The sequence below is a fragment of the Podarcis cretensis genome (genome assembly GCF_951804945.1).
Source record: "Podarcis cretensis genome assembly, chromosome: 2".
Classification (NCBI taxonomy): Eukaryota; Metazoa; Chordata; class Lepidosauria; order Squamata; family Lacertidae; genus Podarcis; species Podarcis cretensis.
The window spans coordinates 50,346,529-50,599,349 of NC_137171.1; the positions used below are offsets into that span (position 1 = coordinate 50,346,529).

The 252,821-nt window shown below is 41.4% G+C and overlaps 3 protein-coding genes across 10 annotated transcripts; 1 reads left to right on the plus strand and 2 right to left on the minus strand.

Moving 5' to 3' along the window:
* Positions 1-12,206: 12,206 nt before the first annotated feature.
* On the minus strand, positions 12,207-13,982 carry ECHS1 (enoyl-CoA hydratase, short chain 1). The gene has a single exon (XM_079964884.1). The coding sequence runs from the start codon at positions 13,849-13,851 to the stop codon at positions 12,967-12,969; it is 885 nt and encodes a 294-aa protein (XP_079821010.1). The 5' UTR covers positions 13,852-13,982; the 3' UTR covers positions 12,207-12,966.
* A 365-nt stretch (positions 13,983-14,347) lies between these two features.
* On the plus strand, positions 14,348-48,685 carry FBXO38 (F-box protein 38). 3 transcript variants are annotated; one of them, XM_079964769.1, is made up of 22 exons: positions 14,348-14,480; positions 15,908-16,090; positions 18,207-18,340; positions 19,962-20,125; positions 21,238-21,403; positions 21,650-21,787; positions 22,259-22,396; positions 23,450-23,543; positions 24,310-24,440; positions 25,751-25,921; positions 27,546-27,688; positions 29,600-29,819; positions 30,730-30,849; positions 33,699-33,878; positions 35,219-35,917; positions 41,539-41,639; positions 42,149-42,251; positions 43,578-43,744; positions 44,262-44,407; positions 46,061-46,164; positions 46,809-46,922; positions 48,043-48,685. In XM_079964769.1, exons 2-22 carry the CDS (start codon positions 15,963-15,965, stop codon positions 48,219-48,221), a joined length of 3,540 nt encoding a protein of 1,179 aa, XP_079820895.1. In that variant the 5' UTR covers positions 14,348-14,480; positions 15,908-15,962; the 3' UTR covers positions 48,222-48,685. The 3 variants fall into 3 exon arrangements, with proteins under 3 accessions (XP_079820895.1, XP_079820896.1, XP_079820897.1); XM_079964770.1 differs by lacking the exon at positions 14,348-14,480 and adding an exon at positions 14,504-14,870; XM_079964771.1 differs by lacking the exons at positions 14,348-14,480; positions 15,908-16,090 and adding an exon at positions 18,672-18,788 and having other exon boundaries at positions 18,205-18,340.
* An 11,528-nt stretch (positions 48,686-60,213) lies between these two features.
* HTR4 (5-hydroxytryptamine receptor 4) lies at positions 60,214-225,552 on the minus strand. 6 transcript variants are annotated; one of them, XM_079964861.1, is made up of 7 exons: positions 224,900-225,552; positions 162,353-162,412; positions 135,488-135,613; positions 133,571-133,771; positions 121,194-121,347; positions 117,796-118,364; positions 60,214-63,624 (listed from the first exon to the last, which is right to left on the minus strand). In XM_079964861.1, the coding sequence occupies exons 2-7, from the start codon at positions 162,361-162,363 to the stop codon at positions 63,537-63,539; spliced, it is 1,149 nt and encodes a 382-aa protein (XP_079820987.1). In that variant the 5' UTR covers positions 162,364-162,412; positions 224,900-225,552; the 3' UTR covers positions 60,214-63,536. The 6 variants fall into 6 exon arrangements, with proteins under 6 accessions (XP_079820987.1, XP_079820990.1, XP_079820988.1 ...); XM_079964864.1 differs by lacking the exon at positions 224,900-225,552 and adding an exon at positions 224,712-224,875; XM_079964862.1 differs by lacking the exon at positions 224,900-225,552 and adding an exon at positions 224,298-224,701.
* Between the last annotated feature and the right edge of the window lie 27,269 nt (positions 225,553-252,821).

Sequence of the window (252,821 nt, forward strand, 5' to 3'; positions counted from 1 at the left end):
CTTTTTGGATGTTTGGTAATCTGCTGTAGTAAGGCATCATCCAAGTCTTCAGTCTGGCTTGGAGGCATACAGCAGACACCTACAGTAAAGTAACTGATGCTTCTCTCTCCTACAATTTTTGCCCATATATTCGCAATTTGCCTTCCATGTTCCAGGTCATAGAGTTCTTCACCAGTCTACACATCCTTAACATAGAATGCTCCTCCTCCTCCCTTCTTGTTAGTCTATACCTTTTGAACAGGTTATACCTTTCAATTTCTACATTCCAGTCCCGATTCTCACCCACCAGATTTCAGTAATGCCTATTAGGTCATATATGCCACCCTGTATTAAGAATGCAAATTCATCTTGCTTGTTTTCCATACTCTATACTAATGCACAGAGACAACTGAAACCACAAGTCAGCCCTCCCCAGCAGCTTCCTTCTTGTAGTTTCCTGCTTTGAAACAGGTACCTGTGGCACCACTTCAGTTTCCTTTGCATCCATGAAGCTATTATCCCCAGTACCAGGTGTTCTTGTGTCGTCTGTAATGTTGTCTCCTTCCCTCTCAAGATCTATTTTCCTCTCTTTGTGGACCACAACCTCAAACAGGAAGGAGTGGTGAAAAAAACCACCTGTGCCCCAAGGCCCTTCCTGCCCAGAGTCTCATAGACCCTTGCTATACGTTGAAGGTTGTGTCTGGCAGCATCATTTGTACCCGCACGAACCAGAAGGAAGGGGTTGTGGTCAGTGGGCTTTATAAGACTTCACAACTTCTCTGTATTTTTAACTAGTTTTGAGGGCTGTGCACACACTGCACATGCACCCTGACCCAACCTGGGCCAATCTAGGGAACACCCAAGTAGGATCAAGATCCATATCAAACAATTAAATGCCAAACACTATATGGTCACAAGGAGAGAGCAGGAGAATGCAAAGTGCTACTTCACCAGCACATTCCCTGCGAGAGACTCAATGGCAGAACAGAATCCTTCAGGCAGCAGGCTTGCACCCTTGGTGAGCAGCTCCTAGACTTTGGAATTGATCCAGGCACCAGGTATGCCACACTGCAAGTGGGAGAGGGATATGGATGTTAGCAGGAGAGAGAATGGTTTGCTTTTATGAAATTTGGCTACATTGCTTATAAGTTGTTTCCCCCTTCATTCCTATTTTTTAAATGTAGGTTTTCCTGCAGCATTCCTTACTATGACAAACTACACCTTTATTTTTCTGTTTTCATTTTCACAGGAAGATGAATAACGATAGAAGAAACATTATTCTTCAACGGAAGACATTCTTTTGATTACTCTTTGCAAGGATACTGTATCTGTACCATGTACTGAAAAGAATAGTTTTTATTGATTGACTGATAGAAAGAAGCATATACAGTGGACGCTCGGGTTGCGAACGTGATCCGTGTGGGAGGCATTTTCGCAACCTGTAGCATTCACAACCCGCAGCACCGCGTCTGCGCACACGCGGGTCGCAATTTGGCACTTCTGTGCATGCGCGAAGCATTATTTAGTGCTTCTGCGCATGCACGAGCACCAAAACCCAGAAGTAACCCGTTCCAGTACTTCCAGGTTCGGCGCGGTGCGCAACACGAAACACGCAACCTGAAGCGTCTGAAACCTGAGATATGACTGTATGAGAGACAAACATTTTACAATGAGAAATGTAAAAACCCATTCACTCACCATTTAAAGGTTTTTCTCAAAGATTCATGGTTTGAAAGGCTGGTGGCAAAAATATAAAGTTTATTTAATCTCCTGTATTATTCCAGGATCTGTTGTGCCCAGAATAAAATACATATTTAACAAATTATCATCTCAGATTGTGTGTTAAAACGAGTACTGCTTGCCACCGAAGAGTCGGTCAAAACACATAAGAGACAGTTGAAATACTTGCCGTTCACTTTGAATAAGGGTTTGATTTAAAGCAAGGATGGAGAGAGGCCAAATGTGGCCCACACAGGAGCGGAGGAAGTGGCTTGGGCACCTGGTGTGGCGCGTTCAAGGGCGGGGCGAACTGCCCGTAGGGATGGCATGGGGTGTGTGGCACCCATAGGGAGGGGACAGTGCGTGCAACACCCATAGGGACAGGATGGGGAGTGCCGCGGGACCTCAGCCACCCTACAGCTGGGGGGAGGCAGCGAGCGAACAGTGCCGCCCGCCATTTTGTCACCCCTTCTCAGGGTGACCCGGGGCACGCCACATGCCCTTCCTACACCCCTAGGCCCACAGTCTCTCCTCCCTGTCCTTTCCCCTGCATATCAATTCATCTTAAAAACCAGTCCCCCATTAGAATCAGTGTAATACTTCTTTCAAGTCTAATTTTCAGAGAGGCATTTTCAGAGTGGGGGCGGTGGAGGGAGCAGGGAGGGAATCAAAATTACTCACACTGAATGCAACTAGGCTTGGAAACTGCCATCAGTTGGAGCCAAATTTATTTTGCTCTTTGACTCCAATCGTTCTGTCTTCACGAGTTTGGCTCAAGGCTTAGACTCTACGCTAGAGATTCTCAAACTGATCTGGCCTACCCCCCCCCCCCCCCCGTTCAGAAGAAGAAAAATACTTAGTGCCACCCGTGGGGGTGGGCCAGCTCAATCTGATCAATATAATGCTGTTTGTCAATGTACAATGCGGAGAGGATCGTAGTCCAGACTGTAGAGCTGCTCCTTTCAAAGGTCTCTGACCTCACCCATAGTTGGGGCTGGCCTATCATGAGCTCTGCTGAGCCGTGTGACTCAGGTGACAGATTCGGGTGGTAGCAAACATGCATTCCTTTGTCTACTGGCAACATGGCTGCCTATTTCCATATCTTCCTAGTTCACTGGCAAAAAGCAGACATGGCAAAGGTGCTCCATGAGGCCATCAGCTGCACTGCTACCACTAACATGGCATCAAAACAATTTTTAAAGCTAAACTGCAAGAGGGGGAAGTGACATCCATTGACCCTCGGTTTGTGCAATATGTTGTTCTGGCCCTGCTCACAGTACAGGTAGTAAGCATCTTCCAAGCTGAGCAACCTGCCCACAACCAAATTGGATGACACATGAAACACATGGTGGGGGGGGGCACTTGCCATTTATTTATTTTGTTTGTTGTAAAGAAAATGGAACCTATGATCAGGGACAGAAGAATGGCAGGCAGAGAAGCTGCTTACCCCATTCCCTTCCTGCTATTTTCCCACTCAGACTTGGTCTTCTGGGTCCTCATCTCTTCTAACCTCTGGAAAGGAAAGTAGCTGGTGAAAAGCAGGTTTGAGTGGATAAATGGTGGAAGACAAAGGCTTACCTAGGATCCTTCCCAAACTTTCCTCTGCTGAGTGTAGCAATCTCTTATGGCCATCTATCAACAAGCAAAACAAATAAAAACCCTTGGCTTTCCTACACATATCTGGGGGCTCTCAGCGCACATGCTTCTTTCTCCTATTATTGCACAATCATTCCCAATAGTTATTACCCAGTTATTTCACCTATTCTGACCCCACCTGTTGCAAGCTTCCTTGTGTGGCTATTTAAATGAAAGAAGGGGAGAAACCCTTTCTTGTAGCTCACATTTAATGTTGCAAATCCTGACCTTGCAAAAGGAAAGTCCCACAGGGTCAAAATGCAGCAATGAGAGCAAGTGAAATCTGTCCACACAGAGAGATAAGAAGGGAAGTTGTCCTCAACCTGGTTTGCTCCAGATGCTGTTGGATGGCAGCGCCTCTCAACCTTGTCCATTAGCTATGCATAAGTCCTCAAAAGCAATTCAGTTCCTTCCTTGTACCTTTAAGTGATGTGTTATTTTCTTCCTCATACAGCTATAAATGAAAGCATTTTGGACCATGCCTCTGGAGTCAGACTGTGTGTATCCTTCAAATTCAGGGTGATCAACACACAACAACCAACCTGAAGGCACACAGGAAGCTCCCAAGTTGCTGAAGTTAAATAGAGCTGGGTCTGGTCAATGCTTGGACGTGATGAGTTAACACATAAAAACCACATGCGTGCCACCCTGGATTTTGTGAAGGAAGAAAAGTAGGATATGAATTTAAGAAAACAAAAAACCTGGGTATGGAATGGACCACCCCCTTCTGCATGTACTTCAACAGGTGTTAACATCTTCCTCTAAGTCCTTTTATGAGTCCAGCCATCAAACAGAAAGTGGATGATGACTGGAGATCTCCCCACTGTCTCCCCACACCCTCAAGTTCACCTTGCTCAGCGCTTGTTCTTTTTCCAGCATCAGATGTAGAACTTTTTTTAAAAAATGTGCCTCTCTTGCTTGTGTGCAGTGCACAACAGCTACAGCTTGGACTCACTACCAGAGCAGCAACAGACACATGACTCCAGAACAGATCAAATCAAAAGAACTTCCAGCCTCAACAAATCTATGCCAAAGAATACAAGGGCCAGCGGCCTAGGATTAACACACATTTCTCTACTCACTCCAGTGAGAAGGCAGAAGGTGCAATTTGAGCTACAGTATGTCTGGCATTGCTGTCTCAGGGCCATTTACTACAACAAAACAGGACTCTGGATATGTCGCTCCCATTTAATTCTCTGGGACCCTTGTTACCTGAAGAGTGGAACATAAATTTTTGTTAACGGTTGGGAGAATGAACAGAATGTATTAATTAGACAACAAGTAAAGAGTTATTTGGAGGTCATTTGGGATGCCGAAGAGTGAGATCACCCCATGAACTATCAAGCTCTGCTACTGTTCTCCTATAAACATACAAGAATGTACTTTCCCTCCATATCTCATTACCATTTGCCTTTCGTTTCCCGCAGGTAAAATAACAAGAAGATGGAGCCTTGTGATAATTAATGACCTGGTCCAGATAAAGAATGTGATTGCTTCTATAGATATGGTGCATATGTATATATGTCTATGATTGTGTACGTTCTTAGGTAAAGCAGAGAGCAGTGGCTGGATCTTGAGAGAAGATAATACAGACTTCATTAACCATGAAGATTACCACCTTTCTTCTGATACTTTCTCTAGCAAACTGCTGCTTCTTTTTTGGTAAGACACCTTCACATTGTAGCCCTATGTTAAAGTCTCCATAACCAATGACCACTTTATAAGGGGTAGTGGGATAAATGACATTTTACTGCTGTTTCATTTTTAGGTTTCGTTTCCATCCTGTTGTGATTGACATTTCCATTTGTAAGCTACCTTGATCTTGATTTAAGCATAAGAAATGAAATATCAAAAGGGGGAGGAGGTTGGGAGGAGCCTATGGTCTAGTAACCACCAGCTCGCATGGGTTTGAACTCACTTAAGTTAGTTATCCGTAATGTTTGCCCCAGAGATTTCGGTGGGTCTACTCTAAGCATAGCTAAGTCTGGATCCAACCCAAGATCTCTCATTGGTAGTGTTTTGAAATGCATTTTTGACTTGTTTTTCAGGTATTGAAGCTTCAGGAGGGAAGGTCAGTGCATATTTTGTTTAAAAATAGCCTTTAGTGTCTTTGTTTAGTAACCAAATTGTGTTCACATTCTGCACATTAGAAGTAAACTGTTTGGGAATGCATTTTTACATTTCCTTATTTATAAAAGCTATAATAAATGCCCCCCTTAGCAGATGTAAAATGGGATTAGTATGGGGGACAAGGCCTTTTTAATTTTAGGGGCCTGTTTTTAGTTCTGACTCTTAGTGGAATTTTAAATTGAATGCCATCTTTAAATGATTCCTTACGCTTTCCCGCTGTGTATTGAACCCAGACTATTTTTTGATATAGACAGCTGGGGCACAAGTTATAGAATTTGTAGAAAGAGAAAGGAGTTTCTATACTTGTGTGACTGTAGCTTTGGGTGGGGAAACCTCTGGTCCTCGGCTTAATTTCATGCAAACCCACAAAGATTGAGTGACAGGAGGAGACAGAACACTGCAATGCTGCACACTACCCCCACAATAGGTCTGCCCACATGGGTCTCTGCTTACTGTGTACAGAATACTGCTTAAGAGCTGTACAACAGCATTCTTTTTACATTTCTAAAGGAAACAGCATTTTGGACTTCCCATTATACACCCTATATTGTCATCTGGCCACCCAGGGTGCAGATAACCATGCATGCTGTTGTGGTTGATTTGTCCAAAAATGCCAAGGGTTTTCTAATGAGGGTAGAGATTCTCATTATCTGGTTAGCTTCTCTAGAAGGGCTGTTTCCTATATGGCTTGATACCAGTGGTTCACTCCTGACAGGTCCCTCTAGTGTCTAGTAATGATGCTGCTGAGTAGGTGGCTTATGATTTCTCTCCTTCTACAAGGACATCTTATCTGTCCTCCCGCCTCGTTTCACCTGGCAAACAATGGCTGAACTTGCTGAAAGTTAGTATTGTCAAGCTGTATTTGTTTCCACTCTCTGGATAATGTTAATTTATAGGTTGACTGCAGCAGGTATGCGCAGCCACCACTTGGTGATTGCCCACAAGAAGACAGGCCTGTGTGTGGCACTGATGGTGTGACCTATGCCCATGTATGCATCTTGTGTGCACGAATCTGGTAAGCCCTTTCCCTCCCCATCACAAATATACTTATATCCATAACATACAATTTGCATAATATCCCCTCCCTCCCTTTGGCCTTCCCTCAACTTCCATTTCTGATTTATTATCCTCCCCAGTGTACTCTGCTGTTTTTTACAAGGTATCATATTTTCCTTTTGTTACAATATTTGTTCCCTGTGCTTAAAATTGTGAATATTTATTTAAATCCTGCCATCAAGTCTTTTTTTTTTAAATATTTATTAAGAATTTTTCATTTACAGTAAAAAAAAAAAATGAACATAACATTGCATATCACATATTTTCTTATCACTTCTGGACTTCCTCACATCTCCCGCTCCTACGTTCTAGTTTAATACACTTAAAACAACAATTTATTCCCTTATCTCCATCCTTACTGTCAAATTTTGAATATATTTCAAATTTTAGATACGTTTATTCCAATCCTTACAAAAGAAAATTTAATTTAGCCTAATAATTATCTAAAAAAAATAAATAGGTTTTTCATCTTATATTTAAATTATCTTCATGATTTACTTCATCTATTTTGATGGTGCCAATTTGTCTAAAATCAAGCATCCTGCTTAACATTCATACAGTTTACAATATTTTTGCAGATAAAGCTTAAATTTTTTCCAGTCCTCTTCAACGATTTCTTCTCCCAGGTCTCGGATTCTGCCAGTCATCTCAGCCAGTTCCATGTAGTTCATCAGTTGCATCTGCCATTCTTCCAGTGTGGGTAGATCTTGGGTTTTCCAGTGTTTAGCAATAAGTATCCTTGCTGCTGTTGTTGCATACATGAAAAAAGTTCGGTCTTTCTTTAACACCCCTTGGCCGACAATACCCAAAAGGAAGGCCTCTGGTTTCTTAAGGAAGGTATACTTAAATACCTTTTTCAGCTCATTATATATCATTTCCCAGAAGACCTTCACCTTAGGACAGGTCCACCAAAGGTGAAAGAACGTTCCTTCATTTTCCTTACATTTCCAACACTTATTATCAGACAAGTGGTATATTTTTGTAAGTTTGACTGGGGTCATGTACCATCTATATATCATTTTCATTACATTTTCTTTCAGAGCATTACATGCAGTGAAATTCAACCCAGTAGTCCACAACTTTTCCCAGTCCTCAAACATAATATTATACCCTATGTCCTGTGCCCACTTTATCATAGCCGATTTAACCGTTTCATCTTGTGTGTTCCATTTTAACAGCAAGTTGTACATTCTTGAAAGTACCTTGGTCTTAGGCTCTAGCAATTCTGTTTCTAATTTCGATTTTTCCACCTGGAATCCTAATTTTTTATCAAGTTTAAAAACTTCTTTAATCTGGGCGTAGTGTAACCAATCTCGCACTTTATCTTTCATTTTCTCCTGACTCTGCAATTTCCAATTGTCTCCTTCTTTTTCTAATATTTCCCAATACTTTGGCCATTTGGCCTCCATATTGAGTCTTTTTCGGGCCTTAGCTTCCAATGGTGAAAGCCACCTTGGAGTTTTATTTTCCAATAAGTCTTTATATTTTGTCCAGACATTAAACACTGCCTTTCTGACAATATGGTTCTTAAAAGCCTTATGAATCTTAGCCTTATCGTACCATAGATATGCATGCCAACCAAACGCATTGTTGAAACCTTCCAAATCCAATACATCAGTGTCCTCCAGAAGTAGCCAGTCTTTTAGCCAGCAGAAAGCTGCTGCTTCATAATACAGCCTTAAGTCTGGCAGGGCAAAGCCCCCTCTTTCTTTCACATCAGTTAGTATCTTAAACTTGATTCTGGGCTTTTTGCCCTGCCAGACAAATTTGGAAATATCTCTCTGCCACTTCTGGAAGCATTCTGTTTTATCCACAATCTGTAATGTTTGAAACAAAAACAACATTTTTGGCAATACATTCATCTTTACAGCGGCGATTCGGCCTAACAAAGAAAGTTTCAATCTTGTCCAACTTTCTAGATCTCTCTTAATTTCTGACCAGCATTTCTCATAAACAGATTTAGATTTTTTGATGTTATATTTACCCCTAGGTATTTCACTTTTTTAACCACATTTAACTCTGTCTCTTTCTGAAACCATTCTGACTCTGTATCTGTCAAGTTCTTTCCCAATACTTTAGTTTTCTGTTTGTTTAATTTAAATCCCGCCACCCGGCCAAATTCTTAGATCAATTGTAATGCTTTTTTCGTACTTGGCTCTGGCTCCTGTAGAGTCAAAACTAGGTCATCTGCGAACGCTTTCAATTTGTATTGTTTCTCTCCGACCTGAATTCCTTCAACCATCCAGTCCCCCCTAATCATGTAATCATGTTCAAAAGCACCTCCAAGACTGAAATGAATAACAATGGGGAGATAGGGCAGCCTTGTCGTGTTCCCTTTTCAATTTTAAACTCTTCCGTAATCACATTGTTAACTATCAGTTTAGCCTTTTGTTCTGAATAGATTGCCTCTATCCCATTTTCAAAGCCCCGTCCCACTCCCATTCCTTCCAGATTTTTCTTCATAAATTTCCAAGAAATGTTATCAAAGGCCTTCTCCGCATCTATAAAAATTAAAACTGCTTTTGTATTAATATTTGTTTGTAAAAGTTCCAAAATGTCAATAATATTCCTTGTATTAGCAAACAAATGTCTGCCAGGGAGAAAGCCTGCTTCGTCCTTATGAATTACTTCATTTAACACTTTCTTAAATCTAGTTGCTAATATGTCTACAAATATTTTGTAATCCACATTTAAAAGGGAGATGGGGCGGTAGTTTTTAAGTTGTGTCTTTTCAGTTTCTGATTTTGGTATCAATGTGATAATAAATCCTGCCATCAAGTCAATATCCTTTGTGTCTGCAAATATAATATAAAAGGTTCCCACTCTTTTTCAAAATCACTATTGTCCTTTTCCTGAAGTCTGCCTTGTCAGCTTTGCCAACTCCACATAGTTCATCAGTTTTTCTTGCCATTGCTCTTTTGCTGGAATTTCTCCGGTCTTCCAATTCTGTGCTATCAGTATTCTCGCCGCCGTCGTAGCATACATGAATAATGTCATTTTCTCTTTCGGCAGATCTTGCCCTCAGATACCCAACAGGAAGGCTTCTGGCTGCTTAACAAATGTTATTCTGAACATTTTTTTCAATTCATTATATATCATTTCCCAATATATTTTAACGCTTTTACAATCCCACCACATATGGTAAAAAGTCCATTCAACTTCTTTACACCTCTAATACTCCCTTTGTTCATTTTTGTATATTTACGAATCTGGTAAGTCCAACATGGTAAGAAACTACTTCTAAGACAACTATGAGATACCATGCACACACTCTACAGCAAACTTTTTCAACCTTGGGTTATTGTTTATGTTGATGATGGTCATGCCAATATAATTTTAAATGGTGAAATGCCTTGGAAATAATAGGATCGAAAGCTGGGGGAGAAATATATATGTGTGTGTTTTTGTTTGTCCAAGAACTACTCTCTTTATGACACTTTAGTGATACACAGCAACTCTTAAGTACATTATCCCCATCAGGATATTAGAGCCCCAGACTTTTGGTAGTCATTTATATAAATCATTCCTCTGCTATTACAGGGCAACTGGAGTTCAAATTGGCATACGTCACAGAGGAGCATGCAGATCACAAGGTATGTCCAATTCTTAATGTTGATATTTTAAAGCTGAAGTTAACTCAGTATAGCAGAAATTCTCACTGAAAGATTATGACCGCAAAACAACAGCTCCTGCGTTGGCACCACACCTAACCATTTGCCTAGTACATAATGAGCTCCTAAATTGTTAATATTATTGATTTGGGAAGTCATATTTGTAGAAGTCAGAAAATTTGCTATATTATAATGAACAATACAATCCTAGGGATGCTTATGCAGAAATAAGTCCCAATTAGTCCAATGAGAGTTGCCTCTACACCCCAAAATGCATATTTTGGCAGCTAAGTTTACCGTTATTTGCATGCAGTTAGAAAAGTGGCTGAAAGTGTAAACATGCAAAGTTGTTTGGCTTCTTGACATTTTCTGCTGTCCCATAATCCAAATTAAAAGCTAGTTGATTTACTATTTTATTTTATTCTAGGTTAAGCTGTAGAAGAGCAGGTGTTAATAAGAATGGACAGTATTCAAAAAACAAGGAGTTCGTTATTACAATACCACTTGGCTCAATTCTGCGTGTCCAAAGGCCTTTATTAAACACAATAAAATAAAAGCAGAAGCCTTTCCTCTTTTACCAGCACACCCATACTTACACACCTCTGTGCCAGTTCAAACTCTCAGCAGGCCAAATACCTTCTGTAGCCAGTGGTGCAATGGGCCAATGCAATGCATCACCCTTCACCCAGCAAGCATGTTTAGATGTGTGTGCTCCACAACAGGTCCAAACACATGTAAGCTTGATTGACACCCCCCTTTGCTCTCTCCAATGTTTCCAGAGGATACATTCCATGGGTTGTATCCAATGCTAGCCATACTGAGAGTAGACCCAGAGAAAGTAATAAAGGTAAAGGTAAAGGTACCCCTGCCCGTACGGGCCAGTCTTGACAGACTCTAGGGTTGTGCGCCCATCTCACTCAAGAGGCCGGGGGCCAGCGCTGTCCGGAGACACTTCCGGGTCACGTGGCCAGCGTGACAAAGCTGCATCTGGCGAGCCAGAGCCGCACACGGAAATGCCGTTTACCTTCCCACTAGTAAGCGGTCCCTATTTATCTACTTGCACCCGGGGGTGCTTTTGAACTGCTAGGTTGGCAGGCACTGGGACCGAGCAGCGGGAGCGCACCCCGCCACGGGGATTCGAACCGCCGACCTTTCGATCGGCAAGCCCTAGGCGCTGAGGCTTTTACCCACAGCGCCACCTGCGTCCCCAGAGAAAGTAATAGAGACCCTTTAATTTCAATGTTCTACTCTTGAGTAGACATTAGCTATATACAACTCCGTATGTGAATTGCTTTTACACATCACCTTATGCACACACAATCCCCTCCCCCCACCATGCAAAAATGAGCTATAGTTGGATTATTATCTATCATTTGTCAGTTTACAGAGGCCCAAAGCAAGGGTCAGCCTTTCAGTACAAGGAAGAGAGGAAAGTTTTTGCCCACTGTCCAGTGTAACTGCCTGAAGCAATGAGCAACTATCCAGGAAGGATCTAATTAACAGATAAAGACAAGGTCATAGAAAGAAAGGTAAACTAGTTCCAGAAACTTCCTAGTTGTACATCTTTCCCCAAGGGGTGGGGTTGGGGGAGATGCTAATCTTTTTCCTGTTGCTTTGAACTACCTGTTTGAACTAAGACCCATCTGTTCCTCGACAAACAAGCATGACACAGCAGAGGCCAAACAAAACAGAGGTATCGGAGATATAGAAAAGGCAAAGGGATACAAGTCAAAATAACTGTAGAAACCTGAAATTCACCATTAGCCACTATAATCTATTGACACAGAGTGCTGTCACTCTGCCCCCTTGAACCTCTTACTGCCTTTGCGTAAGAAGTCGGAAAAACAGTTCACTTTTAGCAGTATTAATAAGGACTGCAATGGTGTAGGATTCCTACCTTCTTCTACCTCTATGAAAAAGACAGCGGAATGAATACTGGAGATCTGTCACACACCAAATGGTGATTTCGGCTATAATACTATGCATATTTTTACCTTGGAGAATGGTCCATTGAAATCAATGCGGCTTACCTCGTGAGTAGATATCACTGCACAGTCAAGGAGAGTAGGAAGAAAGTCTTTTTGAAATGATGTAATTTTATTAAAGACATGTATTGTCACAATTATTCAGTTAATGCAGACTAGACTACCATTTGTTGCTTTATGCAGAGTTGCAAAGCCCAGCCCCAGCAAACCATTAAGCCTTTACCCACCACCATGTTGCAGTGGCCATCAGCTACAGCTCAGACTCACCACCAGAACAGTACTCTGAACAGAACAGATCAAACCAAAAGAACCACTACCCTGGGCAAACCTTTCCCAAAGCACACATAGGAGTCAGCAGCCCAGCATGAAGATAACATCTACTCACCCCAATGTGGAGGTAGAACCTACAATCTGAGCTGGGAAAGAAAGAAAGCTTAAAGTTTTGTGCATGCATGTATGTGCATGTGTAACATCTCCTACATCTGGCATTGCTGTCTCAGGGCCATTTACTACGATTAAACAAATTGGGGAACTATGTTATTCATGGTGTCTTCAGACAGGGGCATTCTCCAACAGTTGATTTAAGGAGACCTGTAGACAATAATGATTTCCTTACAAAAGAAACTGATCACCGGGAATTGCATATCCCCAAACTACTCCCCCCCCTTGACACATCATCTTCCTGGCAAGTGAAAGGCACATAATTTGCAATTAAAGGTGCAATTAAAGGTCACAGAGAGGTGCCACTTGGAAGAGGCTATCTGGGCAGACTGGATAAACACGGCTGCGATCTCTTCAGCCAGCCGGCCAGTCCCCAGCACACTGTGCATCAGCGGCTTCTGCGGGGCGACTCAGTGGTCCTTAAAGTTTGCCTGCCTCTTCTCCACGAAGGCGCTCATCCCTTCTTTCCTATCGTCCGTGGCGAAGGTGGCATGAAACAGCCTCTTCTCTGCCTTATTGCCCTCGGCCAGAGTCATCTCGAAGGCGGCGTTCACTGCCTCCTTGGCCATGGCCGCCACCAGTTTGGAGTTCCTGGCGATCTTCTCGCCGCAGCCGACGGCTTCGTCCAGCAGCTTGTCCACGGGGCAGACCTTGCTGACCAGGCCGGCTGCCTTGGCCTCTTGCGCCGAGATGCGCTCGCCGGTGAGGACCATCTCCATGGCCAGGGACTTGCCCACGGCCCGGGTCAGCCTCTGCGTGCCGCCGGCGCCGGGGATGGTGCCCAGCAGGATCTCGGGCTGCCCGAACTGCGCCTTCTCGCCGGCGTAGATGATGTCGCACATCATGGCCAGCTCGCAGCCTCCGCCGAGCGCGTAGCCGTTGACCGCGGCGATGACAGGCTTCCTGACCGTGGAGACCCGGTTCCAGTGCGCCAGGAAGTTCCCCGCGTAGCACTCCTGGAAGGTGCGGCCCTGCATCTCCTTGATGTCCGCGCCGGCCGCGAAGGCCTTCTCGCTGCCCGTGATGACCACGGCGCCCACGCCAGGGTCCCGCTCCAGGCCGTCCAGCGCCTCGCTCACCTCGGTCATCAGCCCGTCGCACAGCGCGTTCAGGGCCTGCGGGCGGTTCAGGCGGATCACCGCCACGCTCTGCGCCGAGCCGCGCTTCTCCACCACGATGTACTGGAACTGAGGCGCCGCCGCCGCCGCCAGGAAGCGACGGGAAGGCCGCCGCGCGGCAGCTGCCGAGAGCAGGAGAGGCAGGCGGAGGCGGCGGAGGGCGCAGGCGGCGGCCATGCTGGCAGGGCAAAAGGTAAGGGCAAGAGGAGCCGCAGTCAATGTGCTCCTTCAGGAAGATTTCCGGTCCCCGCGCGGCGGAAACCCGCCATTTGAGTGGCAAGGGTGGTGGAAACGCGCGTGTGAATGGATCTCGGAGGAGGGTTTCGAGAGAAAAAGAAAGGTGGGGAGAGGGAGGGCAGGGTCAGAGGCTCTCTTTCCTTGCACGGCTTTGAAAGCGTCCCTAGAATCCCCTCCAGGGTCATCTAGTCACCCCCCCCGCAATGCAGGAATCTCAGCTAAAGTATCCTTGACACTACAGATGACCATCTAGCCTTTGCTCCAAGGAAGGGAAGTCCACCACCTCGCGAGACAGTCGGTCTCACCGTCTTACCGCCAGAAAGTTCTTCCTAATGTTTATTCGGAATTTCCTTCCTCCCCTGCTTGCCCCCCTGGAGCGTTTTAATCGAAGCCGGGAGTGACGGTTGCTGAGCTCTCTTGTTTTTCTTCACCTCCCTTTGCGCACGAGCCTCCGGAAATGCCCGACGGCTGAACAGGAAGCGGAAGCGGCGCTCAGCGCTGGGAGGAAGTGTCTCCAGCTGGAGCGGCTCCTCGGATCAGAACCCCAATAACGGGGGGTGGCCGGGCAGGTGAGAGGCTGCTGCGGCGGGTTGTGTCTGGCGGGTCCCTAAGTCCCTGCGCTGAGGGGAGCGCGGAGAGCCGGGCGGACAGCGGCCGCCGCTGACACAGCCGCCTCCGAGTCCCGCGGGGACTCTATTGGAGCTGACGGCGACCCCCGACCCCCTCCCCCCCCCCGCAACTGACTCGGAGGAAGGATGTGCGCGCGTGTCTGTGAGTGTGCGCGTGTTTGGGGCACCTTTAAATTCGCGGCCCAGGCTGGCCTTCCTCTCCTCGGCCTGCGGCTCTGCGGCCCGTCTCTAGCTTCCTTTTACTCGGGAAGAAATGCCATTGTTTTTATGTGGGAGGCTGGCCCTTTTACTCGAGAAGAAATCGGCTGCTTTTGCCGAAAAAAACAGAAGGTATTCGCTTTGTCTCTCTCTTTCCCCAACCTTCACCGTCTTGCTCTTAGGGGATCCTGTTTCATCTCTTTCGTTTCTTACCTGGCGAGAGCTAGTGCGTTGCTCTCGCTGACTCTCCCCAAGCTCCACTCCTTTTTAACGTTTCTTGGAGCAGGGTCTGATGTTGCTGGACTTGCTGGGGAATTGTAGTCCTATGTTCACCAGGCAGTCATCACATTCATTATCCCTGTCACACAGAATCTCTGCTATTAATAGGAATGGTGGCCTGGATTTTCAGTTTCCTTTTGAATAATAGAAGTGAAAACTAGTCAGTGAATTCATTGGGCCAGGACTGAAAAGGGAATGGAAAAGCCCCAAAACCTGTTTAAAACATTTCATATTTAAAACCTGACTCAAGACTTTCAGTGCTTATGCTTTTCTAGTTTGCTGCAGCTAGAGAGACACTGCAACCACATAATTTCTGACAGCCAGGTTCTCTGAATCCCACTACGTAAAGATGTGTTCGGTTTCTTTTTCAGATGTCTAACGCTGTGCAATAGCTTTTCTGGCTAACCATATAAAACACTGGTTTAATGAAATGTACATCACAATAAATATGTTAGTTTTATAGTACCACAGAATATTGTTCTTTTAAACTTGTTTTTCAGAAGTTGACTGCTGAAGTAATGGCAATTAGCAAAATATTTAGTTGGGGGAGGGGTTATATAAGAAGTCCCAGCTGAAGTCTGTTTATTTATTTTATGGAAGTTATACCCTGCTTGTTTGTAGAAAGCCTCAATTTACTAATTGGCTTCTGCTAATTCTGGGATTTATTTAGTCCTTATTTCTCACTGAGCGATTTTATATATGAAAGAGATAATAATATATATATATATATATATATATATATATATATATGTATATTCCTAAAATAAATTTATATTTACTATTTATTTTTCTTTGTTCTTTACTAAATTTCATGTTTATGACAGGTCTTGCCTTGAATTTCTGCATGTTAAAATACTTATATTCTCCTGTGTCACCATTTTCTCTTGCAGTTTCACTGTATCTGCCTACCAGCCCTGATCCCTTTAATCAGCAAACATCACCATAATGGGGCCTAGGCGGAAAAATGTAAAAGTATGTTCCACAAGCAGGGGAGGACCCATATGTATTAAAACTGCTGATCTGAAGGACTATATGAACCAACTTTCACATGAAGTGCTTTGTCATATTTTCAGGTGGGTTGGAAGATAATGTTCTGTTTTTGATGTTTCATGTAATTCACTGTAGTACCTGAGGACAAAAATCAGATTATCTGTTCAATCCTGAAGGTGAAATATGCGTTTAATTTAGCATTGTCAGATTAACCTTCTCCCTGTATAAAGCGGACCAGTTTCTTCAGACTTATTGCTGGTATTTTTTTGGAAATGCTTATGCTCATGAGCAATTAGAAATAATAATTTGCAAGATATGTTATGATGTACCTGTGATTTGTTGATATAGACCATATATCTTTTTACATTGATTTAGCATTAAGGAGCTGCTTTATGTTTTGTTGCCAGATGAAATTGGTCTTTGCCTTTATATTGTACCTGCTGTTCAGCTGAAAGGGCTCCCAGAGTCACTTACAAATCCTTTAAAAAGATGACAGTCCCTTCCCTCCTCATCCCTTTTTTCCTTTGGTGTTGTGCCTTTTAGATTATTACACTTCAGGGCAAGGACAGTCTTATTTTTTAATGGAACAGTAAGTGACTGGGAGCCTTTTCAGATGAACATGGGAAGGGAAAAAGCAATCTCTGCCTCTAGTTATTAAAGTTCTTCTAATGAGCATCCTATTGGAATGGCTGGTGCTAGGTGACAATTGAGGGAACCTTTTCTCCACCTAGAGGCTATTTTGAGTGGCGAGGGACCTATTAGGATGGTCCATTCTCAGAAACTGATAGATCCAATGGGTTTCTGGATGGCTCTTGGTGATTTTTGATCCTGAGAGCCCTTTCCTGCTTTGTGGAGCTTCTTTGACTCCTTTATATACTCCAGAGCTTAGGGCAAGAAAACAAGCTGGGAGATGGCGGCTTGAACGTGAGTGGAGGAAAACACTGGTCAAATGCAATGAGGGCTCATCATCGAGCTACCTAGTGACAATGAAGGCTGCCTCCATCATGGAGGGCTTTCTTGATGGTGGTGCCTGCCCTGTAGAATACCTTTCCAACAGATATCAAGGAGATAAGTAACTATACAACCATTAGAAGACATCTGAAGGCAGCCCTGTATAGGGAAGTTTTTTTTAACGTTTAATGTTTTATTCTGTTTTTATATATGTTGGAAACTGCCCAGAGTGCCTGGGGCAACCCAGTCAGATGGGCCGGTACTACTTTTTTAATTTGTCAGGTGGCTCTCAGTTAGACTGACCAAGGAGGAATTTCAAGTCCTAATGTTCAGAATCAAAAGAGCTAGCCCCCTAAACCATGAAAGTTGGATGTAGCAATCACAGATTTGAAAGTTTTGTGAATGAGAGATGCTTGCTATTTGCCTTGCTGTAAGCACAGAGAAATGCTTATAGCTCAGCTGGTTAGAGCGTGGTGCTGATAATGCTAAGGTTGGAGGTTCGACCCATTGCAGGGGGTTGGACTAGGTGATCTTCAATGTCCTTTCCAGCTCTGTAATTCTATGAGATTTACAGTGGTGCCTCGCAAGACAAAATTAATTCGTTCCGCAAGTTTTTTCTTCTTGCAAGTTTTTCGTCTTGCAAAGCACGGTTTCCCATAGGAGTGCATTGAAAATCAATCAATGCGTTCCTATGGAGACCGTCTGGGGACAGCGGGGAAGACGCGCTGCGCTTTCCCGCTATCCCCGGAGCTTGCGGGGCAAGCTTCGTTTTGCGAAGCGAGCCCATAGGGAAATGCGTCTTGCGAAGCGGCTAAGAAAACGAAAAACTCCTTCGTCTAGTGAGTTTTTCGTCTTCCGAGGCGTTCGTCTTGCGGGGTACCACTGTATTTTGACAAACTTAGATATTTTTAGTCTAATAAATAATCCAATTTAATTTTCTGATGAAGTGAATGGTGTTAGCCACAGTTGTATTATTTCCAGTCAAACTATGTCGAATTGAGTGCCTTGCCTGTTTGATAGCCATACATTGTTTCTGCTTTAATGCAATAGTACAGTTTTGATACAATTTTAATACTGTTTTAATACCATAGTACTTGCATCCATTGCTGAATTTATTATGCGCTATGAGTGTGTGTGGATGTGTATAGCAGCATCCAGATTGCCATTTGTTTTAACAGCAGAGGGGAAAAAGAAACAAACCATTAGAGAATTAATCCTATCTTTTCTTCTCCCACTCTCCTTCTGAAGGTATCTTCCGCTGCAGGATATCATGTGCATGGAATGCCTCTCTCGGAAGTTAAAGGAAGCAGTCACCCTATATTTGAGAGTGGTGAAGGTTGTGGATCTCTGCGCAGGCCGCTGGTGGGAATATATGCCCACTGGTGAGTGTTGCTCTTAATCAGGGTAGTGATGCACTGCAGTATATCTTATGCTTTTAAATTATAGCTGTTACAAGCCATTGTTTTTAAAAAGCATTTCATGGAGTCTAAATTTCTATAGCACTTTTTGCATGCACCATGGCTTTATGGAATATTTTCTCAGGACCCCTTCCAGTGCTAGCAACTGTTTCTATTCATAGGAGTGCATCCTCAAGCCACTCCTTTGATAAGAATTGGAGCAGCAGAAGGACTTTTACCCATCTTCAGTTCACAAGGAGACATGGCAGAAGTCCCTCTGATGCCTTTTTTTGTCATTCCCTTTTGTGACTTGCAGGTGCACTCTGATGGACAATATGGCAATATCAGATGTGACCCTTCCTTGTTCTCACTACAACCTTATGCAAGATGATGCTATACCTCCCATTTTACAGCTGGGGAACTGGGGCCAAGAGTGAGTGACTTGCCCAAGACTATCCGTTGAATTTGCTAGACCGAATGATTCCTCTGCCAAAGATTGTTAGATAAAGTTATGGAATTAAAAACTTCTGAAAACCCTACATGTGCATGCACCAAAGTTTGCCTTTGTGGCTGTTCTTATTCCCACACCCCATGGTATTACTCAGTGCCTATCTAGAACAGGCATAGGCAAACTCCGGCCCTCCAGATGTTTGGGACTACAACTAGAACAAATGTTTTTTTCAAATGTTTGTGCACCAAGATTTCTAGAACTGAGAGATTAAAAGTGGAGGCCTTCCTCTTTCCTTTGTATAGGTTTCATTTTAAAGGAAATCATAATAGCAGTATAAAATAAGGAGCCACCAATAAAACATGCCAAAAATATAGAAACACAGTATCAAGGGGAGGGGGGAGGTGCACATAGAAACAAGAGGAAGATCCTCTTGAGCCAGGAAGGTTGGGGACAGTTATAATAGTCCAAAGCAAGAAAATATGGTACCCATCTTTAAAAGGGGAAATGAGAATGGCTGAAAGAATGAAGGGGCAGGTGGCCTTGGTTTGTTAGCAAGAAAAATGAGTCAAACAGTGTATTATGAGTACATGAGCAGTAACATAATGTGCTCAATTACAAAATGGGGAGGTGGGGAAGCCAACATTTATTTGTGCCAAAAGGACTGTAAAAAAAAAAAAAGTTGACATAACTTAGTCAAAGCATTTTATTCCCCTCTTATTCTGCAAATTAAGCATCTTCATCTTAAATCCACAGTGGGGGAAATGCATAACTTTAGCTGGATCATGTCCAAATTAGATTCCACCTTTTTGAGTACTCTTATTTCTGTCAAAACTTGACTAATCTACCATACTCTCTTCTTGTATGTACGCAAATTTTTGTTGTTGTCTAAGCAGTGGAGTACTTTTGTAGTTCTCTAGCCTTGCATTTGAGGTCTAGAAATTGAGTTCTAGAATAACAAAATTAAGTATATGGTTCCTCTTTTTTGCGTTCGTCCAAAGCATGGCTGGTGATGCTTGCGGGGTAAAATAAAACAAAGAAAGCAACATAAATCCTTGCTCTGTCATTATATGTGGATTGTAAACTGCACCATCCATCTTCCTTGCACATCTATACTTCTCTTCTTCCTCAGAGATAAAATATGTGTCATCTTCTCAGGATTCACAGATTCCAGCTTCCTGACATTGCTGAAGAAAATGCCAGATATTGAGCAGCTATATGGGCTTCACCCCAGGCACCTGGACAGGCGCAGAGTTCGTGGTTATGAAGCTTTCAGCATTCCAGGAGTTCTAGAAGCCCTGCAAGCTTGCCCAAATCTACTAGTAGGTGTTGTATATTCAAAATATAAACATACATATTCATATGGCAGTTGCCATCCTTGATCATACTTGTGGGGCATGAGGGGATGGATATGGTTATACAAAACAGCAGATGGTGCTGTATCTTATGGATTTTGTTCAGTTCCATTCACTTATAGCTATTTATCATATTATTAGCTACAGCAACTGAATTTTAGATTCAGCTATTACTCAGCTGTGCTTTTAATTAAATCTTGAATTCTCTCCTTAAAATCCAACTGTTGCAAACAGATGGGCCAGAAATTATGTGACTGGAAAATAGTGTACAAATAGCTATTCACATGTCTGTGAATCTACAGCATTTAATCACTTATTTTTGTTTGCACGATATGTGGATTATATGCAGAATGAAGGGTGGGCTGGGAAGGTCCAAAAACTGATTACAGGTGACAGAGCAAACTGGTAGCTTCAGAATTGTCATGTTAAAAAGGTTTACCTTTCATCTATGAGACCTATGCATATTCTACTGCATTAAAAAAAAAATCAGATTTTCTTGCCTTCTGCAGCAGTTACTGATTTTGACATTAGAAATCAAGGTTATTTTCCATTGTGTAATTCCACCTATATAAAACTTTTGAAGTCTTTTCTTTGAGGGATTTATCTGAACTTCAATACTTAGGCTTAAAAAAAAGTTGAAGTATTCCTTCTAACCTTTTGTGAAGTTTCAAAATACTTAATCTAATTGGATTAATTTCTTTCTGTTTTTATAGCACTGAATTCGTAAACTTAATTGATGTTAAGATATTTTAGTTGCATGTTTTTATTGTTAGTTGCCTGGGATTTATGGAAAGGTTGGTGTATCAATCACTAGCAAGTAAAAGTAAACTTTAGAATTTTAGATCTATTGCAGTGTAAGCTAGGCATGAGTTATTACAACATCATAACTAAGAAATGCATGTGTCAATTGAGTTCGTTTTTTTTACTGCTGCTTACATGAATTGAAAGAGCTCAAATGTTGAAGATTATTCTTACTACTAATTGTTACTTGAGAGAGAGTGTGTGTGTGCGAGAGCGCTTATGCTAATGATTGAGATTTCCCATCATTCTATACTGGGTTTTTTGTTTTTTTGCTTTAGGGAGTTGAAACTTCCCACTTGGAACTGGTAGAAGCCATTTGGACATACATGCCACAAGTTCACATCCTTGGAAAGTTTCGAAATCGCAATGGTGCCTTCCCAATTCCAGCTGAAAATAAACTAAAAATACCAATAGGAGCTAAAATTCAGACTTTGCACTTAGTAGGTAAGCATTGTAGAGAAATACTTCCAGTGGATACAGCATGAATGAAAAGCTGTGAAATCAGAAAGCACACTTATTTCACTTCATTGTGCTGAATTCTCAGCTTGAACACTGTTTCATTTGCAGACTAAAGTACTAGTCTGCAAGTATTGCTTGCACACACCCCTACAAAAATTAAGCCTTTAAGTGTTTGTCCTTGAAGTGTCTGTTTTTTGGACCTGACGTACTGCTTTGTTTCCTGTATTTTAGGAGTTAATGTACCTGACATTCCTTGCATCCCGATGCTGAGGCACCTGTACCTGAAGTGGGTGAGGCTCACCAAACCACAGCCTTTTAAAGATTTCCTTTGCATCAGTTTACGCACTTTTGTCATGAGAAATTGTGCAGGTAAAAGAGCATAAGGTCCCTTTCTCGAATTTATATTGGGAGGGGGGGTATGCTTCTCATTTACTAAGAGTGAATGTGGATCTGTGTTCAAAGTAAGTTTGAATAAGGAAATAGCAAATAACTTGCTTAACAACCAAATGACTATTTAGTCAGTTTAACGTTGTGAGAATTGAACTACGTCTTTGCTGGCAATTTTATCCAATATGTTTTCCAGGTGTGTTGTTGCTTTCAACATGGAACTTCCTATAGTACTTCTGTAGCAATACAGAACTATAGCTCTGTAAATCTGTTCATATGGGCATTTTCTGCATTCTCTTTACAGTACTAGTAAGCAAACCATTTCTCCACTTGAGTACAATGTTTGAAAAGTCATCTATGAGCATTATAATGATGTTACTGCTGTACATAAAAATGTCTACCTAGCCATTCAACGGTGAATGCTGACTGCTGGAATATTTCTGTCTTTTGTAGGACCCACAAACTCGTTGAAGTATGTCCCCTTGGTCACAGGATTGGCTTCTGCCCGAAATCTGGAACATCTAGAATTAGTTCGAGTTCCCTTCCTCGGGGGTCTTATTCAGCATGTTGTCGAAGACAGCTGGAGATCTGGTATGCAGTCTCTTACTTGGAATACAAAATTTATTCTTTGAAACCAACTACTGACAGTATTTACTTTTCTAAGACTTTGTGGTGGTGTTGTGTGAAAGCAAGTGAAGGTAATAGGTAAATTTAGATCTTTCTCTTTAAAGTTTAAACCAATAATTGGATTTCATGATGTTGGATACTTTGCCTTAGATTACATGGGAGACTAAGAACTTGTTCACTCATGGTCCCAGCATGTACATTCACCATGCTGTAGGTGATGCTAGCCTTAGCTTGTGCACAAACACACCATTTTCTGTGAACTAAAGCCTCCATTGATATTCAGCTAGATTCTTCTCAGGCAATCCATCCATTGTGAAAAGAAGCATTGTGGGTGTCAAATGTCTGCTGTGTTTGAAAGTACTGTAACAGGGCTTTATTGTTGAGATATTTAGCATGCTAGAAAAGGCAGCGGGGAAGTCTTTCTTCACACCACTGAATGGCCTATGGAGGTTGCAGACAACACATTTGCTGCCATTTAATTAATTGCTGTTGGAAGAAAAAATATATACTTGCCAACATTTGAGAATTGGTGTCCTTTTTTTATTCCGTGTATACAGCTCAGAAATAAATATACTAACAGCTGCTTCCCAATCTGTGCATCCATGATGAAAAGAGACACATCATTCCATTCAGATATTGCAGAGCACACAGGGATTTTTTTTGATACTGACTTGAATCTAGCTAAGTCATACTCAGTGTAACCCCACTGAAATCAATGGATTTAAGTTATTCAGGTCTGGCTATCTCAGCTGGCCTATTGTGAGTGTGTTGTAATTGGGTACAAGCATTGAGATTGATGTATGCTCAATAAATAGTAATGTGCTGAAGCAAATTTAAGTTTGTTTCTTTAGTCAGGCTCCTTTATAGACAAGGATTGGTGGAGCTTATATTGAGATGAGATATAGAATTTTGCTGTAGAGTTTTGCTTTTGTTTCTCCAACACACTTGTGTACATAATTATTCCAGGGAGGCTTAGTATTGATACTCAAATATTGAACCCCTCTTATCTATCAACAGGGGGCTTTAGAAATTTGCACACTATAGTTCTGGGAGCTTGCAAGAATGCTCTGGAAGTGGACCTTGGCTACCTCATCATAACTGCTGCACGAAGGTACTTGAATCATTTCAGCAGAGTTTCTCATTTTAATTTTATTTGCCAGTGAGTCACCATTATGTTTATACATGAAAGTCATATTAATAGACCTTTGCATACTGTTGTTAGTGAATTCTGTGCACTGGTTTTAATTCCTCAATACCTTATTTTTCATCATAGCGTATTTTTTAAAATCCTCACAATATTGCACTGGCTTCCCATTTGTTGATGAGCCAAATTAAAGGTGCTAATAATGACTTATAAAGCCATAAGCAATTTGGGATCTAAATATTTGAAGGTGTGTCTTCTTCCACATCAACTCACCTGTGTGCTTGGATCAGCTAAGGAGGCTGTTTTGGTTGCTCTGCAGCTAATGGAAATCTGTTGTGCAACAACCAAGGGAAGGGCCTTCTCTGCCATGATGCCTTAAGTATGGAACGCCCTCCTCTTAGACCTGTGACTGACAACTGGCCCTTATGAGTTTTCAGTGCTTGCTATGGACCCATTCATTTGATCAGGATTTTATTAAGATATTAATTTTTGTTAGGGATGTGGTATTGGTGTTGCTTTTGCTGCTATTTTATCTGCTCCTTGGTTTTTTAAAATTTATTGATAATTGTGGTTTTAAGCCTATTTTATGGTATACAGCCTGAGATTGCTCTCACAGTGATGGGCATATTCTTCTTGCAAGTTACAAACTTGTCTCCTGTGTGAATGTGCATATTCCGTGCCAGGAAATATTTGTTAGTCTACGCTTTTCTCATTTTGTTTCATCTCTTTTCAGGTTGCACGAAGTACGAATCCAGCCTTCCCTAACCAAAGATGGAGTATTCTCTGCACTAAAGATGGCAGAATTGGAGTTTCCACAATTTGAAACACTACATCTTGGATACGTTGATGAGTTTTTGCTGCAGTGTATGAAATCCTTCAATTTTCCTTTGGGTTATCTATCAGATGTTAGGGTAAATCTGGATGTTATCTGCCTAGATCGGGGATGAGCTAACTTTTCACCTTCCAGATGTGAGTTGTAGTCCAACAGCATCATATCTGATTATTGGCCATGCTGACTAGGACAGATGGGAGGCCAATAAATCTGGAGAGCCGCAGGTTCCCATCCCTGGTCTATATGCTTCTAATCTTAGAAAGGCCAGCGGCTGTATAATGCATCCTTGTGTAATGCATGAGCGTCCTCTAGTTCCCTGCTGATTCTTTTCCATGATGACACCTGCAGATTACACAGGGAACCGTGACTAAAATAGCTTGTGCAAATATGGGCATGTGGGCACTGGATTTTGTGGTGTCATCTGTTGGTGGTATGGAAACAATCTACATTCTTCAGAATCCCCATGTGGTGTGGAGTCAGCGCTATGATAGTGACGTGCACTATTTCGAGTCCAAATTGGAAGGCAGCTCTTTTTCCAGCCAGCAGTTGCTATCCCTTCCTCCTTTTCTTTCTGCCTATTGCATATGAACTGTCCCTCTTCCCAGAAGAGAAGTGAATAAGTGTGCAAGTGCAGAGGAAATAATCACAGCATGTGTTGGCATTTCCCCAGCCATAGAAATACAGGGGAGGATTGTGGCTCCTGCCTCAGGGCTGCTGCTCTTTCTGATTTTCCAGGAGACAGGGACAAACATTTTGACCAGTGCGAGTCTAGGACTGGCACAAGCAAGACTTCAGAAGCAGGAAGGGATGTGTATTTGCCACTTGTCTGCTCACTTGACATTCATTCCAGGCAAGCAGCAAATGTAAATATCCTAAGTCTCTGGAGATGTTTTATATTGATAGATGTGATGGAAGGTTGGTTGGAATGTCATTATTACTTCATACCTGCTCCCTTGCATACCCAGCCCTGTGATCTGTACTCATTATATCCCTTATGGGGGGGGGGCACAACTAGACGTGCTGATTCCTTGTAAAGCAAGGGGCAGGGAGAATGCATTGGCAGTTCTGATGGATAAGGTTTTTAGTTTAAAACACATGAAAGGCAATATAAAGACTGTATCTTCTATAGACCAATGATGGGTGAATTTGCAACCTTTTGAAGCACTTTGATTTTTAAAGGCTTCACTTTACCTGCTTTACTGTTTCCATTGTTTGGATCCAGCAGATAAACTCAGGCGCTCATTACTATAACTGTAGGCTGTGTCCAGACTAAATTACTGTAGAGAATTTTATGGAAAGAACAAGTTGCTATTTTTTTCTGTTCTCTTCCCCCTGACCCCAGGCAAAATGATTAATGCGGACCTCGTGAAATATGGCTTGGCTGACGTAGTTGAAAATCCAGGCATCATCACAGACATTGGAATGAAAGCGGTGAATGAAGTGTTCTCTTCCATTAAATACCTTGTTATATACAACTGTCCTCATCTGCACAATCCAAGCAGTTGGATTACAGGTACTATGTGCACAAGAACACATCTGGTTAAGGGGTTAAAGCACTTTAGCAAACGAAATGCAGCCCCTACTTAATTAAATTGACCACTATTAGTGATTATTGTACTTCTCTGATAGACACCTTTAAGTTCCAGTATAACTTCAGAGTTTAAGCAGGTGGCAACCAGAGATGGGGCTTTAACTGTGTTACCCTAACTGTGCACACCCTTTCCTGAGATGTTTTGTTTGACACCATCCCTCTTGGCTTTTGATGAAAATTCAGAGTGGTTTTATTTTATTTTTTTGAGCTTTTGGTAAGCAAATTTGAATATTCTTTCAGAGATTTGCTGCCGCTTTTTTTTTTAAAAAAAAAACTTTTTTGAAGTTCCCTGATATCATACACAATGTTAAATTCACATGTACAAGTACAAAGAAAGAAAAAATAATCTTAAATAAATTTAATGTGAAAGATTAATTTAGACTTAAACGTTCTCTTTCCTCATAAATTCTAACTAAACTAAAATAGAATACGATAACATAGAATAACATAAAATAAACTAAAGGAAACTTCCCATCATTTCACGATGTAATTAACATTTATAATAGTGAATGTACTTATGATTATTACCTTACTCTTAATATATTTTCTAATACTTTCTTACAACATATTGTACCTTTTTTCCTTATTTCTCAATGTTTTATATTCACAAGGGTCATTCAAACGGTGCCATAGATATATCACTGTTATTTTTTTGTAGATATCTCTTGAACATATCCCATTCTTCCGCTTTTAATTGGCTGCATACTAGATGTCTTGATCTTGTTTTGGTGATGATGATGATGATTTGATAAATTGTATTGGGGTGTGTTGAGGTAAAAAAGTAGAGTGCCACCATTATAAAGAAATCCGTACTTCCTGGGTATTCTAATGTGTTCACATGCTATGGGGGTTCTCCATCTACTCCACCTACAAGCCACCAGGAATTGTGTACCCTGAAACTTTTGTGATCCCTAGAAGTAATCAATAGAAGGGGGAATGCTACTTTGCTATTGACTAAAATTTCAAGTTTAGCCAGCAGATTTTAATGGGTGGGATCCATTAAAGTTTATTTTGTTCATAGAATGAAAGTTGGGCTCATAAAGGGGACCTTTCATGAACAGAAGCTCCTACCAGAATGATTCCTTCCATTAAAACCTACAGATTAAATGAAATCTTGGACAGTCAACAAAATTATTTCCTTTCCCTATTTTATTTCCCTTCTAAGAGCTAATTGACTGTGTGCTACACAACTCCAGTCTCTAAGAAATGGAGTTCAGTTCTTGTCTATACCAAAATTAAGAGAATACATTTTCAGTTAGGAAGCTAAATTCTTTTGGGCCATAGTGACAGTTTCTGTTCTGTCATAGCAACTAACTGCAAAAGGCTAGATTTTATTAGTCACTTGTTTTTTGGCATTCTGAGTAGGCAAAGGACCTCAGTTAAGAGTGGATGCATCAGAATAACCAGGAAGTATACCTTTTTTAGAATGGTGACGATTCTAAATTGAAACTTAGAACTTTAAGTGGGGAATAGTTAAACAGATTTTAGGTAAGAAATCTGTTAATTAAGTTCATTTATTTCGCTCACTCTCCCCACCCTGCAATAGATCATTCAAGATGGACTCGGCTGTTTGATCTCACCTTGGTGAGATGCCATGCAATAAAACTAGACTCATTTAGTCAGTTTATTGAGTTACTGCCAAGCCTGGAGTTTATCTCTCTGGACCAGATGTTCCGGGAACCTCCCAAGGTAAGGTGTTTGGGTTTTTTAAAGTGTACTTTGCTGTGTGCTTCAAATGTCTTTAGGGTATGTGAAATATACTAGACTTTTGGTATGTATTTTTTAAACTTCTAATTAAAAAGTACTTCAGGTAACTGTTTTTAAATGTTCAAACCATGGTTCAGTGACCATATTAGGAAAGCAGTAACATGAAAATGAAAACAAGTTCAGTACTGCAAATTATAGTAGTATAATTACTACTATAATTACTATTTACACTGTAATTAGTATAAATACTGCAAATTATAATAAGCAAGAAGCTTGTTACAAGAATGTCTGAATTACGTCTACATCGCTGCAACGATCTCATTTTGCTGGAATTCTTGCAGATCTTTATATTTCGCATTCCCCCTTTCTTTTCATTTGGTTTAATTTCATGCTTAAGAAAATTAGATTTGTTATGTCATGGAATCTCTTACTTTGCCCAAGATTGAACAATACAGGAAGACTATCAAAAACCAGAGAGCCATGACTAGTTTGCATATTTCACTACATATATTCTGTAGCAATGTATCACACTTCTGTGAATCTGTCTGCCTTGATGGAGAGGGATTATGTAAAAGCTGAGGCAGGCTGAAATAATAGCATATGTTTGGGAAGCCTACAGCCTCTCACCCAGGAAAGAGCACCCCCCCACACACACACCTGTCCCTTCCTCCCTAGGGACTGCATATGGTACAGCACTGCTGTCTTCTACTTTAGAAAGACAGCTGTACCTCTGTATCATCAGAAGCTGCTATTCCAGTTCCTATCCTTAACTCAGGCTTGCTTGCTTGCTTAGCAACCAGTTTGCACCAGACTAGGGAAAGATGCAGATACTTCTCTGCTTGACATGGTGAGAAATCAAGGGTTAAAAATAAATGTGAGAACCTGCACAAGCGACGCTGACACAAAACCCCACACATACATGAAGTAAACTAGAAACATTGCCACCCGATCCCACCCCCACTCACCACTCCCCCTCTACTTCTTTCCCCCCTTTCTTCCTAATGTAACACTAAAGTCTCAGCAAATGAAACTGATTTATAGAAAATGTAACTTGAAAAAAGAGATATTGCACATACTTTTGTAAACCAAGAAATCTTTAATAAAAATACATATAAAAAAGCAAACATAAAATAAATGTGGGCAGTGACGAGTGCGGCTTTGGTCTTGAAACGTAAATGAAGAAATATAAATGAGCAACAGCAAGGGATTTGGGGAAGTAGAGTGAGAGATGAAGGCCCCAAAGGACGGGGAAGGAGAGGAAGCAGAAGGCAAGGAAAAGCCAACCACAGAGGAAAGTTATAGCCATCATGAAATTTTATTCACTTGCTGTGCAGTCATGTGCATGTTTACTCAGAAGTAAATCCCACTACATTAATGTTGTTTACTGTTCAGTAAGTAGGGTTGCATCCTTAGCTACAAACCAACTTCATATCCCCTCTTACATTTTCCCACAATTATGTATTCGCCTCCATAAATAGAATAAATTTACACAATAGATTTCTGCAAAAGCATGTTGTACTTCCTTGTCTTAATAGTGTGATGACTCACAACACCTTCCTAATGTTACCTGTAGTGTTCTGTCTCTTCATATTGAACCAACTGGTAACCAGAAACGTAGCGTTGTATAGCTCACAGTATCATGATTGACTTGTACATCACAACCTTATTGGTTTGGCTCATGGGAAGTGTTCACTTGTCTCAGGGCAGGAGGTTTGAAATGGCCATGCAGAGGTTAAGAGCAGTTGGCAATGTGGAATTGCTTGCTTCAAATCTCTTTGTTTAAGAAGCAGTACACTGTGGTCTATGTATCATGGAAGATATCGCCGATTTCAAACTGTGTTTTGTTTTGGAGCCTCTTGCCAGTTGCTGTCAACAATTTTTACTGCATTTTAGGGTTGTGCTCGTGTAGGTCTTAGTGCAGGCACTGGGATTGGTGTTTCCTCTGCTTTGGTCAGCAATCAGAACTCCAACAATGAAAACGACAACAATAATAATCACCAAAACAATAATGCCAATATACACCATAACAACCACCAGCAACCAAATGACCAGAACGAGGAGAACGAGCTGCGACAGGAGGAGCAGGTGGAAGAACAGCAGATTGCAGCAGAAGGTAATTCAGAAAACAGTTTTATTTGTTTGTTTTTAGTACTGGACCAGTAAATTGGTCGGCATCCATCTGTCTTGGGAGGGCGCCTTTGGGGGTGAAGTCAAACCACTGGAGAGTTACAGCGCCTGCTGTGGCTGCAGAGACCAGTATGGGAGTCATGTTTTCTTTCAGATGAAGGCATCTGCTTGTGCTGATGCAGTTGTACCGTGGCGTTTCTTCTTTCTGCACTGCTCCCAGCAGTCATTTCCCCTCTGGTCACTGCTGTGGATACCTGACCTGACTGATTGTCTCCAGGCGCTGTGGACTATTATTGGTTTATTGACCAATAAAGCACACATTAAAATCTCCAATTGATATTAAAGCTATTAATGTTCACAATTATATTTCCTAAGCGTCTGAGCAATGCCTAACACTTACATAAAATGCTATAAAGCTGCTCATTTTGATTTGGCATTAATAACACTTTTCTCATTTCTCATCAATATATAATGTTGCCACAGCAGGAGGACTTAAAACCAGTTAATGGTATTTTCTTCCTATTTAACAGCTCTAAAGTGACTTAATGCTCCTGGCATAACAACCACCATAAATATTATACAGTTAAATTAGTAGTTTCAGTTTTCATTCACTTTCTTCTTTTGGCATGAAGGCCCCCATTTTCTGTCTGAGAATGATTAAAGGGCAGAATCCTCATCAAAAGCTACAATATAGAAATGGATCTAAATGCCTTTCAGATTAGTGGAGATCTGCCTTGTTAAGTTTCCCGGGCAAAGACAGATGCTCCTCCATAGTCACCGTGCTTTGGAGCCTTCCTAAGATTGTCATGCAATTATGTGTGACCAGCTTCTGCCTCCTTAATAAAGAGTGGTGTCTTCATCCTCCTTATCTCAGTCATTCTTACCTCTCTTTGCAGCACTGAATGAAATGGAGGAGGTAGCACAGGAAGATGGAGTGGCTATGGCAGAGAGCCACAGTGAAGCCTCTGCAACTAATCAGGCACTTCTTCCCATGGAAGTTGATGAAGAACAAGCAGGTAACTTGCCAGGATCTCTCCCATCCATTTGCAGGCTTCATTGACTTACAACAACAAAAAATGTTTGTTTGTTTGTTGCTTAGAGATATCAGTAGCATTTATTTTAGAATTGATAATGCAGACTATTTAAGAACTGTGAAGTCAGTGAACTTGAGTAATTCATAGCCTAAAATTAACCACAGTATTTAGCATTTATAGTCATTTCTCGGATGCAAAAAGAGTTTCGTACACATCATCTCAGAAATCTTGAGCACACTTCCGCTAGGTAAGCCACTATTATTACCTCCATATTGCAGATATAGGGGCCAATAGTGATTTACCTAAGGCCAAATAATCAAGGCAAGACTTGAACAATGGATCTGCAAGCTCCAACTAGCTGTACTCTGACTGCCAAGACATCCTCTGTTGATTGTTAAGTTTGCAATGCAGGTGACTGGGGTTCTTGCATGTATTACCTGACAGTTATACTTTTGTGTAATTAATAACTTGTGAGGTGTTTAAGATGATCATATGCTGTGTCTTGAGTTGCTTTGATTGCATGTGGTCTCATGGCCAGTGTTCCTCTCTTTGCAACCTTTTAATGGCATCATAAGGGAGCCCCCAATAGGAGAAGCTGAATTGGTATTAGCAAATTGTACTAATCACCCAAGCAGCTTGTTCTCAGTCACTTGTTTTACAGCACATTAGATATCTTTGTACACAGGATCAAAGTTGAGTTGATGTGGGAGACTTGCGGCATGTCTCCAAACAATTTCTGTTTTCTACTCATGCATTAATTGGGGTGGGGGGAGCAGCTCATTCTCTTCCATCTAGGCTGTTTACTGAATCAGAACTGCACCTCCACCGTGTCAGTACAGTGGTGCCTCGCAAGACGAAATTAATCTGTTCCGTGAGGCTCTTCTTATAGCGGTTTTTTCGTCTTGCGAAGCAAGCCCCTTGACAGCTTAGCGGATTAGCGCTATTAGCGGTTTAGTGGCTTTTAGCGATCAGCTGTTAAGCGGCTTATCAGTGGATCAGCTGATAAGCGGCTTAACGGCTTAGGAAAAGGGGGAAAAAAAGGGGGGAACCGCAGGAACTCGCAAGACATTTTTGTCTTGCAAAGCAAGCCCATAGGGAAAGTCGTTTTGCGAAGCGCCTCCAAAACGGAAAACCCTTTCGTCTAGCGGGTTTTCCGTCTTGCGAGGCGTTCATCTTGCGGGGCACCACTGTAGCTGTTTTTCCTTCAGGGCCAAACTGATGATGACCTAGTATGGTTTCCCCTGCAGGGGGAAAAGTAGCCAGGAGGGGGCAGGGTTTTGATCATGGTAATATCCTGTGAATAAAGTGTTAAGCAGTGATTCCTGTGCTCCAGTCTGATTTGGAGCTCTTCACAGATGCGTTAAAGTCAAACCAAGAATAGTTGTGAAACAGTTTGTATGCTTCCATGCTGCCTCTGGTTTGGCCCTGAAAATCTCTAAGATGTTGTGTGGTTAATTTCTTGTTTTTAAAAAAGTTCCATTTGCAGTGTGCGTTCTAATCATAAGCAGCTATATTTGCTAGGTAGGAAAATATCAATTTGATCCCACAGTTGGCCATGGGCTTACTTCCACCCACTACTTCTCTGTTCGGTAAATGCTAAGGAGATATAAATGAGATTGGGTACCTCATTTGTTTGCCATTCTCTTACAAATTCATCCTTACTTTAATTCGCTAACCTGCTTTTTCTCAAGAAGTTGGAGATGGTTCCATTTTGCTGCCCAATATCAACAGTGCGGAAATTAGTATCATCAGCTTCAGAGCTACCTCTTCATACATCACCACATTGTCAATATTTCCTAGATCTATTTCCAGTTTAGGGAATAAGAAATTATAAAACTGAGTTCTTGCCATCATCCTGATGTTTGTACAGCTAGATAAAATTCAGCGTTTGAGTACACAGTTGTGTGCGTGCTTCAAATTGTTTCAGCTTTGATTCTGGCTGTGTCCAGATCCTTCTCCTTTGCTTCATTTTGTTACATATAATTTCTCCTCAGTTTCTACCTTTGATCTACATAATGCCTCCCCCCCCCTTCTTGAGGGTCCTATGCTGTACAGAGATGCCTGTACACATGTGGCGCCTTAACCAAGGAGAGGTGGTTGTTTTTCACTCTTATAGAAGTCTTGAAGCCCACCTCTAATTGTAAACATCTTTGCTGCTGTGAGATACCTTGTGGTTTTAATTTTTCTTTGCTTTTTTCATGTTTGTGCAAGAAACAATAAGCACGTATGGCAGTAGCCAACACTGAGTGGCCCTTCCGCCACCCACACATACAAATATTCATCTGCTCCTGCAGGTCTCCTAACTTTCTAGAGCAGTTTTGGAAGGGCAGTGTAGAAGGGTTGCAGGGGAAGGGAAAGCATTTTTGTCAATTGTGTCCATTTGGATGGTGGATGGACTGTTGGATTTCCTCTCTAGTCTCAGTACACTGCCTGCAATTTATAAAGCACATTGTGTTTGCTAATTGCAGTGCAGATTGGTGGATTGTGAAGTGGGCTGATCAAATTGGTGGGGAAAGGGCCAATATAGTAAGAGAAGATCACAGCATAACACTAAGAATAACACCAGATCCAAACACAATGGAGTACATGTTGTGTTTTGTTCGTTCTTTTCTACTGTGTTGTGCATTGTTGGTGTTTGAGAGGAACTGTGAAGAGTGACCTAGCTAGGTGTATGAGTGCAGAAGGTCCTTAGGCATGCCAACTAACCATGTAAAAACGAACTACTTTGTATGCATGTTTCGAAGGAGTAAGTTGCTCAGTCAGGTGAATTAAAGCACCATGATCTCTGGAAAGCATGCTAGTTTGTTGCTGAACTTTCTTTTCTTTTCCAGGGCCCAGTGGCCTTCAGCCAAATGTAAAGCTAGCACCTATTACTGTCCACGACTCAGACAGTGAAGATGAGGATGAGAATACAGCCACCTCAAGATCCTGTATTACAAATAGCATTGCACAAAATTACTCAGATGGAGAGGAGAGAGTCAGAGATTCAGTGGAAATCCGGGAGCCCTCAGGTGAGAACTTTTGCTTCTTCATACATGTCGTAAAAATATTCCTTGTGTTACAAAGCACAAAATGCACAAACAAGTTTTCTATGGAATGTTGTTCACTGTGGTTGTGGTTCAGCTTTAGAAAGATAGATAGATTTCCCTCATGTCCATTTCTGTTGTTCTTTCCATATTTCTGCAGATCAGCTGCAAGAGTGATGCCTTCTTACTTGACAGTTGCCACCAAAACCACTTGTGTGAGGGAGCTCTGCTGTAATTGAAATAGGCTACTTGGTATTCATAGTCCCTTTGATCACAGTTATTGGGTGGTTTCCATCAATTGGATTGCGGTTCAATTTGTAATTCCAAATTGTACAACAGTTTGATTCTGGTTTGTGTTCTGTGGTTGGACTATACTGCAGTCCCCCAAGTTCATACATAATGAGGAATTGAATTCTAAAGTGAATTGCAATCCTTTTTGCATGTAGGCTCATTCAGAGTTGACTGAACAACTTCAAAGGCTTTGGATGAAAACTTCCACATGTTTTGCTAAGGTTTGACAGGCTAAGCATCTGTAATGTATTTCTCTAGCAGATTCCTGAGGGATTTGATCCCAGTTACCTTTATTTCTTCACGGCTTGTGTCTTTCTTGCACAGCCTCCCTGCAATCTAAAGTGGGGTCAAAAAGTATGCCAGTGTAAACTTGAGGGGTAAGTGCATCAGGGGTGGGTGGGGGCGCTATCAACATATCTTTTGAACAACTTAGTCCAGGAAGAAAGGAAATTATTTGAAAACTAAGATTCTCATAAATAAATGGCAGGGCTGTAAATGTTTCTTGTTAACTAGGTAGCTACCGTAAGAAGAAATTAGGTGCAACAACTAATTTGAGCCTGTTGAGCAGCTTGACTGTGTGCAGTACAGTGGGTCAGATTCAACTAAGTAGTGCCACCGGTGGAAGTGTGCACAAGGACTTCTGCTAGCACAAAAGACTTCCCCATTCCTCCCACCCTGCCTCCAGTTAGCCCCGGGCAGGGAAGGAACCCCCAGAACCATAGGCAGGGGGAGAAGAGGGCAGATCACTCCATCAGACAAGTAGAAGTGCTTGTGCTGACAGAGCAGCCTGCTTAGTGCTATGTTGAATTCCTCCCAATATGCTTAAACATACTGATTCAAGGTGTGAACCTCTAGTAAGTGAAGTAACTCAACATATCTGCACAATATCTTACCCTGCTTGGAATAATGTTGCAACAGTCGCAGCAGGTGTCTCACCAGGTTGTCTGGGGTGTGTTGATAACTAACGGGATGCGTTTCTGTGACTTTCTATCACTTCGTAGCTCTCTTCCCTTTTGTCCCTGTTGTTGTTGCAGTGAGTGGTAAAGGCAAAGCTCCGCTGCGGAAGAGGTGCAATGCCAGCCGGGTCAAACTGTTTCTTTCTGAGGAGAGCAGCTGCGAGAAAGGCTGTCAGGTCACCAGTGAGCAAATTAAAGCGGATATGAAAGCGGCCAGTGACGTGACAGCGGAAAGGAACAAAAGCAAGGATTGTTACCCTGGTTGTGGTGGCGGCACTGGGCCTCCGGGGGCCTCCGACACTGCAGCGTCTCCAAGCCCAGATGGTATGAAAACGGCTGATAGCTGCGGCGAGGCCCCCTCCGCAGCAACAGAGGACTCTGGGAAGTGTCTCTGCAAGAGTGAAAGCTCCAGCGAGAGGGACAGTGAGGAGAAGCCATTGTGCTCCAGGTGTTCCTGCTATATGCCCCAGAACCAGCAAAGGAGGACTAATGGCGTCTCGGGTGGCGAATGCCCATCTACCAGTGGAGCTTGTGGTATGAATGGGCCAAATGTGAGAGGGGCGGAATTCTCCCTAAGAACATTACCAAACTGTGGCTCTTCAGGGGAGGCCAGCAATGGGAGGACTAATGAGAGAGTCTGTGGGACTGCTAATGAGGAACGGAGCCCTCCTTCACAGCAAGGGAGATATGAAATGGAATATAATGAAGATTACCCTCGCCGGCCTCTCACGAGAGCCAGAAGCAGACTTTCCCATGTGCCTCTGGTGTCTCAGTCAGGTATGGTTTCATTTATCCAAGTTTTGCATCAAAGCAGTGCATTATTGTCAAAGAAGGGCGAGGACCAGCCACATTGTCGTAATGTCAGAGCAGAAATGCCATTTTCTCTCTGTTGTTCTTGTGTTGGTTGGTTTGTTTGGGGTGTTGATAATTGAGCACTGGCTCTTTGAGAGAGTTTTTTTTTTGGGGGGGGGAGGATTCCTTGAAATACAAATACTTATAATCTGATTTGAAGCCTGCTTTCAAAATGAAAGCATAAGCTTACTGGTAGCTACTTGGTGAATATTGACTGGATTCTGTGATCACATAAGCCTTTGAAACTTCTCACCACACCTATATCATATTGTTTCTGTTATATGTTTTTTCAAAGCGTAGAGCAGTTCTATGCTGGGTTCAGCCATCTTAGGTGATGGGCCATCCAGGCTCTGGGAAGCAGAACAAGTCTAAGTCTTCCTTCCAGTTCTTGAGCTGGAGACTGGGAGTGTTGCTGAGTGTAAGCAGAGAGCAAAAAGAAACTTCTGGCTCGGAACTGCATGAGAACGGTGCAGGTGCCATATTTATAGCCGCTTCCAGGAAGTTTTTACAAATACCTCCCAGTTAGGAGTTATTTCCAGGAATCGGGGCTTAACTGGTATTTCTTTCACCCATGAGAGGGAGCAACCTTCTGCTGAGGCTTTGTTTGGCACATAAATGGTAGGTTCAGCAAACTTGTTACCCAGCTCCCATTACAAAAATATATATTTACATAAAACATGGTTAAAATAATTGCAAGAAATTTAGGAACATATTTAATGAGAGCAGTGTAAAAGTCATATATTCTAGAACACTTTTATTTTAAAAAAATTACTTCTCTCTCTATTCCATTTCTCCTATAATCACAAGGTAATATAACTCCAAGCAAAATTAAATCAAAAGGATCTCTATTCCTTAACCTGATTAAAGGCAGGACTGGTTCAGACTTGCTCCTAAATGTGTGCTCGTCAAAAACCCGTTAGATTCCAGGAAATCATTCATTTTCAGTCGTTCTTATCAGAAGAGATATTTTTCTTACTGCATACTTCTTCTCAGAGCAGTTTCCCTTAAACATAGCAAGACCAGATAATGACTTCCAATTCAAGGTGATTCATTCCGGTTTGGGAGATCATCAGCTAAGGTCAGATTCTTTCGCAAGACACCAGTCAATGATGCTATCAATCAGATTGGCTCAGAGGATGGCTCCCACTGTGACATAGGCATGGTTGCTTTTTCTCTGCGCCTGCTGAGGAGGTGGAGTTTCAGCCACCCAGCAGGCAGAGACTGAGCTGGAAGAGCATAGAGAAAGCTTGTCCCTTACAGCTGCCCTGAGGTTCCAGCTACCTGGTAGAGGCTGAGACAAGCTTTTGTTGCTCCATACAGCTCTGAGCAGAAGAGGAATGGCGGAAGGTACGTGGTCATGACCCAGCAGGCAAAAAGGCAGGGAAAGCTAACACACTTCCACTACCCATCACCAGCTTTGGTTTGTGCCAGATCTCATGCTACCTTTCAGAGATGCAGCTTAAGTTTGGGAGCAAGATCCTGCCCCTTAGGTTGTCCAGGTGACCTCAAATTGTAACTTGTTGACCCTGGTCATATTGATGTTCATGTGTGTGCAAAGCAGTTGGGAAGATCATGTTGCATTCCTGCTTCTGCTCACTGCAGCAATAGGCCTACATTCATCCCAAGTTAACATTCTGTTGACCTTTGGGGCACATTCTACCATGCCAACATGCAACTACATATGTGTACCTTTAAGCGATAGTGCACGTTTCCTAATGTGAATTAATTATCCTGTAATGCATTTTGTCTACCCACTTTGAATGATTGATGGGTGGAGTTTCCCATTGTTGTTGTTGTTGTTGTTGTTGACAACATGTAATATGGCAATCCTACTGCATATTTTGTTTAAAAGTAACAGCGTAAGCACATGTATACTCATGTTCATTCTGCCTCCATAGTCTAAGGCTTCCCTTCATTTTACCCTCCAAAATTCAAGTGCTTATTTGGTGAGGCACCTCTTGCTTTCGTAGGTCTTTGGTTTGTTTTCCAAGAGTAAAATTACTTTGGGGGAGTGGGAAGAATTTGCACACAAAAGCTTATACCAAGAAAACACACACACACACACACACACACACACACACACACTCTTACTTCAGAAATTATCAGTTTCATATTCTTTGCTTTAAGTACTTTGAATTACAGTGGTGCCTCGCAAGACGAAAAGAATCCGTTCCGCGATTCTCTTCGTCTAGCGGTTTTTTCGTCTTGCGAAGCAAGCCCATTGACGGCTTAGCGGATTAGCGCTAATAGCGGCTTAGCGGCTTTTAGCGGCTTATCAGCTTAGCGGATAAGCAGATAAGCGGCTTAGCGGCTTAGAAAAAGGGGGAAAAAGGGGGGAAAAGTCGGAAAAACTCGCAAGACATTTCGTCTTGCGAAGCAAGCCCATAGGGAAATTCGTTTTGCGAAGTGCCTCCAAAACGGAAAACCCTTTCGTCTAGCGGGTTTTTCGTCTTGCGAGGCATTCGTCTTGCGGGGCACCACTGTATAGTAGTTAAAATAATTTATTTTGTTCAGCTGAGATTTTCTCCTTTTCTCGGAGCGTTGAAAGGATCACTGCTGTTTTATATGGTGGAAGGAAAAGGGTGATGTAACCTAAAGGAAAATCTTGGTTATTAAAACTGAAAAACAATAGTCACTAAACCTCACTTGGTTTAGTGACTATTTAATGATTGTTTGTCATTTAATGATTAAGGTCTATTAATTTTATTACAACCTAAGCTAGAGGTTTCCTAATCAGAATAATTTATTACATGTTGTCTGTAATTCTGAGAGAGCCAACATTGTGCCCTCCAAATGTTGTTGGGCCCCAACTCCCATTAGCTTTGATTATTGTGGTTGATGGGGGGGTGAGAGTCCCCTAACATCTGGAGGGTGCTGTATAATTATTCCAGCTGTAAATGCAGGATGTTTCACATATTTAGGTGGGTTTTTATTTTTATTTTTTAAAAAAGAAATGCAAAGAAAATTCATGCTTTGATATTATTCTGCACTTCTTTTAACTTAACATTTATTGAAATATTTAGCAAATTGCTATTTCTGGGTATTCCCTGCATATAACAGGGGAAATTAGACAACAGGGCGAGGAAACATTTCAAAAAGAATGGGAAAAAATTATGCCGTATATAGGAAAGATAAGATGAAATAGTGAAACCAGTAGAATTGGAAATAAACCTCATAACGGGAAAGATTAAGAAAAGTGATGGATAATGAAAATAATAAGAAGCAAAATGTATAAGGAGATTAATATAACTAACAGTAGTTGTAAATGAATACAGGCAGACAACAATTAATTGTATAAACAGGAGGATATACTTTGTTTATGGATATTTATTTGTTTATGGATATACTATGGACAAATATGGAAAATGAATAACAGTATACAAAATGGATGAAAGTAATGTGATAAAATTATATGTGATATAAAAAACCAGAAGAAGGAAGGAGGGAAGTCAGCGCTTAGGAGTAAGTATAAATGTAAAATGCAACACATTATGTGTATATGGAGTATGTAACCGGAAAACATAAAGATTATTTGGAGAGAGAGAAAAAAGAAATATTTAGCAAATGAAGACTGTAAAAACTGAGGTTGCTGATGGCTGTATTTTAGTGAGTTAAATATTCACTAAAACAATCTAGTTGCCTTTTTGAGATCTCTTTGGACAGAATCCATAAAAATGTTGTTTTTTCTTCTCCATCACATATTAAGTAAAACAACCCTAATCATTCAAAGCTATATAAAATCAAGATAAAAGTGGCTGCATTCCTCTGAGCAACTCTTTTTCTTTTTCACTTATTAAATTTGTTTCATGTAACATCACAATTTTAAGACTTGTTTTTGAATGGAGTGTGTCTGTAACCACAGTGCTTTTTTTACTGACATTTTCTGGCCATGTGAGTGTGGTGCCTATTGACCTTGTCCTGCAGGGGCCCTGCAGACTTCAACAAGGCTGAGCCAATGGCGAACTGAGAAATAGACTTTTTAAAATAAACAAACATTTATTCAAAAGTTACAATACATTTTCAATCAATATATCCCCTCCACAGACACCTCTGTGATGGTGGCATTAAAATATTCTGTAGTACAATAAAAGAGAAAAAGGGAGACATGATACACAGCATATCATCAGCTGTGTCCCATGCCCAAGTTTTCCTATTGAAGATACACTTATCAAAAGTTACTCAGCAAAATTAGTGCCCAAGTATATTTCCTATGTGCTTCCTTATTACCCAAAGGAAGGATATATTGTAATTCTAAGGAAATTAGGAGTCCTAAATGATTAATTCTTCACTGAACTGTGTTTCTGTGGTTGTTACTTTTAAGTAGTGTAGTCCGTCCCCGTCCCCCCTCCCCCGGGGTGCTAAAAGTACAATGACTTCTCCAAGCACTGCATTTCTCAAACCTTTTTTCTTCTTCCTTGCTGTATGCAGGCAGGGAGATGATATTTATACCGCATGTCCCCTTCTCTTGTCTGCTTCAGTGAGCAGAGCTCTTGTAAATGTCACTTCCCTGCAGGTGTGCAGACCCAGGGTAAATAGGCATTGGACGTGAATCTAAACAGAAAGAGCGTATAGGTCCTAATACCGAACTTTCCCTTCTCAGCTGTGCCCCTTTCACACCATCCAACCACATTTGTTGTTTGCATTTTGTTTTAATGGTTTTATATAACCTTTCAACAATATCTGAACAAAATACCACAAGGAACTATGTCTTTTCATGTCTCCATCTGAACCACTATTTAGACAAATATTTTATTTTTGTAATCTGCTGGACTACTAAGACTTTGTATTTCCCTGCAGTGGTAGAAGTAGTTTCAGACTTATATAGGTAGACGATTCAAAGCTAGAGGCTGGAGCTAGAGTTTAGATAAGTGGAATTCATCTAACAAGATGCTCCCACTGGGAATAGGGTGGGAGGCATCTTTGTTCTGAGGGCTCTTATCCCTCGCCCCCCAGAAACTGTTCTGGATACTTGGGGGACCCTTTAAAATGAGCCTTTGTTCTCAGAGGGGCAACCTTAAGGGTTTAACCCAACCCAACCTTAAGGGTTTAACACTATTGGTTTGCGCTGTTGTAAGTCCTACCACCACCTGAACATCAGCATGTTTTGCTTTGTTGTGTGTTCCACTGAGCCCAGTAAGGCTTTTTTCCTGGTAAATATGCTTCAGGTTACAGTCCTAGAGCAATTCCAAAATCCACATGAGGGCAAGACGTTCATTAGTCCAATCCAAATGACATGAAGTACTGTGCAAGTTTTTGTGTTCTCCAGGACCTCTTTATCAAACTTAGATAGTTAAATATATGTTTATTTGGAGTGTGTGTGTGTGTGTGTGTGTACACACACACACACACTACAATATACAAGTGTATCAAAATGTATTCAGTATAAAGTAAACTGAAAATAACAATAATTACTAAACACTGCAGGCCAGCTACTTCCAAGACCCTCATTAATCTAAGAAACCATTCACAATGACTCTGCTATTCCTGTTACAGCTGCTCACAAATAAGAAATGTCCAATCTTTTATTCATTTGTTTTTGTTCCCAGAAGCGACCAAACCAAAGCCCAGGCATTCAGTGAAGCGAAAACGGACGGCCGACAAGTCCACAAGCACCAGCGATCCTGTGATTGAGGATGACCATATCCAGGTGAGGCCTTTTTGAGCCCCAAGCTGGAAACCTGTGCCATCTTGCTGACAGCCTAGATGGATGAATGCCCCTAAATGCTGCAGAAAATGTTTTGGTTCAAGGTCTACTCCGCAATTGACTGTATTTTTTCAAAAGGGCACTGTCAAACTGAAAAATCACTTTCTGTCTTAAGGGGATAGCAAGCAAATTTTTCGGTTTCATTTCAACAGAATTTACTGTAAGGTCTTTGTGTGCAGTGCATATCTGGCTTGTAGACTGAGTATCTTTGCTGCTAGCAGGCAGCAGGCAAGGAGGAGGAAGTTCCTCTAGTAGAATGGTATGTCAGGCGATCCCTTTAACCATCCTGCTTGAGTGCTGTCAAATATTTCCACATCCTTATGTTATGATGTTGCTCACACTCTGCAGAGGATGCTAGTTGCCCTGATTTCACCACCATTGGTAAATGTTTTGTTTGTCTGTATGTGTGTGGTTCATGTAGTGGTCTTTAATTTGGAAAATAATTTCTCCAGGTTCTTACACTGAAATCAAAAAACCTTGTTGGGATCACTTTGACAAATTGTGGCATAACAGATCTGGTGCTGAAAGACTGCCCTAAAATGATGTTTATTCACGGTATGTATATTTTAATTGTAATTGTTGATGCCTGGGAAACTTATATAGATTTTCATCAGACTTGGGACATCTCCAGATGCACCACAGGGTTTCTTGTTTAATTTTCTGAACAGAATGGACTCTAGCCATTGTGTCCCTCTGCTCACAGAAGGCTCTTCGATCTAGCAGAGGCTTCTATGAATGGAAGGAGGTGGGGAGAGATATTTTCATTGTTGTTTCCTTCCTTCTGCTCTCCCTTGAGGGGAAAAGTCTGGTCCAGTGGGTTGGGGAACTCTCAAATAGCATGGGTTGTAGTGCAACGGGAGAAAGGGAAAATTGCAACAACCACATCCCTCCCCTGGAGCAAAGGGCCTTTCACAAACCAAGAGGAGATAGTTGGATACAACCCTATCCATTTCACCAGCTACAGAGCCACAGGTTTAAGGTCCTTGTATTAATGTATGAACAACTCTGGTCCAAGCTACCTCATGGATCACCTGAACCATTATATCTTAGCTCAGTCACTGAAATCATCTGCAGGAGCCTTGTTGATCATTCCCCGATTTGGTGAAGCTCATTTGACAACAAGAAGAAACTCTGCCTGTAGTGTCATTGACCTGGTATTGTGGCATACTCTGCCAACAGAGATTCAGCAGGTGCCTTCTGTGCCAATTTATAAATGCCTGCTGAAAACCTTTCTATTCCACCAGGCTTATGCAGGCAATTAAGAATACATCTTTCCACAATAGTGAGATTTCTGATTTTTACTTTTCGATAGGGTTTTTAGTGTATGGTTTTGTGTATGATTGTTGTAATCGTCTCTGATATTTTTAATGAATGTAATTTTAAAAAAAGAAAATAAATGCTTAAGTAATAACTGCTGTTAAGCTTTCACATTCCAGATAGGGTTATAATTTTGGGTAGGAGGAGTTGTCAGTGCTTCTAGATTCCTGGCAGCTTCATTTCCCAACTTAATGGGCTAAAGGGTGTTCTTTCTTTTCCTTTTTTCTGGGCCACCAGAATTTTTCTGTATAATGATAGAACAGGGAGGTGAAAAAGATAAGACAGCAGTGAAGACATAAGGCATGCTTAGATTAAAAAGTTAGTCATACTTCTCACTTTTATGCTTTTAGTTTTCATTTCCTAATTTTACACTAGGAAAGCAAATAAATGCAAATTAAGATTTTATTGTTGCTAAATGCATACAAATTGGCAGTAAGACAACACAGCCTTTCCAACATTTTGTAATGTGGTAGGTTGTCTGTGGCCATAGGCCATACCCTAAACCTAAATACCTACATACGTTATCTTACGGTCTTCACAATTTTCTTTTCCTGGAATATGTAGCCACCAGATGCCGCGTACTTAAGCACTTGAAGGTAGAAAACGCGCCAATTGTCAATCGATTTGACTATGCTCAGTGCAAGAAATTAAATATGGATCAGGTACTGGATCAGATACTGCGGATACCACCAGAGAGAAACCGGATCATTTACCTTCGTCCAATGCAGCAGGTATTCAGATGGATTTCATTTATTCAAAACTGTTTGTATTCCTCAACATCTGTGTCTTGTCCCCCCCCACCATTTTTTTTAAATGAGAAATTTGCATGTCTAAGTGAGTTGTATGCAGTGGTGCTGCATTATCAGAAAACAATTCTGCATCAGGTTTTTCTTAATTCTAACTACTCTGATAAGCTTCCAATGGCACCCCAATAAAGCTGCTCCTGAGGGTTAGAAACTACTTCAGAACCGAATGAGATAAGGTGCAGAAGTATTAGGGATAAATGAAAATCAGGTGCCCTGATGAGTCTGCTTTTTGTAAGTGTTGGCAGAGCTTTGTTGGAAAACATGTACAGAATCTCTTCATCATATACATGCTATTTTGTTCCTTGCAGCTTTCTCAAAAGAGAAGTATGGCATATTTTTTCAGGAAACTAGGAGTGATGATAGGACACAGCTTGTAGATTATGTTACTGTACTTTGTTCTTTTATTTTGGTTATATTCCATGTTTTACCTTTTTCTCCACAGGTTGACACACTGACTCTAGAACAGAAGATATTTAGTGGTCCCTACCCATACCACATCTGTGTAATTCATGAATTTAGTAACCCTCCAAATGTTCGTAACAAAGTGCGCATTCGCAGCTGGATGGACACAATAGCAAACATTAATCAGTAAGTCTCTCTCTGAATAGAACTGTAATGGATAAATATATATCTGTGAGTTAGAAAGGTCCTATGCTTCTCTCCCCCCACCACCCCAAGGATGTTGTTGGATTCCAATTTCCACCAGCCCCAGCCAACATAACCAACAGCCAGAGATTTATGGGAGTTTTATTCAAGCAAGAACTGCAGGTTCCCCTCCCCAGCTTAGTGTGATGTAGACATCAATCCTTTTCAGAATCGTTTAAAAGCTGATGGTGTTTTGAAACATTGGCGTATTCATTGTATTTTTCTTGTGTGAATGTAGTGATTCATCTTAAGTTTTATTCTGTCTAATCCTCATATCTATAAGGGGTCTTCCTTATGAGCCAGTGGAATGAGAGTAGGTTCAAGTCCAATAACTGTTGTCCTCATTATATTATCACAGCCTTGTAAGTTACTCCACACCCCCCCCCCCAAGGTACTAGCCTGTTTTTTACTCTTAGGAGGGCCTGCGTTTGGATGTACAGAACACGCCATCGCTCCTTTGTCTGCCTCTCTTATGAGTGAAAAGCAGGCATGGGAAACATTCTGAAGGCTATGAAGGCTAGAAATGAGTGATTCCTCCTTCCTCCACAGGCCCATTTGGGTTCTATCTCCATCACACAGAAAAGAGCTTCACCTACTGCATACCCAACACATAGAAACCAAGCATGCTAATGGCAAAGCACATATTGCTTTGTCCCTTCTCTGCTGTCTCCCTGTGTTTCTATGCTGGACATGTGGTGGGGGTGTCCTGCTCATCTAGCGTAGGAACCAAGCAGAGGAGTTAGAGAATGGCTTTTCCATTTGCCACTGGCTTACTATATTTCTTTGCTAGGTGTGCAGGAGGTTTGTCTGCTGAGTGTCTAACAAAGAAATACAGAATACTGGCAGCAGAAGGAAGGCACGCTCTGTCCTCTGCTACCAGTTCTTTTGCTTCTGTGCTGGGATAGTCAGGAAGGAGCATCACTTTCTGGGGCCGGCGGGAGATGAAGTGCTTCCACTAGCATCCTGCTTGGTTTCTCCACAGGGCAGTATTAATCTGTGTTCCCGCTTGCACCCCAGTGAGTAAAGTGTAACTAGCGAGAAGGACCAGAGGCTCAAGATTGTAGCAGAAGCAAATTAAATGGTTTATTGATCCAAAATGCTCAACATGGGAACAGTAGGGAATTAACATTGCAGGTCTGCAGTACAGAAATAACAAAACATGAATTCAGGCAGTATGAGAATCAGAGATAGGAACTTAATATGAACCAGCATATAATGGCATTGACAAAGCAATCAGTCAAAGCAATTTGAAAGGCATCCTAAGCCTATAACTCCTTGCAGCTCAGATTGATGTGTTTGTTTTTTCAAAACCCTTCTAAGTTTCCTGATCATTGAAAAACTCTGTGTTGCAGAGTAAAGTCCATAACCAACAATGCAGTGCTGAGGGTGCAGGGGAGGAGTTAATCTCTTTTTTGGTACCTCCCCCCCCCAACTGTGAAATTCCTGGTCACCTATGGTGACCAGCCAAGTGGTTAAAAACAAAACTGGATTATAACATCTCTTTCTCAGACAGAATTCCATGGTTCACATATTCCATATTTCTCAGATAGAATTCCATGCTTACTCATATTTGTTGTTCTTGTTTTCCCCCTCTAGAGAACTTATTAAATATGAGTTCTTCCCTGAAGCTACACGAACAGAAGATGACCTGAAAAAATATACAAAGTACCCCTGGGGGAGAGACATGTACACGTTAGAAGGTGAGCATTATGGAGACATTTACTGGTATATTCTGTTTCTCAAGAAAATACTTGTTTGAGTTCCAACAGATATCAGGGTAGTTGAAGTCTTCCATGCCATGACTATATTTATTTATTATTTTAAAATTTCTATTCCACCCTTCACGCAAGGATCACAGGGCAGTTTACAATATAAAAACACAAAATACATTACATCATAACGAACAAAAACTATGACATCCCCGATGCAGCTTAAAAGGCCATAGATTGTTAAATTAGCCAAAGGCCTTGAAGAAGAAGAATGCTTTTGCCTGGCACCTAAAGATATGTAACAATGCACCTGTCACTCAGACTCATACATAAGATGGATTGAGTAACTTTATCCAAACCTGCATTACACTCAAGTAGGATGCAAAATCAGCTCAGTCAGTGCTGTGAATCAAGTACCTAAATTGGCAGAACAGGTGTGTACAGAGGTGGCAGGCCCAGTGGGTGCACTCAATCTATCCACCTCAATGCACACATCTTACCACTGAACAAATACATGCACACACATTTTTCCATAGACTGGTCTCAAAGGCAGTTGTAGGTTGAACAGAGGGGATTACAGCTGATGAAGCAGCATGAAAATGTCCTTACTCTCTTTCCAATTGCCTTTGCCATAGGTGTTGTGGATGGTGCCCCGTACTCTATGATAACGGATTTCCCCTGGTTGAGGTCACTCAGAACAGCTGAGCCTAATGGCTATGCCAGATATGACTTTGAGGATGATGAAAAAAGTAAGTGAATGCAAATATCTATACTGATGTAGAACATTTGTGCTGCCCATGTGCTCAAAACATACCCAAAGCAGTGCCCACCTTTGACATTCAGTAAAGCTTCATTGAAATTAGTGGCTTTCTGAGAGAAGGCCTTGAGTTCCTCCTTATTCATTCAGATCTGGGAGTGAAGCTTTGCTCTGTATTCCAGCAAGTCAGCAGTTACATTCTGCTAGGGCTCAGGGCAGATTCTGGAATGCACTAAGGTATGAAAGGCAAGTTGTCAGCATCAGGTGAAGACAATTTTATTTAGAAGGATATTTCCTAACTGCTGAGTAAGCTAAGGTTATATACGGCAAAGGTGGGGAACCTTTTTCATATGGAGGGCCATATTTCTAGGCAACCTTCCATGGGCCACATACCAGTGGTGGGTGGGGCCAAAGTGGACGGAATAGTTAATGTAAATATTATCATTGTACAGTAGACTCGTTTTATACATACCGTTCCCTGTCCTCCATCCATGCAAACAAGAGTCAGTTAGAGCTCAAGGACACATTCCAGCTAGGCAGAAAACATGCAAGGAGGACTGACGAGGTTAGACGACCTCGAGATGCTTTCTAGTTCTATTGTTCTCCAATTCTGTGGCAAACAACACTAAAGCAATGAAGCTCAGTCATGAGAGAAAGCAGGTTAAAAAGTGTTGCAGGATGTGCTTGGGTGAAAAGAGAGGACAGTCACACATGCCCTGTTGACAGCAGTTGCTTCAAATGAGGGGAAAGTTTATGTTAAAGTCGATGTTGTGAACCAGGGTCACCAGCATGGTGTTCATGGCAGCAAGGTTCCCTCTCTCCCCTTCCCCACCGAAACTTGGCTTGAAAGAAGCACTCTGTTGTACCCAGCAGAAGAGGCTCTGGTGTCCACAATGCTTTTTCCAGTCTTCTCCAAAAGGATGGTGACCCCTGTGCACTATTAGGCTAAATGGAATAGCCATATATTTTTTTCCATTTCTTTGTATTGCTTACACTTCAGTTTGAATGTTTGATGCTTATGCCTGAGAAAATACTCCTTGCTTTTTAAAAGCAAGTATAAATTCCATGGTTAATTCCTTTTGCTTCTATTTTCTTTTTCTCTCTATTTTTAGCTACTATTTATGCTCCCCGAAGGAAAGGACAGCTGTCAGCTGACATCTGCATGGAAACCATAGGCGAAGAGATCTCTGAGCACCGTCAAATGAAGAAAGGTGTCTTCCAGAGGGTGGTAGCCATTTTCATCCATTACTGTGATGTCAATGGGGAGCCCGTAGAGGATGATTACATCTGACGGGATCAGGCTGCAGCCTTCTAGCCCTTCCTTCCTTTTGACTGGCGTCGCCGGCAAAGAAAGCAAGTGGATTCCTTCCACTTACCTTAGTGCACTGAGAGGTCTTGGAACTTGTGTGCTTCACAATTGCCCCAATGCCTACTGGGACAGAGTTTGTAGCAAATGTTGCATTGTACACTGAGGACTCTACGTAGAAAAAAAAAAATCCTGAAGTTGACTTTATTTCATATGTTTATATTAAGAAATGTAATTTAAAGTTCCATTTTAATGAAGGCAACTAATTATGGCAAGGGAGAAAAGTTTGAATTTTTTTTAGCTCATTTTATTCATAGCAGTATTTTTGGTTTGCCATGGGCAACTTTCCATATGCTACGTTTGCGAGTCACAGGATTCTTTTAATCTGTGCCTTTTTTTCCTCTTGAGTATCCTTAAGAATCCATTCTGAGTAAATCTGTTGAACAGTCTTTGAGTCGCATGCATTTTTCACTGGGAACTAAATCAGAGTCGCTAAGCCAGTTAAAGAGTGACAGAAGTGGGCAGGGCATGACCTATAGAAAATAGTCAGATTAAGCGCAGACACACAAACTGAGAACTTTATCTTATTTCAGAAAGTTTGTGGGCCAGAGTGCAAGATAAAGCAATGCATAAAAAAATGGTTTCTGTTGCAGTTTCCTCCTCTAGGATACACTGCCTTTCTAAAAAGATGCAAATACACTTGATAAAAAAATATTGGCTAAGTTTTGATTGTATAGAATGGCAAGAAAAGAGAGGGGACTCACCTTCCAATCCCATTGTTGATATGCTATTCTGTGAATAAAAAACTCAGAATATCGTAAACCCTGAAGATGGAAATTATAGAGCAGTGCATCATCTTTTGTCTCAGTAGCCTCGAGATACCAAATTATGTGAGCATTCTGGATATTTGCATAAATAAGATTGGCAGTTATGTGGAGTTATTTATTGACACAGGAAGGTTATATAATCAAGGTTGAAGTAAAAGATCCAGCCGCTTAGTAGTAATTGGATATGAACACATTTCCTGTTCAGCAAATGGCTGGAATCTAATCTTATTTCTTCTGTTTCGTGCATCTCCAGAGAGCTTATCTCCCTGCATTTTGCTGAAAGCTGTGTTTTGTGCATTAATTAATGTGTCTGAGTGAATGGATATGAAATGCAAGAGGAAAGGCCGTACAATCAAGGTTGTGTGTTCTTCGGAGGCACAGAATTCAGCACCCTGAAAATCTCCCACTTCCATGGATTTTATTTTCTTGGTGCATTCATTCATATTTAGAAGACCTTCACCCCACTGCAATTTTGAGAATGAGAAGCACCCATTCTCACATTACAACTTCCTAACAGGGCTTTGCAGAGCCACATCTTCAGCCCTGCTGCTTATGGCAACCACAGCAGAAGGTGTGGGGCAGGACAATTGGGCAGCAGTCATATTGCCCCAACTCCCTCCCTCAGTTTAAGGCTTTGCACTAGCTCCTAGCAGCGGAGATCACACCAGCAAATAGAAAGAGGGGTTGCATCCAATGGGAAATAGTAGAGCTGGATGGAGAGACAAAGTGGGATGCAGTCCATAAAATTAAGTAATTAAAAGAGTTAATGCAACAATATTAACCTCATTACATTTAAACAATAAAATTGGCCTTGGAGAATGGCTCCCATTGCCTGCAATACCAATTTGAACTTCAGGAACCATTATGAAAGGATATTTTCAAAGCTTATTTAAAGAAAATCATAGAGAGTGTTTGCCTAACTGCCAGGATAGAATTCCATCAGGAAGGAGCCATCACAAAGATGATTTGGTCCTTTTCATGGACGAAGCATCCAAATAGATTTTCCTGCTGGGCATCTCATTGGGTCCTCCAGTATAGAGCTGAACATATAGGTGAAGACAGTTCTGTTTAAGGCTTTGAAAGTAATCATCAAGTTCTAAAGATTTAGAACTTGAATAGCTACTGACTTTTGGTCTCTACTCTCCTGAGGACTCCCCCCACCCCGACGCAACTAGTGCGGGAGCTTTGAATCAAGAGTTCCATTAATTCAAATGAGCTGAGAAAGAGGATCAATTAGAGTGAATCAATTCTATTAGTTCCTAACTGTTGAGGATCTTTAATCTGCATATATTCTGCTACACATCTACTGGCAGATTAAATCACCCAGTTCGCAAGATTTGTGGGCCTGCATCCCTCAGCACACGTGAAACAGCTTTGCACATTTCTGATGGAATTTGTTGAGTCACTCCTAAAGCCAGCAGATTTCCTGTACTGTACAGTCCTGTTGGGCTGACATTGTGTTGAGGGATAAAGAACTAGATCAACCTATTTTACAAGTTCAGTGGAAATCAACTCTTAAAGCAAAAATATGTTCCAGACATTGTGAGGCTATACAACAGCAATTAGTTTTCCAGACCCATTGGGTGTTGATGAGACAACATGCAAAGGACATGGTGAGGATGTGTCTATTCAGATAACACTGGTCAACAACAAATTTGTTGTCTGCATTTTTTCAGTTGATTTAGGACGAATCTGATGTGCTGAATCCAAAAATCACATTGGTTTTGCTCAATCAGGTCAAGTTTTTGAGCTATGGCCACATGTTATTTTTTGACGTTTTTCTTCACATGTACGCTTATGTGGAGCATTTTAGAAGAAGTTGGTGGGGGTAAAATGCCATGTTGAATAATTGTTTTGATTGGAAATGATTATTTTAATGAAAAGAAGTATTCAGGTCCGATAGTTCTGGGTGATTATGTTGAAAAGGGATCAGTTTGAAGTCATAAAACCTCGAAATCTTCCATAAATTGGTGCGGCAAAGCATAAAGTTGCTTACCATGCTTATTTTGGTATTAAACTTGGTGACCAGGATAAAGCTAGGGTGCCACACATGGTGTGCAAGGCATGCACCAAGACTCTACGTGGGTGGACCAATGGCAAGAGGAGTCTGAACTTTGGAATTCCCATGGTTTGGAGGGAGCCGACAAACCATGTCACTAACTGCTACTTCTGCGCTGTTGATGTGACTGGGATCAACAGAAAGAACCGGAGCAGCCTCAAGTATCCTGATCTTCAATCAGCACGTTGTCCTGTAGCTCATTGTGATGAAATTCCAGTGTCTATCTTCGGAGAACTTCCTGACATTAGTGACGAAAATGCCTCCAGTGTTGAAGGACATGAAGAAGAAGAAGTGGTTCTTGAAGATGATGCTCCACATCCATTTTCCCAGAAGGAGTTGAATGATCTAGTTCGCAACCTCAGCTTGTCAAAGGACTCTGCCGAACTGTTGGCATCCAGATTGAAGGAAAAAACCTCCTCTCTGACAGTGCTCGCATCAGCTTCTTCCGCAACAGGCATCAAGAGTACCTCCATTTTTTCTCGGAAGAGAAGGACTTGGTGTACTGTGCAGATATTGCGCAGTTTCTGCTCAAGCTTGGAGTGCAACAGTATGAACCCAAAGATTGGCGACTGTTCATTGACAGCAGCAAGCGATCACTGAAATGTGTTCTGCTACACAACGGCAACCAGTTTGCCTCTATACCCCCTGGCTCACTCGACTACACTGAAGGAGAACTATGAAGCAGTGAAGTATGTGCTGGAGAAAATTGGTTATGATCAGCATAAGTGGTTTATTTGTGTTGACCTGAAGATGGTGAACTTTTTGTTGGGACAACAGTCTGGCTTCACCAAGTACCCATGTTTTCTGTGCATGTGGGATAGTAGGGACCGTGCTCAGCATTACACGAAGAAGGACTGGCTTGTGCGGGAGGAATTGGTGCCTTGCAAAGAAAGAAATGTCATCAACGATCCTCTGGTGGACAGAGAAAGAATACTCTTCCCACCGCTGCACATCAAGCTCGGTTTAATCAAGCAGTTCACCAAGGCTCTGGACAAGGATGGTGACTGCTTCACTTACTTGTGCCAGGCTTTTCCAGGATTGACCATGGAGAAGTTGAAAGCTGGCATCTTTGATGGTCCTCAGATCCGTCAGCTCATCAGAGATCCAGAGTTCGGAAACTCAATGAATGAAGTGAAACTGGAAGCGTGGAAGGCATTTGTTCTGGTAGTGAAGAACTTTCTGGGCAACAATAAGGCCAGAAACTACGCAGAACTTGTCAACAACATGCTGACTGCTTTCAGAAACCTGGGCTGCAACATGAGCGTCAAGATGCACTACCTATTTTCACATATGGACCGGTTTCCTGAGAACCTGGGTTCAATGAGTGACGAGCAGGGGGAGAGATTCCATCAGGACATGAAAGAGATGGAGACCAGGTATCAGGGTCGCTAAGACGCAGTCATGATGGCTGACTACTGTTGGACTCTGAAGAGAGACCTCCCTGCCACTGAGCATTCCTGGAGTTCCAAGAAACAGAAGTTCAAGCCCTGAAGTTTGAAAAATGGTGAAGCAACATGCAATTTACGTGTACTTACCTTTATCAATGCCCACCATTCAGTTTACAGTAATCGATGTTTGTATCAGGTAATCAATATATGTTGTTGGAAAAACATTTTTTTCTCTTAAAAACATATTTAGGATGATATGTGTTGACAAAAATCAGCTGATAATGCCACAAAAATGTAATCGATTTTGTCACAATATCTGATTTTTTTTTTTCAAATCCACATAGCACAAAAACCTGACCTGATGGAGAGAAACGGATGCCATTTCCTGATTCAGCAGTGCAAAAATACCCTAAATCAGTTGTAGAAATCTAGACAACGTTTAAAATTGTTAACGTTAAAAAATTGTTGCCCAGTGTAATCATTTGGTGTGCAACTGCTTGATGGTTTCTCAATTCTGGGCTGAGGGCTAAAATTAACTTAGAATTCAGAGTCAACATTTCTGCCAAAGAGGGTAGATTCTGGGGATGTGGTAGCTCTCACCTCCGGCTTTGATAGGCTGAACTGACTACAAGCTGACAAAAATTAAGGGCTAGAAATCTACACTCTTAACCACTGATTGCAGTGGATGGACACACTGACCATACTGAGAGAGACTAAAAATATGCGTACCTGAACACTTGGTACACATTTACAGTTATATTTAGACTGATGTCTCTCCAATCTTCACAGGAATTTCATGTTTATCTGCACAGCAATAAACAGATACAGATTTATTAGGTACTGTCCTTCTACCTTTTTATCTCTTCAAATGCAATGCTTCCCAGGTCTACCAGATTATGCCTATTGACATACCTATTGACACACTTAAGAACTCAAAAAGGTTAGTGAGAGAGAACTTACATTTTAAGAAGCCATGTTGATTCTCAGGGTCCTTAGCTCACTGGTAGATAGAAAGACAAAGGCCAGAGTTGAGAGTTGAGTGATGTGAGCTAGAAGCAGCTGGCTGGGAAGGCAGAGCGACAAAGTGATGCTTGATTTCTGTTTGAATTCAAGGCTGCAGCTATGGGAGAAGCGAGACCCTATTGGGGTGTTGTTGCTGCGATCCCCTCACTTGTAGGCTCAGATGGTATATATGTGTAAATAGAATAATAGAACTGCCTAGTTGGAAGGGACCTTGAGGGTCACCTATTTCTAGTCCAACAACCTGCAATGCAGGAATCAAGACCCAGACATTAAGAGTTGTGTGCTTTGCTAACTGAGCTGTCTACAAAGATACCACATTCTCTGCTGTACCTCGTTCCAAAGGAGATGCAAACCCTGGAAAAGTGCTGGAACCCCAGCAATTTTGCACCACTCGGGAGAGTGGGGGGTGGCATGCAGCAGTATTAATGTGTAAGTATATTTATGTATACCACAATGCATATAACACTATCTTTATGTGCTGGTTACTTTTGGAAACCTGGACTGTGCACGTGTATGCTATGTTTATAATAGTATACCTATAATAATACATACAATATGTGAAGATTGTATTTTTAGTGGAACTGGCAAAAACACACAAAAACCCACATTTCTGAGATCAAGGAGTGAGATATAAATTAGAAAACATCTGCAAATAAGTTTGATATCAAGCTTTGATGATGTCCATCCCTATTTTGGGAGTATAGCTTCTAAATATAACCCCCAATAGCTGAAGAAGATAATATATGAGCATTAGAGGTAACTAACTTGAACAGTTCCGAGGGTTATCTGCCTGCATAATCTATTCCCTTTCAAATTGTGAATGGAATTCAAGCCTCAGTAAACTAAGAATGCAGTCTGCTTGATTTACCCTTTAATCTTCTGTTTGTTTAAAACTTTTCATAAATATGTTGCGAGAGAGCAGAATCTTGCATTCCAACTACAACAGGGATATCTGCAAAACATTCCTGACGTGATTGAAAGTTTTATCATTACAGATCTCTCCCTGGTACATAACTTTATTAAAACTAATGGATCTCCAAGAATAAACATAAAGGGTTTCATATTTTTGTCCAGTTGCATAAGAAGTCTCAAAAGTAGCCAGAAACTCATCTTGGTATCCAGACAAAATAAATTATAAAAAAATCCAGCTGTCAGTGCACTGCCCTGTTCTACCACTAGATGTAGCTGCATTACAAAACTTAAATCACTTACCTGCATTGGTGTTTCGGTTTTAAAATATATAAAACTGAACAAAAATAACAGAATACTAAAGTTAGCTACAGGATCACATTTTTTTCCTGGAGCCGTACTAGAAAAACACTTTATTTTTATTTTGTTAAAGATGCTTGCCTGTAATGCTGTAATCCTGACCAATTTGCTCAGAAGTAAGTCCTATTGAATTGAGTGGACCTTATTGCTAGGTAAACAGGGTTAGGACTAATACCTTTAGTAAGAATGTAGCGTGTATATATATATCTAGGTTCTTTCAAATGCTTACTAGTAGGTTTGGGGGCGTTTTTTGTGTGTGCGTGCCTGAAAGATGATTGTTGGAACCTATACACTGTATTTATTTGCTGGGTCCATTAATGGGAGTAACTCCTATGAATTCATGTAAAAACCCTAACTGCCAAGCATTCACGGAGTGAAAATAAGTAGGCAAGGAAGCCTGTGCTGAAGTATTAAATTTGATTTTGCTTTGGTTCTCTGTCACACTCATGGCTCTCAGAGCTTAGGTGGAGAGAGATTATATTTTCAGTTTCATGCTTTGCAGCTGAAACCTTGGTTAGTAAACATACTTTGGTGTCTTGTATTATACTTCCTGAACAGTGTGCTGTAGTTATTGCATCAAATCTGTTATCTACCAAATAATGTTCATGGGTAAGCACAGCAGAACCATGTCACTGGTAGGAGATGTGTCATCAGAGAACTGAGTGGGCAGGTAAGATAAATCCTGCATTTGGGGAAAAGTACAACCTAAAATTCTCCATCTCTCCAGAAACCGTTATTAGGAAAATCACAGCAAGGCTGGCAGTTGTGGTGTTATCAGCCAGTCTTTTTCACCACTGATTGATTGTGAAACCTCTAACTCTAAACTCTCAAATGCAGAGTGACTGAAAGGCAGACAGCAAGGATGTAAGAACTGGCCTCAGGGGTGCCTTCCAATGGTCCATTTAGTTGTAGCAGGAACACCCACAGCAGATTATGGCATTACAGAGGGAGAGGGAATTGGCCTGGGAGGAGACTGTGTGCCATTAGGCATCCCTCCCATTCATGTGCTCCCAGCTCAGTTTCCTTCCAACTTCACATGGCAGGCCCATTGTTCAAAGGGGTGGCCCCAGCTCCGTGGAACCAAGGAGGGTGGGTAGAAGGAGCAAACGAACCCTTTCCTTTGCAATGTCCTCTCACATTGCAAAAGATTTTCAGTACATTCAGTGATTGACATCTTGTCTCCATTCAATGCCACCCAAAATCTACTACCCATCACAGTACATCTGATGGTAGTGTTGGCTGTGTTATATAAATGGACTTTCTCAGCAGAGGGGAAACTTTTTCTAGATCCTTATCTCCCCAGCCCTGGAGGACCAAATCTGACAGATCTGCTGTGCTTTGAAACCCCTTGGACTTCAAAGCGCTGGGCTGTTTGAAAGCCATTTTGCAAACAGCCCTATACTGCTCTTTGAATGTCCCCAAGCTGGTTCTCATGGTTCAAAGAGAAGCATGGGGCTGTTTGATGTTGCAGGGCAGATGACCAGTATTAAGAGTCTGAGGGCCAAAGCTCCTTAAAGTTCCACCTGACTCCTTATGCTTCACTTTTATCGCTTAGAGTTCAACTATGCCTAGAAAGCACGGGGCAAATGAAAAACCTCTCGGACCAATGCTTTCTATGCATGGGATAAGCAGAAGTGTGAACAAGCCCTGATATCTGCTGATGGGAAACTTCTAGTGGTCACCTGTCATATGGCTGGCCTTCACTGGGGGCTGAGCCTTTGATATGGCAGGCCCTGTTCTATGGAAATACCTACCAGTAGAGGTTCAGCAGGAATACTCCCTGACTTCCTTTAGACATCTTCTGAAAACTGCCTTATTTAGACAGGCCCTCACAATACAAATTTAAAAATCAGATAGCAAGTGATGGGAATGACCCCTGTCTAAGCCCCCAGAAAACTCTACCAGTTAAGAGCAGACAGTACAGTAATACCTTGATTTGCGGCTGGGATCCATTCTGGAGCCCTGGCTGCTAGCCGAAAAGGACACAGGGCAAAGCGCCATGTCTACACACGTGTGCGGAGTGGTTTGCGCTTCTGTGCATGCATGAGCAGCAAACCCGGAAGTAACCCGTTCCAGTACTTCCGGGTTTGCTGCAGACGTTCACCAGAATGGACGCTAGACGAGGTGGACGTTTACGGAGGTATTACTGTGCTGGGCTAGAAAATATCTGGTGCAATGCAGCTTCCTAGGTTCCTGACTCTGTACACATAATATTGTTAGGCTCATGCTGCTGGAAGTGAGGGATAACAAACTAAGAACATGAAGATTTGAAATACAGCAGACTTCAAAGGTGATCTGAGAAGACTCTTAACCCAGCATCCACAGAATTGTTCTAACAGTTGCCCTGTGGACATGTTGGGCCTTTCCATTGTTTGCACTGTACCTTTTGAGGTCTTTGTTCTGTGCTGGTGCCTTCCCTTTCATTCTGTAGCAAGACTGGAGCCACAACTTCCTGGGTCACAGAGGCCAGACATGAAACTTGCTTACTATGTGCCTGGAAAGCAAACTGAACAAAAATGAAAGTTGCATTATTTGGTCTCAGAGGCAGTGCCAGGTTTTAGGATGCCCCTGATTAAATACCTGGGGGGCACTACCACCTTGGCACTTCTGGTAGACCCCCCCCCCCAATAACTTTTACTTTTAGTGGATGCTGCTACAGCTGTTCTTTTCCTGGTTGTTACTGCCCATCTTCTAATGGCGATCATCCCATTTCTCTTTCCTTTCTTACCTTTTGAGGAGGGTTGTGGGGTTGATCTTCACCCAAATGCCAGTGCCACCACCTGCCATCTCACCACTCCCATCATTACTGTGGGTAGTGGGTGGCTGGTCTGCTAGCTGGAGCAGGTGAGCAGCAAGGGAAGGTGCCTGCCAGCAGCAAGTATGCAGAAGCCCATCACTATTTTAAATATTTTCTAAAAATGAGAGTGGAAGTGAGCGCAGCTACTAAAATGGCAACTTTAGGGATGTGGGACGATTGAAGACACTCAGATAGCAAGAGGTCTACCTGCTATATGCTCCACAGTCCTCTTAGGTACTACCTTTGGGACTGTGGAGCCAAAGTGGATGTACTTACTGCCCATCTCATCATACTCACAGTACGCTTTTACCATTAAATAAAAAGTGTGGTTGGGTGCATATTTGGCACTTCCTAGCATGCCGCAGCTTGCGGCCGTGTGCCCTTCACAGCTGCCACCTGTCTGGCAGTTGTCTGAGCCCTGAGCTACATGTGCAAGACTCAGATCTATGCCCCTAATGGGGCTAACATGACCAGTATTCCACCTTCAGGCTGGTTGGTCTTCCTGTAATTCTTCTGGTTTGCAGCGGATAAACTAAAAATAGTCCTTTTCAGGATTAAGAAGACAAATGTGTGATCTTCCTAAACTCTGCCTGGAAATTATCAGTTGAGGAAGGAAACAGTCAATGAGCTAAAGACTCATCTAAATATTAAGCAAAGTTGACAGATCAAAACACTTTCACAGATTCCTACAGAATGACTATTTACAAGCACTAGAAGATTCTGTAGCCATCTTTGGCTTTCTGCTATCTCTATTGTAATTACTGGTACGTTCAACAAATGCCATGCATCTGCTAAATTTTTCCAACGCCTGACTGCTGTCACAGTTCTGTTTTATGGATTGTGCTTGCAGCATTAAAAAATATGCTTATTGTGTCTAGTACATAAAAAAAACATAGTGCTATCCCTTGATCACCCTTACAGTTAAGCAGTTCCATTTGGGTGAGGGAGGACACATGAAAAGCTTTTGCCTGATCAGACTATTTATCAATAGCCTTGGGCTCATTCATGCATTATAACTAGAGTCTACTCTGCAGTAAGCAAGTGGTAATTCAAAGAAATAAATAATAATAAGCACCAGATGTAATGTTTCGTTCTACATTAACTACAAGAACCTCTCTTGGCAATCCTGTTTCTCAGGGTTCACAGTATTCCAAACTGAAGTGACATTTTGTCCTAGCTCTAGAGAAACTTACATATTGTTTTTGTGTCTGTATCTGGATCATGTATTTGTATGATCTTCTAGCATACAAACTGTAACTGGAAAAATGCAAAAAACCATGACTAGACTTACCACCAGTGAAGACACCACCCTTATGAAGAAGAACCAAAGAGGTTGGTACTTTCAGTTTAGAAAAAGACAACTAAAAGGAAGAAAACAATCATCAATAGTGATGGGAAGTGGATAGACTGAATGGGCTTTCTCTTAAGACTACACATTTTAGCTCTATCAGTGAAATTACGTAATTGGCAATGAGCTCCAGGTTGATAAAAGAAAGCTCTTCGTATGTTGCTTAATTAACTCATGTAATGTATTACCATAGGATGGCTCTAGCTTTGATAGCTTACAAAAAAAAAAAAAAAAAAACAACCCCCACACAAGTTCATGCTAAAAGATCAACCATTAATATTGAGAGAAATGGAACCCCTCTATTTCAACAAAGTATAAGGCTAAATACCAGAGCCTAAAGACAAGCTAACCATCACCACCACGATCTAAGGCACAAACAGAAGGGGTTGGTTAGGCAGCAACACCTCCAATTGTGGAACGAGTGCAAACATTTGCAGAGAGCCTTTAAAATCAACATTCCCACACATCGGCACTTCATATGGTTAACATTGCTGGAACTGTGTCCTATATGCATGACTTCTGACAATTGTACAGTGTGCCAGGTTTTAAGTATATGATTCCCCTTCAAAAGGAATAGCTTTGAAAGCATGCATTTCAACACAATTATATTACTCATCTTTTCCTTCCTAAATACTAGTTCAAAAAAAGATTCTGCTTTATGGCACACCATTAGACTGACCGCCTGGTGCACAAAAACTGTGGCAGTCACTTAGCTGAACCTCTCACATAAGCCAGGCAATCTCTATCAGCTTCTACCCCTGGCATTTGAGAAGCACATATCCATTTATTGCTTTGCATCTTCTAGACAGGGCTGATCAACTTCTAATTGAAGTGTCTGACCTCTCCTCTGCACTCCTGTTCAGATCTTCTGCTTTATATGCATCAGTCTTCTGTCTGTGAAATGCATTTATTAGATTTCCTTTTACCATGATTTAGAAATGAAGAGAGCTTACTGAGAATGGTGCAGTCAGTGCTTCTGTACAGTAGCTTAACATGTGGCTGTTAGTTCCATGAAATGAAGAGCTAGGGTGTTTGTCACAGATCACACGTAGGAACATAAAATCTAGGAGGCATTGTTACAAACTCCTGCAAAAATCAGTGCTGGCATTTCAGTTTATCACCACAGCATCCAACATACAGTATTTGCTTTTTCATTGGGATTCATTGTTTTTCAGTTTATGCCCTATAGAAAATGGACCATGAGAAGAAACAGATCACCCTGAACACTTGCTATAGATGGGAAGAGTTTTGAAGAATGACCAACACTTGTCAATAAAACACTGTTTTATTCAACAGGAAATCATGTCCTCCAAATATGTAAGATGAAGGAGTCTGCACTTGTTCACAATAATATAATTCAGCCAAGCTTACATATGAGCTCTCAGTGGCACAAATCCCAGACCCACCCAATTTTTAATGAAATCTGGTTTTCAGATTATTGGACACAGTATACACTTTAAAAAACCATATAGGTAGTTTTTAGACATTCATCCAGCCAGTGCTTTTTTTCCTTAAAAAAATGTTTAGGGGTACTCTCATTTTCCTACTCATATTGAAATACTGCCCCTCAATGAGGCCAAACTTAGATTCACAAAATGTTTAGGGGTATGTGTACCTCCAGAAAAAAGCACTGCATGCAGCCATGTAATAGCTGCATTATCCGCAAGCAGGGCTGCTTGGGTGGGTCTTTCTCCTGGAATCTATACCTGCTCCTGGAATGGTGCTCTTTCCATGAGAAAGATGCAAGCAAGTATTGCCTCTTCACATGGCTTGGTCATTTCAACGTTACCCCAGTCACATAGGAGCTTCTTGTGAATAAGTGGCTCCCATGTGGTGGAGAGGAAGAAGAATATTTCAATGAAAGGTGAGGATGGCTGGATTTCCTGATGAAAGCAATCTGCTGGCTGGCATCTGACATAGACACGGTGCAGGGCAGCAGAATAAAGGCTAACTTCCAGAATTGCCCATAGAGGTGGAGGAGAAGGCAAAGGATGATTCGTAATGTGGTGGTAGTGGCAGCTTCTCCTCAAAAGCAAAACAGCATGGGCTGGCCTTGTGGGGGGTGGAGAGTAAGGTTAAAATGTAAATTTGGCAGCTGATATGTCATTGTTCCAGGTTTTCTAGTTTTTGCGGAGCAGGACAAGTATGAAAGAAGTGAATCACTCAGTCTCAACACAGGGCCACACGGGTGGCCCATTTTAGCTCCTCTGGCTTTACAACACTGGTGAGATCATGCAGTCTAGTTTTCTCCAGGGTTCATAAAGCTCATGCCCCTGCTCACTTCCCTTTGGGTATGGCAGCACACAGCAGCGAGCATGCAAAATATCCAAAGGATTTCTCCCCGCCCCCAGCTGGGTTACGCTAATCTGTAAAGCTAGTTGCACAGGCTGGTTAGAGCCTACCCAGCAGAATGAAGTACGCTTTGCACATGTGTACAGCAGAGACTGGGCACACTAAAATAGCACTCTAAATCCCCATAGTTTGGGGCCAGCTGCACAAGCAACAAGAGGCTGCAGAGCAACACCAGGGTAAAAAGCCATAGGCTCATCCTCTCAACAAGAGTAGACCAATGAAATGTCATTTGAATTGCGTTTGTTTTGTTATAAAAGCTGTCTTTTCCTTCTTCTTTTAAAACAGTGAATAGCTGTCACATGGCAACAGAAAAATAAAAGTGTTTTTTAAATAAAAAACAAAAACAAAAAGCTAATGAAAATGTTTTAGCTCCTAAACTCAGAAGACATCCATGGGGAAATAAAAATTCCCTTAAAATAATAATAAATAATATTTTTCTCCTATACACTTAAAAAAAACCCTGTACATAATTACACAATGTAACAAAATACCTGTTGTCCAGAGCAAGGTTATCATCTTTAGGTTAGATCTTCAGTGAAGGAAAATACAAATCCATGCTTGGATCTGCACATTTCTCATGATGTGAAAATCAAACTCCCAGAGTCCTTCGGTCTACAGCAAAGCTGATAAACATAACATGCAAAGAAAAGCAGAGCTACCACTAATAAGGAAGGCAGTAACATCTGCATGCAGGAAACTGCTGACATAAGCATGGCTGACATCCTTTTGAGGGACAGTTGCACAGGGAAAATATCTGAAGTTCCAATAAAGCATTAGAAAAGAAGAAAAACCCTGCAAAGGTGCTAGGGGTCTCAAACCAGGACCTCCAGCAGGCTCCAACATCTTGCCACCAAGGCAGCATCTCTACTGAAGGAGTTGTGGGTACCACATAAACAGCATTACCGGTCCCACCAGCTGACACAGCACCCAGGCAGCTGTCCCAGCCTAGGGAGCCAATGAAGCTTTGCCTGGCTCAATACAGCCTTAGTCCTGGGACCTCCTCATCATTCTGAACAACCCGTCTCCTACCAAGATGGCCATTCCAGAATGCATATTTACTTGTCCCACCCTTCTCACATAAGCAGCAGCTGTTGGCACTGCAACTGCCTCTAGTGCCTTCTTCCCTGTCTTACATTATGTACCTGGATTCCCACCTGGGTGCCTGCCTACTCCCTAACTGAGGGCTCTGCTCCTGTTACTGCCTGGGGTCATCAGCAAATACTGATAAACCCTAAGACACACAAGTAGCTACTTCACACAGTCCCTGAGCCACAGAGCCAGCTTTTGGCAAAATGGGGCAAGTAAATGAGTCAATCAGTTTTCCAAACACATTCTTCAGCTATAAAGGGTGGTCAAATGTACACGCACATCAAGATGGCACTTAGTGAACTATTACAGGTGAGTTATTCCTTTCTTAAGGGTTCTGCCTCCTGGCCCATTCTTCCTTCGTAGCAGCACTGCCCAAAGTTTGTCCAGATTAAGATCTCATTGACAACATGTGAGGGGGCAGATGGAGACATCTTAGTGATAGAATCTGTGACTGTTCATCGTTTAATCTTCACATTGTGCACAGTAGATCAGTTTGGTGGGAGCTGCAGGACTTCATACCGCAATAAGTTCCATATCCCTAGGCCACAACATAGTTCTCTTTGGGCTATTCATGCTCCTCAACTTATTTTGGCCAGGAGACATACTAGGGTGGGGGAACATGCATAGCGTGACTGCCACTTTTCTTCTTGCACAGCTGGGGGAGTACATTTCTTGAGTAAAAGCTCACAATTAAAAACAGCTGAGAAAAATAGTATCAGTTCCTTGTTTCTTTTTGGTTAAGCAAAAGTGTGGTTTGATATTAGCACTTCAAGTCAAATTCTGGGAGAAGATTCATATTGTTGCCACATAGCAATACAAAAGAGAGACAGAGAGATGTGTACGGACACATCTGTTGAAGCAAATGCAAGAACCATCAAGCATGTTGCTTACTGTTTGCGCATCACATGCAAAGCACTATGACTTTTCCAGGCATCACTCCGCAGCAACAAAAAAAGGACCTCCTTCCTCCTCTCTGCAGACTACCTAATCCTTCCGGTTGGTAAGCACGTCCTTGCTGTTGCTGCTGATGTCAAATCAGTACAGGAGAGCACTATGGCAATGCAGACAACATTGATCTGGCAATAGGTTCTTGGTGTGCCATCATCTTGCAACTGTCCTGCATGGCAGATCACATTCTGGGACCTTAGTCAGAAGCAGGACTCTTGGGATTCTGGGTCATTATGGATCGGAAGCTTGTCATGTTCCTGGGGTTGCCCATTGTACAAGACTGTATACCTACAGAAAAGGAGGAAGGGAGGGAAAGACCACATTAGAACAAGTGCAAGGAATGCCAGGGGTGGGGAGAGCCTTTCTGAAATGCCTAAGCAGGGTGTCTCTTAACAAGTTACATTTTTGGGAGGGGGGGGGGAGAGCCATGACTGGTTAAAGCGACATAAGAGTGTTTTAAATGTATCATGTGGTTGTGACATAAGAACATGTACACTAAACTACTTGGCTGTGGAGAATGACTTTAATTTGAAATGTAGTGACTAAAAGGAAAACCAAGTATTTCTAGTTATCCTGCATCATTTGGATACACAATTATCAGACGCAGTTAGCTGTACAGATTAGCAAAAATCTTTATCCTATTTAGTACAAACACAAACTTCCACTCTCTCCTGTATAGATAACTTGTGGACACATCACCTCAAAGGCCATATGTTGTGGGAAGAGGCTCCAAACTGAGCCCAGAGTTCTACAACTGCACCAACACATCATAACATGCTGATTTTCTATTGGGAAGGAGGTAGCAATCAGGCTTAATCTAGACACCTCTTTCTGCTATCAGTACACAAACCAAGATGGAAGTAGTGCAGTGTTGAACCTCTATTTTTGGGTGGTTGGAGAGAAAAGCACCCAAACAGGACAGGTAATCACCAGCCACACAGATACATCACTTATGAGTTAAAAAAGAGAGGGAGGGAATGGCTTAAAGGCATATGGGTACTTTCTGCTAACCTGTAGGTAAAAACTTAACTAAGGATACTTCAGGTTTTAACTAGATAGTCTCCTACCCCACTTCCGAATTCGAACTGGGGCCCTGGGGAAGCTTATGGGACAGAAGGTGCAAGGTATAATTTAAAAAAGAAATCAAGAAAAAAAGTTGGTGTCAAGTATTATGGCTCGAGAATCTTCTTGGCTCACATTTTCTTAAGGTACAAATATACAACTGTAGAAATCAGTTCCACCTGGCTGCTGCAATTTTAAATAACATCCACTGTTTTTCACACTTCCCATCTCGCTAAACCCTCTTTCCCTTGGTTATATGAAAAAGAGAAAGTAAATAATCCCCAATTCTAATGATTCAGGCTTACAGTTAGCAATTGCTTAGGAGCCCAGACTAGGCTATTTTAGTAGATGTGTTGCCTTGAAATAAGCCTTCCACCATCTGTTCAGCTCTATAATTACAAATGCAAACAACATAATTCACAATTGCATCATAAGAACACAAAGCAGAGAGATTAGGATGACTATGTTTGTTATTGCATGCTGTGAAGCATCTGTTTCTCTATCATTTTAGGGCACAGGTGGGAAGCAAGCCCTGTTGAGAATAGCCTCTGTTTTTTATGACCAGTCAGTAGATCACACTAGAAGGTTTATATGTAGAAGTAGTTGCTGGAAGCAGCTGATTTGACACAATCATATGCACATCAGTTAGTGAACATGAGGCACTTTAAGACTTGTACAGTACATCTAGGAACATGGCTCATCTGTTCCTTCAGAGGGAGTCTAACCCCATCCAAGGGAATCACCCACTAACAGCACCTCAGTCTTATCCAGATAAAGATTCAGTTTATTGGCTCTCATCCAGTTCATTACTGATGCCAAACATTGGCCTAGCACAGGCATAGGCAAACTCAGTCCTCCAGATGTTTTGGGACTACAACTCCCATCATCCCTAGCTAACAGAACCAGTGGTCAGGGATGATGGGAATTGTAGTCTCAAAACATCCAGAGGGCTGAGTTTGCCTATGCCTGGCCTAGCATATCCAGTGCCGCACCTGCAGGTGTAAAGGAGAAACAGAGCCACGTATTATCAACATACTGCTGACAATTATTTTTATGCTGATGCTGCTTTTCTTACCAAATAACTTGAAGTGACTCACATTAAAACAAAATTAAAAACAATAGAAGCCTATAAACACAGCAATACAATTAGAAGGGTAAAAAAAATGCACAACAAAGCCCTGCAGTGGCTTCATGTAGATGTTGAACAGCACTGAGCCCTGTGGCAACCCCACATTGAAAGCAGCATGGAGCCGAACAACCCCAGGTACCCTCTGGAAATAGCCATCCAAGCAGGAAGAATCACAAAAGGGAACTACTTTGTGTGCAGAAGATCTCAGGTTCAATCATGCTTTAATCTTTTAAAAACTGAATTTCAGGATGTTTTAACCTAATCTCAACCCTCCACTGCCAAGTTATCTGAGAGCTCTCTTTTTACCTGTAGTCCCAAGTTCTATGATCTACAAGGTTTTGGAGAAGAGAAAGACACATTTATTATGAAAAGAAAATGTACGCTTTGACTTCCTCCGCTCTGTTATGAGAAAGCAAACCTTTATTAAATATATTTCCTCATCTTCTTCCGCTGCTGAAAGTTTACCGAACCTTTTAGTAAACCTTTGGCAGAAAAAAAGGAAGCAGAAGAACAGACATAATTAATATTAAGTCTTACTTTGTTGTGACAGAGTAGAGGAAATAAAAATGTACTGCTTTTAATAAATCTCTCTCCCCACCCCCCTCCTCCTCTTGAACCAGAGCAGCCTGAGACTAGTGTTTTTGCAGAGTGTACTGTGGAATGCGTGGACCTGCTGAAGTATGTGACTCATAGGAGTCTAAGAACACTTTCAAAAATTGTCAGAAATAATTTAGCCACATGGGCTTTAAAAACTGGACAAAAGAGAAGCGTGAAGAATCATTTTGCAACACTTTCCTCTCACAGTTTCTTCTCTAGCTCAGTCTTAGGCATAAGGCCTCTCCACCCCAAAAATTAAAAACCTGTGTGCATGCACGGGGAAGCAAATCTCTGTATGCATGAAGAAGAAGAAGAGTTTGGATTTGATATCCTGCTTTATCACTACCTGAAGGAGTCTCAAAGCGGCTAACATTCTCCTTTCCCTTCCCCCCCCCACAACAAACACTCTGTGAGGTGAGTGGGGCTGAGAGACTTCAAAGAAGTGTGACTAGCCCAAGGTCACCCAGCAGCTGCATGTGGAGGAGCGGAGACGCGAACCCGGTTCCCCAGATTACGAGACTACCGCTTTTAACCACTACACCACACTGGCTCTCCACACTGGCATGACCACAGTTGACCTCAGTCTTGAGATTGAAACCCAGGATTCAGTCATAATGATGCATTATTGATAATAGGATGTTGAGGGAGAAGACTAGAAGGGAGGAGTACTCAGATCCATGGGACATAGAGTCAGGTAATTTTTTAAAAACAAAGTACAATCTATTTTTTAGATTTAAAAATAAAGCCAGGAGCCAATAATTACAGGGAAAGTTAGCTAAATTCAGCTTTTTTTAAAAGTCTTGCTCACAATTCTAAGACGTAGTACCAAGATAGAATTTTAGGAAGCAGTAACTTTAGCATCACTTACAGGACACAGTCAAAACCATGATGGTTCAAAGGGCTATTTTGCGTAGTCTTTTATTCATCTACTCTTTTTCCATTACCTAATGCAGTCGTTAAATCTGCTTTTCAGAGGGTCAGAGATTACTTAGTAGTTTATCTTGCCTTACTTTATCCCAGAAACGGAAATAGCTATGGAATTACGGCTGTTACTCTACAGTCTTGAGACATTTCAGCAATCGACAACAGAAATAGTTCTTTCCGGAGTTGCTTTATTTTAAAAATGAGACAATCTTCCCATAGCTCTAAATTGCTGCAGCATAACAAAACCCCATAAGCATTAGAATACACTTCTGTCAATTCCACATACTTTGTGTCATCACAGATAGTTTGATGCAGTATTAGTTATAGCATGAAGCTGATTTCAAATATAGAAGTTTTTATGAGAATTTCTCAGAGCTCACAACCTCCTGTTGAGCATGAATCATCACAGAAAGCTCTCTTTGGGAAATAGCAACACGATCAAGCTCTGACGACTACCACTTCTGGTTTCTGTTATTTCTTGTGCTCACTTAACTCCCATCAAAGCAATAACATTCTGTGAGTCTGCAGTCCCTTAATGGTGTACAACCCACCCACCTCTCTACAGAGTTCAGTGGGGGGGAAGTTTCCACTGATCACCAGTAATTACTAGTTTGTGGTTCTGGTGCTGAGTCACCCAACAGCACATTTCGCCTTGTGTTCAAGGCAACTCCCGGCTGTTATATAGCAGCAGGCTGTGAACAGGAACTAGTCCAAAAGTAGTCAACATAGTGCCCTCCAGTTGTTGTTCAGCTATAACTCCCATTCTCCCTGATCATGGGCCAAGCTGGGTGGAGCAGATGGGAAATGGAGCCCAACAACAACTGGAAGAGCACTATGTTGGCTATCCCTGATCTAATTCTTTAGAACCTCTTGACGATGTGCTTCAATTGATACCAGTGTCTTTCCCAGAAAGGGCTGGCCCTGCCATGAGGTAATGTGAGGCAACTGCCTCAGGTGGCAGGATCCTTGGGGGGCAGCAGATGTGGGCTCCAAGGAATGCATCGCCTGCTTCTGTTGCTGCCACAACAGCTGTAGCACACTCCTTGGTGGCTGAATCTGCCACTTCCTCATTGCCCCCCACCCCTGGCGGCTCTACAGTGGCCTCTTGGTGAATAGGAGGTGCTGCTGGTTTCTTCCCACCCTTCTTCCTGATGTAGGTTTTCACCCACCCCTTCTTCCCTGGCAGAGGGGGATGCCATTTTGTGATTTGCCTCAGGTGTCAAAATGTATTGGGCCAGTCCTGTCTCCAGAGATTAGATTCAGAGTCATTCACAAGCACCCAACTGGCACTGTCCTAGTTATGTTCCTGTGAGGAACAGCTGTGTTTTTCAAGAATACATTCAGAACTCTTTTTACTCCAACAGACAAACAGGTTGGATCTCACCTCTTTGGGTGTGGGAGGATGAGGCCATAAGTACAAAGTGACTGACTTACTCAGAAAAAGAAATGTTCAAAACTCATATGCTTATGTGAACCAAATAATCAAGCCCATCCTAACATTTGCAGTCTTAGGCTGGAACTAGGCATTTCAAATGACACAAGGTGGCTGCTGAAAAGGGCACAGTGAAAGCGTCCAGATGCTTCAGGAGGATATGAAGAGAGGGCGGATAGCCAGCTCTTTCAGAATGTGTTAAAAACCAGCTCTTTGCATATTTGCTGACAAGCGGGAAGAAAAGAAAACTGCTTTCGTAGTGGCTTACCCACTCAAAAGTGCCTTACCCACTCAAAAGGTGGGTGGGTGGGAAAGAACACACGTTTATATTCCTGGGGAAAATAGCCATTTTGTTTGTTTTTCTTGCTGAGTGAAAGTATACCATCACCTGATGGGATTTAAAAGTGCCACAGTCTTTGTTCCTCAGGAAAATATCCTCAAGAGCAAATCTGTCTCAGTAGCTCACATTTCATTTGTAGGTTTTTATCAATGTTATTTGTAGGTTTTTATCAATACATTAGATTTGAACTTTCTCATTGTGGTCAATCTAACTTTTCCATCTTGGCCAACAATACTCAGCCTCCTGATCTTCCATAAATTTACAGAGTCTTTGTTGCTTATTTCCCAATTTTATATATTATTATTTTATTTCCTAATTTATTCTAAGAAATGGAACGTTAAAGATAACACTGACAGTAATTTTTTGAACACGTGTGTCTAGTAGGACTTGACAAACCCTCCTCCACACACCCGTTTCCTTAAAATAAGGACAATGAGAGATATTCTGTTTCTTTCTTGGGGGGTAGGGGAGAAATTTATCTGAAATTTTCTGGGCCTAGTTGCCCCTGAACATATTGTGGTCTGCCAGGAAGTGTGGCCATCAGAAAGAGAGCCCTGTGCACAGAGTAGAACCTTTTTAAATTAAAGCAAAAAAAAAAAAAAAAAAAAAAGAGTGGTGAAGGTGAAGGAAAACCCTTTGCCACATTATAAGGCTAAGTAAGATAGCTGACAGCTCCCTCTCAGACATTTCAGACACTTCCTCCTACCCCGCCACACTCCTCACCACCTGAATAATCTTCTAGGATCCAAAGAATGGACCAAAAACATAGTCTAGTAAGATGAACAGGAGAATTGAGTTAGGTCAGAGAAATCCTTGGAGACAGGGGGAAATAGAGGAGAGAAGAGAAAGAGAAATTTATGGCCAACTCTCCTTTTAGGCTAGTACTGTAATGGGTTTCTCCTCCGTGGGAGGCAACTGCCCTGAATGGAATATGAATCCCACTTGTCTAGTTTGGATGCTGCTCATGTCTAAGCAAAAAAACCCCACACAAACCCCAGCACTTGTGTGTCTGCTGAGGGACACGGCTTTGAAAGCTCATTTAAGTTGCTTAGTAGAGGTCAGGAACTTGCTGCTCTCACTGCATGCATCACAGTAATTATTATTTGAGCCGGGCAGTTTAAGCATGAAGGGAAAAGAGATTTCTCTGCACCCCCACTTGCTCTCTCACCTAGAGATGAAGCAGGGGGCTTCCACTGTCTTTTCCACTTCCTTAAAACTACATTTTTGTGGAGTGGTTCTGGCACTCCAACACTGCCTTCTGCATCTTCAAGAAGGCTACTGAGCTGCAGCGTATGCTGTTTGTGCATAGCTCCTGTTCTTTCCAGTGCAGTGTGGAAAACTGTTCCCCTGATTCTCCCCCTCTGCATTCCTTTTAATGGCACCTGCCAAGATACCATGTCTATGGCAGCTGTATGACTCCAATGCCCCTTCCCTGTGGAAATCAACATTCTCAGGTTAGGAGGCAACTGATCACTGAACACATACACCTACAGAAAGAGTGCTACCCTGACTCTTTTTTAAAAGTTGGGTGCTCTGGTCTGTGAAAAGATGGAAGAGCCACAGAGAAAACACAGATGGTCCACAACTGGGTGCACATTGTGGATGTCCTGCAAAATGTGGGGGGACCAAGCATGGCTGTTGTGGAGTGAAAGCCTTGCATGGAAAGCACTTCATCCAAGGCTATGAAATTATGATTTTTTAAATGGCACAATGTTAAGGATTCTGTTTCCAACAGTTTGTCTATAAAGAGAATCCATTGTAGTAAGTTTTGTTATTGTTACTTTTTTTAACTGTGCAGAAAGTTCAGGAGTACTGAAGCAACCTCCTTCCCCCGCAAAGAAACTCGGTTCAAAACTTTGTTCCCTGATCATTTTAAATACAGCCCTAGGTCCTAACCCTAGACAGCTTTCCTGCCCTTATCGTTTTGTATCTGCATGAGGTTTTAATGCCAAACCAACACCTACCCCTTCTCTCAGAAGCTGTGTTGTGTTTTGTTGCTGACAACTTTGTTCATCACATACTGATTGTTCACAGTCATCCCGTAATATCACACCGCCAACCATTGTCACAGGCCTTGCTGCCAGAAGTGAAATAAAATACAGATTCATAACAAGCCTAATTAGGAGAGTAATAATAGGTTTTGTGCAGCCTTCTACTGCCTTAGAAATTACACCCTTTCCCTGGAGGAGGAATGTACCGCTACCCACATATGTAATGTGGAATAATCTCACAATATGTTTAGTTAAGCTAAAGCAAGCTGGTTTAATTCTGTAAATACTACATGTTATCAAAGAATACAACCAGGGTAAATAAACAACCTCAAAAATAAGAAGTATTATAAAACTGTCATAACTAAGCTTTTCATTTCCTGAAAATTAAAACTCGTTTTGTAAAGTGTTTCCTGGATCTTTCTGCTACTGGTAAAGACTCTCCTCCTGCAAAGAGGGGAGGGGTTGTGGGCGGGATCCAATCTCCGCCTCAAGCAGGGGGCGTTAGCCCCCTGCCACCCACTTACATGGCTGGCGCACCACGCCCACGGGCAAGCGCCTAACCAGGCGGCTTGAAGGGGGCGTGGACAGCAGCTTAACTTGTTGCTGCGCCAGCCATGCGGCCTCACTTTTTGCCATCCCATCGCGAGTCACCCACCCTCCACTCCCTCAGAGCTCAGGGTTTCAATTTCTCTTTTGGCCTTGCTATGGACCTTAGGTTGGTCACCCAGGTTGTCCAGGGGGCCTGGTAGGAATTTTTCCATTTGGCATTAGGCTTTGTGGTTTTTTCGCTTACCTCGTAGCAACCGTCACACCTTTCGTGGTATTGGTGGGTAGGTTAGGCATTGGAATGTGTTTGTGGCGGTGGAAGGGCTAGGTGTGGCCATCGCCTACGCCTTCAATTTTGGGTATTCCGTTAAAGGAATCCGGCGGTCGTGGATCCTGTCCCATGCCTGTGTGGCGGGGGGCCATGGCACGACCCTCGGTGACATCAGCGGAGAGCTTATAGTTGGATTAGCATCAACGGGCCCCACCTACTGGTGAATAAACTCCCCTGGAGTCAAGTCACATGATCCAATGCCTAAGCCAATACCTTTTCACTTGCTGTAATCAATAAAGTTGTGGCCTTTTCTTGTGACCCAATAACCTTATATTACGTGTCCTTGTCTCTTCATTTCACTAAGCGGGGATTGGGTCCTCGAACCACAATCATATACTTTGCAAAGAACAAGGGTTTTTGCTATACCAGATCACTGCTACAGCACTCTGCCTTAAAAATTGGGCAATTATATAAGCAAGGAAGGCTCGATGGCAATATCCTGTGTCTGACCATGGAGGTTAGGAGCAGCTTAAAGCCTAACCAGAAGCAGGCCGCATGTCAACATTTTCTTATAGGTCTAACTTGCAACATCTCTGACATGGTTCATGCCAATATTAATGTATGTTGCTTGGGTGAGAGTAGCCAAGTTAGCGTAGGGTTGCAAGCAAGTGTGATGGCAAATTATTATTCTTTTCCATGCACCTATTGAAATATTTGGTGGGCTGTTGTTATTTTCAACACACAGTTTCCTGGTAGACATCCAAATCAGCACATAGCCAGAAATTACAGGTGTCTGACCCTTAAGTGCCCTCAGAGTCCAACAAGCAGATGGTAATAACATAGCAAACCTAGATCTAAGCTACAGTGTTCCTCAAGCTCACGGCTGCATCGAGTTGTTCAATACTATGGTTGTCAAAACAAACAGAAGCTGAAGGTGAGCCGAACCTTTTAATTAAGAAATGCTACTTCAACAACCTCCTGTAATTGAAGCAGATGAGACTGTGTTTATTACACCAATACAAATTATGATTATTAGCCCAGTGGTGCAAATAAAAACTCAGTGACCAATTCCAAGACAGCCAGCGGTATTATTATTATTATTAATAATAATATTACTATTATTATTATTATTTACTAAGCTTTTGGGCAATGGCTTTGAGCAACTTAGACTTTAACCTAAGGGCTATATTGTTAATACATATAAGCATTTTAAACTAAAATAAGTCTCCCCTCCAATGAACACAATAAGGAGCAGCCAGATACCCAGCTAATCTTTTTAAAAACCCAGTTGTCATGGTTGCATTCACAATCAAGATGCTCACACATTCCAAAAGTGCCTGTCTTTGAGACTGATATAATGCTAGGTGAATTTTTTAAAAAGTACTAGAGGATAGGTTTGTGTAGCATCCTTTCACGCAGAAGATGTATTACACATTTATTCCAAACTATGCTTGGATAGCTACCAAATGAATCATATACTTTGCAAATCTGGTAGCATCTGAAGGGTTTCCTGAGAATGAGGAATCCCAACACAGACTTGGACCTGATATAAGATGGGACTTCCATTATGGACCATTCTGCAATTTGGAAAACTGCTACACAATAGCTTAGACAATTTCTTTAAGCCACGCAACTCAGTTTATGGTCAAGTAATGTTGTAACTTTTAGTAACTTTAAGCTTTCTATAAGATAGAAGGGATAGGATCTAGCAAATGAGCAGAGGGAGGAGTTTTTTTTAGGGGATGAGGCACCTTGATCCACGCTGCCACTTGCTTTATTTCACATAGTGACGGCATTTTGAGCATGGCTCTGAAGATAATAACTACTACTACTAATAATAATTTATTATTTCTACCCAACCCATCTGTTGGGTTTCCTCAGCCACTCTGGGCAGCTTCCAGCAAAATATTAAAACACAATAATTCGTCAAATATTAAAAGCTTCCCTAAACAGGGCTGCCTTCAGATGTTTTCTAAAAGTCAGATAGTTGTTTATTTCTTTGACATCTGGTGGGAGGGCATTCAACAGGGCGGGCACTACTGTGGTTTTAACCATCAGTATATTTCAAATGGGAGACAGCTATTATTCAGGCACTCTAGTCCCAAGCAACATTCTGAATTGTGCCCAAAAACAAACTGGCATCCAGCACGGGTTCTTGAAGATTTGGCAAACTATGGTCTGTGATGCTTCAGCCAGTTGCATTTTGCACCAGTTGTAGTTTCTGGATAATTTTCAAAGTCCGTTCCCCACCAAATATATTGCAGTAGTCTAGTGAGATGTTCCCAGGGCATGGATTCCTGTAGCCCTGATTTTCTCCTTTTTTCTTTTTAGTAATAAGAACTTCACTTGGGAAGATAAGAACAGCCGGGTCTGATGAAATTGTAAGTTACAGCTAATGTAGCCCCCATAATAGCCCCCATACACTCTAATGTGTAATTTTAGGAGTTGATAACACAGACTTCCATTTAAAAACCAGGAAATTTAAAATGAACCATACAACCATTTCAAGTTTTCAACGATGTATGTGTAAAAAAACATACCCCAAACTACAAGTATAACATTGTGTCAAAATAGCTGCTAGTTTTAATTTTTGAGAGAAGCTCTCAGGTAATAAATAGGAAACTACATTTCCTGAAATCACAGAGGAACAAATCCAGTGTGATGCTAAGGTGATTGTTCTGTGAGTGCAAGGATTTCTGCATGCATGGCTGAATTATCTCTCCTCCCGCCACAAGATGTTCTGGAGGTTCTCCTGATCCCCCAAGCCAATTTGAGGGGGGCAGGCATGCATGGGGGGGAGGATGGGGGGGAAGCCCCACTGCGCTACTGGAATTCCTTACACGCACATCTGCTAGTGGAACTAGTTAGCTGAATTCAGCCTCAACAGTTTCCAATAATAATAATAATAATAATAATAATAATAATAATAATAACACCTTGCACTCATAAGTTTACCATTTCAGAGATTCCTTTCTACTTTCTGCCTCTTCAAGGAGGTTTTCAAATCTTCTTCACTGCCCCAAATGTAAGAACTTTGAAGGTGAAATACAGAATCTTAGATTCAATTGGTTTCAATTTTAAAGCACTGTAAGCTATTGTGGGACAAACACATTCCAACTGCTTTTAGGAGCATTCACAAAGGGAATGGCTTGAAACACTTTAGAAAGTGCCTGTAGAAGACATGTCACTTTAGCCAGGCAACTCGATTTGCTGTGGGGCTCTTTTGTTTGAGAGACTGGAATTCTAAGTAATTTAAAGGAACACTTCCATAGTGCTTTTTGAGAAAACTAGATAGAGGCACCCAACTATAGAAGCAAAGACTTTTCTCTTAATTTGAAGGGCAGCAATGAGTCCTCTTTTACTGGGCCATGTTTATATTAGTCCTGTCTTTTACTTGTATGGAGGAACAAATCCAGTGTGATGCTAAGGTGATTGTTCTGTGAGTGCAAGGATTTCTGCATGCATGGCTGAATTATCTCTCCTCCCGCCACAAGATGTTCTGGAGGTTCTCCTGATCCCCCAAGCCAATTTGAGGGGGGCAGGCATGCATGGGGGGGGGGAGGATGGGGGGGAAGCCCCACTGCGCTACTGGAATTCCTTACACGCACATCTGCTAGTGGAACTAGTTAGCTGAATTCAGCCTCAACAGTTTCCAATAATAATAATAATAATAATAATAATAATAATAATAATAATAACACCTTGCACTCATAAGTTTACCATTTCAGAGATTCCTTTCTACTTTCTGCCTCTTCAAGGAGGTTTTCAAATCTTCTCCACTGCCCCAAATGTAAGAACTTTGAAGGTGAAATACAGAATCTTAGATTCAATTGGTTTCAATTTTAAAGCACTGTAAGCTATTGTGGGACAAACACATTCCAACTGCTTTTAGGAGCATTCACAAAGGGAATGGCTTGAAACATTTTAGAAAGTGCCTGTAGAAGACATGTCACTTTAGCCAGGCAACTCGATTTGCTGTGGGGCTCTTTTGTTTGAGAGACTGGAATTCTAAGTAATTTAAAGGAACACTTCCATAGTGCTTTTTGAGAAAACTAGATAGAGGCACCCAACTATAGAAGCAAAGACTTTTCTCTTAATTTGAAGGGCAGCAATGAGTCCTCTTTTACTGGGCCATGTTTATATTAGTCCTGTCTTTTACTTGTATTTGGGTTTCTTTGGGTTTCTTACTTGCTTGTTTTTAATTGCTTTTGTTGTAAGTTGCTTTGGGAGAGACAAGGGACTAATAAATATAATATAGTGGAATGGAATACATAAATAAATAAATATGCAGAGAAAGATCATGTAGGCGGTACAATTTGTACCACTTGAAGTGTGATTATAACATACATTTCTTCTGAACAGCGAAACATATTTTTCAGGGTGGGGATGTGGAGAATGGGATGCTCAGTCTAAATCTTATGTCGTGTTTATAACCTTTTGAAAATAAGAAATAAATGGGAACGTGGCCTATGCTGAAATGAAGCCTTTTTGGACATGCCAGTTTCTTCGTGTGATGATTTTTCCATCCTCCCAGATAATGAATAATTCCATCCCTGACACCCCCTTGTTGCTTCGCTGCATTGTACATTCATCTAAATACTTCACTAAAACTAATCTTTGCTGATCTTTTCAAAGTCTCAACATAAGATTTATTGGAATATGTCAGGACTCAGCATGTGCTGGAATAAATGTGACCTTTAAACTAATATTTGGGTTTCTTCCCATCATGGCAGCAATCCTAGTTTTGATATTTTTCACCTTTTCCTTTAGTCATAAAGCATTTTCCACCAGGCATGGGAATCAAACTCAGATTGCAAGACCCTCAACTGGCAGTTGAAAAGCTCAGTTTGGAAATGGAAGGAATAAAGAATCTCCTAAATGAGTACTGTGTTAGGGATCCATGTGTGACATAGAGATCTCACCGTTTTGTTGCATAATAGGAAGAAAAAGCCATTAACAAAGCACTGTGAGATACTGCAGCTATTACTTGAGTTTGATTTTCATGGGCAAAGAAAAGTCTAAAGGAAAGGACAGGTGATGCACACTTATTTATTTATTTATTTATTTATACGTGCAGCTCTGCTTCCCCACATTTAGGGGTCCTCAGAACAGCAGAGTTCATTTCGTTCTCAGGCACTACTAGCATCACACAGTTGGGTGTTAAACTCTTGTGACATTTGACAAATGCCCCACAGTGGACCCGTTTATTTATTAATGCTGCCTACCTAATAAACCAGGCATAGGCAAACTCCAGCCCTCCAGATGTTTGGGACTACAATTCCCATCATCCCTAGCTAACAGGACAAATGGTCAGGGATGATGGGAATTGTAGTCCCAAACATCTGGAGGGCGGGAGTTTGCCTATGCCTGTAATAAACTAGTGTTTCAAATGCAAAGTCATCTTTTGTTTATAGCTAAGAAAAAAGAACCAATTAATTATTAGTATGATCAGCCATCTTGAAAAACAGTAAATCATTGGGGTCTTCTGTTCCTATCAGGGGAGCTATTAGCCGATTCATTTGATCTTTGATGTGATTAAATTCCAACATTCAAAGATTTACATGAGCAATTTAAACTTTATTATCTCTGTGGCTGCCTTACTGTTCCATCTTCAAATGGTTTAGAATTGCACATTAATCCCTTGTTCTGTAGATATCTCTGGAGGGTCTTTCCCATGCAATAGCACTTAGCTTTGTGAGATAATAACTGTATGTAATCATAAAATCTTCATAGCCATCAATAGAACAGTCTGCCATAATGTTAAACAAGAGTTTCCAATGGCTTGAGCCAATTTAATCATATACTCCTGATTATTTTTTACTATCAAGGGGCAGTTCAAACACCAAAATCAAAGGCTTTTCTTATGTTTGATCATTTATTTAAGCCATCAGATGTGCATACTCAAAGTATCAACCCAGCCAGACAAAAAAAGAAGAGAGAAACTTCTCAAAATTTAAAAGTATTTAAAAACATTATGCAAGACCTTACCATGATTAATTGCTGCAGTTTTAAGCAAATTCTCATTTAATTCCAATAAGAAACCATGAAGTAGTAACCTGTGGATCAGCTGGAAATATGGCAGAAGCTACTGTGTAACTGGGACTCTTAAAGTCAGTCTGACCACTATCTGTATTAATGCAATGTTTTTCATCCTCCTTTTATATTAGGCTATAAGCTCCTCGATGGCAGGCCCTCCTCTATTTGTTTTTTTACTGTTGTGCTTATGAATAATCATAATATTTATATAAAGAAAAAAATGATCAGTAAGTCAGCTGCCTCAGTTTAACTTATTTTCTTTTAAAACAGAGTTGAACGACATGCTAAACCAAACAATGGCTTAGTCTAGCTCAGCAGCAAAACAGCAGGGGAGGAGCAAAGTGCCTGTGATCTTTTCAGGAGACAGAATGTTTGCTCATAAGGACTAAGTCCTTAGCACTACATGCCAGCAAGCAGTACATCTCTTAGCCTAAACTACCAAACAGGGTCATCACTAAGACAGAACAGCATCAATACAGGTAGCCCATTTTAAGTTCTTTGGAGGGAAAGTGGGACAAAAACATGACTGGAAAAGAAAGAAGAACAGGAATCCCAGTGGTCAGGAGCAGTGTTTCAATTACCTTGCCTAGATATTCACTCTCAGTACAATCATTGCACATATATTAATCCACATTAGGTATCTAACTTCACTTAAACTTTATATGGATACTAATTACCAAGACCAATCACTGCCTAAGTATACAGAGGTGACATACAGTCATACCTTGGATCCCAAACGCCTTGGTACTCAGACGTTTTGGCTTCCAAATGCCACAAACCCAGAAGTGAGGGTTCCTGTTTGTGAATGTTCTTTGGAACCCAAATGTCTGATGGAGCTTCTGCGGCTTCTGATTGCCTGCAGGAGCTTCCTGCAGCCAATCAGAAGCCGTTCAACTTCCAAGGTACGACTGCATATGTATCTTGAGGCCAGGGAGGTGGGAAGAGCCAAGTGCAAAACAGTGGCTCAGAGAGCACAGTCGCTCTTCTACAAATCATACAGCAACCTGCCAGCAGGACCCAATTTACCTTCTACTCACCTGTACTCCAGAATACATTGAAATACTGGGAAGAACTGAATGTTGTGATGTTGCAAACATTCCACCGGCAAAAGCATTTCTGCTTGCTTGCTGGTACAATCTCCCCTCTGCTAATCTCATGTGCAGTTCTGGGGGTTCTCCTGACACTTCAGAGTGGGTTTTGGGGAGGCGGAAAGCCCCAGTGCAAGTCCTTACATGGGCTTCTGTTAGTGGAACAAGTTAGTTGAATCTGGCCCATTTTGTTCTTGTGTATAGGACATCCCTTGGGGATGTAGAATATCTCCAAGGTCAATATCAGCACGACCTTGTCTAAATGCCATCTTCTCATAGCAGAAGGGCAAGCTACAGCCAATACTTCCTGCCTTTGAAAGGAAACCGCGCCTGTGCATTAAATGTGAAAAGAGCAGAAAGATAGAATGAACCAAAGTCTTGCTAAATTCCCATGATGTTCTTTACATGAAACCTATAGTAAACATCAGTACAATACAATTTCTTCAAAAGCAGGCAGAGTATTTGCCTGGCAAAACAGCATGCTCAGGGGGGCTTGTATGGTGAAGCCTGATATGTTGTACACTGTGCACACTGCATTTAACATGTGTGCTCTCTGACAGTGTGACACAGCATCTCTGATGGTGTGACAGTGCTGCACACCAGGCTGCCTTCAGTTCACTGCATCTTTTTTTCTATGAGGTAAAAGTTTTCCAAGGTTCAGTAGTCAATGCTTTTAGAATAAATACCCCTTAGGTACTTCACACAACATTTACTGTCACCAAAGCTTTCTCGGTGTAGTTGATGATTAAACACAGCAGCAAAGAGCTGGCATGTACATGAGAACAATTTCCTAGACAAAATTAGCTTCCATGCAGGCAAAAGTGCATCAGACAGCAACTAACGAGTACTTTCACTGAACTGCAGAAGAGCCTCTAGAGAGATAAAAAATATATATAACAAAGCTATGTCTCTGAAGCCTCTAGAATTCTAATGCAGAAATGAAGTGAGGTTTTCTCTCTCTTTCTCTCTCTCCTTCGATGTCTGCTCTGGGATACTTGAGTCATGTTGTATTTTTCTCTAGAACTGCATGTAAGATAACAATTAGGGAGACCAACAAACAATTAGGCAGACCTGATGAGTTGCGGACCTTGGGATCTCAAATTTCAGCAGCGCCCTGTGTGACCCTGAAAGTTCCTCCAATCAGCGAACTTCCTTTGAGCCCAGATATAATATGGTCTACCACAACATAACATGCCAATGACTTCACAAGTGATATAAAGCTTCATTAACTATATGCTAGCTCCTTACAATACTACCGTAGCATACACTGACTATTGTCATCAGATCAAGGCCTGCTCCATACTCCCTCTTTGTGATGAGCAAAATAATTCTCAAACATTTGGGAATGGCTCCCGAGTGAACTCAGAAACAAGTACCACAAAGGAATGTGAAAGAGGTTGCAAAATTCATTTTGCATGGCCTTTGGTAGTTAAAAGGAAAATTATGGCCATGAGATATATTTTTCAGTGGTTGCTCTACTACAGCTCCCATCATCCCTGACCATGTTGGTTGGGTCTGATGGGACTTATATCCAAAACATCTGGAAGGCACCAAGTTCAGGAAACCTGGTTTAAGCCATGTTGAGTATGCACATGTCTCACATCAGGGCTGGGAAACCTGTGGCTCTGCAGGTGTAGGACTCCTACTGCCATCAGTTCCAACCAGCATGGCCAGTGGTAATCACCAAGGTGGCCACACTTTCCCCTGCCTTATATAAATATACCTTATGCTTCCCTCGCTCCATATTTTATTGTGTTTTTAACCAACATGGTATTGAAGTACAACTTTGAATTCCTCTTAATTTCAGACCAGCCCCTCCCCCGCCCAAGCCATCATTTCATTGGCAACTTTCATGCTGAGAAAGTTAACAGCCTCTAATTTGGATATTTTCATGAAAATTTATTCAGAGAACTTGAGGGAGAGAATGTGTGTGTTACTGAACAGACTGTTCCAGATATGCATCTTTATGAATCAGTTTGTCACAGCTGTATCTTTGAGCCAATGAGAGCCATCTGCACTGCTCACTTCCATCCTCTGTTGTAAATCACTTCGCCTAATTAGTTCCAATTAAGTGCTTCAGGCAATTTCTTGATCTCAGTCATTTTCTTCATTTAATTGTAGTAACACATTGTGCTATCCTTAGGATCAGCACTTTTCACAGTATTTTAATCCAGTAGCTAAAGGGGTTAATTGGCCTGCAGGGTATACAGAAGGACATGATAGGAACCTCTGCCCTCCTGTCAGTTTCAAGTAATTAATAATAATTAATTGTTCTTCATACAAAAAATATTTCTACAGATACAGATGCATTAAGATGTGGGGAATATGGCTTTAGTTTTCTCACTGTAACACTGGCACTTCTGCCTCATTTTCCAGTGTTCCCTTCACATTGCAGCGCTTGTGTTATGGAATTGTGGATTTTTGACAGGTATACTGACATGTCACGCTAGATTTCATTCACATCAGAGGGAATGCTGTGACACAACAATCAATACTGGACAACATCATCGCTCTCCTACCCTTTCCACACATAGAATCATAGAACTGTAGAGTTGGAAGAGACCCTCAGGTTAGATTATCTAGTCCCACCCCTTGCAGTGTAGGAATATGCAGCTGTCCCATATGGAGATTAACCCTGCAACCTTGGTGTTATCAGCACCACACTATAACCAACTGAGCTATCCAGGCTGCTTCTGTTTCCCCTTTGATTCCTGTATAAAAACAACAGAAAACCCCACTTGGTTTTCTGAGTTAAGGTGGCAGCATCCCCCCTCCCCTGGAATCAAATAACATGGAAATGAACACTTAAAATGCACCACATTCCATCGGTTTTATTAAAGTGGCTTTTGCATTACAGTGGTACCTCAGGTTATAGACGCTTCTGGTTACAGATGCTTCAGGTTACAGATGCTTCAGGTTACACACTCTGCTAACCCAGAAATAGTACCTCAGGTCAAGAACTTTGCTTCAGGATGAGAACAGAAATCATGTGGCAGCAGCAAAAGGCCCCATTAGATAAAGTGGTGCCTCAGGTTAAGAACAGTTTCAGGTTAAGAACGGACCTCCAGAATGAATTAAGTTCTTAACCTGAGATACCACTGTATGTGAAACTGTAAATATAATGTTGAAATCACAGTTAGGGTAACATCAGAGAAATGGAATGAAGTGCTGCGTGAACACAGCCAATGACATGCAGGTCCAGGGATGTATTCTCTAATGATTCCCATCAGCACAAGAAATTCTGTTTGTACAACAAGACTTCCCTCCCATGCCCTCCATACCATCCACTCTCAAACCTGCTGCAGATGGTTGAGAGAAAATCTAGAGCAGATCTAGGGGTCCACAAGGAAAGGGGGGGGAGAGAATATTCCATTGTGCAAGCAGAAATCCTTGCACTGATGGAACTTTCATCTCAGTGGATTCCACCCACTAACATAAGACATACATACAAATTGCACCCATGTTGTAAGGACTTCATCCTCACACATTCATGAAACCATCACTATTGAATGCTACAAGAACGACCAATTTATTACTCTTCATATTCTGTAAAAATGACCATGTTCACTGATTTTATTGAAGCTAACGACTTGAGAGTAAAACAGAAACAAAACCAGATTTACCCATATCTGGCACATAAGCCAGATTTACCCAAACAGGCTATTCTGAAAAAACGCAAATTTGATATGTGTGTATACAGAACAAGCATGGCGAGTCAAGCTAATAATCTAATAATAAATACTCCCTCATTGCAGGGGTAAGCTAAAACACGCATTCTGTGCAAGAGCTTCTATCTGTGTCAGAGGAAACACATTCTAGATCAATTTGTACTGGTGAAAATATGGTGTAACTTCATTGACATTAGACCACCTCACTGCTATCTCTGACAGTTTGGCGAATGTTAAGTGCACACTACCAACAAAACAAAACCTTCGTCTGGAATTCATTTACGGACTACCGCAGCATTAGATGATAATTGCTACATTTTAGGTACAACATCCTCACCAATGTATCCATCTTAATAGTTAAAATTAGTCTAGGTGAAGCCTTTTCTTGTAGAGAACTCACAGTAAAACAGGCTTGATCATAATTAGGCCTGGCAGGAGCAGACTGTCAATTACAGAACAAATGCAAGAAGAGCCAAGTGACATATATCTGCCTGCAGCTGTTACAGATGCTGCAGGATGACATTAAACTGGAAACTGCACCACTTGATTAATGCCTTGAGGCAATGCTCAGGTAATTAATGAAGTAAACAGGGTCAGCGCTACAATGGCTGCTTTGGCACAGATTGCTGTACTCTTGTATTTTTGAGAGGGCTAAAGATTTTTGATCACACACTAAAAGAATGGAAAAAGTAAGAAAACAAGTAGTAGGAAAAGGCCCAAACACGAAAACAGAATTGACTCTCAGTTGAAAAGGGCGAGTCAAAATTGCCATAAAGAACTAAAGGAGGTTTGAAATCACCTACTGCATTTTATCCCCTGGAGATGTGAAACTCTTATACAGTGGTACCTCCGGTTACATATGCTTTAGGTTACATACACTTCAGGTTACAGACTCCGCTAACCCAGAAATAGTACCTCAGGTTAAGAACTTTGATTCAGGATGAGAACAGGAATCGTGCTCCGGCAGCGCAGCAGCAGCAGGAGGCCCCATTAGCTAAAGTGGTGCTTCAGGTTAAGAACAGTTTCAGGTTAAGAACGGACCTCTGGAACGAATTAAGTACATAACCAGAGGTACCACTGTATACAAAGAAATAAAGAAAATGTATGTGACTTAAACATCTTTTTTTTTTTATTTGATCAGGAAATGTAATGCGTATACAAGTGAATAAAGAGGGCGACATGATAGATGAACAGAGAACTCAAAAATGAATTATGCCTGACGCTGAATAAGAGAGAATGACCTGGAGAGGAGCAGAGAAAAGTTTGCTCTGCATACTCTCGGATGTACAATATGATAGGTCAAACAGCCAACCATGCCAGTCACAACCAACAGCACAGAATGCAAGGAGTCACAGGTTGGAGCAAAGGAAGAAAACTTATTCCAACTCAGTTTGCCTATTACAGACAATGGATCTTAAGAGTCAAAAGCACAGGTCTTTTACATCTACCATTAAAACCAGATTGTCATAAAACTGGAGATGCCAGGAATTGAACCTGGAACCATCTTCATGTAAAGCAGGCACATTAGCACTAAGCAACAGGCCCTCCACACCAAGTTAGAGGAGTCTTAGGGGAAAGTGGTCTTTGTTTCACCATGTTCTCTGTATCATTCCCTTTTTCATTACTACAGTCTTTCATCATGTTATTTTTCTGCATCTACAGCACAAATTATGGGTACTATTCTGTCCACCAGTGCATGCAGATATTGAAGGAAATATTTAAAGTCATACCGAAAAGCAGATTTGCTCTGTAGCTTTATTGGAAAGAGATCCATTAAACACCTGCACATGTGCATGCTAAACATACATCACTGTAGAAATACACCATTCATTCAAGCAAACAACCTGCTGGTTATTTGTTTTGATTTTAGTCATTTTGTCATTGAGCTGCTGCTCAATGTCTTGTCTGCATGATCAGTTTGTTGACATATACTTGGATTTATTGCAGGTGAGAACATTCTTGGAGCATATCCTCTAAAGCTTAACATAGCATTCAAGCTCACTTTAGAATTCCATATACAGTAATTTACAAAGGCAGTTCAGTTGACCCAAAGCCCTTACACATCTAAATGCTGCTTTTCTGGTACATATGGCAGTACCATTCAAAGAGCTATGACAATTATACTGTTTATAGCTCTGAAAATGGCGCTGCCATCTGCACCATAATTCACCAGGAAGGCAGAGTTCAACAGGTGGACAGTCGTTTGGTCTGCCGATCTAGCATGCTAAGTTTGTAGCTATCACCCTGGGAACTGGACTGAAAACAAAACAAGCACAACATGGATTGGACAGAAAACCTTCTAGCTTCCAACTCTGTGAGAAAGTTCATTTTCCAAATTTGTATTATTAGCAGCTGGAGAAAATTCTATTTTGTTGGTCACATGGGATATCCCAGTAGTCAATAATTTCTCATACACCACCTTTTGCCACCATTTAGCCAGTAAGAAGCTTCTCAGAGGTAGAACAAGTTCTTCTTCTCTTTTCAGATGCATCACAACAGAAGAGGAAAAGAATATTTGCTTGTATGATGTCCTGTTTGCAGGTATATCTTCTTTGCTGCAGTGCAGTGTAAAACACTCAATTTTCATGACAATGTTTGGCCAGCATACACATTGGACAATGATTCACAAAAGCATTCCTGTACTTCTCCACTTCAGTATCTCCTCAAGATGCCCCTCTTTGCTCTGGCTTTTGACACCTGAGATGAATATTTTTAGCACCCATTTTGTCTTTGAGATTGTAAATTTTTTTAACATTGTGTTTTAATTGTTGTACCCCACCCTGGCACTTTAGGGTGAAGGATGGTAGTAAAACAAACAAACAAATAATCATTTGCTTTCATTCTTTGTGTTACATTGTATGCTGTGCCATGTGGCTGCTTGTTAACAGGCAGGGAGGCATTGTTGGGCCTTGAATCCACAAGCATTGCCATGTAGAACCAATGTCACTGCTGGTAACAACATCCTAATTATTCTTTGTACTGGTGTACCGCCAAATCTCCCAGAACAAGGGCTTCTTTCCTTGGCTATGTGAATTCCAGATGAAATGCATCCGTATATAAGAAGAGGCTAGCAACAAGAAAACTTTCTTTCCTAAAATAGTCACAGTGGTTGAGTTGGGCTAGCTATGTGTGCTTCAAACTGAAAAAATGCCATTTAAATCCTGAAGTAAGCAAAGTTGGATTCTGCATAGCATGCAAAAGTGATACATACTTTGCATGCATTTTATTTAGAACAATTTATTTGTTCCATGAAGAAGAACAGAAAGCAATGCATGGCACACCAAAGCCTGGCTCTTAGGAATGGAAATTCTATTAAGTCTCCCTCCCTGATTCTTATGAGATTTAAATCAGACACTTTCAGCAGTCCAGCCATATTACGCAGTAAGTTACCTCTTATGCCCCCCCCCTTTTTAAAAAAGCTGTGGCCTCAGGATGCTGAGTTCTGTGCTCACTTACCTAATTTTGCACTTTTCAATGCTAAAGCAGAATGATTCATGGAATATACACAGCCTTGGCCTTAATGGACACACCGGAAAATGCACGAAAGAGGAGAGAACAGAAAAATGCTCTTCTTTTGACACATTATAGATGCCCACAACCATTACTGAAATAAATGTGCAGAATTTCAGCTTGTTTCAGGCCATTCATCAGTGACACAATTTCCCCCCCTTGGATCTGGGCTTGATTTGAGCCAAGGGAGATAATTAAAAACAAGTAAATGCCTCCAAATACCACTGAGGAGCCAATGTGAGGCTGTCCTAATGGCACATAACTGGGATGAGGGAAAAGGTGGGACATAAATGCAATAAATAAATAAAAACCCACAGTCCAGCTGCTCAGGGTGGGGAATGGAGAGGGTAGCCAGCTCCAAGTGAGACCGACTCAGAGTTCAATGTATCCCAGACCAGATCAGCACCGCCCCCTCCTCTCCCTCTGCTAGTGAAGAGCCTGGCAGCATGTCTCCTGCCTGCCCCTTTTGGAGGCGGAAGATGGTGATCAGTACCAGAGTGGTGCTTGCAGAGGAAGGGACACCACTCAATCCAGCACCTTGACCCCTCCACCACCCAAAGTGTGGCATAAGGGGATCTTGGATTGCTCTGTAAATAGTGGAATAATGAATTCATTTGCGACAGGAAATTCTGGGGTAGAGCCACATGATCCTCATCTTGGAAGCCCTCCCAATAACCTAGGAAAGTGCAATATTATTTTCATATGGCCTTATAAAATGAACCTCAAGTCCCCTCATATTTTATTTTTCCTTCAGACCAGTTTGAGGGAGATTTTGAACATACACAAAATAATAATAATAAATATCCAAGAAGATCAAACTAAATGATGTGTTTTGTTTATAAATAAATAACATTAGTTCCTTGCAGACTTTGATTTATCTTATCTGCAGTGAGTGGGCTTGATGAACTTTAATGAATTGCTTAGCAGAATCATAGTCAAACTAGTCCTCATACTCATTTTTGCAACCTGTACCTGCAAAATAACCTAACATTTTGCAGACCACAACTTCCTGCTTTCCAGCCTGTCAGAGTTAATCATTTCATCACAATTGGTACCTCAGTACAGTTAATTCCCTTCTAAGATGAATCACTCATTTCTAATATTGCCTTAGCAACATGAACGTATTTTTACTTTGGAGTCTAATCAAAGCTGCGACTGAAGACTTGACAAATATGGTCTGTCCTTGTCATTGGCAAATTGCAGACTATGTTCTTGGTTGAACTCTTAGCATCCCACTAAGATGTTTCAACAGGAAAATAACAAGTAGATGAGCACAACACGTCTGGCAGGGTTATGGCAGCTACAAGGTCACAGAGTTTCAACTGAAAGAAAGAAATGCCTTCTGAAATTGGAGATAGTTTTAGTTGTTATAAACGGAACATCTTTTGACTGCTGTTCACCATCTGTTAATGCTATGTCAATGCAAAGCCCTGGGCTTAAATTCCTTGTTGTTGGCATACCTAAAATGGAATTTCACACACCTTATCTTACAGCTTTGTAGCATAATAACTCATTGGTGGCTATCTGCTAAAGAAATATTCACTCATATCATAGGCAGCCAATGCCATGCCCTTCCCCCCCAACAGCCCTAGCCAGGATGGCCAGTGGTCAAAGATCGTGTTGGGTACCTCTGGGATTAACTGGCGTTCAAATCATGAGTTCAAGCCATCATCAGATAGCTTCAAAAACTATTCTTTTTGGTTTCAGGAAGAAACCATAAAGAAGACACTTGCTCACTGCCCACTTAGCTCTGCATGGATCTTTCACACAAAAAATGCATGAATTTTGCATTTTTCCGTAATTTATTTTAACATGCACTGCTCAATGAGTGTCAGGTAGCATAAATTTTTGTAGCTTATCTTTAAAGCCTCTGAAAACAGTAACATTTAAACTACAAAATGAGACATGCAGATACAGTGTAGTGGCAGCTTGGGATGAAAAGAAATAATAGTGTCTTCCGGGTTAGCGCCTCCGGCAATGGCAGAGCTCCTCCGATCGGGAGGAACCGGCTCCGTGAAAAACAGGGTCTGACTGCCACGGCGATGGCGGAGGCCCTTAGAAATCACAGACGGAAGAAGTCTGTGAACCTGGGATTCGGCTGGCACCTTCTGCGCCCCCCTACTCGCGGGGAGACCCAGTATTGGGAATCCGGAGCGACATGGGGCGAGAGGCACGGTGCTTTGAATCGACCGCTTATTTCACGGAGCGAAGCCGCATTGCTGCTGTCGGAGAGCGCTGACTTTTTTTCCTGTGGACAATTGGATTTTAAACAACAACCCGTGAGTAGAACAGGAAATTGAGCTTTTAAATAATTTCATTTGGCACCGAACGGGGAAGGTTTAAACAGGAAGTCCACCTTCCCTTTCTGTAAATAGACTGAAGCAAAGAAGTTATTAACTAAGGTTTTGGAAAGTCTTACGTAAAGGATTAAAACTCCGCTGATTGAAACTATTAATTTTGACCAAGTGAACTTGCACGAGAAGGTGGAAAATTAAAATTGAAGCATCACGTCTCTGAACCTGGGAACGGTTTGCAAAAAGTCCATTGACGGTAAACAGGACAAATTTGACAGCTAGCTTTAATTTGACAGCTGGCTTTAATTTGACAGCTAGCTTTAACAGAAAGACATTGTTTCTATTGTCTGCTTCTGCACTTAAAAAGAAGAAAAAGTAACTGGAAACTGTTACTAATTTACTTTTGGAATTGTGCTGGAAAGGACTGATACAAATTTGAGACTGTCTTCCTCTAGAGAGGGAGTTTTGGGACATTGTTACAAGAGTGCAGCTGGGAAACTGGTCTTAAGATAAAGACTGTGAGAAACTAGTTCTGACCTTGAACATCTTAAGAATGTCGGCAAAGGAAGAAGTAGTGTCTGTTCTGAATAGGACAATCTATCTGTTGGGAAAGCTGCATAAACAGATAGATGTCATGGCTACTAATATTGATATCATGGGAATAAAAGTGGGCATCAGCATAGAAGTCGACAAGAACCCGGCACAAGAATCTTTCCTAACTGAACAAATTGATGAATTAGAGAAGGAGAAAGTTGCTGTTGTTGAATATAAAGCAAAACAAGGGGGAGCCTTAACCCTAAAGAGGCAAATGGAGGATTACAACTTGAGGTCTTATATGATTGTAAGTAGGAGAAGCCAGCTTTTGAAGATGGGTGCCTGGCCTGATCTGGAAAAGGAAAGGTGGAGAGATCCCTTTATGCAGGGGTCAAATGACTTTTGGAATATGAATTTGAGCCAGGAGGAGATTGGAGTTTCGGGGGCCTTTGGACTTGGAAGAATTGTGAAACAAGGTTTGGAATATTTTATGGGCCCTAGCTTTAATTATGGAAATCTGGCAGACCTGTCAAGAAGGAATATAAGCATCATTGGGTTGGAGCTCCCCCGAGATCTGCTTTTTAGCACCAAAGACTATCAAGAAGATCGGCAGAAGGGAAGTGAAGAAGAGTTAAGAGCCTCGGATATAAGATCTCCAGGTTGATGGACGCTGGGAGGTTGATGGAACTGACGGCAGGGGCCGGGACCGGGGAGGGGAGACGGGGGAAGGAAATTGGGAATTTAAAGTGTATATATAGAGATTTAAAAAAATTTTTTAATGAGAAATGGAAAAATCGTGGAATAAAATTTTTATGACCCTAGGGGAAATGTCTTAAGAGATGAAGTTCAAATATATTAGTTTTAATGAGAAAGAAGATTAAATAAAGTAAAAATGGATGATTAATTGGTGAGAAGAGAATGTTAAATTACAGTATATTAAGATAAATTATTAGGATAAAAACAAAGATGAAGGATTTGCTGAAATATCTAACTGAACCAGAATACAAAGAGGGGAGGTGTGAGGAAGTCAAGGAAATAAGCTAAAGAAAGAAAGTTATGTAATGGTTTGATCTGTTCTTTTTTATTTTATTTTATGCATCCTTTTTTCTTTCTTGTCTGTTTTCCATTTTTTATCTTTTTTCTTTGATGTGACTCGTTTTTATGTTTTGCTTTCATTTTTGGTTTAATTGGGTGTTTTTCTGTTGTTATTTTTATATTACTTATGTAACCTTTAAAATTTTAATAAAAATCTTTTTTTTTAAAAAAAAAAAGAGAATAAAAAAAAGAAAAGAAAAGAAATAATAGTGCATTTCCCCGCTTGCTTAGAGATATCTTTCCCTCTTGAGTCATTTTGGACAGTTTACTCCAGCCTGAGAAAATGTTGCTTTAAAAACACCCAAGGTATTATGTGGACAAAGCTGACCCCATAATAGGAAATCTTGTATTGAGAATGTCTGTTAAGTGCTTTCCATCTTCCTCCTTAATGAGTTCGTCTTTTTTCAGTAAACTTTTTATTTAAGTGCTCTTTGTCACACAGCATGGGCTGTTAAGATTTTCTTAAACATCAGGATCAAATAAAAATAGCTTTCTTCTACAAGGAGCTGGGTTGATGTTTGCCAATGAACATTTTTGCCCATGTACATGACCCTTAGTCATTTTACCAGATTTAGATTCTGTGCTCACTTGCATTAGCTTGAGCTCAGAATTCCTGGACCTTCTTGTAGCCTTTTGTTATGCTTCAGTCCTTGTTTGTAAAGTCAAGACTAAGAAAGTGGGTGGGAACTCATCAGGAGGTAAGTGCAAATGGGTTCAGGGAACTCCTTGAATCCTTGTCTAGGAGAAATATGCAAAACTGAGGACAATATCAGAGTGGTCCCATGATTTACTTCCTTCCAAAATATTTTTTTCAGTACCCTTCTTGAAATACTGAGGTTTAGGATTCTTAACAAAGAAGGGGGTGTTCATAATATAAGCAGGCAAGCATTTGGGGGGGGGGCATGTATTCCATACTCTGCATTTTAGCTTTCAGAATGAAGAATACAGTACTGTATTTTTTTCTAAATATAAGGCAGGTACTACTTCTGGCAGCAACATTTAAATAATATTTTGTGAGTCTTAACTACCAGATCCATTCCCTAAGACATGGGTTGACAAGCAAGATATTAAGAGAAGGATGACATTCTGTGGTGTCCTAACCATTTGTTCTGCTTTGTGATAAAATTCTTTTAAAATCTTCTTTTGCACATCTATAGATCACCATGCACAACAATATTTGATCCCTATCACTGTACTTGGCAACAATAATAGCCAGCTCAGAACACTCAGTATAAAATATGCCACCTGTCCTTTGGGTTACAAGAAAATGGCACACTTCATAATCAACTGCAAATTCCTTGCACTGAGCCTCCCTTTCTATTAACTTTCTTAACACCCCCACTGTTTAGGGACCAGCATTTTTAAGAAAAGTGCCAGGTGAGGCAGCCACCACCACCTTTATTTCCCCATTCTAGCATTTCTCCAGAATGCCTCAGGACCCAGGCCCATGCCTGCCACTGAAGCACCATCTCCCAATCCCTTGCCCCCCTAATAAAATTGCTGGGGACCAACAGGGGGGCTTGGAGTGGTCACTGTAGTGCCCCTTGTTTAGGGCTTCTCAGTCCTGTAACTACTGAACAAGCCATTGAACAAGGGGAAGTTCTAGAACGTCGATTAAAATGAATAAATACACACATACACACACGGACACACATGAACACAGAAACATGTAATAAAATAAAAGACTTACAGAATATGTTCAGGGTTAGACAGGAACTGGTCTATTGCAGAACAGCAGGAGGAACTTGGAGATAGTGGAACAGCCACTTTTAGTGCAGGAGGGAGGGAAGGACAGACACAGTGGGACAAGGGAAGAAAGGGAAGAAAAACACAAATTATCACCGTTACCCATCAATTAAATTCCTAATTAAACATGCCTAAGCAATGTGAAAGATGTAAGTACTGCCAGCACCACGCCAATGCATCTACCTTAGAAGAGAAACATTAATAATGTTATTTAATACAATGTGCCATCTGGTTCTTTACTGTTAACACCTTACGTCATTCAAATAATGCTTGTATATTTTGTCTTCTGTAGGAGCTCATGTCTGACTATCATCACCAAACTCCATATGTGATCCCTAATTTGGATTTGCTTTTGGGTGATATGGTAAGGTTATTTAAGAGATATAATAATGCTCCAGTGTAATTGTTCACATTACCTAAGTACAACAATGAATGAAATCCACACCACGCAGTTGCTTCTGGATACCTGGAACCCACCTTTAAGATAATTGATGGATATTTTTCAAATAGGATTCATGGTGTTTAGTTGATCTAGCTCAGTATGATCTACACCAGTAGTGTAGTTCTCCAGATGCTGGCCTCTAACTGCCTGCATCCCTGACCGTGCTGCCTGGGGCTGATGGAAACTGGAATCCAAGAAGATTTTGAAGGCCACACATTCACCCCCCAAAATCTATACAAATTGCCGTACCCCCTTCAGGGTTTCAGAAGAAAGTCTTTTCCATCCTTACTTCGAGATTCCAGTGGTTGAACCTGGGACCTTTTGCATACAAACATGTGCTCCACCACTGAGCTACAGCCTCAATTCTTTTGTGTACAGGGAAAGTGTTCATATGTACAGAGACTTTCATGGGGGTGAACCAAAGCTGTTTGCTTCCTCCCCCCCCCTATTTTAGTGATTGCACATGCATTCCATGCTATCTCATTACAAAGAATAGGAGAGGGACACGGTGTGTGCCCTTCATATCCCCACCCAGTCCTTTCCTTTCACTTGATCAAGTTACGCTAGCTCTAAGTAAATAAATACGAAATCAAAAATCACTTCCAATATAAGACATGATAAGAACTCAGTCAAAAATACACTGGTTAAGCCAAAAGGAAATTCTTTTGAATTATCATCATGTCTGGCATTTCTGCTGTTAATGGTGTTTCATTTTTTTAAGCTGTTTTAATATTATTTTTGGTTTTAAATTTTATGAGGTCAGCATGCGGAGGTGAGGAAAACTGACCGACTGAGCTGCTTCAGCAAACCCCAGTGTCAAACAAATAAGCTCTAAATATAAATACTAATCTGTGATATTTTTGATAATGTTTTCAGATTAAGGAAAGCCAGCGGGTGATTTCTGAAGCAACAGAGCAGAGATAGACATTATTCTGTGGTGTGCAAACTGCAGCAGACAAGAAAAGCGTTGAACTCATTTTGACAGCAGACACCACATGATGGCAAGTTACAATAAACTGTCTAATATGCAGCACAGAGAAGAGAAATGCCCCCATAAATGGCATTCTATCTCCCACAATTATGGAGTCTGCAAGAAAACACATGTGACTAGGCTCCACAGAAAAGTGCTAATAAACAAAAGACTGGGCCAGGAATTTATATCTTCGGACAGAGTAAAGAAGAGAAGTGTGGTCATTTATGCAAAAGAGAGCCTGTCACCCAAATTCCTATTTAAAGACGAACATGGAAGAATTTTGGCAATTGAGATACAACATCAAGGAGAGAAACTTTTGATATTAGGAATCTATGCGCCAAATGAGGGGAAATCGGAATTTTATAAGAAGTTGTGTGAGACCATGCTGGACTATCTGGACTACAACAACATCATTTTGATGGGAGATATGAACGGGGTCGTATCAACCAACATGGATAAGTCACAAAGCCAAAATGTTACAAAAGATGGCAGACTACCAAAGACCTTTTTCGAAATGACAGACAATATGGATTTGATTGATATCTGGAGGATAAAGAACCCCTTGGGAAGAGAGGGAACACTTTTCTCTGAAGCCCAACTGACCTGGACAAGAGTCGACCAAATATGGATATCTAGAGGTCTGGCACCCAAGGTCAAAAAGGTGGAAATCTGCCCAAAGACCTGCTCCGACCATAATGCAGTAAAGATGGACATGACACTAATACCAACCGGCTCCTTTAGATGGAAGATGAATGACAATTTGTTTAGAGATCAGGAGATTATTAAGAAGGCCCAAAAAGCTCTAAAGGATTATTTTGAGATAAACATGAACACTACGGTGGAAAAAAGAACCATCTGGGACGCAAGCAAGGCAGTGGTGAGGGGGTTCTTGATACAACAGAATGCTGTAAAGAAAAGGACACAAAATGAGAGGAAAGATAAAATCTTGGAGAAAATTAAAGAATTAGAAAAGAAGCTAAGATTAAACCCGAAGTCACAGCCGACGCTGAGAGAAATTAAACTTCATCAAGCACAATATTCTAAATTGATAAACCAGGAAATAGAGTGGAAGATTAAATTAATGAAACAAAAAACTTTTGAATCAGCGAATAAATGTGGAAAACTGCTAGCTTGGCAGTTGAAGAGGAGACAAAAACTAAATACAGTTACAAATTTAGAGATTGAAGGAAGAAACATTCAGAACCCTGTGGATATTAGAAAGTGCTTCCAGAGATATTTCAAAAAATTATATACCCAAGGGCCGCAAGATGAGATTGAGATTAAACAATTTTTGGAAAAAAATGGATTACCAAAATTGTCACAAGAAAATAGATCAATCCTGAACTGTAAAATAACACGACAAGAGATTGAACAAGCCATTCAGAATATGAAATTGGGCAAATCTCCAGGACCAGATGGGCTGACCTCCAAGTATTATAAGACACTAAAAGACTATCTGATACAACCACTGATGGAGGTTAGCAATGAAATTATGGAGGGGAGGAGGGCGCCAGAATCGTGGAAAGAAGCTTTCATCACATTGATACCAAAATCGGAAGCTGAAAAGACACAACTTAAGAACTATCGTCCCATCTCTCTTTTAAATGTGGATTATAAAATATTTGCAGATATTCTGGCAAGTAGATTTAAAAAAGTTTTAAACGAAGTAATTCATAAGGACCAGGCGGGCTTTCTCCCAGGTAGACACTTGTTTGCTAACACAAGGAACATTATTGACATTTTGGAACTTTTGCAAACAGACATAAATACAAAAGCAGTGTTAATTTTTATAGACGCGGAGAAGGCCTTTGACAATATCTCCTGGAAATTTATGAAGGGAAATTTAAAAGAAATGGGAGTGGGACGGGGTTTTGAGAATGGGATTGATGCAATATATTCAGAACAAAAGGCTAAATTGATAGTTAACAATGTGGTCACAGAAGAGTTTAAAATTGAAAAGGGAACACGACAAGGCTGTCCTGTTTCCCCTTTGCTATTTATTTCAGTTCTGGAAGTGCTCCTGAATATGATTAGAGGGGACCGGTTGGTGGAAGGAATTCAGGTCGGAGCGAAACAATATAAACTCAAAGCTTTTGCAGATGACCTAGTTTTGACCCTGCAGGAGCCAGAATCTAGTACGAAAAGAGTACTACAACTGATCCAAGACTTTGGTCGGGTGGCGGGATTTAAACTAAATAAACAGAAAACCAAGGTATTGGGAAAAAATTTGACAGATACAGAGTCAGAACGGTTTCAGAGAAAGACAGAATTAAATGTGGTTAAAAAAGTAAAGTACCTAGGGGTAAATATAACAGCAAAAAATCTGAGTCTATTTAAGGATAATTATGAAAAATGTTGGTCAGAAATTAAGAGAGACTTAGATAGTTGGACAAAATTGAAACTTTCTTTGTTAGGCCGAATTGCTGCTATTAAGATGAATGTATTGCCAAAAATATTGTTTTTGTTTCAAACACTACAGATTGTGGACAAGACGGAGTGCTTCCGGAAGTGGCAGAGAGATATTTCTAAGTTTGTCTGGCAGGGCAAAAAGCCCAGAATTAAGTTTAAGATATTAACCGACGCGAAAGAGAGAGGGGGCTTTGCCCTGCCGGACTTAAAGTTGTATTATGAGGCCGCAGCTTTCTGCTGGCTAAAAGATTGGCTACTTCTCGAAGACACTGATGTATTGGATTTGGAAGGTTTTAACAATGCTTTTGGTTGGCATGCATACTTATGGTATGATAAGGTTAAAATCAATAAGGCCTTTAAAAACCATATTGTCAGAAAAGCAGTGTTCAATGTCTGGACAAAATATAAAGACTTATTGGAAAACAAAACTCCAAGGTGGCTATCACCTCTGGAAGCTAAGGCCCCAAAAAAACCCAGTATGGAGGCCAAATGGCCAAAGTATTGGGAAATTTTAGAAAAAGATGGAGACAATTGGAAATTGCAGAGTTTGGAGAAAATGAAGGATAAAGTGCGAGACTGGTTACACTACGCTCAGATTAAAGAAGTTTTTAAAAATGACAAAAAGTTAGGGTTCCAGGTGGAGAAATCGAAATTGGAATCAGAACTGCTAGAACCTAAGACTAAGGTACTTTCAAGAATGTATAACTTGCTGTTAAAATGGAACACACAAGATGAAATGGTTAAATCGGCTATGATAAAGTGGGCACAGGACATTGGGTATAATATCATGTTTGAGGACTGGGAAAGGTTGTGGACCACTGGGTTGAACTTCACTGCATGTAATGCTTTGAAGGAAAATGTAATGAAAATGATATATAGATGGTACATGACCCCAGTTAAACTTGCCAAAATATACCATTTGTCTGATAACAAATGCTGGAAATGTAAAGGGAATGAAGGAACATTCTTTCACCTCTGGTGGACGTGCCCTAGAGTGAAGGCCTTCTGGGAAATGATATATAATGAGTTGAAAAAGGTATTTAAGTATACTTTCCCCAAGAAACCAGAGGCCTTTCTCCTGGGTATTGTCGGCCAGAGGGTGATAAAGAAGGACAGAACTTTTTTCCTGTATGCAACAACAGCAGCAAGGATACTCATCGCCAAGCACTGGAAAACCCGAGATCTACCCACACTGGAAGAATGGCAGATGCAACTGATAGACTATATGGAATTGGCTGAGATGACCGGCAGAATCCGAGACCTGGGAGAGGAGAGGGTTGAAGAAGACTGGAAGAAATTTAGGATTTATTTACAAAAACACTGTAATTTGGTTGAATGTTAAGAAGGATGCCAGATCATAAATAATTGAGCACCACTAAATTAGACGCAATCTGGATGATAAGTGAGATTGAGGAAAATATAAACCTTTTGGAGAATTATTAGATTAAATTAAATGAATGAGATTTAAGAATGTAAACAAGTTGATAAATTGCTGGAAAAAGTTTTACAATGATGCAAGTGGGAGCGGGAGACGTGAGGGAGTCCAAAGAAGCTTTGAAAATATGTTATGATACATGTCATATTGTTTATTATTTTTGCATTTAAAAAATCTCAATAAATATTTATTAAAAAAAAAATTATGGAGTCTGATGGCAAAGAGATTAGACTCCGTCCCTCATTTGAAGTTAGAGGCAACTGTATTAATGTAGGAGGATAAAAGAGAAACAGAGGATGAGGTCAAAAACTTACTCATCTTGTACAGAGTCCTGTCTGCAACAGAAGACCATAAAAGATATTTAAGGCAAGGGAGATATGTGAGGAGCTACAAAAAAAAAATTATGGAGTCTGATGGCATAGAGATTAGACTCCGTCCCTCATTTGAAGTTAGAGGCAACTGTATTAATGTAGGAGGATAAAAGAGAAACAGAGGATGAGGTCAAAAACTTACTCATCTTGTACAGAGTCCTGTCTGCAACAGAAGACCATAAAAGATATTTAAGGCAAGGGAGATATGTGAGGAGCTACAAAGCAGATATGGGTATATTGCTCACACAATGTGTGGGCTGCTTTCTTGTTTAAAAAATACAAGATAAATCCCATAATTGCTTCTGTAGAAGTTTAGCCTTTTAAATGAGGGAAAGATGTAGCAAGAACTACCAGGATGTCCCCTTTTCACTTCTGTTTTCTCTCTTAATTCCTTCTCTGGGTGACACTCCCCTATATAAGAAGTCACTTAAATGTAGTGGTATTTAGTTGTAATAAAGTGTTGCATAGGACAGAGGTTTCACAACACTGCAAAAAATGCACCTCTGTTTTCATGTACTTGGAGGAGTGTTTTAGGCAACTCACATTTTGTCTAATGGCAGATCCAAACTGACCTATTGGAATAAAGATGGACAGATTTTACACCTGCACGGTTCACTCTACAGAAACTAACTGCTTTAACTATGCCAACCCAAGACTATGAAGCTGCCTAAAATTATCAACAGAGGTATGCAATTCAATAAGTTGCCTGTTTCACCCAAGAGACATACATAGAAGAAGAAAGAAATATAATTCCCCCCAGAAATGTTCTGCAGTCAAATATCTGGGCATATGGATAATGCAAAATCTGAGTAACTTATCAAAATATAACCACAGGAAATGATTACATAAAGTTAGAAATGAACTTAAATCATTGGGCACAACTAAATATATCGTGGTTGGGGAAGATGGTCATTTAAAAATGATATTAGCAAAAGTTTTACAATCACTTTGCTGGAAAATTGAGCCTTTTCATCACGTAGTGGTGCAATAAAGTGCAAGGCAAACCCCATAGATTGGGAAAATTATAAAATCAATGTTCACAATTTAATGAAGTAACTAGTATTAGTGGGGGTTGCTATTTGGGAGTGGGTTGGTAGTTTTTCTTCTTGTTATTTTATATTGCTGTTATATTTATTTAAAAACAGACCACAAATACATATATTAAAAATAGCACTTCAGCAAGAATCTGCCCAAATTTCTTTTCAGAAAACTCTGGGGAAGGAACCAAAAGACACTTGGTAACACTGTGTTTGTAAGCAGCTTTCGGTAACAGCTTGAGAGATGAGAATGAAAATGGATGAGCCCTTTATGTGAAATTACGCAACCATCTCATTGTCAAAGCAGCTGCTGAAAGCAATTGCTGAAAGCATTTGCCAGCTTTTTGATGGGGGGGGGGGAGTATGTACATTGTCAAGAGCTCTGCTACGTCAGAAAAGGCTCAGAAGTAGAAAAGGTCGTAGACTGAATACAGGCATAGTCCACCAGATATTTAAAAATAGACTTTGAATGAAGCAAAACAGTTTGTGTTCTGTAGGACGGGAAAAGCAAGTTCCTGAAAATAGTTTCTTCAGGTAACCTAGTCCTATGAGATGCTGCATTGTGATAGTGCTCCATAGTATTGAATAGTAAGTTTCTTTTGGGGGGGGGGAACCTTTAAATATTCAGAGAGACAAAGGTCATTAAGGAAGAAAACAGAGAATCAGTGTGAATCTTCTTGAACTGACTTTCCAGACATCACCAATCCCTTCAGCTCCCAATTTGTTTAACAGGATGAACTACCACATTAAATCAGGAAGACGAACCACCAAGATGCTCCCCCCAACAACATGCACTGGGCAGTGACAGAATTTGTTCTACAGGCCAGCCACAGCTCTGCAACTAGGATGCCATTTCTGACCTTTGGGATCCTGAAAAGGAAACATTTAACACCACTTCGCTCCAATTTTTTCTGCAGCTGTGGAATAGCTAATGAGTCATTTTGTGTTCCCTCATCAGAAAATTATCTTGTAGCAAAGCCTTACTGAACAGAGAGTCTTTGTTGCTTTCTGATTACTGTTCCTTATTGATGTTAACAATTCCAGCGAGAAAACAAAAGTTCTCAGAGTGTTGTTCTCTCTGACACCCCGCCTGCACTAAATCATACAGCAACACTAAAACTATCTCTCTCATTCTAGTCTTTCTCCCTCCTTCCCTGCCCACAGTTTCTATTCTGTGATGGAGGACTTAGAGGCTTGCACCAAGAATGTCAAGAGCTACCATGGACTGCTCCTGTCAGGGATTGGCAGGCAAAATGAATACACTGTACTAATCAGACTCGATATAAATAGCAAATAAGGAAACTCTTCACTTGATCAACCTTTGGCTTGCTGCACTTCTCAAGGCAAACTGCTGACCTGAAAGAATCTGGGCTGGAGAATATACCTTCCCGTTCTGGATTGAGTAATTGCTTCCCATTGCCCAAGCTTGGATTTATCCTGAGGTTGCTGGATACAGATTTTTATTGTGTGTTCCTCAATAAATAACTAAACTACATTCACAATATAGCTGGTTGCCTGGGGCACTAGGACTAATAAAAACTGTATGCCTCTTTTGTCTTCTGCTGCCATCTATTTTTTGTTGTTGTCACCTGCCTCGAGAGACAATGGTGTGCACCTCCAGGGCTGAAGTCAAGCTGCTGGAGAATCACAGTGCTTGCTGTGGCTGTGGAGACCGGAAACTCATAACTGATGCCTCCCACCAAAGTGACCTCCCTGGGGCTCACACCTGGGCAGTGCATATGGAGGTCCTTGGCTGCCTAGATAACAAGACCTGCCCCCCGCCGTCTTGGCCTCACTTGCTACTGTGGTCCAAGGGAAAGCACACACAGAGAATCAGTTTCAGGAGCAAATGACATTTGGCACCAGCTTAGCTGCAGGACTTGCTGGAAGATGCAGCACAAGATGCAGTCTTCTTGACTCCACTCTGGATTTGTGTAGGGTTTATGCCTTAACCATCTACTACAAGCTGAGATACTCATACAACTGAATGATGACATCTTAAAAAATAGCATGGCCAGTGACTGCTACTATGAAATGGCCAGGTTAGTACTATGCAAATCTTCCTCTGCATAGAAATCCACGCCATTATTCCATGGCCTTTTGGCTATCACTTTTTGTGGGGAGGAGGGTCTTATCAGGGGGGTTCATGCCAGAGAGGAGACAGTTTCTTGATCAGCTGACAGGTAGAAATCAGACAGGCTGCTGGTGCAGAGGAAACTTGGTGGCCTCCATTCGTGACAGAATGGCCAGATTTAAGAAAGGCAGCAGATTTGGGAGCTGTGAATCAGTCAGCGACCCTAGGTTGGCCCTCTAATGTTGTATGACTTCCTAGACCAGGAGTATTAAGAGCTGTGGCATGCATATCTCAGTTGGAATTACCTTTAGTTCCTCCTCTGACCATCAGGCCCTGGGTTGCGCCCAGAACTCCAGTCCAACTCACAAGGTTCTCAAGTTTAATCATGGTGGCACCTGATAATGCTGAGAAGAGCAGCTATTATACGCTTGACCTGCCTTCCTCATTCAAGAGCGACTGCCATGGAAAATCCAAGGGTATTTGAAAAGTCAAACATTACCTATCATGCTATGATAATGGTTCAATATTTGCAACCCCAACGGATTTTCCAGGTGGCATGACATCTGATGTAACTACTACACAAATAATACTTTCCTTTATCTAATTAAGCGGCTTGAACATAAGGTGAGGTTGGTTGGTGCATCTCTTCATTACACAGGAGAACAGTAGGAACAGAGGGAAAGTCTGAACAGGTTTCTAACATTCAACATGAACAAATATTGATCTTGCATGTTAGACAGAAAGGTTATCCCTTTGATGTCCGAAGCCAACCAAATTGGACAAGCAGTAGAAAGAAGCTCTGAGCACCTAAGATCAAGGTCCCCACTTTGTCTGAAACACTGTATGAAGCTCTTCACCTAACAGTGATCAATCTGTCTTTCATTCTCATTCTCCAGATTCTCATGGTACTAAACTAACATTGTACAAATTTTGTGCTAAGACCTCTGAGATATGAAGACGTGAATGCCATGAATAATGGAAAACAAATATAACTGTTACTCAAATGAAAGGCCATGTGGGGGAAAGCAAGGATGGATTTTATACCAAGCAGTGGCTATGCTGGTGGCTAAAAAGCATTCAGATGCAATCAGATTAGAAATCCTGAAAACACAGATAAAGTTTTAATTTATCAGCAAAGACTTCTTGCTAATTAAAAAATTCGATTCAAGGTAGCAGACACTGAATAAGGGTTATTACCATTATTGCCAGTCCAGGAGAATGCAAATGTGATACCTGATAAGGAGGCAATGTTTCTGCTGACAGAAGTGCTTCATGCTTCATCTCATACCATCATAGCTATTCTTACACTTCAGTGATTGGAAGAACATTCTGTTACGCTCTTAAAGAAAATTCATGAACACTAAGACTATGAAAAGCTATCAGTCATGATAGCTACATAATACATCCAGAATCAGAGCCAGGTACACCACTGAGAGAGGGCTTTTGCTCCTATGACCTGCTTGTGGAATTTCCAGAGTTATCCAGTTGGCCACAGTGAGATGATGATGGACTAGATAGGCCTTTGGCCTGAGGCAGCAGGGCTTCCTTAGGAAAGGAAAAAGAAGATGACAGAAGAATCACAACCCTGAAGGATTTTGTGAAGTGGGAAAGCAAAATAGAGATGACTAGTAACTGTCAAATATGGATGCAGGCAAGCCACTGGGAGCAAGCATAGCTGCCTGCATCTCATCTGTGAGAGAAGCATTAATGGAACACCTGGGAAATTGTTGCCAATGGGCTTCAGCGACCCATAAGGACATTATATTCCTATTATATGCCAATGCTCCCAAACTGCACAATGCAAAAACTAATTCATTATGCAAGCTGGTTGGGCAAAGCATATTGAAATAGGAAACAGTCATGCATATGAAACAACACAGATATTTAATTTGCTGAAACAATATTTAATTTAAGTTACTTAGCATGCATACTCAAGTCAGAAATACAATGTCACAGGACTGACAATTACACTGAAACCAAATTGTGGACATCCGGTGCAACCTTAAGCAGCAAGGTCATTGTTTTTCATTATCCTTCAAAACAATGACTCTGTTTTGGAAGACCTAAAGAGATATGCTATGGCTGTGATACATTGCGAGAGAAGGAAGACATAGATCCACCTTTACTCCTCACACTAGCCCTTGGTGTGGCATACCCAGAGTCCTGTTACTGTAGGTAGGGTGGCAACTGGGAAACAGTGGCCTGCAAGCGCTCCAGTTGGAGAACAGCCTTTACCAAAGGTGTCATGGGCTTTGAAGACACTTGAACTCAGGGCGCAAAGGGGAAATGTGCTAAGAGGAAGGCATGCTTGGCAAATCCACACCATGATCAACTCCCACCCGGAAACCAATGTCCCCACTGTGGAAGGACGTGTGGGTCCAGAATTGGCCTCCACAGTCACTTATGGACTCATTATTAAAACCGTGTCTATGGAAGACAATCTTACTCGGCTACGAGTGATCGCCAAAGAAGAAGAAGGTAGGGTGGCACAGGGGAAATATGACCAGGATCTCTCTATGCATGGTGGTAGTAGATTTCAAAGGTACAGGGCAGAGCTTGCAGCTGTGCCTTGGCAATCCAATTTATACTTGCTATTTTCCCAACTAAAACAACAGTGGCATCTGTCAAAATTGTAGAGGCAGGTTATTAATTGAGTTGCACACTTTTTTTTCTTCTCTCAGCTTTTAAAAACAATATATTACTAATAAGCAACCCATGATAAATATGAAAACAAAATATTAAGCACCAAACATTAAATTGTCAAGCTATGGTGGGGTGAGGGTCTTGAATTGTTGGCATCTGAATTTCAGCACTTCAGCCTCCAGCTGGAGAACCACAAGAACAGCCTTACTCTAAAGATATGTATCTTTTCTGTATCCAAGCAAACTCTGTCTCCAGTTTGGTCAGCTCTATATAAAAGAGCCCACAATACACCTGGGAGAAATTGTCATGCCAAAGGCAGTTCCTAAAATGCAGATTGGTTCACAGTCTCTGATACTGACTTGACTCTTAAGTTCAGCTCATACCTGCACTACTGCTTGCTAAATCTACCAAGGGAAGATCCACAGCACACATTTAAAGTTACAAGACTTCTCCCAAAGAATCATGGCAGCTGTAGTTTCCTCATAACAGAGCTATAATACCCAGCACTCTTAGCAAACTAAGTTCCAGGATTCTTTGCGTGTGTGAATAATTATGTTACAGATCTGTGCTAAGCCTTGGCTTCTGGTTTGTTGTGGTTTGCCCCACAGACCATTCCAGCATTCTCTTTCTTAGGCTTCCAGGCTATACCTAGCTCAGACACCGACAGCGATTTCATGCTGCTTATATCCCAGCATGGCAATAACAATTTAAAATAAAGTTGAATGCATCAGCATGCCAGTGGCTTCCAGGCTCAAGGTGTCCTGGATGTAAATATATTCATCTCCAGAGTCAACACCACACACAAGGATGGCTTTATCTCAAATCTTATAACAAAAGGTTTCAGCATTCAATGTTATCTCTCTCTTCCAGTGTAGACTCCTATTAGAATACATTTTACTTACTGTTGGTATTTTGAAGCTCTAACTCCCATTTGCTACCCATCCTTCTACATTCTCCCATTGTAGAAGATAAACATCTTGATTTTATTCAGTACAACTATAAGAGGTTCTCTCCTTTGCAGGATTTATAACTCTTGCTACTGAAACTTTCAAAGCTGGGTAACTGCAGCCCTATTCAGAACACTGTGCAAGACTGAACGTTAGTGCCCTGCAGCCATAGGTTGGGATGCTCACAGGAGCCTGATTATCCACACTGTCAGAGCATCCAAATGCATAGGAACTGTCAGATACAGATGGGTCTATTTTGTAAATGGTACACATTGAGAATATTACTCCAGGCACTAAAAGGAATGTAAACTGCTAAATGCAACAGAAAGAAGCTTTGTTAAGAAGTGTGGATTCATTCATCATGCCAGAGCATATTATGATTGCAGCTACAACACATACTAATACAGTGGTACTTCGAGGTACATACACTTCAGGTTACATACGCCTCAGGTTACAGACTCCTCTAACCCAGAAATAGTACCTCGGGTTAAGAACTTTGCTTCAGGAAGAGAACAGAAATTGTGCAGTGGCAGCGCGGCAGCAGCGGCAGGCCCCATTAGCTAAAGTGCTGCTTCAGGTTAAGAACAGTTTCAGGTTAAGAATGGACCTCCAGAACAAATTAAGTACTTAACCCGAGGTACGACTGTACACAGCTAGAATACATCTGGTTGGCCACTGTGAGAACAGGATGCTGGACCACTGGCCTATGTGGAAATCTTAAGATATTGTCAGGTCCTACTTCCTGCTGGTCACTTGTTCTTCCTGTAATATTCACATGAAGCAGGGTCGGCATCAGCACCTGCCACAAGGCTCCCCAGCACTTATTCCTGTCCTGTCAGTTGAGAGCTACCATGTCAAAATCCCTGCAATATCTCAGAGCACCCAACACAGTGCTGCTCCAGTGCATTTCAAAACATTTGATTTCCCCCCAAATTCATTTGCAATTGGATGGGCCCATAAAGGGCATCGTCAAACCTGGAATCAGCCCTGTACACAAGAGCAATTTCATGATTGCGCCTCTAAGGAAATCATTCCAAAACATTCCCCACATACTCAAAAGTTACATGGAAAAAGCTAACAGAGAGATTGTTGAGTATATCACACCTACTCAGCAAATGCAATTATCACAGTAGCTTCATATAAGAAGATTTAGTAAGGATCATTAATATGTTAATAGACATTCCAAATACTGGAAGGATCAAAGGTGTTAAGATTAAAACATATCTCAAGGTGATAAACCCTACACATAATATTTCATTGTTAAACCATTTCTAAAAACAACTTTAACACAATTATCACAAGGACAGCAAGATGCTATAGCCATGGATAATGGGGCAGGGGATGCCACAATTAAATTCGCTAAACTTCCAGACAGAGCCAAAGTACTTGTACTCTTGTGATTATTTTTTGCCTCAGTAATTGCAACAGTCAACAAATAATTAAAGAGAAACTGGATGTATTTTAGACATTGAAGGTATTCAGCTTTAGTGCAATTAAACAACTCAGTCAATTTTTCCTGCTTTGATTCTGCACCTAGACACTGATTCCTGCAGACGCTACTGGCCTTTGCCCTGTAATGGCAGGACTTAAAACAGCAGCACATACCATTTGGGTTAATGATCTGTCATCAATGTGATGCGGCTTGATGGTGCTTATATAATGAGAATTCAGGCTTCATGTCTCCTATCGATCCAGCAGCCACAATAGCATGCTTGACTGTTGTATCTGTAACATTCATGCTGGATTAGATATCCAAGATGCCTGATCTTTAAATGTAAAGCAGAAGGGTTTGGAAGACTAACACAATGCTTGACAGTGAGGGCATTTCTGAAAATACTAAGAAAGAGGGCCAGATATTTAAAACAACAGCAAACATGAAAGGGAAAGAGACAGAGATCATTGCTAAGGCAGTCAGACAGGTTTTCCACTAGCCTTTTATGTCCTGCTGTGTGCTTTCTCATCTGCCTCTATTTACACTTTCCCCCTCCTAGTGGTTGCGGGGGAGGGGGGGACCACTCAGGGTTCACTTCCCTGACAAGGACACCTGCTGCTTGAGAAACCTCAGGATGGTGGGTAGGAGCAATGATGATAAAATTACCTCTACAGCAGGCAGTTCACATATATTTCAGCAAGAGAGGGGTGATGTTTATACCTTTAGAGCTGCCTGGACTTTAAGCTTTACAGCTTTTGAAAATGCACAAACACTCTTTGTAGGAGTGTTGACAATGCTCTTAAGGTGTCTCTGTATTCTAACTGTTAATCTGTCAAAGGCAAAGCAATAGTGAACTATTGTAAATGGATTGCCGCACCGAAACAAATAGATGGTCAGTTCAAGCTCATTGAGTAATGTTTTTCTGTCAATGTTCCATTCCAAAGATATTCTGGACTAGGTCTTAAATACCAGAAATGGTATAGCTGTTTCTCAACTTCAGACAGCAGTTGGTTGCTCACACCACTGAACATTCTTCCAGACCAGCACATAGCTGACTACCTTGCAAGGACAGGAGTTCTAGCCTGATATTTCCAGCACACTTTATACATGCATGGGTGTTTATTTTTAATGGAAGAAAATCCAATCATGTGAGCCCTAACCAGGAGTCTGGAGTGGCCACAAACCCAAACCATGTTTCCTTCACCATAAACTACAGGTTGCCATCTCTCCCCCTCATGTACCAATGTACATATCTTACAAATAAGGACACTTTATGCATCCAGGCATGGTTCCACAAAAGCTTAGTGTATCACAGTATTTTGAGTTTCTATTTTTTTATAAAAAAAAATCATCAATCAACTTTTTTTTAAAAAGTCCTTTAAAATTTCACCAGGATTTAGTACATATTTCCTCCAATATATACATTTTTGCAGTTTTCACAATACTATGCATTTCTGTATGTTATTTTCACTAACATATGCATTTACATACATACTTTCCCCTAATATACACATGTTTTGGTTGGGGAATTGCATCATAAAATTTGGAATGTGAATTTCAAAAAGATAACTTCATTTTGGCTCAGAAATGGAGGATTTCTCCTGGCCCTAGGTATCGTCTATGACTGGTTGGAGTTGCAGACAGCTGTGAAGCCAAGGCACAAAATACAGCAAGATGCCCAGCATCCTGGAGATGCCAACCAATACTGGCAAAACACCTTGTCAAAACAAAAGCAAAAGTGCAAGACAGCTCATTAAAGAAATGCCAGCTTTCTTTTCATTTCTTATGATGTCTTGTTTAATTATCTCTGAAGTTCAGTTCTGGGATTTTAAAATGCATTTTCAAAGTAGAAGTTAATGAAGGTTAAATTCTAAGTAAGTGGGCCTTTAAACCGATTCATTTTGAAATTAAGATGGATAATTAAGAAAGCAGGTAGCTTGTGGTGCTGTGAAAAGTGAATTCTTCCTTCCCTTTATCATAACAGCATTTGCTGAGAGATATCTGTACAATATGTTTCCATTAATCTGTAGATACTACCCATACTGCTTTTAGCCTCTTTCATCACCTGCCTCCACCTCAGCCTCTCTTTTGAAGTTCTTGCTTTTTCAGCAAAAGGGCCATGAAATTACTTTCAGTTCCCACAGTGGAAAGTCAACATGGAAGCTGAATTTTGGTTGAAGCAAAGCCATTTCTTCTGCCTTGAATGGGACAATCAGCACTCAGCATGCAAGTTTGTCTGCCCATGGCAGCATTTGCCCTGATGAAAATAGTTTGTTGCATGCTGCTAACCAAATGTTGGGTTCAGATTGCCATGCATCTCTCCCCAGGGGAAAGATTATTCCTTCATGTGTATTTCCTGTGTTCAGTGTGCTGCCATTGCCCAATATTTTATGTCGGTATTGACTACAAGAAAAATTAAAACACATATTTGTGAACATGAGCATCACATAAGAACAAATAAATCACAGGCTGTATTAGTAAAATTCCTTTCTTGCATGTAAGCATGACAGGGAATCCCCACAATTTTGCTGTGTAGAATGAGTACAAACCTCAGGGGAAGAATTGTATAAACAGCTAAAAATTAGAGAAGTATTTTGGAAACATAAGTTAGGTACTTTGTTACTAAATAGTTGCAATGAAAATATGGACTGGAAAAGGACAACACATACTGTTTCATGTATTGATTTACTTAATACATATTCTAGCTATTTCTTGTGAGTTTTTGGCTGCGTAAAAAATATTAGCATGGCATGCATTGTATGTATATGTTTGCTGTGTACTGGAGTTTTAGCTTAAATCTACACACAACATATCTGTGGCACAAAGATTAATGATTTTATGTCTAGCTCCTTCTCCTGTTAAGGTACAAATCAGGGTCAAACTGTGAGCATTCCCCCCTGCCAGCAATTAATTCCAGTTATCTGTAGCTGAACAAAAGAGGGTTTCTTTCAATGCCAGTTTTACCTTTTTTTTTCTCTTATTCTGCAGTAAATTTAAGACACTGACTTCACTAAAGACCAGGACCCACTTCTGTCAACAGTGAAAGAACATGTTTTCCACAGTCCTGGGCGGAGAACTCAGAAATATGAAAATACCAAAAGCTTTCCTCCAACCTCTAGTACTATCTATAAACCAAATGACTATTATATGTAAGGCAGAGTCACTGCGGACCCACTTGCAGTGACCCCTCCCCCAGGAAGCAAGGCCTAACCCATGAAGGTGAACAAACTGGACATGACTTGCTGCTCCAGGGGGACAGGCTTGCCTTGGACTTTATTGAGTGGGAATGGACCTCCTGATTATCAAGAGTGATGTGTGTAAGTTCCTCATCAATGGCCCCTGGGCAGGTTATTTGGAGTCAACATCCACCATACCCCTGGCAGTACACCTGAGACCCCCACCATCTCCACCATAGCCTACTACCCAAGGACCCTAGCTGGTTCCACATCTGGCTGAGTTGGCATAACAACCAACTTCATATGTATTTTACACATTTTAATGAACTGAATATAACATGGGGGCGTGCAGAGTGTGTATACGTGCTTAGCTTTTTTATTAGTTGCTATATGGGGAGAGGGGAGTGGCCTAATGCCAGGGCTGGATGGGGAGGGCCAGTTGGCTGCTTGATGCTCCCTCACTCACCCACCTCCTGTGGCTTTGCCGGCCAGTGAGGAGGCCTCCTGTGCCCAGCTTTGGGAAGAAGGCAGCAGGGCTCCAAGGCCCTGTCAGCAGTGCTCCTCCTTCCCTAAGCTGGGCAAATACTTCCCGAGCTTGGGGGGAAAGGTGTGATGCTCTAACAGGGTCCAAGAGCCCCCCTTCCTCGCAAAAAGGTGGTGGTACTGTTGGGTACTTCCAGGAAAAAACGCACTGATTTTACCACTTAAAGGATGTGATTTAAAGCCCACGATTTTCATAATGTGGTACTGTTTGGGTGATGATACTAATTAAGAATTAAAAATATGAGTTATGTATGTGCTTTGATATGTAAACAAACAAACCTTTATTAACTGGTCCACCAAATGGTCTACAAAAAAAGAAGTTTGAGAGCTACCAGCCTAGAGTTTGTTTTTTTACTTAGGTGGAGAGCAAAATCCAACAGGACTAATATAGCTACAGGCTACTCAGGATTCTTTTAAGAACGACATTCTGTTAAATGTAATGAAGTCTTCCCCATCAAAGTATCAATTTAAAAGCTCTTCAGAGAGAGGGAGAGTAATAAAAAGCATACACAAAAAAGCAACGCATAATGATATTTGCAGGCAAGTATATGAAGAAGAGTTGAGAAAAAAAGGTTCTACAATAAATGTAGCAAATGAATGCAAATGCCACTGCTTTGACAAATATATGAATGTTACATCTAAGCAAAATACATAAATTTAATTAAGAACTTGAAACTTCTAATGTTTTCAATCCTCTAAAGAAACTCTTCTATGTCCAAACTGAGGAAATTAGGCAAGCTGTTTTCTATTATACAGAGATGTTCACCATTAGGATATACGAAAGGAAACATACCCATGACCTTTGATTCCTCGCAAAGATGGAAGCCAGTTGCATCATTTTCCTGTCACTCCTAAACTGTATGCATTATAGTTTGATGAAAACTGAAGCTTGTAACTTAAGGCATTGGAAGCTAGAGATAACTCCTTTCTCTATGCTGGGATGCATGTATGTAGACCACCACACCCACTCTGGCAACACTAATAAGTCACTACAGCCCTGTGGAAAGCAGGATTCAAATGTTATGCTTTTTGTTTTGTTTTTTACTATTTTACTATTTACTATTTTACTTTTCTATTATGAACTATCAAAAGTGCATTAATAAATCCATAGACATCTGCAACTGGAACAATCCCAAAGTAAAAACAAAATAAAAAAATTTCTTCCAATAGCACCTTAAAGACCAACTAAGTTAGTTCTTGGTATGAGCTTTCGTGTGCATGCACACTTCTTCAGATACACAGTGTGCATGCACACGAAAGCTCATACCAAGAACTAACTTAGTTGGTCTTTAAGGTGCTACTGGAAGAATTTTTTTTATTTTGTTTTGACTATGGCAGACCAACACGGCTACCTATCTGTAATCCCAAAGTAGTTAAGAACAAATAGATCACAAAAAGTAGCAGCTAAATTACAGATCGCTCCAGTCATAAGTGAAAACAAAATGAAAATTTATTAATATCAAGCCTGAATGTTGGTTCCTTGCAAAGCCAACTGGGGAGGAAATTCCAGAAATGTGGAACCATCACTGAAAAAGTATTATCTGTGGTCTTCAACCACCACGAAGAATAGCATCTAAAGGAGAGCTTCCAAATGCACATTTTAGAGGCCAAGACAAGTTCATATGGGAGGTGGTGGTGGTGATTTGCTTAGTATATCACTGCACAGAATCTGTGTACCTGTGTACATGGTGTGATGTTTCAACTAGCCTTCACTTTTATTTCTGAGATACCACAACATTGTGCACTAAATAGCTCTGCATGAGAGGAAGAACTTCCCTCATTAAAAATGCTTCATTAAAAATGTTGGCATTGGCTTTTTGGCATAAACAGTGTAGCATTGTTACAGAAACTGTTTTTGGCTGTTTTATCTGCTATATAATTAATTGCTTACTCCCAGATTTGTTTGCGAAGGAGAACAACAGAAAGGCTTACACAACAAGTGCAGGTCCCAAGTCCATTGTACCCAGTCTCTTTACTCAGAAAGGAAGTAGCTGTATGTCCCATGGTTATCCACTGGGCTCTGTCCAGGTTTAATAATATTGATGATGATGATGATGATGATGATAATAATAATAATAAATTATTTGTACCCTGCCCATCCGGCTGGGTTTCCCCAGCCACTCTGGGTGGCTTCCACAAAGACCAAAAATACACTAAGATGTCACACATTAAAAACTTCCCTGAACAAGCAGGTTTAGTTTGTTCACCTCGACAATCCACCCATCAGCTGCCCTTTCTAGCTATGTAAACCAAGAACACACTTCCACTATCACTGGCATTCTGGGAGACACATAAGTTAAGCAAGATGCAGGCTGCGAACAACAGAGTAACATCATTTGAGAAATATATCTACCTTCCTTAATAGCTACAAACACATTGAAAGCTTGTGATAAATGACTAGTGTGGCAGCTTTGAGGGTCAGCAAATTGGAAATCCAAGGAAATGGAAAATGAAAGAGCCGCCTTTGAAATACTGTCCAGTACTAGAAAAGACAATTTAGGGTGAGTGCAAGGTATCCTTAGCTGACCTGATAAGCTCCCTTCCTCCTGTACAGTGCTCAATTATTTTTTGATGGTTAGGAAAAAATTTCCTGAAAATATAATGAATGATTTTATTCTGTCTCTGGAGACTTTCTTCTCCAGGGCTCAGCTTAATGTGGGGGGTGGGGGGAGAAATGTAAAAACTGGAGAGAAGATTAAAGGAAAGCCATATGAAGAGAACAAGGTATTTCTGGTGAACTGTAGTCCTTGAAAGAAGCTAGTCGATTACATCAGAGAGCAACAGGAGGACATATTTTAGAGCTGATTGCCCCATGTCATCAAATGACATTAGTAATAGATGTATAAAACCGCAACAAAAAAATTATAAGGATATCAATATACATCTCAGGCTCACGTTTTTACTTTGTCTGATTTGATGGTGAAAACTGTATTGGTGAGAATTTACAAAGTGAAAACAAGAAATGTTTGTCTGTTGCACACTGTTTTTTCTCTTAAAAAGTTAAAGGTAAAGGTAAAGGCCCGTATGGGCCAGTCGTGTCCGACTCTAGGGTTGCGCGCACATCTCGCTTAAGAGGCCGGGAGCCAGCGCTGTCCGAAGACACTTCCGGGTCACGTGGCCAGTGTGACGAAGCTGCTCTGGCGAGCCAGCACCAGCGCAGCACACGGAAACACCGTTTACCTTCCTGCTATAAAGCGGTACCTATTTATCTACTTGTACTTAGGGGTGCTTTCGAACTGCTAGGTGGGCAGGAGCTGGGACCGAACGACGGGAGCTCACCCCACCATGGGGATTTGAACTGCCGACCTTACGATCGGCAAGTCCTAGGCACTGAGGTTTTACCCACAGCGCCACCCGCGTCCCACGTTTTTTCTCTTAATTACCCCAATATTTTTGTGCAGGTAAACCCTGCTTTGTCGTGAATGTTTAAACCTTGGCATTGCCTTCAAAGAAGGAAATATGGAGAATTTTAGCAGAATTACCCAAAGTGAGAGACAGGCAGCAGGAAAGAATATTGGTCTGAAATCTGTTTCATTATAGGATGCTATCATAAAATGTATTTTGAAGGCCAAGCTACTTTCTGCCATTTGCGTAGGAGGCAAAGCTAATACAAAGGAACCTAAAATCATAGCAGTCAAGAAAATTATGGCTCTGACTCACATAGAGCTTTTTAAAGGTCACATTAAAAACAGTGGGGCACCAGATTGACACCAAGTGGTCTTGTTTTGTCACACACCCCTCACAGCAACGCTTGTCTATTCCCCTAGTTTGTTTTGTGATGCTGCTTTACGTTGCTACATTTAATGCTTTGCTTCAGGCTGAGTCTTGCACTAAGTGGGTTAAGGTACCCTGCAATAAAACTTAGCAAGGGCTTTCTTAGCTCTGATCACATTAAATCAGCCAGCAGGAGAGAGAAAAGAAAGCACATCTTCATATAAACACAAGATTTAAAGAATTCCATGTCATAGTAAATGGCTACGGTTACTAGGTACTTTCTATTGCTTCTCTGGGTTGGCATGTTTGCTATCAGTCAATCCCTGAGTCCAATCCCTGTAGCATCTTTTTCCTCTGTGGAGACCCTGGACTTAGCATCACCTGCCAGGGGCCATAAGAGACTGACACTCTTGCCCTCGACACACACAAACCCAGCATATTCCTGATAATATTCTAATGTAGTGCAGATTTGAAAGTTGTTTTGTGTGCCAATTGCATGTGGAATAAAGTAACTAGCATTGAAACATTGAAAAGGTGGCTTTTAAGAGAGATACAATGGGTAGGTCTTAACAAATGTAAGACATGTTGGCTTGATTAAACCTCTAGGTTCAGAAGCAATAAGCCTCTCAGCACTGGAGAAATTTGCCAACATTCGCAAATAATCAGGCACTATTGAACTGTGAGGAACCTGTGGCCCTCCATGTATTGTTGGACTACAACTCCCATCAGTCCCACTCATCAAGGACTAATGGTCAAGTACAATGAGAGCTGTAATCCAGTAACACCTGAAGTTTTCTAGGTTCCCCATACCTAGCGTAATTGAACCTTCAGACAAGGTGTTCCATGCATTATTAATCCATTTTCACACTACAGAATAGGTCCAGCTACATATGGAATTCCATTGTCCTTCCAGTTTGTAGGAAAAATTCACTGGCATTATGTGCTCTACTCACAAGGAGGGAGCAGCAAAGATCTCCCTGTCTCATCGGATTGTAGGAATCTTGCTTTTGATAATTTTGCACAGCTAGAAGAAGTTACTCTTGACAACTGGCAGTTTCTCTTTTGTGGGTTTAGGGGTGAGTGGATGCTTGCAATTCTCCAGACTGGAATTGAATCTAAGCAGAAGAATTCAGGAACTTGCATTCCTCCCTTTGAATCAAGATTTTATGACTTCTGATGCTGAAGCTAAAGACGTTTGCCAGCACCTGTAGAGTCATTTGCCGTGCAAGTATACATATACTAGATAGCATTATAATTCTTATATTTAACTATTTCAGCTTGGTTTCTTGTTGTTGTTCCTAGAGAAAGAAATCCTGCAAAATTTAGTAAAAGTCTGTATCAAAAGCTTTCTTGTTGTTCAGATAAAGGAAATAGTGTGTTTAAATTGATGCATCTTGACTTGAGTGCGATGAAAACTCATGTTTCATTACACTCATTGCTTCACAAACCTGCTGCTTAGAGCTGGAAGGAACTGAAACCTAAACCTATCATTAGTAATTGTAAAATACAGGAATCAATCTAAACTAAGATGAGTACTTAAATTCTGTACAGTATGGAATGCATTCAATCATGCCCTTCAGCATAGTGCTGCTTATGATTTAAGTGTCCAAATATTTATATATAATAAATTCATAATGGCTGCACAGATTTCCCAGTTTGCACAGATGTATCATTCTTCTCACTGCAAACCCTCCTCTGTAGCTGTGGATGAAATTTGTTTTGAAAACAGCAGATATCAAAGAATAAATTACTGCTTACTGAAATAAATCTATATTTCACGGTCGGAAGCATTAATGCTTCCGAATACCAGTTGCTGGAAACTGCAGCAGGGGAGAGTGCTCCTGTGCTTGGATCCCGCTTGCAGGTCCCCCCACAGGTATCTGATTAGCCACTGTGAGAACAAGACTTTGGCCTGGACAGGTCATTGGCCCGATCCAACAAACTCATCTTATATAGCTGATTGGTGGCCGAGTTTTTTCGTCAGACACAAAAAGGCATAGGCAGTCACTGACTACATTTGACCCCCGGATAAAAAGACTTGGTTTTGCTTCTTTGGAAAGTCTTTCATGAGCCCTGAGAGCATGAAAGTGTCTCCAAACAATACCCTGTTGTTGTTTTGACACAGAGATCAGCATAGCTGGAGAGACCTTTACATTTTTGCCAATTCCTTAATGGTGTCTCTCCCCCACTTGTGACTCATCAGCATGACTTCCAGGTGACCACAAGCACTGGAAGTCATAACACATGCAATTTTAAACTTCAACACACAGTTTGGACACATGATGAGCCCTCAAAGAAAGGGGGATCCATGCTTTTGCTCTAAGACTTGCTTCTTGTCTTATTCCAGTGACACCTTTTTTTTTTTTAATGTATTCTGCAATTTAACTCCCCACCCCCACTTGCCCCAGCTCTAACCCCGCCCCCACAGTTTTAGGTAAGCAGAGTGGACCACAGATCACCATTAGACCAGTCTCTATTATCAAACCCCAAGTAAAATTTACAACCACATAGGGACCTAACAAACACCTTCTTCATCAGTTCAGGAAGCTGAGAAAAAACCAAAACATAATTGCTCTCTGATGAAGCAGTGTGCACAGCAGGCATTCCTGAGCAGCTATGTTCGATCGTTAAAGAATCTCCAGCTGGGAGGAGGATGGATGGAAGCCTGCATGATGAAGCAAGCTTTTCTGCTGTTCAGTGGAGTTTAATCTTAGAGCCTCAGCATTTCCCAATTTTATATAAACAGGCCGAAGAAACACAATCTCCTCTGTTCCTTTGAAAGTTTTATGCAACTAATGCTAAGTAAAAAATTTAAGGTCATGAGCTCAAATACAGTGATACCTCGGGTTACATATGCTTCAGGTTACATACGCTTCAGGTTACAGACTCCGCTAACCCAGAAATAGTACCTCAGGTTAAAAACTTTGCTTCAGGATGAGAACAGAAATCGTGCTCCAGCGGCACGGCAGCAGCAGGAGGCCCCATTAGCTAAAGTGGTGCTTCAGGTTAAGAACAGTTTCAGGTTAAGAACAGACCTCCAGAATGAATTAAGTTCTTAACCCAAGATACCACTGTATTTGCCGGAAGGTTGACAATCTGTAGGTAACCCTACAAACCAGGAAAAATCCTTTTGTTATCTCAGCAACAATAAGAAATCCCCATGCCCGTGATCACTAAGATCAGGTGTCCTAATGCATCCCCCCCATGGAAGCTGCCCCAGCCATTCCGTTGGCTAGGGCCCACTCCCAGGGCAGCCCTGTCCCTCTCCCCTTAAAAACAAATTAACTTATACAAATTAACTAATTTAGAAAAGACTAGACTTAGAGCACTGAGTCATGGAACTGAGTCATTTTTCTTTGATTTTTACTTGAACTGATTTTCTGTTTGGATGTTTCTGGATCCCATATCCTGGACATAGGACTGATGCCTATTAACATATATTTTATACATGGTAAAAACTCTTTGGTTCTTCTGAGCATCTGATTGATCTGTTCTTTACTGTTTCTTCTGGGAAACTGTACTGGATTTTTAGGTGATGTGTTGCTTCTTATGGTCACTGAGCCATGTTTAACAATGGATGTAGAAAAGGTGGGCTATACATGTGACGGTAGCCAATGGGCTCAAACTCTCAATGAGTTAGGGACTGTCCTTGCATGCAAAGACAGGCTCTGGTGGATTAAGTGGATGAGAGCAATAATGGGTCCAACAGCTGAAGGTGGTTTCTACATGGCTGTAGAGGGAAGTGAGGGGCAGGTGGGGCTCATCAACCTGGGAAGGTAGCCCATCTAGAAAAAGGAAAACTCTGACCCTAAACCTCCACTGCCTTGCAGAATATATTTGAGAGAATCAAAGGCTAAGGAGTAAACCCTGCAGAAATCCAGAGTGGAATTTGTAAGGTGGTTGGATGGCATCTTGTATGCCTCCTTCCAGCAACTCCTGCTGCCAAACGTATCGTTCTGCTTTCCTTTGGACCACATCAGCAAGACCAAGAGGGGGATCTTGTCATCTGGGTAGTACAGGACCTGAATTTACATTGCCCAGGCTTGTGCCCTGGAGAGGCTCCTTCGCTGTTGCTAACACAGCAAAAACAATGTGGGAGGCAGCAGTTATTACCAGTCCCTGCAGCCACAGCAGGTGCTGTGATTCTCCAGCAGTTTGACTTCACCCCTGATGGTGCACTCCATTGTCTCTCGAGATAGACAGATACCAGTAACAAATAAATAACAACTAGTAAAACTTTCAGTATTGTTCAATACCTGTTCAACTTGATGTGAGCTTTAAACAAAAGGCCTGTTAATAATAGACCACGTCTTACTCATTGTCTCCACAAAAACATTGTTATGCATCCTATAGTAACACTTCAGCCAGAAAAATTACTGACTTGGTGCTTACAAAGTAAATGATTTAAATTGATATCTGTAAAATAATTCCTTAGGATCAAAACATTTTGATTGATTCCTTTGGAATCCCAGTGTGACATACATATTAGCCCGTGCTGAGACTAGACAGTGGCACTGCACCATGTCTCTGATAGGTGCCTAAGGAATTTGCAAGGAATTTAATCTTGGCAGGACAATCAACTTTAGTATTAACAAAATGCACATTTGTCAAGTACATCCAGGTGAACCATGCTACTAGATGAGATATCTCTGGTATCTGTGGAGACATTCCTTTCCCTTGACACCTTCTCTTTTCACAATACTCCTCTGCACTCATATGTTCTCCCTTTCCTCTTGTGCTCCACCATGAAGCTCCATTTATAGATCCCCTTCGCAGGATACCTCTTTCATACCTGTTGCCATACTGAGAGCAGCAAGGAAGATTTGAGTGAGGGGAGGCCCATGGCTAACCCTCTGAAATGTGCACATGCCAGCTCTTCTAAATCAGGCCATAGCCCTGGCTACTTCAGTACAAAAAAATCCATCCCTGTTCCCCGTATAGTGGATGAAAACAGAATTATCCTTGCTTTTTTCTCAACCCAGTTTTGAACAACCACTCACCTTAGCACATGTGTAGATCCATTTATAGTAGTAGTGGAACAAGGGACTGTTTGCCCTAAGATGGAAGGCCTTCGGTATCGTTCATCACCACAACACAGGATGATGAGGAAGGCACGTCTGAAAGACTTGTTCAAGAATGCATAAAGGAAGGGATTCAATCCTGAATTGATGTATCCCAGCCACAAAAAAGCAGTCCATATCTTTGCAGGAACTGCGTAATCTATGAAAGGGTCTATTATATTTGTGATGAAGAATGGTGCCCAGCATAAGCAGAAACACCCCATGATTATACAGAGGGTCTTGGCAGCTTTAGTTTCAGTCTTCATACGGTGAGTGCTGTGCTGGTCAGGGTGGTGTGGCCTCCCATCTGTTGGGGCCCCTGCACGCTGAAGACTCTGTATCTGATGAGCATGCTCCCTGGCTGTAATGTATATCCGGTAGTAGGCTAGCACCATTAGCAGAAACGGAATGTAGAAGGCAACCACAGAGCAGGTGATAGCATAGGGCTTGTTGACCATAAATATGCAGTAAGTTGAGTTGGACATACTGTTGAATTGCTTTTTCTCTACCTGAGGGAGATGAACAAAAAAAGCAAAGAAAGACAAGGACATATTATAGCTTCTCTGATCATTAATTGTCTTCTCTTTGCTTCATTTGCCCATGTGTGGAATGAAAAACAACACTGCTGAGAATCTGGAACTTTCCCCACCAACCCTTGTACCATTTCTCATTTCCCAGTTATTCCGTGTCTTTTGCGTAACCGGCAGAACCCACATTTCGGAACTCCCTGCCTATTGACACCAGGCAGGCACCCTAACTGTACTCATTTCAGTACCTGCTAAAAACATTTTTGTTTAGGCAAGCCTATCCAGACATGTAAAATGTAGGCGTGTGTTTTATTAATTGATTTTAAATATTTTTGAATGTTTAAAGTACTTGTTTTAAACTTTTTTTTACTGATCATTTTATTTCTTTATTCTGTTTGTAAACCACTTCTATCAATCAAATGGTAAATAAATATTGGGAAATAAAATTAATAAATATAGTTATGAATTGACCTATTAAATATTTTTTTCTCCATTTCTATTATCTTCCTTGAATGTTTTATGTTTATCATACAGTGAAGAAAATGTTTATTCTCTGACATTTAAATATCAGGATGAGTCGCAATTCAAAATGTAATGGAACCTTTTTTGGGACAGACGATTACACAATGCCCAAATCTTCTTGTTATTGCTGAATCAATGCCCATACTGCAGATACTATATTGCACATGTGTGTATAGAAGCATAGTAGAGGAACGAAGGAATGTTAATTACTGATAGGCTGCTAAAGAAAATAATTCCATCAGTGGAATCTTACAGAAATGTGGCACCAAGCCTATTGCAATGGTTGTGACTGCTTGACTGCATAGAACATTCCTCTGCCTGCCCATCATTCCCTGCTAGTACTGATTGTGAAAGGCAGGGTGATGAAAAACCCCATCTCTTTCTTGACAGTTGTAGTAGTTCATGGTTGTAAATTAAATGGAGCATGAACTGAAAGCAGTTTTCAGAAAGTATCAGGTCTGAGTCTCATGGGAAGAGTTGCCAACTGTCCCTTATGCTAAGCTGACAGCAAGCTTACTAGATGGTAAGGAGGATCAATTTAAAGAACTGTTATTATGAAAGGTGGCATGTTGTCAATGCACAGAAGTAAAAACAACATTCACTGGAAGGAAGTCAATGGAAGGGAGGGGAAAATAGATAGAAGTAGAAAAGGTTCTTTCACAACATGTTAGCCAATGAGTTCTGAGGGTATCATGGATGTCACTGTGATCTGTCAGTCACTCAGTATCCCTGTCAGACCACAGCAGATATTCAGAGTGAGCATGTAATCATTAATGTCTCCTTCAAGGACTTTCATGTAATTGTAGAGTTGGGAGGGACCCCAGGGATCATCTAGTCAGGGTCTCTTCCACTGTTTGGCCTAAATCATAGCATGCAAAATGCTGCTCTCACTACACATTTAAATATTTGCTTTACCTTCTTCCTAATGGTTCAGAATGTCCAACATTATGTCCCACAGCCCAATAAAAAGCTTCTAAATCCAGACATTATGTACTTTGGCAACATGACCAATTCTCCCAGTTGCCTTTGTGGACCTGACCCACTGGGCTGAGATAATCCAAGGTTATGAAAGGGTTCCAGATTATGCTTCCAGATAAGGGAGATATATCTCTTAGGGTAGACTTAAATCTATCTTTTGAAAATCAGGGTAATACTAAACAAAATGTGGGTGTAAATACAGATCTGGGTGGCTGCTTTTCTTACTAAAATGCCACTTTGAAAGGCAGAAATTTGGAAGATAAAAGGGAGGGGAAAGCGCTGACTAGCCTTTCTACTGCTTTTCTGAAGTAACTGTCCTGCAGATATGCTTCTTCTTCATGAATTTGAGACAGGTGTTTACCTTTGCAAGCACACACCTGGAATTCCACATAGCACCATATGTATGTAGAAGTGATTCAGAGGGAGCCACTATAGCAGCCTTTCTCAACCTGTGGGTCCCCAGATATTGTTGAACTACAACTCCCATCACCCCTAGCTAGCAAGGCCAGAGCTCAGGGATGATGGGAGTTGTAGTCCAACAACATCTGGGGACTCACAGGTTGAGAACCGCTGCACTATAGAAAAGTGATGATCAGAAGAAGGTTTACACATTCCCTCCCTACAGCACTTAGCTGCTTCCAATTGCTTGCTCTCAAAACTACTTCTAACTAACAAACAAAAGTGGTCCATCAGGGTTTTGCTGTGCTAGATTCATGCAATATTTATTTCAGCCCTAAAAAGTTGTGAATGAACTACAGATCATCAATCACTTTGTAATGACTCGGTGCAAGGGACTCTGGATGAACTGCAACTTTACAGGAACTTCCATTTCTAGGATTCCATGAGCAAGACTTCATTCTCTTTAAATTCACAGTAATGTTATTTCATAGAATCACAGAATATTTTTGGAGGCTATCTAGAACCAACTCTGTCAACTTTAGCAACGAGTGGAACAAGTGAATCGAGTGAATGATAAAATATTCAGATCACAAATGGAAAAGAATAGTGATGAGTTCTAGAGTGTGCACAAAGGTCAGAGTCATTTCAGTAAAATAAAGTGGCAGGTGGGGTTCAGATTTCCAAGGGAAGGTGATAAATTCCTAGGCACAGCAGCCAACACTATGACAGAAGTGAAATTGCCTTTCTGACCCTAGGTTTGGTAATATAAATGGTCTGGAAGCAATTTTGAACTTCTCTTTCAATCTTCTTGGGTGAAACTGCACGCTATTTAAAGAGATGAGGGATTTTGGTCAATACAAGACCTGCTCATACAAAATTTAACTTCACACCAGACAACTAGGGTCTACTCACCAAGTCCATGATGCCAATGCTATTCCATCCTTGCATTATAGGGAGAAAAGAAATAAACATTGGGATTACCCAGCAGCCACCCAGCATTACAGCAATGCGCAGTGGTGTCATCTTATTCCTATAAACCAGCGGCTGGCAGCAGATAGCATAGTACCTGAAAGACGAAAGAAAAAAGAATTAATGGAAACAAGGAACCAAACATTCTTCAACCAGTCCCATCTTTTCAAATCTGTGAAATTTAAGCATTGGCTTCCAGCAGTTTGCTGAGAAGCATAGGGGAGCAAGTCTAATGCTTCTCTCATCTGTGCAGAAATATGTGAAACTGTACAATCCTGGCTATTCGTATTATTATTAATACAGTATCATCAGTGTACACTGCACTGTGCAATAAAACTGATGTGAAAGCTAAAGCTCACATCTAGCCAACCTGTGTATAGAAGATTGCTTAGCATTAAAACTGTTAATATTTGGTAAACTGAAAAACAGCTGTCGTTATCTGAAGAACAGGAAAGCAAGATTCTGAGGAAGATTCTAATGACCCTTGCATCTGACACAGATTTCCCCTCCTGATGATATTTATGCTAATGAGCTGAAAGGTCTGCACAGGTGGTCACGTACTAGTAGACTATATCCAACAATAAGCACAGCTTCTTAGCATTTATGGATCGATAGGAAAAGCAGATAAAGCTGAGTAGCCTTTTTAGTAGGGAGCCAGCAAAAACCTTAATGTATCAAACTAACTTTTAAGTGGGAAGAAAGTAACGCTTCTCTTTATTACCTTTTTACCAATTTTTACAATAATTTCTAGCTATTTCATTTAAAACACAAGGAATACTATGCCATCTTGAAATATCTTAAAATAGCTTTTTCTAATATCTATAAATTATAGATTATCTTAACTTGTTCAAATGCACATACATATTCTAACAGAATGTTGAACATTTTTATGGAACATTTATTTTTGCTTATTGCCAAAACCGTTTCTCAATCATTCTTCCAATCCTCATTGGTGAATTTCCCCTTTATAAGAATAGTTAATTTTGTCCAATAGTTAATTTTTTCCCACGTCTGAAGAGACCCCTACTGGAGAGTGCTGGATAAAGCTGGCTGCTGTGCTAGCAGGAAATGGGCATTTTGCAGAGAATATTTATGCAGGATATAGTGTGTTTTCTCTCTGCATCAAGAGAGGAAAGGAACATGATTAGATATAGAAAGAGAAATGAAAGGACTGCAAATTCCCCTGGCAATTAACGCATTGAATCAGAAGTAGCAAAATGATATGGGAATATTTCCAGATGATATTCAATTAACCACAATGAAGGAGACAGTTCAGCCAGGCAGTTCTGCTGCACAGGTTTATCAATTTCTATCATTTGCAGCTGACAGTATCACTTTTGGTTAAACAAACTATTAAGCAATAGTTAATTCTATGAAAGGAACATCTTGAAATTTGAAGCTTCTTGCTGCTTAAATTTCAAAATTTGTATGTCTCCATTCATTCACAATTCTATCCTTATTCACAAACCTACAACATGCACACTCGCACACATCAAGAACAGACTTCCAGCCACAGAATCTGGTCTCCTCCTCACCCCTGCCTTGCAACACCCCCTGCCATGCACACTAGGAATGTCAAAAGATTTCATTGCAGACTACCATAAATGCCACACCCCCCCCACACACAGAGAGAGAGGCAGGCCCCAATCTGTTCCACTGAACCAGTCCATAGAATGGACCACAGATCTGTGAACTAAACCTTTCTGACAGCTGGTTAGACCATGGTACTTATGAGATGATCTGAAGGCTTACTCTATTTTTCTTCTTCCAATTTTAACACTGCAAATCTGCTTGGGGCAGCATCTATGTGTGTCATTTGCTGCATAACTGTGCATACTTTAAGACATCCACATTCAGAACCAGGATGGAAAGGACTGCAATAGGATTTCTCCATCCCTATCATACACTCTTTAAATCTGCTCCAGAGGGTTAGGGGATAAGAGGAAAGTGTTGATGCACAAGCAGAAGTCAACTCTTGCAGCACTGAATATAGCCCCAGGCTGCACTAGGTTTACACAAGCTAATTGGAGCACCAAGGAGCTCCCTATATTTCTATCTGGAATGGTTTAATAAATTTCCTGCAAATACCTGGGAAAAATTAAAAATTAATGTCCACATTAAAAAATCATGTTCAGACAAGTTATTGAATCATACTGCTGCTATTACTAATTGCTCTCTATTGATTTTTTAAAAGAAAGTTGATAAGCTGTTGTTTTAAGAATTACACCATTTCATGAATTTTATACATCCTTATTTGATTTTGTAAAACTGCCTTATGCCATATGGAAAGGGAGATATATAAATAATATAAATAAAGTGAAAGATTCCAAGAAATATATTTTACCCCAAAGGATCAAACATGCTTCTATATTCTCACATGCTGCCCATTTACAAGAAGCAAGAAATTCCAATGGCAGTACATTCCAGATTTTAGCTTCCTCTGTAGGGGAGTGCACTGAATATTTATGGCACTTTAAAACGCTTGCTTTATTTACAAATATACAAATAGAGGCAAGTAGGATGCACTCCTACCAGGCAGCAGGTTTACTACATCCCCATCAGATCACCAGAGATAGATGGTACCTTCAGGTCTGTCTCAGCCTTAAACCTGCATGCATGAACACACATGTTGATTTCTGCTTCCTCACTGAGCAGCGAATGCATGTCACAAGACATTGTTTTGCATTCCACAGTCCAAGTTACTGTTGGGTTCCCACGGGAATGGGAGACTGGATGTGACATACACTGGTTTCCTGTTTTTCAGTGTTCTCTCGGTTTCTTTGTTAGAGAGACAGTTGCTTCTCTGCTCTTACAGAGGCAGGATGCATGTTTGTATGCTCTCAGCATAGCTTGTAAATAAAGTCAGCATGTGGCACATTACCTGCTTATCCTTCTGCTGTGTGACGACGCTCTGCTTGGGCTCAAGATAAGACGAGCCTGTATCAGCTTCAGATGGGCCGAAGCTGGTCAAAATCTCACAGCATCCACACCCTCACCTGCCCTGCCTTTAGCCTGGGAGCTTCCACAAACCCCAACAGCTATCCTATTAAACACACAACATGGCCAATGGTCAGGGATAATGGGAGCTGTAGTCTAAAAATATCTGGAGGACACCACAATGGCTATCCCTGCCATAAACCCATGTTTCCCGTCTCCCCATATACTAGCAAAAAAGGAGATTGGACAAATTCTTGGAGGAAAAGGCTATTGACAGTTACAAGTCATGCTGGATAGCTACACGCCATCTTCAGGATCAGAGAAAGCATCTCTCTGAATACCAGTTACTGGGGCACAACAATGGAAAAGAGTTCTACTACCCTCAAATTCTGCTTGTTGGCTCCCTGGAGGCATCTGGGAAGCAGGTTGCTCAATTATGTTCTTAACAATGTCCCAAATAAAAGCAACTACTAATACTCCTAATTAACTAAAGACAGTGCCCCACACCCATTCTTCTAACAAGATCTATTTCAGAGGAAACTGCTCAACAGAGCTAAATTAGTCTAACGAGGAATACAAATAAATATACTGCCAAGTGAAAACAAACAAAGTAAGAGTTCCACGAAGACTTTGGAGAAGGTGGCGGCAATAGTAGCAAATAGAAAAGGGAAAGAACACACATTTCGAATACTTAAAAAGAGAAAGATGCATAACGTGCCTTGCATGCCTCAGATTATGCCTCAGCCATCTGTTCTGTTGTTTATTCTTGTGTGGTTTTATTTTCCAGTTCACAAGCTCAGCAATCAACGCATTAGGTCTACTTTCTATAAATCCAAGATATTTTGCATTGTAGTCTTGAGCACTACAGAGGAAGGCTTCTAAAGCATCATATTGCATTTATTATCTGCATGAACAGGTTACATTTAGCCACTTTGGTCTCAATCCCACTTCTTTCCTCAAAAGCTCTCGCTTCCTTTTCTTCAACAGTTCTTCTTCATTACCTCTGAACAGGCATGTTTTAAGGGGAATTGAGTTTATTTGCGGCTGCATAGAGAACTGAGCATTAACAGGACGCTTCGTCACATTTTATCTGTTTTAATTCCAGCCTCTGAAAAGCCTTCTTGGTTCTTTTTCATTTGCACAGAGCTTTAGCAGGATTGCCCAGAATCGAAGGAGGAGCAGCAAGCAGGGACTGATTAACACAGTTGCAAAGCCAATCCTTAAAAAAGAATGATTCTTGTGGTGTTGCAAAGGCTATACTGTACAGTACAGTGTTAAGAAATCTCAGTTTTGCAATTACCATATTTTTCGCCCCATAAGATGCACTTTTTCCCCTCCAAAAATGAAGGGGAAATGTGTGCGCGTCCTATGGGGCGAATGCAGGCTTTCGTTGAAGCCTGGAGAGTGAGAGGCATCGGTGCGCACCGACCCCTCTCGCTCTCCAGGCTTCAGGAAGCTATCCGCAAGCCTTGCAAGCCCAGCGGGAGTTCCCACGGGCTCACAAGGCTTGCGGGCAGCAACCTGCAGCCCCAGCGAGTGTCTGCAAGCCTTGCGTGCCCGGCGGGAGATCCCACTGGGCGTGCGAGGCTTGGGGTGGCAGCCTGCCACCCGAAGTACTCGGAGCCCTCCGGAGCGCTCCCCGTGCTTCGGGCGAGTGTCTGCAAGCCTCGCACGCCCGGCGGGATGTCCCGCTGGGCGCGCGATGCTTGGGGCGGCAGCCTGCAGCACGAAGCACGCGGAGCCCTCCGGAGGGTGTCCCGTGCTTCGGGCAGGTGTGCACAAGGCTTGGGGTGGCAGCCGCGGCTGGGGGGGGAATAAATTTTTTTAATTCATTTCCCCCCCCCCCAAAAAAAACAAGGTGCGTCCTATGGGCCGGTGCACCCTATAGGATGGAAAATACGGTACATTCATTGATAGTTTGAAGGTTGCCTACTACTAAGAAATACATGCACTGTCTTTCTAAGTTCACTATCTCAAACATTAGAGTCACTTCTGAATATTTTGGGCCTGATCATTCCCTATTCAAGACATAAGACTCATGTGCAAATAGCTCTTCAGATGACTCACCAGACCCCCCTCTTTGTGTGGACACATTGCATCGGGGCAATCCAGGCAACAGGGAGTCTCTGTGTGCTTCCCATATTTCCATTTATGCACTCATAGAAGTCGGTGGGGGATTCTCTCAAAGACAGAGCAGTTTTCTCTCTGCTGTTTTCACAGCATCAGTAAGCACATGAGCAGTGGCATCAAGGCAGTCTGTAGACTTGGAGGTATTCAAGTACCTCCCATTTTCCAAACTCTGCATCTTGAGTAATCCCCACTGTGTGTTGAAGGGAAGTCTGCTCTAAATGGGAATATGTAAAACACACACAGACTCCCTATTGCCTGGAATGCACTGATGCAATGTTTCCATATATCTAACGACAATACCAATAACACACCAAAAGATAGAACCTAAGAATGTCAGAGTTTATTGTTGCAAAAATAGGGATAAATATGAAAGTAGAAAATGAAAAGTTTGATTATGTACAAATTTGACAGGCAATCTTAGGGTTAATTCAAGAGACAGTAGAGATAAAAGGATCCCAGTACCTAATGTGACAAGGGGAAGGCAAAAGATGCAAGTGGACATCTGTGGAACTGAGTTAAATGAATATGTAATAACATCTCCCTTCACAACTAGGTGAAACCTAGCTCGGATTGCATTTCTAAGTACTCTAGATCATTATATCCCAGCTCTGCATCTGAGATATAAAAGGCTATAGCACCCTACAAAACTAATGAAGGTATTTCCTCACCTGATAAATTAGGGTCATGCCCACACCATATACTTAAAGCACACACATGCCACCTTAAAAGTCATGGAGAACTCTGGGAACAGCAATAGCTTAAGAGTGCTGGAAATTGTAGTTCTGTGAGGTCAGCACCCTCAACAAACTACAGTTTCCAGGATTCTTGGAAGGAAGTCATCACTATTAAAGTGGTATAAAAGTGCTTTAACTGCATGGTGTGTGTATGACCTAGAAAAGACAGTACTGAGTTTATGCAGAATGCTTTTGAACCTCACAACCAAAGTAGTTGGTTCACAATCCTCACAAACCTCACAATCAGCCATATGAACATAAGAACATCTCTGCTGGATCAGACCAAAGGCCTATCTAGTCCTGTATCTTGTTACCCCCCAGGGACTAACCAGAGGCCTAAGGATCTCCAACTCTTCTTGTAAATGTGATGCAAAAGCATTCATAGATGGCAGTAATAATGTTCCTATGTTATGTTTTTGTAAGAAAAATAAGCTGTCACATTGCAGTTCATGTGGCAACCAACAGGTGGCCACACATACTGTAACATGACAGCAGCAGGTGCAGTAAGTCAGGAAAGGAGGCAGACCAGGCTAGTGGCACAAGAGCAAGCAAGCAAATGGGCAGGCAGGTGGCCCAGGCAGGACTTCCCATGTTGCCATTGCCTCCATCTCCCGCCTGTTTGTTTGCACACACAACAGGGTAATGGAAGCCTGGGGTCTGAATGAGTGGGTGACCCAGTTAGGCAAGTGAGCGGTCTGCCCTGCCACACTTAGGACAGTGTTTCCAAAGTTCATTAATTTGAGCTCCTTCTTCTACACTTACTTCACCATCTCCCTCAGTCTACCCAACCTGGCAATCATAACCCCTTTTCAGACATGACTGCTGTTATGTACTGAAGTTCTCACCCTGGGCCAGCAGGGGGATACTGTAGATAGTTCAGGTCCACATATGCAAATAAGGGATCGAAAGTGACGTTCAGTGATTGGATAGTTACAGAAAATGGTTACTGTTGCGTTCTAGTGGAGCTCTATATAAGCAGGTTGGCTGAACCCTTCAGTTCAGTTCTGTTCTGGCCTGTGAATAAACAAGAGCTGTTTGAAGAATTGCTGTGTCGTCTGATATGTTCACCCACAACTTAACAACTGTGGCTTCATCGGGCATGCAGGGGTGGTGAGAGTAGCACAACACAAGGGAAGTTTTCCCCCCTGCACAACCAAGTATGATTCACCCAGGCATCTAAGACACAGATATCACTGGCACTGCACTAGACCTGACAGCAAAGTTCTGCACATGGAACCTGTTGTCTCCTGGGGATCCTCTCGACAGAAGCGCTTCTACACTTTACCCTTTCTGCCATGCTAACACTTGTTCCCTTGCAGGCTTCTGCCATCAAGAGTTCTCATCTGAGATCCTGTCTTTTCGAATTATTTTACAGGAACGCATATCTTTCTGCAGAACTCACAATGTCTAAATGTTAGCATTCTCTTTGGGAAAAGGAGGGGGAGGGTTCTGTTTGTGTCTTTAGATATAGGCAGGAGGTGTTGATTTATGATAATATATTTTATCTGTGGGGACGCAGGTGGCGCTGTGGGTTAAAGCCTCAGCGCCTAGGACTTGCCGATCGAAAGGTCGGTGGTTCGAATCCCTGCGGCGGGGTGCGCTCCCGCTGCTCGGTCCCAGCGCCTGCCAACCTAGCAGTTCGAAAGCACCTCCGGGTGCAAGTAGATAAATAGGGACCGCTTACCAGCGGGAAGGTAAACGGCGTTTCCGTGTGCGGCTCTGGCTCTGGCCAGAGCAGCGATGTCACGCTGGCCACGTGACCCGGAAGTGTCTCCGGACAGCGCTGGCCCCTGGCCTCTTATGTGAGATGGGTGCACAACCCCAGAGTCTGTCAAGACTGGCCCGTACGGGCAGGGGTACCTTTACCTTTACCTTTATTTTATCTGTGCTCATTGCTGCCTTTGCAAAAACTCTCCAGGCTGCAGCTAGTGGAGGAATGAGGCAGACTGCTCAGGTGAGGCAGCAGCTGAAATACGAATTAGTCTTATAAGAAGGACAAGAAGCAAAAAACAGTGTCTTGTTTAGAATAGACCAGGAAACCTACAAAGCCAACACCACATTTTTTTCCCACACTGCTGACCTTCTATGCATCATCTACTCCACCCCAGAATGTGCCATAGCCAAAAAACCTTTTCCATCTCTACTATATCCTTTTTGAGGTGTGGCAACACACATGGTATTTCAGGATGCAGGGATGCATACAAAAAGTAAACTGTTGTATTTTAATTTTAACGCAAGCAAAAGGTCTTGGTTTTTATTAGTTTCCTTTTTGCAGAATGGTGGCTTATTTCAACAGGTGAACCAATCTACACAGAGAGCAGCAAGCATTACGTCTCATCTTGATAAGGTCCTCACTGCTGCAAAACTTATGCAGGACTGGACATTAAATTGAACAGGCTCTTTCAGTCCACACTGCACCATATGATGACTTATTTATTTATGCTTGATTATGACTCTTCCTAATCAAAGCTAGGGAGACTGGCAGAAATTCTAGGACCTAGTAGTTCAGAATCTGCCACAAATATCTGCATCTGACTAAGTAGTGTGAACAGAACACAGATGTTAGGGCAATATTGTCTAAAGCTTTCAGAATTGACAGTTTTAAAAAAATAATGCAAAATACCAATGATCCAGTCACAAGCACAAATAATCCAGCCATAGTCAGAGTTAGCATTAAATAAATATAACAGAATTATTGCAAGCAACACTAATTAGTGCTCTAAGCTCTTTGATGGCATAAGAAAATCCCAAGGTGTCCCAACAGTTATTTCTTCCATCATCTTTCACGAAGTCTGGGAAACTCTGCTCTTCTGACATTTCAATGCTAAGAACTTTCAAACATGTAGGGAGATGCCACCTTACTCTGAGGTCCAGGGTTTCTTCTGCTTGGGACCTCCCTAACCCAGCATGTAAATTAAACGGGCTAGGACAAGTAAACAGGAGCAGAAAGTAAAAGGACAAACTTTTGGCAGAGACACTTTCCTTTAATTCCTACCCCACATACTGGCCTAGTATGTATCTTAGGTCCTCACCATCCATTAAGTCTCTTCCATCAGCAGAAAATGATGGGAGATTCTGCCAGTAATAGAAGCCATCAGGTCAGCTCCTGTCAGTGGATGTGTGAGAGCCCAGATGGCCAGCACTAATGAAATGAAGCTCTCTATAATTTAAGAGGTAAGCCATTAATCAGTTAATCACACAGTCTAATGGAGTAATGGCTTCTGCCCTGATTATCATGAATCCAATATTCCCTATATGGGGGACAAATAGACTCAGAATGTTTAATATGCCTATGTTTAGAGTGCTAAACAGAAGTTACCATCTAGATTGTCCAGAGTATGGGGCATTTATTGAATTACCAAAGGATCCTATCAGATTATAACGGTTACAAAACATTCAAATGGGGGAAAATATTTCACAGGTACCTAGGAAGAACAGTCATGTAACATGCCTTGTACTGACAGCTGCTTCTGTATTACTGCCTGCAATGCTCCATTGGCAATGTTACCTTTGATCTGTTGTAGTTATTTTCAGGTTATATCCATGTAACTATTCTGTCTTTGCTGCGTGACGTTCCACAGAGCATATACTTTGTGGATTCTAGCACCATCCATAGAGTTTTGAGTGATTCTATCAAGGACCTCAGGCATCGTGTCTCATTTGTTCCACCTTGTACAGAAATGAAGGGGGTGTGTGTGTATCTTTACTGAAAAAAATTACAGAGGGATTCCTCTGCCCCTTGCTGCTAGATCTAAGGACAACAGAATAAATGTATATGTGACTATAGGAAACAACATACTAATTCCAGTATTGCTTTAGCAACAGAGCCACAAAAGAAACTTGGTGCAGCCTCTTATTATCTTATGCTGTGAATTTTAGATCTATTTTACGATTTATTTATTTTAGAACTTTTTTATTATACTGCACTTTTTTATTTGTACTTCTTTTTATTCTATTGATTTGACTTACTTCAATAAAAAATATTTTTAAAAGAACAGTTTCATTACTAAAGAGTTAATGTTAGGAACAAAGATAACTTCACTGGGAGATAGGAAGCACTTTGGAAGGTGGTGAGCTGAGCAAATAATTTTACTCGAAGCCATTAAATATGATTGAAGTCTATATTAAAAAAAAAAAAAAAAAACCAGACTGGTACAAGAAACATGAAGACCAAAACAGAAAGACATCCCCCATAATGCACACTTTTATTTGAAGAATGAATAAGCAGAAATAATCACACATTCCAGGGTACAAGTAGCAAGGACATCACCAGAGTTGTCTTGGTACCCTTAACAAATAAGAACCATGAATTTCAATTACATAGCTCAGTGGCTAAGATGAGCTCGATTACCAGTTTAAATTGCTTATCATCTGTAACTGACGTTATAGATAATTATAAAAGAAAACTTTTACAATCCAGCCACGTCAGATCACAAGCAACATTTCTTAAAGTGGGTGGGGGTGGGGGTGGAGGAAGTAAATTTAAGAACATAGGAAGACCCTGCTGGATCAGGCCAATGGCCCATCTAGTCCAGCATTCTGTTCTCAAAGTGACCAACCAGTTGCTTGTGGCAAACCTGCAAGCAAGAGTCCTCATCCCTCCTGCAACTGGTTTTCAGAAGCTGTGGAGGCAGAGCATAGCCATCATGGCTAAAGGCCACTGACAGCCCTCTCCGCTGTGAATTGATCTAGTTCTCTTTTTAAAACCATCTAAGTTGGTGATCATCATTGCTTCCTGTGGGAGTGAGTTCCGTATTTTAACTATGCGCTATGTGATGAATAATAATTTAGTTTTACTATTAAAGAATCCCGGCTTGTCATGATGTTCAAAGTATCAATTCTGGTTTAAAGTAAACGATGGTTATTCTAATAAGCCAGCTTTGTATCACCATATGTTTCAAGTTAACTTGTTAAGAAATTAAAGAATCGCTGCTTCAAATGCAATGACAATCCAGGATTCTTCAAATGTGAAAGTAAACTCCGGTCAAATCCTTTCAGCTGCATAAGAAGAAAGGGGAAGAGGGGAGCATTAAAGGCTGATGCTTTGCTCAGATTGGTCCTCTTAGTCATCGTCTTCTTTGGCGATCACTTGTAGCCAAGTAAGATTGTCTTCCATAAACATGGTTTTAACAATGAGTCTGAAAGTGACTGTGGAGGTCAGTTCTGGACCCACATGTCCTTCCACAGTGGGGCCATTGGTTTCCGGGCGGGAGTTGATCATAGTGTGGATTTGCCAAGTGTGCCTTCCTCCTAGCACGTTTCTCCCTTGCGTCCTGAGTTCAAGTGTCTTCAAAGCCCATGACACCTTTGGTAAAGGCTGTTCTCCAACTGGAGCACTCGCAGGCCAGTGTTTCCCAGTTGTCAGTGTTTATACTACATTTTTTTTAGATTTGCCTTGAGACAGTCTTTAAACCTCTTTTGTTGACCACCAGCATTACCATTTTTAAGTTTGGAATAGAGTAGTTGCTTTGGAAGACGATCATCAGGCATCTGCACAACATGACCAGTCCAATGAAGTTGATGTTGAAGAATCATTGCTTCGACACTTGTGATCTTTGCTTCTGCCAGTACACTGATATTAGTGTGATGGAATCTTTTGAGGAGTTGGCGTTTATAAGTGGACCATGTTTCACAAGCATATAGTAAGGTTGATAGTATAATAGCTTTGTAAACAAGCATTTTGGTTTCCCTGCGAATGTCCTGGTCCTCAAACACTCTGCACTTCAATTGGAAGAAAGCCACACTCACAGAGCTCAGGCAACACTGGATTTTGGCATCAATGTTGGCCCTTGTGGAAAGATAACTGCCTAGGTAGTCCTCTTAGTATGTATTGATAAACCACAATTTAGTGCTAACATAGTCACTCTTTGGTGAAGGAAATATACACATCCATTCTTACATAATATATTCAAGAGGGGAATCCCCAGTCTGCAGGCCAGATATGGCCCGCAGCCAGATTCCATCTGCTTTTCTGGGTTTCCTCCCATCCACCAGCTGTTCAGCAGAAAGCAGCCAAAGAGGAAATGATGCCTTCCTCTGCAAGAAAATCAAAGTGGGGTGGGGTATGTTTCAGCAGAGATATAAACCTGTAACTTAGTGGCTAATCTGTGATCGTAATAATAAAGATGGATTGACTGACATAAACATGTGTTCCTTGCAAATAATGCAAAGAGTATCTATACATTTTGGAACTTTGTGCATACAATTTTTGGGATCCAAGTGCATTTTTGAAGTTAAAGGCATTGAATAGGTGTGTACTGCTCATACACTGATCTAAAATCCAACCTTTAACATCTTTCCACTGGAGATGTCCAGTAATTAGCCAAAGAAAGATTCCCCAGCTTTGTTCTAGATACTTGAAAATAGATATTTGAGATAAGCCCTGGCACACATGAATCCTTGTATATAGGATATATTTACATGCCTTTAATTCAATGGTTTTCCTGAAGGAATACATGGAATTTAACCGGATAAACTTGAAAACAGCAGCATTTTATTTTATGTACCTTTTTATCCTACCTGTCTAATGAGATACAGCAGAGGTGGAAAATTGATGCTGTTGTGAGGAGGACATCAAGAGAAGTGCGGACTAAACAGAACGTTCTTCCATAAATCCAGTTATCTTGAACCAGCTCAATGGCTCCAAATGGCATCACCAGAACTGACACCAGCAAGTCAGCAAAGGCAAGTGAGACTATGAAATAGTTGGTCTTGATTTTCCTGCAAGGAACACAAATGTATTGATTCAGAAAGACATCACCAAGATGACAATTTGTAGGACAGTGTTGCCTTCTGCATTTTAAAACATCCATCCCTTGTTATTTTATCACTCTGTAAATCAAGTGCCCATGTTGAGTATGTAAATTCATCATGGGGCACACCCTTCTGTTCAGACAGAAGATAGTCCAGGAGATAGTCGAATGTGTGCACCAGCCTCTTTATCCACATATAGATCTCAAATTCACAAAGTACCAGTAGTAGCCTTTCATTAGCAATTAAAATTCCCACCTGCATTTGTTGGTTCGCTATCACTCATGGTGAGCAACTCTCTTTCAAAGCCATTAACATGCATACATATTGGACATGTGATGCTTCAGTGGTGAGGGACCTTAGCAGGGATGCTGCCAGAAGTTGATTTGATGTTTTCTTTCGAGCTGTTTCCACTGAAGAGACAAGCAGCTGCTCAGTTAGAAAAGTGCCTTGTCTTTTTGATGCAGTAGGAACTACTGCATAGAAAAACAACAAACAAAGCTCTTGCTGGGAATGTAGTTCCCCCCCCCCCATGCATGCACAACTCATCTTTCATTTAGGTTTAAGGATGTGGACTTAAAAATTCTGCAGCTCCTTCCAATCCAATCCAAATCTTTATTACAGTCATAGACCAGCATAAGATAAAAGCCGCTACTTTAAAGAAGCCCTTACTTCATTATAGCTTCTGCAGTAATATATGTATATATTTAAAAAACTTACAGTATACCGACCATAATACATGTTAACATCAAGATATAAATCAACACTGTAGGCAAAATGATGCTCACACACAGAGGCAGAAAACAAAGGTCACATAAGCTTGTATGACCAATTATGCTCGTATCATACTGATTCATTAATGTCATAAAAGGCCTTTAAATAACAGGTTGTGCCTCCTCAACAATTTACACAGTCAGATTGCCATTAATATCTACAACTTCCGGATATATGGCCAAATAAGCCTAAAATAAAAAATGTGACATATCTGGCAAACTATACATTTAGAGATGTGGAAATTGATTGTGAAATGTGAGTGGATACATTGCTTAAATGTAGCATTTAATTTTTCCCCAATTAATCATACTTTTCTTTGTCAAATAAACCCAAAGCACTGTCCTTTCAGGGCAGAAGTCCTGAATCCATTCCATGTCTAATATTCATTCCTGGCATAATTGCACAGTCTGTTACCCATGTCTGTTCTCCATCATCTGCTCTGCTCACTGGAGCTGGGAAATCCACAATGTCATTACAATCAGGACATGATGTAGTTTTTTAGTGCACATCAAGGAGAAAGAAAACCTGGCAAGAAATTGCTATTTTTGGCAGTGTTTCCTTGTCTCTTGTTACATGTAGCTTCTGGCCCTCAAAGTGCAGTGTTAGTCACTTTGGAATTATTTGGTGATTTATGTGTTTTGATGATGCAAATTCTAGAAATGCAGGCACTAGATAATAAAATGATTAATCAGCTGCAATATAAATTCTAACTTTGACACTACAGGCAATCAAAGTTTGACATTACACTAATAAGCTTGTCTGGGGGAAAAGCAGTGAGAATGTTCTTTTACCACATTGTTTATGTTCACAGCTATTTTCACATTTGTCTCTTTGCCCTGGAGATTCAAATATTCCACCCTTGAAAAGCTCATTCTGCCAAAGAGATTGATAGTAACATATGGATGGACTCACCTGAGTTGCCTGTCTCTGCATACAGCCACCATCACCAGAAGATTTCCCAGGATAGCCATAAGAATAACAGCAGAAATAAAGGTGAGCAGTGCAATCTTCTCTGCCACGCCAAATCCCTCACTTGAGCTATAAAGAAAAAAATATGGGGTACTTCTTGAAAATAGAAGACTGGCTGCTTGAGACTAACTTGGTTATTTTGAATCCATATGTCAAATTCCATTTTCCAGCCCTCAGCAGCCTTAACTCATTTACTGACCCTTCCCTTCAACAATGGGAATACTGTAGATTACAATTCAACAGCTCAGGACCAATCTATGTATGTGGCAGGGTGTACAGTGGCCACAATATTAGACTTGCAGCTGTAACTTTGGGAAGCAGCCTGATCTGTTCCAGAGCCACCCTGTGTCTTTCCAATTTGACCCACTATTTAGTGTTAAATTATATCTGTTGATAAACAAAGCTCTGTTTTCTTCCCATTCACTATAATGGGGAATCTAAAAACTGATCAATCTCATCTAATGCCCCCTTTTTGCAGAAGTGGGTAAAATTTGCAGGCATAGCAGCTCCTCCACAGTGGATTAAGTCTGCCAAGTTGTAGGCAAATACATCCAGGAATTTCCATGGAAGGTTAAATTTGATTATTTATTTTTTTAAGGCTCCAATTTTCTGCTAGACTCAGTGGCAACTTGCAGGCACAGCCAAATTTCTGAATGGCAACTGCCATGTCCTGCAAGGACAGATTTTACCATTTTAGGGTGGGTGCAATAGAAGTACTATGGACTGTGGGTGGAAAACATTGGGGAGCATTGATATACAGTGGTACCTCAGTTTAAGAACAGCCCTGTTTACGAACTATTCAGTTTATGAACTCTGCAATATCGGAAGTAGTGTTTGAAAACTTTACCTCAGTCTAAGAACAGAATCTGAATGGTAAAAGGGCACCGGCGGCAGGAGACCTCATTAGGGAAAGTGCGCCTTGATTTAAGAACGGTTTCGGTTTAAAAACGGACTTCCGGAATGGATTAAGTTCGTAAACAGAGGTACCACTGTATTTAGATCTTAAACCATATAGCATATAAAATCGATCTATCAAATTCTGAATCTTTCTCAATCCAGCTTGCTTTTAATTGATAATACAATCTTTGTTGTCCCAAAGCTACTTTTGGGAAAGTAACTAGACATATAAGTTGGAAGCTACATTCAGAAGACTCATATGCCACCACAATTTATTTCTGTAGTGTACACACACACCAACCACTTTGGCTTAGCAAAGGAAAAATGTTGAAGCCTGGGGATTAGACAGACAGTTACAATATGGATTGTGGGGGGTCATGTTCAAGGCCCAAGAAATGAAAATAGTCATTTCCCCTTTATTTATGCTCCTAGCTTTTTCTTCTCTCTTCAGCAGCATCAGAAACCAATATACATACTGAGCCAATGTACTGCTGCAGGCAGTTTGCTGGACTTGGAGCCGTGGTTCAAGTCTCTGACACACAAAGTTCACTTAAATGGCCATGGGCAGCCTCACATTTTGTTACAGGGATTAAAATGAGCTAAACGCAGAGGAGTCAACCTGAGCTCTCTAGAGAAAGGCAGAAAGTCAGGGATTCAAACATGATAAATAATTTGAGACTAAGTTGGAGACAACATAGCTAAGATGGCAGCAGTTGCAGTGCAAAAATGGTTTCAAAAAATAAGATTTAATGGGTAGAATTTGCTCAGAGTTTGCTTGTCATACCTGAAAGCCAGGAAGGAACTTCATCTCATAGAGTTTGACTTTCTCTGTGATGTTGTATACTTAAGAGCCCTACCATTCCTGACTAACTACAGTCTTCAAGCTCCCCCCACCCTCTGCTAATATGCATCTGTTGCTAACATGAATGCAGAAAAGAAAGCAGAAGAGAGGAATTTAGAGTTCACGCGGGTAGCCTGGTCAATATACATTTCACATTTATATCACAATCCACCTGAAGCAAAAATCACTTTACGTCTGACGTGGGAAAGTACTCTTAAATTGGGTTGTCTGGACAACTTGCCCTGCAGGCACATTCTTTGCAGTTCAGCTGCTTTCTGCTTTGTGGCACATTGGAGCCTGAGATACTACAAAACATTCTGTCCAGAGAGTTAGTGAGCAGAAATTCTTGAGTCAAGGGGCTGGAGTATATAGCCTTCTGGTCTCTCACAGTCAAGGAGAAACTTAATTCAAACTGTGCTCGCTACTTCTAGGCGATCTAATATTGCTTGCTTGAGTAAGCAGGAGAGAAAGAGAGAAAGAGACGGCGCATGCTGCAGGAATAAAGTCACCTTGACAAGGAAGAAGAGGGAGAAATGCAACACAGAATGCCACCTGATCCTGTGAAAGGAGATGGACACCCTATTCAAGGTCTGCTACCTTGCACCAGAATTATATCAAATACCAGATCTCCTTCACTAGGAGGAAACTGGGAGATATTAATCCATAAAGGCAGGGTAGGTGTTGCTAAATTATTAATCAACACTGAATTTAATAGGAAAGGTTTGGAACAGTTAGAAAATGATGACTTTTGCTTTATACGTTGAAGAAAATGCATATGTGCATCTGCGCTCTAGGATTTATTGTGGATGAAGGGCCAGCTATAAATACGTCTGATAAATGATATATCTGAATTAGATTTCATAAGGCTAATAAAAAATAATCCTTGAGATGTCTTTAATGACTCTTGCTTCTCCGCTTCCTCCTTCTTCTCAAAATGTTCATAGATGCCAAATTGCTCAGTGAGCCATTCATAAGCAGATTATGAGCAGGCTTTCACAACAGCAGCGCTAGCTAACATTCTGAGAATCAATGGGTTGTATCCAACAAAATCATCCCATCAGTGCAAGGAGTTCTCCCACTCTTTGTATGCCCACCCCAATCTGTACTAGGAGTTGTCCCAACCCTCAGGAGCAGATTTGGAGGGCATGGGGAGAGGAGACGGAGAGAAATTCCTGAAGTCCTTGAACTTACAGGATAACTTCATTGGATATAACCTATTATATTTGCTCGCAATGTTCCATTAATGTAAAGTCCATTTCATTTAAAGTGGACTGAAGAAAAACTAACTTTACAACATACTCCAATATTTCTATGACTTCATCTATAGGACATAATTACGTAACATTTATTTATTTATTTATTTATTTATTTATTTATTTATTTATTTATGAATGATTAATTGTCTCTTCAACAGGCAGCCTGACTCATACTGGCAAGCAACCTATGCAACACTGCAGTGTAACAGGATAATTTTCCAGACAGAAAGGCAGTTAAGGTCCATATAATAGCTTAGATTAATATCCTGGGAGTTTAAATGCAGAACAAAAGCCTACAACACTGCAAAGGGCTAGTGTAGTGTGCCTGAGAATACGGACTTTGGACCCCAGGGAGCCAAATTCAATAACCATCCCTGTTAGGACCTCATGGGAACTGAAAGTGTGTATGTTTTCAATCTATATTGGGGTATTCAAATAATTCTGATCTGCACACAATGATTTATTTTATACAAGAATGATTGAAAATGCACAACTTTTCCAGTTCACAGAATATAAAGGGGAATTTGCAGTGAACAACTAAGTAATTGTAGCTACTAACCCCTTAAAGTAGTAATTCAGAAATGTAATTTTATTAATTCTCTAATAATTGGATAACAGTTTAGTTAATTTGATAACTATTTTCACTAATACACAATACGTCTTGTATCTATGTTGCCTAACATACATTTGCATTTAATGGCTGATATCTATCAGCAGAGGGATTGGCCAAAACAAAGATGGACGCTGCAGTCAGTCAGTCAGTCAGTCAGTCAGTCAGTCGGTCAGTCAGTCAGTCAGTCACACACACACACACACACACAGAGAGAGAGAGAGAGAGAGAGAGAGAGAGAGAGAGAGAGAGAGATGCCCGCACACACTTTTTTCTGCCAATCAGAGGGAACAGACATCTATTTCACACACACCGCATCTCAGCACTGAGTGAGATTCCTCTCCACCCAGTTCTATGATGGAGAGGAGTGTACCCCCAAGATGCCTACTAATCTCTCCCTCCTCTTGCACACTGCCACTGCAAACAGGCCAGGGTGCTCCTAAAACAGAAAGGATTCACTGAGTGTTCTGACCTGCTTGCAATGGTAACATGCAAGAGGCAGAAAAGGTGCCATCACAGATTTTGCCACCACTGCTATCAAATTGTATAAGAAGGCTGGCAGACCAGGCTTACTTCTGCTCAAAGGTAGCAGGATCACGTTCCCTGACATAAGTGTTCAGCAGGGCCTAAGTGAAACAGTCCACAAAGAATGGGCAAATCAGGGAATGGGTTACGTTAATTTTTCTACCAGGATCTCATTGAATCTTTAACACAATGGCTGGTTTTAGGGTAGCATGACCAGTTTGGCTGCATTAGCCACTGCACTGCAGGGGGCGCCACAACAATTCTGTAGAACTGAGCACGAGAGGCAGGGGGTGGATGCCGAATTTTAACATTGCACAGGGTGCTGCAGAAATCTGAGAGCCCCCAAAGCCACTGCTTTAACAGGTAACAGAAGATGGACAGTTGCCACTTTATACATCCCTATATCTACATGATGGGTTAGCAGATGAATTTTCTGCCCATTAAATAATTCTTACAGTACAAGGCTCTTGCTAAAGAAAAGTTAACAAGGTTAAGCCATCGTCAAATAAAATAAAATACATTATGATTTAAAAATAAATAAATCCTTGGTACAGATTTTATAATGTAGAACTCCCAATAAAAGTTGCCAACACATTTCCCCCCTTGATTATATTAACCAAGATTCCACTATTGTTGGGCCAAGCCATCATGTTACACTTTTATTATATTTGTTCAGGTACTAAAGGAAAAATTGTACTGAAACATTTTTTCTCATATCCACTCCTTCTCCCTTTACTAGGCCAGCCACCCATCCCAAGGCTTGTTTGTCTATGCCCCCTCTCATGTTCTAGCCAACTCATCTAGAGCCAAGCCAAAAAATTCAGAATTTGATAACGTTTCCCCATCACCACAAAAGAGCAATTTAGCCAAATATTGTCTGAATATTCTTCACCACGGCTATAATGCAGCTCCTGTGCTCTCAAGAACCTGTTGGATAATTTCACATACATGCCAAATGGTACCTTTGGAAAATGCTTCCCCATATAACCACCTACAAATAGGATGGAAAGTGTCCAAAGGTCATTTTCATTCCGCTCCAGCCTCAGAGCTGAGGTCCTCCCTCTTTTTAACTCCGCCAGCCTTTGCCACCACCACAAAATCTCTTTGTGCATTTCAACATCCATTATTATTGCAAAAAAAACAACAACAGCGCAAACATTTCCTCTATTAGAGGCTTCAGCTTCAAACATCCTACAGGTAAGCCAGTGTCAAAACTTCAGCAATGAAAATAATGAGGAAGGGTTCCCTTCTGGAAAAAAAAAGTGTACTTAATTAGGCAGATCTGTCTACTGAGCATGGTACAACTTCAGCGAGAGGTAATTACAGCTTCAGCAAGTAATACACTAGTGGCTGATCAGGCTGCAACCTTGTGGCAAGTTGTCTGTTTCAGTCAGAGCTGCTGACAAGCATTAGTGGTTCCAGTCCAACTTTTTGACACTCGCCGAAAAGCTTAGCTTTGGGTCACTGCCTCTTGGTCAGCTAATGAAACAAGTGAGTCTGTTTTTGGCAAATACATTAACTTGACTTGGGCATAATTCAGTGGCTACAATTAGCTCAACCATTTTTTCCTCCAGTGTTACCTTAGAAACATGACCAGAACAGCTAGTCATTCCAGTCCTGTTTATAACTAAACTGGACACATTTTACAATACAGTCAAACCTCGGTTGTCGAAAATAATCCGTTCCGGAAGCCCGTTCGGCTTCCAAAATGTTCGACAACTGAGGCGTGGCTCCCGATTGGTTGAAGGAGCTTCCTCCACTCAAGCGGTAGCTGCATTGGACGTTCAAATTCTGAAAAACGTTAGAAAACCGGAACATTACTTCAGGGTTTTTGGCGTTCGGGAGCCGAAACGTTCCAAAACGGAGCCGTTCAGGAACCAAGGTTTGACTGTAACTACAAACTCAGAATCACTCCTTCAAAGCTTCAACCTGTTACTGGATTTCTTATGCCTCTGCACAAGCCACACCAAATGAAAAAAGCTGTGATCCACACTTTTACTTTTACCTTTTTTTTTACTTAGGCAAAGGCGGCATTCATTTTTTCATATTAATTCAGAAAATAATTGCAAAGTATACGGGAAGTATTTCTATTCAATTTCTAAGAAACTGGAAGGAAGCTTGGGGAGAGGTTTTCAGCACTTGGGGAGAGGAACATAATGGGCAGGTTCATAAATCATTCCTGGCTTCATAATGCATGGTTTATGAAGCTGGCAATGAGAATCAGGCAGGGCCAGGTACTTCTCACTCTTCACTCCTCTCCCATTACACACCAACTTCAGTGTGAAGATCCTGTTTTGTATTATATGTCAGCTAACAAACTAGAAAAATAAACCAGAATTATGTTCTATCACCATCCTTATGCCTCTCAACTATGGTGCAGGATTAACTACAATAATATGGTGGCAGCAGGACCAGGGGAGCAGCACCTCTCTGAGACCTCTGGGTATAGGGCAGTATATAAATTCTAAAAAATAATAAATAAATGAATAAAATAAAATTGTGGTCATGATCCTCTTGGCACATACATGGATGCTTCCCAAAAGTCATGGTTTAGCTTAGCATTTCATCTGAATGGGGTCCCCCCCACAGTCTCAAATATCTCAACACTGGCAAAAAAAATACTGGTTTTAACTAGCAGGGCAATCCTTGTGATCTTATTGTAAAACAAATACCCAATAATAGTGAAATATTACTCAATGTCTAGGCTGGAGAAAAAGGAAGGTATTAAAACCAATTACATCCTCAGCCCAATTTTCTGGAGTTTCTAGTTTTGATTTTGTAGTGTATATTTCTAGTTATCATAACACTGATGTCATCTGTACTCAGTAGTGGAGGAACTGGTATCATGATAACTTAATCTGCATTACAACAGCTCACTGAAAAGGAAGAAGAAAACAATGAGCTAAAAGGCACAAGGTATGGTAATTTTCCTTTTTGGAAATTCAAAGAATTCTTCCACTTATTGTTCGTGATAGCTCTGCAGATGGCTGCTGCACAGCTGGGGAAGGTTAGGTACTTGCCAAACACACAAGTTGAGGGGGGGTGGGAAGTGTGATGGTGCCAGTTTTACTAAAACGATAAAAAAGGAAGGGGCAGTCCTTTTAAAAACTGGCTACAGGTTTGTTCTCCATAAGAGATTTAAAAGCAGCCAGAATCAAAGACTGCAGTGATCTGATGTTCCAGTCTGGAGCACACTAGCAATATTCATTGGTGAAACATAATTTCATGCTTCATGTTGATCATCACTGTGAAGCAGCACACCTTGGAATACCAGTCACTGGGGAACAACAGCAGGAGGGGCTATTGTGGGCTTCTTGGAGGCATCTTCTTGGATGCTGGGGAAAACAGAATGCTGGACCGGATAAGCCATTGGTCTGACCCAGCAGACTCTTGTGTTCTTAGAAGGAGCACCAGAGGATAAACTATAGCAGTGAGTTTGCCAGATCGTTAAAACAGGAGAAAGGGAATTGGATTCAATTATGTTTCAACGCGGGTGGCGCTGTGGTCTAAACCACAGAGCCTCTTGGGCTTGCCGATCAGAAGGTTGGCGGTTCGAATCCCTGCGAAAGGGTGAGCTCCCATTGCTCGGTCCCTGCTCCTGCCTACCTAGCAGTTCGAAAGCACGTCAAAGTGCAAGTAGATAAATAGGTACTGCTCCAGCGGGAAGGTAAACAGCGTTTCGTGTGCTGCTCTGGTTCGCCAGAAGTGGCTTAGTCATGCTGGCCACCTGACCCAGAAGCTGTACGCCAGTAAAGTGAGATGAGTGCCGCAACCCCAGAGTCGTTCACGACTGGACCTAGTGGTCAGGGGTACCTTTACCTTTACGTTTCAAAGGTAACTTGCTGAAATAAGGTTGATTCAAAATATTTTCCAAAACCCTTAAAGGGAGGCCTGACTAGAATAGTCAGTAGAGAGCATCAATGCTTTATGAATATCTGATATTTTGATAATTGGCAAGAACTGCCTCAAACCACCACAGGCTCTCAGACTGCATGGAGTCACAGGCATAGCGTCACATAATTTAATTTCCCTGGCTGAGTTTGATCAGTATACTACCCAATGGAGGACATTTCCGTTATCTAGCACATTGTAAAGCGTACAATATCTTTTCCCAGCTGATATCTATTTTTCTAGACAGGATCAACCACACTGACAAGTTCAGAAAACTCGGTCTAAGTGGAAATCAAGTTAACATAGTTATACCCTCTTGTGCCATCCATTTTAAAGTTTGGAGAAAACAAAAAGTGAGTTCTGCATGAAATCCTGACCACCCCCACCCCCATAGAGATAGAGGAAAAGAGATCATTAAAAGATTTACACTGTTGACAATGGAGAACAAAATTTTAAAGATCTACAAGGCATCAATGAACTATTTAGAAGGATGGCAAGGCATCAAGGAACTATTTCAAAAGAGAAGGGAAACATCCGCAGTAAGAGGAAGAATTACAGGCATAATAGCAACAGCCAAAGAGAGAAGGAAATAATAAAATAAAACAATGATATAAATTGTAGGGTTTGGGGTTGTTGTTTTATTAAGCACAGCATTGTTTATACTCACTTGTGCAAAACAAATTCCACTTACTAAACAAATAAAGGAGAGTACTGCCTGGATTGCAAGGGCCTTTCCCATTCATTTAAAATCCACTTCCTGCAATGTCTGAATTACAGGGTAACATTAAGTTATTTCTTCACCCAAAAACAGTGTTTTATCAGTTAATTGCTTGCTTAGAGCACTGTGAGAAATTCAAGTACTGTTAAGAGATATGACATAGTCATTAGTCTTATTTCAATGCCAAGAAGTTGGGTGAAGGTATCTAAACAGGAGCCAGTTTGACGGGTTTTGTGTTTGATTGAAATCAAGGAGAAATGGTTTCATTATGTGATCTGGATGTCAGCCTGCTGATTCTTGCCTACATAAATATTATCATTTTCAGACTCATTTATAAACACTTATGCAAGGTATTCAATGTTGCGTTATGGCAACTGTTCTGTCAGAGCAAACTTTTCAGCTTGCCAGGTAGAATGATCCCCCTTTCCTTCTCATCTAAGTCCATTATTTCAGTGGGTCTACCCTCTTAGTTGGAGATCACATCTAGTTTAGATTCTGAGGCCTGAGATGGTAAACCTTGGTCTGAGCTGTGCGATGTCAGGCTAGGGGGCTCACATAGTTGAATGCTCCTCCACACACACATATAAAACCTTCCATACAGAAAATGAGGTGTCAGGAAGGTGGACCACAGCTAGGTTCCCTATCCAATAGAATGTGAAAGTATTTTCTTTTGTATGGAAAACCATACATTCATATGAGCCCTAGCCTGCCACAGTGCAGCTTATACACAGGTTTACCATATCAAACAGAAATAAGACAGAGGGTGTTCCTGTCGGTCTTTAGCTGCATTCCTTCTGGAGAATAAATCACTGAGGCACCACAAGAACTGTTAGTGCAAAGGATGATTAAAATAAAATTAGAAGGATTGAACTGGCAGATGGTGGTAGAAGAAACTGTCGAGAAAATATTGTGCTTCTGGTTGACCCCAAGGCATTTCATCAAAGGAGAACAGACTATGGTGCTGCTATTAATCTAAACTTGTGAAAAAAGACAAATCATGTCACCAGATAGAAAGAGGATTCAAAAGCTTAAAATTATGTGAATATATTGTCATGTAGAAATTAAATGCACAGAGAGGGAGCAAAATCACGCATGCACCTTCCATGCATTGCTCAAGCCTGTTCACAAGGATGGATCAATGCCTGGATGTTGGGAACAAGGCTAGTGGGCTCAATTTTGCTCCTCCATGCCTTGTTTCTACATTGCATAAACAAATAACATAGCTAAATTTATACAAATACTGCACAAATTGGGACTTGGGGAGATAAGGGCAGAATCATACCCATTTGCACAGGGCACATGAATATATATACATATATCATCTTTCACTAGGCGATCTGAAGATAGGTTTACAATAAGTAGATAACAATGAATAATTGCATTTTTCTTTTGAAATACCAGGCAAATAGTGCTAACATTTATACTTAAACACGTTACAATTGAACAAAGATTCTTATTCAGTTCCACCACTCATAACAAAGGAGGATAAAAGTGTCATAGTGTAAGTCCCCTATTTCCTCTTTTCTCCCACCTAAAATATAGTTGGATGCCTCCAATGTAAATTAGGGGTGTGTGTGGGTGTGTTCTGTGGTTGATATGACCATGATGGTCACAACAGCAACAATAAATAAACTACAATGTGAATTAGGTGAACTAATGGAAGTTATATGCATTAATGTCAAGCAAACAGCTGCCTCACTCCTGGAAATCTGCAATCCTAGTTGGATGATAGCTGTTATGCTTGAAGCAATTAGTATATGTGCATCATTCTAGTGACATAAGCATTATGTTCTCATATTGTTCACACATGGCTATTTACATACTGTTATGAGAAAATAGCTGTGTAAAGGTGGAACTGAACACACCAGCTGGGTAAGGGAATTGAGAAGGAAGGAGAGACTGATTGTTAGCAGCACAAACTTTCAAAATATCCTTAGGCAAACCAATTCCAACCAGAAAGGGCTCATCCCTTGAGTAATGCCTAGAATTCAGGGCCTGCCCTCTTTTACTAGGACAGACAGGAAAGGATGTCTGCATTTTGCAAGCAGTTCATAAGTTCATCTGCACTATTTGCTTCCAGTTGCAGTTGGTGAGGCAAACATTGTCACTACTGCAGTAACTGTGAAGACAAGTTTCCCAAGGTAAAGATGGAAGAAGGGAGCAGCTGAGTCATGAATTCATGGGACTGTTAGGGAGCAAAATACAGACCAGACAGTCATGCATGCATAAACAGTCATGGGAATTACATGGTAATCCCTAACAAACAATTTATTGGGAAGATGCAAGGAACACCAGACATCAAAATCCTTACAAAGGACCTAAGCAGAATACATTAAACAAACAAACAAAATGTCATAATGCAGCAGAGCTGCCTTCCCCAACCCGGTGTCCTCCAGCTCTTTTGGTCTCTAAATCCCATCTGTCCCAGCTAGCATGGCCAATAGTCAGGGATGATGGGGTTTGTAGTTCAAGACATCTGGAGGGCTCCAGGTTGGGGAAGACTGCAGTACAGGCTGCTAACAGAACGAGATAGTCTTTTATTTTACAATTTGTGTTTCTATCTCCATTTGATACTGAGATGATATACAGCTTCTCTTCATTAATGCATACGGTATACTCTCTCACTCCACCCACCAAGAGAGAGAGAGAAAGAAAATCTCACTTTGACCAAGAAAACTTGGTCAACTTTGTCACACTTTGACAACTTGAGGAAAATCCTCCCTAAACTGCTTCATATCTCAGAACTCTTAGTTTAGCATCTCCTTCCCACTCATTGTCTTACCGAATTGCTTTCTTTACTTCCACAAATTTGCATTTGCCATAGCCAACTGTTTTCCACTATTGGCCCATTCCTTATTTTCTATGCATCTCAATAAGATTTAAGCATCATGTCCCATAATCACTCTGTTGCTGTTCACAGAGATGTGTCCTACCCCATCGTAACCTCTGAGCTGTGTTCACATGTGGGCATTCATGTGGATGAGGGTCACTGTTTCCATGTATACATATAAGGACTTTCAATTTTGTACTTCTGAAATCTCTCAGTGACTTTACTCCGCAGTACTGTACTATGCAGTGCTTTATGGGACATATTTGTTGTTGTCTCCTCCCCTCAATTAGTACCTCCCTACCCAATGTAGGTTCCAGAAACCTTAAGGTCTATGGTGGGGACATGCACAGATCTTTATTTAGCTGTGCACACACCTTTATTTTATTTTTTATTTTTACAATATCCCAGATATGCACCAAAGAGCAATCAAAAAGTGTGTGTGTCGCTCCAAGCTAGACAATTTGCAGTCTCATGAAAATACTGCCACTTCCTTTCCCACCTCTTGTCCTGCCTCCTACCCCTGCAAGGGCACATTCTATTTTTAATACAGCTCTTTGAGCTAGAGCAGTTCTGCACTGAAGAGCTGTTTTAAAGATACTGTAAATGTGCCTTCAGCAACAACCTGTGGAAAAGGGCAGGCTGCATCCTTTCCTTTGGGCTGATGGAAACAAAGTGGAAGTAGGGTATGTGGCAAAAGATGGGATCCGGCAAAATGCCACCCACCACCCATGTCAAAACTCACACAACACCCTTCGGTGTATCCTCATTTGGGTAACATGCAGTTTTATAATGGATTTGCTTCCCTTATCAGATTATCTACAGACTAAATTTAGCTGAGAGAAAGACTGGATTGCCACCTGGGATGAGGAAGACATCGTATGGAAACAGCAAAAGGAGACACACGCAAGCAACTTCAAATCCACATTAAACTCCAGTTTGGATGAGCCTCTTGGTCCATGCCAAGTGGAGCGCTTGTCAAAGCTTTCTTGTGAACTGAAGCTGCCTGGCATTTCCTTGCCCACCTTATAAAACCAGCCTGCCTGCCTTTCGTTCTTTCCTGTTTTTGTTTTTTTTTTTTTTTTGAGAAAAAGGACACTGCACAAAGAAGCCTCAATAACAAACTTAGCAATTAAGTAAGGTAACTTAATCAAACACCAGACCATGCCTTTGAGGAGAACCAACACTGAGGATCCAGAGTCAGGATGGTGATGGAGTCTGCCAGTGTGCCTGCAAGTACCACCTATGGTGCCCATAAGATGTCTCAGTAAACATTCTCTCAAAAATCTACACTCCCCAAGAAACTGTTCTCTGTTCCTGCTTGGGCTGCCTGTCCTACATTGAGCATGCCATATTAAACATGCCTGCATTTAATTGGATGCCCACTCTCCCATCAGTTCTGAATACAGAGGTGCAAAATGCTTCTCTCTGTGGGTAACCATAGCAATGACTGATTTAGGTGCCACACACCCCATGGGGTGGCTGATGGGGGACAGATTCACAGCATTTAATGGTCTTGTCTGTTTTTCTGCCCTTTTAGATGTGGAAGCAATTATGCCACATCACTGTGACAGCCGTTTTGTAGTATACCACACCCCCAGAGCAAGCATTTTATGACTGTTGCCTCTCAAATTTCCAGATGTGTCCACTGGCACCAAAAGATTGGCAACCCCCTGTGCAGTGGTGAGAGAGTTAGATGGTGTTGGGTAGAACCAGGTCCAAATCCGCACTTTGCCATGAAGTTCCCCAGGGAACCTTGGGCCAGTCATTGTCTGTCAGCCTACCCTATGTTACATGATGGCTATGAGGAAGGGTGGTGCAGAACCTGAGATCCTCAGAGGAAGGGAAAGGCATAAATACCACCTGTGAACAAATACAAATGGTACGAGAATATGGAACTGCTGTATTGAACCTATGTACAGAGGCGTAATTTCAGAGCATTTTAGGCACTTGCCTAAAATGTATGTATGTATGTATGTATGTATGTATGTATGTATACAATTCTGTCAGCAAAGAATGTATTTCAAAAACTCAGTGGTACTAAGTGACAATGACAATGTTATCAGCCTAGTTACTCTGTGTATTGTTGAACTTTCTGCTCAGTTTCTAAGGAAGCACTTTATAGCAATATATTCATCACAGACAGCATCTTTCCAAACAACTCCACCAACACTTAATTAAAAGAATTGTAAAACCCAACTTCTCCAACTACTGCAAGTTAATAACAAGCTAGTGCACAAACAGTGAGATTTTATCAGATGGATGCAGACACCAATACAGGGCAAAATTTCAGTGATCCATTTCTACCAATTCTACCTCTTCATGTCACAAAAACTCTCATTTTTAATTATATGGGTGATAAACCACTGAACATTCCAATTATAAAAATACATATCTATTGAACAATTTTTTTTCAGATGGGAGCCTAAATTATTGCAGAAAAAGTGACAAAAGACCTTGAATGGGGCAGATACTGCATGTAAATTTTAATGTGTGTCTCTATGTACATTTCATGATACGGAGAGGCAGGGAGCCTAAATCATAATATGGATCAATTTATCTTCATCTTAATCTTGAAAAGAGATCCATGTTATTTTTCCATTAAACCCTCAGCTTGCTCATCATAATCAACCTCCATGGCTATATAAAACTATACATTTAAAACACATTTCTCATCCAAAGAATCCTAGGAACTGTCATGGACCCCTCACAGAGCTACAGTTCTCAGCACCTTTAGCAAACTACAATTCCCAGAATTTTTGGTGTATGTGTGTGTGTGTGTGTGTGTGTGTGTGTGTGTGCATGAGTGCGTGCTTTAAATGTATGATGTGTATGCAGTCTATGTTAACTAAAGTGAAAGCCACATTTGGGTAACAACCTATTCCAGAGAGATTAGTAGAGAAACAAGAGGCTTTAGGATGATGATCCTTCAAAGAATAATGGACTAAAATGAGCTGTATTGAAAAGGAATATTATGATCCCAACAGAGGCCAGTCAAAATCATCACCCCACACTCTGCTTCATGAGGCAAATGCAACAATCTTTCTCTTACTATGTGCTTTTCCCTGGTAGCAGAGGTGCAGTAAGCCTGCAAATATCAGGGCTGGAGGGAAACATGGAAGGAAGTAATAAAGGCCAATTTAAACAAGCCAATTTGGAGTTCAATAGGCCACAACTTCAGTTATTACAGATATATTATGGTCTTGGCTTAGGCATTGGGTGTGTATCCTGAATCAACCAACCCAATCCGCTGGTTGAGTGTTCCTACAGGATTGATTCCAGGTTAAGGACCATCCCAAGACACACATCAAATAGAGGTGGTCCCTCAGAACACTGCTGGTGAGGGGTCCGAGGACTGTCCACCCCCATTTAGGTATTTGGACAGAGGCAGCTCTACTGGATCCCTTTAACATGATACCCTAGTAGTATGAAGTAGGGGCTTCAGCCTACCCCTTATGCCTAGACTAAGGATGCAATACAATGTCTTATCCACCAACCAGCTGTGACAATTTCTATAAGGTAGGCAAAACCCACAGACAGGAGCAATTAGTTTGAAGGCAAATTCCCCCCTTGCCCTGAATACAGCAACCAAATATATCTACAGCAAGGTCAAAGAATAGACCCTACCCACTCACCTTTGAGTGGGGTGCACAACCACATTATCAAGGGAGCGAAGGTGGGGAAGCCTGAAGCTGCTATAGTTATAGCCTATTGAGAGGGTACCAGGTTGGAAGGAAAATGCCCTACACCAACCTCCAAACCTCTTCTACAGTGACTTCTGAACAGGAACAGATGTCATGTTTCCTAAATAAGATGCAAATTAAGTAAGCCTTAGGGACGAAGCAACTGTAGCCTTTTTGAAATTGTTGCAGTAATCCTGGATAGTGACACATGGCTGGATAGTGACACATTGCAGTAATCCAGGTAGTGACACATAGCTCTGTGTTAGTATATCACCATGGAGAAGCAGACAGAACTGTGTTCAACCTGTACTATATTCTGATGAACAATACAGTTGGACAATACAAAATAGTTGGTTTCTAAACCAACTTCCAAGTGAACAAGTACCCAGTTGTATGCCTCACAAAGATATTCCCGAAATCAGCATGTTGCCATGCTCTTGCCAAGTCTTCCATTAGCAACAGTGGAAGTGAGAACCAGTTTTGTTCCCCATAACTCAAGTCTGGGAATTCATCCAGGAAACATTAAAAGTTGGATACAGCTATCTGTGTTTGTCCCACACCAAAACTGTTAATGAGAAAAGTACACAGAACAGATCTCTTGCTAGCCAAATCAACAAACATATAAGACTGCTTGCTTATTTGTTCAACATCCCCTGTGAAGAATTTGACTGATTTGGGCATAGCTGATACACTTTCTAAAGCAACAGTGGGGAGTTCTGCTGTGATCTGATACAATCTGGAATGTGTGGGTTGGCAGAATTTTCACTTTTGTTATGAAGGAGGGAAGAACTAATAACGACACCTCCACACCAGAACTTGTTTAACTGTAGTGTGCCCATTAGCCATTGTTATCACACTAGGAAATAATGATTAATAGATGTTAACTTCTTTCCCCCACCCCACCCCCAAACTGTATGTGGGGGATGCTTGTGAAGAGAATAAAGATATGAAGAAATAATACCACTGATTGTGTTTTCCTCTGCAGTTAAGAGACATGGTGTGGATTCATTAGTTCAGAGTTGTTCTTGAATACCTTGCTGCAATATTTAAGAATTTGGCAGTGTGCCGCTTGCTGTGCTACAATTCTAAGAACAGGTTTTCAAAGACTGATCTGTAATCTGGAAACTCAGTTCCTTGTTATTTGAATTTCCCAATGCACACCTAAGAACACCATCCTAAAATGCTCTCAATCTTTATAGAAATCACATGCCAAAGGTGTGATTATATTTCACTACAGCATACATTGACATTTAAGACAAAAACAGCACAGTTAGGCTGAAAATTTCAGTGATTTGCACATAACTGTCTCCTGCAATAGACCCAGAGGTTTGCCCAGTCCAGCGTGTCACTTCCAACACACAATGCCCAATGGTCAGGGATGGTCACATTGTAGTCCCAGCTACATCTGGAGGACTACTGATTCCCTGCCCATGTTAAAAATGTCTGTTATATCTAAAAACATTGCCAATTCCATACACACTAGCCCAGACATACACTCTCCAAAGTGCTATGAGGCATGCATTAAAGTAAAGGTAAAGGGACCCCTGACCGTTAGGTCCAGTCGCGGACGACTCTGGGGTTGTGGCGCTCATCCCTCTTTACTGGCCGAGGGAGTCGGCATACAGCTTCCAGGTCATGTGGCCAGCATGACTAAGCCGCTTCTGGCGAACCAGAGCAGCGCATGGAAACGCCGTTTACCTTCCCGCTGGGAGTGGTACCTACCGTATTTTTCGCTCTATAACACGCACCCGACCATAACACGCACGTAGTTTTTAGAGGAGGAAAATCCGTAGGCATGCCACCTGTAGGCATTCCCTCCATAACACGCACAGACATTTCCCCTTACTTTTTAGGAGGAAAAAAGTGAGTGTTATGGTGCAAAAAATACGGTATTTGTCTTCTTGCACTTTGATGTGCTTTCGAACTGCTAGGTTGGCAGGAGCAGGGACCGAGCAACGGGAGCTCACCCCGTCGCGGGGATTCGAACTGCCGACCTTCTGATCAGCAAGTCCTAGGCTCTGTGGTTTAACCCACGGCGCCACCCGTGTCCCTGCTCCTTAATTCTTCTCAAGGTTGGATTTTAATCTGAGGAGAAGAAAAATCTCAGCTTCCATCATCCAATACCCTAAATGCCTTCCCTCCTTTTCCTGCTATTCTGTCATTCCACTTACAGTGCTCTAGCAACAGTTGTAGCAAGCCATGAAGAGAAGACTTTGCCCACCCTTCTCTTGAGCACCAGACCACAAGGCTTTGCACAGACCTCTGCACTATAAAGTTTTCACAACATTGCAGGAGCACTTGATAAAAATTCAGAACCTTGGCATACTGCAAGGCCTTGCATGTCAACACACAGTAGAACACTGTGTACCATAAACTAGAGCAGGCATGGCCAAACTTGGCCCTCCAGATGTTTTGGAACTACAACTCCCATCACCCCTAACTAACAGGACCAGTGGTCAGGGATGATGGGAATTATAGTCCCAAAACATCCGAAGGGTCAAGTTTGGCCATGCCTGAACTAGAGAGTGTTGGAAGCCACCAACCAGATGGGCAGGGTATAAATAATAAAATTATTATTACTGTTTTCAAGTCACTCAGATCCCTCCTCAAATTGATCCAAAACTTTATTATTGGACATGTCCTTTTCCATCATACTGATGTGTATAAACAATCTAATCATTAGGATAAAATTCAATTAGAAGTGGGTTAATCATTTGAATTATGCTTGCTACATAAATATACTAAAATGCACTGTGGGGCATTCCAGATTTGTTTCCAGGCTCAGATCTGAATGTCACCTTGGTTAGTGCCAATCAACAGGAACATATTTCAGTTTTTGCAAGTGGAAATACTGCCTAGCTTAGGAGACCCAAGCTTGCTGCAACTTAACTGTCTGAGTTGCAAATTAACAATAATGTAAAATAAAATTCTGTTTCCAAGGCCCACATCAAACATTAATATCCCCCCCCCCCTTGCAGATAATAAACTGGGGAAACAGGTGAGCATAAGGCGGGTGCTAAGTTGAAGCTCCTGTACCAAGCAAGCAAAGATATTGTTATTAGCACATCCCACACATTATTTTTAAAAGCATATAATCGCTCCTCTTAATCACTCCTATTTAAAGACTTACATTCTGAAAGGCATGTTGGCTTTTGCTCCAATTCCTGCAACACATGGTATAGGAATATGCAGGCAACAGGGGGCAAAAGCTTAACCTAAATTAACCAGTTGCAGCTCACAAGTGGTTTGGCAAACACTGGTCTATGCAACAATGTATATCTACCAAAACATACACATGGAAACAAATCTCAACCAAAAAAACCCTCAACCACAGGCCCAGATTTTCATAAATTATTAAACTGAGTGAGATGGATAGCTTGTAAAATCAAATACAGTACAAATAAGCATAATTACAACCATTGCTTTTTATTAAAGCATCATTGGAATTTTGAGATAATCTAATTTTTAAAGTTCATCCTTAGGTATTTGCCCCTGGCATTTTGATACTACCTTTATATAGTTCCAGTGGAAACTGCATTTTATTCTGACTGGAAATGATATAGCAATAGGTTTTTCTAAACCTTATCTGGAAAAAAGCCATTTAATAACATCTAGCCAGTTTTGAGTTAATATCTTGGGCTGAAAATCTAAAATGGACCTACTTATGAATAAACCTCATTGAACATGCATGGGATCTTGCCTGCAAGTCTTAGCATTGTTCCACAGAAGAACCCAGCAACCCAGGTACTCAGGAGTTGGTTGCAGTAAACATTAGAGCACCTCATTGATGAAGTGGAATGCTATAAAGAGTATTTATTGTAATAAAAAAACAGTATTACTGGGTTGTTGTTTTTTTACTTGTGTCACAATAGACAAAAGGGCATTTTTTTTCTGATATACTACTTCAAGTAGCAAATGTTCTTTTGTTCTGTAGGGATCCTCCAATTCCACATCAGACATAATATTTCCTCTCCCTTTCATACCTCACATTCTTTATTATAAGGTATATCAATACAAGTAAAAAAGAACTAAGCCTTGTAGCGTGCACTGCTATTATGCTGAGTTGCTAAGCAACAAGTAGTCCATTTTGAGGCTAAATGAAGGACTGGTGAAGCTATGAGAATTGTAAATCTAGATGGGATCTGAAGATCAGTGAACCCAACGAACACACCCTTCCTACACAATGCCCCAAACACCTCTAGTGGGCTAATTGTTTTTTAAATTGTGTTATCAGTGGGCATGGTCTTTCAAGAGTATAAGACAAGTTATCTGCAACTCAACAAAGGGGAGAGAGAGAAAAGAGTGAGCTTGTTTCAGTTCTAAATTTGCATTTGGTTACAGTAGGTAATGGTGGGTATTAAGGAATTATTACAAAGGCTTAATGGATATAGTAGGTTTGGAGGACATATTTGAAGGAAGCAAGAGAAGCGGTACCACGTGGATTTTCAGGGTTAAGACATCTTATTTAACCTATGCAGGTGCTCTTCACATGAAGCCTCTCTATTCTTAGTGTTTAAAAATGATATCTACAGTATCTGTACTGCACTACTCTGTAAACTGAATGTGTACTAGACAAATGAAGCAACTGAAAAACAATTTAGGCTGGGGGCTCTTACCACAATTAGCCCTAAATTGAACCCAGCTTGTACACCAAACAGCACCGCTAAATTAGGGATGCACATGTTCAAACTACTTCAATATTCACAGATGCCTCAAGTGATCTGCAAGTTTTACATCTTCCTTCACCATTGACACAGTCTTCTATTTAATTCACCAGCCCCCTCCAAAACTGAAATATTAATTTTAGTGATGTCAGTGTCACTGGTCTATTTCTTGTGCTAATATGGCACTCTCATTTATCACTGTAGGTGGTACTTACGTTTTATGTAAGTAAAAACCTCTTGCCATTTAATGATTTATACTAAACTCTACATTACTTGACACATAGCAGTCTATAGTTCATTACTATTTTCTGACCTCCTTGAAAGAGTCTCTGATCAAAGCCCCTGCTTCATTCCTTCTAAATTATCTGTTTTTCCTAGGATCCCATTAAAGACATATTAATGCAGTTCAATTTAGCACTTTTTTCTGCTGGTGTTTTCACTAGTTGCTTGCTGTTATAGGTTTGTATTGATAATAGCAATACACTGTAATTTCACCACTTCTGCGTTCCTAAGGAGCTGTTCCTTATGGGACAAAGAATATGTGGGATGAGTAATGGGACATTTTACTTACTGACATTATTGAATGAAGTGGTGAAAAGTGCACTGAAGGGCAATGAAGACTAGACTTAAAAAAAAAATGCTCCAGGAAACCTCCCTTCATCCCCAAAAGATGTCACAGCATAACTTGAAACATACTGCAGTGACTGAAAGATGTATAAAAGAAGGGGGATATGTGGTCTACGGCATCAGAGATAAATGTGCAGAAAGAGACAAATTTCCCTTATGCTTTTCTCACCGAAGGTCTTAATTTTGCCTGTCCATCGATCATGTTTTCTGGCTCCTGTGGATTTTGAGGAGAGAATAAGTCACGGGTTCCCAAAGTGAACAGGTGCCATCTCATGAACAGGTGTCATCTCAAAAAAGACAGAGGTGGCAGGTACAGTGCTGAAGGAAGATATACCGTATTTTTCGCCCTATAGGACGCACCGGCCCATAGGACGCACCTAGATTTTTTGGAGGGAAATAAAGGGAAAAAATTATTTTTCCCCCCAGGCGCGGGGCTGGGGTGGGGGAAGCCTGAGCTCCCCCTTCCCCCAGCCCCCAGAACGGGACCCAGAGCGATGCCGAAGCTGCGTGCAGCTTTGGCATCGCTCTGGGAGCTAGCGGGGCTGGAGGAGGGGGAAGCCCTCCCTAGCCTTCTAACCAAGTCGGGGGACAGTGGGAAAGGCGCGCTGCGCCTCTCCCACTGTCCCCTGAGTTTGTGGGGCTGGGGACGGGGAGGAGCAGGCTTCCCCCCCCCGCCAGCCTTCTAACCAAGTCTCCCACTTTCCCCCGAGTTTGTGGGGCTGGCGACGGGGAGGAGCAGGCTTCTAACCAAGTCGGGGAACAGTGGGAAAGGCGCGCTGCACCTCTCCCACTGTCCCCCGAGTTTGTGGGGCTGGCGGCGGGGCTCTCCTGAAGCCTGGAGAGCGAGAGGGGTCGGTGCGCACCGACCCCTCTCGCTCTCCAGGCTTCAGCGAAAGCCTGCATTCGCCCCATAGGACGCACACACATTTCCCCTTCATTTTTGGAGGGGAAAAAGTGCGTCCTATAGGGCGAAAAATACGGTACCTGGTATTTGAAGTAGCATCACAATCCTGGACTGGTGCATCCAAATGAATTGGGACTGGCAGGAAGAAGGAATACAACTCAGGAGCATCAAGAGAGGATCTAGTATGTCCAGGCCATTATGGACTTGAGAACTGAAGATCTTGTGGGATGGTCCTTTGAGGGTGTTTCCCAGATACAAATGACAGACAGTTGCCTGAACAAGTGGAGTGAACAGTGGAGGTTCTTCACTATCCCATTAGAGGATGGTCTCTCATATCCAGTGCTTTTTTTCTAAAAAAAAATGTTTAGGGGTACTCTCATTTTCCTACTCATATTGAAATACTGCCCCTCAATGAGGTTCCCAAAATGTTTAGGTGTACCCTGTGTACCCCCATAAAAAAGCACTGCTCATATCAATGGACAGCTTGTACACTTGCCCTTTGTGATCAGTCCTGTGATAGATCACCTTCAGGCAAAATGGGAGCTCTGAGTCAGGTTACTAGGAAAACACTCAAAATGGTTGGGGAACAGTCTCCATTGGCAATATAGGACCTTCCAGCATCTTAATCTTTTCAGGAGCTCTTTGTTTGGATGTCACCTGACTATATAAACTTTCCACTGTTCATAATGCTTTTCCACAGCTCTGTTAAGATTACTAGAATAATGTCTGGGATTCAGCAAAGTGAAACACCTGAAAGCCTATGGAAACAGGGCATGTGAACAAAAATGCTTTCTCGCCATATCTGGCAATGCTGCGCATTTCATTTTATAATGATTAGTTAAAACCCAGTCTGATGTTGGGATGCTTTTGCCTAAGTGCACTTGATCCTATCATCAGAGCTGTCACTCATTTCTGCACGTGCACAATATGGGCGCTTCAGTCTAATTGCTCATTCTGTAAACCAGCTGCCCAATTTACATGCAGACAGATCCACACTGGATTCTAAAATGTCACAAATGCACACAGATGTGGTAAACACAAAGGCATATTAAATTGTCTAAAAATCATCAAGTTGGTTCATAAATTTTCTTCTTTTGTCCCTCTTAATGTCATATTAATCTCCATTATTTGTACTTGTAAGCTATTAATGCTATTTTGGGCTCCTTTATGTATAACTCTCTCATTTAAAGTTCTGTTTTGTGAAGATGTTTAAGATATGGAAAAGCTGTTTTCACAAATGTTTTAATCTGCCCTATAGATTTTACAAGTATCTTGTTTTAAGTTAGAGAAAGGCAAATGTATACAGACTACATCTATGCAAGTTTAACACCACTCAAACACTGGGAACATTATATTTCTGTCTTACCATCATTCTCGACAACTGAGCAACTCTGGTGAATGTTTTTAATAAGGTAAGAGGCACATAGTAGGCAGCCAGAATATAAACCCAAAGCTGGGCCATGTAATACTAAATTATAATTTAGCATGATGTCCAAGACAGGCCTTTGGAGTATCTGCATTCTGTTTTAAACCAATCATAGTTTGTTGTTTCATCTGAACTGAGAACTCTGGGTGGTTTAAAATATGGTTTATTGAAATAAGTCAGGATAAGCCACACTTTGATCATGGCTTGTTTCAATTAACCAAGTATACCATACATTTGTAATCACTAATACAGCATTGCTACCAAAAAAATGTAACAAAAAATTAATCTTGTTAGCAGACTAAATAGATCTAGCCTGACACAAAAGAGTATTTACATATATTAACTGCAATTATTATTTTTTAATTTCCAGAAACCCAGTAAGATAGATAAGGAGAGGAAAATTATCTTAATAGAAATATTCTTCACAATCCCCATAGTCATGAAAACTGGAGACTGCTTTTCCCTCCTGTTCTATAGAACAGAAAAGGAACAAGATATGAAAAGGGAGCTGTCTACCTGTGCCAGTCCAATAAACAAACTACTCCCACAGAGATCTCACAGTAATCTAACAGGATTGTCTAATATTCCTGGCACAGCAAACTCTAAATTAATTATGTACAGCTGGACATATTACTTTTTCAGTTACAAATTACTTATATGTTCAAAACAGATTTTTGAACACATTTGCAAAGGACAGAGAAGAAATAAACCCTATTGCCAAGATGATGTTGAAGCTAATAAAACAGTGGGAGTAGAATTTTAGTGGCCTATATTTTACTTCATACAGACATCAAATCACTATGGGTAGTGCCCAATTGTGGTATCCTGTTTCTACAATGGTCTTCCACTTGTGCAAATGGGGCTTCCCCTTACTCTCCTCTTCTTGCAGCACGCACCCCCCCCCCCCAAAAAAAAATCTGCTATTGAGGGCAGGATATCCTCCAGATCAGATTTTGTGAACTCATGGGGAGGGAGAAAAGATAGGAACTTCTATTATCTGTTAGAGTAATGTTGGCTTTTGCCCTATGTGTAGCAAACACCTTGGACTAAGAACTGCACTATAGAGAGGTAACAGGTTATTATTTTCTCCCTTTTTTATAAGATCTGAATTTCTTTTAAGATTTGAGAGCACTTACCTGTTGGTAAAATTTGTACTCATTATTTAGAAAGATTCAGCAGTCATGTCTTTTCTTAATGAATAATTGTCTCTCAGAGTAATTGCAGAAAAACAGCACCATATCAGGAAGATCTTCAAAAGGTTGTTTCCTTAAAGCAAATCTAATCTGACGCACTTCAGTCTAAATAAACAGAATACCAATGCTATTCATTTGTTCATTGGAACTACCACATTTACTGGAAAGAACTGAGGAATATAAGAGGAAGCAGGACTAGGTTCACCCAGTTCATGAAAATCTGTTGTATGACACAGCTGGAGAAAAAACTTTCCTGTGATTAAACTATGAAATCTCTGTTTGTGCTATCTCCAGATTGCAAACTTGCATATTTAAGTTTCCCTTGTGTGAGTCATTAAATGAAACCTTTGTGAAGCTGAAACTTATTTTTCAAGATTAAAAAAATATATGATGACTTCCACATAGGTATCAGAAAAGAAATTCAGTTCAGTTTGGATTTACAGATTCCACACTTTCTGAAACAATATGTAAACCAGAATACATTCATTCTTGAGAATTTGCCTTTCTTTGAATTTGGCACTGCAGTTTTCCAGGCAAATCATGTGTACAAAAATGAATTATATCCAGGAAAAATGTGCATTAAAATGCATATATTATTGAAAATAACATACAAAATGCACTGTATTAGGAAAAATGCTTTGGAAAAATGTGTACATTAGGCAAAATTGCAAAGAAAAATGTGCATATAGGGGAAAATCTGCACGAAAAGCTCATGAATTTTCTTGAGGGTGTGTTTTTTTTTAAAAAAAAATCACAAACTTGTAAAATTGTGGAAAACTGAATTTAAGACTGAAAAAATGAGCGAGAGAAATCCAAATGGACAGATTTGCTCATCTCTGCTTACACACCCATCTGTACTAACAGGGCCTCAACTTGTCTCCTAGACACAGAGAAAATTGCCAATATTACCCAGACTTGTAGTGTTTCCAGTACAGTGTCTAGACTGGAAACATTGCAGTTTATAATTAATTGTAGTCCTGGCATAGCTCTGATTAGTAAGCCATGTTTTACACATTCGGTATCCAAAATCATTTGTGATATCATTATGATATCCATTTTTTAAAAGTTAGATCTAAAACTGGCTTGCTTCTCACTTTTCAAGTAGATATTTGTTTTTACATATAAATAATAGTGTGATTCAGAGCTCATGATGAAACACATGTTCTTACTTGAACCATTTTATTTCATTTAAAGGAGTTTCAGTCTCATCTTTATAATTTGTATATCTAGAGAGTTTGGGGCTAAAAAGGACTGTGGGCTGTCCACAGGCTTAAGGTTCTACGATGCCCATACCTGCCCCCAACCTCTGGAGGCACTAACTGAACCCTCAGCCAGGCCAAATAGATGAGGCATTTTTGCTGGTCTGGGTTGCTTTTGCAACTATTGAGGGCAGTTCTCAAGAGAAATGTTAAAAGCTGAATGGCTGGATGTTTTCAGCCAGTTAGCATCAATATATTTTGCTCCAGTTCCTAGCTATCTTTATATAGCTTTTACAAAAGTTCATAATGGTATATAAATCAAAACTAAATCAAAACTAGCCTGCTCTCTCTACTTTTCAGCTCAACTTTTATGTATATTTTATTTTAGCATCAAACCTGCGTAGATGCCATTAATACAAAACCTAAGTATCAGTCCTGATTTGTTTTTCACAAACACCTGTTCTGCTGCCACAGTGTAACCAATGCATTTCAAGAGTGTGTCCTTATGGTTGTTAAGTAAGCAGTTAAAGCAATTAAGGCTCATTCAGTTTTAGAGCATTATAATTGAAAAATAATTCAAGAGAACCCATTACCAATACAGGGGTGGGGGTGTACACTTACGCACGCACACACGCACACTAATGTTGCTGTGTGGAGTACTTCTATTCAGGGTTCCAGAGAAGCAGCTATGGCCTTGTCTAGGGAACTCCATTCCATTACTCCACCATTTTCTACTTCCCCTCCCCACCAAGAGCCAATCAGCATTCAGTGCCTATTGAGCATGCTCATGCTTCATTGAACTTCCCCAGCAGGGGAAGCTAAATATCATGTTTCCCAAGTTTACCAATACATTTTCTCTGTGCACGAGGAGTGTTGATCCACAATACAATAATGAGTTTACTATCAGCGTATGGAACATCATATTATACAACATATCAAATGAGGTGACTTGAGCATGCTGCCATCTCACATTTCTATCGGGACCAGATTAAAGGACTCAGATGCAGTTCCCACCACCCACCCACTACCTTAGCAGAAGCAACCGGTAGAATAGCGTGGGTGAAGCTCTGTTGCTCTCCTGGCTTCCCAATTCCATAGATGGCTACTGCTGCTTACTGAGAGGGAGAGGAACAGGGAGATGACTGCAAGGTGGGGTGGTGAAGCCAATCCAATGCTAATGCTGTCATAAGCAGCAGCAACCTGCATTGTTGGGAAGCCAGGAGAGCAAGGCAAGGAATCACTGTGGGCTTATTTACAAGGCTGCCCACTGCCTCTCCCTTTTGCAGGGCATCAACCTTCCACATTTGCAGGGAGGTACTCAATTGCTTGGCTCCTCCGCAATGGTCATACTTAGGGCTTCTCATAACACTGTGGGGATGTCTGGAAAGCAGCTCCCTCTTTGTGCTTTGCTATGAATGTCCCCTTAGTTCATATTACAGACAAACAGAGGTATTGGGAAGAAACCACACAGACTTCACAAACATAAATTAGTATTGGCCTCCTAGGGCTACAAAAAACATAAAAGTTACTGCATAAACATTTCCTACCTCACATCCATCACAGGCAACAGGCATGGAAAACTGGGAGTTCAGCATCCATAAGTGGTCCTGAATTGAAAACAGTTAAAAGGGACAATGATTATTAAGGCACTTGGCATTTCATATAATTCATTCAATGTGTTTTTGTCTAAAATTCTTGTAGAGACAATCTGCTTGAAAAGGGGGGGGGGGAAGCAGTTTTTAGCAAATGCTTGAAAATGATACAAATCCTTCTATCACACAGAGCACAGATGGCCCACTTCTCATCTCTCAGCTGCTTTAGGCTTAATCACCCAGTATTCTCAGGTACTGGTTCATTTAAAAGCCACTCATACAAATTGAAAATTCAGAATTTAAGCTATTCCTTGCAGTTTTCTCTCCAGGCCATATAAAGGAGTACCTTTCACCATATCAGGCAACCCAGGCCCTTTGATTGGCAGAGAGGGCTCTTATTCGTGTGCCACCAGCGTGTCCTGCTCATGGTATCAGGATGAGCGAGAGGGCCTTTTCACTAATTGCACCCCAACTGTGAGATGTAGCCACACACAGAGATGGCTTCATCTTTGATGAGCTTCATTCTCCTTGGTAAAGCTCATTTGTTCTCCCAGACTTTTGGAAGATCTGGCTAAGTTGAATTTGGAAGTGAGGATCATTTGTGTTACGCTGCCTGTGGATTTTGATTGCATTCTGTTTTGATTGTTGTGCTGGTTTTATTGTGCTGAAAACTGCTTTGGGGTCACAATGTGATGAGCACCAATCCAGACATTTTATAAAATAAATGGCAAATAAATATGTGTGTGCAGTGAGCTTCATCTTCTTTGGCGAAATGTACTGCAGGAAGCTTGTGCATGTAGTCTAGAGTGCTGGAAATAGCAGCCATAATTCTAATATCAGAACTAAGGGATACATCTATCATCTTCCTCATGCAAAGCTACCATTTTTTTCCGTGTATAAGACGAGGTTTTTATTATTTAAAAATGTTGAAAATTGGGGGTCGTCTGCACGGATAGTGCAGAGGGGGGATGGGCGATTGGTGCTAGCCAATCCCCCCCAAAAAAGCTCAACAACTCTGGGCAATCCCCCCATAGGGGGATCATCTTATACATGGGGGCGTGTTATACACACAAAAATACGGCATGTGGCACACAGACAATCTGATGAGAGATAAGTATACATAGTATGAGACACTGCTTCATTAATACTTATTCCTTAAAATAAAATTAGTCAACATTTTTGCCACCATATAGTTCAGTGTTCATTGTTAACTTTCAAACAATTTAACATTCTGCCACTTAAAGTTGACAATTTTCGTTGACCCAATCCAGCAACTGGTAAATACAGGATTACAAATTTCGCATAGTTCTATCCTCAGTGAATTTACAAGTTAGGACCCAGAGTCTACAAAACAGATAGAAATAACAGCAGGAGTCTCATATGACAGCAATATGGAAAGACCTAATCAGTGGCAGTATTATTCTACTTCCTTTTCAACTAATCATGCCCAGAAGCTGCATAAAATCATGAGCATTTAGTTTATGCATCAGTCTGATTTCCCTCTGTGTAAAGGCAAATGAGGCTAATTGATTTCTGTTTCCCATGCTCATTTCCCCACAAACACCTGCTTTTATTAGATTTACTCATATGTTGGATCACACCAATAATCATATTTATTTAATTCAGCAACAGTTTATTAAAAACAAACAGAAATATTTGCTCTTTGGATAGTCATAGTAACAGGGCAACAATCCTTCAGTATTGCAGGAGTACTAATGATTTAAAATGAAGTAATTAAACGAGTGCAATAGTCTCTCAGTGCACACTGACCCCAGCATAGCTCCCTCTTGTCCATTTTTGAGAGACCAGGTCCAATGAGTGGCATGTGGTCTTTAACTAAAAATGCCATGCCATTATCTATAAAAGATTGGTTCCAACCGTCTGCGAAAAGTCTTTCCCAGGGAGTGGGCCTTTTTGTCATATATTTCTCTCAAAGAGAAAAACTCCAGCGTTAGTTGTTACCATAAAAATGTGGGCTATAATACAGCATTCATCCTTGTACTGATATTTGGCAAATTGCCCAATTTCCTTCCAGTATCTTTGTGGTGGTATAGGCTTTGAATATCATTCTTTTCAACCAACTGGGGAACTGGGAATAAGGGGTGAACAAAACCCAACAGAGCATTGTGCCCAACCGCCACAATGCAGAGCTATGGAGAAAAATATATTATTCCCTGTATTACGGAGCAAAGCTAGGAACTGTTGTAAGCCAACAACAAATGTTTTACTGTGTTGATACAAAAGGCCGCCATCAAAGTTACCCTTCTAGTTTGTGCTGTTCCACTGCCCCCCTATAGTTGGCTACACCGCTTCACTCCTTGTTCCTTCAAGCCCAGCTCTTGAAGCAGCCCAACTCTCACAATGGACAGTTGCTATGTATGTGCCTGTGTAAAGGCAGAACGAGAGGTTCCACGTGTCTTGTATGCTGCGGAGATCATGCACTGTGGCACAGAAGTATACTTAAGAGCATAGGCACCTTAATACATGTTCCAAAAACACCAAACAGTAAAGTATTTCTGGAGGCTGCTCTGTGAATACCTTCAGGAGAGTATAACTGCTGTGTTATCAAGGACATTTAGTCAACTATGCAGGAAAATAACATGATTCGCATCGCTTGTTAAGAGCAAAACTAGGTTCTGAGAACAATCACTACCTCCTGGCTGAAATGGAAAATAGTAGTTCAGAATCTAAGATTTTCAATTTGTCTCTTAGGTGGAATTCAGCCCATTAACTTTTATTCATGTTTGTGGTGCCAGAAAACAACAACACTTAGTTACACAAATCCCATTACTGCTTAATGGTGTTGTCTGAGCACATTGGTCTCAGCAATCTCATTTGCACAAGATAAAATTAAATAGAAAAAATAATAATGAAGAGGGCCTGTGGTGTCTTGTTAGGAGGAAGAATGACTCTGCGTTGGTTTCCTGTTCTACCGCGCTCAGATTTGCTTTGGGAATTAATCTTCAGTATTTGAACACATTCATGTCATGAGCCTGCGCACCCCCCACCAGACTTTTCCCCAAATTTGTGAATAATGCTCCTTTTTGTGCATGCACTTCAGGTGGGTAGTGCATGGTTTCCTGCAGCTGACAGCTGATGAATCAGCTTGATACAAAACCATCTGTCTGAATGAGACACTCCCACCACCTAGGAATCTGACCTTTACCAAGTCACAGCACTGGACCTCTAGCTCAGTGTTGTCTAGGGCTAGGCTGATTCACAGTGGCTCCAGTGGCGGAGCTTCATGCTCCGGCACCGGGGGGATGGAGAGTAGGCGGGGCTGGGGCTGGCATACATCCTGGGAGTGTGGTACCCAGCCGTGATGGCAACCCGCTGGGATTGTGCTGCCAGGGGCGGGGCACTCCCCCCACACTCCTCTTCCTCCGCCAGTGAGTGGTTCTTCACACCTTCGGCATGCAAGGCATACTTAAACACTGAGCTACCTTCATAAGTAATTACTAAGTAATTTCGGCTTTGAGATACTTTTGCAGCTTTCCTTGATGAAACAGGGTCACTCCTAGGCATAAGTGGGTGGAGCTAGAAACAGTGCTTTTTTCTGGGGGTACGCAGGGGTATGCATACCCCTTAACATTTTGTGAAACTTTGTACTTTTGTCCATTTACTGTATTTATTTTTCCCGATTTGAACTATAAAATGGTGTTTTTCTTGAGTCAAAATGAGAGTACCTAAACATTTTTTAAAGGGAAAAAAGCACTGGCTAGAAGTAAGTCTGACCTGACAGAAATAGTAGGACTAATACAATCTGCACTTTAAAATGTGTCACAAGCATAAAATAAAAACTACAAGTACATGCAAGCAGATGATTGGAGGTGATAAAAGCAGGTGATGCAAGCCTCAGACTACAAAGCAAATCAATTACTTATAACATAGACACACACACACACACACACACAGAGAGAGAGAGAGAGAGAGAGAGCTTTTTTCTTAAAAAAACAAATGTTATGGGGTACTCTCATTTTTCTACTCATTGAAATACTGCCCCTCAATGAGGCCAAACTTATATTCACAAAATGTTTAGGGGTATGTGTACCCCTGCATCCCCCCAGAAAAAGCATTGTGTGTATGTGTGTGTGTGTTACTGATATTGCACACCACCTCAAGCTCTGAAAGGTGAGAGATTCCAGGGGTTCAATGTGTCTGTATTTCCCTTTGGAAGCAGAAGTCCTTGTACAGAGCTTCCACTAGTGCGACTCATTCATGGAATCCTGGCCATTATTCTCACCCACCCCCCAACCCCTAGCATAAAAGAGAAGTTTTCAGAATTCTCTGCATTGTCGTGATAGACAAGTTCCCTTCCAAAGTATTTCTATGCATGTATAGAGTGCCTTTTCACCGTGACTAAACTACTGTACTTTCCTGCACATTTAGAATTCAAGAACGGCCATGGGTTGACAATTGACTTTTCCATATAATAATCATTGCTCTCCACTGTGTGTGTTACACACACACACACACACACACACACACAGAGAGAGAGAGAGAGAGAGAGAGAGAGAGAGAGAGAGAGAGAGACTATTCCATGTATCCTCTCTCTTCCACAATTTACCTCATCCCAGTAGCCCAACTGAAAATAACAGATCTTTTAGCTCCCTCCCCACCCCCTCTCCAATTCACTAGCACAGTGAGAGGTGGCACTTTAAACATTAATCTTTTACTGTTGCAGTTTATCAGTATATTAAGGGAGTCTGCAGAAGACTGAGCCAACTATTTCCCTTACCCAACCTCCTGTCCCCCCACAAACATCATTTGCAGTTTCAAAAGACTTTCGTATCACCATAATTCTTGGATCTTCTACCTCCAAGTTTGTGATTCATTTCCCTAATAATCTGTAAGAAACAGAGATGTAGCTAGCTAGGAGTAAAACACCTAATTTGCATTTAACACAGAGGTTTTAGGAAGAAAGCCCAGAAGGGAAAATATCAGCTCTTGGCTTTTAAAGTGATATGGTTTTGTGCCAGTTTATTTCCTTCCTTCAGTGAGAACTTAAATATTTGTTTAGACTGCTTACAACCAATCCTTCATCCCAAAGATCCCAGGCTTAGGTGCAACTACCTTAAATACCACCATAGCATCACAATAAAATATAAACTCAGTAAAAACAACAGGAGCATCTGAAGCCACCTCTGTAATTGTGAAACAGGACATCACTATTCAACTCTACACCCTTACTTGCACCCTTAAACATGTTTGGGTGAATAAATGGTCATTGGTACCAGAATGCCAGAAGTGTTGCTACCATGCATATTTCTAAGGGGAGGACAGCCCATAGATAGAGAAGACTCTTTATACGTCCAGTAAGGTGTTTAGTACTGAAAACTGGTCATTCAGATACTGCAAGCACGTCACTGGAAGCAGGTACATGTTGCATGTTGGATTTCTCCTGGAAATGGTAAACCCAGATTAAATGGTGATGGGGGGAATATCAGCTTGCATTTTGATGCTAATAATGTTGCATGGACAATGCAAAAAACTTGGGTGCATGAGGAGCACCAGTTCCACTTAGAAGCAACATCTCTCATCACAACACAATAGCTCTTCCAGTAGAGGACATCATCCTCTGGTGATCTTAGGATGCAGACAGGATGGTAATGTGGGAGACACTCCAACTTTTTGGGTCCCAAATTTAGTTTTACACAATGGCTCCCTTTCACACCAGCTGCTAGTGAAGGAACTAAACAGTTGTTGGCATCCTTCCCCAAATTCTGGATAGTGGGTTTTCTCATGGCAGGGCTCTGAAAACTCTGGCTGTGCCAACAGTTTAAACTGACATGAATACCCTAGTAAAGTTCGGAAGAACTATGTAAGCGACAGTGGTATTGCTATAGGAATAAAAACATTACACTGCTTATTTATGGTAACAATTATGTCTGCTGTTTTATGATGCACTCGAGATAATACTACTTGCCTAGTAATAATTCTGCCTATATAGACTCAAGAAATGGGCTAGCATTTCCAAGTGCACAATGAAATTCATTAGAACCTGTTTCTCTTATTATTTGCATAATACACATGCATATCTACTTGGCACCTCCTGGCAATTTGAATTCTTCTTCATGCCTAATAAGTAAACATAACAGGTATTTCACCTGAATTTTAGAGTTCACTGTGTTGTCAAGAATTATTCAATAAACAGCTATAGAAAGAATCATCACTCTTGCTGTCATATTTTAAAGTACCAGTATATTTTCAAGAAAACTGTAACTAATAGTTACAGAAGTTCTTCTTCCATCTATTTATGTATATGAATACAATCATTATTGGGTATTTTGAGATTGCACCCCAGCATAGTAGTTGGAGATTAGGTAAGAGATTTGTTTTTTAAGTAAGTGTTCCAGTATGCATGAAAACAAACATTGACATTCCAACAAGAAGCACCAGTAAAGTATTGCTAATGTTGCCAGCATTGGAATTAGACATATTCTACACCAATGTACCTATTTCATTACTTGAGAACTTGAGTAGCTGCACTATTTTATTTATAATTATTTTCATTAAATCTATATACCACCTTTCATTCATGTATCTCAGGGTGGTTCACAGCATAAAAATACAAGATAAAGACACAAAACAGTAAATTCAGCAAAGAGCTAGGCATGTTCATGTCCCGTTGAAGTAAAATATGAGGATACACTAATGCTGTTAAATGTAGTAAAATATAGCTAGTGCTCCCTTGTGTCACAAGGTGAACATCCTTCCAGAGAGATTTCCATTCAAATGCAGTCATAGAATCATAGAGTTGGAAGGGACCACGAGGGTCATCTAGTCCAACCTCCTGCACAGATTCCAATGGCTGCTGAGGCTGTTATGCAAGCACAATTAATTGGTTGGAAGAGCAACAGGCAACTAAATGATCTGATTGCCAATACAGTGCTACTGCGCCACTCTTTGGTACAGTGGTACCTCGGGTTAATAACTTAATTCATTCTGGAGGTCCATTCTTAACCTGAAACTGTTCTTAACTGTTCTTAACTTTAGCTAATGGGGCCTCCCGCTGCCGCCGCACGATTTCTGTTCTCATCCTGAAGCAAAGTTCTTAACCCGAGGTACTATTTCTGGGTTAGCGGAGTCTGTAACCTGAAGCGTCTGTAACCTGAGGTACCACTGTATAACTATAAGATCTTCTTTGAGCTGTTTCCTATTTGCAGTTAATGAAGCACTGGCAGGTGTACAGTGCCAAGAGGGATAATTGAGACCTTTTTCCAAAATACATACTGGTGGAAACTACCAAAGCCAGGTGCAAAAATCTCAGGTGCATACGCTAATGAAAGGAGTAGGAACAGCATGGTTACTCAAAATCCATATCAGCCATAAAGATTATTAGTTTAACCCTAACCCTCCTTCAGTACCTAGCTACTAAGAACTATATAAAAAGTCAAGTACTGTAATAAGTATTAGCGCCTTACAGCTATACATCATACTAGCCAATAATGTTTCATTTCATCCAATCGTTAGGGCTTGCATCTTGAGAAACACAGATCTCAACTAAGACTAGCATGGCAATCAGCATACCACATTTATATTACCCTAAAGGACAGAGAATAAAGCATCAGCTAGTTTAAGATGGAACTTCATAGAATTTAAGCTGAATGTTGTTGTTGTTGTTGTTTAGTCGTTTAGTCGTGTCCGACTCTTCGTGACCCCATGGACCAGAGCACGCCAGGCACTCCTGTCTTCCACTGCCTCCCGCAGTTTGGTCAGACTCATGTTTGTAGCTTCGAGAACACTGTCCAACCATCTTGTCCTCTGTCGTCCCCTTCTCCTTGTGCCCTCCATCTTTCCCAACATCAGGGTCTTTTCCAGGGAGTCTTCTCTTCTCATGAGGTGGCCAAAGTACTGGAGCCTCAGCTTCACGATCTGTCCTTCCAGTGAGCACTCAGGGCTGATTTCCTTAAGAATGGGTAGGTTTGATCTTCTTGCAGTCCATGGGACTCTCAAGAGTCTCCTCCAGCACCATAATTCAAAAGCATCAATTCTTCGGCGATCAGCCTTCTTGATGGTCCAGCTCTCACTTCCATACATCACCACTGGGAAAACCATGGCTTTAACTATACGGACCTTTGTTGGCAAGGTGATGTCTCTGCTTTTTAAGACGCTGTCTAGGTTTGCCATCGCCTTTCTCCCAAGGAGCAGGCGTCTTTTAATTTCGTGACTGCTGTCACCATCTGCAGTGATCATGGAGCCCAAGAAAGTAAAATCTCTCACTGCCTCCATTTCTTCCCCTTCTATTTGCCAGGAGGTGATGGGACCAGTGGCCATGATCTTCGTTTTTTTGATGTTGAGCTTCAGACCATATTTTGCGCTCTCCTCTTTCACCCTCATTAAAAGGTTCTTTAATTCCTCCTCACTTTCTGCCATCAAGGTTGTGTCATCTGCATATCTGAGGTTGTTGATATTTCTTCCGGCAATCTTAATTCCGGCTTGGGATTCATCCAGCCCTGCCTTTCACATGATGAATTCTGCATATAAGTTAAATAAGCAGGGAGACAATATGCAGCCTTGCCGTACTCCTTTCCCAATTTTGAACCAATCAGTTGTTCCATATCCAGTTCTAACTGTAGCTTCTTGTCCCACATAGAGATTTCTCAGGAGACAGATGAGGTGATCAGGCACTCCCATTTCTTTAAGAACTTGCCATAGTTTGCTGTGGTCGACACAGTCAAAGGCTTTTGCATAGTCAATGAAGCAGAAGTAGATGTCTTTCTGGAACTCTCTAGCTTTCTCCATAATCCAGCGCATGTTTGCAATTTGGTCTCTGGTTCCTCTGCCCCTTCGAAATCCAGCTTGCACTTCTGGGAGTTCTCGGTCCACATACTGCTTAAGCCTGCCTTGTAGAATTTTAAGCATAACCTTGCTAGCGTGTGAAATGAGTGCAATTGTGCGGTAGTTTGAGCATTCTTTGGCACTGCCCTTCTTTGGGATTGGGATGTAGACTGATCTTCTCCAATCCTCTGGCCACTGCTGAGTTTTCCAAATTTGCTGGCATATTGAGTGTAGCACCTTAACAGCATCATCTTTAAAATTTTTAAATAGTTCAGCTGGAATATCATCACTTCCACTGGCCTTGTTATTTGCAGTGCTTTCTAAGGCCCATTTGACTTCACTCTCCAGGATGTCTGGCTCAAGGTCAGCAACCACACTACCTGGGGTATATGAGACATCTGTTTCTTTCTGGTATAATTCCTCTGTGTATTCTTGCCACCTCTTCTTGATGTCTTCTGCTTCTGTTAGGTCCTTACCACTTTTGTCCTTTATTATGGTAATCTTTGTACGAAATGTTCCTTTCATATCTCCAATTTTCTTGAACAGATCTCTGGTTCTTCCCATTCTGTTGTTTTCCTCTATTTCTTTGCATTGCTCGTTTAAGAAGGCCTTCTTGTCTCTCCTTGCTATTTTTTGGAAATCTGCATTCAATTTCCTGTATCTTTCACTATCTCCCTCGCATTTTGCTTGCCTTCTCTCCCCTGCTATTTGTAAGGCCTCGTTGGCCAGCCACTTTGCTTTCTTGCATTTCCTTTTCATTGGGATGGTTTTCGTTGCTGCCTCCTGTATAATGTTGCGAGCCTCCACCCATAGTTCTTCAGGCACTCTGTCCAACAAATCTAAATCCTTAAACCTGTTCCTCACTTCCACTGTGTATTCATAAGGGATTTGATTCAGATTGTATCTTACCGGCCCAGTGGTTTTTCCTACTTTCTTCAGTTTAAGCTTGAATTTTGCTATAAGAAGCTGATGATCTGAGCCACAGTCAGCTCCAGGTCTTGTTTTTGCTGACTGTATAGAGCTTCTCCATCTTTGGCTGCAGAGAATATAATCAATCTGATTACGATGCTGCCCATCTGGTGATGTCCACGTGTAGAGTCGTCTCTTGTGATGTTGGAAAAGCGTGTTTGTGATGACCAGTTTGTTCTCTTGACAGAACTCTATTAGCCTTTGCCCTGCTTCGTTTTGATCTCCAAGGCCAAACTTGCCAGTTGTTCCTTTAAGCTGAATACACACACCTAAAAGTTCCATGATTTTATTTTATTTTTTACTGAACAGGTTGTGTGTGGGGATCAAACTATTCAAGCCAAAAATGTGTTTGTGCTGGCTTTCTTATGATAAACCTTGGCATTAAGAACACATGAGCCTAATGCAAACATTAACATTTAACACTGTTGCCAGTGAATGTATACTTCAGAGAGGAAGCAATGCACAGAAGATGATGGCTAATTGCACCTGTTTGTTCCAAATTCAATTAAAGCATTTTCAATTTTACATTTCCATCTGCTCCAACACCCTCTATGAGTGTAAGGCCTCAACTTCAGAATGTTACTCGGGGCCATGTTCAGGGCTGGATTTAGGTTTGATGAGGCCCTAAGCTACTGAAGGTAATGGGGCCCTTTATATGTCCAGCTGTTCTTTGTCAACAACAAATTGTTGCTGTTTTTTGTGTTGAATATATGCTATATGGTAATTTATGGACCTAATAGGTATCTAAAGCCATTTGCACATGTTGCCATACGACCAGTCCATGCAGAATGTAGGCACCCTATATATAGAAATGAGTAAACCAGTGATATTTTAGGGAGCAGGCTAGCAGGTGGGGCCCATTACTTACATCACAAGAGCCTACACAACACAAAACACTGTTGCTGTATGTAGGTTTTATTTTATTTTATTTTTTATCTTATACTGTGGAAATGTACATTCAGTTGTTTTTCCCCTTTAATTTTTTTGGGGGCCCCCAAGAGAATATGGCCCTAAGCTATAGCTTGTATAGCTTATACATTATACATGGCACTGGCCATGTCCCAGTCTACTTTAGAAAGTTAAGTGTGCTGTTGGGAGAAGCCGCCGTAGCCATACAAGAAAATGCAATACCTGATCTTTGGTATGACCATATGTTCTAAAGAAAAGGAACTTGAAAGACAAATTTACAGAAGCAGCTCCAAATGTCACCCACCTCCTCTCCAAGAAAAACACATTTGTTATGGTTTCGTAACCATAGGGGCATCTCCCAAAACTATCAATATTTCCAACTTAACATGAAAGCTTTCTCAGTGTCAAGGGTACAGGCTTCATTGTGTTGGGAAAAGAAAGAAAAAATGCAGCAAAACTAATAACAACTTCCCTAAATTTAAGGTAAAGGTAAAGGTACCCCTGCCCGTACTGGCCAGTCTTGACAGACCCTGGGGTTGTGCGCCCATCTCACTTAAGAGGCCAGGGGCCAGCGCTGTCTGGAGACACTTCCGGGTCACATGGCCAGCGTGACATCGCTGCTCTGGCGAGCCAGAGCCGCACACGGAAACGCCGTTTACCTTCCCGCTGGTAAGCGGTCCCTATTTATCTACTTGCACCCGGAGGTGCTTTCGAACTGCTAGGTTGGCAGGCGCTGGGACCGAGCAGCGGGAGCGCACCCCGCCGCAGGGATTCGAACTGCCGACCTTTCGATCGGCAAGCCCTAGGCGCTGAGGCTTTAACCCACAGCGCCACCTGCGTCCCCTTCCCTAAATTTAGATGCTCCCAAAATCCATTACATCCTGGAAAACAGAAGGTCCAAAATGTAAGACTTCAGGTTTGGGAATGTGGGAGGGTGTAAGTATTTTTCTAAGCACAAAATGAGGCTATTAGTATTGATATAAAATTCATTACATTTGTTTTATATAGCAGTAGTTTACCACAAAGGCATTTCCCCTCTTCTGCTTACTATTCTAGAACATTGGTCTTCACTTGGTGGGTAAGGACCCAAAACTAGGTCACAAAGTGGGGTTTTTCAGGGGTACTCAAGGATATGCAGCACTGGTACTCACCCCCCCCCAAGTTAAACATGTGACACCATACCAACTTCATGGTGAGTACCAGCAACTTTTAATAAATATATATGAAAGCACTGGTCACAATCGAACCTACGGTGGGGTGTACTTGACTGCAAGCACCATTTCATATTCAGAGGCTGTGTGCCACTGTACACAAATTGTTGAGGAGCAACAGAGAGAGGGCACACTATTGCTGGGTGCTGAACTTGATGGGCTTTTGGTTTACTCCAGCCAAGGGCATAGTGTGTGGGGTGCCAGGGTGGCTGTGGCCCCAGGTACACAATTTTTGAGGGGGCGTGAACAAGGAGCCCCCAGCACTGCCGAGCCCAGTGCTCCTCTCTACCCACCAAGGACTGTGTCAGCCAGCCAGGGTCCCCACTGTGTGCCCAGATGGCTCAGAATGGCCCTGCTTTACTCTGGTGGGGCGTTGGTTCACACTCACCCTGAGCACCAGCAACCGATGCTACACCACTGGCTTCAGCAAGATTTTTCTTATTGCTCAAGGTAATGGAGGAAGGGGAAAAGAGAAAGTGGAACAAGGGGGGGCATTGTATAGCAGGTGGGTGGGGGCAGAGTGGTTCCTGGACTGCAGAAATTAAAGATTACTGATGTAGAAGCATCACAAATACTGACTGTCATATGATTATTGATGTTGAAAAGGTAAAGAGGATTTGTTGACTTTTCCTTTTTACAGATCTGCATAGATAAGCATGTGGCAGTGGGGAAATACTTTCTTTTCGGAATAAATCCCACTTGATTTGAATTCATTTATTGAATCATTCAATCTGGCTACAGTTACTGAGTCAATATTTTACAGTTCTGATTTAAGATATGGGTCTGTAATGAGTCCACTTTGCCTAATCATGACAATTCATTACTAATGTTGGTTAATGCTTTACTAAATTGTCAATAAATGTTTTATAGATTACACTGGTGTTAAGCCAACAGTTTCAGAGAAAGATTGCTATGCATACTTTCTAATTACAAATCCCACTTCCTCAGTTGTAATTAGTGCTTCCAAGTAATTCTTATCTAACAGGGAAAACTTACTTTAAAAAATAAATAAAATTGAAATATATTCTTCTCTATATTTATACAGATATAATTCACATGCCAGTAAGAGATAAATATAGACTACTTTTCCACCATCAACACTGTGTAAGGTATTTGGTGATATCCAATATTAGCCATACTCTGAACAGCTCCAATGAAATCAATAGATTGAAACTGTGTCCACTGCTTTCAACTGGTCTACCTTCAAATATGGCAAGACTAGGCAAGACTATGTCAAAATAGGCAAAAAGATGTGATACTTTTATAACCACCTTTCTTTGACTTTAAATACAGTTGTCAATTCCCAGTGCTGGAGAGGCATAATAGCTAAAGAAAAGGTTTTGGAATGAGCAATCTAATAGTTGGCAATTATCCTCAATATGATTAAACAAGACAAACAGATACAACCTATTAACTACCATAATTTGAAGCACAATATTCAATACCAGAGACTGGTGATAATTAGAGTTCCATCAGAAATTAATAAAATCATCATGGTCTGCTGAACATTTGCAACATCAAAATGTGTCAGCAGGAAACATTTTGTTTAGTCAGGAGGATAAGAGACATTATACTATGCTTCCAAATATTCAAATGATAATCAAATTCATTTACTAAATGTGCCAGGTGTATAATCTGCATATGGATTTTTATGAAAGAGCATGAACTAATGGGCATTTCCCACCTGATGATTTCACTGACTACTACTTTTGAAAAGGGACGCGGGTGGTGCTGTGGGTTAAACCACAGAGCCTAGGGCTTGCTGATCAGAAGGTCGGCGGTTCAAATCCCTGCAATGGGGTGAGCTCCCGTTGCTCGGTCCCTGCTCCTGCCAACCTAGCAGTTCGAAAGCACATTAAAGTGCAAGTAGATAAATAGGTACAGCTCCAGCGGGAAGGTAAATGGTGTTTCCGTGTGCTGCTCTGGTTCGCCAGAAGTGGCTTAGTCATGCTGGCCACATGACCCAGAAGCTGTATGCCGGCTCCCTTGGCCAGTAAAGCCAGATGAGCGCCACAACCCTAGAGTCATCCGCGACTGGACCTAATGGTCAGGGGTACCTTTACCTTTACTCAGTGGTGTAGCGTGGGGGGTGCAGGGGGGCTGGCCGCACCGGGCGCAACATCGGGGGGGGTGCTCGCACTCGCAGCTCTCTGCCCCCTGCTAAAATCCACGGGTTAGGGGGCGCAAATTACTTGCCTTGCCCCGGGTGCTGACAGCCCACGCTACACCACTGCCTTTACTTTTGAAAAAGGGATCCATTTCCTTTCTTTTTCTAACTTAAAAGACTGAAAAATGGGCTAACTTAAAATGTTTCTGCCTCAATAAATTAAGGGATCTTTCAAGATTTAGATGAACACTGTTTCTATCAGTCTCACATAACTGTATTATCATAGAAGCATCAAATCGTAGAGTTAAAAGGGATCCCAAGAGTTCATCTAGTCCAGCTCCCTGCAATGCAGGAATCTCAATTAAAGCATACTGTTCCTTGAAGGATTTATTTGACCCATAAACTGATGTTCTTGATGCACACATTCTTCTTCTAATTCATTTGTTTTGCCTTAATAAAAATAGCCAAAAATTCATTGATAGCTCCAGAAAACCAGGCCAATCTTTCCTGAGATGACACTGAATCTACAAATTCACCAAAATTCACCAGATTTTAAAAACAAAATATTATTTCAACACTATTGTTCGCAAGAGTGAAAATGGGTCAATATCTTAACGGGTATGGACTGCATTGATTAGGATCCCAGTTTGAATCTCTTGAATGTGGTCAGCAAAGAGGTTTTTAAGGACAGTACTTTCTTATGGATCCCATCACTGCTGCAACTGGAAGTACTTGCAATTCTCAAAAAAAGAAAGAGAAAATGCACATTTAAAAATAGTTACCGTAATTTAAATAGAAAAGTAATAGAGTGGGTAAGGCCAATTAGGTGAGCTGTATGCCAGCTCAGGGACCTTCCATTCTTAAGGTTCTTTGTCTTTAAACTAAACTTAGGTAAAGGACTACTCTAACCTAATAGTCTTTCTAAAATTGGGTCATATATTGTAGTTCATTTTAATGGTGGTGTTTGAGCCCCACATTGGACAAAAGGTTCCTGCATTGCAGGGGTTAGACTAGATGACTCTTATGGTCCCATCCAACTCTACACTTCTATTATTCTATGTTTCTCTCATACATATATAGAGTTGAATTAATCTTAAATAATGATTATAAAAAAAGTTCTGCTTAATATTACTCTTTTAAACATGAGTGGTATTGGGGAGGGGAGGGAATATGATGCATAGCATTGAATTCTGTGACCCCGGGAATCCCACAGAGAGTTATTTCTGTGGCTTTGCATTCTGTCCCTGCATGCTATGAATAGAACAGCTGATGGTTCCTCAGAGAGCCCTCTTTGGAACAAAATACAAAGTTGTTGTTTTGTGTGGTTCTGCCAAAGTTTCTTGCAGCCTCAACATATTTAAGTGATAAAGTAGGACTTCAGTGTCATAACATCAGCTCCAGATTCTGACTGAGATGCCTACTGTTTTATACATACTTCATGAAGGGCTCTTTTTTATCAGTCCCCCCTAAAAATAAATAAATCTGTATGTTGAATATAAAAAAGGTTTACAAGTAAATGGAAAGAAATTTATTCCCATGTCTATTGGCAGATCGTTGTTCTTTGCTGTGATTCAATCTTTAAAAAATAGCTCCTTATGAAGGAAAACAAATATTTTATCATTAGGAATATATTGGGGCTGAAATGGGAGGCAAAACAGAGCCACAAGTGTCAAGTAAATCAGATAATACACAGCAACCTCCATAGTTAACAAGTTCCACCTATTCAATATTTCACAGCACCCTCAAATTGTACTTTGCTTGTACTGTTTAAGCTCTCCTTTATAGCCTTTCCACCAAGGAAATGATATTGACAAAATATTCCTCCTCATATCCTTGCTTCCTTAATGGCTGAACCATCTGGAGAAAAAGGAATATGTCAATCCGGTTAACTAAATACAGAAGCACCTCTGTTTTCAGAGCATGCAAAAGATAAAGCACCTTAATGCGATCCTATGGCTTTTTCTTCTGACTGTTAAATGTTACGACACCCAGAGGGTGAAAGGTGTTGATGACTGAGAATCTCTTACCTGACCTGTCTGACGAGTAGCTTGATTTGGTGGACTTTAGCTCCTGTGTACAACTGCAACTTTGAAATACAGATCTGTATGTGAGAGGAATCTCTCTCACTCAAGAAGAGAGTCATAGTTCAGAAAATGGTTCTGCACATTTCTCAAAGGAGCCACTGATTGAATGACACATTGCTATACGGAGCATCCTCTTTTCTCCCTACCCACACAAAGCTTATCAAGGTCTGTTTTTTGTTCCTGCTAAGATAGATGCTGACAGCAGAAGCCCTGAATCAAATTACTGAAAACCTATACCTTGGTTTCCGGCTTCCTGGATTCTTTACCTTGATCATTTGACATGTGTTGACCAAACAAGTATCTTACTTAAAAAAAAGAAGTCATTTTAGTTACCTTTCTCACAAATAATCAAACTCAGATATTACTGGGGTAGGGGAGGCAGAGATGTTATTGGCCTGCTCAGGTCAAGTTGTGCTTATTTCACCCATACCTTAGAGATGGAATGCTGCATGCCCCAAATAGGAGGAGGAGGAGGAGAAGAAAAAGAAGAGGAGGAGGAGGAGTTTGGATTTGATATCCCGCTTTATCATTACCCTAAGGCAGTGTTTCCCAACCTTGTGCCTCCAGCTGTTTTTGAACTACAACTCCCATCATCCCTGACTAGCAAGACCAGTGGCAAGGGATGATGGGAATTGTAGTCCAAAAACAGCTGGAGGCACAAGGTTGGGAAACACTGCCCTAAGGAGTCTTAAAGCGACTAACAATCTCCTTTTCCTTCCTCCCCCACAACAAACACTCTGTGATGTGAGTGAGGCTGAGAGACTTCAGAGAAGTGTGACTGGCCCAGCAGCTGCATGTGGAGGAGCGGAGATGCAAACCTGGCTCACCAGATTACGAGTCCACCTTTCTTAACCACTACACCACACTGATTCCACACATAGAATGGTGTACATTAGCAAAAGGATTTATGCTTGCACAATGGCACTTCCCTGCTCCCCCCTCTCCAATCTCTTCTGGGGTTTCCTTCAAAGCTCCAGAGTAGAGCTGGGGAGAGGAGAAGAGAGGGGGAAAGTTCTGTTGTGTAGGCAAATCCTTGTACTGGTAAGAAAAATGTGAGTTGGGTACCACCCATAGAAATTAACAACTGTACCAGGAGACCTTGTATATTTAACAGGAACTCTTTAACCCTGCAATATAGACCCAACTGCTGATTTCATCATGCAGAGAGGTGCAGGTAGGAATTAGCTTCTTTAAAACCCCAAAACTGTAAAGGTTGGTTCTTGCAGGAAAATCTCTGCAGCCACTTCTCAAATTTGATAGTATTAACCATTGTATGACTAATATGCTAGTTTCGTGTGTGCTAGGAGATTTAATTTTAATTTGGGGAGCATTCAACGTCAATAGAGGTACAGCTTTTCTTTTTCATCAAAGGCAAAGTGCTCCTGTACTCTTCCATTCAAGCCCTTGAAACTGGTAAAACCCAGCGAAGTTACTTCTTCACACAGCAATTTCACATGCTATTTTATGAACTTATTGTAGAAGGTCCCCCCCCCCTCATTTGAAGGCTGAGCATTATTTACACTTTGACACTTCTACTATAATTTTTTGAAAGGAAAAATAATATTGTGGTTCGAGGGCCCGACCCCCGATATGTGAAATAAATACACAAGGACACGCGATATAAGGTTAATGGGCAAGAAAAGGCCACAACTTTATTGATTACAGCAGTGAAAAGGTATTGGCTTAGGCATTGGATGACTATAGGAGGTGGGTTTATTCAACAGTAGGTGGAGCCTGTTGATGCTAATACAACTATAGGCTCACCCCCTGATGTCACTGAGGGTCGTGCCATGGCCTCCCACCAAGCAGGCATCGAATGGAGTACACGACCGCCAGATTCCTTTAACGGAATAACCCACGGTAGATAGCATAGGCAATGGCCACACCTAGCCCTTGACACACATGAATCCAATGCCTAACCTACCCACCAATACCACAAAAGTTGTGACGATTGCTACGAGGTAGGCGAAAAAACCAAAAAGCCTAATGCCAAATGGAAAAATTCCTACCAGGCCCCCCAGACAACTGGGGCGACCAACCTAAGGTCCATAGCAAGGCCAAAAACCTAGACCCTGAGCTAAATGGGAGTGGAGGGTGGGTGACTCGCTGCGGGACGACGATGACTGAGGAGGAGGCGGAGCTGGCCCCGCAGCATTAAGCTGCTAAACACGCCCTCCGGAGACACCTGGCTGGCTGCCTCCGGTGGGCGTGGGCACCAGCCAGGTGAGGAGGGGCGGTGGCCACGGCCCCTGGCCAGGAGGTGGAGCTCGGGCTCCCACCCACAACCACTCCCCTCTCTTCCAGGGAGGAGAGTCTGTACAGCTACCCACAGAAAAAAAAATCATACTCTGTCCATTATGTGGAGGCAATGTATTGTTGCAGCGCTACTGGGACCATGATTAATGTGAGAGGAGCATTACAAACAAATGATGGCCAGGGTTTAGCTAATGAAAAGGCCCTAATCTTTTAATGAGGGTGAAAGAGGAGATCGCAAAATATGGTCTGAAGCTCAACATAAAAAAAACCTAAGATCATAGCCACTGGGCCCATCACCACCTGGCAAATAGAAGGGGAAGAAATTGAGGCAGTGAGAGATTTTACTTTCTTGGGTTCCATAATCACTGCAGATGGTGACAGCAGTCACGAAATTAAAAGACGCCTGCTTCTTGGGAGAAAAGCAATGACAAACCTTGACAGCATCTTAAAAAGCAGAGACATCACCTTGCTGACAAAGGTCTGTATAGTTAAAGCTATGGTTTTCCCAGTAGTGATGTATGGAAGTGAGAGCTGGACCATAAAGAAGGCTGATCGCTGAAGAATTGATACTTTTGAATTATGGTGCTGGAGGAGACTCTTCAGAGTTCCATGGACTGCAAGAACATCAAATCTATCTATTCTTAAGGAAATCAGCCCTGAGTGCTCACTGGAAGGACAGATCGTGAAGCTGAGGCTCCAATACTTTGGTCACCTCATGAGAAGAGAAGACTCCCTGGAAAAGACCCTGAGGTTGGGAAAGATGGAGGGCACAAGGAGAAGGGGACGACAGAGGACGAGATGGTTGGACAGTGTTCTCGAAGCTACCAGCATGAGTTTGACCAAATTGCGGGAGGCAGTGGAAGACAGGAGTGCCTGGCGTGCTCTGGTCCATGGGGTCACGAAGAGTCGGACACGACTAAATGACTAAACAACAACAATCCCACAGCCTGTTTTCAGAGTTGTTACTTCAATTCCAGATCAAGCCAATTCCCACATCATTCCAACTTTTTTTCTTTATATCACTGGGAACCAAATGCATACAGACACGTGGCATATTGAGCAGTTAGTTGTGCTAGGATTTATGTACGTCAAAGAATGTGAATCACCACCATTTGGGGGAAAAAATTAAGACACATCGATTTTCATTTAATCCTAATACAGCATGAACACAGTACACAGAAACAAGGATTACTTTTTGAAAGAGCAAAGAAATATGATCAGGAAGGCTAGCACATTAAAGCAGACTAAAAGAAAACATAATTTATAGCAAACTGGATAGCATGTGTTTAGGTAAAGGTAAAGGTACCCCTGCCCGTACGGGCCAGTCTTGACAGACTCTGGGGTTGTGCGCCCATCTCACTTAAGAGGCCAGGGGCCAGCGCTGTCCGGAGACACTTCCGGGTCACGTGGCCAGCGTGACATCGCTGCTCTGGCCAGAGCCAGAGCCAGAGCCAGAGCCGCACACGGAAACGCCGTTTACCTTCCCGCTGGTAAGCGGTCCCTATTTATCTACTTGCACCCGGAGGTGCTTTCGAGCTGCTAGGTTGGCAGGCGCTGGGACCGAGCAGCGGGAGCGCACCCCGCCGCAGGGATTCGAACCGCCGACCTTTCGATCGGCAAGCCCTAGGCGCTGAGGCTTTAACCCACAGTGCCACCTGCGTCCCATAGCATGTGTTTAATCCTTAGTAAAATTAGAAAGGGTACCATTTGGCCTGGAAAACTTCAGGTTTTATCAGACCTTAAGAGAGAAGAGATCTGTGCATAAGTTTTTTATGACTTTAAAATCATAGTTTATGATTGTATGAACTGGATTTCAGGAACTGAAAACTTCAACACAAAAACCTGTTCATATGCTGAAAGTTAAGGTAATGGCAACATCTCATGCCATGTGTACCTCAGTACTACTGCTTCATTTCCTCACCTCTTTTCCAAGTTGTGTGGGCTTGCATTGTGTTACATCTTTCATTTCTCAGTTGTTGCCAATTCCTTCAGTTCCTTATAAAAAATGGCCAATGCTGCAAATATGTAGTGCAATAATTGGAAGGAGTGGGAATTCACAAGCAAGCCGAGTTTGAAACATTTCAGCAGAAAGGAACATAGAGTCAGCACTTCACTTATGGTAAGTGGAAAGATCTAAAAAGCCAATGTACTTAATTTAGTTCAGGGGAGGGAAATCACACATTAAAGTACCTTAGACAAAGGCTTAGATTCCAATGCTAATAATTACAGTTTAATGAATGGAGTTCCATCGATACAATAGGATTATGCACCCTCCCCGTTCCTGCTGGAGTCCCCTGCCCTCCCCAGAAAGCTGCACAACATCTGGAAGGCTCTACAGTCACATTAGACAACAGTTATACAACAACAGTTCAGCTAAATGCTGCATAACTTTGATTAGAACTTTACTTTTTTGCACCAAAATCCAAACTTCCTGTCTGAGCTATTCAACCATGCTGCTGCTTATGAGATTTATGGAGCCTGAGCTGGCTAGTTGATTCTCAGTAGCAATGCTTAAGGCTGGCCAATTGCAACTCAGCCCTTCCCCGAGAAGCTAGATTATGCAACACTATCTGAAGATCAGAAACTAGGAAACAGTCAGAAAATGAAAGTCACAACATATTGTTACTTTTTTATATACAAAGTGAATGAAAGCATTTTGTTTTCACTTTTTAAAAAAGCATGCACAAAAAAGTCTGGCATATATTTATCAGTAAATGTTAGTTCCCTGTGTTTTTGCCACTAAATTGTCATGCCCTTTAAAAAATAAATTGCCTAACATTATTTGTGTAACTATTTAATGTCTCAATAGTTTCATCACTAATGTCAGTTTTCTGATACAGGTCAGCAAAGGAAGGGGATATAAAATCCTAGACATCTTCAAAAAAAATTAAAGTCTTCAAGGCTGATACAAGTCCAGAATTAACAATGGATGCACTGCCAAAGGCCGACACAAAACAAAAGCTTCTCATGCATAGATTAACATTTTCAATCTGAATTCTAGAAATTACTCTAAAGTCTTCCAAATACACTGTTGTTTTATATTTAATTCAAATAAAATATTGACTTGAAATGTTTTAACAGAGTACTGAAAAGAACCCTTATTTCCCATGAAATACAGATTTTAATCACATCTGCAAAAGAACATGGTTAATTAGTTTCTTCTACACAGCAGCACAGACTTGTTTTATATACACTAATGGCTCTTGAAAGATGCTTAAGGAGTCATAAATCATAGAAAATATGTGCACTGTTCTTATAGCTGGCCCTGTATAGGTGGATATCCTGGAGGCAGTCTAGCCCTTTAACCACTCAGGCACCATCAAAGCCACACACATCTATTTCCTAGCCCATCCCCTTTTCACATGGCCACTCACACAGTTCATTTACTTTCCCTATGCTTGTCATGCCTTCCACACAACGGCCTTCTGCCAAATGGGCTTTGGAATTGTAACCACTAGTTGTCCAGCAGAACTCTCTTATTCCTCTTGCAGACCTAGCCCCATGTCCAGGCTAGACTTGAAGAGGCAATGGTACTCGGGTCAAGTTGGAAAGATAATGGCAGATATAAATTAAGAGAGTGAAAATGCGGAAAGGGTGGTTGGCCTTTGTGCACATGTGGACTGTGTGACACAGAACAAGGAAAGAGTCCAAAGAGCAAAGGGAAAAGGTTCACTAAAAATGGTGCCTAAAAATGAAGAGCTGAAATTGCAAGGGGGGAAAAACAGTACAGTGGTACCTCGGGTTAAGTACTTAATTCGTTCTGGAGGTCCATACTTAACCTGAAACTGTTCTTAACCTGAAGCACCACTTTAGTTAATGGGGCCTCCTGCTGCCGCCGCGCCACCTGAGCACGATTTCTGTTCTCATCCTGAAACAAAGTTCTTAACCTGAAGCACTATTTCTGGATTAGCAGAGTCTGTAACCTGAAGCGTATGTAACCTGAAGTATATGTAACCCGAGGTACCACTGTAGAGTGAAAAATCACTAATCTCATCAGCAGTGGGGTTTATATACAGCTACAAATTCTGTTATTACACATCAGCTCTGTCCTGTATATTTTTTGCTCTGCTATATAAAGCGGGGGTGGGGGGAGTACTTCAGGGATGGAGAATCTGCAGTCCTCCAACTCCCATCAGTTTCAGCCAGCAGTCTTATTGTGCAACACTGATAATTACAATGGAGCAATTTACCATTTCTATAATGAAAAGAAGCCAATGCAAGTTATTCAGGAAAAGACCCCGGTACACCTTTCTCAGAATGTACTACTACATAATACAAGTAGTATCACATGATTGGAGGCTTTCTCTCTATTTATGGATAGCTAATATGTCAAGGAAAAGCTTTCTAGGCTAGTTCGTCCCCTGACACTTCAGTTAAAGAAGGCATTTAATTTTTTCCTTATTCCTATCTTACTACTTGATCAATAAGAGAAGGTGTGTGTGTGTGTGTGTGTGTGTGGTTCTTCTAAAGAAAAAAATCATTGCACATTATACATATATTTACACTTCAGATTTCCTAATATAGCTAGCATATAAGCAGATACATACAACAATGTATATAACTGTAAAAAAATAATACTTGGATTAATATTTATTTAAAATTTATGCTACAGAAATATACTACTGCATGCGGCTCAACTCTTAATGATATGTGTGTGTGTGTGTTATTTTATCCCTTCTTACTGAACAAATGGAGCCACAGGTCACCATGCCCTTAGTAAAGAAAAGTAGATGATATTTATTAATCCTGTTGCCAACAACATTGGCTGGATATCTACTGACCACTTGCAGACAGAATTTGGAATGACTGTGTGATACTACTGTGGCAAGATGGTATAACAAAATTTGGAGAATTGCCCTTTATAAAAACTTTGTCAAAATTGTGTAATGCCAAAGGAAAAGGAAAAGAAACATTTGCACAAATTGTGGAACTATTTACAAGCCTGTGGGAACACATATTTGGATATTTTATTGGAAATAAAAATTTTATGAAGGAAAAAATATTTGCCCTGAATATCATCTTAGTGTGGTAGCCATTCATGAACTTTCTAAAAACTTAACCAGCTCACATAGACAAAGTGGTTTTAAATGCAGTTGAATTAGCCACACAATATGCTGAATCTACTCACGGAATACTACTGCACCTTTAGCAGTAAAAAATATTCACAAAAGATTTTATTGTGCAGGCTCTAAATGAGTCATCCTTTCCCAATGGTTATAAGGATACATCATAAAGGGACATCATAGTATTACTACTTCCTTGGTTCCTCATCAACTTTGTGGCCCACACACTCAAAAATAAAATAAAATGCTGACCTAAAAAATAACTCTGGCCATGCCAACCTCTTTCCTCTGAACAACAAGAGAGCCAGACAGATAAAATTGTGGAGACATTTTATAATTAAGCCAAGATAGCTATTTGTAAATCTCTTACTTAGTGCCAACATGAGATACTTATGGCTAGAGGAGAAAATACCCACAACCAAATAAGAGTTTGGGAAAAGAAGAAAGAAAGAATTGGAGAGTGCATAGAAACAAAGCCTTTTATGAAAATGAAATCATTTTTATTCTTTTCATTTTGAGCACCTATGTACAGAAACAGCAGTTCAGGCAGGCTTTCAACTTAATAAGACTTTGACTATGTGCTTCTCATTTTGGAAAGTATTCTTACTTGATTTGCAATGTTAACTGTGTTGCGACCTCCCACCTTTCTGTACCTAAGAGTAAACACTGGCTTATATTGTAAATATTTTGAATACTCCAGCCATCTAGAGTTCAGTATTTTGTTTTGATTTCTTAGTTTGCTTCTTAACTTTTGTTCTTTTATGCTTCAGTTATATGAAAGACATAATAAAATCAGTTAAGTTTCATACAAAAAAAGGCAGATGGTGATCAAAGAGGATGTAGAGTTGGCCTCTCTAGGAATGGAAAACCAAAACCTAAGCATGAGCAATCATGTTATTTCTCTCTGCTAGCAACCTGGGCATTGTATGTTAAAATGGAAAGGCAAACTATCTTCATTAGTGCAAGCAGAAAAGTGAGGTGGGAGATTGCTATCCTTTCTTCAGTTATACACAAACAGAACATTTCTAAACACAAGACTGAAATGGCGAGGGCTTTAAAATTTAGAGCAAACTAGTAAAATGACTAACCATGCTCAGGACAGGGTGGAAAAAGACAGATGGCAATTTTATGGGATAGTGATAGTTTGATCTACTGCTTTACAAATACAAGCATCTCTTCTGCTTTGGAAATGCATAAAGGGTCACACAAATCCCACTGTAGTGTTCAACAGCTTTCTTTGTCTCAGTGTATTGGTTTACAACAGGGGGTTGGGGAGAATAATTATAAAGAATCCAGCAGTAGATGAAACTTATACTATGAAAGCCTTTTTGCCTCCTTTTCGCTTTTGCTGAAGTTGGCTACCAGCATCTTCTTTATAAAACTGTCACATGTGCACTCCATTGAAATTAATGGAGGTACTGTAGGAAGGGTAGATTGTTCTCAGGAAGAATAATGAGTCACAATTGTTTGCTTACCCTGAAGGAATCCCCAGCCTGTTCATTATTGATATAGGGACAGAGGCTCTGCAGTGCCTTGTGGGAAGCTTACAGTTAGTTTCACCTTGAGCACTCAGGAAAGATTTGAACAGGACAATGAAGCCTCCTTCAAAATATGCAACTTTGCTTCATTATAACCCTCAGTGCACTTATGTTCTTTACCAGTATTGCAAGGGCTTGGAAATCTTAAAGACAACACTGGAAAGACAGACAGAAATGCCTCATTCAAAAATACAGAAACTCAGGCAGCTTGTCCTTAAGTAACCTGGTACTAATCTGTTTAGGGCTGCAAAGGTTATCACCAACACTTTGAATTGTGCCTTCAAATAAACTGATAGGGAGCAAAGCTGTTTTATCCAAACACTCTTCAAAAGCTGTACAACATACAGTGTGTTGCCGTAGTCCAAACTAGACCTGTCTAAAAAAGCCCATTTCAAGATTCAAGAGCCAGAAGCTACTAGAACTGCAAAATTTGTTAGCAGATGAAGCAGAACAACTGCAATATTACTGTATGAGGTGAGATTTGTAAATAGTCTTAATTTATTATCTTTCTGATCCTTCAAGGGCAAGCATACATGGACCTCCCTCCCTGCCACACAAACAACCATGCTTTGAAGTTGGGAGAATGTGCCTAGTCCAAGACACCCTGTAAATTTCATGGCTAAGTGCCACATTGAACCCAATTTTAATGCAATGCTACTGCACCACTCTTTGGTACAGTGGTACCTTGGGTTAAGAACTTAATTCGTTCCGGAGGTCCGTTCTTAACCTGAAACTGTTCTTAACCTGAGGTACCACTTTAGCTAATGGGGCCTCCCACTGCCACCGCACAATTTCTGTTCTCATCCTGAAACAAAGTTCTTAACCCGAGGTACTATTTCTGGGTTAGCGGAGTCTGTAACCTGAAGCGTCTGTAACCCGAGGTACCACTGTATAATTAACCTAGTTCCAGGGAAACTGAAGAGGACAAAGTAAAAAGATTTAACTTAAAGCAGGAATGGATAATTTGTGGCCCTCCAGATGGTATAAGAGCCCTGCTGAATCAGGCCAATGGCCCATCTAGTCCAACATCTTGTTACCAGATGCTTATGAGAAGCCCAGAAGTAGAACCCGAGTGCAACAGCACCCTCTCCAATTGTGATTCCCAACAAGTGGCATTCAGAGGCATTGATGCATCCAGTAATGGAGGACAAACATAGCCTTGTCCTCCTTGTGGCTGGACTGCAGCTCCTGCCATTCCTTACCACTGATCATGCTCGCTGGAACTGATGAGAGTTGGAGTGTGACGACATCTGGAGAGCCACAGGTACCCACCCGATCACTGATTCAAATGTGAACTATGCCACAGTTATTTTATCAGAACTTACTTCCAACTGTGCAAGCATAGGCCTGAAGCCTAAAATCATCACAAAATGCATTATTATAGGAGCTGGGCAAAGTTTCTTAATTGAAAATGACTTTTAGATAAACTCAGTACTTGAAGGCTATAGGAGAAGGGAGCACCTGTATTTTCTGTCAGCTGTAAGTAAATTTGAATGATGAATGAAACATGGCCTCACATTTCCTTTTGTTTCAACATCATAAATTGGCAGCAACCACACATTTAATAACAATATTTTAAGTTATAATTATGAGGGCTGTACTGTAGTTCAATGGAAAAAACATGTCGAACAAAGTGCCTGAGGCTTCAGTCATTGCAGGGCGGGGGGGGGGGGGGAGGGAATCATTGGTAAGCAATTTGCAAAGCTTGATTTGCTTGAAAGACCCATTACATTTCTTATGGCAAGAACATTCTTCGTATTGTGCGCTCTCCCACATGACAGGCAAAATTGCCCTACAGCAAAGGGCAGACAAACTACATTCTGTCTGCGGCACCTCTGTGGGGCTCAGGAGTCCAGTTGTGTCACCCTTTGCCTGCAGAGCTGGCAGCCCCTCACCCCTTTTTGAACACCCTCCCTTGTGGAGTATTCCCTCAGCCTCCTCTCCTCTCCCCTCTCCTTGGGAGTCCTCCGGGCAGCCGTAGCTGCTGCCCCTGGTCTCTGAGCTGCCCCCTACCCCCGAAAGAGGTGCCTCCTCACACTGCCCCACAGGGGACCAGGAAGCACCCCCCAAGCCAGCTCCAGAGGCACCATTCACCTGAGAAGCTTGTAGCAAGGGCTGCTGAAACAAACAGCTGTGCAAGCCTTAGGAGGCAGAAATGCAAGAGGGCATCAGAGGAGGGAGGCAGGGAAGGAAGGAAGGAAGGAAGGAAGGAAGGAAGGAAGGAAGGAAGGAGTCAGTATTGCCCAAGGCACTCCTGAACATCATTCAAGGCACCCCAGGGTGCCACGTCACACCAGTTGAAAACCACTGCCCTACAGGTTTGCTTCACTGTCAGATATACTCATAAAAGCTTCATTAACATGATTCTGCCAAGCAAAAACTTGTATTATATTATGTTTTAAAAGATATGCATACTCCCTCTGTCTTACATTAATCATGATGAAATAAACCAACTTAGCTGCTTTGCATGGATTTATGTGCTAAAGAATGTGGCATTCCCATATCAAGAGGAAATCAGGTAAGCCTGTTTTAACAAACCCATTCTGCTTGTTCATTTTGTTAAGAACAGGAGCTGAACAGTCAATAAAACTCATTGATAGTTTTATTTTTTTGAGATTCTTGGGGGGCGGGTGGAATGTACAGGGTGCCTGTAAGTTAATAGAACTTCTGAACATGCAAAACCTGAAATGGAGTTGAAATTGTTATGTGAAATGAAGCTATGATATTGTGGGCTAACCAGCCTCATATAGACAACATGCCCAAGTCTAATTAATGCATGAAGGGGTTAATGTCATGGGGTAAGCTGTCTTGCCAGGCATAGCTAGGCCACTCCCCCTCACCTTGGAAGGAAGGTAACCAAGCCTACTGCTGTACCTCAGTTAATCAGAGAAGCTCAACATGTGTAGAGGTTTTGAGATGGCTGCTACAGATTAGACTGCATGACTGTTACAAGCCATTCTTGTGTTCCTATACCAATAATTAAGGAACTTTCATGACTCTAAGTTTCATTGCCCATGAAACTTTTTTCTGAATGCTTCATGGAAAAGTGAATGAATTTGATCTTTGGAGAGTTTGTAAGTAAACCATTTCTGATTTACGAAATGTGGTCATTTTCTATGCTAAGAGAAGAGAGAAGTTTTGGCACTCACAAGGACATATTTTAAAGGTCCAGCAGCCTACACATTTCCATGCTAGACTTTGCTCCAAATTTCATTATTTTAAAATAAATATAAATAAATTTATACCTTTATAAATATGAATATAGAGTCCAACAATACTAATACTGTGGCATAAACAATGCTAAATATACTCTTCGCAGAACAGTCACACTTATCCAAGGCATGTCTTAAAAGGCAGCATTAAATATACAGCTAATGGTGCTTATATCCCATCAACCCATCATTGTTTACAAGTCATTCTTAAATGCCATTTCCCTGATTCAGCAAATTGACTATGCCAAGTCTTTGACATGATTGCTGAGAACACATATAAGTGAAAACAGCAAGGGATGTAAACATAGATTAGAAACAAGTAGTGATGACCTGAGTGGAAGTTCTTAATGAAAATCTCTCCAAGGCACTAAATGCTGAATGGGCCAAGAAGCAGCGCACAGCACCAGAGATACTGGCCTACATAAGAAGATCAACTGCAATAAGATGTGATATGGGTTGCATCCAACTAAATCATTGCATGCACATAATAACTTCCACAAGGTCAACAAGGTCAACATCCAATCCTTCTCCCCCTACAAAGCTGCTCTGGGTGTTCCTCAACTCTCCGGAGCAGATTTAAGGCATGAGAGGGAGGGGAAGTTCCATTGCACTCATGGAAATATCTCACTTGGATACCTCTGTTGCCCTTACTCCCACAGATTTCAGTGATATACTAGTAAATTGAACTAAGCTCAACAGCTGTTTCAGTGGGATTGAGTTAACTATCTTACATGTATTCAAATGATTATTGTCTAGCAAGTGCAATTGATATATTCTGAAAGTAGTATTATTCAGAATATAGATTTCTTTGCAAGATCCTGCATTTACAGCAACTGAAGTGGTTTTATTGATTCCTTTACAAATCTACTTCAGCGTTCTAGCCAGTCATTCTACATAGCATTCCCAGTCAGTAAATGAAAGTCAATTTATTTCCCTGCACAAAACTCTTGTTAAATGAAGTTGTCTTCTGTGCATGCACAGTGGCTGTCTTAAATGTATACACCTCAGCTGAACTGCAGCTTACATTTTTAAATCAGATAGAAGCTGGTCCGAGGGGAAATGCATCAAACAGCAGTATTTCTCAAGAAACTACGGGCTATATGGATTATTGCTAACATCATGTGCCTCAAGCAACAGAAGTGGAAACACAATGGATTTGGAGTCACAAGGTACACTGGGCTTTGTTATATTTGGGTGGAGTTAGGGATTTCCTATTACTTTTCTGCCTTGCTTAAGACAATAAAAGTTCTTGTCTAGACTGATATGTCCTTCAAGCCTTAAATGTCACATTTTTCTTTTGCTACCAAAGTGGCAGCATTCAGAAGGTACGAGAGGGGCATCTTTTTCCTGTTACTAGTGAATCAGGTGCCTGTCAATGAAGCTGCCTATTTTAGCTCTGCAGGGAATTGCTACACAGCAGTGAAAATAATGAACTACAAAAGTCAACAGGAACAAACAAAAAAAGGTCTAGCAACAAAACAGAAAACATTTGAATTACAATGGACACATCGAAAACATTTGAAAAATACAAGGTGCTTGTGAGTGACATGCAATTATATTGCAAAATAGAAAGGCAGAAATAACACTCCTGTTGGATTCTCACACAGCAGCATAGTGGGGAGGAAAAGCGACAAGGTGCCACAACTCCACCCACTGCAAGATAAGTGTCTGAACCAAGGAACAATATATAGGAGCAATGGCAGAGCATACAAGGCCAAGGGCTATTCAGTCTGTTTCATCCTACTAAGTTTTCAACAAACTGCCTTCATAACTGCTCTTCTTTTTCCAAGCACCAAAACTACACTTTTTGGACTAGTAATAGATCATTCCTACGCGGGTGGCGCTATGGTCTAAACCACATAACCTAGGGCTTCCGATCAGAAGGTCGGCGGTTCGAATCCCTCGATTGGGTGAGCTCCCGTTGCTCGGTCCCTGCTCCTGCCAACCTAGCCATTCGAAAGAACACCAAGTACAAGTAGATAAATAGGTACCGCTCCGGTGGGAAGGTAAACAGTATTTCCGTATGCTGCTCTAGTTCGCCAGAAGTGACTTAGTCATGCTGGCCACATGACCTGAAAGCTGTACGCTGGCTCCCTCTGCCAATAAAGTGAGATGAGTGCCGCAACCCCAGAGTTGTCCGTGACTGAACCTAACGGTCAGGGGTCCCTTTACCTTTACCATCAGTTTAAAGGTGTTTTTATTTTATTTTATTTTATTTTATTTTATTTTATTTTATTTTATTTTATTTTATTTTATTTTATTTTATTATTTTATTTTATTTTATTTTATTTTATTTTATTTTATTTCACAATGGAAGTGGGGAAGCAAGCAGTGGAATCTATATTGAACAAGCACTATTTAAAAGGTTTTCATAGGTGAGATGGAGTTAGGAATAAGCAGTACACGTTTGTGAATGACACCCCACCCCCCAAAAAATTATCTGCCGCCTCCTAGTTGCTGCTGCAATAGCTTGCCCTTACCCTTTTAAGAAACAATAATCCTTGGCTTTCAGAACAAAATTGTGAAAAAGCAGTTTATCAAATAATAAATCTAAAGATGTATGCAAATTACACACCAGTATGGATGAATAATAGTGATGGCTTTCCCCCTTCCTCCTGTAACTGATTTGAGAAAGAAAGGGAAGACTATCTCTTTGTTGAAACTAAAAAAAAATCCTGAAACACTTTTGAAAATGTGCTTTATTCTTTTGAGAAAGCACTTTGGAGCTTTTGTTCAATGTTTCATACATACAAGAAAGAATCAATCAAGTACCACTTCAAAATCTTGTTATAATGTTGTTGCCTGAATAAAGACAAGGGGAGAAGCATCTTTCAGTTTTCCTTAGGTTTTGATCTTAGGTTTTGTTTCTTATGCAAACATCCTCACCATATTTGAGGATTTCACACTGGCAGTATATTGGCAAAAGATAGCCAGCTGCAAATCAAGTCTAATTACAGTGTGACCTCTTGCTAATTACTGTTTGTCTAACCCTACTGTTGTTCTTTCAATAAGAGTAAAATAGCATCCGCTTCTCTCCCTGCAATATTTACAGTTTGTAATTGGCCATGCACCAAAGCTTTGGAGCTGTAGGGATCTTTCATTAAAACCAGGGGTTGGATTCAGAATTTTACATTCACAATTGGTACAGTAACTTGCTTCCCACTGATAAGCAGCATCAAACAAATCCAGCTACCAAATACAATACACAAAATAATTGCTTGGTTATGTTTCATAAAAAAAATGGAAAACAAACCCTTTGTATCTTGTATAAATGGGATGCCATAACTGGAGTTATGCTCACATAAGTTATTACGTACTCACTGAAAATGAGATATTGATTCGTATTTTTCCTTGCAAATAGTTCTATGATGGTAAGCAGCAGAGGCAGTACATGTACATGTACATAGTATGAGGACATTCATATGCCTAGTTTAATCTTTGTAGTTTTTAATGCTTAAACTATTCTGAAATAATTTCCTGCTGTGCTATGATATCGTGTTTATTATTGTATTTTCAGTCTTTTTTTAAAATATTTTTTATTAACAGGCCAATCACATCACATTGTTCAAATCACATTGGTTCCGAATTATACAGCCAAATTTTAAATTTTTGAGGGTACCCATATATCAAGCTCCGTGCAAGTCCAAAATTCCGGATAAGTCCAGACATCACTCATTTTACTGCATTAATTAATCAGTTCTATCCAGTTCAATCCGGATAGTCCTTCATTACTTTCTTTCTCATCTTGTTGTAGTCATATATTCCTTTCTTTGCAATCTCTGATGATTCTCACAAGCAGACTGAAAGCTGGCATCTCTGTGTGGGTTTTGTACTCTTCAAAAGCTATATCAGTCCAGGACAGCCTCTGTTTAACGCTTCCATAAACAAGGTTAATCTTCGGTCTGTCCTTTATTTTCAGGGTAGCCAAATAAATCAAATAGGTCAGAGGGCTCTGTCAGGTCAAACTTTCAATTCCGACACTCCTTCTCTTTCCAACATTCCTGATTCTCCTCCCCCGTCCTTCTTTCTCCGGCAAGCCTGTCTTGGCGAGACGCCATTTTTTAACTGCGTCATAAAATTTTTCCACTTTCTCACCATTCATCTTCTCTCCTGTTGTAATCCATCCCCACACAGTTCTTAAAATCCTGCTTATGATTCTTAAAAAACGTGACAATCTTGTTTCTTTCTGGGGTGGAGGGTTATTTTATCACATCATATAAAGGGAGAAAAAGGGTTTTTCCTCCACCCTCCCTTTGTTCCAAACATACAGTCTCTTAGTGGTGACACATCAAAAGATTTACTTATCCATCCGTCGCTCCCGGTCACAGAGATCCATTACTCAGCAGCCTTATCGTGAGCTTTACTTGATATATGTGCTTCAGCTTCATTTCCAATCATATGTTTCCAATTATAATTCTGAGCTGAAGCAACCAGCACACGCTAATTGGAATCGGCGTCAGGAAGAGCTGGCTTCACCGAGGGCTCGTGCCAAGTGTTCGGCACCCCCATCTCTCGGATCAGGGGGTGCATTATGAACACTGCTGGCAAGACAGGGTCCCCCCACCTCCTGGGGGGAAGGGAAGGCTGCCTACTTCCCATAGCAGCCCCTGAATTACCTCGTATGGGTCAGAGAGATGTTATTGTCGGCCATCTTCCAACGCGCCACCTGGTGGCCCCCCTGTATTTTCAGTCTTTCCTGTAAGCTACTCAAAGAATTCCAATAACACTGATGGGCAGGATATAAAGTTCTAGAAATCAATAAATACTGTATAGAGCACACCACAAAGAAAATGAGGGGTGCTTCCAGCCAACCTGCTTATTGGCTATTCATCCTGATTTGTTTGCAGGGAGATAGATAACTGCTATTTAATGAGCATTTATTCCAATTTGTTTGCAAGGATGTTAGATGACAAAGCAAGTGTTATCCCACATTCTCCAGTGCATTTCCCCAACACCTTCCATATCATAAAAAGTCCAGTCTTTTGGGGAAGTGGGTTTGTTGTGCCACCAATCTATTATAATTGCTGAGCCTGGATTTGCCAGTATGTGACTGGGGACTCAGCTACATTGGTAAAAATATTTTTAGAAATAAAAATGCATTTTAACATTGTGACACCAGGTGGTGCTGTAGAGCTGAAATTGGAACTCTATTAAGTTTTTCATTGTGAGCTTTGAAACAGTTTTTTCAGAGCATTTTCAGTGTGTGTGTTTTTTAGCTATGTAGATGCAGCCTGAATCCCATTGCAAAATAGGTAATGTCTAGAAGTGTCCTAGATCTTCATAGCTATTACACAAAAGACTCTCCCATTTATCCCAAGAGGGGGCAAGAAAATAAGTTTTTATTCAATAAACTTGATGTATGGAAAAAATCAAGTCCGTGTTGTTTCAAATGGAAACTTGGTTTTATGCCCAGTCCCCCAAATGTGCCTTAAATGTTTAAATGAAAATTATTTAGCCACAAACAATTCATGTCCCAAGTAAGTATGGATTGACAAATCAGTGTCCTTCCATTCCATGAGCTTTGCATGCACACACTCACAAATCCATTCCCATTTCTTTGGGTTTTTTTTTTAAAAAACACACAAAGTATTTACAGTTAAATTGCATGCATTTTATATGGAATCTTACATACAATACACATAATAGTACATGCTTATCAGTGCAACCTGAAGACAAGTCTGGGATCATTTTAAAATATGGACCAAAACAAATTTCATTCATCTCTACACACAAATCAGTTTGAAAGTTCCCACAGAAGTTAACAGAACAATATTGCTGCCTCTCACACTCCATTTCCAAGCAGGCATTATAAGCCTAGTGATGTATTATCTTAATGAATTATTTCCTACTCATAAAATTCCTTTCTTCCCTGGGTGATTTCATGTTGTAAAGGCCATATTCACTAGGCAACAATTACTGCAGCTTGCCTTTGTTGCCATGGCACAATGTATGCTTACTGCAGAGCATGAAAACAAAACAGGTTTAACAAAAAAGTTCTGAATATATATATATGCGAACCAGGACCAGTGATAAGATATGAAGACAAGGGACCGAAATGTGTTTGGAAAACATTTTGGCACCAACCATGAGTGTCACACACATACCATATGAATATTTCCAGGCCTAGCCCACCGTTATGCAAGGTAAGATGGCTGTCTCAGACAAGGGATTGGGGAAGTTAGAGCTGTGAAAGCCATGTGGCCTACTCTGTGCATCCCCCCAAGCTAACCTACTGCCCTAAGATAACAATTAATTAATTAATTAATTAATTAATTAATTAATTAATAATTTATTTATACCCTGCCCATCTGGCTGGGTTTCCCCAGCCACTCCCCAAGATATGGTGAAAGATGTTTTCCCATTGCCACTGCTGAAGCAAAATTCAATTGCAAATCTGGCTGGGGTTCTGTACATTGTGGGGACAGGGGTTGCCACCTTCTCCTTTGTCTCAGGCATCAAAATGTTTTAGACCAGTCCTGAAGATCATCCAATTCCCATTTAGAAATAACCAACTACAAAGCACTTTGGTTGTTTAGACAGGCCCTTATAAGCTCTTCATAGGACAATGGTATTCTGACATCCCATCTGGTAGAGCAGTTGCAAATTTCTAAAACCCAAGGAAAGGTTGGAATCCACCAAAGCTGATGGTACTCTGGTTTGTTTTACAATGTAGGAGTAAAGAGGAAGAGGGAAGAACCTACTTTTGTCACAACATAATCATCATAAGAGAGAGAAAACTTGAGATAAGACAACAGAAAACTAGTTAATGGAGGGCAAGTAATTTGTTGACTCACTCTTTACTTATTTTCGAGTCTTCCTGTACAAAACTGTTCTCAAATTCAGATGCCTTAAAACACTTTAGAATTTATTTCACTGCATATAACAAAGAGGCCAGAGTGAAGATCTATTAAAATGCTTTTAGATTTTAAGCACTAAGCTAGCTTGATTTAATAAAGTTTTTAGTATGTGATCTCGGATGCAATATGATTTTATAGGGAATTTCTAATAAGCCCCATGATAATTTTATTCTTGATGTTCTGGAAGAAAAATAGCTGCAGCAAATTTCATTTTGGCAACTGCACTTAGTTCAACTGAGTTGCTTACATTGCTGAAAGCTGTATTCTGTTTTTCTTCATAAGTCTGTGTTGTCAACTCAGTACAGAGTTAAGTGCACACGTGGTAGCACACGTCTTTCAGACAAGTCTGTAAAGTCTGGTCTTATGAGGCAGCGCATCAGGAGTCACTCAGCTGTTCCACAAACTTCTCCAGTGTCCTTTCCCCGAGAAGCAAAAGTAGCATGCCATTGCAGATATTCTATAACGGTTCCAAAAAGCGGGGCTTGAACACAAGGTGAAGAAGGAATGGACATGAAAAACCTGTGCCTGTATTCCCCTACAAGCATTCAGCAGAGACCAAAAGCTGCTTCACACAGTATGTTTCCCTTCACAGAGATAGTGTACCTATAAGGAAAACAGTATACATGGTTTGTAAAGTAAAACACAAATTTCAAGGCATTCATGGAGGGCAACTTACACAGGTTTTTCTTTAAGGACAATGTATCTCCAAAGAAAAATGTTGGCTCCCTCGGCCAGTAAAGCAAGAGCAGCGCCGCAACCCCAGAGTCATTTGCAACTGGACTTATCTGTCAGGGGTCCTTTACCTTTACCTTTACTCCTGATCTAGCACCTTCACCTGGACAGTTGCTGCTAAAAACTGAAGTAATGGCACTTGGATGTTTCAGGAAACGCATAGCTAATTCTGCAACAGATATCCAGTCTGCTCTAGTGATGACTGGGTAATGCTGCCAAGGTTTGTAATTATATGATTCAGAACAAGCATTTGGCTTACATGCATGGAACTCATCTGAATTGTATTTTAAGGCAGGAGGCAACTGCCAGAAGCAACCCCCCCCCCAACCGAACCCATTTTTCTAGAAGGGTTCAGCAGCTTTTCTTCCATTATGCTCAGATGTATAGAATTTTAGGCCATCTGCATTTAATTGCTCTCTTGCATTAGTCTTTTACATTTTGCTTTTTATACTCTCATTTTGTTTTTCGATTCCTATAAACCTCTCTCACACACACCTCTCTAAACTAGCAAAAATTGCATCTTCACTCAATTTTTAGATTCAGCACATACCATGTAAATAGCATAACAACTAAACTTCAAAACTATGTGCACTTGTTAGGGGACAAGTTTATTGACTGCAGTGGAATTTACTCCAAAGTAAAAACATGTTTTGAATCACACTCTCTTATTGTGCCTGTGGTGCTTAGAGCAGGACCACATACAGGCCAGTTTGAGTTATTCATTCAAACTGCCAGACTTATACTCCGCTGCCTCCACATTTCCTTTTCCTTCGCATTTGCCATTGCAATTTTCAGACATGGCTGCTACCATATTTATTTTCTTTAAAACAGCTACATGCTACATTAATGCACTGTGTGTACGCATTATATGTAGAGCATAAGCAATTCAAAAATGGTGACAACAATAAGGACCAGGGAGCAGTTGAGATGGGTCAGAGCAGTGGAACTAAACCTAGAGATCAAAGTGTGCTGGAAGGGTTGAGAAACCAAATCTCCCTCCCCGCCCCCCCCAAAAAAACCCAGGCATTGCAAAGGGCAATGTAATTATTGGTCTTTCGATCAACAAAAAGGATTAGATGGTGTATTGCCTCATAACAAAACCACAATATTACAAGTGCATTATGGGCTTTCAGTCTAGCATCCCGATTCATTATTTGTTTACTCCACCGTAATTCAAATGAATCCAATTGACAAATCTAGTAAAATAAAATAAAAATCTAGGCCTCCTGCTTAAAAATCCATTAGAAAGAACAAAACAATGCTCGCTGCATATTCTCTTTCCTCGTGAGAACTCAAAACCAAGTGTACCAAGTGTTTTAGCTAAAAAGTCAAAGGTGGGTAGGTTTTGAGCTGCACAGATCTCAGGACAGAGGAACGGGCAAAGCTCAATTCAGATCTGAAAACTTGATATTCTTATAGTCAATGTAAAATGGTTAGATGTCTCCATCAAGATGGAATTTTAGGTTAATGAGAAAATTTTAATGCTCCCTCCTCAGTGAAAGTGAGGTAGTTCACACAGACAATATTGGCTCCATACAATGAGTTCCAGGCATGCCCCAGGAATATGACCTGTTATGAGATTTAGGGTTCTCTCATAGCAGGTTTCTTTATGCTGGTGACTGCCATGGAAGGAGATGGCATGTCAGGTCCTTGCAGCAAATGTCATGTCCATGCCAGATCCTAAATCCTCAAACAGAGAACACTGTTTGCTTGCCTCTCAGTGGATAAACGTGCAGGAACATTTTATTTAACAGGAAAATCTGCAAAGTAATTAATTTGTGAAGCTAAATTTAACTTGGGAATGATCCAGGTCACATTTGATTCCTAAAATATTTAACTTGTTGTTTTTAAATTGTGTTGGATTAACATAATCCAGTTACAATGGGCCTAACTCCAACTCCAAAACCCCAGTCAGCCAGCCATAATAAAGAGACAAATTAAGTATTCACACCTCTTCCTCCACCCCCCAAATCCCATTCTCAGGTTTCTTTGGGACAGCTTGTTAGGAACATAGGCCAAACTGAGCATTTTCAGTATCATCAACAAACCATCACTGTCAATGTAACAAACTCACTTACAAATATGGTTATCAGAGAAGCAGGAACCTATTACCTCACTTTTCCAGATTCACCATTAACCCTGCTCCCATCTCAGATGTCATCATGACATTCTATATGTGAGCAGCACCTTAGCTAGCAAAAGGTCTGGGTTATTCAAAAGTTTAGTAAGTTAACAAACCGTTTATGTTTATCAATTCCCCCCTCCCACAATGTTTTGTTTGTTGGTGGAGAAAGAAAGAAAGAAAGAGAGAGAGAGAGAGAGAGAGAGAGAGAGAGAGAGAGAGAGGGAGAACCCAAATCCCACCTTCCCATTTATTTATTTTTCCCCCACCCATTTTTTCCTTGCTTACCAGGGCTCTGGGAAGGAGGCAAGGAGGCGTGAGAGGGCATTCCAGGACCCTCCCACAACTTTCCCAGAGCCTGATAAGCAGCCTTCTGCCTTGCATGTGGTTCTGAGGGCTCCTGACTTTGCACACAGACCCCCAGAACCAAACCCTCGTGTGAGTGGCAGGGCCCACTGCATTGCCCTCATGCTTCACATATTCAGCAGCTTGACTATGTTATCAAGCGGGTCAGATAAACAACACACCTTTCTAATTCATTTTACAACTTAGTTGCCTTTAAAATAACAAAGGTCCATTCTTCACTTCTAGAAGTTACAGTAATTCAAGGGCACTATAAATCTTCTGTCACCATAAAATAAATTGTTGAGGAGCATATGGCCTATACAGAAGGTACGACAATGGCCCATTAAAAAAATAAAAAAATAAACACCACCACTGCAGCTGTTTGGCAATGTTCACATTTTTATTTTTTTACTTCTCGTGACTGAACTCCCTGCTGATCTGCCCACTCAAGAGAACACTTAAGAATTCATGCAACCTTCCTTATTAAAACCAACTTACTGGTTGGCAAAGGTGTATCACTGATAGTGAAAGCTGTTATGTGATCACCATATGCCCATTTTCGAGGAACTAAAAAAGAAAACACTATCTCAAAAACCATTCTTAGTGCTATAAAAGATTATCTAAACAAGTATTTCCTAGTACTGTAGTTTGAAAGGTTGTTCAAAGGTAGGCTGGAGTTGTGAAAGAACAATGACAATGCTGGGTTCTGTGTTAGTATTTCATTAATTTGGCTCAAAGTTTCCCAAACTTGGGTCTCCAGGTGTTTTTTGGACTACAGTTCCCATCATCCCTGACCACTGGTTCTGCTAGCTAGGGATGATGGTAGGTGTAGTCCAAAAACAGCTGGAGAGTTTGGGAAACCACAATTTGGCTGTAATTGCATTATGTTGTTGCTGTTGTTTAGTCGTTTAGTTGTGTCCGACTCTTCGTGACCCCATGGACCAGAACTAGTGGTAAAGTACATGAAACAGTCCAACTAATGTGCAGCCATTTTTCTTTTGAATTAAAACAGGCCTTCAAGAACAGGTGTGGGGAAGCTTGGGTCCTCTACATGTTGCTGAACTACAGGTCCCATCATTCTTGGCCATGCTTGCTGGGGCTGATAGGAACTGTATTTCAGCAACAGCTGGAGGACCAAAGCTTCCTCACACCTGTTCTAGAGAATGTACAACCAAATTGCTCAATGGCAAGGGATCTAAAAAGGAACTATGACATCCTACGTTCACAAGTGTAGAAAATATGCCGCTATCAAGTGGCATGTATTATACACTAGTGCCAGTAAATATGTCATCAGTTACCTTTGCTATAAGGAATTTATGCTGTAGAGACAACCGGACTCCTTACAACTCACATGGAAGCAATTTTCTTATAATTCAGTAAGCTTACTAGGTTGTGGAGCCGGGGGAGACAAAACAGCTTGGCAAAGGCTTTAAATCATGTTGTTGAGGAAAGAGACAGATGGACACATTTGTCTGTAAAATGTATCAATGGAACTTGCAAGGTTTTCGTTAGAATCATAGAATTGGAGAGTTGGGAGGGACCACCATCTGTCATTTAGCTCAACACCCTGCAATGTAGGAATCTCAACATAGCTTCTTCCCTGCAAGAGTTTGTTGGTGTATTCTTGGCATTCCCCTATGACTGAAGCATTTCCCACACTCCATATATTTTAATGGTTTCTCCCCTGTGTAAGGAAGGTGTGAGAAAGAGTCCCTTTACCCAAAAACTAACAATTCAGTTATGGCTAAACTTAATTGACAAAAAATATATATACTTTGCTTGGATTAACTGTTGACCAGTTGTATACATGGTAAGGAGCGGGGGGGAATGACATTTTCAAAGGGGGGGGGGGGAGGCAATGTTTCTCAGCTTCATGGCTGAGTGGGGATTTGAACCCTGTTCTCCCAGGACCTAGTCCAACATTCTAACCATTACACCACACTGGATTTAATTTGGGAACCCTTTTTGGATAAATGCAGCTGAACGACGAGTTGTAAAAGGTCTATTTCCTACACAGCTAGATACACAATACAAGGACCCTGCTGCATAGGAACAGTCCTCCTCTATCCAACAGCGAAGGACAGAGGGGAGAGACTGATCTTGCTGCGTGTCATATCATCCCTCTATCACTGTCACTGGAACCAGATGCTTCTGGCACAATGCCTCTGACTCACTAGCTACTGCCCGGAATATGTCTCAGAAATGTTCTTCCATTTGATTCAGTACCAACAATATTGCAGAGCATCCTGTACATGATACTATTTTTTGCTTCATGTTTCAACTTCCATGAAGAATGATAATCAATGTGCCCGGTGTTTGTCATTTGTCTTCTGGGAGGACCCTTAGTTGCTTGGTGTGTTTTTGTAAAAACCTGCTTTTTCCTTCTGACTTTACCTAAACATGTTCTTCTGAGTCAAACCCTTGGCGTCTCCCTTGGGTTTTCTTATTTTAGGCTCCTCTGCCTGATTTCTAATAATAATAATAATAATAATAATAATAATAATAATAATAACAACAACAACAACAACAACAAGAGATATAATGTCCTGGGGATTATGAAATGCTTTGCAGCTTGCTAAAGAGATGACTAGTTAGATGATTTTAAAAGATAGCTAAAACTTAAGTGAATAGGGATGGGGTAACAAAACAAAGTACCCTTAAACAAATTACAAGTGCTTCTTCCTGTACACAGAAAACTACTGAGAGACACTGGCTTTAAAATGTAACACTTAAGGAGCCTATTATTAGATATTTGCCAAGTTATTTTAAGAACTCTACAGAAGACTGTCTCAAACACTTGTCCCTAGTCAGAGCATAGTAGTCAAGGAACTGTTATATCAGACAGGAGTGTTGAAAGGTGAACTGTACCTTTTAAAAAAGCTCAATGCAGTAGTTGAAATAAGATTACCAGAAGTATATCTATGCTGGATTTGTATATTGTATGTACTTGTAGTTCAGCTCAGCTCCCATCACCTACCTTGCAGGCCACCACTGCTTTTTCTGTCCCTTCCTGTCGCTGCTACGAGGACTCGCAAGCCACCGCTGATTGTGCTGCCGCCGCCACCACCACCAGGCCTTGCAGGTTGTCACTGCTACTGCCGACACATACCACGGTTCATGGCAAACTTTTTCTGCCACTGCTGCTTCTGCCTCCTAGCAGGCCTGCTTGCAGTCTGGCAGTCCCACATTATTTGTATTCACTATGGCTTATCACCGTACTTTGGATTGTCCTGAATACCACCATTTGGTAGCCAAGCCCAAAACCAAAAGTCCTGTTGGGATGCATTCTGGCTTGCCTGCTGATGAAACTGAGTGTGTGTTGATTGATAATATTGTTATTTATCTGTTTTAGATCCGTAAGTAGTAGCAGTTGCCAGGACATTGTCCTGCTCACGTCTGTATAGTTAAATCTATATTTCAGACATTGTGGCAGATTGCAGTGTTTAGCTGGTGATTTTGCTAGCTTTAACTGGTGATAACATTGCAATGTTTAGCTGGTGAGTTATCGCAATGTTGAAAACCAGATATTGCCTTACCCTTACACACATTGTGATTCTCAATATATTGCTAGCTCAAATTTTATGAAACAATTATCACGATGTGAACTTCAAACTGGATATGTCACCCAGTGCCTATATATACAGAAATACACAAAACATTGCCATCTTTCAATAGCTATATTATCTATATCACTGGTCTTCAACTAGTGGATCTGGATCCAGAAGTGGTCATGGCCTAATCCAAGGAAGGTCGTAACAGAAGCACTACCACTGTGTAGTTAGAATATTGTTGCTGTACAAAACTTTAAGACAAACCTCAGCTTCTCAAAGCACTTTTACACAACTTCCAGTTCAAAGGAAATGTTTAAGGTTAATTCTATTACTTTTGAGCAGAAAAATGTTGATGCAGTGTTAATGATTTTATCCAATGTAAAGCAATGATATCATCACAGCTTAATAAAAAAAAACTGGACATATTCCATAGCAATGACATTGAACATGTGTTTCTGTTGGCTAGTTGTTTTGATAATTCTGGAACAAAAATATTTGAGTCAGTTAGATTACTAAATAAAGATCAGAAGAACTCAAATCACTGAGGTAATACACAAGGACATTTACAGAACACTCAAGCTAAGTCTACATGTTTGCTGAAACGGATGTCAGCAATTGCAGAAGTACATCACTGAACAAATTATATAAACAATCTAATAAGTTACCCTGGACTTAAGTATAATTAACTATGTATACTTGCTGCTTTAATACTACTCTTTGAGAGCTGGAATTGTTGTGGTTTGTTTGTTTTTAATCACTTTCTTTAAAAAGCCCACGATTTTCAGACAAAATACTCTAAAAGGCAATTTATGTTGTTCTTAGTTGCTAAACTAGAGAGAAACTAACTTTGAATTTCATATTCTGCAGAAGAGATGGAGGCAGCTTTTTGCAACTGCTGAAATTAGTAGCACTGAAATCTACATGGGGGGGTCATTAAGAGTCATAATGTTACTCCTATACAGAAGCCTCTTAGTGCTCTTTAGCAGGGAAAACAAGGGCATGGAAAAAATACAACAGTAAGAAATCACCAAACTCAACTCAGTCCTGAGCTGCAGCCTCTGTTCAGAGAGCCACATATTACCCATCCCTGAGTTGGATGATAAATTCAGCAGAGGGCTGTGTGTTTGTGTAGCTGTAATCTCTGTGTGTGTACATTTCTGGCCTCTTGCCAAAAAGGAAGAAAAGCTATTTATGCATGTGAATGAAAACCCAAGTGCAGAATTTGTACAACTTCCAATGCTTGTAGGATGCCTCAGGTTTAAATCCATACATATTAAAACACAATGCATTATTAATTTACTGGTGCATTTTACAGCAGTTATCCCTTGACCCACAGATTTTTTTTGTCCAGCCATTTTATAGGTCTTTAGGATAATACCTTGCCATTGTAACTTGGCTTCACAACAGAGATATAAGACTTCTTATTTAAGCATTAATTGTCTGAAGTCACTCATTGCTTAAAATACCACTCAGAAGTGTCTATACAACTTCTGCACATAATGGTGAAAAGGGGATGCAAAGGAATATGATTACACCCAGCTTATATCCATATGGAGAGGGATGCATGTAGCCACCCAGAGCCACTTGCATCGTCTTGGGAAATACAGTATTTTTCAGTGTATAAGATGATATATTTTCTTAAGAAAGAATTGGCCAAAATTGCAGGTCATCCTATACATGGATAGCAGGGGGGCAGGCGATTTGCCTTTACAGTCTGTAGAGCGACTGGCGGTGGTGAACCCCCCCCCCAAAAAAAGCTCAACAACTCTGGGCAACCTCCCGCCCCCAAAAGTTGTACAACTTTGGTCAATTTCCCTCGGAATTTTTTTTTTTTTGCAGTCCCAAAAAATAGTGCTTGTCTTATACATGGGGGCGTGTTACACACGGAAAAGATACAGTAAGTGTTGAAGTGAATTATGCATTGCCATGCTGGCTTTAAAAGTTTCAAACTGATGTTACTGTATACTTTTATTGTTGTGATCTGCCCTGGAACCACTTTGGCAACGCTGAATAGGATTCAAATAAAATGAAAGCAAACGTGTAGAACCAAACAGAAGCGCAAGTGTGCTAATGTCACACAACTAATGTTATGCCCTGAAGATGGAAAAGTTTAATACAATGGTCTATGGAATAATGTTGCTTATTTTGACAGTTTTGATGGTTTAACTTTAATTCTTTAGATATTATGACAAATAAATAGAAGGTCAACCAAACAGCCATCTGTACTGCTTCCTAGTTCAAACTCTTCATTCCAGTTTACCGCCTGCTTGTAACACAAGGCCATTGTGGTTATCTTTATTTATCTAGTTTCAGCTATAACGTTGTGCAGGAACTTTCATGAACTCTCCCTCCAGTCATTAGCATTGGGGGGGGGAGGTGTCAATTCTTCCTTCAATTTTAAATTAATTAGGCTGGTTGGTTTACTAACATCATATGAGGAGACTAGTCTAACTGGATATTCAGGAGACATTCAAACCTAGGAAGTGGGAAATGTAGGAAGTGGGAGGTTCATAACACCCACTCAATATTGTCATGCAATAAACTTCTGGGACAAAATTAAATTAGTGTATTCAAGTTTAAAAATACACTTATTTTATTTGTTATTTTCTGCTCTTTTTTAGTTCAACTGAGCGCAGGTGAACAGAACTCAGAAATTGAGAAAGAGGCTGGCTCTGCATATGAAAGCTGGCTGATAGAGATGGGAAGGGGGGTCAAGCTCCCCTTCACAAAGAAGTCACAGAGACAGATAGCTGTCAAGCAGGGGGAGAGTTAGGAGGCAGTCAGAGGGTTACTAGGCAACCAGCAGACAGGCAGAGGATGAAGTCTGTGTCTAGTGGAAGTGGGGAGGCGGAAGTCCAAACTCTCAGCCCCTGTTCTCGGAGACTGGACAAGGTCAGAGTGCAATGGACTAACTCCTTCATTGGGAGCAAGCTAGAAGCCACACACTCAATGTGTTTTTGTAAATAAAGGTACTGTACCATAAAACTGCCAGAGAGTCATTAATTCTTATCGAGGTTTGTTTGCCTGCCTGAGATCATTACATTTTTATTATTTCATTCATCTTTTTTAATGTATGGTTTTGCAAACAATGAACACTGAAATGTCATACACAAGCAATTATTTTAACTGTGAACAACCTGATTTTAAATCCATAAATACAAATACTGTGACTTGATATGTACCAGTAATTCTAATCATTGTTTTGCACATGCCTTTCAGCACTGCTTAAATCTAATGACCAGTGATCATTCTCACATCAGCAATCTGATGACAAGCTTGTTAACTTGTTTTTAAAAAGTTTTTAAAAGCCTCTTTCACAAATGAGTATAACTGCAAGGCAGCAGAGGTTTAGGATCAGAGTTTTCTTTCTCCCAAATGGGCTACCTTCCAGTTTGATGAGCCTCATCTGCCTCTCAATTCCCTCCACAACACATGCAGAAACTGCCTTCTTGGCCTTTGGACTCACTATTGGTCTTGTCTGCTCAATCCACCAGAGTCTGTTTTCACATGCAGGGGGAAGTCCCTAACTCACTGAGGGTTTGAAAGCCATCAGCTACCCACACCTGGTTTAGCCAGCCAGTTGAAGCCGTTCCTGGGGTGTGGCCGCTGTCGCATGCTGACAGCTTCTAGGAGCCACAGCTGAGAGCTGAGAGCTGAGTGCAGGGTGGGGACCCCAGAAGGAGCACGATGTGTCCCCACCAGAGGTACTACTCATCCCTGAACCCCCATACATTAATAATAAAAAATAAATATATAATAAAATAATAAAAATAAAATATCATGAATCTAGAACTCATAACATTAAAAAATGCATTCACATATCCTCTATACCCCACCCCGAGCCAATTTCCCTTCAGAGACTGCCCAATATGAACCATCAACCTTACCACGTAAATCTCAGGGGAGGAACAGGGTTAACCTCTTTTTGGCACAACTGCTATTACATTTACATTACAATATATAACTGTGCAAGTGCCATGTGGGGATATTAGGAATTGCTTGAAGTGTCCATTAGTATTTCTTCCTTGATCCTCTTTCTAAACAGCTTAAGAGTTAAAATAGTGATATAAATAGTAAGCTTGGTAACATTTATTTTGCACTCATCTTTACCGACCATATACTCATCTACTGGCTAACTCCCCCCGGCCTTAATAATATGACATCATTATACTTGCATATGTTTGCATGCTGTGTAGGTAAAAACCCAAAGTTAAGCAAACGGGCTTGCTCAAGGAAAGAGACAGACTCCAGATTCCTGTCTGTTTCCTTGTCTCTTGTTTTAATTATGGCCCTAGTAATTGCTGATGTTTTATTTCATTACATGTAAACAGGACTGTTGACACTGAAAGGTAATTTTTAACATAAGCCATAACAGAGATGAAGGAAGAGGAGAAATGATACCATGAGAAAATGCAGCAGATCTGTGCTGTAGGGGTCATAGCCTTTCTGCACACAACAGTTCATATTTTTTGGTCACAAACACAACAAGAATGCTTTATGCCTCAGGGCTTATTGGGTACATGAACAGTATATTCAGGACATCAAAAGTGTAACAAAAATCTTATGAAACCTCTATGAACATTTGCGTACTGAGAAAGCCAGTACTAAAAGATGCTTATTGGTCATTTTCCCCTCTTGCTTTTTCAGAGCAATTGATCTCTCTTGCTGTTACACATACTTTGTTCCCAGGGAAACTGAAGCCCTTCTGCACTACACATTTAAAGCAGTACCATACCACTTTAAATAGACATTGCTTTCTTCCAAAGAATCCTGGGAAGTAAGGTTTGTTAAGAGTGCCGAGAGTTGTCCCACCACAGAACTACAATTCCCAGAGTTTCATGGTTAGGCCTGTAATTTCAACATGGGCTATGCAAAATTATTCTGGTGAAGGAAAACCCTCAAAGAAAATTGAAATGTGCAATAACTGTCTTAAACCAGTATTGTATCTTATCCTTGTGTCCCTTAATTGTGATGCATCATAGACAATATTTCTTCATCCTTCATGCCCACCCAATTCTCACCTATCCTACAATTTAAATGCAGCAGCATGGGGTGTTCCATGCTGTTGGTGCCTACACTGCCGATACTATACCTGCCCAAATACTAGGAATTAATAATCCTCAGAAACTGGTGAACTAAAACATTAAAGGGAGAGACCTTCATTTCCTGGAACATCTAGGAAAACAGCCACCAAAACAAACCCCTTAAGAGAGTTCTGCATATAAAAATGATGAAGGGAACATGCTTCCTCCATCCCATTCCCCAAATCCTCAGATACAGAGGATTCTGCCACAGAGTCAACTTTAGCTCATTCACTGCCAGAATAGACCCAGAAGCTACAGAAGACTTACCAATCTCAACAGAGTGGATCCCTCAGATTCAAGAGCACTGCCACCAAAAGGTGCTCTCTTCCATGGTAGGCAATACTTCAGAACAATGTTGTTGGATTCTGATTAATGCTGTACCAACATTTCATTACTATGCTTTGACCTAGACCCTGCTAGGTAGCTTTAGCAGCCATGCACTGTCCCAGGTTCTGATGTTCATCTTATACAACAGCAATAGTTGCATCTGAGAGCATGAAGATGTCTGCGCCTGCCAGCCAAACTGAGCAACCTACACTTCCAGGTACTCCATTCATCTACCATTCAGCACACTTCAGTCACAACCCAAATGCCATTCCTGATTTAAAAATGCATTAATCTTCTCCACAACCTGTGCTGAACCTGTGGGAGCTGACAACACATACAGGCTATCCAGGCAATGCTCCTCTGCTCAACCAGTAATTTCATTACACTGCATTCTCTGGACAGGACACCAACCCCTTAATTCCCTCTTAATTCAACCGCCAGCCTACTTTTCTCCCTCACATCTTAGCTATCCTATGTGCTATGACGACTTTATCCAAGATACAGGTTTTTTCAAAGCACGTACTCCTTCCAGACCTTCAGTTCTAATATAGTACTTTCCCCAACAAAACAGTTTTGATGATTTGTCCATCACAACAGCAAGGGTGACTTCTCCACTTTCCCATTTCCATTTTTTTCTTCCTCTAGCACATATTATCTCAATGAAAGTGAATGAACCATGAACAATCAGGACAGAAGTACAAATGGATACTGTGTTTTCCTGAAGGCACCTGATACCTTATGAATCTATGAAGCAACTGCATTCTTAAGAAGATGGCATTGTCCTTTTAAGACTGCTTATATATTACATGCTAGTAAATCCAATTTGACAACAACCCTGGGGTATTTTGAGCTACATACGGGATTGGAAAGCAAGTTTTGTTTTGCTATTAATGTCAATAGCATGCAGTATATCTTCTTTAAGAAAGCCACACATCTTGTACTGAGAACAGGTATCTGCTGGAGGTAACTACACATTACATTGAACTCCCATATCCTTCTCAGTTTCACGGTACCAGGGAAATAGTTCAGCAACTTTGCACTTATAGTTTAACAACTAACAAAAGTGATCGGAAGGAAAATGGGCACACCTTAAAAAATGATTGATTTAATTTATTGACTGCTTTTCAGCAGAAGCTTTCAAAGCATTTTTTCAAGTAATAAAATCATAACACACATAACAAGCAACTAAGTCTAAAACCAGATAAACATTCCAACATGGTGTATTGATGGAGATATTTTTTAGCTATCTCATCCAGTAATTCCTTGCTGAGTTTGAATTTGAACTGAAATTATTTCATATTTGTTCAAAATACCAATTTGTTCAAAATATGTCAGTTTCCCAGGTGGGGAGGCTAAGAGACATGTCAGGAAGGCCCTGGTTTGAAACTCACCTCAACCATGAATTCACTAGGGGGACTTGGGCAAACCACTTTCCCTCTTCTCAGCCCTCCCCAGCTATAATATGGGAGATAATATTTTCTCACCTTACAGGGTTGTAAGGATTACAACAAGATAATGATTTGTATAGCACTTTCAATTGTTCAAAGCGCTTCACATGCATTAACTATATCTACCACCATGCTTTGTTGCTGCTGCTGTAATGAAAGATTGTGGTTTCTACTCCACCTCCCAAAACACACAAACACAAACACACAGTGAAGCAAGCTTGCCCCATACTGTGAGACCTGACAATAGACTAGAAGATTACCTTGTTAACCAATGATTTTGCTCTGGCATAGCAGTTTTCATCTCAAACTTAAGTCAGAGGCGCTATAAATGTTTACTTCCTTCAGGACTAGCATTGTCCTAAATCTGGATGTCTCAGTCTGCCCTGGTTATTATTCAACAGCTGTGTCCCACTGGACCAAGGGCGACAAGCCTTTCTCAGGTGCAGACACACATTTCTGAGTTGACAGCCAGGGCCCACATGCCAGTTTTAATTTTGCTCAGGAAACAAAAGGGAGTGGAGCAACAACTGCACAGGAATCAATAGGTTTCATCACATACCACTATATTTAAAATATCTCCATACCACTTTTCATCTATAAAGGAAACACCAAAGCAGTGCACATCTCATACAGCAATGCTCAATAATAATAATTTCAAATATCTATAGTCATCAGCAAAAACATTACGATAATTAATGACACTAGGGACTAGTACCAACAGTCATGGAAACTCTAAAGTAACAGGTATGCCTTCAATTTATGACAGAAAACCATGGTCAGTGCCCATCTGGTATCAACAAGGAAAACACTCCACAATGGAGAAGGCCCTCTTCTGGACCCTCATCCAGTGAGCTGTAGGTTGTGGTACAGACAAGAGGGCCTTATCTACAGACCATACCTAAGCAGTCAATACAGGAGAAGGCAGGCCCTCTGATATCCTGGTGGCTTCATAGACCAGAACTAGCACATTAAACTTGGTCCAGTAGCTAGCCAACAGCCTGTGCAGTTCCTTCAGCACAGATGACATGTGCACACAGTAGGAAATCCCACTAAAGGAACCAAGTCTCTGTATTATGCATATTTCTCCATCCAGGCAAGCAAAAGCTATTATCACAGTTCATTGATGTGTTACAGTCAGGCATAAACACTCCAGTGAGGGTTATGGCCTGGGGAGAGTCCCAAGGTACCCCAACCCTGCACCAGAATATGCCAAAATACACTATGTCACCAGCACTCCATGCATCAACATTGGTGACCACATGGGAATGCCAACAACTAACCAAATTTCAATGCAAGTGCTACCCCAGGACTAGATCCAAGGGCAAGATGAACATTAGTTCACCCATTTAGCACCTGTGTTTTTGATATATCCCAAAATACTGTTTCAAAACTGGAATTCATGTGAAAATTCTCAAAATAATGTATCTTAACATTTAAGTGATTGAAAATTGTCTTAATGGAAAAACACAGTCATGTCATGAAAATTTAACTGACTGGAGAGACTAAACGGAAAGCATCAAGATGTCAAATTAGATTTTTGATCCTATTAAGATGAAATTCTCAGTGACACTAAAAACCACACAAAACCCCCTCTTTTTAGAATATGCAAGTATATTTCCTACAGCACTAGTAAAAATAAAATGAATTTGCTTAGTGTGTCCCAGAGGAACGCAAGATAGAGTTGAACGTCCTAAGCCTGTACGAACGCGATGCAAATTACCTACCTTGCTTAGGGGTATCATCTAGCAAAGTGCTGCTTATGCATGAACTTCAGCAGGATGGTGTAAGGAATTTAGTACAGTCACTGAAGGCTGATGAATAAAGGACCAAAGCTGGTATTTGCTGCAGCAATGTGCTTCCTGTCAGCTGGCTTTCTTCTCTCCCACTATAGTGCACAAGCAGTTAAATACTGGCACCAACTTGAAATTAGTTTATTGCTCTTCTCAATGTTCCCTTTGTCTAACTGTGTGCACAGCATGTAGCCAGAGGGCACCAGAACAGCATCAAGCAGCTGTGCTGCGAAGCTATTCTTACCTAGGATTTAATTGGTTATTTGCCTCCAATCAGCTGCAAAACCTGAGCAATCTGTGATTCTCTATCTATTGAGACCTTATAAAATGTCAAGCAAAAAAATGGGGGGGGGGGATTGAGCAAGCAGTGCCCAGCCATTAGGGGCATCCACACAGAAAACAAAGCCTCTGAAAGTCAAAGGATGCTCAAGCTGTACTGGAATGTTCAGGCATCCTTGCATGTATTCATTAACTTCAAGGCTGAGCATATAGTTCTAAGATAGGTACAGTAGAGATGTTATGGTGCAGCATCACTTAGGCCACATGGGAACTGTGCTCTAGTGCAGCTTCTGTCCAATCATGCTTAAAACCATATTCTTCCAGGTTCCACTTGGTCCAAAGATCTTTAACAAAAAGAATTGCCAAGCTATTGCTTTTGCAAAAGCTGAAGAAGACACACATAATTTTCCTTCAATGCCGATTTCAAACATTTTTTAAAACCTGAGCAAATGAATATGGTTCTAAATGTAGTGCAAATGTTGCCATAAACAGTCAAGAGACTCTAGGACTTAGCACATGTTGTTGGCCATTGATCTGTTTTGCCACCAGGTGTGTTACCCACCAAGTAAGAGGAACTACCTCATTCAAGTATGAGGTCATATAATTTATGTGACTCGTTCAGTATCAGAAAGTCATCTCCCTACTTTGCTTTCCCTTCTATATATAATGCAGGTCTAGACAGCAAACACAAAGGTCATGGAAAAGATGGGAAATAAACGTTTTCTGACTATTCCATCTCCCTTAATAAGCCTGATTAATGTCACATTGCAAATATCCAGCCACCACTCTTAAAGTTCTCTCTTCTGGGCAGACAACAGTCTTCTAGATTTGGCTTCCAGGAGCAGAATCTAGGAGCATATCCTGGCTCATTATCACATCTCAATCTTCATGGCACTACACTTACATCAATTACAGGTCATTTGCTGTTCATTTTTAATCCCTTGAGATAATAAAATGTCAAAGAATTTCACATGAGTGGGATGGTGCCTGACAAATGCTTCACATTAGTGAAACAAAGGTTTTAGGAATGAAGAACTTTCCACAGATTCAGATGACTTCTGTACATTTCTCCACAGAAAATACAGCTGCTGCTCAGACAGAAGCTGTGACTTCTGCAGGATTAAAGGACTATGGTTTTGGGTGATTGATACACTTCTCACCTTTGATATCACTGATATACCCTAGCAGCAGCAATGTTCAGTGAAATTTTTCATAGGGGAACAGATAGGGCCCGAGGTGCTAGCTTGTGAGAGCAATGGGGGAGACGGGACGTTGTGACATATTGGTGTCACATGTGTGAGAATCACATATCTCTCACTAAGCCAGGCAGAAAGTTCCCAGGCTTTGAGATGGAGGTGCCAAGGGAACATTTAGGGGACTAACCTAGTCTCCCTAGTCCAATGATCACATGCCACTGGCTAGCAGCAATAATGAAAATGCATCAGTGTTAAGAACCTAATACTTTATAGTTAACAGTAGCATTTATAGGTATAGTGTTGGCCCCAGAGTATGGACTGCATGCGTATGCAGAATGTGAAAGATTATCCTCATGGGATATGAGTGGTTTTCCTCTACTATATTGTAAATGCTTAGAATGATATATTGCATAAATCCCATTAAAAAACAACAAAACAAACCTGTTTCAGGAGAAAAATACTGCTGAGACTGCAGCTTTAAAATCAATACTAACCCCGACTGTAGTTTTTATTAAAAAAAAAAAAAAACTACAAGCATGTTACAGAACTCATGTAATGGCACATACTGGATTACTCCCCATAAGCCAACAAAAACAAATCATTTCTCTCTGAAACACCCCGAAGCCATTGAATAAAAGCACACAACATCTGTCAGCTTCCTGAAGTTGCTCACCACACCTTTAACTCTTCCAAAGCAAGTCTTTTTTTCTTTTCTTTTTTACATCCCAAATACAGCATGGAGCATGTTCACCTCTCCTACACTGCCAAGTTTCAGGTCTGTCTGTTGAAACCTCAGTTTCTCATTATAATGGAATAATGCAATCCAGGTGACTTACTCTTAACACAGAGTCACGACAGGGGCCCTATAATTTTCAGTTCCCCTCTGAACTGTTTAGCCAATTAGAATGGGTGGGTACATGTTAAATTGTTATCTCCCCTTAGCTGCAAGGTACCTAGAATGAACCTCTGTCCATGTTGTATGCAAGCCAAACATTCCTGGAAAGACTTTTCACCCTTCCATGCAGAACTTTGCACCTTTAAGCTTTTATGATCTCTCCCAGTCCCTCTTCTTCAGGAGAGCTTCTAAAACAGGTATGGGGGGGATTTGTGGCCGTCCAGATGATGCTAGACTAAAACCATCATCAACCCCCCCCCCCCAGCCAGCAGAGCCAATTAGCAGAGAGGATGGGAGCTGTAGTATAACATCTGTGGACCCAAAGGTTCCCAAAAGCAACCATTTTATAACAACTGAACAAAACACAAAGTGCAGGAATTACCATTCTTTCACACATGTACATGAACTTTCTCAGTGCTCAAAGAGATTCTGTCTTTGAGGGGAAAGTTAAATATTTAATTATGTGATTAGTCTTGGTTATACTTGAAATGCTCACTGAGCATTTGATTCAAAATCCACCTAGCCTCACATGCTCACCCTGCTCCCATAACCAAAGAATTTAGGACAATTTAAACTAGATTTAGCAAGCTCTACAGAATATCTTTTTGTTACAGATGTTGTATCATAGATTCCAATTTGTGCAAAGCCAAAAGAAAGGAACAGAAAATAATGGCACTATCAAGACACAAGCAACTACCAGAAAACCCCATTCTTGCGGTATCATGAAACCACATGCGTCAGAACCCCCTTAAGGTTTTTATGACAAGAACCACCGCGGCAGTAAAAACAGCTTTTGATTCAGGACACTTCAATAAGCATTTACTCTAACATTTAACATTTATCGAATCCATATGAAATCTAACTGGGCTGTTTCATGCTACTGCATGAAGCAAGCCAAGGACTGATCATTATAATGCCTGCTCAATAAACCTTCTCCCCAAATGTCAATGCAATTTGCTGTCCAAGAAAAAGGCTGAACATGCAAACATTTCCAGGCATATAGCCCTTGCAGCTTCAGTCTCCTTTTCGCACAACATTAGTGCTTTTATTTTGTTTTTTTACTTAGAGACATAGGAACAATCCTGGGCTTTGACTTGAAAACATGAGTTTAATGTTGTTGCTTGCTTATAGATCAGGCTTCCTCAACCTCGGCCCTCCAGATGTTTAGAGACTACAATTCCCATCATCCCTGACCACTGGTCATTCTAGCTAGGGATCATGGGAGTTGTAGGCCAAGAACATCTGGAAGGCTGAGGTTGAGGAAGCCTGTTATAGATCTAACTGCAATACTGCGCAAGTCGCATATCCAGCTTCAGTTGCATATCTGCAAAAGAACATATGTGACTTATATCCTGTATAAATAATTAAGGATATAATCCTAATCACGTCTACTCAAAAGTAAATTCCACTGAATTCAACAGGCTTACTCCAAGGTAACTGGGATTAGGACTGCAACCTATATCAGGCCCATCACCAGCCTAAAAGTAGGGGAAGGGACCTAAAAAGTAGGGAGGGAGTTTATCCCACAGTGAATATTAAAGCTTTATTTATATTCACTGAGGCTATATTGATGGTGGTAATGGTAATACTGATCATTATGGTTTACCTGCAACAGACCCTGCAGCAGCAGTAGGGCAGGCCACATGAGAAGGATTTCTGGGGTTGCCAGAGCACAACACACTCCTCCTCAATTTCCCTCTGTTCTTCATCTCTTTATTTTCATCCATCCATGCCTTGTCAGGTTTACTTCCCATGTCTCTTCCTTAGCCCCTTAGCTCCATTCACTTCCTTGTTGCCTCCATCTCACCCTTCCTTTTTATCTTTTCAATCCTCATTCTTCCCTCTCCATCCTTCACTTTCTCTCCTTCCTGCCCTTCTCCTCCATCTCTCTCTTTCCTGACTTCTTTCCAGTCACTGTCCCTCTCCTGAATCAAATCTGTCCCTCATTCCTAGTAACAACTCAGGATTGTATGTACATGGCCAGTAAGAACCTGCCAATGGTGGAGCAGGGACTTCAATGGCAGGAGTTAGGATTCTTCACCTCCAGGAATAATGCAGTACATCAGGTTCATCTCCATCCTGCACTCCAAGGACCAAATTACATTGAGGCAGAAAGGCAGCTCTGAATAAAAACAGAAGGCCTTCTCTTACACACACAAATTTAAGTACATCAAACCTATTTCCATTCAGAATTTAACTGGGCCAGCCATCATGAAACATGAAAGCTAATAGGAGTGAACTCTGTAATGCAAATGAATGGACACTGCTGCAGCAGCTAGCATGAGAAAATATACTTTCTTGCTCCTTGCTCAGGGTGGACTTGCATAAAACGAAAGAAGAGCCCTGCTGGATCAGCCCAGTAGCCCATCTAGACCAACACTGTTCTCATAGTGGTTAAGCCTGTGGGCAGGGCCCAAGCACAGCGGCAACCTCCTCACTTGTGGTTCCCAGCAGCTGGCATTCAGAGGCGTTCCACCTCCAACAGTGGAGAGGCAGAACAGCCATCATGGCTAGTGGCCATCAATCGCCTTATCCCCTACGCATTTGTCAAATTCTGAAACCCATCCAAAACAACCCAAGCATGAATTATTCATCCTGTTGATTTGCAGAAGCGCGTATAAATTCCAGCTCTTTCTGTAGCTGTTGCTACAGCAGAGTGATGGAAAACCTGAGGCCCTCCAGATAAGTGGTACCTCTGGTTACAAACTTGATTCGTTCCAGAGGTCCTTTCTTAACCTGAAACCATTCTTAACCTGAGGTACCACTTTAACTAATGGGGCTTCCCGCCGCCGCCACGCAATTTCTGTTCTCATCCTGGGGCAAAGTTCTTAAACTGAGGTACTACTTCTGGGTTGACGGAGTCTGTAACCTGAAGTGTTTGTAACCCGAGGTGTTTGTAACCTGAGGTACCACTGGACTCCCCAAAAGCACCCACCAACAAGGCCAACATTCAGGAATGGTGGTGGTTGTAGTATAAGGCCAGAGGTTCCCCATCACTGCTATAGCATGACTGATAGTTATACAAGAGTCACAGCTTTGTTCCTACCAGCTGAAACATTATATTTATGCTGCTTCGAGGGGGCATATCAAAGTGCAGCCCACATATAGGCACCATGCAGTCTCTGCTAGGTTACTGGGGCCCTTGACCGAGGGGGAGGGGGTGTTGAGAGCAAGAGTTAACACCACACACCTGAGAGCAGGTTAAAGCTTTTTGGGGGCCAAGTATCAACACTCTCCTGGTGCCATGACATTGTCATGGCAAATTCTGCTATTGTCCACTCCCAACTACTGCAAAAGTCCAATGATAAAAACTTAGCCAAAAGCATACTGGCAGACAGTCCAATAGTAAAATAATCATAAAAACTGTCCACACTTTTACAGTCCATAGACTGTAATAGCCATAGGCCTGGGTAAAGAGGAATTTCTTACCTGGCATCTAAAGACATGTAATAATGGTGCCAGGTGATCCTTTCTGGGGACAGTATTCAGCAATCGAGGAGCCACCACAGAAAAGGCCCATTCTTTTGTTGCCACCCTCTGAACCTTGCTGGGAGCAGAGAAAACATACAAAAGCGCCTCTGATAAAAAGTGCAGGGTCCAGGCCAGTTTGTACCACAAGGTTTTAACTAGCAAAGAAGAGATATAAGCTAACTGTTTGATCGATCTCTTGACCCATGTGTGGCTTAGTTTAGAGTTTCAGCATGGGTGAAATAAGCCCCACACCTGGAATCTGAAATATATCTATTGAGGGCCAGCACTTTTTTAAAAAAACAACCCTGAGGCTAGTACCTAGGAGTTTAATTTCCCTACCCCCACCCCTCCATGTTTTAAGACTATAAATCTTAAACTCACTGTCCCAGGAGTAAGCCCAACTTGTCTCCTAGTAATGCGATGAATTTTGTTGCATGCTTCAAATATGCACCAGAAACATTGTGGCACACATTAAGATTCTGCGGTGCTGAACTGTTTAATAGACATCCCCTCCTTACCTCAACACCTAATCACAGTGCAAGCTGAGTGCTGATTACATTTTCCATTATTTTCAATAATTGTTCACCTAATTATATAAAACTGGCTTAGCCTAATTTGTCTTCTTTCAAATTAATTTGCTTTTCGGTGTACATTAGTGGATGCGTCTCCCACTGTTACTCGTGTGTCTGCAACCACTTTTATTCATTTAGGGCTATTTTCTCTTTTAAAATGAAATTATTTGGTTTAACAATAAGGCTAATAGAATTGCATAACGTGAACAAATCAGAACCAGCTGCTTTGGGGGAAAAGCAATCTAATCCAGTTTCCCCCTCTTCCTTCCCCAAGGGGTCTTTCCATGGGTGTAGCCAAGGGGGGCAGGGAGGGCAGCTGCCCCCCTAATAAAAAAGACTTAACAAACTGAGGCTCTATCCTCTATCTTCTATCACACACACATAAATCCTGGGTCTATCCCAGGTTACAAAGTGTCTTCTAGAATGGACAAAAAATGTAGTTCTGGCAGTTTCCATTATTTTCTCCCCCCACAAATGTAAAATTGTTATACTGTATCTTGTTGCTGATCCACAAACATGTTCTTGAATATAATTATTTCCATTAGTGGCTTCCAAAATAAAACTAGGTATAATTCCATATGATGAGTTTCCCTTCACCAAGTTACTGTGAAACTAAAATAAAATCTGCTTTAATCAGGCTTTCTACCAGAATCAGGGTTTTTTTTTAACCAACAGGCACCCAGCAACCTAGAGACTTTTAAGAATTCCTCCCTAACTCTGGAGTCTAAAACCAGCGACAAATCACCATAAAATGCAATATAAAGAGGGAAAGCAAGAGTGTGGTTTTGTTTTCTAAAATTTTTATCCCCCTCCTGCTTTTCCTAAAAAGGAGGGGGGCATTTTAGCTCCATAGTAAGTATGTAAGGTAGGTTTGGCTACCAGTAGTGACTTGCCCAAGGCCATTCAATAAAATCATGGTCAAGGTAAGGGATTTCAGCCACAGCTTGCAAATCCATAAATGAGCAAGCAAGCAACCATTATTCAAGTAGGGGAGGAGGGGGAACACTTTAGGGAAGTTCAGGTGGCATAGTGTAAGTCTTGCAAGGAAGCATTTCCATCCCCCCCCCAAAAAAAAATCCCACAGAAAAAGCCCTATTTCCACCAACAACAACAACAACCTGGAAAAAAAATGTATGTAAAGCTCAGAAATAATAAGTACATTTGAAATTGAAAGGAAAGGGGAAACTCCTATTCCCAGTAGTACAGTTATTTCATAAAGTTATGAAAACCAGGATTTATATTGTGTATGCACACAAACATTCACACACTGAAGACTCCATAAAGAAATTACAATGTAAACAAGTATTTATTCCAACACCCAGTAAAACATTTAAAAAATTGCTTCCCTTTTTCGACCAAACGTCATGGCAACAATCTCACTATAAGACTATCCTGCAAGAGAGAGAGAGAGAATGCACAAACAGCATGATTTTCCTTTCAGGAGAGAACACCAAGGGTGTGTGAAAGAGATGATATCTCTACCTGGTATTTTCACCTTGAAAAATGGTGTGTATAATATTAGCCAACAGCTGCCTAGTTCCAGCACTAAGATGTTTTACAATTTGTACTCCCGTCTTGTCCCTTGGTATTTCACAGCTTCCTGCAGAATGCAAAGCTTTATATTAGAGACTAACTCCAAGCTTTCCCATCAAAGATGCAACTACAGCCAATTCTATGAAGGAGCTTTGGAGCCTTTCCATCTGCCCCAGGAACCTTACCAAGGAAAACGGCCTCCATGTTTCCCAAGGAGCAAGAGTCACTGTTATCCCAGCCATTGCCAAATGGTGAGCCGCACCTTTGCCTTATGGATAACCGGCAGAAATTTCCAGCAGTGAACACAGGAGGTGAAAGAAAGCAATAAGTATTCAGGTAAACAGAAGGTGAAGCTGCTACTTCTGAACAAACACACAAACACACGCAGTTTTATTGGCGATTCCACATATGAAGCACTAAGTACCTATACTGCTGTTAGCTATTTTAAATTCTTTTAAATTTTGTGTTTTAAATTTGTAACCTTAGGGTGAAAGGTGGGTAATAAATAACAGTAACAGTAACACAGAAGATGGGATACAGCCCTCTCCGGCTCACTCACAAACCAGAGGACGTAGAGTGCTTTAAATAACTTTGTTTCTAAAGCAAGTGGCATCATATGCTCTAAGCCGGTTTCTTCTACCTTTACAGTGGACCTAGTTTGGGTACCAAGGTCTAAAGAAATGAGGAGGGGTTTATCTAATGATGGCTACAGAACAGCAGCTGCAACACTCAGGCATTCGATTTTTTTCAGTGACTCCGAGTTCTATCTCGTTGCATTGCAGGAGGATTATTTAAGATGCCTCCGAAGAAAGATACAATTAAGACTTTCCAGATTTTTTCTCCCAGTGCTCCAATAATTCAAACTCTAATGAAAGATCCATTAGCAGAATACACTTTCACTGCTCAGTCTACAGACAGGCAGCATTCACAGAGTGTTCTCTGTTAACTACTCATGTGCCTAGGAAGTGCCACAGGAAGCTGCCTTATTTTAAGTCAGGCTACTGGTTTTTCTAGCTTAGTATTGTCCACACTGAATATGAGCTAATAGCAAAGTAAACTAGTGTCACTTTTAAGTTGACTTTCTCTGCAGTTAGTTTTCACCGAAAAAAACATCAAACAAGCAGAGGCATTACTGCAATAACTGCCCCAACCTGAAGAAGTGTAAGTGTCCTCACAAAATTGTGACAACAGATACTCCTTGTTGATCCACTGCAAGCCACCATGGTGTTTATCTTTGTACTAGGTTCATCTCTTTGTGTCTCCCTTGTCTTTTCTCCCACCAATTGGACATCCCATGCGATCACAAAAAGTCAGCCTATTTTTTTATTTGACTCTTTGCATCAGTGTACATTGGTCATTGGTGCACTGACTTGGAAACCATGGGTTCTGAGTTCAAACCTCTCCATTCAGCCACAAGTTCAGAAGATAGCCTCAGTTAAATTACTCTGAGCTTCAGTGATCCCAGTCTATAAAATGGAATCAATAATGACGTAACTACAGAGGTTTGTTTATTTATCACATTTGCATCTGATTGCTTAATTATGGCATGTGGGGAAAACTGTACAACTTTTGAAATTTTCAAGAAATTCTTCAGATACGCAAACCTTGAGGGAAGCAAGTGTTCTTGCCAGCAAGTTAAAAGAACAACTGAGTATACCCCTTGAGTCATAGGAAAATCCTATGCAGTGAAGGAACAGTGTTTTATATTAATTCAGCAGCTACTTAAAGGAGCCGACAAGTCAGATAAAACAGCAGCTAAAGTCCTATGATCTAACTATGTGCTGATTTGAGTATTAAGCTGCAAGTAGTTTGAGGAAAGGGTGTGACACCTTGCTCTTAGATATGCAAGTCTGGAAATTCAGGAGAGATCTACTCATCATTAGCAGCAGCCAAAGAAAATGAAATTGTTATACATAAGAAATGCTTAAGCCTTCAAGCATCTACCAATCCACAGAAATATACCAGTTGAAACAGAGCTCAGCAGAAAATTCCTTCCTGGCACATATCCAGAAATGTTCTTCCAATTCCACTTTTCTCTACTGCTGATTGGCAGTTCAGTAGATAAAAAAGCTGTTTCACTTGTCCAAGCATCATCAAAACGTCACTTAGGTGACAAACCTATACTTACTAATGAGAAAGGACCATTGAATTCAGTGGATCTTATTGCAGGGTAGACATGCACAGGATCATTACATGTCAGCAGAGTCATTACTATAGGAAAGCATCAATAAAAAGAATTTAAAAAGTGAGTGCAAGTAAACACAAAAATTGTTCTTGAAAAATTTAGTAACTGAATGTGTATGTGTGCAGCTGGACACCTACAATAATGGCATGGTGGAAAAACAAGTCATTTGAATGTGATGTGTGCACCTGGCCTTAAAATAATCCCTTCACTTATGTGACCATATCAATATTCACAGATAACAGGGTACAAAACTACATGTTTAAAAAATGCAAATAATTTTTTTACTGAAAATGATTTGAAATTGCAAAGCAATTTCAATTACATAAATTCATATTTGCATTTGCGATATGATCCTATACTTGTAACATGAAAAATATGACAGCTATGGCTCTCAAATCCTGGGTGGTAAAGTTGCTCCCTTAATAAATGGAAACCTAAGACTACTTATTGCGTCGCTGTGTGGTACAGCATATTATTGAATCCAATGTGTTCTATGTTGAATTTTTAAGTTCAGTTCATTTGTGTGTCTTTCCTCGCATTCATGAACTGGCTCCCCCTCCCTATATATTATGTTCACACACACACACACACACACACACTTTTCTGCGCTTAACAGCAAGGCAAAACTGACTGCAATGAGTTATTTACTTTGCTGCTGTTTAATCCTAGGTAGCTCCAAGAAACTGCAGCCCTTCTCCATTAACATACACTGCTCTTTCTTCCATCCACTGTTCTGCTAAGTAAAAGAAACATCTTCCACAATGTTGTGAATCTCAATACCATAAAAGCATACAGGACACTCACCATCCCAACCCCAACCCCAGCTTTGTTCCTGCACACCTCCTCCCCTCACTTTCTACCTCTTAAAGGATACTTGTGCTTTGTTGCCTCCGCTCCATTTGTTTGCACCATGCCCAGTATTCAGTAGTAGTGAAGCAAACGTTTCTAACTTACATCAGAGGCTATCTATTATCACCTGGGGCAGCCCCTTGCCAATACACAACTTCCTTATAAGTAATTACAGAGCAAAGCAAAGTACTAATCAAACACAGTTCAACGTTTCCTCGGGTTCCTCTTTTTCACGTTCCTCTTTACATAACTAACACACACCGTAGATACTACGACATCACCTAGTTACTTGGTCAGTATGCATTTCCACTGGCAGGAAACTTTTGCTTTTGATACTCATGCATTTTATTATTCCTTTTGAAGGAAAAAAAAAAACCTTTCTAATGTACCGTTACTTCAGAAGATATCTATTACATCACGGGGGGGGGGGGCTGCCAATACAGAACTTCCCTCTCTGACCAGGTAAGAAATTATGGAGCAAAACAAAGCAATAATAAAGCAAAGTTCAAAGTTCTGCCATCTTCCTTTACCTACCTCTAGCACAATGTATAAACTCTCTAGCATCACCTAGCTATTAATTCGGTGGACGCATTTGGACAGGCAGGAAACTTTTGTTTTTGACACCCTCTTTCAGACCAAGGTTATATTTCTTCTGATCCGGATTATTTACGTTGGGCTGCTTCCCAGGTATTGTCATATTTTCCAGCAGGAAGGCTGCCTTCTTTTTAAGAGTCCTCTACTCTAGCAAATTACTTCCAGGCACTATCTGGAGGCAGGCGACCCAGAACCACCCGATAGTGCGTGTACGAAGATGCCTTCGAAAGATAGATTCTCCGTAACAACTTCCGGGAAACCTATCAGCAGCGTGCAAGCCAATAGGGGATTGTTTTCAGCCCGGCAAACCGGTATTAGTAGACGCAAGAGTGCCTCTGAACATATAGAGAATACCTCATCATCCCTAGGCAGCCTGGCAGAACCTGTCCTCATGAGGGGGGTGGAGAGGCAACTCTGGCTTACTTTCCTTTTTGGAAAAGAGGTCCAGAGATAAAATAAACCAGCGATCGGAAATAAAGCAACTGGGGAGACTGGGACGCGCGCGCGCGCGCACGGGCATCCCAGCAGGAGCGAGGTCTCACCATTGCAGAGAGAGCAGCCCGGACGCCCCCACCATGGTCCAGCTGCCCCGTTGCTCACGTGGCCGGCTGCATCTGCTCCGCGGCGGCTCTTCGCGCCGTCGTCTCCTCCGGGGAGAGGCGAGGCGGGCGTCTCGCACGGCGGGGAAGGAGCGCGCCGCCTCGACCATTCGCTCCGTCCCGCGTCTTTCACTCACTATCCGGCGCCGCGGAGGGAAGTCAAAGCCGCTCAGCCGCCGCGGCTGCTGCCTGCTAACACTTTGCGCGCCCCTCCGCCGCTTCAGTGAAGTTGCTGTCCCGGGATGAAGCCACAGGAAAGCCCGCGCCGAGCAGACCTTCAAGCTCCTTCACGGGCTGCCTCCTCTCCTCTCTCTCTCTCTCTGAGGCAGCCGGCTTCTCCCGCTTTCCCTCCAGCTGCCTTTCTTAGGTAGGCAGCGCGCTGCCTGCTTTGCGCCGGGCCAGTCAGTGGCAGCCAATCAGAGCCGGCTCCCCGCCGGGCGCCCTCCTCCGCTCCAGAGGGGGAAACGGCGGAGGAAGAAGAATCCGTGGGGAGCCGCAAAGCAATTCGGCCACGAGGGAAACCAGGCGCTTCCCCGGCTTGGGCTACGGTACCTTGCAGTGTTGAGCGAGCAAGCGAGCGCTCTCTCTGGAGGGAAGGAAAAAGCCTCTCTTCTCTTTATATCACGCCGCGGGGGCGGGGGGAGCGAGGCAGCTGCCCCACCTGCGGCGCAAGAAAGGACTCCGCGGAGTTTTCTGCGTTTCCCTTCGCGCTCGTGGAAGCACGCGGGCGACCGCGCAGCCGAGTCTCGTGGAAGCGCCTCTGCCTCCTCCGCACGCCGCGGGTCAAACCGTCCGTGGCAACAGGTGCTGCTGTTCTCGGCTCGGGCTTGCCGAGCGGCCGCCGGCGTGGGAATGCGCGCGCTTTCCGGTCCACCGCAGACACCTGGCCGCCGAGTCCCTCCAGCCGGGAGTTGCTTCTCGGTCCCAGGCCTGAGCTTTAATTGGCTGCAGAGGCGGAGGACAGGCAGCAGGAGGGGCGGCTTCTCTCAGCAGCGCGGTACAGCGAGCCCAGAGAAAGCCCTGCAAGTGTACCCCCAAAGTAATGGGGAACCTTCAGGACAAGGAAGGACTAAGGAGTAAACCCAACACAAATCCGGAGTGGAGTCCCTAAAGTGGTTGGATGGCAGCTTGTACGTCTCCTTCCAGCAACGCCTGGTGCCAAGCGTATTGCTCTGCTTTCCTTTGGACCACACCAGTGAGGCCAAGAGGGAAGTCTGGTCGCCTGGGCAGCCGGGGACCTCCATACACACTGCCCAGGCTTGTGCCCCAGGAAGCTCACTTTGCTGCTGCTAACGCAGCGGTTTGATTTCACCCCCAGAGGTGCACTCCATTGTCTTTTGAGAAGGGCGAAACTAGGTTTTATTTCACCCAGGAGCCTCAATGGATGCTTCATGGGGGGGGGGGAGCGAGCTAGCCACCCCCATAGCTATAGCACTGCTTTTGAGACAGACAGATGCCCGCAACAAGGGGCTCTTTACTTTAGGCTACAGCCTAAAATGGGTTGGGGGATCTGCGGTCTTCCAGACTTTCCTGGCCTGTAGCTCAATGGAAGACCACCTGCTGCACATGCAAAAAAGGTCCCAGGTTCAACCTCAAGTGTCTCCTGGCGACAGGCCGCTTCCTGAAAGGTCAGAGAGCATCTGTCCATCAATGTAGACAATACCAAGCTAAATCGAGCAATGGTCTCATGCAGCTTCCTATGTTCCTTCGGCCATGCTGGCTGGTGCTGATGGAAGTTGGAGCCCAACAATATCTGGAGGGGTTCAGAATCACCATTGGGCCGAAAGGGGACAAAAGAATAGCATGGGAGGTCAGGTTTTGGCAGCTCACAGACTTACCTGCTGGGATTCATATTATTTTGCCATAGGAATTATATATGGTAATGGTGTTGCCATGGAAAGTTTTTTTCCATAACTGAAAGCCAAGGGCTATAGCAAACTGTGTCCCAATCAAAAATTAAACAAAAGGAGAGTTCAGATTGTAACAGCTTTTTCACGTCTGTTTTCTGAGATAACACTCTTTAGTTAACAACAGTAATGCATCATGCAAACATGGCGGTGAATTCAGTTAATAATGATTTGCATGGTTTGGTGTAACATGGGCATCTTGGCAGGGCACACTCTGCTCCTAAGAAGATGCACAGTTATCTCCTTAAGCAACAAGAAGCACCTCTAAGACACATGTTCTAAGAGAGACACGTGCTTTGACACCTGCTGTATAAAGCAGTGGCTCCCTGCCAAGGTATAAATATGTACAGCTTGGAACTCTGCCTTTATATCTCAATTCACTGAGCACATCACTATAATTTTGCATTACTCAGTTCCTTCTTCTAAGGGTGTTGACTCTCTTGTCCTTTTGGACCATATGCACCCACGCTTGCAGACTCCTTGTTTCTGCTTGTTGATGCACCTACCCAATTTTATAATGGTAGCACCCTGGGAGACTCTTTGGTCACAAGCTTCTGCCTCTACATCAGGAACAGAAACTTGTGGCCTTCCAGCTATTGCTGGACTCAGCTCCCATCTGCCCCAGCCAACAAGACAAATGGTCAAGGATGATAGCTGTAGTCTAGCAACATATAGAGACCCACTGGTTCCCAGTCCCTGATAAGTACCCTTCAATTTTCAGCTTTGGGGTATAATGTTCTGTACCCCCTCCACTGAAGGCCTTAGGTGTAAGTATATGTTAAATAAACCATATTTCTTAAAGTAACTATTCTCCACTGTGCCTTGATTTCCCCAACCGAAACACAACCCTGGGTGAGTGCCTGGAACCCCCTGGAATCTTGCTACCGCTCAGCAGAGCTTGCAGGTGGCATGTAACAATATAAATTAGCACAAAGGTTTTATTCAAATCTGTGCTACCTTTTGCCATCTTTCTTTGGTGACATGTAAATAATCATTCTAGGATACAGTCAGGTTAGCAATCAGAATGCAGCCTTATCTGAATGGCATGGGAACTACATGGGTAGCAGAATGTCTGTTAAGAGGAACCTTTATAGGCCAGGACACTGGTGTAGCTGTTGTGCATGAACCTGTGTTGTTATACATTGTTTCTACATGTCATCACAAACACCCAGAAAAGATGTAGCCAATGACCTCACTGAATGGGAAAATGTCCCCAGCACACACCTAGCAGCACTGTGTGTGTGTGCGCGTGCACACACAGAGAGAAAGAGAGAGAGAGAGAGATACAGGGATAGTGAAAGAGCTATAATAAGTCTAATAATAACCACAATCAAACAACAATGGTTTGGGGTAGTGACAAATGAATATGGATACTATACATGAGTTTTAAAGTGGAACTAAAATCCAATAAAATCCTCTGGTTTATGCTTACCTAAACCAGCAATCCTTTGATGCCTCTCTGTTTCTCCATTACATCCTCAGGATTACCTAACCATTGTGTCTCAGAAGGGAGACCGCCTGCTAGCAAGAGCAGCCCTTTGCTACAGTTAACAAACTCTACTCCATCTGATATTGCCCCCGTGCCACACACCCTGTCATCTCGCTTCCTGATATACTGGTGGTGCTGTGCTGTGATGGTGTGTTGAGTTGTGTCCTATCTTAAGCACTGCCAAGGGGGATGGGGTAGGATGTGATCTGAGACTAATTTCCCCCCTCTTCCATTGAATTCGGTGGGAGAGAAATTCCTTGCACCAGGTTGAGGATGGGTGTAAAGTTCTGCCATCAATGGTGGGTGGCAAAGGATTGAAGGTGCATAGGATTTGGCATAAGTGTACTCCTCCATGCCACCTACCCCACCCAACTCTGCATCCCATTTTGGCTGCTCTGCTGGTCTATTGGGGGAGTTCTGCTGATGTATCTCTATGTTGACAGCATATAAGAAGTTTTGCCCATATAGCAGAGCTTCTCCCAAATTGTACAGCCACTCAGCCTGCAAATACTAAATTGCACCCCAAGTTGCTTGTTGGCTGTAGTTGCAGTGGTTGATCAAAGAGAATGCCATTTCTGGGCACTCAATGCATACAAGATGCTTGTGGCTTCCTTTCACTGTTTATTTGAGTAAATACATTTGTATCAGTTTGTGCTTGCCACTTTTGTGATACAGACTTCCTATTTCACCTGATCCAACTATTGTGGGCTTCCCAGAGACGTCTTGTTGGCCCCCATGGGAAGCAGGGTGCTGGATCTTTGGTCTGACCCAGCTAGACACTTCATTTGTTCTTACTGATACATATTTTACAAAGATGTACTATGCAGTCTGTTTCTTAAGGTTATGAGCGCAGAAACTCAAAATGAATGTAGAAGTATTTTGTCCAAGGATTTTGTTTAAAATCAAGTTGTTTAATTAGGCTACTATTTCAAGCAACTAAAAAGCAATTGATGCCTGTTAAAGCTGACCCAACTGAGCATATGTGGTTTGGGAAAGTATAGGAATGAGGAAGGGAAAACATCTCCACTGGCATTTTGGCTGCAAAATGTTGCCTAGAGAGAATATTCTGAATGGGATATTAATCTGAGCTGCCTGATTTGTGACAGGCAAGAGCTAATGTTGCACTTAAGAGGATGGGAACGGGAACCAGGATGTCCTTGAATCAAATCCCACTTCAGTCATACAGAGTGTTTGCCTACAGATACTTTGCCTACAGATTATAGAGTTGGTTCATGCTTTGAGTACAAAGCATTATATCTATAAAAAAAAACTACTGTAATAGTCTCTATTGTCCTTTTGGTTCCTGCTAAAGATATTTCTCTTGCAACAGGCCTTGTAAATGAAGATCTTTATACCATACCCATATTAGACCGCAATACCTCAAGGACTGCCTCTCCCCATATAAACCAATCTTGACCCTGCGATCATCATCTGAGGCCCTTCTTCATATGCCTACTCTGAGAGAGGTCTGGAGGGCGGCAACACAAGAGCAGGCCTTTTCTGTGGTGACTCCTTGCTTGTGGACTCCCCTCCCCAGGGAGGCTCACCTGGTGCCTTCATTACATATCTTTAGGTGCCAAGCAAAAGCATTCCTCTTCTCCCAAGCCTTTGGCTAATTAAACAATCTATAGCCTTTTAAAATGGCTGGGGGTATTGCTTTTGTTTGTTATTGTGGTATGTATTTTGGTGTTTTTATATTGTATACTGACCTGTGATCTTCAGTTGAAGGGAGGTATGGAAATTTAATTCATCATCATCATCCTATATTGATATGTAGTGTAGTGATATGTGTGTGTGCGCGCATGCAATATTTGCTTTGGAAGCATCAGACCTTAGTGTTTACATATATTCATTTCCAAAGTGATTAACATATACTTTTTATTTCAGCAATGTATATATATACTATTTAATTACAATCATTTCTAAACAGTGTACAAGTGAAAAAAACAATGCAATAAACAACAAAGCAGTTGAAACCATAATATCAGTATTCAGTTTAAATGCCTGCTGGTGTTTTTTAAGTTCAGTAGGTGTTGGAAGTTCAACAGGGACAAGATCTTTTTGACCTCAGCTGGAAGGGAGTTCTATAAAATTGGGCCCACGATACTGAATGCATGACTCCTGGTTGATATGAGTTGTGCATTCAAGCAATGGGGGACCACTAGCAGTGACTCCCTTGAATCTCTCAATGATTGGGCAGAAACATAAGGAATCAGGCAGTCCAGAACTTTCAGGTTTTAAATTCAGTAGGAACACAGATATGCCCTAAAAAGTGTGGAACTGAATATTCTGACCCGATGAGCAAGCTGAGCAACTGGTTTGGCACTGATACTTTTTGACCACTGCCAATGAAAATTGTTTTTGCAATCATGGGAACATAAGTAAAAATAAAAGATAAGATAGTCTGCCAGAAATAAACCTCATTGGGGGCACATGCTGCCATGACCGACAAGCGGGCAGCCCTTGTACTGGAACCACAACATTGGCTCTTGACTCAAAACGGCCAGTCTTCAATCAACCTGTCAGCCATCTGGCAGCACTGTGCTGTATCTAGGCCATTTAGAGGTAGGGAATCTCAAAGCCAAGTTTTTGTACATGTCTCAAGCCACCAGCTGTCAGCCAGAAAATCCCAAAGTGATCAGGGCAAGAGTCTCTGATTGTGCTAGCAAAACAGTCAGTTCAACTGTCCAAATTCATTTCAAATGGAAGTTGAAAGGCCAACAGTGAAGGCTGCTCCAGTTGACTTCTGAGACTTTGACAGGTTTTAATTAGCTGAATTTCACTATCCGCCAGATGGGTAACAAACATGTATAACCCTCCAGTGTCCTTTGCATGGGATGAGCATAAAAGGCCAGAACAAAAAGACATCAATGTTCTATGAGATGCCTTAATATTAGGTACAGTATTGATGACAGGAGAATCACAGAATCATAGAGTTGGAAGGGACCCTGAGGATCATCTAGTCCAACCCCCTGCAATGCTGCCCCATACAGGAACTGAACCTGCCACCTTGGCATTGTCAACACCACACTCTAACCAACTGAAGAAGGTGCTCTTAATTTATTATTGACTTTATTATTCGTTCTACTGCCTAAGACACTGAAAGGGTGAGAAAGGGGAAACTTTTTAACCCTTCCTTGTTTTGGCTCATAGCTGGAGCTGGGACAAGGCTCTAAGAGAAAAGGAGTGCGAATTAGAATCAGAACCTTGGAAGAAATAGCAAAGGCCACTCCCTTCCTTTCATCTTAGGTCACTTTAAATATCATCAGAACCATGTGACAAAGTTTTCCTGGAGTGCCACATTTTATGCTATAGGGCCTAGACTCTAGTGCTTCAACATATTTGCATACAAGCTGCACACTAAAATAATAGTCTAGTCAATGCATAACATTTGATTCTCCTGATTATATAAACTGGTACTCAGGGAAAACAGCAAAATAAAATACGATCCACTTCCACGTTCATAATTTCTCTAAAGCACTTTATAGATCCTTGAATGAAGTCAGGCAAATGTACTGATACAGAGAAATAAAACAAGATTATGTTTATTTATAGAGCCTTCCCAGTTATACACAGCTATTAATCACAGTATGTTGTAGTAAAATACATTACAGATGGTTTTGTCAAAGGTGATACATACACCAGTGAATTATCGTTAAAGGACTTCCCAGGAAGCTGCAGTGGCAGACTTATAAAAATATGAAATCTCTATTAAGTCACTCATTAATCTTTTAAAGCTACCTCTTAAAAGCAGCAGCACCGTTAATTGGTTGTTAATTATTAATTACTGTAGTATAATTTGGAAGGTGTTTTCTGACTAGGAAATGAGATGAGCCAAAATGCGGAACCAGAAAGAATGATTAGCAGAAGGTCCGATTGCAAACAGAGCTTGTTCTCATTGTGCTCTTTCCCACACATACCACTAAAGTGCAAGGAGAGGGAAATAGCACCAGAGCATTCTCCATTTCTCTATCTTACCCCTGCCCTATTCAGGAAAAATATATATTGTTTCATGCCACCCCAATCTTTGAGCAGTGGAAGATTCCAGGGGTCCCAGAGTTTGGTTTTCTCGAAATGAGGGACAGCGGAGACTGTGGTGTCTTTATGATGGTTTATTTGCACATATATACAACCTGAGCCTACGATGGAGGAGCTCACATCATTAACATCCCAAGAAGGTCCTGCTTCTCCCATAGCCACAGCCTTGGATCCCAGCAGAAATCAGGCTTGGTTCTGTCTCTCAGCTGCCTAGCCTGCTTCTAGCCACTAGCTCTCTCTCATACATACACACACGTACATCTTGACTCTTGGCTTTGTCCTTCTCACTAACAGACAGTTGAGGGTGGGGGACCCACCCATTTGTGTTCTGGCACAGAGCCACTTCCTTTGTTACCTTTAAGGACTCATACTTAGGAGGCTATTACCATGAAGCTGGACTGGCTATTCCAGCAATGGAATCCTTTGTTACATTTTAATCCTTGTGGGATCCAGGAATTAGAAGGCACCCCACTCCAACAATATCTTGACTGGCTCACTACAATGGCTCTGAAAGCTGGTGTGCCCCTTACATCAGTGCACAGTAAATACGGTAATATATTCTTGGCATTATCACAATCAAGAGCAAAATCCATATGTACCACTGTTTCATCTCCATTATGTTTACACTGATTTTACATTTTTCTGACTTAAGAGATCTTGACTTAACCTTACCTGAGGCTGCAGTCCCACAAGCACTTATTCAGAATAAGCCCCTTTAAATTCAATGGTACCTATTTCCAAGTAAGCAAGCAAGCATGCCTAAAATGATGAAGCCTTATGAGGAACGGTTCAGGGAGTTGGGTGTATTTTAGCCTTGATAAGAGGAGACTAAGAGGATATATGATAAAGGTAAAGGTAAAAGGACCCCTGACCATTAGGTCCAGTCGTGACCAACTCTGGGGTTGCGACGCTCATCTCGCTTTATTGGCAGGTCATGTGGCCAGCATGACTAAGCCACTTCTGGCAAACCAGAGCAGCACACGGAAACACCATTTACCTTCCCGCCAGAGCGGTACCTATTTATCTACTTGCACTTTGAGTGCTTTCGAACTGCTAGGTTGGCAGGAGCAGGGACCGAGCAACAGGAGCTCACCCTGTCACAGGTATTTGAACCGCCAACCTTCTGATCAGCAAGTCCTAGGCTCTGTGGTTTAACCCACAGCGCCACCCACGTCCCTATGTATATATGATAGCCACCATCAAATATCTAAAGGGCTGTCACATGCAAGATAGAGCAAAGTTGTTTGCTCCTGCTCTAGAGGCTAGGACCCGAACCAAGGGATTCAAGTTACAAGAAAGGAAATCTGACTAAACACCGGGAACGACATTGTGACAGTAAGAGCTGTTTGAGTGTGGAATAGACTCCCTTGGGATATTGGGGACTCTCCTTCATTGGAGGTTTTTAAGCAGAAGTTGGATGGCTATCTGCCATGGATGCTTTCGTTGAGATTCCTTCATTGCAGGGAGCTGAACTCAATGGTCCCCAGAGGTCCCTTCCAACTCTACAATTCTATGATTCTATGATAAGATTGAGCAATGTAAAGAATCTTAGGGATAGGAAATCTGTGCCCCTCCCCCAATGTTGGTGGACTCCAACTCCCATCAGCCCCAGCCAACATGGCCAATGATGAGGGATAATGTAGTCCGACACACCTGGAAAGGCATAGGTTCCCTATTCCTGGTCTAAGGATTTTAGACAAATATGTAGAAGGGTAAGGCTATCTGTGTGGGATGCGGGTGGCGCTGAGGTCAGTGCCTAGGACTTGCCGATCGTCAGGTTGGTGGTTCGAATCCCCGCAGCGGGGTGCGCTCCCGTTGGTCCCAGCACCTGCCAACCTAGCAGTTCGAAAGCACCCCCGGGTGCAAGTAGATAAATAGGGACCGCTTACCAGCGGGAAGGTAAACGGCGTTTCCATGTGCTGCGCTGGCTCACCAGATGCAGCTTGTCACGCTGGCCACGTGACCCGGAAGTGTCTCCGGACAGCGCTGGCCCCCGGCCTCTTAAGCGAGATGGGCGCGCAACCCCAAAGTCGGACACGACTGGCCCGTACGGGCAGGGGTACCTTTACCTTTAAGGCCACCTGTGGCTACTAGCCATGATGGTTATTTGCTACCTGCAGAAGCATCCTCTGAATGCCAGCTACTGGGGGACAATAGTGGAAAAGGCCTGCTGTCTTAAAGCCCTGCTTGTGGGCTTCCCAGAGGCATCTAGTCTGTCACTATGGGAGATTATCAGCACCTCTGATCATTTTTAATCTGCAGGTAAGGATGCTGATTCCCATGTCAAGCTCTGCCAGTACAAAAGGATGATTATTTTAGCTGCAAAGTTATCACTGTGCCAAAACAAGGATAGTAGAAACATATTCCGTGAGGTGCTTCCTGCTGAAATTCATTTGGCGCTGCGACTGTTGGGAATGCCCCAAGAATTTTATTTTGCTGTGGCAAGCCATTTGCACAAGCTTTTCATCTCCCTTCTCTTCTTTTCCACCCCCTTTTTTTAAAGGAAGCAGATGATCACCACTAGGATGAGAAAGCGCTAGATATCCATTTGTTGAAAAATGAGGGAGTTTTGTGGTATCTGAGAAATACAAGTGAAAGAAAGATTATTAAAAATAACAATGTATGTTACATCAATACAGGTTTGGCAGCATGGAAGAGACACTTTGCTGCACAAACATTACTTTGTATAAAACAGAACACAGAGCAGTTCTATCTATGTGCCTATGTGCAAATGTACATTTGCTCTAATCTGTTAGTCTATTACTACAAAAAAGTTGTACCTATTGAACTATCAATACATGCAGTTAACTAAGATTTTCATGACACACATTTCAGTATGTTCAGACATGCATAATAATTCTGAAAGAACTCAGAATTCATATGCTTTTATCCATTATTTGGCTGGCAAATATTTATCACTTTTTCCTTATATGGTAAGGTAAAGGTAAAGGTACCCCTGCCCGTACGGGCCAGTCTTGACAGACTCTGGGGTTGTGCGCCCATCTCACTTAAGAGGCCAGGGGCCAGCGCTGTCCGGAGACACTTCCGGGTCACGTGGCCAGCGTGACATCACTGCTCTGGCGAGCCAGAGCCGCACACGGAAACGCCGTTTACCTTCCCGCTGGTAAGCGGTCCCTATTTATCTACTTGCACCCGGAGGTGCTTTCGAACTGCTAGGTTGGCAGGCGCTGGGACCGAGCAGCGGGAGCGCACCCCGCCGCAGGGATTCGAACCGCCGACCTTTCGATCGGCAAGTCCTAGGCGCTGAGGCTTTAACCCACAGCGCCACATATGGTAGCCATCATTAATCCTAAGAAGGCACCTTAAACTTGAGTAAGACTAAAAATAGCTTTGTTGGTGATGTTCATTTATTCTAGGCCCAAGGGAGCAGAGAAATCAAGCAAATGAGAGCGAGAGCGCAAACATGCAGTGCTATATGGCTGCACAAGTCAAAATGTCCCAAGAGTTTTATTAAAAACTTGGAGTTGCTTAAGTAACACCAATCACTGTCAATGTGCACAATTCCCTTCTTGCATTGCATTGCCTGGGAAAATATGACAGAATGTGGCCTGCCTGCACTTTTCAAGACAAATGCAAAGCCAGATTATGGAGTAGCCAGAAGGAGGGAACTCTCCTCACCCCTACTTTAGGGTAACTGGAACTGGGTGTTATGGTCATTTTATGCCGGGCTATTCCAATGGCACTGGATCTCAATCTATTTCCAGACGCAATTCATCTACTTTCTCTGCTCAAGCATGTTACAGCTTAGGGCACTTGAAGGACAGCCTGTGTCCTTACATATCTACCTACAAACACCAGATAAAGGAATAGTAACAATAAGGAGGCTGGAATAATGCACTTGGCACTAGCATTGGTAGGCCTTGCTGGGCCCTCAGAGTCCAGGCATTTGCCCAGTGATGCCGAGAGCTGACACCAGGTGTGTGTGTGCATGCATAGTTTTGAAGAGTCAGCTCGTGAGTTTTTGCTTTTACCAGTCATAGCTGACAGAAGGGGCAAAGGAAGGAAGTTGAAGTGCACAGACACAAGATACCCGATGCTTTGCCAAGCCATCATCAGCCCTTCTTGAGCACCACCACATGGAGCAACAGTAACAAAAAGAAAATATGCTATATGCACTAAAGAAAGAAGGGAGAAATTGACAGCCCACACTCATTATACCCTTTCAGCTGCTAGCCTGTTAACCAGCCTGTTTGCTGGATTTTCTGAGTCATGCAGTAAAATGAAAGGGGTCTCTTTGGATGTCTGCTTGGTCCTCCACTTTGGCCGGGAAGGTTTGATAATAGCTTTGATTAGTCATGAAAGACTACGGCAGAATTTGCTTTGTCTTTGTCCTCCTGCAGCACCAAGGGCTTCATTTCAGAAATTGCTTGTTTGCGTAAAGCGTGGGATTTGGGACCAGATGAGTGGGACCTGGCATGCAAAGTCTTGCCTAGTCATCTTCCCTTCCTGCTGCTGCTGCCATCATGTCCATCAGCCCCCTCTCATCGTAAATAAAGATTATGATTATGAGAAACTTGCATCTCCTATGTGTGTCAAAGGAAATTTCCTTCTCTTTCAGGAATGTTCTCAACAATTTGACTCTTTTGTGCTGCTGCTGCTATTATTATTATTATTATTATTATTATTATTATTATTATTACTAAATTCTTTAGCAGAATTTGTATTCTGTTAAATATAAAGCTCATTCAGTTGCTGGAAATGGCAGGAAGTGAGGGGGCTCTTCTGCTCAAATCCTGCTTGCTGGTTGGCTACTGTGAGAACAGGATATTGGACTAAGATGAGCCATTGGCCTGATCCAACAGGCTCTTCTTCTGTTCTTATATAAACCATAACCCTAAAATATGCAAAATATAAATAAATGAAACCTGCTGTTAAAAATATACATTAAAAAAGAAAACCATGTTAAAATATAGGTCAGCTATACCTGTATCTTCCTGCCAACCTAGCAGTTCAAAAGCAGTGCAAGTAGATAAATAGGTACCGCTCCGGCGGGATGGTAAACAGCATTTCCGTGCACTGCTCTTGTTTGCCAGAAGCAGCTTAGTCATGCTGGCCACATGACCAGGAAGCTGTACGCCGGCTCCCTCGGCCAATAAAGCAAGATGAGCGCCGCAACCCCAGAGTCGGTCATGACTGGACCTAATGGTCAGGGGTCCCTTTACCTTTACCTTTATACCTGTATCTGGGTAGCCTTGTCTAAACAGAGATTTTTTTTAGCAGGTGCTGAAAAACAGAAAAGAGAAAAGAGAAAATGCCTGCCTAATGTAAGTCTGTTTTGGCCCTCCAGATATTGGTGGACTACAATTCCCATCAGTCCGAGTGAGAATAGTTAATGGTCAGGCATGGTGGGGGTTGTAGTTGAGCAACTTCTGGATGATTAAAAGTCCTCCATCCCTGTGCTAGAGGAAACTTAGTTGATCTGGATTGTGGGGGATCATAAGGAAGCAGCATCTAAAGGAGAGAACATTGTGTAGTGACTAAGATAGATAGAACTAGGAATGACCATTTAGTAGAAATGAAAAAGAAGAAGAATCACAGAATTGTAGAGTTCGAAGGGACCCCAAGGATCATCTAGTCCAACCCCCTGCAGTGCAGGAATCTTTTACCCAACATGGGGCTCAAATCTATGAAATCGAGAGCCTCATGCTCTACCAACAGAGCTGTCAAGGAGAAGGAGGAGGCAATTCTTGGAGAGTCAAAGAAGAATGAAAATAAAAATAATAAAAAAAATCAATCAGCTTGGATAAATGAATAGTGTTTCATTTGGGAGTGGGAGAAAGTGTGTGGGACACCCTGGGGTGTCCTGCCAGTGTATATTTCATATTGATGGCAATGTATCTCACTTTCTCCTGGCATAGTGGGGTCTCCACCAACTTCAATTGGCTCTCATCTGGTATAACTCAAGTGTTGGATTACTTTGTCAACTGTATTTAACTTGTGGTTCCAGCAGTCAATTGCTGGTAAAGTCTAAAGATAAAACACTAGCCTACTGCAGCTGATGCTCTGGTCCATGGGGTCACAAGGTCGGACACAACTAAACAACTAAACAACAACAACAACAAATGCAGCTGATGAGATGCAAACATGCAGGAATACTAGAACAACAAAAGTGTTCTCATCACTGACCAGCTAAACAAAGTAAGAATTTAAAATAAACTAGAGGGTGTTTGCTAGGCAGGTAGATGATGGATCAGGAAGGAATCTTGCACATTTCTTAACACATGTATAATGCAGTTGGGAAAACAAGATCTGCTGAGGACAAACTGTTCTGCCTTCCTCTTCCCACTCATAAGATGGCACAAGAAATGTGTTTAAACTGAAGCGATGCTACATGTAAAAGAAAAATCTCTTCTAAGAAGCACTTCGTGGGACAGGATCAGTGAGGGGGTGGTGGGGTGGAGGGTTGGTCTTTTCATTTTTGAGCTGACAGTGCTCCCTGCAAGGCTGGCTATGAATCAGGGCTGGGCAGCCACAATTGGATCCATCTGCTCAGGATGCTTTTTGATTTTAGCCTGAAGAGCTCTGCGATCAAAATTGAGGGATGTTTTGTGTGCCATGTCATTTCTAAAGGAAACTCTAGCAAAGTCTGCCCTCTGTACGCACATCTATTTCAGCTCTTATACAAGGAAGCAGGAATGGAACAATTTGGTGCTATTCAAAAGCTTGCTTGCTTTCAAGAAGAGAAATACTGGGCTATTTCTTGGAATTGAGAGAGAGAGAGATATTAAAAGAAAATATGCACAGCTGACTGCCAGAAAAGTTGACCTTGCATCCTCTTGCTTATCTACCTCAGCTGTTTTCTTGTTTTTTAAAAAGCCACAGTCTGAATATAAACATATTAAACAGAGAAACTGTGTCTGTGGTTTCCTGGTCTGAGGTAAAGGTGGTAATAGAATACTGGAAGAAGATTGATGGGGTTTGCTTAAGTGTTGAACATTTTTGCATGGAAACTAGACCTGCCTGCTAGGAAAATAATAAGAAAACATCTCTGTTAAAGAAGGTTACTTAGGTGCAGTTCTGCTGTATTAAAGTGCTAAGCTTTCTGCCTTCAGGATACACATTAACTTGTCCGTCAAGGAACCCCAAAAAGTGTCAGGGATTGGCAGGGCTCTGGCAAGTGTGTGGCAGAAGCAGGGGGCCCAGAGGCTGACCCAGGAGAGGGAGTCAGTGACTTATGGGGTTTGGTGCCACCCAAAAAAAAACTGGTGTGGGAGGGGTGTGCCAAATGTTGGGACAACATCTTAGATAATGCCTAGCCCTGTATCCTTAGACTTCTGCTTGTAGACACACATTTGTGTATCTTATACTTTGAACTGATGATGAGACAGTGTACTAATTTCTTTAAAAAACCCTTTGTGTTTCCTCAAGCCAAGCATCCAAGTAGTGTGTCAGAGGGTGGGCAATTCAACAGGTTAAGCCTTTACTAGTATGGAAATACAATTATGGGGAAAGCTTTACCATGTCTGCACTGTCTAATTTTGTGCTATGTTGTGACTGTTGCACACAGCACTCTCCCCAAATTAACACTGTAGAGTGGTTCCAAAAGATTGCTATAATCAATTCATCTCATTATTTATATCTTGTAGCCATATATAGCTTGCTTTTTGATATTGAAATATTCAATAAATCTTCTTTGAAAAGAAAAAAAGTAATAGGCCAAAATATTAGAATTTATGGATTGAGGCTGTGTCTTACTAAAATAAATAGGACTAGCTTCTAAATAAGCATAGTTTAGAAACGGCGACTTTGAAGAATGCAAGACTGTGGTGGCTTAAATTGCTTCCACTTAATTGGGAATTGGGGATTTAAGCTCACATCTCCATACCTCTATCAGCCCGATCAGTTTGTACGCCACTATTCAAATAACATTCACACATAAACTGCCAGGCCAGACCCTTCCCCTAACAGTAGACTAGAAACATTATGAAAATATTGGCATGGAAGCTTAGGCAGTGGTCAGAACTCATAATATATCATTGTGGGTGCATGTATAGCACCATGCAAATCTGAAAAGCCACAAGATGGGCAAGTAATGTTCTGATATGTTAAATATTATCTCAGCTCCTGGAAGGTCCACACGCAATGTGTGATATGCATCTTTATTGGTGTCACTCTTGGTGGCATTGAGTAAGATAAGCTTTTGCTTCTGTTCTTTGTCTGGTGAACTTCACAGTATGATTTTTAAATACATTTTTACAACTGCCACCCAAAAAGGGAAAAGAAATCCATTACAGGAATGTCAGAGTTGTGGACATTTTAAAAAAAAATGGCCCTGGGGAGCCAGCCAATATTATAATATTCACAGAAAATACCTTGAAACCAAAGATATTTGACGAAACCCTGCTGAGTAACATCAAGTGAGCACTCTCTTTAAAGACATTTCCCTTTCTATAGTGTGTTTTGGTAAGAAAAATGGTCACACTGCAGTTTGCATGGCTGAAGGCAAATGCCACAACAATTACAGTGAAACAACAGAACAGCAGCTGGGCAGGTTGTGGGCAGCCCAGGCAAGATGCTGAGGAAAGAACAACGCCCAAGGGAGGGGAGTCGGCACTGCAGAAAGCAGTTTGCCAAACCACTTTCTGAGGCCCCATCTCCCTGCTAAACATAGCTGGAGTAGCAGTTTAAGAAGGCTGGGAGGTGCTTCAGAGAGTGGTTTGACACACAGTTCTTGAAACATCTGCCCCTCTATCAATTGTCACTGGAGTAGCATTTAAAGGAGGGCAGGAAGCAATTCAGAGAGCAGTTTGGTAAACTACTCTCTAAAGCAGGGGTCAGCAACCTAAGGCCCCTGGGCTGGAAGTGGCCCGCGGAGGTCGTTTGACCGGCCCAACCGAGCTGCCGCTCACACGCTGTGCTAAAGTGGCGCAGTGCGGCCTGGGTACTTGCTTCTGTGGCACTGAAAATTGCGTCTGCGCAGACGCCGAAAATCGTGGGCAGGTGTGCTCATGCATGCGCATGATCTGGCCCACGGAGGGAGCTCCGTGAGACTGATCTGGTCCAGGCAAGATAAACCTTGCTGACCCCTGCTCTAAAGCTCCAGATGTTGCTGGACTACAACTGCCATCAGCCCTGATCGTTGACCTACCTGGTGGAAGTCAACACCTGGAAAGCCATCCCTGCTCAGTAAAAACCCCCACCACCACTCCCAACAAAGTTCTTATAGTAGCTCTGAAAAATTATGCATTTCAAGCTTCAGTAGGCCTAGGTATGGAGCAACCACAGATAATGGCTCACTGTGACTTCTTGAGCCACCTAAGGCAAGATCATACATTGCAAAAAGTTTATCTCACTTGCCAGAGCCCAATCCAGAAAATCTGGGAACCAGGTTTAACTGGGTGACTTTTGCCCTATTGCTCACACTCCAGGATGGTACACATTACAACCATGTACTTACTTCAACTAAATAAGTAACAGAGAACAAACTTAAAAGTCTTCTATTCTCCCCGCCTCCAGTGCATTCATATACCATATGGACTAAGGCTTTTAAAGATCCAACCTCATCAATGCTTAGAAATACATTTAAATCTAAGCACAGGTGTAGGACTGCTGATGTAAGCAGAAATATTTGCATGTGTACATTTAAGTATATTCAATAAGTATATTTGCAAGTGCCTGTCTTTGTTTGCATTTCATAACTGATATGATGGGAGCTTCATGATTACGGCAGTTTACAGATTATTCTCTGGTTTTTCTTCCTTTCCTGACTGCTCTGAGCAGCAACTGATTAAAGGCACAATTTGTTCTCCCTAAGTGTAAGTAAAAGTTAACCAGCCCATTCCTGTTTCTCCAGTTTAACTGCTGTGATGCTGTTACTGTAAGTGGTACATTGAGTAAATGTGGCAGAACCCCTTTATTACAGTGACTGGCCAATCAACTCCAAAGGGGCAATCCCAGTGCTAATGGGATTAAGGCATACCAGTGCCTCCTTTCACCGTTAAGTAAGGACTGCTGCCCCCACCCAAAAAAAGCATAAGAACAATTTGCAACACTAAAATAAGGAGACAAGTGCTGTCAAACTTACTGCAAGTGCTGTGAGCTTTGCCTGAAATCTTGTGTTCCACCACCCAGGGCACCATAATTTGGGAGTGAGATGTAACTTAAAACATCTTTTCTGAGTTGACTTCTTGCTCTAATGAAGCAGAATGTCATTAATCCTGAGATCCCCCCCCTGCCAAATGTGCAGAATTCAATGTCGTGCTATGACGAACATTCCATCAGGGAGTGTTCCAACAGGGAATTCCATCAGGGAATGTTCCAATAGAACAATCCCTCCTTTCCTCGCCTGCCCCTGCTCTGTTCTGTGGGTTCTCCAAACCCCAACCCCCATGCCAATTTCAGGGGGTTGAGGGTGTACAGAGGGAGGGAGGGGATGGGAAGCCCCATTGTATAAGCAGAAGTCCCTGTGCAGGGCTTCTGCCGATGGGGCTTGTTAGGTGAATCCTGCCCAAAATATCTCAGCTACTAGTATCTTATTTCAGGAAGAAATATGGTAAATGTTTCTTGTCCTTTGTGGTAGGGGTAAAAATATCCAAACCCTGCAGAAACAACACACTTGATTTTTGCTCTAACGGAGCTCCTTATAGTTCCAGGTGGAGTATTTCAAACCACTGGGATGGAGCATGGGAAACAGATGTACCAGATCCAGAGATCTCAATCTACCTTCCAATAGGGCACTTGGGAGCATGTTATGACAAGCCAGAGCTGTAGTGATTCCCTAAAACCTCCCTATTTGGTTTTCCTTTGTGTAGGGTTTTGGCACACACAGACACACTATTTGTTTGCAGAAGTTGCAGCCGCCCTTTATCACAATTCAGTTTTAAAATGCACACTGGCAAATGCAATATGTGTATTTCCGTAGCGCATTACCTGCCCTGCAGATTAACAAATTTAAACTAAATTTGGTTACCTGGTCAAATTGCCTTCAGTTTGACAAGGTGTCCCTTCACTGCCCACCCCCATTAATCTAGTTGACTATTGAGTTTTAACAATTCCAGCGGTTTTCCTGTTTCCATTGGCTGTTCACAGTGTGTGCAATATCAAACACAGCCTGTTGTTTCAAGAGCAGCACCGAGAAGATTCCTCTCTGAGCAACCCTACTATTAGCATGCAAGTACAAATAAATAAGACTAGTGACTAAGCTGTTCCTGCATACTGAATTTGCAGAAATTTGAACTTAAAGGCCCATGCCAAGAATTCCAGGCTTCCAGTGTGGTTTCCTCTCTGTATTGGTGACTAATGTAATATCCATTGACACCACCAAGTAACAAAGTAAGGATGCAACTAGACATCCTTAAAGCAGAATGATACAGGATTAAGAAAACAAACAGACACCCCTTAAATCAAGCTTTTAACTAATAAAATAAAATCCAGACATCTCCTGTCCTCCGCAGGCCACATTTTGGACAGCCCCACTTATTGCAAACATAGAGAGATGCAGGAAAAAGAAGCAGAATCTAGTGAAGAAAGAGAGAGAGAGAGAGAGAGAGAGAGAGAGAGAGGGAGAGAGAGAGAGAGAGAGAGAGAACGAACAGTGGCACAAGGCTTTGTGCAGGGACTCAATCTGGCTTAGATGTTTATTTATATCATATTTTGACTCAAGGGAGGGAAGCCTCAAATCTTCCTGATTTCTTCTTTTTTCCCTTTGGCGATCCCTTGTAGCTGACTAAGATTGTCTTCCATGAACACGGTCTTAACAGTGAGTCCGTAAGTGACGGTGGAGGTCAATTCTGGATCCACATGTCTTTCCACAGTGGGGACATAGGTTTCTGGGTGGGAGGTGATCATGATGAGGGTTTGCCAAGCGTGCCTTCCTCTTAGCACGTTTCTCCCTTCCGTCTTGAGTTCGAACGTCTTCAAAGTCCTTTGGTAAAGGCTGCTCTCCAATTGGAGTGCTCGCAGGCCAAGGTTTCCCAATTGTTGATGTTCATACTACATTTTTAAAGATTTGCCTTAAGAGTCTTTAAACCTCTCTTGTTGACCACCAGCATTATGCTTTCAATTTTTAAGTTCAGAATAGAGTAGTTGCTTTGGAAGATGATAAGCAGGCATCTGAACAACATGACCAGTCCAACGAAGCTGATGTTGAAGAATCATTGCTTCAACACTGGTGATCTTTGCTTCTTTCAGTACACTGACATTAGTTCGCCTGTCTTCCCAAGTGATGTTTACCCCATTATTTGGCCCCTATAAAGACCTAATGCACACCCAAGCACAAAGTGCTCTTGGTGAAATCAGTTGACACAAAAGCATCAGAGAAGACACAGAAAACTAATTGGGGCACTGAGGAAAGACGAGTGTGCTTGGAGATAAACAGGAAACTTTGAGTGCCCAAGCTGGAGATTGCCTCACCTAGTACTAACTGCTTATAGCAAAAGATTTGTTGTTTTCCTTTGTCATGGGCTCTACTATCTGAATTCCACACTGCAGATTTCTCAGCATTCCCAGCAGCTGCTTGTGAACAATGGTCCATTTCCAGCAGCCTTTTCATCCTGGGCAGATATCTATAACACAATGCCCACATTTGCCCAAGGATTGAAATGGTGATGCCTGCACCAAATAACACCAACATGGCTTGCTTCCTGTTCTCCTATTGCACAGTCAAGCAATATATATGAAAATGTTTCTTTAAATCACCCTTTCAGTTTTCATGGGCCTGCAAGCCATCATAGAGACTGGAACTCAGCTTTGCCTCCCTAATTTTCATCACCAATCTTTCAAAAGTCTTGGGTTCTTCAAGGGTTCGCCTTAGTGGCAGGGACTACTGTATATTTTGCATGTTGTGGTCTTGGCTTCCATCTGGCTTCCATTTTGAAGCTTCTTGGACTGGGAAAGACCTCCCACTTCTTCGTGTATTAACTGAATAGCCTGAACATTCTGTGAAGAACTGAGACTAGCGAACACTATTGGATAATTGCTGGACGAATGGTCTAATTTAGTATAAAGTTGCTTCTTGCATTGGAAGGGGTAGCCAATATGCTACCATTCAGTTGTTCTGAGCTACAACTCCCATCAGTCCATGCCAGTAAGCTCAATGGTCAGGAATGATGGGAGTTGGGATCTGGAGGGCATGGCATTGACTATCTCTGGTTTAAAACAGACCTTGGAAACTGCAGCATGTGAAATGACAGGCACACTGCTTGCTACCTTAGTGCTCATGCATATAAATTTGCAGGACAAGGTATATCCATTCATTCAGAGATTCAGCTGCTACAGACCCTGGAAAGGGAGTTGTGGCTGAAAAGTCTCTCAGAGCAACTTATATAAGATCAATAAGACAGTTCCTGCCTACAGGCTTATAATCGAAGAGACAGGACATAAAAGGAGAAATAGATGAGGAGAGAAGAAGTAAGCATACAATCTCAGGCACTTGCTCTTAAATGTTACATCTAAAAACTGTATCAAGCTGTAACAAACCATTCAGGAAGAGACAAAGTTAGCTAGACCCTCAGCAGAGTGGACAGAGTAGCCCTGCTTCCTATCATTCCCTCTGTGGCAATCCGATGGCATGCCTGCTGACCACTGAAGACAAGGGGAGCTCAATGGAACTAATATTTCAGTAGAGATGGTGGAATAGCCCTGCTTTCTATCTCTAGTGCAGGCATAGGCAACCTTCGGCCCTCCAGATGTTTTGGCCTACAACTCCCACCATCCCTAGCTAACAGGACCAGTGGTTAGGGATGAGGGGAATTGTAGGCCAAAACATCTGGAGGGCCGAAAGTTGCCTATGCCTGCTCTAGTATATTTCCATAATATCATCTACTTGACATCCAAAAATCATTTCCTCTGGACCGGAAAGTGAATGTGTTCATCATGTATTACATGACACATCACTCACTACCTGAAGCTCAGGGTTAGCCAGGGGAACTTGTAGCTTAGCTCTCAAATACCTTTTTCAGTTTGATGTTCAGAGAAAGACAGTAAAGAAAGAAGGAACTCACTTGCAAAAAGACTAACACCGTCAGCTTCCTGCTTACATGCTTCAGGGAGCAAGGGGTTAAGGTTTACAACTTCAATCAACTCCATTGCTGACTAAGAAAATTATTCCTAGCCTATTGGGACCTTTCCCAGCAAACATGTAATTCAGTTGGGTGAAAAGTCACTGAAAGAGATTCTGAATCTATCTATCTAAGTTTAGAACATTCCAGTTACTTAGGCATTATTGAAAATACCTGGCATTCAGATCACTTATTCAGACTAGGAGAACTGAGCATTGTTTGAATAGGAGACAAACTGGAAGCTTTATCTTCTGGCAGTATGCATGACCTCCTGCAAGCTTCTTCCTGGAAAATAACCAGCATTGTTCAGACTCTCTCTCGACTGCTCAATCTGTCTCTCAAAAAGTATTATATCTTCCCTAGGAAGCAAAATAGTGGAATGGTACCCAGAGAGACTAATTGGGCTGTGAAGACAAGACCTTTTGTGTTGCCGGCCCTCCACCATCGAATGCAAGAAATGGACTTCCGCGTCTGTGAGTCTAATGATAAACCAGGTGGTAGAGCTCACAAAAACTCTGCCTTCTCTGTGCCTATACAACATTAATTCTTAAAAAAACTAAACTAAACAAAAAAAGCTCTCCAATGCCATGTGTCACAAGATTATTATGTTGTTCATCTTTTTGGTATTACTGGCTGCAGGGAACTTGGTTCACACAACTCTCAGATATGTCAGCTTGCCCTGGCCCCCCTTTGTGCAGACACCACATGCTTCTAGGGTTTTCCATTGATTTCTATGTACTGGGCCAAATTCAAGGTGCTACTATTAACATATAAAGCCCTTAATGACTTGGGATTAGTCTACCGGCAGGATCACCTTAACCAATGCTGTTTTTCTAGAAAAAGAGGTGCCCGAACTCACCATGAATGCCTCCCTTGTTCTCTTATAATGGCAATGGTGCCCACCTGAGAGGTGCCAGAACTGAGTTCCAGTGAGTTCTTGCTGAAAAAACTGCCTCCGTCTGTGGAACTGGTAATGTTACAGGTGCCATGTAATGCCCATTTCACATTTGTAAGGAAACATAGGAGCTCTGCCAGAAAAAAAAGTGTGGCAACCCTCGGTATCAACCAATTCCCTCCTTGATTTCAGTTCACAAGAGACTAGAAATTCTTCTCAGGTATAAGGAAAAAGTATAGGAAAATACTCCAGGAAGGAAATTATTTAACCTAGTAAAGTATGTTTTTGTGGAGGTTTTTTGTTTGTTTGTTTGTTTTGCAGCTTTCTTCCCATGAAAAAAGAAAGAGTAACAATGCACATATTACTCAGGCATCTGGGTGAATGTGTGATATTTACATAATATCACATCAAGCTTATAAAGTAAAGTAGTGAGTTTATGGAATTCTTAAATTAAGGGTTGTGATCATCACGGTTCAAAGTATGCAGTTTCTCTTGTGAATAAATAACCACTGAGATCAGTCCCTGACACTTTCTGTAGAGTCACTTTGATAGCCAGGCAGGCATGACAGAACAATAAACTGCCAACCATGAACTAACAAGTTGAGAAGTTTTTTTTCCTCCCATGATGCAAAAACTCCATAGCTAACTACACAGAGCCATAGAAGTCTTGGCTTTTGGGGAAATGCTCCTTGTCTATGACAGCTGTGCCTTTCCAGTTAATATCATTGTGAAGTCATGATGCCATCTTGTGGTAGTCCACTCAAGTGACAGGTAGCTCACACATTTCTTCCACACGCTGCACCCTGGCAATCTGTGGTGTTTGTGCGTGCAGTTAAATCAGACACAGAATCTAGCCTGTCGTCTGTTCTATTCACAGACAGAAGCAAAACCACATGGCAGCATTTCCCATGGGCGTGGCAGCTTGAGAAAGTGCTGAAACACAGAGTAGACATGTGCAGAATTGTGCTATTAGTCAGGGGGAAACAACTGCAACTCCTTCCTTGACAAATGCCCTATAAGAATCTGTCTTGACAGTCTCTCTGCTTCACTTACCTTGCCTGAATTTCTACCAATGCTCTCCAGCTGTATCTACAGCAAAAAAAGAAAAGAAAGAAACATATTTTTAGGATGAGAAGCAGAAACTATTCCCTCTTGTCTTGTTCCACCTTGTTTTGAAAATGTGGCCTTGCACTATATTCCACTATTTCTGGAAGTGGACTTTCCTATTGTGTGGAAGCTCAAAAATAATGCAGAAATTAACAGTTTGGGAAAGGTCCAGAAAACACAATAAACTGTTTTCTGGTAGGTGATTGCTTTTAATGAAAGGAACTGGTGCTATGGTATTTTTTATTGGAACTATCTCTATGTTTTTAATAGTTTTAATTCTGTCAGTGTTTAATTGTTTTTAATTATTTTTTCTGTGCTTTTAGCTGTTCCTATATTTATCCATAAGCCACCCTGAGTCCCAGTTAGGAAAAATAATAATAATGAAATTGTAATGCAACAACTGCCTTGTAAGAAAAAATGCTCAGGAATCAGAAGCTCATTAATATGACCTCCCTATAACAAAATTCCAAGAAGTGGAGCCTTAGATAAGGATGCCATCTGGCATGAGCTTCCCTAGCTGTTTACACTTACATAGGAGTAAGCTCCGTTGAACTTTGCAAGGCTTAACTTTGACTAAATGCACACCGCACTGAGCTGAAAATGAAATGAAGATCTCTGGGAACCTTGCGTGTAAATCCCATTGGCAATCCTGCTACATCTTACAAACTTGTAAAGGGATTTACAAGGGGCTTGTAAAAAGAGCCTTGCCTTTTACCCTCCTCATCAAAAGCTGTGCATCACATGTATGCTTTCAGTAAAGCAACATTTGCAATGTGATGCTTGGTTTAAAAGGGAAAAAATCCTGACATTTCCCCAACGTCTAGAACAGGACATTTTTGCCTTCGTAGTTCCCATTAATTGGTTTGCTGCTGATAGCATCAAACTAAAGCTAAACCTTTTTAAAGCTGAAAAATAGGTGAAGGGGAATGCCAAATTATTCAGGGGGGGGGTGTCAATGATGTTTGGGGAGCAGCATTTCATTCTTCCCCATACCATTCCTGAAAATGAAATGGCCTTTCCTCCAAAGCTGCCAACCGTCTCCCTATGAACTAAACTGTACTCCTTCTTGCTGCTTTTAGGCTTTGAAATGCAGCCCATCACAGATCTCTGACATGCTCACACACAATTCAACCCACCTTTTGCCCAGTGTTGAGTGAGGCTGCAGTCTAGCCAATATCTCCCTTGAATAAACAGCTAACTTAATCATGAAGCATTCAGCTATTAGACTGTGTGGCAGTTGCCTCAAGAAAAACAGTAAAGAACATCAGTTATATTCAATCAATGTGATGAAGGATTTTTTTTTAAGCGCATCCTTCACTTAATACAACTTAACACATAAGAACTTCTAAGATTGTGTGATTGCTTTTGTTCCATTATACCCACCAAGGTATAAACGTGTTTCCTTTCTACTATAATGTTGCATTCTGAACCAAATGATATTTCCAGAGACTTATCAAAGGCAGCCTTGCATGCATCGCATTACAGATAACATTGTATTACCATATCCAAACACCCTTGAGCTCATCTGTCCACACAACTCAATATAGCTAACACTGAGGCAGGAAGCACATTGTGATGCTGCCAGTTGAACAAAACTGAAGATCGAATGCTGAGCAAGGCTCCTTTGTGGAACACTTTGTCTTGTGTTTAAGGTTAATCACAGACACTAGTGTGACTAACATGAGCACGACTTTGCAATCATTGCCTGGGCAATATGGTGCAGCAGCTGTAACTCACCCTTTCAAGATACAGAAGCGCTTCCTGAGGAAGGAAAGGCTGGTAGCAGAGATTAAAAATCAAGTGGATACGTCATAGGATGGGAAAGTACCATGACCATATCCTTTTTCAGCTTACCTTTCAATGGGGATGGATGGATAGATCTGTCCATTTTGCTTCCTCTCCATTTCTCATTTTTACAACCTTAAGTACAGATTGTCACATTTCCACATCATTTTGTTATTTTTTAAAAATTTAAAAAGTCATCATGAAAAATCATCAGCATTTTATAATGGACACACTTCTATATGTGATTTTGCATGTTCATTTTTTCCCAAATATATGCATTTTTTGCATACTTTCTCCTAATATATGCATTTTTGTACACATTGGTTGGTTGGAGAAATGCATCACCAAACCCAGGGAAGTGCAAATTTGGAAAGATACCTGTATTTTGTTTCTCAGAGTAAGAATTAGGTAGGCTTGCTTTAAAATGTAAATCAAACTGAATTCCTCCTCTCCCCCCCCCCCCCCCCGTCGTCAAGTGTCACACTGCAAAATGGTGGTCAGGAAACATGGTGGCAAAACAATATATTTACAAGTTGGTGGATTTAATGCAAGAAGTGAAAAGGCAGCACAACCTTAACATTTCATCTAATGGGTAATATTATGTAGGGACACACACACACACACACACACACAAATCCTGGAGCACATTTAAGAACAAGGTGATATTCCTTACCAAGAAACAAGTATTATTTGCTCTACTGCAACCAACATAGTCAAAACAACCACACAGGATAACACAACAAATTTCCCTTTTTTTTACTCAACTATTATAGGAGCCTCAGATTGCCCTACCTGGGTAGGGTTAACACCTTGTTATCTGAACCTTTCCTAAGATGAAAATGAAGGCAAAGAAGAAGCCGCACCTGCTTATTTAAAGGGCTGGTGCTGTTAAAGACACAGGAGCGAGGTAGCAATCATATATCTGTCAAGATATTAGCAGGTTGACCCATCACACAGAGCCCCTCCAGACGTCCTTTACATGGTGATTTCATGATGATTTGTGCTAATGGTGGTATCACAACAGTTAGATGCAATCCTGCTTTGAATGCTGTTTGCGCCTGCAAATGTTTTGGGGCAGACCTATTTATTGGTTTCCATTCACTAAGGAATATAAAGACCAAAGACAATTGTGTGGTACATGGTACACTGGAAAGGATAATGTTGTCCCTGTGCCACCAGCTCTCTAGGGCTGTGTGCATCACAATCCCAGCAATGAATGAAATTTCATTTTCTCTACTTCCTTACACAATTCATGCAGCAAACACTCAGCATATTTTTAGTAATATTTTATCAAGTTGTTTTTTTTTTTTTTTTAAAGAATCCCATTTTTAAAGTTGTTTAAAACATTCACACTCAATATTGCCCCTGAAACCCTCTATCTGACAGCTGGGAAAGTGGGGGGTGGGGCAAAAAAGAGACAAAACTTTTTAAAGTTTCCAAGGATTTAAATCTACCCAGCTGCTTCCTAACACAAGCAACAGCTGCTGTACAATCTGCTGCCACTTGTAGAGCTCATGATCTTGTCTAAGGTACTGCACTCTTGCAATAAGCCAGCCTATAAATCTCAGTGAATGATGAAGGATTTAGGGTTTTACAGTAAGGAAAGACGGTAGCTTCTACGACAGCCAAGGGAGGGGGGAAATAGGGGGAAACTGAGCAGCAGAAGAGCATGGGGCTTGGGAAAACTCAAAGTAGACAAGGCAACAAATGCTGTCAATCCAATTTCTGCTGCAGAGTTATTACCAGCTCCAGTTTTCTAACAATGATAATTCTTCAGCTCCTTCCCTCCAGGCAGGCAGTTTGTGCCTTTAATAAGAACATGAGAAAGCCCCATCTGCCCCTCATCCTGTTCTCACAGTGGGCAGGCAGATGCCTGCGGGAAACCTGCAAGCAGGACCCATGGAAAGAGCCCTCTCCCCTCCTGTGACGTCCAGCAACCGGTATTCAGAAGCATTCATACCTCTGTGGAGGTAGAGCTAGTAGTTGTTGATAGCCTGCAAAGGAATAGGCCTATAGCACATCCCTCAAGCTGAAGAATACTGTGAACTGTAGTCTGAGGTTGCTATGTAGGAATTGCAGCTCTGTGTGGGATAAACAACAGTTCCTAGGATTTGTTGGTGATGGTACTTTAAACAAATGGCGAATATGCAGCCTACGTTGTATGCTTCTAACTACATCAGGAGGGTGACTATTTTCTGGTATGGAAGCATGGAAGGATAAGATACAGTACTGTGCTGATCATAAGGCCAAAATTAGATTTAACTGGTAAACTGTTTTGTGTGCATTGATCTGTGTAACAGCATAGGTTTGCATTGTGAAAGTAACAAGGGAAGCAGAACCTAGGCCCAACTGGACATGACATTTGTGTGGGTGCAATTAATTCTCTCATATATATATATATATATAGAGAGAGAGAGAGAGAGAGAGAGAGAGAGAGAGAGAGAGCGAGCAGCCACTGGGAAGATGACTGAGCAACTTCAGGACTCTTAGAGAGGGATGAGTTCATTGAACTCTTCCTCTCAGTATCATAGGTACAAAAGGCCACCTCTCTGAAGCTGCTATATGCATTTCAAAGGAAGCCTCTATTCCTGTGAGTCAGTTAAGGATAGGCAGGTGTGGTTTGGGG

What these genes read in the sequence shown, in the direction of transcription:
- ECHS1 (XM_079964884.1), bottom strand. Translation starts at nt 13,851, where the DNA reads ATGGCCGCCGCCTGCGCCCTCCGCCGCCTCCGCCTGCCTCTCCTGCTC.
- FBXO38 (XM_079964769.1), top strand. Translation starts at nt 15,963, where the DNA reads ATGGGGCCTAGGCGGAAAAATGTAAAAGTATGTTCCACAAGCAGGGGA. An exon ending in TGATGAGTTTTTGCTGCAGT is followed by an intron (nt 24,441 to 25,750) that starts GTATGAAATCCT and finishes CCCTGACCCCAG; the next exon opens with GCAAAATGATTAATGCGGAC. An exon ending in TAAAATGATGTTTATTCACG is followed by an intron (nt 42,252 to 43,577) that starts GTATGTATATTT and finishes TGGAATATGTAG; the next exon opens with CCACCAGATGCCGCGTACTT.
- HTR4 (XM_079964860.1), bottom strand. Translation starts at nt 159,572, where the DNA reads ATGAGTACAAATTTTACCAACAG. An exon ending in AGTACAAATTTTACCAACAG is followed by an intron (nt 135,614 to 159,549) that starts GTAAGTGCTCTC and finishes TTTTCTTTATAG; the next exon opens with CTCAAGTGAGGGATTTGGCG. An exon ending in GGATCTACACATGTGCTAAG is followed by an intron (nt 63,625 to 117,795) that starts GTGAGTGGTTGT and finishes CCTTTTCTGTAG; the next exon opens with GTATACAGTCTTGTACAATG.